This window comes from Pteronotus mesoamericanus, unplaced genomic scaffold (genome assembly GCF_021234165.1).
Source record: "Pteronotus mesoamericanus isolate MK-2021 breed Mesoamerican mustached bat unplaced genomic scaffold, CSHL_Meso_final contig_73, whole genome shotgun sequence".
Classification (NCBI taxonomy): Eukaryota; Metazoa; Chordata; class Mammalia; order Chiroptera; family Mormoopidae; genus Pteronotus; species Pteronotus mesoamericanus.
The window spans coordinates 13,095,763-13,334,977 of record NW_026555245.1 but is presented as its reverse complement, the minus strand read 5'-3'; the positions used below and the strand labels follow the sequence as shown (position 1 = coordinate 13,334,977).

General features: G+C 35.9%; 2 protein-coding genes and 1 long non-coding RNA gene across 4 annotated transcripts; 1 reads left to right on the top strand and 2 right to left on the bottom strand.

Annotated features, from left to right (window-relative positions):
- Window positions 1-28,987: 28,987 nt before the first annotated feature.
- On the bottom strand, window positions 28,988-160,074 carry ALDH1A1 (aldehyde dehydrogenase 1 family member A1). 2 transcript variants are annotated; one of them, XM_054583020.1, is made up of 14 exons: window positions 160,056-160,074; window positions 80,914-80,993; window positions 65,990-66,094; window positions 58,510-58,650; window positions 55,821-55,950; window positions 53,933-53,994; window positions 52,418-52,546; window positions 50,692-50,805; window positions 46,811-46,913; window positions 46,039-46,223; window positions 40,737-40,901; window positions 37,700-37,857; window positions 34,299-34,373; window positions 28,988-29,577 (listed from the first exon to the last, which is right to left on the bottom strand). In XM_054583020.1, the coding sequence occupies exons 2-14, from the start codon at window positions 80,962-80,964 to the stop codon at window positions 29,505-29,507; spliced, it is 1,491 nt and encodes a 496-aa protein (XP_054438995.1). In that variant the 5' UTR covers window positions 80,965-80,993; window positions 160,056-160,074; the 3' UTR covers window positions 28,988-29,504. The 2 variants fall into 2 exon arrangements, with proteins under 2 accessions (XP_054438995.1, XP_054438994.1); XM_054583019.1 differs by lacking the exon at window positions 160,056-160,074 and adding an exon at window positions 159,344-159,587.
- LOC129078260 (uncharacterized) lies at window positions 106,051-111,303 on the bottom strand. The gene is made up of 2 exons (XR_008529940.1): window positions 111,184-111,303; window positions 106,051-106,691 (listed from the first exon to the last, which is right to left on the bottom strand). It is a non-coding gene; the product is annotated as an uncharacterized LOC129078260 (long non-coding RNA).
- Window positions 159,633-178,973, top strand: LOC129078259 (cytochrome P450 1A1-like). The gene is made up of 7 exons (XM_054583021.1): window positions 159,633-159,782; window positions 163,136-163,974; window positions 165,234-165,357; window positions 171,248-171,337; window positions 171,418-171,538; window positions 174,444-174,530; window positions 176,932-178,973. The coding sequence occupies exons 2-7, from the start codon at window positions 163,153-163,155 to the stop codon at window positions 177,227-177,229; spliced, it is 1,542 nt and encodes a 513-aa protein (XP_054438996.1). The 5' UTR covers window positions 159,633-159,782; window positions 163,136-163,152; the 3' UTR covers window positions 177,230-178,973.
- The last annotated feature ends 60,242 nt before the right edge of the window (window positions 178,974-239,215 follow it).

Sequence of the window (239,215 nt, the reverse complement as noted above, 5' to 3'; positions counted from 1 at the left end):
TGGGTCCATGGGGAAGAGCATGGGCTCCGGAGTCCAAGTACCACCTGGCATTCCAGTTTCGCCATGTGTTCACTTGTGACCTGGGGAAAGGCACTGTAGAGGAGACTTAGTGTCCCCCTCCCTGTAAAGCCTGGAGAGCACTAGTACTTTCCCAGTGAAGCTTAGGGAGGGGTAGGTGAAGTAAAGTCTGTGAAGTGCTCCATGCAGGACCTGGCATGTGGAACTCTTGACGTGCTAGAAATTATCATCACAGTAGAAATTTGTACAGATGAAGCATGTTGACATTCCCGGGATTCAAACTGTGATGTAGCTCAGTTTTCAAGATGGCTTTTTAGGCTTTAAAAAAAAATGCCTAGCTAAATAGTTAATGTTTTACTTTCAATTGTTTTTAGAATAAAGTTAGAAATTGGTGACTGGCAGTGATAACGTAGACCTTGACTTTGATGTACACTTCTGATTCTGATAAAGTAGTTACACAAAATACACAAAACAGAGTTTTTTTTAATAACTGACTCCCAATTTTATACACATTATACTATAGATCCAATTTTTATATGTAGCTGAGCAGGTAAACTTACAATGAGAATACAATACTAATATCAGATGAATACCTCTGAGCCTCCCATTAACTTATGCTAAGATAATTTGCACAGTATCCTGAAAAAAATTGTTTCTTATTAAAGCTGATTCTTGTTCTCCAATTAGTTTGTTTAAAAAAAATAAAAATAGTTTGATAAGGGATCTAATCTTCAATTACAGCATTTTCTTTATGGGAAATGTGATTGAGTTTGCATAATTTTTACTTACAGAGAGTGGTCAGTTCCAAACAAAAGCAAATTCTGTTCTCCTGTGAATTGTATCAGTCATTAATTTAACACATATTCATTGAATGTCTACTGTGTGCCAGACACTCTTCTAGTTATGGCATGCTTCCCACTTTGAAAGCAAGAGACCTCAAACCACAATACTAATATTTTCTTGCCAACCAATTGAAATCAAGTGAAAAGGTGAATCATCAGAATAGGTAAATTAAGAAAGTTGGCAACAGAGATATTTTCATAGTTTACAAGGAAACTAAAGATAAAGTCTAGGAGGCTTCTGAGTGTGAGTCCTCTCTTGTTCTTTTTGGCTTTGCCCCGTCTCAGGCCTGAGTACTCATCCTTACCACAGTCACCTGGCAACAGCCCACCCTCTCCTCAGGCACTGCCGTGTAGGCGGGGATAGGGCACAGTAGTGACCTTCGGCCTGTGCCCCAGTGCCCCATCTGCCTCCTGGCTTTTACCACTTCTGGGTTTAGATTATATTAGGGTTTCCAAACTCTCAACAGATCTCAATCTTTTGAACTAAAGAATAAAGAATCAGAATTCCCAGTAATTCCTGAAAAAGATGTTATTCTGTACTTAAAAAATACTTCGTTTATATATTTCAATAGTTAGTGATTAAAATAATAAAAAATTATTTCTCCCATAAGGATTTACTAAAAGGTCAGTTTTTTTATTATTATGAACCAATGTGTTAGAACAAAATTATGTATTTTAATGACATTTAAAGTGATCTCTACTTGATGTTGACATTTTATAATAGAAAACATTGAAAGAAGGAAACATAAAAACAAAATAAATGTCAAATAAAAATGTAAATATTCCACCATATATATTTAATATTTAAAAGTTAACATTCTTGAATTTTAAAACACACAAAGGACTAGTTACCCTGTCCGATAGACTTGATCTTTGTTTCATGACAAAAATTGCTTTTATTCTACATTGAAGTTTGTTCACTCATCCAAAACCATCTTTAAGTTGAATGAATGTGATACATATGGCTTCACATAAGCTTGTTTCCCTTTTAAACAATTTAGGTATGGGTTTTTGTTGTTGTTGTTGTTGTTGTTGTTATTGAAATCAATATTGCCTTTGCTAATTAAGATTTTAGATCAGTTTCTGATTTCCCAAAGAATTATTTCCCAATAATGTTTGCATCACCTTCTTTTTTCATTTCTTCTCTTAAGGTATTTACAAAGAACTGTAGCCCTAGATCAAATATTTAGACACTGCGAAATGCCAGAAAATATTGTAGGACAGTACATATTTGAGTAACATAACATTAGGTCTGCTAGCGAGGTTCACAGTACTGCACAGAATTACTAGCTGAAGTTACTAATTTAAGGACCTATTTCTTGGTGTTATTTCTTGGCATACCATTCGTAGGATTATTTTAAAGTACACTGTGAGGTTCAAATAATTAATATTTATTTTATTTGCAAGAATAACTTGCTTAGCAGCAGGCAGTGCCCTGAACACCCATTTATAACTTGACAACCACCAGTGGACAGCGAGACCGACTGATTAAATCCTCCCTGCTTTTCCCTCCTGTCCAGGTTCCCAGAGCTGTTGGCCTTAACCTTCAGGCCCCAATGTTTTGCTTTCAATTAGATATCAGTGGATTTCTTGGAACCAATGCCTCCGGGTTGATTGTTAATGTCACAAAAGAATTAAGTAGTTTTTCCTTCTTTCATTTCTCTTGAGATTCTGAAAAACAAAAATTACCTGCAACAAGCCAAGAAAGAGTTTCCACATTGAAATATTAGTATTGATATGCTGAGCGTTGTTCCTACCTTTCTGCTGGAACCTTCTCAAGCTCCTCCTGTTCTGTGATTTTTCCTTGTAAATCCAGCCCATTGGCCTTTAGTATTTCCAAGATTTCTCACAGTCTCTCGCTTATTCTGTTTCTTTTTTTTAATATTCAGCATGGCTGACTAGCCTTTAAAATGTTTGCTGTTATTCCTAGGGGGTTGCTGTCAGAGGGAAAGAGTGTGCCTGTTCTACTGTCCTGTACTGAAGGTTTGGGATTTTCATTTTCAAACTTCATCATTATGGTAAAGATATAAGTAAATAGTGTGAGAGGTGAAAGAGAAGGAGGATTACCCCTGCTTTGGAGATAAATGGTGCTATACTGAGCTGGGTCAGTGTCCAGGATATAAGTAAGCCAATCAGCAGTAGTTTGATTCTTTTTGTTTTTAATCTTTATTAATATGAACCATACCCACTGCAATAATTGCTGCATTTATCAGCACTTTCTGATTAAATGCAATATTCCATTATATTGTGCTATTGAAACAACAGGCTGTATGATTAGACACAAATTTGTCTGGCATCCAAGCCCCCAGCCTGTAGTAATCAGGGCTCTTCAGAGAAACAGAACAGAGCCATTAGGACATATGCAAGTATATAAAGATACATGTGGAGGGATGACGGGGGGGATTGGCTCCCATGATTATAGAGGCTGAAAAGTTTGTAGTCAGCAAGCTGGAGACCAAGGAGAACCAATAATGCAGTTCTAGTCTGAGTCAGAATTCTGGAGAACCAGGAGAGCTGATGGTGTAGTTACTGTCTGAAAGCTGGCAGGCTCGAGGCCCAGTGGGGCCAAAGTTTCAGTTCTAGTCTAAAGGAAAATAACAGATGTCCCAGCTCAGGGCAGTTAAACTGGGCTTAACTAGAAGGTCCAAGAGGCCCTCACTCTCCTGTTGGCAGTGGTCATTGGCTGGGATGCTCAATAATATTTTAATGTTAAATCTGAGTCCTTTTTTCATTGTAATTTCAACTTATTTTTTCAAGGCAGTTGCAACATTTACTTAGATTAAACATGTATACAAAACTTATAAAAATAGGATATATTAAAACTAATAGGGTCTCTGAAATTCATGCTTGCTGTGAGCTAAAATATGAAAGTAGATTTTGTTCCTAGATTACATTTTCCAAAATGAATACTCTGTTTGATTCTTGCAACTAAATATGTAGTTGAAGGAAATAAAAATTTTAAAAATGCATTTAATTCTGATGCAAATGTAAGGACATAAGGCAAGGCTATTTACAAAACCATGTTTTACACAATTTGAGAAATTGGAAGTGAGAAGGAATTAACACTGTCACAGTTTCGATGCTATTTTCTTCCAGCTTTTAATCTATGTGTTTCATAATATTGTCATAATTTTTCTGAATGCTGCCTTTAAAATAAGCTTATGCCATAAATAATTTTTCATATTGCTCAACTATATTCAAAATGTGTTTTTAATTGAGGGTTAATTTTCAACTTGATGAGTAAACTATATATTTTGCCAATTTCCTGTGGGAAGACATGCAGTTTGTTTCCAATAATTTTGTTTTGCTTTCTTTTTTTCATTATTACCTAAGGCCAGATTTGTGTAAGTGCAGTCAAAGCTTATGAACATGTTTATAAGACATTGCTAACAGAAGTTCTAAAGAGTTGCACCAACTTACTTTCCAATCAATAATGTATGAGCAATGTTTTCTGCCCTCCCTTTGCAGCATTTACAATATTCACAAAATGTTACCCTTTCAGTAATTTCTTCAAAAATATTTATTGAACACTTTACTATGTGTCAGGGCCTGGCTACAAAGAAGAATGAAGCCTAAAAGAGTTTGCGATTGAATAGGAGATATAGGTACTTTTAAAATACATGTACTTACAGTTCAATTTTAAAAGCCTGATAACAGATTTTCAATCCAGATGGCACTAGATAATTATGACTGCAATGCCCCATCTGCTTCAAATATATAACAATGATAGGTAGTCTATAAAAATATAAAATGTAAGAGGTATGGCTATATTAAAAGCCAAATATAGAACTATTCTGGCATTCCAGTAATAAATCCCAGTTTGTTATGGTATATAATGCATTTAACATGCTATTGAATTCACTCAAATTTGAATCAATTTATCAGAGGTGTTGGTCTGTAATTTTTTTTCTTGTAATGTCTTTGTCTGGCCTAAGCAATAGGGTAATGCTGGCCTCAAAGAATGAATTTGGAAGTGTTTCCTCCTGTTCAAGGTTTGGGAAGAGTTTTAGGAAGATTTGTATTAATTTTTCCTTAAATGTTTGGTAGAACTCACCAGTAAAGCCATCTGGTCCTGGGCTTTTTTTGTTGGGAGGTTTTTGATTACTGATTCAATCTCCATACTAGTTACAGGTCAATTTAGATTGTTTATTTCTTTATGATTCGGTGTTAGTAGATGGTATGTTTCTAAAAATTTGTTCTTTTTGTCTAGGATATCCAATTTGTTTGCAGACAACTTTTCATAACTCTTATAATTCATTTTATTTCTGTAAATCAGTAGTAATGTTCCCTCTTTCAATTCTGATTTTAGTTGAGTCTTGTCTCATTTCTTTATCAACATAGCTAAAAGTTTGTCTTTTTTTTTTTTTATCTTTTCAAAGAACCAAACCTTGGTTTCATTGATTTCCTGTTGTTCTTTATTCTATATTTTGTAAATCTAACATACTGTTTCTAAAATTGCCATAACTGGGTAAGCACAAGTTTGTCAGGAGAGGGTCCCTTGAAGATAATGTTAAGCTGTAGCCAGGAGAGGAAGAGTTAGCAGGTACATATTACTGTTTTAATATGCATTTCTTTGATTAATTCTGAAGTTAATACTTTTAAAAATCTCTTTGTTGAACAGTAATTCAATGAAGGGAATTATAGCATTTAATTTGCTTTTTAGAAATATAGCTTTGAGAACAATATGCAGAATGGTTTAGAAAGAGAAGAGACAAAATAGAGAGACCGGTTTGGAGGATCTTGTCGTAATGCAGCTGATAAATGCTTGAACCAAGACAGTGACTATAGTATTTTCTTAATTTGAGACTTCTTTTTTTAAGTGTGTTTTTTCTTTGAATTGAAACATTTAAAAAATTTAAATGTCTATGTAAACAAGCATGTCAGTCTTTTACTATGTCACTTCTAAAGCTTAAAAAAATAATTTTACTGTCACTTCTAAAGTTAAAGAAATCATTTCTATTTCCTCCTTTTCTCTCCTATGATTTTCTAAAAAAATATTTAACTTTTTATTTACCAGGTCAGTTTCCTTCATTTTCTGAAACAGATCTGAATCAGGATATTCAGGTCTTGAGACAGAAGTCAGTCAAAAACCACCCTCACTTTTTCAAACAGGCGAAATCTAATACAGGGAATGGGTTACACCCAGGTAACTCTGTGCTAAGTAGCTGTTGGGAACAGCAACAACTCCCCTGACTGAAGGAATAAATGGAGGCAATGAGGGTTCCCGGGGCCCAGAATGGTGGAGAAGGGGCCTTTCTGGGCAAGCACTGAAACTACCCATGAAGCACCAGCTAAAACAGACGCTCCAAGGCCAAGGCTCTGCTACTCAGCAGGTGATAGGACTCTGCTGTGGGGGCCAGAAGTGCTAAAAGATGATGATGGAGTGCTAACTATCCCCTGCTGGTGGAAATGCCGAGAGAGTCTGGAAAGGGAAGCAAATCCTTTCTCCCAACTCCTGCCCTCCCAACGCCTGCCAGTACTTCCCATTGGTGGAAATTAACTAGAAGCCTGCTGCCAAGTAACTGGGGAAATATAATGTTCATGTCCCTAGACTCTTAAAATATATGGCAGAACATAGATAGAAGAATGGAAGCAGAGCGCCACAGGCAAGTGATCGTTCCAGCCTATCGTTCTGGGCTCTAAGTGGGTAAGTTACACCACAGAAGGTCATCTACTTGACTTTTGGGGTATGGGTCTTTTTTCTTTTTTTGCAGTTTACTTTGGAACATAACATCATGTATCTTTTAAAAATTTATTTCTAACTACAATTTGCATAGACTATTATATTAGTTTCAGGTATACAACATGGTAGTTAGATATTTCTATAGTATGAAGAGATCACCCTGTAAATCTGACACCATACCTACCTGGCACATACAGAGTTATTACAATATTATTGACCACATTCCCTATGGCACACTTTACATACAATAGGCACATGTGACTATTTTTATAACTGATAATTTGTGCTTCTTAAGGTGATTTTTCGAGAACTAGATCTGGTGCCTTTTTGTCCTAATTTGGATTTTTTTATTGCCACAAGTTTCTATATCTCCACCAGGTGGAGTCAGAGGCCATTTTATTAAAGGGTTAAATTTAGGAACCAAATTTCCTTGGGGGCTTCCGTTTCAGATTGGGCGAAGCAAAGATAAACAATATCGAGATCAACAAACTTCTTTCCTGTGATGTTTCCTGCCAGAATGTGGCCTTATCACCATATTCTCTTTGACTCTTATGTCAGTATGCTCCATTCTCTGGCTGTGACTTAGGACACTTTTGTTGCAAGGAATAGAGACTTATTCCAGCTGGCTTCAGAAAAAAGCATTTTAATATAAATATACAAGAGGGTATATTATGAACATTTTTGGAAGAGAAACAAAATACAGCTAAGGCTTACCAGGAGCAAGGGCTGCTCTTTGCTTCTCTTAGGGGACACAGAGTCATTCCCATTTCTGCTTTCTCTTTATTCATTATTCATTCATGAAATTCTCACCAAGTCTCCAAGAGGGTGCTGGCACTTTGAGATAATAGGGGTAGATAATGCATGCAGTGGGAAGACTAGCTTTAAATACATAAACACACACACTTAAATCAGAAATTGCTATAAATGCTGGGCATAAAATGTGCAGCTTTTAAGAGAATGAGAGCTTAATTACAATTAAGAGGCTAGGGGGAAACTTTTTTTAAGTGGTATTTAAATGTAGACCTAAAGAAGATGAATAGGAGTCAGCCAGATTAGAGCGGGGCAGGAAGTTTGCTCAGGTATAAAGACTTCGAATGAGGAAGAATTTAACTATTTTCTGCTCCATGAACTCCAGGCTTGTTTTAACGTGGGGTAAGTATAGTTGTGGATGGGGGAAATATCAGAATTAGTGAAAACTCTTAGCTTGGAATTCTGTGAACCATAGTTCTATTCTGTTCAGACTGGTTCTTTATTTTACATTTGCTTTATGTAGTATTCAAGGTAGAAATAATAAATTTGTCATCAGCACACTTATTTTCTAATATTTGTCCCTAGTGTAACTTAAAAGTCCCAAGTGAAAATAACTTGTCTGGTTCTTGAAGTTGGCCAATCTCTTTGCTTCGTGGAGATTTATTATATTAAATTAATCAACAGATCCGGTTCTCTTTCTTTTCACGGAAATGACGCGGAGGCAAACTTGAGCCAGGCACACATACAATGTTCTACTTACAAATAATTTTTCTTTTAAATCAAGTCATTGAGAGTTTCACGACACCACCTGACATCCATCTGTCCAGGGGTGATGAGTGTGTCCAGGGCGTGGCTGTTAGAGGTCTGGCACACAGCTCTATTCTCCCTGACCCCTCCTATGTGGCAGGCCAGCTAGGAGCTAGCAAGTTGGCCTCCCTAGAATCAGGATGTTGCTGGTGGCTTTTTCCTTCCCAGTTCCTGATTTCACAGACAAGGAAATACATTGATTTAATAAAGCTTCAGTGACAATTACGATTCCTATGCTGACGTTCCTGTACTTCCTGGATTTTGGATAATGTACTAACAGATGCAAAAAGAAATTGGATATCAAGGAGCAGATCCTAATAGTCTGCTGGATTAAAAGAATTCATATAAAATGGTCACTATTCTCTCCTTCCTATCCAAGCCTACTAAAGGGACTATGTAAAAACCTTGTCTATAAAGAACATTCCACTTAGAATTTCCTGGGAACTACCTAGGAAATATAATGAATGTAAACTGACTTGTACTGCTCAAATGATAGACTGACAAATTAAATGTAACCTTTCTAGTAACCCTGAGGATTCCTTACAGGTATTTATTTAATGGGGAGGAAGCTTCCAGGTTTGCTTTTTTTGCCTGTTGTTAAGTCACTCCAATAGAAATAACTGGATGTATTTTGTCTCAGCCCATAACATTTTATTATCTTTAGGGGTTATTTTGGCTTCCACACAGTTAGCAGTTGGACTGCCAAAGATAAACCAAAATATGAAACTCATTCTCTTGTTCAGAATTAAAATTTATTTTCTCTAGGTATATGGGCAAAACTCCCGTAACTGAATCATCCAATAAACTGTATTAATTAGAATTAATTAGATCCCGGATGGAAAGGATTACTCTGAACGTAGAATTATAAATATTCATTCTCTTAGGTTGATAGTTTTATTTTTGGTCTAAAGACATGTATAGAAAATGAGTGGGCCTAGAAAGGCTTTTAAAATGCCTTTCATGTCTCAGTGCATTGATAAAGATGGCAGGCCAGGATTCAAATCCCAGCTCTACCAGTTACTACTGTGCAGCTTTGGATCAATTACTTAAGCTCTTGGTGCCTCAGCCTTGCCTATAAAATGGGCATCGTCACAATTTGTATATATCATAAGGTTATGATGAGGAATATAAAAATAAATTAAAATTTAAAAAGGAATGGAATAAGATCAGTATTTTAAAGTACTTGGCACCTAATAAGCCCTCATTTAAAAATCAGATAGCATGATTAGCAACCTACAATTTTATTAGTTTCCTTGTTTATCACTGCCATGGTGTACCTTCAGGGCAGTCATTCTTGCGGGCAGGGTCGGGGGATGCCTCCCTTGCCTCCCATCTCCAGGGGACATTTGGCAGTGTCTGGAGACATTTTTGGTTGTCACAACCAGGGAAGGAGAGTGCTAAGGACACTTTATGGGTAGAATTCAATGATGCTGATAAATATCCCGTAATACACAGAGTAGTCCTACAACAAAGACATATCCAACTCCAAATGTCAACGGTGCCATGACTGAGGAACTGCGCTTTAGGAGTGAGTGGCCTCTGAGTTACTGGGTGTGTGTTGTACACGTGTCCAACTTTGTGCTCTGTTTTCCAATTTATTCCCCTCCCCCACGTCTCCTAGGCTGTGCGCTACTCAGAGGCTCGCGCGAAGCCACCTGTACGACGGCTCTGCCTGCGGTGTCCCGCACAAGGCCTGGCTAGAGGAAGCCTCTGCAGATGCTTGTTGAAGAACATTTTCAAAATGCTTTCCAGAAAATCCTTAGTAAAAGGATAAATTTATTATTGTGGGCTTTGTGTGGTGACCATATGTTTTGAGCTAATAAAACTCAAGGCATTTGTTCTGACAAGGTATGAGAATGTTTACTGTAGTGCAGTATTCAGAGCACATATTTTGGAGTTAGAAAGACTTAGGTTTTACCACTTAGCTTGTGACTTTGACAAGTTACAAAAATGTTAGTACAGTAATCATGCTGAAGAGATTTCACAAGAAAGTCGGGTGAAGTGCGTAGTTCAGGACAGTGTGGTTCCTAGAAGCAAGGACATTGTGTGACTTTAGCAAATTTCTATCCCCACGTCCTCAGACAGTTTTCATTTGTCAAGTGGAGATAAAGTCCTGCATGATACTGCAAGGATTAAATGAAGCCATGATGTGCTTATCAAGATTTAATAAATGATAACTATTATTATAATATTTGTATTTCAGTGGCAAAAAACTAAAAAAAAAAAAAAAAGAAATAGTTCTGCCTTGTCTTTTGAACTTATGCCATCTCCTTCCTTCATGCTCCCTGAGAGCAGCAGGAAGGAAACAAAACAAGACAAGAAAACCAAAGAGAGACATTTTAATATATTTGTCACATATTCCAAAAGAGTGAGATGAATTCAAAGCTTTCTGTAAAAGAAGAGTTTAACACCCTTGTTTTTGTAGCTACCCTGAGAGAAAAAGCACTGAGACCTTTTACTTGTGTTCTGGGCCCTTCTTCAAAGTATTGAATTATCCCAGAATGATTTGTTTCTTTTCTATGACATGTGACAAGAAAAAATAAATTGTGATGATTACCGTCACATCCTGTCCCTCTCCCTTTTTCTATGCATAGATGAAGCTGCCAAAACACTGAAAAGTAGAATACAAGCGTGTATCAAACTTATGGCAGAGCAGGGAAGGAGAAAGAGTGAAAGAAACTTTGGAGCTTATATTTCCATATATATATAATATGGGAATATTTCTTATTTGACTCTATGTTTGTGTGTGTGTGGGGAAGGGGGAAAATTATTATTTTTTTATCACAAGTGTCAGAGATGCAACTTAAAAGGAAACTTTATTAGTTCACTTAACCATGCTTTAGGATTAACTTTATTAAGATGGATTCTATTTGGGCTGGATTTTTTTTTTTAAATATTCAAACCTTAGGAAATCTTGAGGAAGAAGGATGAAGTATTGTTTTTCTCCCAGTGGGAGACCAATTCAACATTATGCCCAGAAGGTCAAATACTATGATTATAGACTCTACTAAATGTTCTCCCAAGTCATTTCCTTTTTCATCTTTCTTCTTTAATATTTTCTTCTTACTCTATGTTTTTTTCTTCCTTCCTTCCTTCCTTTCCCTCCCTTCCTTCCTTCCTTCCTTCCTTCCTTCCTTCCTTCCTTCCTTCCTTCCTTCTTTCTTTCTTTCTTTCTTTCTTTCTTTCTTTCTTTCTTTCTTTCTTTCTTTCTTTCTTTCTTTCTTTCTTTCTTTCCTCTTTTGTTCTTATTTGGTGTGGTAAGAGATCCAGTTTATTATCTCTCCTATGGGACCTTTCTTTGCAAGAAATGAAAAGATTGAAAAACTTTATGATCTGTTGTGGGTGTGAGAAACACCTACTCAGTGTTAAGGTTACTAAGTGGGGCCACAAAGTTGATTTTAGTGACCCTGAGGATTTTTCAATACCTAACATATGGAGCATGGCTAAGAGACCCTGGGATGCTGAGGTCTGCATGACAGTCATAGACCCTCCTGGGAGACATTTTTTTAAAGGGACCTTGAGTGTATAGAATCCAGACCTTGGAAACCAGCACTAAGATGTTCACATGAAAGAGGGCAGATCTACATTACTCTGCCTTTTTTGGAGATGTTCTCTCATGCTCAGGCTCACCTGCACAGAATATACTCTTAATCGTCGCCTGTTGAGTGAAGAGGGATGGGATGAAGCCAGTCAGGGCTCCACTTTGAGGCACAGGGTTGGTATGCAAGGGAGCCTGTGGCACACTGGGTCACACCACTCGGGAACTTTTTTAAGGGGGAGGAGCAGAAGTTAGTCCAGCCTAGAAGTATTCAACCTTTTCTACTACCCTTTTTCAGCTAAAAAGCTGTTGTTTGAAGCATACTGGGTAAAGATACAGTGATGTTCCAGTTGGAACTGGAGGGATCAGGGCGGGGGGGGGCTCTCCAAAGCTGGCCCATTTGTGCCTTCCCCTTCCTCACAAATGGCCCCTGCCCTGCTTCATCAAGAGCACCATGTGGGTCACTTTGCACAAGCCAGAATCCATGCACCAGCCTCTATTCTGCCGAGCCAAGGGGTCATAATCTCTTAGGAGCCAGCACATTAACACTGAGCTGCAAGAGCCCTTATACTGAAAGAGAAAGACAGGTTCCCTGTGGTGTGAGCTGTCCTTTCCAATAGAACTCACCTTAAGCAGGTTATTGCTGTGGCGGCCACAGCAATGAGGAAGGCGGTGGGGACAGAGCTGCTTCATGAAGGCTGTGGAGAAATAAGAGCAGGCAGTCTGTGTGGGGAAGTGTTAGTGGCTCCCAGGGCCTCAGGACTTGCTGAAGGGACAGTGAAGGCTGAACACACCTGACAGGCTGCCCCAGACAGAAAAAGGGAGAGAAGGAGGATGTGAAGAGGCATTTTCTTTGTGTAGGATGCCTTACAAAGCCAGCAGTCAGGGTGGGAAGGGCATAAGGCACCCTTGGGAAATGCTGCCAAACATCTCTTTTCACCCTGAACACTGATTTTTTTTTCTCTATTGATATTTATTTCAGCTTTACTTATGTCTCCTAAGTGGAAACAACTCAAAGGTCCAACAAGTAAATGGATAAGTTGAGTTAAATCCATATGCTATAATCCTATTGAAAAAACAGCAACAATTTACTGATACATGCATGAATCAAGAACATTATGTTAAGCCAAAGAAGCCAAATACAAAGGTGTACACACTGAATGACTCCATTTATATAAAGTTTAAGAATGGCAAAATTAAGTCAATTTTTTTTAAAAAGTGTTAAAAATTCTCTGAAAACCCTTATTTTTCTCTCTCTCTCTTTTTCTGAGCACATGTAGTTGAATTGGGGTAAGTTATCCTTGCTTGTGATGTGGCTTCACTTGTCTCAGAAAGAATAGACAATCCACAAAGAAAGGACTCCGCTAACAACTAGATCAAAGGAGAGATACTGCCCTCTAGAGGTTATTTTGGGAATTTGCTGGTGGCATTTTTTTTTTAAATTGAACATATTGGGATGACATTTGTTAATAAAATTACTTAGGTTTCAGGTGTACAAGTCTTCAATATATCCTCCCATTTATCCCCCCTTATACTTCTTCTACATCCCTGCACCCCCTTTCCCTCTGACAATCCCCATACTGTTGTCTGTGCCTATGAGGGTTGTTTTTTTCCCCTTAATCCCTTCACCTTTTTCACCCAGCCTGATGTTTTAAGCTTCATGCCTTATCAGCAAGCACAGGTCACTGTAGGGCAGAAGTCCAAACTGGCTCTCGTGACCCAGTAACGACAAACCTGGGAATATGAGAAGCTGTTACCTTCTTTATCAGCCTAAAAGGCTGGTCTTAGAAGCATCTTAGCTCAGTTGTGTTACTATATGCAAGACTTCTGACTCTAAGAAGGGAGATAAAAAATAAGACTATGAAGTCTCTAAGACCTGAGGCCCCTTCCTTCATGAAAGTGCTCTGGGTTTTGCAGGATAACAAATGTTGATGAAACAGTGAGTTTGATCAGCAATTGGCTAAACAAAATGACCCAGTCAGATATATTCAAGGGAAAATTGATCCTAAGCGTCAATTTTATGAATCTCTCTCCCTTTCTCCACAACCGGACTGTCGGTTCTGGGGTCTGCCGGGCGAGGCTTGTTAGGGGCAGCTCACTCTGGAATCAGGTACGTCGGCAGTCACTCAGCGATCCTCCCCGCTTGTCCCCTCAGGGGTAACCCGGTTGCTTGAGGGCCACTCTCAGACATTTATCTTGCTTTATGATTCTTCTTAGCACTTTTAACAATCCAAAATATTGTGTATTTTTGTCTATTTCTTTATAATCTCTGCCTTCCATTTGAGCATATCCTGGGTAAGAGTATGGAGTTTCTCAGTATTCTTCTTTGCTCTGTTCCCACTATCTAGAAGGGTGACAGATATGTGCATTGTCATGTGTTCTGAGTGTTTTATATGACCCTGTTTAATCTTCTTAACCCATGGATCGGGTACCGTTTTTATCTCCATATTGCAAGGAACAACTTTAAACTTACCTTGATCAAGGTCTTACAAAGTGAACTGGTAGAACCACAGTTTGAACTTGGGGCTGCCTCTCTTTAGAGACTCAAGGCTTTAAGTCCTACTTTCTCATCCGTGAAGTTTCAGTTGAATTAAAACCACTCTCTTGATGAGGAGAATCTGAAAGTGTTTTATTGCCCTTTCGTTTTGTGCTACTGTCTTGCCATAAAACCAGCAGTGGTCAGAGTACCTGGGGAGCTGGGCGTGGTGGGTTTGGAGGCCTCATTACTCAGAGGGCTGGGCAGGAAGATCCTTTTGAGCCCAGGAGTCCCTCTGGGTGTGGAGGTTTGAACAAGGAGGAGCTGAACAGCAGAGCATTCAGAAGTAAGGTACACACTGAGAGAGATAAAACATCGAGTCAACAAATGAACAAATAAACCCAGGAGTAAAGAAACAAATGAGTTAGTTGGTGGCATAAAAGCATGTAAGGGCAGAGGTACTACATTGTTTCACTCTGGCTCGGTTCTTATTCAGGGCTCAGGTGAGAGGAGAGCAAAGCCTCAAGGTTCTTGTCCCCTTGTTTTTTCTTCAGCTTTATCATATATATTTAAGGTATATAATGCAACGGTCTGACATATGCATACAGGGTGAAATGATTACCACAATCAAGTTAATGGGCACATTCATCACCTCACATAGTTACCCTTTTAACTTTTTTTTTTTTTTTTGGTGTGTGGAGAACACTAAAGGTATTCTTTCTAGCAAATTTCAAGTAAACATCACAGTATTATTAACTAAGGTCATATTATTAACTATGGTACATTATGTCTTCAGAACTTACTCATCTTATAACTAGAAATTTGAACCCTTTGACTAACTTCTTTCCATTTTCTTTGCCTCCCTTCCCAGTCCCTGGAAACTTTCATTCTACCATATGGTTCTACAGGTTTCCCCATTCTCTTTGCTTATTTCTACCACATGTTGGCTTGTCTAGACAGAGCAGAGTCAAGCATGTGTGCTTGGAATACTTTAAGAGGTTTTGAAGGAGGTCTTGTGCATCTCTTTTTAAATCTGGTGAGGAGATTTCCTTTGAAGTTGTCCCAATGAAATTTTGAATGCCAGCTCCACATCTTACTAGTCTCATGACATTGAAAAAATAACTTACCTTCTGTACTTCAGTATTCTCCACCATCTAATGAAGAGAGAAAGAGTCTTCATCCTCTTGTGATGTTGCCAGGATGGTAAGAAATCATATAGAATACACACTTGCACACACACACATACACACTGCTTAGCGCCATGCCTATATAGCTCAGTAAATACAGCTGTCATTTATTATGGTGGAAAAGGCAAAAACAAAAACAAAAAAATAAGGGGGGATATATATGCCAATTGAAGTGTCATGATTAATACAGGCAAACAATGTTCAGAGTAGCAGCTTGTCTTCCTCTTCCACTTATATTCTAGTAAGACAATTTTCATGTGTCCTGTATTTTACTGAAGGATAGGCCTTATTGATAGCTTCTTTATTTCTTTTACCCTTGGTTTTTTTACAATGTCTTGTTTTGATTTATGTCTTTTTAAATAGTTACAGATTATTCACTTTTTCCTCAGTTGCTCTGGAGGATTTTATAGAGTCTTGTTATTTGGATTGTAGGTGCTGGACAGGGAAGTGGCTGGTCACAGATACAGATGTCATATTTGGCAGTGAGATGGCAGGAGCACACAGGCATCTCTGGGTTAAATGCAGATTCCGTATGTCACAAAGCCAGGTACCCACAAGAAAAAGATATGAACACATGATAAACTCCAAATTTAATTCACTCGAAGTTTTTCTCCTCTCTTTTTTCATAATAATTGTATCTGTATGTCATGGAGTTTGCCTGCCTACACTGATGGGAGGATTTATCCAAATGTAGTCACATTCTCAGGGACTGAGGATTCGGATTTCAACACAGAAATCTGTGATGGGAGGCATAGTTCAGCTCTTAACAGGTTGTGTGTGGACAGTACATATGAGAAAGCTGTGAGGGCAGCTAGCTTAGATCTTGTCAAAAAGAAACATTGAATTGCAGACATTTTATGGCTGTGGTAAGAATAAGATTCCAGTTACAATGAAAAATTATTCATTTGGTTGAAGGCATGGATAGCATGAGAACCCCATGATTAGTGGTCTCCAAAGAACCCATGAAAATGCTCAGAAGAGAGTCAGAAGCAGAGAGCACAGCAACAGGGCAGCACAGTACCAGGCAAGCAAAAGCTTCTCCACTCCATTCTTCCTCTTCAGGGCCTTTCACCCCATCTGAGCCTGTATCTCAGACTTGACCCTTTAGGGTAAGAAATCCGCTTACCAAATTGGGGAAGGAAGCCATAAAGGTGGAAATTGGGAAAATACAGAAACAAGAAGAAAAGATCATGTTCTCACTCTCTTCCAGCCTGTAAGTTTTTGTCTGTCGTAGCTCTAGGTAGGGAATGACAAGAAATTGTACCTCTGAGGAAAGGTGGGGCTTTTACTGGCAAATGGACCTTGACATTCTAAATGCTGAATTACATCTTTAAAAAATTACAAAGAACTTTTTATTCCCTGAAAGCAGTTCATCAGTTTATTGGAGTTCTCACATAGGATCAGAAGAAAGTCTCCAATGACAAGAGACAGTGGAAAATAAAAATTGAGCTCTATACCAGTTAGGATCCCAAAAGCTCATTTATCCCATATGCCATCTGTATTAATTATCATTCTCTATAACACTAGCAATTGTTCCAGATAGTGTTTTGATTGGCTTAGCTGGCACCATGTGCCTAACTCGACACCATAATCCCCACGCCAAGGAAAACAAGGAAGAACTCGGATTGACCAGTTTTTAGTTACTATCCATCCATCCCAAAAGTTAGAAGAAGTGGCTGGGTTCCACATACCCAAACCGTATGGATGAGAAATGAGAAAAACTGGTTCCCCGAGCACATGCTAAGCTGGCCAAGCAAAATGACAACCACAACAGAAACTCTCAAGTCACTTGCCACCTGATGATGCAAATAGCTCATGTTTAGAAAAGCTACAGGTAGTATGATACTGGGACATGTCTCAGTCTACAAATTAATAGTCCTGGATGGTAGTCATGAGGCTGCCACTAACTAGCTGTGTGATAGTGTCCATCCCACTTAACCTCTTGAAGCCTCAGTATCTTTATGTAATGACAGATCTGATATTAAATTCTATCCTAGACCCCTCCCCACTATGGCACATTTAAAAAGACTTTACCTGTTTCTAAAAGAAGAGTTGGACTTTGCAGCCATTTTATTCTTACTTCCTTCTCAAATTTATGGCAAACAATCTCTGACAACCAAAAAAAAAAGAAAAGAAAACAAGAAAAGAAAAAGAGAGAGAGAGAGAGAGAGAAAGGAAAAGACAAAAAAAATCCCTGGAAAGTTCATTGAAATGTGGATGACTCGTAATGTAATTTCAGTGCTTCCCTTTTTACCTGCTGGGTATAATCATGTTATAGTTCTTTCTATAGTTCTTTGCATCTAAAAAAGCTTATAAACCAAGAGATCAGATGGGGCTTTATAAGCCCAGCAAAACCACCCTTTTTCTTTAAATTGCACCATTTGCCTTATGGGAAAACCCTACATATTTCACTTCCAAGATGTGAGTCAAAATGATTGGATGAAAAAAAAATGATGGTGCAATAATGGAGAGAATATCTTGCAATCTTTTAATATCCTCTGCACAGTCATTTTCTGCCTATTCTTGCAGTTTGAGATCACAGGATTCTTGACAACCTAATAGCTCCTAATGCCAATAAAGTCGACGCTGCCTTTTTGTTTGATGTTGTTCAGAACATGCAATTATCCCAAGGGCAGGTTGTAGCTACTAAGCATTTTCATCTACCCCAGCCCTCTCTGCCCAGAGAGAAGCTATGACAGACCTCTTAGTTTCAGTTATATGAAAAGGTCTGGGATTTGCAAGGATCAGAGATTTTTATGGTTCAGAATGTTTATTACTGTAAATTCTGTTGGGGGGAGGGTTTCTGACTCTTTAATAATGATCATTTTGCTTCCAGTATTTGTTTGGGTCAAAGATCCACACATTTCCATGGTGTTCCACCTCCACCGCCACTCAGACCTTCTTTCAGGGGTTTTCGTCTTTTTTGATATGAAGGGATTTGTGATCAAATACTCGGGCTCCAAATAGAGAGAGTGCTCCGGGATGTTCAGACTGCACTCTCCAGCTGGTTCCTTCCTTTTTTACACTGTTCCCACCCATCCTGCTCTATGCTCTGCCTAGTGTTAGAAATGGTATGTGAACACGGAAGAGTTAGCAAGCAGGCTCTTGAAGGGAAAACAGAACATCCCTTTAGGAATGAAGTTATGGGGTCATCATTCCAGTAGCCTAGAGACATATGTCCCTTACACGCACCCCTTCCTCATGCAGAACTAATCCCAGGCAGCTCTCCTTTGGGGTATATGGGCAATATAAACAAAAAATGTCACCCTGTCTTGGTGCATAAAAACCACCTTCCTTCCTTTGCTTCTTCCTTTCCCCAACAGTGAACTAATAGTGTTCTTGCCATGAATGCTTCTCTGGCAGGCTCTGAGATTAAAAGCAGAGTGAGAGAAAAAACAATTACTAATGTTGGGGGACCTGTCCAGAATCCTGGAGGAATAAAATAAAAAGATTTCAGTATAATCTTTGAGCCATCACACCTTACCTGTGTGAACCTGAACACATCTGTAAATCTCTTAGAAGATCCTTATTTATCCAGTGGGATAACAATACCTTCCCAGCTCACCTCATGAGATGTTACAAGAATCAAATACAATAATGGGTGTGAAAGTATCATACAAAATGCAGCAAAAATGTTAACTGGCATGAATGATTGAACAGCTAATGATTTCATTGCTAACTTTTATGAATCGCAGGCTATGTATGGTCTGAAGATCATGCTAAGTTAGTTACTTATGTGGATTAATTCTTACAACCCTCTGAAGTTTGTACCCTCAAGTATCCATTTCACTGATGAGATGAAACAAGTGAAATCTAGAATGGTTATTCTACTGAAAGTGGTACAATTATTCACATCAGAGTTAGGAGCTGGCTCTTTGAAGCCAGTCTGTGATGCTAAAGTTAGTTCTCTCAGGCAAAATCCCTATAGTGATTCCTATCAGGATCAAATGCTTGCCTCTGCTAAGAAGGATGCAATTCTGATTTGCTCAGCTTATTCTTCTCCACCTGCCGCCTGTGCCAAGACCAGGAGCTCTGGTTTTCACTTAACCTCCATTCTCTGGTCACAGGATCCAAACCCTTCCCATCGTCCCCAGAGGCGGAGGACTGGGAAGAGCAAAAGGTAAAACCCAGAATCATGGACAATGCAACATATGTGTTTTACACATAAAATGTTTTTTTAAAAAGCATAACCAGAGTTTTCATAAGAACAAGATGTCAGAGTGCAAATTCATTCTATAAGTTTTATTTGAACTCCTAGTAAGTGCTGAGGATTGTCCTGGATCTAGGAATGTAAAATAAAAGCATAGCATCAACACTCAACTTGTCATCCCTTTGTCTAATGTGTGAAGCAAGCAAGTAAGCAGAGGGTTAGAATTGAGAACAAAAACTCTTAAGTGATTTACTGGGTGTGCTATGGGACATAGAGGGAAGTCAACGCATTAGATGTTGGGTGTGAGGAGGAGGCTTCTGGACGAAGGTGACCCCCGACTTAAGTCATAACGAAGCAGTGCTAACTTAACACTATAATAAAATACAATTATTCCTCCCCCTTCAGCATTCATGCCTACAATAATGCTGTGCTTTCATTCCTCATTTTTCTAAATTTACCTTAATTTTTTTCTTAGCCATAACTTAGCTATTAAAATAATCTTAAATCTAAATACTTCTTTCTCTACCCTTTCCTAAGACTTGATCTACCTAAAAACTGGCATTCCCCTTATTTTTGGAAAGGAGCCCTAATCATTCTTTTTTATCTGTGAAAGTCACATGAGAGTAGCCTAACAGCCCTGACATGTCATGAAGTACCATGAGCACTTCACTTGGCTGAGTAAGATTGTGCCTCTTTTTGTGAAAATGGGCCCGAGGGAGACATGCAAGAATATCAGCAGCTATGTCTTTGGGGCAGGGGGAGGGCTACCTGCCACCAAGACCTCCGACTTGTGGATCTTTTTGACAAAAGGAGTCAATAAGAACATAACAGACTTACCTGAGTGGTCAGACTTAAATATTAAAAAGAGAAATATAAAATAAAATATATTTGAAATCTGAAAAATGTCGTGATTTTTTATACACTGTTAACACACAAAAAATAATTGTTTTGCTAATAATATTCTGTAGCTTGTAATTGCTATAAAGAGCCTGATGCGTAGTTATTAGGGCTTGTTTATTAAGAATGGGGGGGGGTGGTCTATAGTTAGACTTCTTGGCTTTGAACCTTCACACTTCCTGCTCACTGGATGTGTAACTTTGTCAAGTTTAAAGTTTCTGAGCCTCAGTTTCCTTTCCTACAAGATGAGGGAAGTAGTACTGCTCTTTCTTGTATGGGTATTGAGAGGAAGAGATGAGGTAACTCCTTGATTTTACCTGGAATATGCGCAGCGTGCCTGGAGAATTGTGTGCAGTAAGGGGCGGGCTGCTGCTGTGTTCTGTCCATGGCGGCTGTGCCTCTCGCTCTGTAGGGAGGGTCTGCCGTGCTGCCGTGCACAATGGTCATCTCAGATTCAGCAGGTGGGGGAGTGGAGGAAGAACCAGGTTCGTGTGGGCTCAACTTAATTTCTGAATGATGGAGAAATTGGAGGGGACCAGCAGGCTGGGGGAGGTGAGGACCAGCATGTCAAAAGGAGATGGAATGGACATGGATGAAGAAAACACATGGCATTGAAAATCTAACCCATCTGTGCTTGTCCAAGAGGCATACTTTCTCCAATGAGGGCCTGCATTGTACTCTTCAAGGTTCTGTTTCCTTCCTAACGTGGATGCTCAAAAATTTGTCCTTTTTAGTTTCTCAGATCTAATTCAGAACTTCAAGGAGATTTAGTTATACCTCCAGAAGTAGGAAATGAAACATTCTATGTTTCTACCAACAGGTCTTCCCTCTTACTCACTCACCTTTTCATTGACATTTTATACACATACTTGGCTGGGACACAAGAAGACATTTCAACTCTATTCCCATGTTTCTAAAGAAAAAAAAATACTTCTCCTTAAAGATAGCTAACTGAGGACCTGTCAAGACAATTCCCATTAAAAATAATGAATGTAATCATCTATTTTCCATGTACTACAATCTGGTACACACAACAACATCGATGAATTCTGCTGAAGGAAAAAAAAAGGACAATCCCAAGAGGTTTCTTGCTGTATGATTTTTTAAAAGGCAAATTTATAGCAATGGAGCATAGACTGTCAGAGGTTAAGAATGAAGTTAAAATGAGAAGGACATAGTGTGACAACAAATGAGCAACATGAGGAATTTGGGTAACAGTGGAATGCTCTGTATCTTGACTATAAAGACATTAATATTCTGGTCGTGATTATTATACTATAGATTTCCAAGATGTTAGCACTGGGGGAAGCTGGGTAAAGGGTAAACAGGATTTCCTTCTATTATTTCTTAGAACTACATGTGGACCTTTATTTAAAAATTAAGAGTCTAATTGCAAAAGAATAACCCCAATGAATTTACCATTTATTTAAAAATTTTCTTCTTGTCTTTTTACTTGTTTATGGCTTAGCTTAGAATTCAGTTTCCATGCTCCTGCCTCAAACTGCCGGCCGAGCTTTGTCTCTTAAGAGAACTGGATAGTCACTGTTGACCATATAAACTGAGGGCTTTCATATTTTTACTCCTCATTTCCAGGCTAGAACATCTTTCCTTCTTCATCTGCACTTGGTCATATCCCACTGTATTAGGCTGGCCCAATGCTGCCTGCTCCACGAAAGCCACTCCAGACTTTACAACCAACTTGTCCTGCCCTGACAAACAACTGCAGATTTTGTTGCTATCCATCATATCTTACTTTGTATGTTCTATCTTTTATTTCCATGATTTTGTGTGTATTTCTCATCACCTCAGTTATATTTAAGCCCTGCAAAAGCAAGATCTTTCATTTTTATAAGAGTAACCTCTGTAAGACACCTGGACATGTATTTGCACAGAACAAGGACTTAATACTCATTATTTCTTTTGTAGTCCATGGTATTTTGTACACAGTAGACTTCAATAATTGTTAAGTAAATAAATATAATAAATTTTAATCTTTGTGGCTAAACTATAGCACCATGCTTGACAAGTGACTCTAACTAATTTGCATTATTTGAAGTGTTATAAAAACTATCACTTGGAGCTTTTTCCTTTTTTTAGAATAAATCCCAATAAATAAAATACATACAACCAAATGTAATAGTGGGTGTTACATAACTTCTTTTTTTTTAGCCAAAACTACAACAATGGATGGTGCATATTTGTTTTTCAGAATAAAGTACAACAATAGATGTTACATATTTAATGAAATATAAAACAAACACCTATAGTGCCACCTGGGACACAAACCGTGACACCGAACTAGCAGCTAGAATACAGAAGGTTCTAGCCAAACTCTGCCAGTGGTAATTTAGCGACCTTTCAACTGCCTCTTGATTTCTTCATGCCACTGGGGAATGAAGTTATTGAACTAGAAGAACACTAGGTTCTTTTCTGGTTCTGACATTTTGTGGTTACGTAAATGTGGAATGACTGAACGTTGAACACAAAATGCTAAGCCATGCACTTTTAAGTTCACTAATCTTTCCCGTTGAATTCATGTGGGCTGAGTCTCCGAATCAATCACTGGGTGACCAATGTCATTGCAGGCTCTTGTGCTGCATTGGAAACCGGGCTTTCTGTTTCTTGTCCATTGAGTTCTACTGTCTCTGACTATCAGCCTGAAGATTAATCATCATGACTGGCAACTCAGAGGTGAATGATAGTTGAGTTCATTTAATTAGAACTAACTCCACTTTGGTATTAAACATATTTACATTTCTAACCCCAACTCTGAGCCAAGTTTTTGCTCACATTCTTCTCCACCCTGTTCTCTCTTTGATGGTAAATTTTAGTCTTTATCTGAACAGAATTATTATTTTTTAATGATGGAAGGGATAGGCAAATTACCGCTATGAGAATTTAACTGAGATTAACCTAACAGCTAGGATGCTGCAAGGCTGAGAAAAAGAACATGTGGAAGATACAAAGTCAATGTTAAGAGAAAAGATAGTTCATTTGGCATCTATAGAAGCTTTATTTTTTTTGTTGGTACTGTTATTACTAATGCCAAGACACTCATCTGTAGACGGGTAACATGTATTACTATATCTTCTTATGTATCTACGTTATAACATGTTATATCCTAGTAAGCATTTTACAAACATTATTTTACTTAATTAAATAACCCAATTAGATAACTACTGTTATTAGTCCCTTTTTACAGATTAAGAAACAGGAATTTAGAAAAGTTGTATATCTTGTCCCAAATCCCAAGGCCAGTGAGTGCAAAGCAGGAATTTGAAACCAAATTGCTGGGTTCTGAGGGCCCATGTGATTATGTAGAACATTATATTGCTCCCCAAACATCAGTAGCCACCATTATATGTTGAATTTTTGCTAAATGAGAAAGGTTTAATAATTGTCTTAATATCTTAGAAAGAGGTGGAAAGAGAATTTAACACATCCTTGACTGCAAATGTGAAGCTTTTTCTACCACAACTGTACTTTGAAAGGGAAGTCATTTAAAATGTTTCTCTGGCTAAGGGATTTGCCACTAATGAAAACTAAGGTGCCTTCCCAGAGCTCGTCAGAATATAGGCAACCTGTTATTAAGGAAAAATATTTAAATGAGTAATCTAGGAAGTAAAATGAAAAAGGCAACATTACAATCATACAAGGGAGAGGCACTGACATATCCTCAAGGGAACATGTAGCTTTTCTTCAAAATTGTCTAAAGGAAAAAACATAATTTTCAACTTATATAAACATTTTTGTTTGTTTATCATGGCAGATGCTAATTAATAATCAAATCTTAAAATGAAGTATCTATTTTTTAAAACCATTCAACCCTCTTTTCTGCAATTCTTGTTAACTCAGTCACTTAGTTTTCTGTCCCTTAGTTGCCTCTCCAGACCAAGGCAGAACTAATTAGCCTGACTAAACAATATGTGTTTATGAGTTGTATTGTCATTACAAAAGTCTAATAAAACAAAGGGAGGCCATGATAAGTAAATGCAATGAACAATCCTAGCTTAGGTTTTGGATCATAGGGAAAAAGGTCATAAAGGATATTACTGGAATAATTAAAGAAAAGTATGTGTGGATTATGTATTAGATATTAGTATTTTTGTCAATGTTAAAGTTCTTCAACTAGATAACCATACTGTGGTTTTGTAAAAGTATTATCTTGTTCCTAAATAAAGACCCACAAGTATTTTGGGGTAAAGAAACATTTTTGTCCAAGAGTTATTTTCAAAGTTTGTCTCAAAAAACATATTAACATAAAGAATGGGAGTGATAAAGTTAATGTGGAAAAAATTAGAAATTAGTGAATAAAAGATATAAGGGGTTCTTTGCATTTCTAGAAGAGCTCCTCCCAAATTTTGAAATTATTTTGAAGTGAAAAGATTTTAAAAATCAGTTGCCAGATCAAATCAACTTTGCGTTTTCAAATTTAGCATAATTTTCTAGGCCTGAGGATCTTTAAAAAAAGATTTGAAAAAGTAAACAAACTGAAAACCTAAAATTCTCTTAAAGTCACTTCAACATAGTACAATGTCAACCTTCTATGAACCATTCTAAAAAACTTAGAGATGTTCATTTCTTTAAAAAACTAAATGCTTGTGAAACTAATCAGCACGTGGCACTAAAATAAATGTGCAGGAAACTTGGTTATACTTTTGGCACAGATATTCACTAGGCAATGAAGTTGGCTTTCTAGGGATTTTGGAACAGATGTGACTGTTCCTCCCTGGAGTAAACCAATTACCCAGAATTTAAGGTCTAATTTAGAGACATGAGCTAGAGCAATCTTAAACATCAACAAAAAATTTTGTAGCTTTGTCTTCAGAGAGAGAGAGGCACCACCTCTAACCCTCTACAGAATGTCAAAGTGATAATGGAGCTAATCACTCTCGTTTGTGACTTCATTCAGGATATCTTCAAGAATAGCACAGTCCGAACATGTTACAAGAGTAAGCTTTCGTGTCTTCCTTGCAGTTACTAAATTTTCATATCCAGAGAATTTAGTCACCGTTTCCTTTTCTCCTTAAAAGTCTTCTGTTTCTTTTTTTAAATTTTTATTTATTTTTTATTGAATTTATTGGGGTGACATTGGTTAATAAAATTATATATACTTCAGGTGTACAATTTCACAATGCATCATCTGTATGTTGTATTATGTGTTCACCACCCCAAGTCAAGTCTCCTTCCATCACCATTTATCCACCCTTTATCCTCTTCTGCTTCCTCCCATCTCCCTTTCCCTCTGGTAATCAGCCTACTGTTGTGCATGTATACATTTGTGGTGGGGCAGGGTCTCCGGGACTCATCAGGGTGAGGCCAGCAGAGTTTACCAGGCCCGGACAGACCAAGATTTGGTCTTGCAGAGGGAAAATTCTGCATTGGTCAGTGGTTTGTAGGAAAAATGTTCCCCATCCTAGAGCCATACAACTCAGTCTGTCCTGGATTCTTCTCAGATGTTGGTAGGAGTCAGAAGGTTGGCGCTAGTACATTTCCCATGGGGGAGGCTCCAGTCAGGGTCACAAGAGAGTGTGGGAATAGGCCCCACCCCAAAGTCATGCAGTTTAGTCACTGATACTTCCTGAGCCGGCGCAGAAATATCTGCCATGGCCCAGACAGCTGACTCTTCAGCAGAGTACAGCCTATGCAGGGGTAGGGAGACAGGGAGTCCAGAAGTAGGGGCTATTGTATTCCCTAGGCTGATGCTGTAAGAAGGGAAGTGCTCCACCCAAGAAAGATTACACCTGCGGCATGGGAAAGAATCAGCACAGGGATCCTGGCAGCTATCTCTTTAGTTCTCTGCCCAGAGCCACGAACTCTAGTCTCTCCTACACAAGTCCAGTCTGCTCTGCCCTCCCTCCATAGGAGCCCAGGGTGAGTAGCTGTGAACAAGATTTTGTGTATTGGTCCTTTAAGAGGGTTCCTGTGTCTCTAGCAGACACTTGTGTCTCCCTGGTGGACAAAATCCATGCTGATTTTGATAGCTAAATGTTATGTGGATACCTTTTCCAGCTCTGGTGCTCCGGGCTGTGGAGCCTGAGGTGGGATTGAAATCCATGCACCTCAGGGGAAATCTTTGCAGCTGAGCTATCCCTACAGAATCTCCACCACTGCTCGTGGAGTGTGGCTGGCCCTTTTTGGGTCTCTACCCTTCCTTTCAGTCTTGATGTGGCTGCTTCTGTAAATCTTTGATTATAAGACTTCTCTTCAGCTAGTCTTTAGTTGGTTATTCAAATTGCTTGGTCTATATTTTAGTTGTCATGGGAGGAGGTGAGTGTAATATCCACTTACTCTGCTGCCATCTTGGATCCACAAAATTCTTTCACCATCAAAATAGGGAAGTTCAAATGCCATTACCAGAGAAGATTAAAAAAAAAAAAAAAACCCAAAAAACTAAAACCCAAAGTAAATCAGCAAATGAAATTCTAACTGGGAACTTGTGCTTTGTGTAAAAATGTAACCAGATTATTTGATATGCCTTGAAAAAGCTACCAAAATATGAGTTTAGTTGATGGTACATGTGCATTTCTAAAGGTCCAAGTGAAATTAGATGCTCAAAAAATTACATGCATTGCTCAGGGAAAGGGGGTTTTTGGATTCCTCATTCCTTACTGAATTTTGTGAAGAAATAGCTGAAATTATCTACTTTGAGTTGGTGCTAATTTCACTTGATCATGAGAATTTAAGGAAAATGTTTTCTCCTTGGTTGTTTCTAAATAAATCTAGAAGCATGTACCCTAAAAATGGAGGGAGGGAAAAGATGCTGGACAATTGAGAATCGTATCTGAGTCCTAACAATGTCTTTTAATGAACAATTACTTCCAAATTCTAATACTTAATCTGGTATTCCTGAAAATAAAAATGCTTTCTATCATGTGGATGTTAAAGGCAATGAGATCGTATTTGTTTTTGTATTTCCTGTAGCCCATGGCCTAATAAGATGCTTTTTTTACTTTTCAAGGTTTTATGATTTGTTGCCAGGGTGGCTTTATAACTTGGAGAAAAAGGAATACAAATGTCTGCAGGGTCGGAACGAGCCAATATAAACAGGTATTTTCTGTTTAATCCTGTAATGTCTTATTTATACAGTGAAGGTTTAGTTTTCAAATATTTAAACTTGCCTCTGGCTTTTGTCTTGTTCTGTGTTCAGTCTTCTTTGTTATACATTTAAAAAAATGGTCTAGTCTGATGCCATTACAGTATTAACTTGTCTACCTATTAATTTATTTATGCATGATTTTAAACACATCTTGCAAAAATGTAGACACTGTCTGGTTTTCAGAAAACACAGCCCTCCTCTCTATTCGGATATTTTCCCTTCTCAGTGTCCCAAGATCTTTCAAGTCTCCCTTAGATTGTGGTTCTTCCAGTTTTCAAAATGGTAGTTATGTCCCAAAACTTACAAGACAGTTCAAATTGCAAATCTTGTAAGTCCACATAATTTTGAGAAACCCTTGAAATTGGAGTTGAAAATGTTTCAGGTCTAAGAAGCTACTGAACTTGATTTGTTCACACATTGTTGCACTCTACTGTGGTGGCTATTACAATGTCCTAATAACTGTCGCTGAAGTATCTATGAATAGTTAAAACTTAACTATTAATGGAACTATTAATTGTTAAAACTTAACTATTAATGGTAAACTTATTTATATAATATCTGAAACTGAAAAAAAATCTTATCCTACAGATCACTCGGTTTAACTTTCAAGCTGTTGAGCTAAGAATATTTTAGAAAATGCGCAAAAAAAATTATTTGCTTATTTTGTGTCCCACATAGGAGCACAGGCAGGAGCTCTGTGTATGAGGACACAAATATGTAAGTAGCGTTCAGTTAGTTTTACACAGTTGGTTGCTCCCCCTTGAGCCCCAGATCTTTCCTCAGAACCTTCAGTGCTACCTTGTTGCATAGAACAGCATCTTCCAAGATCTTAGTGTTAATTGGTGTTAAAGAAGGGTGGGGAGAAGGCAAGCTTACCAGTTAAATAAATTTAGGGGGAAAAAAACTCTATTAGTTTTATAGGGCTTCTCAGAACCTGGAATATGCTAATGTTTAATTTGAAACTCTAAGACGGAAAAATATTACACACATATACAGAATTTTTCCAAAATTTTTCTAAATGGAACATATTTTGAGAGACTATGTTGTGGACAACCCTCTCCTTCCACCCTTTTAACTACAAATCAATCATCAATTAAGGTTCATATGCAGTCCAATTTCCTCCATGAGGCCTTTCTCAGGTCCCTCAGTTAGAGGTCATTGCCACCCCTTTGGCACGTTACTGCACTCTTATGGTTTTGAAAATTCCCATTTCCATTACAAGCCCCATTCTTTTCTTTTTTCCCCCTCCTTCTTCTCTTTCTTTTCTTTTCCGTTCCTTCCTTCTCTTCCTTTCTTTTCTTCCTTTCTGATGGTATCTTTGACCTGAAGGACTGAAACCATCAATCTCAAATGTTTGAAATTGCTTACAAGAATTCCTCTGGAAAATAAAATGTTTCTTTATCCATTTGAAAATAAGTAGATTAGACTTTTATTTTAAATGCATATTTATGCTCAAGGTAACACTGTTTTTGAGCGACAGGGAGAATAATTCATCATAACCAAGACTTCTTTTGTACTTAAAAAATCCAAACTTAACAAGAATCATGCAAGGTTGTTTTATTGAGCTTTATGATTAGCATACTGCTAAGATTTCAGGGATTACTTCATTTGACAAGAAGACAAGACATTCTAGGAAACATTTCAACAAACTCTAAGGACTTCACAGCTACTGGGAACAGAGCACATCTACTCTGCAGTTAACAGGTATGTTAATGGAAAGAAGCTAAGTGGCAGCTGGTCCTCTTCTATACAATAATTATCCTGGACAAGTAGCTACAAGGAAAAGTGCACGACTATTATGGAGCTAGAGATATCTTGCATCTAAATCCATCCTTTTTATTACAGATTGGCTTGGAGGTCACATATCTGAAGGTAAATGATTCAATATAAGCTACATGTCAAGTATTCTATGTGTAGTATTGGTGCTAATATGGTTAGCCTTTATTTTTAAATATCAATAAAACAACAATTTTGTATTTAAAAACCACCATAATATATTAGCAACTGCACAAGATGCTTAACCATCGAGTATTCTTCTCTCTATTCTTGTAGTTTCTTTATGAGTTCTTCTGAGAGATTTTCATTGTCACGGTCTTAACCTCTATATATTCGTGGAAACCGTATTCTCCCCTTGAAAGAATAGGGAAACAAGAAGAAAACACAGAATTTAGCACAGCTGTACAAAAGGTACTATAATTCATGATTTGGTACAAGTTTGTTCTTGCTTATCTGGCTAGGAACAATGGAAGATATTTTCTGTGTTCAGAAGCATTTCAAATAGCAGCTAGCCAAGCATAAAATATCTGGTCTTATATAAATCTACTTGTGAGGAAAATTTCAAACAACTTTTTTTTTGCATTTTTAAGTGATCATGTACACTCAGTTGATTTTCACAGAAATTGTCCATTTTTGACACTGCTCTATTTGACTATAAAAGAGCTCACCATACACACAAAAATTCTAGTTTAGGTTAAAATAAATAAGACAGATATAGTACAAGAGGAGAAGTATTAATACATAGGGTAGGGCAAAAGTCAATTTACAGATGTTCATATGGAATATAATAACTAATAAATAATAAGAATAAATTCTGTGTTTCATGTACTCACACCTGTAAACCTACTTTTGCCTCACCCTATGTAATCATTTGAGTAGCTTGGAAAAACTAATAAATTCAAGGATAACTTAGCTTAGTTATTTACCCCATGTGGTTGGCCCAGGAGTGATGAAGGGGCTAAATACGACCATGCTTCCACTTTTATTCTAACATGCTCTAATAGGGAGGCCTTGAAACAAATTATTTTCTAGCTGTAGTTTTAACAATATCTTTTGACTCTTGATTCTTGGCAAAATAAAAAAAATCTGACCTGTTGCTAGAAGATTTTCTTTCTTTTTTTGTTTGTTTATTTTGTTTTTAAGAAAGGGAGAGGGACCATTGGCCTAAATTCAGGCCTTTGGATTCTCTGTGGTCGCTGGGTTTTCCATTTCATACAGCCCTGTCATTCCTTTGCTTATATAACTCTTACATCAAATCCAAATGATCAGAAATTAACCTGAGTCAATCCATTCGGACTCTGGTATTATATTTTGTTATGGGGTTTATTAAGACCTCCTAACAGTTTTGAAAACTGACTATGATTTATCCTTTGTTAAAGAGATAACTAAAAAGATTAAGCTAAGTTATTCTCTGTATTGTTTTGATGAGAGGATTAAATTACCTGTACCTAAGAGTGCTCTTCAAATCATTGCACTAATGCACATATAAGCTTACAGAGGAAAAAGATCTTGATCTTTTTCTGCCCCTCCCTTCTGGTGATATAGGCAGGTATGGTGAAGACATCTTTTTCTTCTGGGTAACCTAATCCTCTTATACTGATTATTTTCTTGGGCTATTAAGCTCCTGAAAATGCCTTCTAGAAGCTTCAGTGAGCATGTTCTTCAAAGTAATTAAAGGGCTTAGCCTCAGTTGTCTGAAACCCATTAAAGGATAACATTTTAGTATTTTTACCTCACAAAGTTAGAGAAATTAATCCATGATTATCTCCAATAAGCTTTCCATTGTATTTTGGGTTACAGCACACTTGAAACTCTCATGACAGTACCAAGTGTGCTTATTGTCACACTCAGGTTGAAGTAAGTCCTGCTCCTTGCTATACCTACGCATATACTATGCGGATGCTATAACACAAAAACATCTCTTTACACTTCTTTGACCTTACTTGTCTGTCAGTGACAAGTTCTGTGCTTCTAAAATCTTCAGTGTACCAGTAACCTGGCACCTGACTGAAATGCTGATTCTGTTTCAGGAGTTCGGGAGAGGGGCTTGAAACTGCATTTCCATGCTTTTACCCAGGACCTACACTGTCATAACAAGTTGCATCTATTTTCACTCTGGACCCAGAAATTAGCCTGATATTAATTAAGGAGGCACAGAGGAAATGTTGGCTGAACATTTTCATGCTCCCCTTTTTCCAAAAAAGACAGGAGGAAAGAAATATGCTGTGGGGTGCTGAGAGCCAATAAAGTTTGAAATGGCATACTAGTAAAGTCTCCAAGTCTGTTAACCTAAGTAAACATTAGTGCAATTATACCAAGGGGAGAATTTCTGTCATTTAACTAATTCTAGTGCCAGCACCATGATCTGAGATGCAAATGCAGGGTTGGGTACTCAGCATCACCACCACATTGGGTCTATGTACCACTATTTTTGGCTCTTTGAGGACTCTGTTCCCAACTGATGAATTCTGCCTTTCTATCATTGAGGATAAATTATCATTGAACTCTTGGGAGTTGTTTGAGGTTATCACCTCAATAATTCTCTTTGAACATCTTGCAGAAAATGACTTATTATGTTTGTCAAATTTGGTTTCAGGTTGACATAAACAGTAGTGTCCTCAGCCATCATTTTTGAAATAAACAAAATTACCATATAAATTTTTCCTTTGTTTTTTTAAAGAAGAAAATTATCTATGCATACATTACAGATTTTTAGGAAATTACTCAGAGTTGATTCCTTTTTTTCATCCCCTTCTTTTTTGATTTCCTTAATGCCTCAACCTTAAAGTTTGACCAAATGGTATCAAACAAAATGGACATGTTTGGTCTACTTTAGTTATTTCATCCCTTTTGATTATTTTATTTTCAACATTCTTAAGGAAATGTGTTAGATACCTGGTCCAGCATGGACTTATTGTCCTTCAGAATAATCTAACCTTTGTTTTAACTTTCTGTACAAAGCAATTAGTTTTGCCAAGAGACTCTCTAATAATGTATATTATAAAGAAAAAAGAGTAGAAAAGGAAGAGACCATTTGTTGAGCTCCCTCTTTGTGACAGTTACAATACTACAGAATAAACATGTAGTATGTCATTTTACTCTCATGCCCATCTTAAGAGAAAAGGTAACATCTCCACTTTAAACAAGAGGAAATAAAGCCTCAAAAGTTGTACATCTTGAAACAGGCTGCATGGTTAGCAAATGGTGGAGCCAGGATTCAAATACAAGTTGGTTAATCTCCAGTTATGTTTTCTTTACTATGCCATGCACTTTTTATGGGCTGATCTTTTGTCATGCTCTACCTCCTCAACAACATTTTAAAGATAACCATAGCTTTTCACTGTTCCACTAATAACATGCAGTTCAATTTCCTTGAATTCAAAACTTCTTAATCTGTATCCTATTAACTCTGGACTTATACTTCTCACCCCCATAAATCCCCACCAGCCAACCAAATTCCCCTCAACATGCCACATGTAACATTCTGTCCAGAGCTGCCTCTTTTCTACTTCCTGAATTCCAACACTTGTTTCATGCCCTAGATTGAGTCCTATCTTTTCTGTAAGGTCTTTTCTTATTCCATCAACTGCCATTAAGTTTTTATTCATTGAATTTACACTGGAGTTACAACCACAGGATCTTAAACATGGAAAGGAAGTCACAGACCTTCTACTTTCTTCTCCTACTCTTATCCCCACTACAAGTGCTGTCCTTGATGAACAGATTAAAATTATGAGTTAGATGCCATAAATGCTGTACTCTGGTGGTACCCCAGTTTTCTGTCCTTTAACAATGTGCTTTGCACTTTAACTGCTTCTCTACCTCTATGAGGCATGGGCTCCTAGCCTAACACAATTTATTTCATAGTGTGTATAGCCTATTTTGCACTATTTTTTTATACATTCTTCCTACCACCACAATTGTATGCAGGGTGGTACAGGATATCATGTTCTGGGGCTCCATGGCTTATATACATACAAATACTTAATGAATATATGTTGAGAAAGAGGATGGATCATTTTATCATTTCTTTTTCTCACTGGCTCTCCAGAGATAATTATTTCATTGTAATTTTGCTGATTTACTTAAATGACAAAGTACATACATTCATAACCTTTAGAAACTGAGTTTCACTTTTACTTGCTATTTATTAAGTGGGGAGCTTTACTACGTTTGATTCCATAGGGTTTGTATAAAATGTGCCTTTTTTCTTTATGACTTTTAAAATTTATAGCTAAAAAAGAAAAAGGAGTCATGGACATGGACAACAGTGTGGTGATTGTTGGGGGAAAGGAGATGTAAGGGGAATAAATCATAATGGAATGGAATATAATAAAGATTATATATTAAAAAATTTTTATTGCTAAATATAAGAAAATGTTAAGAAATTAAGTGGTTAAAATTGCCTGAAAAAAATTAAGCAAACATATCGCCTCTATTTCCTATGTATACATACGTATATGCACATTAAAAAAGTTTATATATCCTGGTTTAAAAAGCAACTAGAAGTTATTGCATTTTAATATATATTCTTAACTTAATCATGACTATAAAATATGTTTTCTTTAGTCAAATTCCCTTTTAAGTTTAGATTTTAGTACCAAGAATAACTCATTCAGGTAATTTAAAATTTTGGAGTCTACATCAATAATAGTTCAACAAGTGAGACTCATTCTTACACTATAATTTTTTTTTCATATAAAGGCACCTAACCTACTTACATAAGAGGTATCATATTCAAATAATTACAGTATTCATATATTTGTATACTTCTTACAAACACCAGTTTGTAGTTTCCAGCTTCTTTCTGGGAATGTCTTTAATAACCAATGTAAAGTGCTTAGAATGGTCCCTTATGAACAGTAGGAGTTTAATAAGTTATATTTCCCTTCTGCCTTTACCATTTTTTACTTAGGGAGTAAACCCAGCATTGAAAAAAGTTATTTGGCAGTGTGAGTCTCCAGGAAAAAGCACAGGCAAGTTTTAATCCAAGTAGCAACTATGGATTAATTCCCTGGGAATGACAGCCATTTTTACTGAGATAAGTACTTATCTTAACAGAAAGTTATTCTTACAGTTCTCGTCCATTTCCAGACATCTTGAATCCACCAAAGGGACACTGGGCAGATACCACATTGTAGCAATTCACCCTGGAAAGAAAATATAATATATATATATATAAAATAGATTATACTTAGCCTATGAAATAACTATTAAATCTGGAATTTCACAAATTCAGAGAGTTCTTTAAGAACTCCATTAATTTCAATAAAACTCATTGAGATAAAAAAGTAGCATATATAAATTAGATTGCAGAGATGATAGATAGATGATAGATAGATAAATAGATAGATGATAGATAGATAGATAGATAGATAGATAGATAGATAGATAGATAGAGATATAGCCTAAAAACAAATACAAGGGTACAACTCTTTGTGGATAGACATTTTGGTAGGATATTTTGTCCCTCAGAAGTTGTAGTTTGAATTATAAAAGATAGAATAGCTTGTATGCCACAGGAAAAGGAATGTGGCTTGCTAGAGAATTACAATAAGTTTTACAATTCTCTTGAGAGATGTGTACTTAACAGGCTAGAATCAATTTTCTTTTGCAATGATAATATGTATCCTATTACTCCATTTACTTTTTAAAATTAATTGATTCAATAACTGCTTCAACTGAGGCCTTGGCAGGAGGTAGATTTCCTTATTAATTTGTTTACTCCTTGCCACATTTCTGAACAAATATAATCACAAAAAACATGAGTGATTAGAACTAAAGAAAAAATTACGATAAAAGATCAAGGCAAGGGGGAAAGTTAGAATGCAATGGTGCAGGACATGAACAATTTGTTTAGCCTCTAGTTCCCTGGCAGCTAAAATGAACAGTAAAATCTAATTATCTACATGATTTTCATTATACATAAGAGGAAAACAATCTCATTTAAAGAAGTAATATTGTTCTTTTAAAATACTTTTCCTCCCTCTACGCCATTAAAATAGGCGAACAATAGTATGACTTCTAGATAAATTGTATTATGCTTGGAAAAGTTTGGTTATTAATTTGATCCTGAGATAATATGCAGGCATTTTTTTCAATTACAAGCATTTATTGTCCAGTTCCAAGCATTCCATATTTTCAGTGGACCACAGAGTTCTTATCCAGCCTCTCTTCCTGAAGGATAGTTCCTTAAATAAACTTGAATCTACAAAAGACAACTTGTCTCCACTTTATTTAATTGCTCTTTCAACTGCAAAATCAAATCATTATTTTGAAATTATGGGTAAAATCCCCAAAACTCTGGAATTCAATAGTTATTTGGAAAACACCAAGCAATGACTGGGTCTGGGACAATGCCAGAACATTCTTATGTTTTAAGATACACAGTAATGCAAATATGGTTGCCTCTGTAAGTGGAGAAATTTCTGACCGGGGATTCCCACGCCACTGGATGGAATGATGTTGTAACAACCTTCCTAATCAAACAGGCAAATAACATTCTGTTATTCCAAAGGCAAAACCTGAAATGTGTCTTTTTTAAAAAAGCACAGAAAATGAGTTTACCCTTTGGACTCTACACTGGAAATGAAACTGTGCCAGTAAAAGTAAACAGAAAACTGAGAAATATTCAGTTAGAGAAAACTGTAAAATGATCAGCCTTGCCAACTGATCCTCTGTTGAAGACCTTTTCTTGTTATAAAGGGAGGTGCTATGCTCACAAACCCTGGCTCTGCCCCTTAAAGCCTGGATGATATTGGGAAAGCGATCCAGCTTCTCTAAGCAAATGTTTCTTTCTCTGTAAAATGGGCATGATAATATTTAGTAGAATTGATATGAAGTGTAAGATGGTGTATACAATCATGCTTCTACAGTGCTTGATACATAGTAAGTCTTCAGTAAGTGGAAATAATATACACACATACAATAGCAATGATGAGTTTTATTAATAATTGGGTCATAGGATAATTCTACATTAATCACCAACCATACTGGGTATTCAAAAAAAATTCAATTTTATTAAGAGTCACTGAAAGAAAACACCCCATTATAGAAAAAGTCAGGCATTTGAGTAGCGGCCCTCAGTCCTTGTTACACATGAGAATCATGTGAAAGCTTTGAAAAATACTCCTTAAATAAAAGAGCTATGCCCAGACTCGACCACAGAGATTGATGTAATTGGTAGGTTTAATGTACACACTCTCCCACCTCAAATCAGTTTATATATGTTTAAAGCTACTCAGACTACAGTAATGTACAGTCAGGGTTGAAAATCACTGCTTTAGCGTCTCAAATAGGTGTGAACCTCAGCTGTCTTTTACTGCGTGACGTTGATCAAATACTTAATCTCACTAAGCTTTCATTTTTTTCATTGGTAAATGTAGAATATTTAAGGAGATGTGAGGTTAAAAAAATAATGAATGTAAAGAATTCAGTGCACTGCCTAGGGTAGAGTACATATTAACTAAATGATGACCCTCCCTTTGGTTAGGGAAAAGATCCTGGAGCTATCAAGAGGGGCAAGGATTGTTTGCCTGTCTCTTCAACATCTAACCAAAGTTTTTTTTTAAAAAAAATATTTTATTTATTTATTTTTAGACAGAGGGAAAGGGAAGGAGAAAGGGGGAGAGAAACATCAATGTGTGGTTGCCTCTTGCATGCCCCCAACTAGGGACCTGGCTCGCAACCCAGGCATGTGCCCTGACTGGGAATCAAACCAGTGACTCCTAGGTTCACAGGCCGGTGCTCAATCTACTGAGCCACACCAGCCAGGGCTAACAAAATTTTTAATTGGAATAGATGTGATATTATCGGGAAGGAAAATAATCTTGGGCTATTGCCAGCACTAAGGGCATCAAGTGAGGTTTGACAGGAAAAAATTACCAATGAAGCAGTCCAGGGACTGGGGACTGAGCAGGCGAGAAAATAGTTTGAGAGGCACAGCCTCCACATTTATGTCTTCTACATTAAAGTATAAAAATCAGAGATGTAAACCAGGTCAAAAATGAGAGGGATGTGCTCCTCAAAACTCAATATGTTCTTCCGAATTAAGATCTTCAGACATGTCTAATAATCCCAGATTAAGAAGCCAATGTAAGAATTAAATGTTTGCATAATAAGGGCACCAAATAAGTATTGTCTTATTATCTAATTAACTTGATTAAAATACAACTTTTATCTCTCTTGTGTATAGCATAGTACCAAGTGCCTAGAAATTACGTAGTAAAATGAATATTGTATTACCCAAACATCAATAAAATATGTTGGGCAAGCAATTTCAGGAGGCTGGGAGGTGTTAAAGGAAATACCCTTCTAAAATTCTTCCAACATAGCACGGTTTTGTTTGTTTGTTAGCAACTGTTTTTCCAGCTAGCCATGTGATTCCAAATGAAAAAAAACGAAAGTATAAAAAGGTTCAAGGTAACTTGTTAATATACTCAACATTGAAAAGGGAGTGTTTTAAACTTTGACTTACCACACTGTTCCGGCCTGCAGAGCAGAGGAGACTGTTACAGCTTTGTCAAGGTCTTTGGTAAAAATTCCTGCTGATAAGCCATAGTGAGTATTGTTTGCTCTCTTGATCACATCATCTAAAGATTTAAATTTCATGATTTGCTGCACTGGTCCAAATATCTACAGCACAAGAAATGAATGAAATAAAGTAATAGGTTAAAACTAAATATTTTAAATTATACTATAGTTTTTTGTCTTATAAACTATCCAGAAATAAGACTGTTTCTTATCTGAAACCTATGTGTAAAAATCAAAATGGCAGCTGCTGTAATGCTAGGTTAAGACAGATGTTAAGTTCTCTTCGGAAGGAGATGAAATACAAAAAAAAAAACCAAGGACATGTTTGTTTTCTAGAATTAGAGTTAGTCTTCCACGAACTTAATGATTATGCATGAAATCATGGACTACAGAGTTGCTTTGCCATTTGGGAACATTTTAAATCCTCTTCCTAGTTTTCCTCATCTTCTTACATAAACAGCAAACCCGAGAAAGCAATGTTTGTTCTACTGGATAAATGAGTTGGCGATGATTTATAATAGCGTTTTAAATATCAGTTTACCATCAGCTGAAATATCAAGTATTATGTTGGTTTTAGATCTTTTCATAATCAACCAAATTAGTTGAATTAATATAAATTTTTGTTCAGATTTTAGTCTTCAGTCAAATCTTTTTCAAGTCATATACACCAAACAAAATGATTCATTACTGTAAAAGCTTAAATCCTTATGCACTCTGTATGAACCAAAGCATGAGTTCATTGATAATGACTGTAATCACAGGACAGGAGACAAAAATCACAGTTTGCTCATTTCAGTCTGAACCTTTTCACTTTTCCTGAACTCTCTAGTTAGTGCAGTCCAAACTCAATTTCTTCTGCATCTTACCTCCTGCTGGGAGAAAACCAGCTGGGCTTTCTCTTAAAAATTAAACTCCTATATTATTTTTCCATAAGACATATATTGAAATTAAAGGAAAGAAAGTCTCCTACAACCATTACCAGAATTTTCTGGGAAATGTAAAGTAGAGGAGGCAAAAATCAGGAAGGATAAAAAGGAGGGGGCACCTACTATCATCATCACATTAGTGAGAAAGTGCAGAACCAGATCTGCAAACAGGAAACAAATAGGAAAAGCAGAAAAGCAAATGCATGTGGATAATCAAACAACTTTTTTTCTCCTCCATATCAATTTATGCCCTCCACTGAATTACAACTTTTGTACTTACATACAAATATTCATCTTATTAGAACTGTGATTCTTGCTTATCTTGGTTAACACCAGATAGAAAGAACTAGGAAAAGACTTCAATTAAGGAATCATTTATTATTTTCCTACAATATTCATAGAACAGCTTGTGGCTACTTCAAAGTAGGAGCCTGGGGCCGTGTGCCATGTTTAATTAAAATTATGTAAGATATTAACTTGTTTATTACAGTAGTTGCTATGTATCTAGTTTTCAGTTCACAATATCATGATCAGATTTCTAAAACACAGGAGAAGGCCTTTGGATTTCTGGGTAAATGAGGAGTTCATAGAGTTGACACCAAAAGCACTATCTATAAAAGGAAAAATGAATAAATTGGACTGCCCCCAAATTAAAAACTTTTGTTCTGAAAATGACCCTGCTCAGAATATGAAACCACAAGCTAGAGAAAGGGAGACACTGTTTGTAAACCACATATCCAACAGAAGACTAGTACTAGGATATACAAAGAGTTTTCAAAACTCAACATAAAAATTAAACAATCCAATTGGCACATGGGCAGAAGACATTAAGAAACACTTCATTAAGGAAGGTACCAGATGGCAAATAAGCCACAAGAAAAGATGTTTAACACCATTAGCAAATGCAAATTTAAGTAACAATGAGCTATCACTATATACCTATCATCATAGTTAAAATAAAAATTAGTCACAACACCAAATATTGACGAAGATAGAGAGAAACTGTATCACTCATGCATTACCAATGGGAATGTGAAATCTTTTCACTACTCTGGAAAATAGTTTGGCAGATTCTTAAAAAGCTGCATTTACCATATGAATCAGCAATCATACTCCTGGGTATTTATCCCAGAGAAGTGAAGACTTATGTTTACACAAAAACCTGTACACCAATGTTTATAGCAGCATTTTTCATAGAATTTCCAAACTACAGCCAACCCAAAAGTTCTTCAATAGGTGAATGATTAAACCAAGTGTGCTATGTCCATGCTATGGAATACTACTCAGCAATAAAAAGGAAGGACTATACTTACATGCTACAACCTGGAGGAATCTATATAGAGAGATTTATGTTACGTGATAAAAAGCCAATCCAAAAGGGTCACATGACATATGATTTCATTTATTTAACATCTTGAAATGACAAAATTATAGAAATAGAGAACAGATTTATGGTTATGGAAAAACCACGGTGGGGTAGGAGAGACATGGATTTGGCTATTAAGGAGAAACATGAGGGAGTCATGTGGTAGTGAATTATGGTTCTGTGGCTTGACTCTTTCAATGTTAATATACTTGCTGTGAAACTATAGTTTTGCAAGATGTTACCATTGACGGAAACTGGGTAAAGACACGGGATGTTTTTGTATTACTTTCTCAGCAGTAACTAAATCTACAATTATCTCAAAATAAAAATTTATTAAAAACTGCATATAATTTTATCTTTTCCAATTATTTTGAAATATTTTACTTCCAAAAGAGAAAAAGCAACATTGCAAACACTATTTTCTTTTTCATTTCTTTAAATCGGTGAAGGAATCACCTAGACATCATTAAGCATCATGATCTGTGTTTGGCTGGATATTCTTGGTCTGCCCAGTGAATTCCATACTATTTTTGTTCTGGATCAAAACTCTAAACCTTTACCAGTAGTAGAAATAAAGAATAACATTTATTGAGAAAGATGTTCAAAGAGCTGAGAACTTTAAAAGAGACACTGTGTACATGCAGACAAAACATGGCAATAGAGGGAATAGAAGAATATAAACCATTTACCTCCTCTTTGGCAATGCGCATCTCATCTGTAACATTAGAGAAAACTGTGGGCTGGATAAAGTAGCCTTTATTTCCCCATGGACCTCCACCACATTCCAGTTTGGCCCCTTCTTTCTTCCCACTCTCAATGAGTTCAAGTATTTTTTGATATTGTTCCTTGTCAATCTATTTGAAAAATACCACATGGAAAGAAAACAAATAAGCAATTTCTAAAAATAATACATTATGTGGCCTTTAACTGAGGCCTTCAGAATGCTAGGATATAGTTGCTAAGTCAAATAATCAAAACAGCTGAAAAAGGCTCAGATTCATTCTTTGGGTATATTTTACTCTTATGACTTTTGAAGACATTTTTAATGACATTCTCATGAACCTTGAAGATAGAGATTTGTATTGAGTATTTATTTTACTACTGTTATATAAGAAAAGCACATTGCCACTGTGAACACATATAAACCTTCTCATATGACTGTCATTTATTTACACTGGAAGGAATGCCTATTAATAATCAAGCACACTTACCTGGAAACTGTAGTCCAACTGAAATAAAAAGAGTGATAAGAGGAAAAAAGAACTTTGATACTGGGTTGAATTAGACATGGCAGTTGGAAAACAAGCCACTGGTGAAGGCTGTTTTGTCTCAGGTGTGATTGAGGTTAAATTTTAAAGGAAAATCTTCAGAGATTAAGGAGTTAAGATGAGAGCCTCTTGCCAGTCTAACTTGTCTTTTTTCACTGCTTAAAAAATGTTCATTTTCTTCTTTGACTCTGCAATCTCTCCCCTCTTCCAAGGCCCAGTAAAAGCTTTTCTAAAGTTCTAACTGCATACAACCCAGTAACCATACCCAATTACATTAAATGCTATTTGAAACTAGAAACTATTTTCTAAAGTTGGCACAATATTCAGTACAATGTTGCTTAATATTTAATTGAATATTCCAAAAAATAAAATGTTCCTTCACTTCCAGCAGGTCAAGGAAGTTGTGGTGGTAGTTTAATAAGAGGTAATATTTAAATTACTGCATAATATTTACTACCATCAGACTAACAGGTGAGGTAAGGTAGTTCTGCCTGGCTAAGATATTCTAGATTTTCAATAGACAAGTATCTGGGTACTTCTACACAAAGCTTCTCTGATCTATTCCAATATATTTCTCTGCCTATGCCTCCAAAAACCATGATTTTCTTTTTCTCTTTCTTTCTTTTCTTTTTCTTTCTTTCTTTCTTTCTTTCTTTCTTTCTTTCTTTCTTTCTTTCTTTCTTTCTTTCTTTCTCTCTTTCTCTCTTTCTTTTTTCTTTCTTTCTTTCTTTCTTTCTTTCTTCCTCCTGGTTTTATCTCATTATTTATTAATATTTCCCAAGTCAGAACTTTTCCTATTTCTGTGACCATAGTGGATATTTGGAGGCAATCCAGTCCTGACTATGCATGAACATATAGAGGCTGAAAGGATTTGTTTGTTAGAAAACTTATATGGTCACTAACTTCAAAGAATACAGAAACTTATGTTTTAATGTCTGGTTACTGGCAATGTGGTCATACAACCAGCAGCTCCAGGACTATGTTATAGCAAAATGTGCTTGCTGGGCCTATGAACCCTGAGAAAAGAAATACTTACTAAGAAAAGACCCTGGTGCCTAACTGGGATCTAATTTAAAAAACAGAGCATAGCAGCCATTTCTACACAGGGGCCTCTCAGGCAAACTGAGTTTCAGGGAGAAGCATGCACTGAACTGCCTGCCTCCTGCACTCTGTTTCTGCTGGCCAACCCAGCCCTTATAAAGGAGTTCCTGGAATAGTATTTCAACCAAAGGGACTGAGACTTTTCCTGTCTGATTGAAGCTGCACAGCTATAGCCCCATTAGCATCTTCACCAAACAATCAGAGAAGCTCCATTTTGACCAATCAGAACAGTGCTTTTTGGACCAAACTATGAGGATTTAGAATCCTATCTTCCATGAGGATGAACAAATCAGGGAGCAGAGGTGAGAACTTATCTATATAAGCCAGCTCCCCGCTGGCTTGGGAACGCACTTTTCCTTTCCACTGAAGAGAGAAGACTGTGTTTCCCTGGCTATAGCTGAAAACACCAAAGAAGTCTCGGAGTAAAGCAAGGAGAGGGGAACAGAGCACAGGAGAACTGTCTAGCCAGAGAGGGAACTTACCCCAGGGGCACCTCACAACTATGGTGTTTTATTATCGAGCTATGACACTATTGAGCTGTTACACAACTGTACTATTCTCACAGCCATGCTGTATCACAGTTGAGCTGTTTGCCCTGGGTCAAGGTTTCTTCTTCACTGCACCCCAAATTAAGGATTCTTGTTGGTGTTGAATTGGCCCCAATGACTGTGGGTTGATAGCCCCATTCCAGACAAAAGGCATCAAACTGTTCATTTCCACAAGATACTCAGGTGATTCAAATACATGGGAAAAAATGAGAACATTGTACTGGTTTAGGACTAGTGACAGAAATTTTCTGTTATGCTTAGGGACGTATTCCGTTTAGTCTGGCTAATTTTGATTCACTCTAAGTATAAACCTTCAGAAGGTTTCAGATTGACCATATCTGAAGTTGGCCTTCCTTTTGGACCACAGGAACTTCTCAATAATGCTAGCATGTAGCAGAGGCTCTTTAGTGTGTGATGGACCATTATTAGCTCATGGGCTAGTCTATGAAATGTAATGGGGCATGACATTGTTGCAATAATCTCAAGCATATATTTTGATGCATTTGAATGTGCAAATTCTTTGATTCCTTGGGGTTGATGGGTTGATAAAGAAAACAGATTGAGAAATGACAGCCCTCAACTTATTTGGAAACCATAGACCGTTAAGAGCAATAAAAGTAGATATATGAAGTTACTGGTCCATGATGGTAATTGTCACCATAGGTATAAATAGAAGCATGTTATTTTCATTTATTTAACACGAATTTGAATATGTGCCATGAACCAAACACACAGATAGATACTTTATATAGATTATCTCATCTCAATGCACAGTGGCCCCTAAATATTGCTATTACTATCTCCCGTTTTACAGATGAGAAAAGAGAGCCTCCGGGAGGTTAGATTTTAAATCTGGCCTCTAACTTAAAAGTCCATCTCTTCACACTAGTGACATTGCTATGATGTTAGCACATTATATGGATATCATCAATTATTTTCCAAATGATATTCTGATTTTTATAATTCTTAAGTAAATGCATATTTTGTCTATGAAATCAAATTGGAAAGGCATCTTATCAATAAAGAATTTATATAATATATGATATATAGTGTATATATATTTATATATAGCTTAGTGAATAAATGTCTCTTTCTATCAACTCTTTCTTATGACAACAAAGGAGTATTTTTAAGAGTAAATAAGCCGCAAAGGGCTTTTCAGCCTTTTACTTCTGAAAGTCCCAAGATATCTACTTATTCTTATTCAGTGCCACCTGTGATAAAAATCTGTTCATTTATAGAAATTAAATCTTACATTAGGCAGTAAAATCACTGTATAATTTACTTAAGAAGTCTATGAGTAAAAATTTTCTTTGAGTATGTTTTAATTTCCTTCTTTTAGAAATAATAAGGTATACTAAGAGACGCCTAATGAGGGGAAAGTATTGCCCAACAATGTTTAATGTTAGGTATCTTAGGTATTCTCTTTCAGCCCCTTTTCTCCCTTTCCCTTTCCACACCTCCCATTCCATCCTTCCCCTCCTTCCTTTCCCTTAACTTCATCTATTTATTATCTATATATCTATCTATCATCATCTTCTACCAATATGTTAAGTGGGAAGTAGAAAAAGTGTTTTTTATTGCATCGCTAAATGTATAGATAGCTATTTGGAGAGAGAAATAATGAAAATGTAGAATTCCATTCTTTTTTAGACTAGGAGACAAACCAAAATTGAAGTTAAGGTATGTCTTGGCATCCAACTGAAAAGTTACCAAATATGGTCAAAATTAGCAACTATTTCTATGTACTCATTGACCTCAAGATAAATACAAAGTATAAGGGGATAATGTTAACAACTTATTAGTTTGTCAGTTATTTTTGAGCTTTTATGTCTGAATATTTGGCATTGCCTAACTCCTAAGATTTTCCTGCTAGGATATTTTGTAGAGCAGGGAACCACAAGACAGCCCTTTAACTTATCTCAACTATAAACTCCATGAAGTCGGGTTGCATAATCTGCTTCTTAAGGCATTGCCAGGTACCTATCCCAGGGTTTAGTGGATAGTAGTGTTCATTAAATTTTAGTTAATCAAATTTACTTTTGGTTTAGTGAATAAATCAAGAATAACATTTTCCCCTCCAAATCAACAGTGTAGAACAGTGTATGTTTTTTAATGTTAAAGAATAAAGCCTCTGAACTTAACATGTAGACTCTAGAGTGGCCCTATTGACATTTTGGGCCAGATAAATCTTTGTTGTGGGGCTCTCCTATGCATTGTAAGATGTTCAGTAATATCTCTGGCCACTACATGCCTATAGAATCACTCCTCACCCCCAGTTGTGACAACCAAAATGTCTCAAACAATGCCAATTATCCCTTTGGTGGGGGGCAAAATTGTCCCCCACGGCTATAAATCAAGATCTCGAAGAGCAAGAGTAAATTTACAGCCAAATATTCAGAAGCTTCCATAACAGACAATAAATAGAGAACTGGGCAATGAAGAGGAAAAGGAGTGCTTTGGATAAGAGAGAGAAAGAGTTAAAGAGAGAGAGAGACTCTTCCTGATAATGTTATAAGTAGGCAGAAGAAAAGGGGAACCCTAGGGGAATGATTGGTCTTTAACAACTAAAATGAGAAGTTTGCCACAAACCCAGGAACTTGAGGCCTTTTAGGACACTGAGATCACCATTAGAGTAACTGAAGAGAGTGAAGGGAATTTAGAGACATGCTAGGTGCTTCTCTCTGTGAGAAGGAAGCTGAGGCAAAGGACTGATTCTAAGGAAGAAATATATAATAGAATTGCAAGAACTTCAAAGTGGACAGAAAACTATATATGGAAATCAAGAGGTATGCAGATTGAAGAAAAGAAAAAATTTATATCGTTTGTTATTTTTTTCACATCTCTTATTCTCATCATGACTCTTAAACTCTTAGACATAAAAACCAGGTAACACAAAAACAGGACATTTTCTTTACTGTTGGGATTAATTACTTTTTTTAATCAAACCAATATGGTGTTGTTACCTAGGAAGATACGTATCTGGAAAGTAATACTATTCAATAAAAAGTAGTACTCAAAGGGATACTTTATTCTTGTCCCCAGAGAATGCTATTCCTTTACTGCATACTCACCTGAGGGCCTTGATTAACTCCTGGGGTCAGCGGATTCCCAAGAACATACTTTTTAGCCCGCTCAACACTCCTTCGAACAAACTCATCATAAATTGATTCTTCCACAAAAAGCCTAGATGCAGCTATACAACACTGGCCCTGGTGGTAGAATAACCCGTAGTGTGCAAATTCAAAGGCACTGTCCACTGCAAAGAAGACATTCATATTAATGGAGAGATTTTTAAAAATATATTTTTATACATATTTCTCAGAGGCAATATGGTATTACAGAAAAATCATGAGTCATGTAGTCAGATATTGATTCAATATACTCTGCCCCTTATCAGCCAGGTGACAAATGAACCTTTCTAATCCTTTCTGATTCTGAAATGACAGCAACAGATAGTATAATCTGAATAAATGTGGTTGTTGGCCTCAGTTCAATATGTCTGAGGGTATCTCACTATTCTTAATATGATGATAATATTTAAAGGTATGGAATTTAAAAATATATATTATGGCTCCTAAATGTAAAACAGTTAGTTCATATAGAGTTCAGTTGGGTAAAGAGTAATCTATTTGAAAGCAGAAAGAAATGGTGTCTCTGTTAGACTTCTCTAAAGTTATAATTTTAGGACAATTTAAGAGATTTTCAAGAGTAATTTTGGACTCTGATTAATGCCTTACACCTTGACATTAGAAGCAAACACTGTAAATTTCAAGTCCACTCTGTGACATTACCAGACACCAAAATGGATGAAGGATGAAACATTAACAAGTGGCCTCTACTCACAGTCTGCATCAGCAAACACAATACAAGGGCTCTTTCCACCGAGCTCCAGGGTCACCCTCTTCAGATTGCTTTTCCCAGCTGCTTCCTTGATCAATTTGCCAACCTGAAATGGAGCATTCCAAAAGAGGAGGCTTAATCTGCTCTCATGAATGCAGGCTTAGTTAATATTCTAAATTCATATGAAGTGTTTCTCATAGTTAAGTTTCATTCGACAGAAACATTAAAAAGCATTTTTCAAGATTTGGCACTTTCATATGTCAAAGGCTCCTTCATCCAAGCATGACTATGTGCTGAATCAAAAAAATGCTCATGAGAAGAGAGATATAAAATACAAAAGCTAATCTTGATGTACATGGCTAGACAAGAGGTTATTTTTTCACTTTAAGCAGAACCTCTTTCTACTGATAGATTTGACATATCTTCCTCCAATGTAACTTGCATATTTGACTTTTTATCCTCTACTGAAATCTAGAAAACTCTATCCAGACTAACTGGCATAGTCACCACCCTCTGAATCTCCTCTGTCTCTTCCTCATTAGGTGCCCATCTGACCTGGGCTGCTTCCAGGACTGCCCTTCCTCGGGGTCCAGCTTCTATCTTAGCTTATTTTTGAATCCTTCTCTGATGACTCTACGTGGACATAACCCATTCTTCTTCTGACCTCCTATGGACTTCATGAAGACTTTCAAAAACTCCCTCAGATTGTATTATTTGTATAGATACCAATTCCCAAACAGATGTCACCTCCTTGGTAGCAGTGACAGTATTCTATTTCTGCACACCCCTTCTCAGCACTGCCTCTTACAGTGACTTCACTTAACTGTTAATGGACTGACAGACCTTTCTCTCTCTCTCCTACACCTTTGAACAGTGGAGTTAGAAGAACGAAATTAGATGTGCTCTGAGCTGTTATTTCAGTTAGTTTGGAATCCTACTCTTCTGGTTTCTTCTTTAATGCTAATTGCCTCTCTTCAGAGAAAGACATTGTTTTAATGTTTTTTAATGGATCTTTTCCCATCAAGATTATTTTATGTACTTGTTTTTATTTCCCATTTCTGAAACCTGGCCTGTATTATAGCTATTATTCTTTTTTATTAAAGTCTTAATGCTCTAAAATGGTCTTTGCATTTAAAAAAAAAAAAGAGGAGTCATTTTAATTTGCTTCTTATATTCTCTGGATTTCATTTCCTTCTCAACACATCGGATTTTAATAAAAAGTTTCTATCCCAGCTGAACAAAGATAAGTAGATGCTTGCTGAATATATGTTTAAATTTTATGTGGTTACTGAACTGACTGCATTGCAGAGTAGAACATTAATCAAATTGATAATGTTTTCATCTTCTTTAAAGATTTATGGGACTAAATCAAACCATTAAAATTAATAAAATAAAGTAAAAATAGATTTGCTTTGGGGAAACCCTGTCTGAAATTTCTCTTGTATCCCATTTTCCTTCCACACATACTTCTTATGACAACTTTAAACAAGTGTATTTTCATTTAAGGCAATTAGGAATTTCCTGTTTCCTAGATAATATCCCTTGCTTTTTGCATTTTGAATTTCCTACACACTTTTTCTGCATTGTTTTTTCTTTTATTATTTTTCTTAGAAAGATTTACTGGGGAAACTTTATTAAAGTAGACAATTTTTGTCCTGGGGAAAAAAGTAAGATTGGAGGCATTCTTCCAACAGCTACCAATGTCAAAGGAACTAGTATGAAGAATGGTTAGAAGTGTAAGTGAAGCAGAAAGATCACACCTTTGCTTAGTGCCAGTTCACATGGCAAATAAACAGGTTTGTTTGCATTTTCCCCTAAAGCCAAAACAAAGAAACACCAATTTTTGTCTTATGATTTTCTTCCCTTAATTGCAAAAAATGTAAAGGTTCATCATTTTTTTCCAAAGAAGTTTGCAATGAAGAAAAGATAAGAACTATTAAGATTATGGTAAACAGTATGCGTCATGAAATTGTGGCATTGCCAGGTGGGGAAGAAGTAGCAAATGCTCATGAAAATATTTTAACTTATTATATCCTGTACTATGTGGGTTGGATTGTGTTTTAAATTAATCCACTGGGACATTAAAATTCACACCTTGCCAGAAGCATTTTTAGAATGAGATTCATTGCTACAATCACCACAACAAATGTAATCCATAGTTTGCTGCTTTTATGGCATTTTGTAAGTTCCCCACCTGCCAGGTAACAAACCAGAAGCTAAAAGAATTCAGAAAGGTTGATTTTTTTGTGTGTGCCTTCAAAAATCATCTTAGTAAATGTAATTTTTTTTTGATACCTATTTGGATGGAGTTACTGAACTGGTTTCTGGAGGTAACAATGAATAAGATAATCTTTGAGGATAGTCAGCAAAGAAGAGAGCACATGAGAAAGCAATGAGCATACACTATAATAATTACATATTATGGCCAATAGGAACACAGATGGGGGGTTTTAAAATTCAGGAGGCTTCTGGGACTGCAGAGAAAGCCAGAGAGGTAACATGTGGTGGGAGCCATTGTGGTCTCTTATAAGCAAAAGCCTGGAGGAATGAAAAGACACATGGGATGATTAGGAAGTGATTACCTTTCCCCTCACAATTTCAAAAGCAGTGTGAGAAAAAAAAGAACGAGGGAAGGAATAAGGAAATGGAAATGCATTGAACACACATAATAACTGTGTCATTTCTTGAGTACTCGGTAGGGTGCTAAATGTTTTTCACTCTGTATCTATTTTAAAAACTAAACCGAAAATATATATATTTACCTATTTTTAAAAAGATCAAGAAAAAGAAAATTTGATTTTCTATCATTTTAGTTCGCTATGAAAATGTTTCTTTATATTGGAGTGTCTAATCAGAGTATGAAGTGTTACAATTAATTTTTCCTCAGTATCTAAATGTCTTTGCCTCTTGGTCTTCAGGAAGTTAAAAAAAACTAACCCTTCTTCAAAAGCAGAGCAAGTCATAGCTCCCATTTAAACATCATTATTCCTTCCTGTGAACTCCCTTACAGCGAACTCCCTTCATACACATCTTTATATCCTCCCACATCCTGCCTTGTTTCTTATTCCTGGCAACAGCTTTACAAGAAAGGGCTATTCTCACTCATCATCCTCTATACTGTATACCTGTAAGAGGCATGTATTATATTTTATATTAACATCTGACAATGTTATATTATCTAATAAAAATCACTTAATTTTTTTTTTCCTTCATACAATATGCTTTTACCACTTTCTTTTGTTTGCAATAGAAAATCATCTGGACAGGTGGGAGTCCACTCTCCCAAACTCCACCTTCCGGCGGGATCTCCTCTCTCTCTTGCCCCTCCTTGCAGTGCCCCTGGCGGGACCCTGTGCTTTAACCAGGCAGAGACAGAGAGGCAGAGCCAGAGAGGCAGAAAAGGTAGTCTGGGCCAGCAGCCACATCCGGGGAGGCTGAGCTGCTGGCCTTTCAGAATGTTCGTAGAAGAGAGAGTCCCAAATAAGGAGCTAAGGGCAAGGCTCTGCTATTTAAGTTTATAATCTACAGGATAAAATTACATTTATTCACACAAATCACTGTAGCCTAATTTATATTTTCTATCATAAACTTTACCTAATCATACAACAAGGTCTAATTGGTTCTATTTCTCATCAGGAAAAATAATGAACACACTGGAAACAGTTCACTTCAGTCCTTCTAAGTTGGTAATAGGTATTTCGTTTCATCTCAACTACATCTGCTTATATTCTATAAACATGTTTGAAAGTTAGAATGAGAAACAAATCATTAGCAAGAACTTTTGTTTTAAGCAAATGTCGGTTTTTAAACAGTTACATAAAACATGCTTCTGACAGCTGGAAATGCAGACATTCTTAACTCCCGGCCTCAGTAAATGATGTTACCTCTGTAGATCCAGTGAAGGCCACTTTGTCTACATCCATGTGAGAAGAAATGGCGGCCCCGGCAGTAGGTCCATAACCAGGGACAATATTCACTACTCCAGGAGGAAACCCTGCCTAAAAGAGGCAAAGTAAAAAAGTTATGACAGAAATGAGAATTCATTTCCAAAAGAGAGGAGAACATGAGATCCAAGCTGCTACTTTGTTAAACTTATGAGTTTCTATACCAAAAAAGATTCACTTAAGTGGCTTTATTATTAGTACTACTACTACTATTACTATTATTATTATTATTATTTCATTTGTTGACCCAGTTAAAATAACCTCAGTGATAGTTGAGGGACCATTTCTGTTCAGGGTAAATCTATGTTTGACTTTTATTGTTCATTGATCCAGTGAACTATAAAATTGCACAATAGTAATACAAAAGGATAGTGTGTATAGAAACGCTTGGTTAATTACTCACATAAAAAGAAAGCAAAAATAAGAAGCTAAAGGGACCCCACATTTTAGTTTCTAGCTGTTGATTGTTCAGGGCATACCAACTGGGTTGCAAATTCCCGTTGGCATTATTTAATGAGTACAGTGTTAGATGAGAACCATCATCCATTCATGATTAAGCTTCTCAGATTGATTTTATTCCTAGTTAAAGAATTATCAGGTAGAAAACAGTGTGGTAACTGATATTGGCACATTAAAATTGCATGTTATTTGCATCAAAATACCTTGATTTTTTTTCTTTTTTCTTTTTTTATTGTTGGCACTATTACAGATATCCCTCATTTCCCCCTCCTCTTTGTCCCCGTTCACCAACCTTTGCTCTCCTTTTATAAATGTTTATTTTTCAATTACAGTTTATAGTCAATATTATTTTGTATTACTTTCTAGTGTACAGCATAATGTTTAGATGACCATATGCTTTACAAAATGTTCTCCCCAATGTTTCAGATGCCCACCTGGTACTATTCACAGCCATTACAACATTATTGACTATATTTCCTATGCTGTACTTTATACCTCTGTGACTATTTTCTAACTACTAATCTGTACTTCTTACTTCCTTCACTGTTTTCACCCAGTTCCTCAACCCTCTCCTCTCCAGCAACCATAAATCTGCTCTCTCTTTTGACTTTTTAAAATTTGAAGTGAAGAGTATTTTTAAAATATGAGTTCATTCCTAATATCCCTAAGTTTATGTTTCTAGTAACCAGCATGGTATGTTTAGAGGAAACCACAACAGAAAAAGGAATATCAACATATCCCTTCATGGGTAGATGTATTTAAAATAACGTGGCCCAATATTACAAGCTATTGTATCATATTGGCGCACAGGTCTCCAAACTTCAGATGGACTAGTTTAAACAAATTTGCAGAAACTCCAGGCCATCTGTGGCAGTTATAAACCCACTTACATTTCAACATTTGAAAGGAAGTTAAATCAATTTTAACACGAATTGATATTCATGAGAGTTGGGTTAGAGAAACCAAAATGTGACGTTGAGGTGACTGCCATGAAGCCTTTGAATCTGGCTTCCTGTCCCATTTGGGCAGAGATTCATCGGGGTTGAACACCCGCAGAGACCCCAGCTGGCAGCCATGCTCAGGGTGCCTGCACCGCTGGACAGGAACTGTGGGCAGGTCGCGCGGTTTACAGTGGCAGTCAATGAGGTCCTCCCATTGTTAATTAGAACTCCTGAGTTTTGTGCATATTTTGATTTAGGAAACTTACCTCTTTTATTAAAGACGCCACATGAAGAGCAGTGAGAGGAGTTTGCTCTGCTGGTTTGACAACCACAGTGTTTCCGCAGCTCAGGGCAGGCCCTATCTTCCAAATTAACATAACCAATGGGAAGTTCCACTAGAAAGCAATAGGTAACAATAAAGTCTTTGTATTGCTGAAAGTCACATTCACTGATCTAACTTCTACATTATACACTTCCTGTAGATGTTAAATAATAATTGTCATAGTTTTGTTTAATCATCTGGGGTATTCTAATTAAGTACATTGCTAAAAAGCAACTCATAAATGCTAAGAAGTTCCAAAGAAACTAGACACAGAAGAAGAGCACGAGGGAGTCACAACACATTATCAAGCACTGTTACATTAAGCTTTTTCTACCAGGAAAAAAGAGAAAGAGAAATCACTGTGTGGTTTGAAAGTCAAGCTTACTATTAAACATATTGTAAGTGATCTGTAAGTGTTTAAAAATGTGATTATTCCTCCCTCTCTGTATGTAGATCAATTATTGTAACTGTTTACACAATAATATTTAGTAGAATTTATTTTTAAGACAAAGACAAAGAAGTCTAGGGTGGGAAGGGTGAGAGCTTGGTTCAAATCTCAGCCCAACCACCAACAAGCCATGTGAATTTAGACAAGTTGCATGTTCTCTCTGCATGAGTTCATCATCTATAAGGGTTGATATAAGTCTTCTCTACCTCAGAAAGTTGTCCTGGGAATTCATACAGAAAGTGGGTCAAATATTTAACACAGGGACTAGTTCATCGTAATAGTAAATATTAGCTATTAATTGTATTTGAGATTGTGCAGTTTTTATGGACTTTATTTGAATTTTTGAATGAATAAGTCTCATTCAAAATATTGACATGTATACATTTCAATCTCCTTGAAGCAGAAGATAAGTCATTACTATTCTTTGTCTAAAACTTTAGGACATTTAATCATCTTTTTATTTGGCCTTTTGAATATGTTAGTTAAAGTGAAATCATTTAGCTAGTTTCCTATTTGTTAGGCTTAAAAGAATATCTTTATGATTTTGCTTAAAAATATTATCTTCTCCATGAAGAATTTGAAGTGTCAAAGACTGTAAGTGAGGATATTCCATACGTGCTCCAATAGCTTCTTCCATTTTAATTTTAAAAATTCACTCAGTATATGAAATGAGTGTGTAATACTGCTTTTTAAAAACAGAGAGTCTCAAAAAGAGTATATAATACAACATTTTAAAAACAACCATTGAGTAAAAGGTCAAGATTTTTTGATGCTGTAATATTGAAACACACTAAAAAATATACAGTATATAGGTAAGTTTCTGGACTGTCTAACTGATATCCAAGGAGTTCAGTCACAGGGAGATATAAGTTCAACAGTTACTACATTTGCTGCAAATTTAGCAAATATCTAAGCATCCATTTATGCTGGAGAAAACTTCATTACCAAATGAAATAAAATTAGAACTCATTTTCTTTTTAAGATCGAATGTCATATAGGAGACCAACTTACAGGAATGATTTGGCCACACACACCAATAGGCTCATGTTTTGTATAAGTAAAAAAGTTTCCATCTGGAAAAGAAATCACACAATCATTTATAGACAAATGAGATTGACATTCGTGAAATGTTAGTTTGGGGCTAATGTGAGACAAAGGTATAGACAACAATAACATAAAAAGAAGACATCTCCAACTATTTACAAAATACAAATTTGAGCCCTCAGATAATAATTTGAAATGAGAGGAACCATAAAACTGAATTAGGCCAAAGCTAAAATGCAAAAATGGAAAAGACCTGAAAGATATTTAATTAGCTCACCATATAGGAGGACTGTTTTCTAAATCATCCTTATTCTCAAAGTTTCCTTTCTTTCATGAGAAAGGAAAGGAAAAGGTATGTGACTAAGAAAAGAACAGTTTAAGTTCTGTTTCTGGAAGTACTAAGTCCTACCAGTAACAATGGAATTTTTTTACTTATTTTCTTTTTTAGAGACGGAGGAAGGGAGGGAGAAAGAGAGAGAGAAAAACATCCATGTGTGAGAGATACATCTATTGGTTGCCTCTAGCATGTCTCTTACTAGGGAACCTGGGCTGTAACCCAGGCATGTGCCCTGGCTAGGAATTGAACCTGCCACCTTTAGTTTGCAGGCCAGCACTCAGACCCCTGAGCCACACCACTCAGGGTGGAGTTTTTTTAAGTAATAAAATTTAAACAATGGTAAAATTGAAAAGGAGCAGAATTACAAATACATCTTCTTACAAACATTAAATCTGTCCTACTGGCTTGTTCCAAAATCTTTTTGTTTGTTTGTTTGCTTGCCTACCAAACTATAAAAACAAACTCTCTTAATCCATGAAGAAAATGCCTGAAGTAAAAGGCATTTCTTTTCAGTCTGGATTTGATTGATTCATATGCGTCAAAATTTGATGTGGGCATCCCAAGGTTACACTGTGTTTTGTGTTCTCTGTTCTAGTTCCCACAAAAGTTTCTTGGTTATCATAGCAAGAAGCCTCCTTATCAAAATCTATTGGTACTTTAAATGGCCTCTGCCCGTTTGTCAAAGGTTTAAGTAAGAGTTTCTAAAATAGCCACGTTTCTTGGCATTACCATGGTCTCACTCTCCCCTTCCCACTTCCTGGCTCTCACTCCCAACCTGCGGATGCTCTAATAGCATCGTCAATGCCCACCAGGACCAGGCCTGGGGTGCTGTATTCCTACAGCCAGGAAGTTCGTATGAATAAAATTATACTCACAAAGTGTTCCAGAATGATATTTCTAAAATATTTTTACCCCATTATATGCATGCTCTGCTAAAACACTAAAACACAAAATAATTACTCACTCATACAAATTCTTAAATAAGGCTGTAAACTCAGTCGCATTTTGCTTTGGAGTTACTTAAAACAACCAACATGGTATTGGTTTATTATAATTAATCTGATGTAACTATACTGAGTTAGACCAGGCACAGATGACCGTAACTGGCTCACACCAGAACAGGCAAAGTAGCTTAAACAATTACAACTTAAAAAGGGTATAAATGCCACTATTGAAACAAAACCCACATAAATAATCTCAGAGGCCAGCTTTGAAAAGTTTGGGCTCTTAGAAATTGCGTTAAGTCAGTAAATCAAGCATAAGAATGTTCTCACTTTAATATTTTCTAAAATATTGATAGTGTTATCTTCTGCACAATTATGCTGACACAATTTTAAAAGCTGGCTGTGAATCTTAGCTGAACTTTCACATTCAGAACTGCATTGTCTCAAAGTCAAGAAGAAACTAATTTTGCCTTATTTGGTTGATATCTTGAAAAGAGAGTGTTTGGAATCATTCAGCTCTACAGCAATCTCCTCACTGCTACCCCCACCCCAGTGGCTTCTCAAAGCTACTCACCGGTAGGTATTGTGCGACCCTGGATCTTGTCAGCCCACCCTGCACAGTAGCGTAATGTCTTTAAGCAGCCTCCTAAATCCATCAGATATGCATTGGAAAATAATTTTCCAGCATTCATTGACTCCATTGTCTGAAAAAGAAATCAAACCTCAAATCTAGACTTCTGTAAATTTTTAGATTAAATATATATGAGGTTTGCCCAGAAAAGCTCAAACCATTGTTACTATAAGGATAACAGTTTGGGCGACATTGATGTAACGTGGCAGCCAAGGAGAGTGGACTGGAATGTGCAAGTGTGAACAATGATGACTTCACTGTGCTAATCATTGGGGGTGGTAGATGCCATTGAATGGACATGTGTCCTGTGTAGCCATCACATTCAAAATGACTGAGCAAGTAGAGCAATGAATCTACATCAAATTTTGCAAAGCTTGAATAATTCTCTGTGACCATTTCTATTTGGATGACTCAGAAGGCTGCAGCTGTGGGCAACTGGCGATTGGCAGCTTGCATCAGTCAGCTCATGCATCAGGTCTCATGCAGAGTTTTGTTCTGTTTTGTTTTGTTTTGGTAAAACATCAATTTACCCAGGTGACTCAGCCTCCTTACAGCTCAGGTTTGGTACCCTGTGACTTCTGGCTTTTCCCAAAACTAAAATTACCTTTGAAAGGGAAGAGATTTCAGGCTGTCAATGAGATTCAGAAAAACACAATGGGACAGCTGATGGTGACTGGGAGAACTGTGTGAGGTCCCAAGGTGCCTACTTTGAAGAGGACTGGGGCATCATTGTCCTGTGTACAATGTTTCTTGTATCCTGTATCTTCTTTAATAAATGTTTCTATTTTTCATATTACATGGCTGGATAACTTCTAGACAGACCTCGTATAGTTAATATTTTGAATAATGATGAGCTAGAAAATTTTGGAAATAGAAGTCATCTTGTCTAACCTCCTCTTCTTAAAAAGGAAACTGAAAAAGGAGTTAAAATGACTTGCTTTGATTTGCTTAAGGTCATGTAGTAAGATCTGGATAGAAAGGTAAGATTCTGGTTTCTAAACCCTAGTGCTCCTTCTATCTCAGTCTGAGTGTCCTGCAAGTCATCAGCTTTCTAGGAGTTGGTTACAATTTGATATACGCACAGCTAGTGAGACGGGCACCTAATCTCCTTAAACAGTTCAGGGTTCCAGCAACATTTCTCTTATAAAATACAAATGTGGGTGACAATTTAGTGTCAGTGACTATTAATAATTCCTCAATAATCATCTTTAATTTTTGCATTCTATCTGGATAGAACCAATCAATTCACACAAAACTTAGTGAGCCCTGGATCTTTCATCCATCAGTTTCTTTAGCAGCATTTTAAATTATGAAACTCTCAGCTTTGCCACTGTTATCATAATTATTATTTGAATGGTCAGGCTGTGAAGTTCAACATTTTCTAGTCAATTGCCCTAGCCATTATAGGATGACCTTTCTCCTCTTTTTCTCCCTTTCTCAAGCAGAACTTTAATAAGCTCTTTGGAACCTAATATTCTCTGGGGCTGGAATGTACAGATAATAAGCTATTCAACCTGTTCCTCATCTGTTATACAATCTTCTGTCCCCGCTTTATACTGTATGGTTTCTCAATATTTAATCAAACATGATTTTTGTATGCCTGTTTTTTTCCCCCCTTAGGATTTTATGCTGACAAAGGTAGTCAATGCTCTATAATCCATAGATCAGATAAATAAGAGAAGCCAACATTTGGCAAACTCTTATTTTTTCCTACAAGATATTTTGGTCAATGTAGTTTTATTGTACATATCCTCCAATTCCATAGTTTTATATACTTTGAATGTAATAAATGATCTTTTGAGGAACTATAATTGTTAATGTTGATTTTTTAAATATGTAAGCCTCTTTGTTACTGTGAGTTTAAGATTCAAAACATACCATTTACTCTGAAACCTGATCTTGGCATTGGTTTGTGTTTAACTGGCTTCACTGTAATACCTGCTTGAGAATAAAGAAGGAAGTAATAATCTCCCCTATCCATTTTATATACTCACTCATCTAACTTCTAAATTTTTTTTAAAGCGGTATAAAAAATAATAATTTTTATAAAACATGAATAATTGAATTTTTTCTTTTATTCCATCTGTAAAAATAACATAATTTAATCAAGACCATTGTAAACATTCATTTAAGGAAGGGAAAAAGTGTCTATTTATTAACTGAATTGGAGGGCTAGATTACAGAAAAATAAAATTTATTTTAGAGAAATATTCTAGACACCTTTAAAAAACTCTGTGAGATTTCCTACTCAAACAAGTCAGTGGTCAAGTAAATTAGAGAAATCCAGTATATTACTCTAGGATATTCACACTGCATTTTACTTTGTTAATCATTCTGAGAAATTCCAGGGTAAAAGAAAGAAATTTGTTTAATTTGTTTTAACTAGGGGTTTATCACAGTTTAGGCTGTAGAGCCTTCTTTAGGGGTAGAAGTTATCATCCAGAACCAGTGCACAGATTATTCTTTAAGAATAAACTTAATGGTAATGTTCCTATATGAAAGTTGGTAGATAAAGTGTCTTTGATTTCTTTGTGGAGAGTATGTAATGATCAATGCAATCTAGACAACTTGCAATCCAAACAATGAATGTTTTCTAGAGATCTCACTCTTGCCCAGTTTGGTAAATACTTACTGCCAACAGCAGACGATCTCTTTCAATTAGATCAGCCAACTTGTATAGCAGCCGTCCCCTCTCTGAAGCATCCATAGTACGCCAGGGAGAGCCAATCTGAAAAGCCTGTCGTGCCGCCTTCACCGCTTTGTTAACATCCTCCTGTAAGTCAAAAGCAATTTAATTCAGTAGGTTAAACATATTAATAAATCCAGTGGCAATGAAAAATAGACTAAAGCACCTCATAAGCAGGCACTGTGTCTTCATCAGCTCAAAGTCTAGAGCATTGTATCAAAGCAACTCCTGTGCACTGGAATTGCATCTACAGCCTGATCTTTGGAAAGATAAGTTTCCCACATGTAGTACATGCTTGATTTTCTAGGATATAAACATTATAATATTTTAAGAGCTGCTATCATTTGAGTCCTTGTCGAAGGTCAAGTAAGGTTTTAATTACTTCACACATACTAACTCATTTCATTCTCAATAATTTTGAGATAAATATGCCCCCCATTTTACAGATGAAGAAACTGAAACAAAGAGAGAAAGGATATTTGTTCAAGATCAGTAGCTCAGCATGGAGCCTGTCTGATCGCCGAGCATTTGCTCTTTGCCACTGCATTGGTGACTCGAGCTCCAGGGAAAGCCCAGTGTCTAAAAGGGTGCCTATCTTCTTTAACCTCTGCTGACTCTGTGGCCTGCTCACTCTCTCATGAAGAACCTATTGAAGGGTGAATAAGAACTTGGTTTTGCCGTAGAAGAGGAAACCTTATAAACATGTTGTCCATTCCTTTTGTGGAGTGGAAAAAAGGCATACAGCTAAACAGGCAGTGAAACTGGCAGAGAGAAGGGTCTGTATATACAACCTCTCATTTCCCAGCTGGGTACAAAAAGATTCTTTTCAATCCCTGACTAGGTAAAGAGGTCAAGTTTTTCTTTTCAACAAGGTATTGCTTAAAATTGCACTACTTCAAGTAAAAGCCAAATCGTCAAGTAATGCCACACTCAGTCCAGCCTCCATGCCTTTATCATGTTACCTTCCCTCTCGCTCTTCTATGAACTGGGTTTAATATTCCTGTTCTTTGGTAGTCCACCTCAGTTACATGCTTTTCCATGACTACTCCATTCCCTACAGGTTCCGGGTCAGACCTCTTCTGAGCTACAGAATATAAATACTACAAAAATCACCACCTCTGCCATTACTACATCTGGTGTTTGTTGTGTTTTGGTTTTACCCCCTCAAATCAGTTGTAAACACCTTAGAAGCATAAAAAAAAATTTTTCCTATAGAACTGGCCACTTACAGGACCTACATAAGCTCCACAAGCATGACTACATTACAAGCCAGTTGGTTGCAACTTTCTGCAAGAATATAATTTCCTATGAAAATCTGAGTGGAAAAATTATTCTACATTTTCTAAGTTGCCCACAATTAAACTAAACTCTGTTCAAGGATGACATCACCTCCTTGGAAAGCATGGACTTCAAATAAATATCTGCTACCTTAGGCTATATTCAATAAAGAAACCCTAAACTTACAAGTCTGCAAATTACAGTGCAAACAAATAAACATTTTTACAGTATTTATCACCATGCTAAGATGATATGGGGTGAGAGAGAAATTGTAGAAGTATAATCTGGTCTGAATAAATGATGATATTTATAAACTACAAGCAAACATTCTTTCACTATAATACATCATAGGGTTGTATATCTCACTGCCTAACCTGAGAGAATGATGGTTATATACAATAAAATGCATACGTTACTACTTGCCCTTCCTGAGAAACATACATACAATCATACTTTGGGCATTCAGTTAATCACAATGATTGCTTATATCTGGACATTTTTTTATGCCATGGATTCTAACCTTTTCCAAGTTATATTTGGAGAGCACTGTTGGAAAATAAAAAAGCAAACCACAAGAACCTGAAATTGCCAGCATGATATGTGGATACCATAGCTTATAAAATACATGCGGTGATGTGTTTAAACAGGTCTCTGTGACACCGCATTCATTTGAATCCTTCTGTTCAGTGTTCTGCCATCGTCCTTAGACAAAGATGGCTTATCATAGGTATCTTGGGCTCTGGAAAAACTTGCTTCAAGACAGGTAACTCCACCATATGGAAAATATCTCCCTGGATAATGCTGCTATAAATAAAGATGTTCTTTTGGTCATGTCCTTTGAATCATGCTTTTACTTTTCTTGCATCTTATATTCTATCTTGTAGGCACAGAAATAGAGAAATGATAGTTACTATATAGCTTTGAACCAAGAAACATTAGCTATGTGATCTTTGAGTTACCCAACCACCCACCCACCCATCCATCCATCCATCCATCCAATCCTCTAAAGATCTGCTAAATTCTCTGTTCTGTGGCATTCTTATCATCAGGTTGCTAATAATAAAATACTGATGTAAAGAGACTGCTGTTTTGAAAATTCCAATAGAATGAGAGAAACATACAACAAAAGAAGCACTCCAATATATTGTAAAATGTAAAAAAAAAAGATTCTGAAGTGCAATATATTGTGATGTGATGTCTCTAAGCTTCATTTTTCTTATTTTTCTATGAGGCTATGTTACCTCATAGAGTTGTCTTGAAGATTAAATACTGTAACACTTGAAACATATTTTCTATGTGACAGACATTACATTAAGGGTTCATTATAAGGCAGCAATTGCTATTGTAGTTGTAGCCATCAAGACAAACTTAAAATAACTCTCAGCAGTTCTAATCCTTCAGTTTTCATGGCCCTATATTATTTTAGGTCATTGTTATCTCTTATTGTTGCCAGCCTTCCCAGCTTCGTTCATTCTTTTCTCCCCGCTAAACTGTCTTGCCTATTTCTGGCAGGCTAATTTTCTGCAAATATTTTTATTTTACTACTTTCCTTTTCACATATTTGCAACTGCCCCCTTCTTGCCTACAGCCCTAAGGCCAAACTCCTCTTTCTGATATTCAAGGCCCAACATTTTGGGTCCCTCCTCACTTCAGCCTGTGTTCACATTTTTTCTACTCTATCTGGCACAACTCCTCACCTTTGCTTTCATAATTCTCCTTGCCTAGTATGTTCTACCAGCACACATCTTTTACTTTCAAAGTCCTATATCTTCTTTACAACCCAGCTGAAATATCATAACCTTCCTCAATCCTTACCAGACTAATCCAGCTTAATAATAGCTACTAGTTAAGAGCCTTCTAAGCTTTAAGCACTAAGCTAAACTTTTTATAAGCTCACAATTACTACTATAGTTAAGCACCGTGAACCTTGTTTTACAAGGCATGAAATACAGCATGAACCCATTAACCAAAATTTGATCCTCTCACTCCAAAGGCCAGTTTTATAGCTCTGCAAGACTATGCTGATAATGATCTCCTTTGCAATAAATATATATATACATTGCTATCTGTATTATAAGCTATAACATTTCCTACTGTTCCATGCCCACAATTGGCAGTTATTAAATATTTAATAATTAGTTACCTATTTTATAAATGCATCATGTTACATTAATTTTTATAAGGATGCTCCTTATATGAATAATTTGCTTATATTTAAATAATAAATCATTTTAATTGATTTAATTATATAACAAAACTTTTACATTAATCAAAACTATTAGGTATAAGGTCTTCTTTTTTTAATGCCAGTACTAGCATTTCTTGGATTTTTATTCTCAGGCAAACATTTTCCAAGGTCATAATTTTTTAATTAACCAGAACACAATTTGGTACATTAAATCAGATTTGCCACCACCCACCAATAACACTTTTGCTGCTTAGGGTTTAAAATGTTCTTGTTTTGAAGTAAGGGACCAAAGCTGACTGTGCAAAGATAACTCAAATGATAATAAAATATCAAATGCCTTTTAAGGATAGTTGCAGAAGGATTAAACTCGTCTATCATTTTCAGACTAAACATTTCCATATTAAATTCATTCAGATTTGGAGAAAAGAATTATTAGATCAGTTTCACTTTTACACCTGTCATAGCACTTATTTTAATGAACTTTCACTTTTATCCCCAGCAATTATTTGTTACATCATGCTTTAGTATTAAAAGTAGTTTTCAGAATTAGTCAATATATCCTAAAAGAACCACTGAAGTGAAAAGAAAACAATTCTCACACACATCCGTGCTTTGCTTTGTGACCTCCATTTGTCCTTGCCCCTCCTCCTTTCTTTATAATACCATTGAAAGGCAGTACATAGCCCATTGTTAGTTTCAGTCTACTCATCAATTAAATGCTTAAAACCTCTTGGCTCATCATCTAAAGAATCACTTCCACCTAACCAACAATACAAAGATGCAAGGAAAATAAGACCAGCAACACTGAAAGAAAAAGAAACCAACTGGAGACAAGAGGGAAGGAGGGAAGTGGGGTGGGGAAAAGGAAGGGAAGGGGAAAGTCAAGGAACATATAGCAAGGACTCATGGAGAAAACCAGAGGGGAAGAGCTGAGGGAGGGAGGGTAGGAGGGGGCAGGGGAAAGTGGTGGGGGGAAGGAAGAGACAAATGTATTTGAAAAAATAAATAAATTTTTTAAAAAAGAAAAAAATAACAATAAAGGATGCAAATGTTAAAAAAAAAATCAGTTCCAGAATATTATGTTTACTCTGACTATGTAATTTAGTAGATTTCTACCTTTTGCTAAGCAATGTTAGAAGTTACTACTTTTTTTGTTACCAAAATTGTAAAAGCAGAATAATTACTTAAAATCAAATGCTAGTAGATCATTCCAAACAAGAGTATGATGACAAGAGTGCTGGATTTTAGGCAGTTGTCAACCATGAGCATTTTATATCATAAAGAATTTAACTTGAGTGTCAAGTATCAGCCAACGTGATTAGTATTATGACCTGACTTGAAGCTTTGCTGGATGTGAATGAGTGTCCTTGATCAACACTTGTGTAGATTTTCTGCTCTCCTCTATGAGAAGGAGTAATCATCAATAAACACAAAGCAAGTAAATGACAAATACTTTGAAAGCTTTAGGCGTGATCATCAGCTCACCCTCACTGCACTTGAGGAAGAAAGTAAATCCCACCAACAATGCCAAGAAGACCTCAGATTGCCTGACAAGATTTCTACTGGAACTCCAGGCTCAGATTTCTTTCACTGGTTGAAACTAAACCCGAAAGCCAGTGAGTGGCAAAGTGAGATGTCCAGACCGAGGCATTTTTTTCTTTTGTTACTTGCCAACTGCAAACAGGTCTGCAGTCTCTCTCCTGAGTAGCATTTGTACCTAGAGAAGGATTTGTAGGGAGAGGAGTAGGCAGCTGCAAGGGATTCACTTGTGCCCTTACCTTCACCTTTCTGTTTTTTCCACCTCCCCCAGGGTTGACAGAGCCACTCAAGCAACTAGACAGTCATCTGAGGTAATGCAGTGCTCTGCACCCCTCTAGACGTCGCTGATAACAACTATTCCTCTTGATTGAATGTGAAGAAATTTTTTTTTTTTTAAATTTCTAGGAATGGCTCACAGGACATAGACTTCTGGGTCTGCTAGAACACATTCCCGGTGTCATTAGTATTTTTCTGCTTGAGGATGGTCTTACAACATTTCTTAGGTGCAAAGTGACTATCACAGCAAAGTCTCCAATCATCCACTTTCTTGCCTGTCAATGAACATGACCCTTATTAAATGTTAACACCTGGAAGGAGATGCAAATTGTGGTTTAAAACCTTAGATCAGGTTCTTAAAGTATATTCTCCCAACCTTACCCCAACCAGCAACATCAGCATCACCAGAAAAATTGTTAGAAATATAAATTCTTAGGTCCCATTCTAGAATGATTGAACCAAACACCCGGGGTGGGTGGAGCCCTGCAAGCTCTCCATTTTACCCAAAAAGAAACAGTAGCTCAAACAAGATATATACAAATGTGGAACTTCTGATGTCTTACTACAGATGATGACTGAAACAAGGTCCTGAGGACTGCCCCACGACTGTGGCACAGACACAGTGACCAGCATGCAATGTTTGGGGGACCATGCTGAACACGATGAAATTGGATATGTTGAGGGAGAACAGGGGCGGGCTGTGATGGAAGCCAGAAACAAGGGTTTCAACTTTTCCCCAGAGGCAGTGAGAAGCCCTTGAAGAATTTATGCAGGAATGAATTCCAAAAGCAGGTGACACGTGTCTCCATTCTATTCTGCTTCTGCTTCTTAAACTGTTGATGTCTCTGTCTAAACTCTGCACTCTTGCCCCTAAAGGTGTGGGTCTTAATTGTACTGATAATACTGCAACGTGTATTCAGGGCCCTCCTTCCTAAACCCAGAAGAGCCCCTCAGGTCTATTACTACCTTGGAATAGCTCTTCAAGGTTTAATAGCTCTGCAAGGTATGAGATTAGTGATCTCATTGATTAGGGAGGAGGAAATGAAAGAATGAAGACTTGACAGGAACATGAGATCCTATACTGATTGAACTGAACATAGTGTCATGAATGGTATTATTCTAGGGTTTTGCTGACTTCATCTTCCAGTAGTCTTTTCATGCAAAAAATAAAAAAATAAAAAAATTTGCTTCTTCATATCTTACATGACAGAGACTTAAAGCTTGACAACTCAAGACCAGAAAATCATTTCGAATTAGTCTGTGAACACGTACACTTTTTAAGGTATGTATTCAGATAAAAATTCTGAAGGCTTTTACTCTCCTCATTCCTCAGGCTATTTAAATTGTCCTATCTCACTTTTATAATAATTACAAGGTAAGGCAGTAGCCCTGCCAGTCACAAGTTCTGGAGCAAAGGACAGCATTTAAATGCTGATTTCATTATTTATTAGCAATGTCACCTTGAGTAAATTACTCCACCTTTATATTCTGCTATTATGTTATCATTTGTAAAAGTGGCTAAAAGGAGAACCTTCCCAACAGGGTGATTTTGAGTAGTAAATTAAAACAACATTTAGAATTCTTTTTTTAATCACAAAATAAAAGTTGGTATCTGTTGTTAGTATTATTAGTGAGAGAATAACACTTTAAATTTGTGATTCAATTAAATTTACTTTAAAATTCAATATTAAAGATACTAATAAATATTAATTTAATAATTTAATAAAATAACTTAGAAATATATTGTTCTAAAAGTCCTTTATGAAGTATTCTTTTAGTTTCATTGTACAACTTTAAAAAACGAATAATTTTATATGAATAAAAAATTTATTTGCTTTTACATATATGATCATTCACTTCATATACAGTCTATTGGTACAATAAACCTAGAGACTATTTCAATTAAAAAACAAGTAAGAAAAAATAATATGACAAAAAAAATCACCACAACACCCAAAGGATAGATAGGCTCACCATCATTACCTGCCTACTGAGTACCCTTTATGTACTGAGAAAATTTCCCAGGCAGCCCCAGAAACCATATTTTCTTGACATATCTACTTGAACTTGGAACAGGGTGGCTCAGAATAGTGAGAAACAAGCAAAAAATCTGGCATGAAATGTAACTAGTGTTAGGAAACTCACTTTATCTCCTTCTTCTACCTCGCAGAGCTTCTCCTCGGTCGCAGGATTAAAGACAGGAAATTTCTTGCCACTCACTGAATTATGCCATTCATTGTTTATGAATATCTGCAGAGAGGGAGAGAAAGTAGGAAAATAAACACTTAAGTATGCAGCAAATTTGAGAAACTTCTTATAAAAATTAAACTAAAACATTGCAGAATGCTTAAGTGAGCCCAATGTTTCAAACTTACTTATGAACAACCCTCTACCCCCAAGAATTTTTTGTCTGTTTAAGACATTTGACACATGCACACACAAAAATAAATAATACTTTTAAATTACACTAAGGTAGAGGTTGTTTCAATACTGTAAAATACAGACTGGGGAAAACAATGTAGAAAAAGGTGTTTTTATTTGAAATAATTATGAATTTGAGGCAAGAGTAGAGGCTTTGGTGGGCTTGTTCTTTACAAATCATTGTCTCTGTTTTTCACTTCAGATTCTGAAAATGCTCAGCTTGGGCTACTGATGATTTATTGTCCTAAGTGACTATTTTCTGACCCTTTACTTACTGTTTTAAAGGTAGTTTGTGCAAGGAAGGGGGTTAAACAAATTTTGCTTGGAAAAAATTTGCATGTCATTTTTCTCACTGACTTTTCAAAGGCACAGTGGTTTAATTCTCTGTTTTAAAAGATTATCTAAAAATGTATTTGTCCACAGGTGAAATCAGGTACTAGATTTCTCAATGGTATCTATGAGAAAAAGACAGGCATCTAAAAAAGACCAAGGGGAACCTGACTGATGTGGTTCAGTTGGTTGGGTATCTTCCTGAAAGACAAAGGTTGCTTGTTTGATTCCCTGTCAGGGCACATGGCTAGGCTGTGAGTTCAGTCTCCCAGTCAGGACACGTGTGACAAGCAACGATCAATGTTTCCCTCTCACATCAATGTTCCTCTCCCTCTCCTTCTCCTTCCCTTCCCCTCCCTCAAATAAATAAATAAGTAAATAAATAAATAAATAACCAAGGGATCTAGAAAATATGGAATTTTGTTCTGTATACACAATAAAATAATAAAAATCTTTAAAAACATTCATATTTAAGTATAAAATATTTAAAATAACATATCATTTAAAAAGTTTAAGTTTCAACTGTTGCAGCTCTTTATTTGCATTTCATTATGGAGCCTACTAGAGTTTTAATATCTAATTTACCTTTTATAAAAGTAAAAATATTCGATGAAGCCCAATTCAGAAGTACTCCTTTAATGATAAATAAGTTATGTTCTGCTTTAGACAAAAGTTAGAATATCTTCTCTCTCCTCTCATTCCATTATTTCTTGTTACTCTCCTTTTTCTTATTTATTATTGAAATAAAAAAATAATTACAAGTGTTGAATGTTATGTAATGCAACTTTCTGTTAGATTTATTTTTATAACATGGACTAGTTTATTTAATTTTAAATCACAGATAGTCAATTATGTAGTTTTAAATGAAGAGTGACAAATGCACTGAATTTATAATAAACACTTTAATTCAGACACCTGTCCTAACTTGATATTTAGAGGTAAGCTGTTAAGAGTGCAACCCTGAGAGGAAATGTCTTCAAACATTGCCTTCCAAGATTTAAATATGTTGTTATACTAAATAAAAATTGCTTAGCTATTACAAATTTTTGAGTGACAGATGACAAAATTATATGTTTTCAATTTAATTAATTACATTTTGTATATTTGGGTAAAAACACTCTTTTAAGTTATCCTATGACTTTTCACTATCTTGGCTATTCTATTGTGCAATGTTTATAATAGAGCATAAAATCTTGTCAAATTAATAAAACGAAGATTATCAAGTATCACTGATAGTTTAAGAATATTTAGACAGCTCGTTCTCAAAAATACTTCCCTGGTCGTCTATACTTCTATTGTAAAAATTATTACATTTTTTAGAAAGTCATTTTTAAATGTTTGCTTTCCTTCCCAGTTTGCACATTCTATAAGATAAGGTAAAGACAGTGTTTCTGGTTTTTTGGTTCATACTTAATGTTCATTCAACACTCTCCCAGCCCTCAAGTGACTGTAACCTCAGTATTTTTGAATACATAACTTAAAATTGAATTGAAGATCCCATAATCCAGTAAGTACATATTACTAAGACCTATAATATTCTGCACATGGCTGCATTTTGATATTTGTGATTTGCTAAATAAATAAATAAATACACAAACAAGGGGAAGGAGAAGCCTTATTAGTCTGTTCACAGCAATATAATTATTCATAAGACAAAACAACAGCAATTTATGTATTTGGAGGAGTTGAAAAGAATTGTAGTGCTAGCCTAAAATTGACAGGAAGATGATGTGAGCGTGCATACACAAGGGGGAGGGAGTGCAAAGCAGTTCAGATGTATAGACTTGATGTACAAAGATACATATCAGGAAGTGCAGAAAAGATAGAGTATCGAGAAAGGTCTTGTTTCTCTGATAGGAAAATGGAATACAGATAAGGACCATAAAATTCCTAGTATTCTTCATGAAGAAAACATTAGTATCTTACTTCAATTTGAAGTAAAATAAGTTCAGATTAAAATACCAACTTGCCCAATGTCTTTTAGTGTGAATCAGCATTCTAGCTATCAAACACATATTTTATAGAATCCTGTAATTACTCTTAAAGAGTATTTTATTTTATGCATCTCTAGCCCTTACCTTTGTATTTTTCTCCCCAAGAGGTGCCTGGGAAACACCTTAATCTTTGTGGCCCAAACTCAGCTCACTGTCATCTCTAGCTTTATGCTGCCTTAAACTCAAACTAAAGCTCTAAAGCTTGCTCGTGCACATTTCCCTTTCTCTCTTTCCATCTCTCTCTCTCTTTCTCTCTCTCTCTCTCTCTCTCACACACACACACACACACACACACACTCACACTTTTCTTCTCTTGTTAATGGGAAATACAATTCCTAGTCATCCTTTTGTATGACTTCATTCTGTAGTATCATAAAGAACCTCTCCTTGTCCTCCCTGCGCCCACCTCTGCCTAACTGAAATTTAATTTTCACCATGACCGTAATCTTCATAAGTAAAATCAGCTCAGATTTTGTCCCCTATAATGTGCTCCTGTGTTATACTGTGCACCCACGTTTTTGGCCCAAGCTTTTAGAAAAAAAAATCTTTCATTTTAATTTTTTAATTTGATTATTTATTTATTTATTTATTTATATTTAGAAACAAAACTAATGGTCATAGTCCAGGGTATTATTTTGCATACAGATATCATTATTGTTTTCTGGAATTGGAGTTTTAATGCATAAGCATAAATAAAAGAATTAAGAAGCATTTATATAGATACAGAATTAGTACTACCCATGTATAATGCACATCCTTATTATTCCCTCAAAGATTTGGGCAAAAAGTATGCACTATACATGGCAAAATACGGTAGGTGTTTCCCATTCATAAATTTCTTAGCATGATAATAAGATGGTTTATGATCTGGCTTTTCCAAACTTTTGTCCTATTATTTCCTCAGTTTACCTTTGTTTCAACTTTATTCTACTGTCTCAATTGAGCATCAAGCCCTTCTGCTTGCACCTTCTATTCACGCTGCTCCTCAGGCTGGAGTTTTACCATTTTCTTCTGCTCATACCTCGAACTGTCCTTAAAATGTCATCAAATCAGGAAGATTTCACTAGTTGCACTAGTTTGATTTAACCTCTTTTTTCTACTTTCTAACATAGTATTTTAGTATCCTAGTATTAAATTACGTATTATGTTCTGCTTTGTATTAAAGTAAGAATCTATATGTAAGCTCACCTAATTCCAAACAAAAAAACTAAAGACATCATGATACTTGCCCTAGATTTTTTTAGCCAGTCTTGCAAAACTCACAATAGATTCATTCACAGATTTCTAATTCTCCCTTCCTTCTTCTCTTAAGAATCTATTTTCTCTTTAGATTTTATAGCTCTTAAACTAAGAGAGCTTTCCCTGGCTGGTATGGCTCAGTGGATTGAGTGCCAGCCTGTGAACCAAAGGGTGACCAGTTTGATTCCCAGTCAGGGCACATGCCTGGGTTGCGGGCCAGATCTCCACCAGAGGCAACTGACCTTTGCACCTCTCACACTTGGATGTTTCTCTCCTCTCTTTCTCCCTCCCTTCCTCTTTCTCTAAAAATAAATAAATAAAATGTAAAGAAAGAAAAATAAGCTAAGAGAGCTCAAGTCTCACCCTGTCAGAGATATACCGTGAATTCCACCCTTCTACATAAAATTTCACCAAAAATTGAATAAAAACAAGATATAGAATTGATCATATTCTGTCACTGTGGAGTGAGAACTTTAATATCATAACATGTGGCCCCAAATTTGGAATATTTGCAGCTTGAGCTCCAAAACTGCTTACAGAGCATAACTTTGCCCTTTAGGGCTCTGGAACTGCCTGCAGAGCCAGATCGTTCCTCCCCCCTCACACTCCCCCTACCCCTGCACTGATTGTACTACTTGAAAAATTGAATTCTTTGCTTCTTTGTTAAATAATACTCCCTGTACTGTAACTGTGTGATCAAAGACAGCATTTTACTTCTATAGGCCTGGGCTAAAACCAGGACTTGATAAATGCTTAATCATGTATTACCCATTGTTCTCACCTAACAACTTCACTTGTTGCATCACTGAGTCAGCCAACCATTGAATGCCCAGTTGCTCCCACCAATCCAAAAACACATAATGTAAGTTTATGATCTCGTTTGCCCCAGCAACGCATCTCTTTGATCGTCAGCTCCGTGCAACCTTTGCCTTTGTAAACCCTGCCCTTTCCCCTCCATTTTGGAACATATTCTCAGTTCATACTGAGGATTTATGTTTCCCAGTTTGCACACTGTTAACTGAAAGTTTCTTTAAAAAGATATCTCTAGATTTTTGTTTACAGGTGAAACTTTGCAGTTCTTACTCGAGTCCTCCCAGGTCTGTGATAATTTGAAGTCTGAAGTTTTCAATAACGTATACTTGATGTATTACAGTTCATTTTACTCCCTTTATATAATCTCTTTTGGTGAGAAAGAACCATTGCAATAAGTATTTACCACCTAGTTTCATGACCAGACTCTTGTCTAAGCTGTATATAAAACTCCCCTTTCAAATTAAAGTCGGTGAATGTTTTGTAAATAAGCAGTAACCTAAAGTAGGAATACAAGTTTACCTGACAGTCTTCAGGCAGTTGATAAGATCAGCCAGAGATGATCCAAAATAACTAGCAACTGTTCTGTATTATTCAGTTTTAACTTTTTTATATAGGAGAACACTGTGAACTCAACTTTTGTTTGAATTTGTGTTTATATTCACATAATCCAAATGGTCGCTTTTTTATCAGAAAAATGTTTACCAGATAATGAGTAAACAGGTTTCATTATTTGGAAGGGACTGTGGGAAATGAGAAATGAGTGTGCCCCAACCTCTTCTCTCAGGGAGTTTATAATCTAAGAAGAGAGTATATTTATTATATCAAGATCAGCCAGTAAAGCATTGAAGGTTGTAAAGTAAAATTACTAACAAGTGCTTTAGTGAATAAATTACAGAGCAGAACTCGGGGAAGAGAAGGGTGTGGGCTGGAAGGATAGAATTGGATTGGTGGAAGAAAGGGAAACCGGGAGTACGGGGAGGGAACGGCGTTGGGGCATTTGTAGCACAGTGAAGACATCAGCCCGGAATAGGGCATTCCAGTGCAAAAGAGTCATTGGTAAATTCTGATAATGAAGATGAAGCCAGTTTGTGGTGGATCTTGATCCCCAGAATGAGAAACATTATAACACTGTACTCTAATAAAACTTATGTGAATGTGGCATTGTTAGGTAAAATAAGCATCTCTTTAACATTTGATCTGATAACCCAGTAGCTACTAAGTGACTAATGGGTAGGGAGTGTGTAGGGTGTAGGGAAACTAGACAAAGGAATGATTTGCAATCTGGGTGGGACAGAGCAGGACAGCTACTCAGAAGGGCACAAAATTTGAAACATATAAATTGTTTACTTCTGTAATTTCCCATTTAATATTTTTGGAGCAGTTGACCAAGGGTAACTGAAACTTCAAAAAGCAAAACCATGGATAAGGGAAAGCTACTGGATATGAACAACTATAGGCTAACAAATGTTTATTATAATAATTAGGAAATACATTAGGCCTGTTGAAATGTTCTATCATTTCCCTCCCTTTATTCATTCTACATTTGCTGATTGCCTTTAGTAAGTTCAGAGGAAATGGGATCAGGCTATGAAAGTAAATAAAAATATATTCTTTGGTCCTATTTAACCATTATATTAGCGATGTTCTAATTATAAATTTTGGGCCCAGGATAATTTTGAATAATGTATATAAATACAGTAGACCTCAATGTAAAGTTCACATTATTGATGGGAAATTATAGATGTCTATGCATCCTCTTGGACTTGGAGAGCTTCTTATATGGGGAAACAATCAATGGCAATATTAAGGCAACTTAAAAATTGATTTTACACTTTAAATTTTTGATGTCAGACTTTAAGGGATGCATAATATGACCTTTGATTTTTTTTTTTAAGAAAGTGGCTGTTTCCTACATGCATTTTAGTTTCTAGGTCATTTTTTAAAAGCTTTTCCAAGTAAAAGTTGTTATGTCTTAATGTGTTTGGTATAAAGCCATAATTCAAAATTAATAAGCCTTTTTCTCAAAATATTTTTGGTTTGGATCAAACTAAATTTGAATAGTAGGCAAAATAAAACCTATTAGCCTTAGCTGTTGATGTAAGATTTTAAAAACTGTTGGCTTAAAGGGGAGAGAGCCCCTGATTCCCTCTAACAGATAATCAGGGTGCCCTATATTCAAATTATCCACATTATCTCTGGGTTTTTTTTCATTGATTTTATTGAGGTGACATCGGTTAATACAATTCTATAGGTTTTCAGTGTGCAATTCTATAATACATCATCTGTCGATTGTACTGTGTGTTCACCATCCCAAGCCTCCTTCCATCACCATTTATGCCCCCACACCCTTTTCCCTCTAGCAATCACCATAGTGTTGTCTATGGTTATGAGGGTTTTTTCCCCTTAATCCCTGTACCATTTTCACCCAGCCCCACAAGTCACAGTATCTTTGAATGTAGGGGGCTTGAACTGGGCCAGTGGCTCTGGATCCTAAAGGGAAGCCAGTGCTTTCTTGGTGGCAGAGAAACGTAGCAGATCACATCTTAGATACACAAAGTACTTTTTTTTTTTTTTTTTAATGATATGCCAACGGTGAGAAAGGCGATGTGATTCCTCTATTTACGTCACCTGTGTGAATTTCCAAACCTGAGAGCCCTGGCCGCAGCACGTCGAGTGACAGGCGTTGTTGTAAATGTATAGGAAGCGATGGGTGTTGTAAATGTGTAAACCTTTTCTCAGTTTTAGGAAGAGAAAAAAACCTTTGGAAGAGGTGCAGAAAAAACAAGGAACAGGTTGAATAAGAGACTGAACAGAAGTCAGGTGGGGATGATAAACATTTAAAAGAATCAAAGTTAGATCTCTAGCAACTACTTTCAACCCAAACTCCAAGGCAGCAAAGCAACATGTAGAGACTCAGAGTCAAAAAAAGAAAAATCTAAAAGGAAATTAAGGAGGAAATAACAGATGGGAGGAAAATATTTAACTGCGGTAAAAGAAGTGAAAACAAAATGAGAAGGTGACCAAAACAAAAGTACAATACAAAAGAGAAATACAGTTTTCCTTTCCTTTCTGTTTTATATTATAACCTGACTCCAATGACATGAGTGTGTGCTCTTTTGTTCTTGTTGTTTGAAAAACCTCTTCAGCCTTTTCAACTCAGGGAAAAAGAAAAGCATTTCTATTTTAAGCCACATATTCACTATGTCCTACGGATGACAACAACATTTGTCAACAATTTCTGTACATCATATGTACCCTGTATTAAAGAGGTACGACAGAGAGGCACCAGAAAATTCTGTATATATTTAATATTCAACAATACTAAGATCCTATAATACGATACTTACATGTAAGCCTTCTTCCTTCTGAAGAAAGCACAAAATGTAGAGCCTAACTGAGCTGTTTGTTATTTGTACTCTTTTGACTTCTAAGAAAGTAAAGAGAAAGCGGTGCAAACAGCAAGATAATGGGACCTAGGGTGGGAGGTGCAGTGATACGTCGGCACTCCTCGGTGTCAGAACTCATCAAACTCTGTACTCGTCTCACTTTGATGAGAAAAGAAATGTTTCAGGTCTCAGTGCTTGTTTGGGACTCAATTCACTTGTTAGAAATTATATGAGTCACGATGATGCCCCACTCGAGAGAATCTGTCATCGTCGGGTACTCATCGGTTTTGGCACTTGTTCCAAGTTCCAGAACAAATTAACAAGTACCGAGGTACCACTGTAGTTTGTTCAGGCAGTTTCAAGATCTGCGCCATTTGTGCAGGTTCCCAGCAAACAAATTTCCATGAACAATTCTGACATTACAATAAAGGTGTCAGATAGACATATTATAAGATTAAAAATATCAAATATTAGCAACACTTTACATCTCTTGTAATCAAGGTCTCTATTTGTGGGATCCTCTGATACATACACACATGTGTACCTTCACATACATACTCAGAATATATCATTGTGGTAAAATCAAGGTTTATGTAAATACCTTTCTAGTGTGCTTATTAGTAGTGGATTTTAATTAAATGTTGAATTATAAGGCAATATTTGCTCATGTTCTTTTGAACTTAGCTCAGTCTCTTGCCACTGATATCTGGTACACGTGTAATGGATCTGGTCACAATTACAATAGCATCATGTAAACCCAAACCACCACTGCCATCCCCCAAAACCAGATAATTGCTGTTTAGAGAAAACTGTATCCTCATTTTGCCAATACCTGTATTCTCATGAGATATCTTTTATGCTGATGTGTATTATATCAGCCCATAGATTACCCATGCCACCTCAGGAGATTTCTTTAACTTTGAGTTGTTCTTCAAGTGAGTTGCTACTTATACTCTTTAACAGGCTTTTTTTTTTTTCTTTCATTCAGCCCCCTCATCTGGAAAATAGTTAATAAGTTCATAAGGAAAAGTCCAGTTTAAAGGAATCTTTTGAACACTTGCAGTGCTGAGTCCTTCTGAAACGGGGATAATACCCTCTCTTAGGGTACATGTGACTTTCTTCAGTAGTTTTATTGAACAGATTTCTTGAAACCAGACAGGTGCCAGACTACAAAACAATTTGCCAGTGCCAGGACTGTATTCCTAAGAGATGAGCTAAAATATCGCATTCATGAACGTTTATCTCCCAGGAGCAAAATTAACAGTAAGTTCAGTCATTGGTTTGTGGCCATAATTCTTGTTGCACTCAGACACTTTTTGAAGGGGAAGATGCATGTTTCTGACCTGTGTGAGTGTAAGCTTCTGGCAGAAATAGGAAGTCAGTTCCCTAAGGAACTAGATGGTGGTCACAGCGGTAAGAGTTATAAGGTTGACCACAAACATTTAGACAGTGGTTGCTGGTCAACAGACCCCATTTGAATAGCGTCACCAAAACCTGAAAGTTTGTTAGAAATGCTGAATCTCATACCTCACCTCAGGCCTACAGAATCAACCTGCATTTCAACAAGATCCCTAAGCGATTCACTGGTACATTCAAATACAAGAAGTACTACTCCGGAGTAAATTCTCTTTATTGATCCACCTGTTCAGGGATCTAATGCCCAAATGTCCCTCTTCCTTCATCATCCAAGTTTCCGTTCTCTCAATCAGAGTAAAGAAAGCACTTGTTAGAGACAAGCCAGTGAGATTCAAGTAATAATGTTTTTAGTGTTTAGGGAAAAAAACAAAATCATGTGGAAAAGTAGAAGATTGTAATGAGAAGATTCAGAATCCAGTTTATTCTGCTATTGTCTCTTAGGAGCTGTGTGACCTTGAGCAAGTCACTTAGTCTCCCCGAGCTTGGATACCTAAGCTTTAAAACGGGGAACTAGTAACATCTTCCCTAGCTCTTTTCCAGTCATTCATTATGAACTTCAAATTAGATCAATAGAAAAAAAGCAGTCTTGAACGGTGACTAGCAATTCAAGTAGTCATTCTACTTACATTAGGAATTGAATAATTTTAGAACTCTAAGACTCATCTTGGGAAGAAGAGGGTTAAAAAAGAGCCTAAACCAAGTAGTTAATAACTGCTGGACACTTTCCACAAATTACCTCCCTTAGTTCTCACAGCCACTTTTCAAGGTAGTCATTCTTATTCCCAATGTACAGACAGGCCAACTGAAACTCAAGATTAGAAGCCTGGCTAAGTTCATGTCATTAAATAAGTGGAAGAGCTAGAAATCGAAGCTGATTTTATCTTGTTAAGCCACTGCACCTTGAAGTCATCCAGCTATTTATTCAACTGCTTCCAAGGCAAAAGCAAGCAAAAATATGACTTCTGTCAGAAGCTAGTTAAAAGGAGTTCCCAAAAGAAAAGAGGGTCACTGCAAAATCAGCTTTGTCTTACACATAAGTCCTGTCCTGTTTTAAGAACCCCTCCATGGTTTCCCTTAAATAAAAGCTATCAGGCAATGTGGTCACAGCCTCTCTCTCCGGTCCCATTTCTTTCATTTTCTCCCTTCAACACTTTATTCCGGCCACATTGCCCTTGTGATAGTTTTTTGAACATACTAAACTCTTCTTCACAGGTCCTTTGCCTGTGCTGTTAGCTCCGGATCTTTGTTCTTTCCCACTCTCCACAGCCACTTTATGCCCTGCTCCCCTTGAATATCCCTTCCTTTAAAAAAACTTCCTTTAAAAGAACTCCCCTCCCATCTACTCAAAAGGAAGCTCTTCCTCTCATATTCTCTCAGCTTCCCATTTTCTTCTTTTAAACACTTATCATATTTGTGATTAAATTATTCACTTGTTTATTTTCTTCCCCAAATCACCCCACATACCCTCCAAGAATATAAGCCCCATAAGGCAAGAATCATGTTAGTCTTCTTGTACCATAAGACTTGGCACATAGCCATTGTTCAATGATGTTAAATAAGGAAAGAGAAAATGGGAGAAATGAGTGAATGCATGTAAAAATACATGTGGCCTGAAATTTGTTTGTTGTAAGAATTTATAAGGAGATAATTGTGCCTAGCACATGCTATTCAATGATTCCTACCTTTGCTCTATCAAAAATACATTTTTTGGATGAATACTCCCGTTTCACAAACTTCAAATGGACTTTCTTTATTTAGTAAATTGTAGGAAAGAAAGCTTTGTCATTTATTTCTTCCCCCTGGTGGCCTGAGAACAGCTGAGCAGCAACTGGAAAGGTTCATGGTCACGTTCCCTTCAGTAATCAGGAATGGACAAATGAATGTCGGCAACAAGAACGGGACGGGATTCCAAAAACTTCATGTCCCAAAGCAATGATACTGATATTAAAGTCAATTGGTTTGAGGGCTCAGACTACTGGCATTCAAAGTCTAGTTCTGTTACTTACTGGCTGTGTGACTTCAGGCAAGTTATTTAGCCACTCTGTTGCTCAGTCCTTTCCTCTACAAAACAGCAATAGCAATCTCTACAGAGGGTTGTTGTGAGGAGTGAATGAAATCATTATAAAGAACTTAAAACAGTATTGGCACAGAATAAACATGATGAATTTTAGCTATAACTATTTCCTGTTTTGTGTGTGCGCATGCACGCATGCGTGCCTGCTGTATATGTATTTATGAAATGTCGTTAGAGGATGAAGACCTTTTCTAGGATGAACAAATTATTCTTCAATAAATTAAGTTTAAGAGTTAAGTTTCAAGATTTTGAATCCTGTCTGAGAAAACTTGTCTTCTTGAATTTCCTATGTCTTTTTTTTTTTTAAGGTAGAAAATCAGTGTTGTGAAGGGTAAATGGAAAACAAAGTTACCAAATTCTGTAAGAGAAAATTCTTGATCCCTGAAATCCTGGGTAAACCCTTGGAACTCCACTCCAATTCGATCCTTGTCTGGTGAGGCATGACTGTGCAACAAAGAATGACAAAAAGACTAGAAGAGAATGAGGGACAGTTCTAGGAAAGACTGGGTAAAAGGAGATTCTGGAACACTGGGAAAAAATCAGAAAAATAAATATGACTAGGAGAGCTAATGTTAATCAGTTACTTCCCAAGTGCCAGGTACTATTTCAAGTGTTTTATATGCATTAAACTCATTTAATGCTTTCATCCACCTTAGGAAATTGGTACCTTTATTATTCTCATTTTACACATAAAGAAATCAAGGCAGAGAGAGGTAATATAGTTTGCCCAATGATCACATAACTTTCAAAGAAGCTCTTCATTTAAAAGCTCAATAAAATGGATGAGTTGGTAGATGTATGATTCATTTAGATTTGGAAAGGGGACAAATGAGGATAGAGGTAGGATCCGAGTTTATGTGGAAGTATAATGATGTTATTGAGGTTTTAAATTCTAAAAACCTTCGTATCATTTTAGAAAGTAATTCTTAACTCTGATCTCTGTTTTACCCACCCCAACAAAAAAAACTAATCAGATTGTGCTAGAGAATAAGTTATAAAAAATATGCAACAATGACTTCTTTTGTTTAGGTGAAAAGCAGTCTCAAGCTTGAGAATATGTAGTTCTACCATCGTTGTAATAACTTTTTGTGACTCAACCCTGCTTGTCTGTTCCCTTTCACATTGCTCCAAGGACCGGTATACCTCTAGTGATGATAAAGAAGGACATTAACATAGTACGAGGAGCATAATACAGAGGTTAGGGGCTGGCCATAGAAGGGAATTCCTCAGACACTATAAAATCCTTGTTTCCATGTTTTGCAACCAGGAAACTGTTAATTAAACCATCATTTTCCAACTCCTCTTGCAAGTGCAAATCCAATACAATTCTTCAGTGGGGCACAGTAAAGAGAAAATGCATAGGCATTTGAAAAAGCTCACCCATTTAGATTTAATTACATACATAACTGGTGTCCTTCCAAGTGTGAAAATGCTGTAACCAGTAAATCAGACAATAAAATGCTATCTGAGCAGAACAGATTTTTAGAGAAGATGTGTTAGCAATCAAAATTCCCTGACTTGCATTGGGTATTTTTACCCGGAAAAGTTTTTAAATATAAGAGCAAATCCTGCTCTTTGAATCTTGCCTTCTTTTGAACTCTTAGGTCAGGCATGTTTACTAAAAGGGTGTTCTTATGTAATGACTTTGAAGAGAACAGGAGATTTCCATCTTAAAAATTTCTTTCTGTGTTAAAGGATCACTTGATCTGTGTTTGCCTGCTAGATTTTAACGACCATCTCAGTTGTCCAGCATTGTTTCTTACCTGCTTAATTAATAACTACTAAATGAAGCTTAATTAAGTAGAAAGAGTATTTCACATTAAAGCTTCCTTGAGATACACATAGGAGGAGACTACAAACTTCTGCAAAACCGAATTTTTCAAAATGTGATATTCAGACTACCAATTATTGTCCCAGTTAGTATCACAGAAAAAAAAAAAAAAAAGATTCTTTGTAGTAACAGTAGTGGGATAATTCAGTCATTGCTAATGATTTTCGTCTTTATGAAACACATTTTTCAGTGTGCCTTGGATTGAAATTTCTTGTGAATGACCAACTTGGAGTAAGGAAGTTGGGAAGGTTGGAATCTTGAGTCTTGTTATCTTTTGGGCATACCTTTGCCAAGTGCAATTGTTGGAGGGCATGGACTCACCACATTTTAATGCTCCCATTTGGAATAACATTAAATGAAAAAAAGTTTCCCTTTTTAGTAAAACCTCGTGAAAATAAAACGTTGAGACACTTCATAGCTGCTGGTCAACCATGTTAAAGGCACAATCTGATCTCTGCACACACTTTCCAAAGGAAAAGAGTCACCCAGCTGAGTCACTCATTGTTTTGCATGTATGAAAATGAGAATGTAATCTACTTTCTGATTACAAAACCATCCATGGTTACAAGTAAGAAAATTAAAAATAAATAATTAACAATGAGGCTTTTACTTTATCATTAGATTATAATGTTCTTGATTTATTCACTGACTGATTCAGAAAACAAAATGGCTCTTCCTGAGTTGAAACACTTCCTTTCTTACTTTCCTTTCTCTATCACAACATAAAACTAACTTTAATTAATTTTGGTTAAGCCGGTATTAATTTTTTGTTTCTTTTATTTGTTTGGGAGTTCTAGGCTCTCATAGGAAAGCTGGCATATAGCAGTGTGAAAGAGGCAAAGGTTATAGAACAACTCAAACAAGATCCATTTCCTCATGCTCCCTAGCTGTGGATTTTAAGTCTGGATCTGGCTCCTGCTCTTGTTTCTCTCTATATTTATCAGTTAATAATTACACATCTGCTCTAATGGCAACAAACTTTGCTGAAGAAATAAATATGAATTCCTTCTTTCCCAAAATATGCTAAATAATGCAAGTCCATTTAAAGTTCTTGAAACAGGAGCTTTTATTCAATACTCAGACTTAAGTCCTTCGATTTTGACACTCATTGAACGTATAGAAAGATCATATTACTTCAGCATGCTGTTTCTTCTTTCTTTTTGAAAAAATCATTTCCCACTTGTTTGGCTCTTTCCAGTTTCTCTAGCAAGTATTTGCTCTCTTATCATGCATGCTGAGCTATACTGAAGTTAATAGACCTGCTTAGTAAAATCCACTGAATCTTGACACAAGAACATTTCACAGGAAGAGAATGCTTTTTGCTTAAAAATACTCTTAAGAAATAAATTTATGAAAATTTATAAATTTTCATAATTTTTCCTGACATGATTTAGAATTCATCCTTTGATCAAGATGCTAAACTTAGAACTGCATTTTGCAAGCCTTTTATTTTTGTACTTGCAAAGGGCTCTTCACACAAGTTTACTTAAATTGACATTTTATGCTTTAAATAAATGTAGTTTTTATAAACCTGAGACAAAGCAGCAAATATAAATTGTACTGACCTTAGTATATTCAAACTTCAAATTGCTGAGTGGGACAGGTAAGTCTGCCATGCCTGAGGACGACTTTTCTGGTACAGCTCCTGAAATACAGGTGACAGGCTCAGCGATTTGGTTCTGATAGAGCACTTAGCTTTATTTGTTCCTTTTTATCTGCTAGGGCTAAGGTTTATTTGCATACTGGGATATGATTGGATGAACAAACTCTGAGCAAAAAGAAAATGACACTACTTATTTGTAACACCTAGTGCAGGAAGCCCTTGACTTTAAAGTTAAATCCTTAAGAAACCAGTGCTCCAGCATTGAAGCTGTGTCTGGAGACAGGGCACTATTTGCAGATGAATTAATTTACAAAGTCGAAACCTGTGATAAGGGTTCACAGCGCAGCTGTTTTGGCCACTAAGGCCAGTTATTATTTTTCTGGCTTCTCATGCTTTTTATGCTCTTGTGAAACTTTCTCTGACAGACTTGGAATCAGAAAATTTGAGAATTGAGAGTCTAAATGGGCACTTGTTCTCAGTGTAAGCAGCTGGTGAGGAGAGGACCCTGGCCAGGTATCTTCCGGTCAATGCTGTCAGGGAGAAAGGGTGCTGTCTGGGGAAGAAAGGCCCTCTCTCTAGACCCTACCCCAAGACAGCTTTAAAAAAATCAAAGCAGTCAAGTGTATTTTAAGTGCTGGGTAAGTAGACCCCTGTCGTTTCAGAAGCTCTAAATTATCTTTATAAATGGGAAGAGAAAATTCAGCAGGATTTCTCGGGAACTCAAGGTGCGCCGTCGCATAGAGTCACCACAGGAGCAATATGGCAATAACTAATGTCTGTGAAAACTCATTTAAAGTGAAAGTAACTTCTGGTTTGGGAAGCTGGATGTATTTATCATTCAGATGGGCAATTGGACAAAGTGAATTTAAACAGGACTCTCAGAGTAACTCAAGTTCTTAAAATTAAATTAATATTTCAAGCTGAAAATATTAAAAAAACAAATTTTAACTGTACTGCTCCCATTTTAAGTACAATCCTTCATTGTATTGAAGCTTTAGCAAAAGTTACAGTTGGAACAGATAGAAAACTCTAGATGCTCTTAATTCTCATTACTAAGAATTAAGAAGTTTTTTTGTTGTTGCTTTTTTCCCAGTGATTTAGGTAGGGAAACCTAAAGACTCATTGAACAGTTACTCCAAAACAGGTCCTGGAGCCTTTCTTTCTCTTTGCATTCTTACTTGGTTCCCCATTTTACAGTCAGAGAGAAAGCAGCTTGCTTATGATCACAGATCAAGTATGTACAAGACAAAAATTTTATTTCCCAGAGAATTGGCTGTTTTGGTTCTCAGAGAGAATAGTCACTCTCACAGGAACGTCAACTTAGTCTTTTGGTCATCTAAGAGGGGTTAGCAAAACTTTTCTGCAAAGGGACAGATAATATCTTTTGCTTTCTAGGTTTGAGGGTTTGTGTTGTAACTTACTTTGACTCTGCATGAAAGTAACTATAGACAATAAGATACATTAATGGCTGTAGGTGTTTTCCAATACAATTTTATTTACAAAACAGGAGGCAGACCAGATCTGGCCCATGGTCCAGCACCCTAGATTCTAAGGCAACAGTTGTCCCCAAGGTCCTTACCTCCCTTGCGCCTCATTGCTTGAAAACCAGATAGAACCTTCTGTGTCATTTCAATCTCTCTCTCCCCCGACCCCACCCTCTTGCTCTCAATTTCCTTTTTTTCCTTCTCTCTCTTTCTCTTTTTGGAAAATTGAATTGTTTTCCCCTTTAAAAATGTGTTTTGAGTTAAATGCACAATTATACAACAGCTGTTACATAACTTGTGGACTGGGGCTCCAGCCATGCCCAGACAGCTGTGTTTCGCTGCTTTCTCCTGCTCTCAGCGTAACAGTTGTTTGTGAATTCAAACACTGGTTTATTTGATGTCTAGGCCGTGAAAGCTCAAAGCTTTATACCACACTTGGCATGTCATCTCACTACTTATATGCTCATCCTTGATCGTATTTTATGGATAATTACATAGGAACAGGTCCTTTTATACCAGACATTACTGAATGTAAGTAAAAGGAGCAGCTTTGGGAACAGGTTACCACACCTGCCCTTTTAATTTCAACACATATTTACTAAGTATCTTTTATGGGTAACCTATTGTGATTAGAGTATCAGGAACTCTTTAACCTTAATCTTATGTAAAGGGAGGTTCTTTTCTGCCCAGAACTCATAGAACCTGAGGTCTCTATGCTTGAGGTATGCTTTGTCTTGCCCCTAGAACTTGTCTTGAAGAATAGTATGTTCCTGGCACTGGTTGCATGGATACAAGGCTTTATCAGAACTCTCACTCCCTTTCAGAAGGAAAACAGTTTTGGTGAGAGCACAGGGGAGAAGGAGGCACACTCAAGACTGGACGCAGGCTTGTGTATTTTGATTGTATGCCAGTATTATGTGTCAGAGGAGGGGCTGGGATTTTATCTTGAGGGTAGTAGATAAAGGATCTTTAACTTTCCTTCCTTTCTTAGGAAATGGAAGCACAGTTTACTCTTTTCTTGAATCTGACTTCTCCCAGCCCTTTTTGAAAACTGTCGTTACACTAAGAAGTGTATAGACCGTGACTTCGACCACTGCTGAAACTACTGTCTCATCTCACGACGAATCTCTCCAGAACTCCATTCACGTCCCATTCACTGAAAGGATGGTGGAGACTAACCTTCTCCCTCCCATATGAGTAACTGAAAGAAAAACACTCAGATTTGTTAAAAACTTAATTGCACAGTGAAATAAAAAGAGCTTCTTTTCACATTTTTTTATTTCAGAATTCAGGATCAATTTGTTGGAGCTAAACTCCTTTTACTCAGTGATATCACCCTCCACAACTCTTCAATGTTGCCTTAAGCATGGCTGGGTGAGCCTGCAGGTTGGGTAGGTAAGCAGTGTATATATCCCTTTGCTTTTGATCACTGCAATTTTAGCAGACACCACATTGTTTGTATGCCTATTTAGGTTTTAATAATTTGGAAAATGAGGATCTTGTGTGTGGTGAGGGGCTCTGTGCTTGGCAGGCAAACTGGTGTTACAAATGGAGGTGAAAGGCAGCATCTGAGTATGTGAACATATGTTTCTGTGAGCTAATTTCTGTTCATCCACCATTCTTACCCACTAAGCAATATTTCCTCACCTAATCATTTCCTGCTTCTCATATCTCTTATCATTGTTTTCTCTTTATCTTTCATTATTTAGATATGGCAGGTGCCCTCTTATCTGATACAATTAGGACAGTAATTAATGAGGTCACTAAAGAAATAGTAGATTAAACCTCTATAAGGTAATTAGTTTAGTTTAAATACATTTTTGCTAAAATGTATAGACCAACACCATTTCTTGGAACTGATCTGCTGCTGGAGTTTGAAATAACCTTGCATAAGTAGTGTTCATAGTGTGTTTGTCTCCTCAAAGTGGAGAGAGAAATAAAGGACACTAGAAGCATCTTTGAGATAGTCTGAATGTAGACTACTTTGAGATTCTTATATTTTTTTCACATAGTTTTTAAAATTTTTAATATTTTATTTTTTGAGAGAAGGGAAGGGAGGGGGAAAGAGAGGGAAAGCCATCAATGCGTGGTTGCCTCTCATGTGCCCCCCATCTGGGGACCTGGCCCACAACCCAGGCCTGTGCCCGGACTGAGAATTGGACTGGCGACCCTTTGGTTCGCAGACCGGCACTCAATCCACTGAGCCACACCAGCCATGGCTCCCGTATTTTTCAACGATTGTTTCATGCACAGATTATACAGCAATGTCCTTAGCATCTGACACGATTGAGTGTTTGCATAGTACTCAGTTTAGTTTTTATTGCAATAATTCTCCTTTTCCTCCTCATAAATCTACAATTTAGATAACATTAAATCAATCTTGTCATTAAAGTATTAGGTTTGTGCTAATGGTCAATGTTTGGAGCCAACAGATTTGACTATTGTAACTAGAGGAAACTGCCCTAAGCTGAGCCATAGATGTGAGTAACAGTACTAACATTTTATTCCTTTTTATTAATTTTTATTTTTTAAAAACTTTTAAACGTCAAATATACCGTATTTAGAAAACTGCATAAATCTAAATAGTCATAAAATGAACGAAAGAAAAGAGCCATCGCCTTGCTTAAAGGATAGCAGCACCCTATAACCCATTTTGTATATGCTCTCCATCACTATCCTTCTTCCTCACCCTAAATTATCTATATCCTAACTTCTAATGCCACACATTCTTTTTCCCTAATGTTGAACATCATGTAAGCAAATCATGCCATCAGAATATTTTTACAAAGGAAATTCAGAGGCACAAGTTAATCTAGCAAGTAAGTTAAATCGTGATTAAAGGTAAAGAAAGTTTCACAGAGAGCACTCCAAAAAGAAATATACCCCAGTAAACATAAGAAATAAGTACAAAATAAGTAGCAACAAGTTAGCATTTTTATGAGCAGTGGGGCACTTTTGCATCCCAATCACAATACATGCTAGAGTGCAGAGAAATGATCTTTATCCTACAGTGTTGGTCAGAGTTTGATTGAACTTGACAGGTTGTATCAAAATATCAAAAATGTTCAAACCCTTAAGCCAGTTATTCTACTTTTAGAAATTGATTTTAAAGAAATAACCAAATATGTTTAAGTCATGAACAAGTATTTTTAATTGTATTTATAAAATAGGGAAAAAATGGTTAGATAAATCATGATTTAGAAAACAAAAAAAGTGAACAAATACTTAAGGAAGGACCTGGTAAACTGTTGTGATATATTGCCAGTTAATTTTTTTTAAAAGCAGCTTATAAAACTGTGTGTAGGCATACCAATACATTGTGTCCCACTATTTGTATTTGGTCAAAATCTGCAATTTGGCTTTGACCCAAGCCTTAGCATTTGGAAAGTGAAATAGCTGAATTTTGCTTCAATATCATCTCTGGCATCCTGAATTTACATATGATCAAAATTCATGTAATAACCACAATTGTATATATTATATATGTACATATATAATATATAATATATTTATTGATTTTAGAGAGACAGGAAGGGAGAGAGAAAGAGAGATTGGTGTGAGAGAGAAACATTAATTGGTTGCCTCCCACATGCGCCTCGACCAGTGATCGAAACTACAGTCTACGTATGTGCCCTGACTGGGAGTGGGACCCCCAACCTTTTGGTGCATGGGAGGACACTCCAACCTAGCCACACCAACCAATCAGACCAACCAAGACATCATGATTATATTTTATATAATTTCCCCAGGCCTAATAATGGCCACCAAAGATATCCCTGGAACCTGTGCGTGTGACTTTATATGGCAAAGGAAAGTTTGCAGCTGTGATTAAATTAAGGATTTTGAGATGAGAGGTTATCCTAGATTAGTGGTTTTCAACCTTTTTCATCTCATGACACACATAAACTAATTACTAAAATTCTGTGGCGCAACAAAAAAATTTTTTGCTGATACAAAAAAAAATTTTTTGCGGATATGACAAAATAATAGGTGTAACTGTGATTCATTCACACAGGACAGTTATTGTGTTGGCTGTTGTCATTTTTTTTTATTTGACAATCTATTGCTTCTCAACTTTTTGGCTAAGATCATCTGTATTTGACAATCTAAGGGAAAAAATTTCAGTGCTCTTGACTAAATAGTCAGGTATTCCATGTTTTAAAAATTCTTGCAGCACACCGGTTGAAAATCACTCTCCTAGATTACCAGGGTGGGCCTTAAATGCAATCATAAGTGTTCTCATTAGAGGGAAACAAAGGAGATTTGACTATACAGAAGCAGAAAAAAAAAAGAGAGACTACTGAAGCTGCTAGTTTTGACCGTGGTGGAAGGGGCCAGGAGCCAAAGAATGCAAGAAATACAACTCTAAAAGCTGGAAAATACAGGGAAATGGATTCTTTCCTAGGGCCTCTGGAGGGAGCAGGCCCTGTCCATCCCTTCAATATTGGCTAATGAAACTGATTTCCGACCTCTCTACAGATTGATAGTTACGAAATAGTCAATTGGGATGTAAAGTGCAGCATAAGAGACGTAGTCAGTAATATTGTAATGACTGTATGGTGCCAGGTGGGTACTGGAGATATCTGGAAGAATAGGATACTCAGCATCACTAGCCATCAGAGAAATGCAGATCAAAACCACCATGAGGTACCACCTCACACCAGTCAGAATGGCCATCAGAAACAGATCAACAAACAACAGGTGCTGGCGAGGCTGTGGAGAAAAGGGAACCCTAGTCCACTGTTGGTGGGAATGCAGATTGGTGCAGCCACTGTGGAAAGCAGTGTGGAATTTCCTCAAAAAGCTGAAAATGGAACTGCCTTTTGATCCAGTGATTCCCCTGCTGGGACTATACCCTAAGAATCCCAAAACGCCAATTCAAAAGAACCTATGCACCCCAATGTTCATAGCAGCACAATTTACAATAGCCAAGTGTTGGAAGCAACCTAAATGCCCATCAGTAGATGATTGGATCAAAAAGTGAGGGTACATTTACACAATGGAATACTATGCAGCAGAAAGAAAAAAAGAACTACTACACTTCGCGACAGCATGGATGGAACTGGAGAGCATTATGCTAAGTGAAATAAGCCAGGGGGCGAAAGACAAATACCATATGATCTCACCTATAAGGAGAACCTAACCAACAATACACAGATGCAAGGAAAATAAGACCAGCAACACTGAAAGGAAAAGAAACCAACAGAGACAAGAGGGAAGGAGGGAGGGGTGTGGGGGAAAACAAAGGGAAGGGGAAAGTCAAGGACCATATAGCAAGGACTCCTGGACAAAACCAAAGGGGAAGAGTTGAGGGAGGGAGGGAGGGAGGGAGGGAGGAGACAAGGGAAAGTGGTAGGGGGAAGGCAGAGACAAATGTATTTGAAAAAATAAATTTCAAACAAAAATTTGTAAAATATATAATTGTCTAACAACTATGCAGCATCTTTGAAACTAATACAAAATAATATTGAATGTAAAGTGTAATTGAAAAAATACTTTCTAAAAATTTTAAGGGAATAAATGTGTGCTTTTAAACCACCAAGTTGTGGTGATTTTTTACAGGAGCCATAAGAACTGAATACACCAATCAGTTCTCATGGCTAATACACTAAGTTCAGGGACGTCAAAAAGCACAAGCTGTCCATGATAACACACCAATCATTCTGAATTGTGTTCAAATTTATTGTCAATGTCTAAAGATCCATGTTCAGGTCAAGGAAAGACTTTGACCTGTGCCTTGAGATAAAAACTCCAAGATACTTACATTTTGGAAATCTTCCAGTTTAAGTATAAATGGATATTTATTCAGTTGCAAAAGTTAAATGCAATAGGTAATGGCATTTGTGACAGCTATTCATTTTTAAAATAATTATTTTATTTGGACAATATCAAACTTGGTTTGCATCTGCTTGCTTGGATTTGTTCCCATGTTTTAAAGTTACACATGTATACCCAGACCTGTAACCACAATCCAAATCAATCTTCCAGGCAATGGCTTTACATTTCAGCTGCTTTAGAACCTGAGCTACATAGCACACTTAGTCCTGTAGCTGGACTTGCAAACTTGAGAGCTCACGTATCTGTTTCACGTGGACCATGCCAATTCTCAGGACCATGCAAATTCTGCACTGCATCATAGACCCAATCTATTTTTGTTATTTAGTCCAGTTAGTTTTCACCTCAATTAACAACCTAGTCTCTTAGTTTGTATTTTAAGACTAGTAGTGTCTCCTTCATTCTGCTTCCTTTAGGTTTGTTCTTCTGTTATTTTTCTAACTTTATGATACTTAGATCATTTCATTTTCTTTTTTCTTTCATTTAAAGCTCTAAATTTTCCTCTAAAGTAGTCTTTGGCATCATCTACAGGTTTGAATATAGTATTTTCACTTACACTCAATTCAAAATACTTTCTAATTTTCATTGTGACATCTTCCTTGACTCATGGATTGTTTTGATGTGAATTTTTAAATTTCTCTGTTGGTAAGAAATAAACAACCCGCAAATAATTGTAGCTTGTATTAATACAGCTATATTTGTATGTGCTTACAAATTTAGCTTCGCTATATTTTCTCAGTGAATCAAAATTTTATTATTAACTGTCCCTGTTTATCTCAATGCTTTTGTCTTAAAGTATTTTTTGTCTAATAAGTTATACCTACACTAGCTTCTTTGGGTTGAGATTTGCATAATATATCTTCTTCCATCTTATTTTTAGTCTCTGTATGAGTTTCATATGTGTCTTTAAATGGCACATAGTTGGGTTTTAATATTTATTCAGTCTAACAAATTTTATCTAATAATTGGATTATTTACTTTATTGACATTTAATATAATATACTGATATATTTATGTATAAAAATTCTACCATCTTATTAAATATTTTATTTGTTTAAATGGTTCTATTTTTTCTCTTTTTAAAAACTGATTTTAGATAAATTAAGATTTAAATTTTGAAATTAAACTAAAAATTTTAATTTTGCATGTTGTATAAGTAAATTTTAACTAATTTAAAATTTAATTATTTTCTCTATTAGCTTGGAAGTTATGTGTTGCTTTAATTATTATGCTAATGTTTATTAACAGTTTTTCTCGGCTGATCCAAATACCTTATAATACTTTAAACTCCATTTACACTCCTCCCAATATACGTCATTATTGGTAGATGTTTACTTAAATGTTTGTGTGCATGTTAACATTACTGGATATTCTGCTTGCCACCCCGGATCCATTTCATCCCTTTGCCTCATGATCTGAGCTCTGTTGCTCTCCAGCTTTTAGTTTGGTTCATCCAATAAGAAAGGGAGGGAGGTGCTGATAGGAGACTGGAGTGCAAGAGAGAGAAAGGCCAGGATGCTTCTTCCCTTGCTTCTTTCATGTCTCAATTGCATTTTCACAGGGTTTTGACAGCTGCATCTTTCCTTAATGGCTACAAGCCCTGTTGAGTGATTTTCCACTGCCGTGTTGGCTCGTACAACTCCAGTATTCACTGGACTCTTCAGGCTTTCGGGAGCGGTAACTGCTTCTCACCCAGGCAAGCTCTGGGTACTTCACTGCCCCTCATGGCTTGCCAACACTTCTGTAAAAACTTCCTTCATTAAATCATCTCAAAACTGTAGCCAAGCATGCCTTCTGTTTTTTGCTGTGACCTTGATGATATTCCTTTAGAATTCCAGATGCATGCTTTTGGAGAAGAGGTTTTCTATAATTTGTTATGAATAATAATATAATAAGTACTAGTAAACCGCTATGCAAAATAAAGTATTTTGAGAATAACCTGCATGTACACTTGTGTTCCTTCATCCCTTTGTTCTGCCTCCTGTCTTGCATGCAAATGAGGAAATTATGAAACCTGTGTTCATTATTATCTTGATTGACTTTCATTGTTATTTCTACATATTCAAAAAGTGGTAGGCACATGCATGTGTGTGTATAAATTTTAGTAATTTCTAACTTTGTAAAAATGGATTTACTTTCTCTTTTTTATTATTTTATTTATTTTTTTATTTCATTGATTATGCTATTACAGTTGCCCCCCTTTTTTATTCTCTTTATCCCCCTCTGCCCTGCAACCCTCCCTTCCTCCACCATTCACCCTCCATGGGACATTAGTTTATGTCCATGGGTGGCACACATGTTATTTGGCTTCTCCATTTCCTACACTATTCTCAACCTCCCCTTGTCTATTTTGTACCCACCAACTATGCTTCTTATTCCTTGTATCTTTCCCCCCATCCCCCGCCTCTCCCCGCTGATAACCCTCCATGTGATCTCCATTTCTGTGATTCTGTTCCTGTACCAGCTGTTTGCTTAGTTTGTTTTTGTTTTTGTGTTTGATTTTTAGGTTCAGTTGTTGATAGTTGTGAGTTCGTTGTTATTTTATTGTTCATAGTTTTGATCTTTTCTTAGATAAGTTCTTTTAACATATGGGATAGGATTTATTCATATTTTTGCATGCCACTGTGATTTCTTTAGTTTGACAGCTGTGTAATACATCTTTCTGATAATAGTTTATTCATCTGGTCTTTTGATAATGAGGTTTTATGGCTTTGCTATTGGAATAGCACTTCAATAAACATTTCTATATGTATTTCCTTGGCTTTATAACTGGAAACAAATTTGGTAGTTGTTAAAGAATATGAATCTTAAATTTTAGGATATAATGACAAAGTGGTTCTATCAATTTACACGTCCACCTTCTATGGAAAAATGACCCTGCAACATTTGATATTTGTCACACTTTTTAATTTTTACTAATCAAAGAGATGCAAAACAGTACCTTGCTGCAATCTTGATTTGTTCATCTCTGATCACTAATTATATTGCATACCTCATCAAGTGTTTATTGATTAGCTTAGTAAAATCCCTATTCACAAGTTTTGTACAGTTTTATTGGGTTATCTGTACATACATTTTTAATTATTTGTTATGTTTTTAAATCACTAGATTCTAATCTTTTGTAGTATTATAGTATTTTGACTCAGTTTTTAATCTATATATTTCACTTTAGAGAATTTCTTAAATGAGCAAAATGTTCTTAATTTTAATACTATATACCTGTTAATCTTTTATTTTTACAGTTAATGGTGTGTCTTTTTAAAGAAAACTATACCAATATCAAAAATCAAACATATTCTGTCAACTTTTGCTGCAAAGAGCTTTGAAATTTTTTTTCCCTTTGAAGCTCATCTAGAAATTTTTTTTTTTTTTTTTTTTTTTTTTTGTATATGGTATGAAGTAAAGTTTAATTGTGTGCTATAGTGGCTCATGCTAGCTCAGGAACCCTTATTGTTATTTTCTCAGGAATTTGAGAGGAAGATAACTTTAGTTTCTTGATCTCAACAATGGATGAAGTATTTGCATCATAATAAGTCTAAACAAACCAGGGTAAACCAGAGCTCTTTAGTTTGTTTTTTACAGTGGTTGTGTGTCAGCACACTATTATCTAGCAGTACCATTAATCTAAATAAAATAGATATTTAAAAATTTGTGTCTCATAATTCCAATATCCTAAGTCTCTACATTAAGAAATATATTTTGTTTATTATTTCTTCTGGCTTTTTTTCATGTTGTCTGTTTTTCTGACTCTGCTAGACATTATATGCTAGGTTTGTATTTAAAATATTTTTTGTAGAAATTATTGGAGACCTATGATTATGTTATATTCTTCCAAAGAATATGTGTATTTGCTATTGCTAAGCTCCTGGTATGTCCAGGTCCTTCAGAACAACTATGGACCAGAGTATTCTGGGATCAAAGTGAGAGGCTTTCATCAAGACTACCCTTCCCTGGTCTGCTTGCTCTGGGCTAATGACTATGAAGACCATGAAGTCTCAGGTCTCTCAGGTGTTCATGTATCTGCAATGAGAAATTTCCCTGGAAATAAAGTTTGCCCAAACATTAGACTTCCTTCCCAGGACTTTCATCTGGCCTCACTACTCGGTTAGCAATTTTATATCTTGAAGAGATTTGTTTAAATGAATATTTTTCCAGATATTCCAGTTGTACTTCAATGGAAGGTTCAGTCCAAATTATTTGTTTTGCTGTTTCCAGAATCAAGCGTTGAGGAAACATTCTCAATTTTCTTAATGAAATTTTCTTGGTTGAAAATTTAGGTTAAGTGATCATTCTATGCTGGCATCCTTATTTTTTCAGTCAGCCATTTACAAGTGCTCTTTTCTCTCTCTGTTTGCTTTCTGCATGATATTCTCATTTTTACTATGATGTGCCTAAAAGCAAATTTTATTATCTCTTTTGAGATTCATTTTGACACCTAAATCTGAGTTCTGTGAACTCATTAGTTTTGGAGATTTCTGAATCTTATTTCTAGTAGACATGGAATACATTCTCATTCTAACCTCTGAATTCTTGAATGTCTCTTTTATAATTCCCACATCTTGACTTGTCTGTGATGCATCCCAGAGGATTTCCTCAAATTTCTACTCTACATACTCTCAATTCAGCTATTTTAATCTGTCATTTAGAGCATCCATTGAGTTTTTAATTTCAATGATTTTTTTTTCTTTTCAGAGCTTTATTTGATTCTTTTTAAAATTATCATGTTCTTTTTGGTATTGTGTTGATTTTTAAATAAGATTAAGAGTCCCAAATTATTATTTAATTAAAGAATTCAACAGAACCACAGTTGTATTATATCTTTATGCATAAATGGTGAAAAAGAAAGCTGAAAATTCCCCTGGACTAAGAATGAGACCTCAAAATAATATATCAATCCAAATAGTATTACTTGGGCAAAAGACATAGAAGTTCTTTGAGGCTGCATTTCACAATACACAGCAGCAATGTCAAAAATTAGACTATTTTAAAAGGCTCATTTGTGTCAACAATATTTCTAAGGATGTGTTATGAAATAGAGTAGAATTATTTATTTTTATAAAAATCCCCATACTGCATAAGAAAATAATATTGAGATAGTTTTGTGAATGTTCTCAATTCACTATTTTATCAAAACTAAATTTAACAAATGAAATTATCTCTGTTGCTCTGTACTGTAAGGGGAAGAAGGAACATTTTATTGTTATCTTTCTGATATTTTGTTAACATTTGGGAAGGACTACAGTTTTTAGTCTACATAATGGAACACAAAAAATATATAAATCTGTGCTTATGAAATCTCAACATAGGGAAAAAATTTTCACACGCACAGCCTAAGCTAGGGAGCTATGACCATGCTGTCACCTCCCTACCCAGTGACTCAGAGGGAATCTTTTTCTATTATATTCTTTAGTGAGTATAAGCCATTCCAAATGTGGAATCTCAGTTCCCACTTCTTCATGAAACCTTGACTGCTCTCCTTCCTTGGCTATTAAACACTTTGGCTATCAAGGCTGTGAATTCTCAAGGGCAGGGACAGTGTGTTTACCTCTCAATTTTAGTTTCCTCTTTGTTCTTCTGGCTTCTGGAGACTTCTTTTGCTTTCTTACTGGGCCAAGTATGCATTTGATAACTACTTATTATATTTTTTTATCTTGTATTTTCAGTTGTGCTTTAGAAGGAGTATTTCCCCCTGGTCTATCCTGTTATGATGAGTGAAATATAAATATTTTTTCCAAACAGAGCAAGTCACATTTTTTTCCAAATCTAATTGGAAGCCTGGTAGATATTTATGGCATGTTCATTTTTAGTTTGCACATAGTTTTGAAAAAGCTTGCTCTTATAAATGGCAATCAATATCAGAAAATGTTTTTACTCTTCCATAGTATTTTTTAATTAATTACTTACATGCATAGAGGTGTATGTGTATAGAAATATCATTCTTGCATTTGAGTCATTGTCTTTCAACTTTCCCCATTTAGGGAAAGTCTTGGTCAATTTATGTTAAAGTTACAAAATCATATCAATTTGTTATTGCTCAAATGTATGTAGAGTTCCAAGTGGGACCTAAATTCAAACTAAAATCCCATAGTATTCAAATGTTTTTGGATATGTCTGGAGTGATCATATTTGGCCTATCAGGAGTCTTTTTAGAGGAGGGACTAAGATATACCAGGGAATAACTTTCTAAGTAAAAATACAACAGACAAGGAAGCTTGTACATATAATAATATTTTGGTTTCCAGTGATGAGGTTTAAATCTGATAATAACTGCCACTTACTACTGAGATTTGCTTCTGATTTATCACTCCCAGTCCCAAACATCATAATGTCTCCCATTGGAATGATAGAGACAGAAGGCTGAAGTTGATTAATGAAAAGTCATTAATTAATAAAAAGTCATTCTTCCATATGCATGGAGATATTCTAGAAGTACTTGACTTATCTTTGCTACTCACATAATATAGAAAAATGTAAAAGGGAAATGAGATATACAAGGTTTGTCCAGAAAAAGTCAAGCAATTATTAATATAACTGGAATGGTTTGCATGACATCAATGTAAACTGAAGCCAAGGAGAGTGTACTGGGATGTGCCCACGTGAACAATGACAATTTCACTGTAGTAGTCAGTGGGGGTGGTAGATGCTGTTGAGTGTGCACATGTGCTGTATGGCCATCACATTCAAAATGACTGGCAAATAGATCAACGAATATCTGCATCAAATTTTGTGTTAAACTTGAACATTCCTCCATGGAAACTATTCTGATGATTCAGAAGGCCACAGCAATGAGCAACTCGTGGTTGAGAGCTTCATCATGACAATGTGCCCACTCATGCATCACATCTCATGTTGAGCTTTTTGGCAAAATATCAAATTACTCAGGTGACTCAACCCCCCTGCAGCCTAGATTTGGCACCCTTTGACTTCTGGCTTTTCCCAAAACTAAATTCACCTTTGAAAGGGAAGAGATTTCATACCATTGATGAAATTCAGGAAAATACAACAGGGCAGCTGATAGTGATTGGGAGAACTGTGTGAGGTCCCAACGTGCCTACTTTGAAGGAAAATGCGGCATCATTGTCCTATGTACAATGTTTCTTGTGTCTTGTCTCTTCTTCAATAAATATCTCTATTTTTCATATTACTTGGCTGGATACCCTCTGGACAGACTCTGTATTCTTTGCATAGTAGTGTAGAGGCATTAATGAACAAAGAAAATGTGTAAATACATTATCACTGGCATTTTAGTACTCCATTTTATCAGCTTGGCAGTAGAGATAGAGGGCCCATGGCCATGCCCAGCAGTCAGAGTTACCGGAAAGAGCAGAGAGCATTTTGGCAGTAGGAGGACCACCAAAAAAAAAAAAAAATTATGACCTTGGCTTTAGTATCAGCTTTCTTCAGTTGCAAATGGCAACAGTGAGGTTTTCTCAGATGACTATGGACAGCAAAAGACATGGGAAGAACCCTCCCCAAAAGGAATGGGTCAAGCAAGGAGAAGCAGATGTCATTATAATGCAGGTCCTGAAGAGAACAGGAATGGAAAGAAATTTGTTAAGGGATAAGGAGTTTTATTTTGGAATGATGGGAATGTTCTGGATCTAGATACAGTGGTGGCTGTGCCACATTTTGAATGGACTAAATGCCACTGAACTGTTCACTTTAAAATGACTAATTTTATGTTATGCAATTTCCCCTCAATAAATTAATGAAAAATATAAAGGAGAAGCAGATATAACCTTCCCTGTCCACATGTGCCAGTCCAAGGACTACCCAAAATAACAAATGATCCTTTGATAAGAGCTGCGGATTTTGCAACATCATGGATACTAAAAGCCCAAGAACTGTACTTTTTATTACTTTCTAACTGATCCAAGAATGGTTACCCTAGGGAAATGTGAGTTTCATGCCATTTAAAATATTTTGCTCCCATGTCCTATTGTCTCAGTCTCAATTCTTAGATATTGTGACAACATAAATAATGATTAGCATGTATTGGATAACACTTCAAGAATATTTCACAAGGGTAACTTCTGTATATTTTTGTTGTTTCTGATCTTTCCCAAAAGATAAAGGGCAATTTCTCTTATATTTCTCCTCTTTCAAAGACTAAAACAGAGATAAGTATTAACCCAAAATCTTTTTTTAGTCATCCTGATTAGTTTTAGAAAGGGTTTGTACATCATCCTGATAATCAGGAATTTCTTTCTCCCTGAAGTCAGATGGCTGTAGTTTTAAAGTAAGGAACAGCAATTTAAAATGTGGGGTTTAAACATTTTAAAAACAAGTGGTGTGTGAACATAGGAAATGGTTTCCCGCAGGTGATAGTATCATGGTTTGTCCCGGGCCTGGATTCCAAAGCCTCTCCTCTAAACTATTGGGAAGTGGTTTTCCCAAGATACAAATTTTCTAGACCAAAAAAAAAGAAATGGCACATTTATTTTCTTCATGTTCTTGTATCAAACTTATTTCCTAAGTAGGTTATGAATGCCATACAGGCATGCAGAGTGGGGCAAAAGTAGGTTTACAGTCATTTGTACAGAAAATAATAAAAATAATACAAGAATAAAATCTGTTTCACGTACTGCTTACAACTGTAAACCTGTTTTTGCCCCACCCTGTATAATCTCATTACCTTATCTGTAGACAATCCAAATTGTTGGTTTCTTTAAGACAATGGACTTCAATAAGTCAAACTCCTACAAGGGCTTTGGAAAGTTCATTGTGCATTAACTAGTTGATTTTCTGTGAGATCTTTGTTTTTCCCCCCAAATATGAAGTTAGGTTTCCAATTTAATCCTCAAAATGCAAAATTTCAAGAAACATAAAACTAATGCAAAAAATAGTTTTAGTTTTTAAGCTACATCCATGAACAGAGATTCTGCTCTGTTCCATAGAAGCATTCATTCCTCACTTTTTAACCCCAAGTTAGCACCCTAATGCTAATAGTGACTATTGACATCTGTAACTATTCTTATTTCAAGTATCATTTTAGTGAAGACTGATCCTATAGAAATGTTTTTATTTGCCTGCATATCTGGGTTGTCCTTGATATGTGCATGGACAAATCCTTTTACCCCAGTACAAATGTATAAATTGTACATTTGTATAAATGAGGAAATTCATAAAATAGGGTAAATAAAATCATTCTCTGTAAACATAGGATGAAGGATGGAAAAACCTTGGTACGTCAGAATCTCTTTTAGGCATCTAGCTTAGGAAAGGCATTTTTGCTTAGTAAATCCATACTAAATCCTGTTACATTCTGGATTCATACCACTGAAGTATTGAGTAGCTGGTATACCATTTCATCTACCTGGAATTCTACACTCTAGCATTATTAAAATCAAACTTTCAAAGAATTGCATTCACCAAAACAAAAACAACAACTGACAGTTACTTCTATTATAATGAACTTGATTATTCTGCTCTAAGTGCATTATAAGTCCAGATTGAAAATATGGCTAATTTTCCCATTATACAGATGAGAAAACCAAGTTTTGGTGAGATTACAATATCCTTAGAATCCTACTGTCTTTCTAAATCACCATTGCCAATTAATTTAGTCTCTATGTCCTTTGACTTGCCACCCTCTACTGAAATGTGTTAATTTTATTTTGATATCTCTCTTAATTTAGCTTCTATACATACCCTTACCCATCCTCCAGCAACTTATAAATTGAAAAAAATAGCCTTTTTCACTCAGTTGTTTTTTTTTTTTTTTACCAAATGCAGTTTAGAAGATAGTACCTTTCATATAATAGAATCATCCATAATTATATTTAAGTTTTATACACTTGTAAATGGTTTATTGCTTCCAGATTTTCTGAGTGATGGTTCAATTGAGTGGACATGGATAAAATACTCATATTACAGTTAAGGGCTAAGATTCCCAACCAGCAACCTTGGTCCAAAGAATTTTCAGAAAGTCTTTAGCACCATAGTTTACATTCATGAAACTGTGGTCAACCTAGTTAATAAAGCAAGAGACTTGGTGTTGCTCTTTGGTTAATATACAGGGCACTTTCCATGAAACTTTTTTTATTTGCCTTGAGAGGCAAGGAGACCATAACCATGCCTCTTGGCCACTGTTCTTAATTTGTGGCAGCTTTGTGTTGTCGTTTCTGTTACCTTAAGCTGAGGTTATTTTTTTCTGCGATTACATTGTCATTCTGCTAACTTGGTTCTTGTATTCCAAATAACAAAATATACAGAAACTTCAGTGACTAAAAATATATTACATTTCTTCTTCTTATCCTCTAGCAAAAGAGAGATAAGATCTCTGCATAGTTCTCATAATTCATTTTAAATGTAGGAAATCCTGAAAAATATGTAGGGATCTTTCTTTCAAGCAAATAAGCATTAATAGGTTACCTTCTCCTTTCCATATTTGGAATCATATTCTCTACATCTCTGTTTAGCATGGATTGGGCTGGCATTCTTCTGCTAGAGAGAAAACTGTTAATCCTTGTGATAGAGAGACTGCTACTTGTTCACCGAAAGTCATTATCCTCATCTTCCATAGTGCTAGAATTGAGGGTGGCATGTGTCTACACAACACAATTCTGGAAGTGATATGTGCAACTTCTAGGCTCAGGAATTCAGACATCAAGGATACCTCCTCCATGTTCTCTTTCCCTTTTCCACCAGGATTAAGCTGGGTGCAGTGGAAATTCAGTTCTGACCACACATGTAGTGACAGTGCCTAAGGAATGTCATGACAATGGCTTAGAAGAAATCTGGTCTCAAAATGACATCAAGGAGTGAGGCTTCCCTGAAAACCTAAGGTGAACTCATAGGGACCTTTATGGGAGAGAAACATGGACTACTTTTGTCTTTAGGCCACTGGATTATTGGAAATCATTTATAGTAGTTTAGTCTTACCCTGACAAATATACCAGGTCTGTGAGTGGATACTGTTTTAGACAATTGTCATAACTGCAGGTGTCGTAAAAAGCGATAGAATACCCAGAAAATCTAGTAGTAAAACTCAACCTCTCACCATTTATTTTTTGATCTTTTAAATAGAGTTAATGATATCTATCCACATGGTGTAGGAATTTTTCAATCCACGTGAAGAATTTGGTCATCTGTTTCACATTTTCCACTATGCTTACTAGGTATTAAGTCCACTATATTTAGTCGCAACTTGATTATCAGTTTCACAACCCACTGGCATGAACATGCTCTGGACCATGTTATCTTCTAATTTAGCTCCAACTTAACATGCATGAATTCTGTACCTTATCTCTATGAGAGTAATAAAGAATATTTCATGAAAATATATATATTTTTAAAATTTTCTAAGCACTCTAATTTTTTTACTTTTCCAAATGTCTTGGTCCAAAGACAGCATAAATATTTTTGGCTTAGGAGGCAATATGGTCTCTGTCACAACTACCCATCTTCATCGTCGTAGAGCAAAAGCAGCTTTAAATTATACATAAGCGAATGGATGTGACTATGTTTCAATAAAACTTTATTTATGAAAACAGGTAGTAGGCTAGATTTCGTCCACAGGTCTATGGCCTATGTCTTTGTCCATGTACTAACATAGATACTATGAATAATTATTTCACCTTCACTTTTACCTACACCCTCCTGAATTTTAATCCCATCCATCATGATGGTTTTTATATCCTGTCTTGTTCTGCTTTCTTCATTTTTGTTGTCAGGTTTCTAAGTACATCTAGAAACATTTATGCTGATTGGTGCCATTTAACAATTTTATTTGGAACATCTGCTCATTTTTTGTGTTCACCACCAGTCAACACTCTTTCCTATTCCTCTTCTAAACCTATTAATCATTCTAAAAAATTACCAAATGTTCTGCAAGTGGTCAAACCGATTTACACTTCATTAAGTAGTGACTGTAATCCTCATTGTTTGATATATTTACCAATATAGCGGACTTTTGAATTTTTGCCATTTTGGTGATGGTGCAACAGGGCCATACAGTTGGGAAGGGGGCACTCTAATGGCATAACAATGTTACATCATGGGACTCAGCAGTGTGGTCATGCAACTACATATAGCAAGCCTACTATGAAACATACCTGTGTGATTTTAACTTAAAATTATTATTAATGTTTGATTATTAATGAGTTTGAGAATCTTTTCACTTGTTTAATGGGTACTTTTATTTTTCATCTCTGAAGTATATATTCATGACTTACCCAATTTTCAATTTTTTGTTATAGTCTGCGTACTAGTCCATTGTCAGTAACATGTATGACAGATATCCCCAGTCACTTTGTGGCTGGTAGTTTTACTCTTTTTAGGTTGTCTTTGGTGAACAGAAGTTTCTTATTTTCATGAGTCCAAAAGTATCACTTTTCTTGTTATAGTAAATGCTTTTACTGTATTATTTAAGGAGTTATTCCTTGTCCTAAAGCCAGGAAAACTTTCTACTAGATTATCTTCTGAAAGTTTGACAGTTTTACTTTTCACATTAAAATTTTATATCTACTTGGAATTCATTTTATCTATGTGTTATCCAGAACTATTTATTGAATAGGTCTTCTTTTGTCCTTCTTTTAATGTCATTCATAAATTAAGTTTTAATACATGCATTACTTTTTTTCTGTTTTCTTTGAGTCAACTCTTTGTCCAAATGAATAATTTTTGTTTACACAATATATATACAATTTTATACTGCTTCTCTATTTTATGTTATCTTATTTTCCATATTTCCACACTGTTTTATAACTATAATAGTTATTCCTATATACATTTTCACAGCATTTTTGTTTATAAATTCCCTATTACTGGTCAGTTAAACTTTTTCCAATATATTTGATATTACAGAGAATGCTATTATGAGCATTTACGCTCATCTTTTTTGTTCTGCTGAATTATAACCACAGGATATAATCCTAGGGACAGAAATACTGAGTAAGAGTAAGGATATTTTATGGTTTTAAATACCATAAATTAATATTGCCATACTCAATTCCAAAGTGATGATTTCGCTGTAACATTTTCATTTTCTGCCTCCAGTTATTAATAATTAAGTAATACTTTGACTTAGTTTTAATAAACATTGATTTAATTGCCCAAGAAGCTAATCAAGTTTTCTTCAGTGTATTTAAATGTGCATGTTTCTTCATGAGTGGCTCTCCTGCTTATTCTCTTTATATTGACGTTTTGGTGTTTTGCATGCAGATTTAAATAGGCTCTTTATAGAGTATGGTTCTATACTAGGTGCTGCATAACTTAACTTCTTTTTTGAATGAGCTAACATCTATTTTAATCCCTTGCTTAGTTTTTTTTAATTTCACCATATTGGAAAAATCACACAAGATTAACCTTGAACTCTTGAATAGAGGCAGTTGTGTCCTTTTTTAGCTGTATTCTGGCACAGTTGTGGCATCGTCTCTCTGAAGCCACTATCACTTATACCTCTGGGAATTGGAAATTGAATTACTGCCCTGCTTGGGGTAACCCACAAAGACCGGCTTCAAAGATGATGGTTTAAGTTTCTATCCCATTCAAAGCAGTGGTAGGCACAGAAGCAGAGCACAGTGAGTCATTCTCATCCTTTTGTGGGCACTCGGCTTAACTGCATGTCACATCTGACAGCACGCAGCTATTAGATGAAGGAACATCAAGTGCTATGTTAGCTAAATACCAAACTTGGAACCCAACTTCTAGACTATCAGAGAGGACATACACACATAGCTATTTCTTTACATTGACTATTCACCAGGGTGCAATAAACCATAATAAATGCTCTGTACAGAACCCCAACGAGAGCTAAAACACATATTGCTTTTTCACTCATTCGTTTTCGTTAAGAGTGCACCCTTTTCACTTGCTCGGATGTTATGGTGGAAAGTACCTTATAGATAACATTTGCCACTCTCCATTCTCCTTCTCCCCTTCCTCTCTCACACATCTAATAAGTCACTTGTTCGTTCCAGATTCATACATTTGGATTGTTGTGTTGTCTTAGTTCAGGCTCTTATTGCCACTCACCTAGATCATTTTAATTTCTCATAGTGCATCTTTCTGCTACTACTATTATCTGTCTTTTATTCCCTATATTAGTGAGAACATTTCAACTACAAACACTCAAACTATGGTAATGAAATAAAAACAAAAATATTTTATTGAATCAGAGAATTGGCTTCAAACAGAGCTAGAGTTATGGGTTTAAGTGATGTCATCACAATTATGTCTCTCTCCATCCCTCAGCTCTGTTTTTTCACCACTGGTTTCCTTTGGAGAGACTCTGTACACGGAGGGACAAAGATAGCCAAAGAGTCACAGGCTTGCATAAGGCGTTCAGTCAGAAATCCCAGAGGAAAAACAAAAACAGAAACAAAACATGATGTTCTTCTCTCCTAGCACATACATTATCCATCCATACCACCCCCAGAAGCCTTTAGTAAACTCTCTTTTTGTCAGGATCTATTCTTGGACCAGTTTGATAAGCAAACTTGTCCCATGTGCCCAACCACATGGTAGAGAGACAGAGATTCTTGTTTGTCAGCTCCGCCAGAAACACAAGGAGCAGTATTCAAAACAAAGAGTGGTGGAGCCAACTGAAAATTAATAGAATTTCACTTAATATGGCAATTAGAATTATCTTTTAAAAAAGGAAGCTATAATTATGTCTCTTGTTTCCTGCTAAAAAAATACAAAACCTTCTGTGACTTCCGAGTTCTCATGGGATGAAGTTCAACCCTGTAGAACCCTCGAGCCTGGCAATGGGTACGTAAGACTAAGGACTCATCCTACCTTCCCTGTCATTTACATCATTGCCTTAATATTCTTCATACACTTTGCTCTTTTAAGTTTCTATAATTAATAATGCTGCAATCTCTACCATGGAAGCCTTAATCCCTTTTCTCTGAACAGCTTAAATGCTGCTTTCAATTCCCAGTTTCAATTTCACCTTTTAAGTCTTTCTAGGCTCCATCAGTCAATCGCTAACCCCTCCATTGCTATAGCACGGGGCACTGGTGTTGCTTACACTCTTAATCAGCTTGTTTCATAATTGTCATTTTGTTTGTTTCTTACCCAAGATTTTGAGTGGCTTGAGGCTAAGAACCACTTCTTAATTGTCTTTACTTTGTGCACCACCCATTGTCCTGTAGCTCACATCAAATGCCAGAACAAAGACATGTTTATTAACTGAATGGATGTATGAAATAAGATCCCAGATTTTTGTGGTGAGAGGTTATTGAAAGTCTAATGTTCCTAACCAAGTGAATTTAGATCCTTAAGAATAATTTATGCTAAGAGAACTCATCTAATAATGCAGCCCAACAGGGTGGCAAAAGTATGTTGGCACAGTAACTTATCTGCAATACTGAAGACTTTTTTGCGGTTTGGAAGCTGAAGGCATTGTGCAGTTTGAGAGCATTACCAAATGGTGGAGTAAAACATTATATAACAATCCAAGAGATTATAGGCCTGAATAATGCAGTATACTAAAAGTATTTCCTTCTGGGACTTGGATCCCTTGGTTCTGATCCAATAGTCTATATTTCTACCTATTTATGGGTGAATGGTTAAGACTCACACATTTTAAATAAACTAAGGTATTATGTGCTCATTAAATAATATGTTTGAAATAAAATTCTAATCTCTTTCATAATATTTCCATCTCATGAACAGCCACAAAATGATTATTAGAGAACAGAAGATGACCATTATCAAGACTTCAGCTATTATGATTAAGTACATTCAGAAACTTTTCACTGTGTGCCCTCTTTCTCAAAGTCCCCACTGGCCCCCTCAATTCCATACCAAAGAGGAAATTATCTCCCCTAAGAATCAGGTACAGAAGTCAGAGAATTCTAGGATACACTAGTCACACACAAAACATGTAGTTACATAGAAATTGCTTATATTTTCTAGGTTCTGGCATCTATAGATCAACCCTGAATTAGAGTTTTGGTGGAAACAGTGACACCTACTACAAAAATGCCCTTGTGGGTACCACCACAGGAACCAAATATGAGCAAGACTTCAGCTGTATACACAGGTGTATGCATTATTGCAAAAGACCATACATAAGACTTTTGGGGTTATAAGGAGGTGCAAAGTTATCACAGTGCCATGGGAAAAGATAAAGCTCTAGACTTTATGTTTATGAATTACATAACAGCACTTATGAAAATCAGTTTATGCTCTTAACCAGCACCAGACAATGCTAACTCACCGTGCAAGAAATTAAAGGACATACCCTAAAAAATAAATTAAATTCAGTTTCCTCAGATTAAAGACATGGTGTTTGTCAACAAATTTATAGGAAGTCAAATGCCATTTGGGGCTTTTGTCTAACATATTAAGTTATCCATCAAGATGGTGGTAGCATTCAGAGCTCCACAAAACCTAAAGAGCCCTCTTTCAGAAATCAGATGTGTTCATCTGATATCTCTATCATATTTCAGATGTGTTCTCTACTGACAAAATCTTTTTTTTTAATATATATATTTTAACCAAGAAGTGTATCCTTCCAAAAGTTTTGAATATATAAAGTCTTAAGGCTAGAAAGTGCCTTAGAGATCATTTTGTTTTACTGTTCTACTTTGCAAGCTAAAAGGGTAGGAAAAAAAGAAATTCATTAGATATTACACACTCTATTAAAATCCTGAATACTCATTATTTGGACCAAGTGGGAACCCAAGGGTGGGTTGCCTTTGAACCCAGTCCCCCTGCAGTGATAACAACCAGAATTATTAAGAAGTTTTCAGGCTTCCCTAGTTTCTCAGTTAGCATTTTAAATTTTCTGTAGTGGTTTATAATTTTCAGAAATGTGGGACAAATAATCAGCATTTTGGGGGGGAGATGAGACAGTCTATAGGTATACAAAATAGATACCTATATACTTTTTTGAACACTAAATATTTCAGCGCCCATATTTTAGGGTTCCTCTTTGAACTATAGATTATTGCTCTCATTATTATTTATTTATTTATTTATTCTTCTTCATGGGAAACATATTTTGCCCACATTCTTCTGTTTCATATTCTAAATTAATCTGAAAGAAGATTCTGATCTACATTTTTGGCTCTTTAAGGACCAGATTTCTTGATATAGTCTCAAGTGTTAGTTCTTTGATCTTTCACCGAAGCCTGCTACTCACAGAGGGAGTTATTGTGTGTGCTGGAGTTGGGGGGAAAGTGTGCTTTGAATAAACCTACTTCTGTTCTATGTTACTGCTTAGATCTTTAGCTTATATTCCTTAGTATTTTGTAAACCTGTTTCAGCTGTTGCCAGCATTACTCACTGATAGCTAAAATGCATGTAGGGAGGTGTTTATGAATAGTGGAGAGTCTTTTATTCATTTTCAACTTACACAATATTATAATCAAAAATATTTTTAACAAAGGTAGAAAAGAAGATCAGGAACACTTCTGATAATGGGCGGTTTGAAGTTGCTATTTCTGCATGGAGAAATGTTTAAATCAGATTTAACAATAATTTCCACCAAGCTATTTATAGTTGAGATAATTACTTAAAATGTCATGTGCTCAATTATTGTTTATATCCTTAATTAAAATGAGAATTGAATATAAAATAAAATAAAATGCAAAAAAGGATTACTTTATTTCTTTGCTTAAAATTGTTCAACAACTCTTTGGCATTTATAAGATAAAGTACAAAATCATTAATAAGGCTTATAAATTATTTTAACATGGCTTTTTAAAAGAAATATTCTTACTATGGAATAAATATTTTTCAAATGAAATAAAATAATCAAATTAACTGTCTAACTAAAACATAATGTTATCAATTTAGTGTGCTGAGAGCAGCATGTTAAAAAATAAAATGTGGTAGAATATAATATATTACAGTGTCTATGTATAGTAAGTAAGTGTCAATATAATGTGGAAAAATTCAATTATGCTATAAGATATATGAGATATCATATATTATATTATGACATAAAATATATCACATCATACATTAGTTCAAGTATTTGCTTAAAGAATAAAAGTTGCTTAAAGTAATTATCCCTGAGAAATTATTGTCACAGGGCTAGACATCCCAATAGTAGATTCTTGAAGGAGAAGCAGCATGAATCAGATAAAGAACAGACTTCTGAGGAGGAAAGCAGGGCTCTGTCAGCAGGGTGCTCTTCTCAGGCATCTTTCCACATCCAACTGCCATGGTCATGGTTGGGTTATGATTCATCGGGTCCAGCATTTTTACGATGAAAGCACTTCATGAAAACAGTTTACAATTCTGATTTCTTAGAAAGACTCCCAAGTTTAGAATCACAAGCCCTTTTCAATTCTGTGCTCTAACGCACTTCATAGTGATGTAGTAGGGGAGCTACCTTTATATATCTTTTCCCCAGGCTCCTTTATGATGTTAGAAGATCTGTTGGAGTATCTTTTGCTTCTGTGTCTTGCTCTATGTTTGTTCTATTGTATTGCCTGAGCCTGTTCTGAAGCAAGTCAACCTATTAAAAGACATGGGATTTGAGGGAAAAAATAATTCATCCCTAATTTAGATATCTTTTATGGGTCAGCAAATGGTTGAATAGACAACTTGGGTTAATATATCATAGGAGTTACAGACTAATCAAATGGCTTGTGAAAGCTAGTCCGTGATTACTTAAGAATTATCTTCAAAACATTTCTAAAAAGAGTTAGTTTAAGTATATGCACCTACTACGGTAGACAAAATTATGTATAAAATTTACATACACTTGTGAAATTTTAGCTAATTACTGTGAGAAGGAAAAAGCCAGCTAATATACTAAAATATCTCTCATCAAGGCCAATGATTCTAAAAGATGATCAAAAGGTAAAGCTGCTTCTTGCTACTGACTTTTTTTTCATCAGTAGTTTGCAATGTATTATTAATCATTCCAATTTGGAAAATTCTAACATAAAATTGAGATACTGGATCAAGTAAAGAGAGCCCTGATTTGAGTTGGGAATCTAGGGAGGGTCCCATTTCCAGCCCCCAACACAGCCCTGTGAGCTTGGATAAGTAAAGGCACTTGGGTTCTCAAGTCCTCTCTGTTCCCAGCTGGGAAACAATGCTTGGACTACTGCCTTTGGACTACTACTACTACTACTAGGCCACTGAGGAGGCAAAACCTGTCTCCCTGGCAGGGGCGCAGCCCCTGCCTTCCTCACATCACCCTGCTTGGTCCCGGAGGATGGCTGGTTAGTCAATGATGGGTAAGACCCCTCAATGGCAGGGGCAACCAAAGACAGGCACAGTCACATGGGGGTCACCAGGGAAGGACTTGGGGGACATGGAGAAAGGGCAAAAGACCCTCACCCCTTGGCCTTGTCACGGCCAGAGTCCTCATTCTATCTAAAAGAAGTCTCCTTCTAACATAACATAATCTGTTCCAACAGATCTCCTGGCTGCTCTGCCCAGCTACCTGACCAGGTCAGTGAAACAATACTAAAGGCAGGTAGAGCCCTAAACTGGATCAGGCAATTTCTGGGAACAATTAGGCCTGGAAAAGGAATGCATTAAGTCCTATGAAACTTACTTTGCTAAGAATGCCAAGTTAGTGAGTACTGATGTTTAGGGTCAAGCATAGAATGCGATCAGTTTCCCAGGTTTCAGGGCCAAATGGGCACCACCCTGTCTACCAGACCCTGCCCTGAGACAAACCTCTGTATGTCTTCAATCATAGCCTTTTGACATTATTGATGAGCTTTGCATGCATGCTGTATATCCCTGTGCATATTGTTCTGAATAAAAGCCACTTTAAGATAAGGGCTTGAGGCATTCTCCACTAGAGGGAATCACTACCCCTTGTTCCTGGCAGACTGAGAAGTGTCTGGAATGATTTATTTTATTTTCCTCCATCCGCAGTGACCCAGGGGGACTCTGCATGGGATACGGTACCCCCCTCAGTTTCCTAGTTAGCAAAAATAAAATTTTATATAAAGTCACTAATCATCAGCGTCTATTACTAAAAGCAATTAGAGTTAGGCAGCTTTCTAGTTTCCCTGCAGCAATCTTGGTTTCAAAGTCTCTTGCTTTTTTTATGTTTCACATGTAGGTGGTAAAGCTGTAGACAGATACTTTTGCAATTAGGAATCACATTAATAACACTACATTTTGGGACATATAGAGAGGACTGAGTCCATAAATATAGTAATATATGATAAGTAATAATTGGTCAATGGTGACACACTTTCTCTTCTATAACACTGGGATAGGCCATATGCAAAGTGCTTAGTCATTATATAATGGTCGGGGTTAAATTAGTTTGATGCTAAAGTTCATAGTTAAGATCAACATTATTCTTTAAAAGACTCCCTCTCTAAAATCCTCTACTGTGCTGCCCCATTTCCCCCTTTATCGAATGCTTGGAGATATGTTATTATTGATATTACTGAGTTCCCAAAGCAAAGCTATTTTAGACTTAAGGAAAAGCTAAAGATAAGTCATGTATATAGAATTTGTTAGAAAAAGGATCCTATTGTTTTCTATACTCATACTAGACTATATGATATAAGAGGAAATTATTTCAAATACTTCATTAGATATTTATTGAGCATCTGCAATGTTCCAGGCAGTCTTATATGGGGTAATTTATAATGGCAAGAAAGTACTGGGATAGGTCACTCAGAGATTGTGACATACTAGAGAGAAATGATAATTAGGTAAATGTTCTTGACTGTTAAAACACTGATTTCTTCTGGAGGCAGGGATTAGACCTTAATGACCTTAGTAATTTGCTGTCATATAATTATGAGCTAGTTCTGTGTTTGTATGATAATTTTTTGTGTTTCTATGGTAATTTTTTTGAAGGAAAACCCTCATCACCGTTGAGTAAATGAGAACTCAAAACATTTCTTTGTTAGAAAAGAACTAGAAATACAGACAGACAAGGCTGCCTCAAGGTTGGTCATTCGGAAGGATCTTGCCAGTCTTGGCTCTTCTATTCTTTTATTCATGGAGCCAGACAAATCTTTCTGAAACGCAAATCTGGTTGTCACCTCACTGCTAAAACCTGGTCAATGGCTTCCCTTTGCATGCTGGATGCTAAAACTCAAGGCCTTCAGAATAAATTGTGAATGTGCTCCAGGGTGCAGACCTTGTTTACTTCCCAGCCTCACCTCTCACTTCCCTGTCCCCCTGAATTTCACCATATTACTTTATTTCTCTGAACAGAACTTACTCTCTTGTTCCTGAAAATTAGAGTATTAAAATGCTCTATTATAAAGCCCTTTCTCCTTCCCTCTCTCCCTTCCTTCCCCTTCCTCCTTCTCCCCTTCCTTCGAGGCAATTTCCTTTCTTTCCCTTCTTTTCCCTTTTTCTTTCTTCTTTTCTTTCTTTCCTTTCCTTCCTTTCTCTCTCTTTTCCTCCCCCTCTCTCTCTTTCTCTCTCTTTGTCTCTTTTTCTCCTACTTTCTTTCTCTCTTTCTTTCCTTTCTTCCTTCCTTCCTTTCTTTTCTTTCTTTCTTTCTTTCTTTCTTTCTTTCTTTCTTTCTTTCTTTCTTTCTTTCTTTCTTTCTTTCTTTCTTTCTTTCTTTCTTTCTTTCTTTCTTTCTTTCTTTCTTTCTTTCTTTCTTTCTTTCTTTCTTTCTTTCTTTCTTTCTCCTCTTCCCTCTGTCTCTTCACTTGCTTAATCACTACTTCAGGCCTTAGCTTTACTATGACTTTAAGAAAATATTCCAGAGTCATTAAGGCTGTTTAGACTCTCACAGCAAGTATGTAATGCCTTCTAGCCACACTAGGGTATCTTTGAATTTATCACACCCACTCAGTTATAATACAACTGTGTCTTGCTAGTCTTACACTATCAAAAACTAGTATAGCACGTGGCCTAAAAAAGGTGTATCAATAAATAATTATTAATTACATGAATAAACATTTGCCATGATCCTATGAGAATGATGCAAAAAAAAATCTGTTTGTGTACTAGGTACACAATTTATTATAAAGACAGAACACTTTGAATTAAGAAACCTAACGTTTGTTCCAAGAGAGCTGTGAACAGCAAACTCCAGAACAATTTAGAATCTCCCACAGCAACATTGATAGTGTGAGGAGATTGTTTAACATAACTCTGTAGCATAGTTCCCCTTAAGTACATGACTGAAAAAGTATCTGCTTCCACTTTTAGACACCTAGCTTCAGTCCAGTGTGCTGCCAGGTACATGCTGTCTCTTGCTTTGCTGCCTGTGATAGAGTTACACGCTCTGCATTGCATTTCATACTCTTGATTATTTACATAATCTCTCTGGCTGTGTCAATCAATTTACAGACCAAAAGGAATCCCATCTAAGCGTCCTAAGTCATATACTTGGCTGCCTCGCACAAATGTGTTTTACCTGGATTATGCCTGGCAGCACTAGTCCCCAAGTGGTGATCATTTCATTGTACTTAACACAAGGTTTCCCTAGAAACAGCAGGGGGGATACCTGAGGTACAGGGAAATCAAGCCTATTACGCATAATCATCCTTGATAGCTTGTCTTCTTTCATGATTTCTGACTTTAGAAGTGTATTACCATACAGGGTACTTAAAACTATATTGCAATTAACAGTTCCAGTGCCAGCCCCCTTTGAAAACTTCATACTCATGCCAAACTATCATACTGTGATCATTCCTGAAATATTAACTTTGAGAGGAAAGATGGTTTGTATTTTTCCCCCAAATTATGGAGTTTGTTAGATCTCTAAATATTTTGAAGGATAAGATGGAACACCATATTAACATTTTAAAATATATAAAATAAAAGTACTTGGATATTGCCAGAAGTGAACTGAGAAAGAAACTATTTATGAGTAGAGGGATACAGAGTAAATGTTGGTGAAAACAGTAAAATAATGATGGTGGCCGTAGTTCATTTATGTGTTTACAAGCTTATAGGTTAATAAAACAATACAGTACTAGAACATTAGAATATCTTAAAGTGTCAAGAGAGCTGACTACATTGTACTGTCATGCTTTAGATGAATGTTTTTATACCTAGATGAAGAGAAGTAAGAATGGTAGTAGTACATCAAGTGGTTTAATACATCAATGTCGTTCTATAGGAGACTTTTTACTTCTCAGACAGGAGCACTGAAGCAGACCTCACAAAGATGTTGTTGAGTACAGTTGACCCTGAAACAACATGGGGGTTAGAGATACCAATGTCCTGCACCGATGAAATTTCACATGTAATGTTTGACTCCCCAGAAATGTCAGTCGTCCCTCGGTATCCACAGGACACTGGATCTAGGACCCACGCGAATGTCAAAACCTACAGATGCTCAAGTTCCTTATATAATATGGTGCAGGATGATGCATACAGTTGGCCCTTGGTATCCACACGTATTTATTGAAAAAAAAAATCCATGTATAAATGGACCTGTGCAGTTAAAACCTGTGTTGTACAGAGGTCAGCTGTATTTTAAACATTCAGATTTTCCCATTTATAGGCACATGTTCCTAGAAACAAAAACAATTGTGTCTAATCAGAAAACCATTTTTCCCAATGTGATATTCAGGTAAGTCCTGGAGAAATTGCATTTCAAGGATGATCCAAATAGCCTTAAATACAGGTGCAAGTGGAGACTGCTGTTCACACGTAGGTAGAGTCTTGGGTACATGGATCAGAGCTGGGAGTGAGGCAGGGCACATGCTTTTAAGGCTGGTTCTATCTCTGTCTGACTTTGAGCAATTCTGTGTTGCCTTTCCCTACACCAATGGTTCTTAGACTCAGAATTGCCTGGAGGACTTCTTAAAGCATGAATTGCTTCTGTCAAACCCCAGGGTTTCTAATTTAATAGGTTGAGAGGGTCCCAAGGATTTGTGTTTCCTACCAAGTGCCCAGGTATTACTAAAGCTTCTTTATGGGATAGGCCTTGCGAACCCCTGCAATGTACACATCTTCCCATCTGCTTCCCTTTAGCTGGGATGGAAGTCGAAGGGTTACAGTGGAATGCATCGTGGCCCAATATGTTATGGTCTTTGGGTGATGCTGTGGGAGCAGTACATTCATAGGAATGGAACTGGGAAAGGAGGGAGAAAGAAGCACACATTTGGAACCAGCTCCCAATAGTCTCAGTTTCATTATTCTATGAACAAGATGAGCCTAGAGTTTGCAGGCAAAAACAACAACAAAAACAAAACAGAGTAGTCTAGGGAAGCATGAAGAATGTACCGGAAAAGTCCAATATATTCTCTAGTTCTCCATCTTTGCCCTTGCCCATACTATATCCTGGGGCTAAAAATGTCAACATATGTATAGGTGTAAGGTGTAAAGCTAACCTGCAGTTATCCTTCTAGTGAGAATATGAAGATCTTTCCTTGGATACAAAGTGACAACTCTCAGCAGCTTTGTGTTCAGGAAAAACAAAAGGGAACAAAAAAACAAGGTTGAATGTATTTCTTCAGTAAAGGGTCATGAAGAATTATTATGCTTTAAGTAGGATATTTTAAGATTTAAACATGAGTAGACATATTCTTTGTGATACATCTGAATGAATACTCACATTTATATGGCTAAATGTGGAATTATACATTGATGAAAAACATTTTCCAATAGGAACACTGAAATTAAAAAGATTTAGTTAGCTCATAAACTTGGGAAGAGTATCAAGATGACGCTTCTTCTTTATATTCTGAAACTCAAATTGTATTATAACTATTGCCATTAAAATAAAAATATGTGAAACAGAATGTTTTTCTCTTCCTTATTACTTATAACAAGCAGAATTACATGCCAGTATAAAAATTGTCAGGTGTATTAACAAACTTCTGTGATGGGATTTCTCCTCTAAAAGTTATTTTCTTTTGACGAGATGAAGCTGCATGCTTTCCTTATTGGCACATCATAGAACATTCCTTTGTTGCTACAATTCATTGCTCCTTCAGGGAGTCACTAGATAGTTCAGCATATTTACAGGGGCATGAATTACACTGCTGAAATAAATATTACAATGCTTCTCTATTCAGAGGACCTCAGAAACAGGATTATAACAAGACATCTGTTTTCTCTGAAGAAAATTACATGGGCCCTCTAATTCTCAATGGGAGGGAGGACAATTTGTGAACCTCGAACAAGTTTGCGTATTTTTTTACCCATTAAGGTAATGAAACTTATCTCTAAAAAGTGAACATTCTCTAAAATACATGGGAAGAATATTAAAAAAAAATAGTGCAATAAAATTTGCAGCACAAAAATAAAATGTAATGTTTGACAGAGCTTTGCAATTCTTACATCATTAAAGAGACTAGGAAACTAAGTAGTTGAGTATGAATATCCAGAATTTTGTTCATAATTTCATTCTCCAAATTATAACTTAAAAATGATACAAATTATCAAACTTGTTTTTTCCTACTCCTTTCTCTATATTGAAAGGACACTCTTATTAACAATGAAATGAACTGAGCTTTCCCTTCTTTGAAAGTAAAAATATACAAAGTCCAATCTAGTTAGTAGATATATAGGAGAAGATAATTTTACTTTTAATTGAGGCAATTAAATTTGTTTTTAATTTTTAAGCAGAAAATTCTGAATGTGGCTATTGAATATATAAAGTCATTTTATGAAAAGACATGACAGTCAACAAAGTTAATAGGCAAGCCAAGGAACCTAATATTTCAACAAAGTAGACATGCAGTACTCCACAAAATCTTTTATATAAACCTTCATGTTTCATAAAAATATTGCCTTTTTTGAATTTGATTAATAATTTACTTCTTTCTTTGAGTATTATTTTTTAAAAGTTGGTTATATTTTCAGGTGCCATACCTTTAAAATATCCAAAAGTACATCTGATGATTAGTAAACACATACTTGAAAATTTAATAATTGGAATCTTCCCAACACAGTAGCCATTGTTTACATGTGGCTACCAAGAACTTAACTAAGACTAGCATGATTGAAGAGCTGATTTTTAAATTTTAATGTTAAAAAATGTTAAATATATTTGAAACAACTTTATCAACTGTAAATTTTATGATATAAATACAGATAAAGTATTTCTGATGAAAATTAAACCTCTGAATTGAGATTTAAGTATAATACACTGGATTTCAAAGACTTAGTATAAAAAATAATGGAAAAAAACCAGAAAAAGTATTGTTTACATATTGGATTAATATCTTGCATACATTGGGTTAAAAAATTACATTAGTAAAAATTTTAAAATTCACCTGTTTTAATATTTTTTAATGTGGCTACTTGAAAAAATTAAATTACATACATATCTCACATTGTGTTTCAATGGAACAGCACTGATCTACAGAGTACATAGCAATTAAAACTTAATTTTTGCAGTTTATGAAGTCTGTGGCCAATTATCACTACGTGTATTTTTGAGCATATTCATTTTGTATAACCATAACTAATCTAATTAGGGAATAAGTTTCCTCTTACTTGTGAGGCCATTTTAACTTTTAGTGAGTTTTCACAGCCCCACATTAGGCTATTTTTTTTTAAATGCAAATCTGAGTTTTTAAATTAAAGGATATTTTCTGGGTCACAGTGTGTAGTTACAAAGGTTGTTGACAACATAAAGGCACCTAAATAAGTGACCCAACCTATACTTCACTCACCAAGCCATGGCCCTGGCAAGGGCCTGCATTTGTCTGGAGAATGGAGCTCCTTTCTAAGTGGTACAAAAACAGCATAAGCTAGCTAGCTCTACATGTTTGCATGAAAATGCAATATTGCAATATCATTAAATACAATGTCAGAAAATTGTTTCCTGCTAAAATAATATAGGTAGAGTGCATTGATCTTCCTAAGTGATATGCAGGAAGAATACTATCATTCTGCATTTGACAAGGGTTTATTATTTTCCCAACTTTCACATATACTCTATCAGTATTTTCATAGTAATACTAGGAGATAAGTAAAACAAGCCTTGTCCTCATTTTAAAGCCAAAAAATAATGGAATTGAATTTCCCCTTTGGATTGGTATAGAACACAGGATCACCATATCTTCTCCTTGCAAACAAAATCATAACTCATCCCTCGTGAGGCAGCCCCACAGATATAAACACTGGAACTAAAAATGAACGTAATACCTATAGGATAAGAACAGATTATAATACAAGGAAATAATGCATCTATGTTTTTGGTTTCTAAAATTCAACCAGAATTGCGATTTCTAGTAAAAAAATATTTAATCATGTTTTGTTATTAAATTATATATGACAATGTAGTGCATCCCCCACCAAAATCTAATTTATGTATTATAATTACCAGTTCTGTACAACCTATCTCAGTAAGCCTATGAAAAAAAAAAAGTTCTCCCTTGAAAATATTCCTGAAAATTAGAACGCCCTGGAGGGACAGCTTTATATTAGAGTCAATTAAAATCAATTCTTAGTTAAAAATAAACACTGTTTTCATGCTATATGTTTTATTTAAACATAAGAAAAAACAACTTAGCTAATGCTTTTATAAATCTAGAAGGCTCTAAGGGGAATATCTTTAAGGTAATTCCTTAATATCCCTTTTGGCAGAGTATTAGTCATTTCTTATTCAATGTAGATTTCTTAAGTAGCTGACATTTATTTTGTTTCTTACCACCTGATCTTGGCACCTCAAAATCTGTTTTTCATTTGTTTTACATTTATTCATGTTTTAATGGCTCCTAGTGATTTTCAACTAGCATTTTCCTAAGGAATGAGTTTTAAGATCTTTCTATATATACAATGAATATTGTTTGTATCTATGCTGTTTTAAAAAATTTATATTTGTTAAACAGTAATGACTCATTCATATTGACTATATTCTTAACTGGTACTGATATTAACCATTGAATTGGCTTACAGTTCCCTTGAATACAGTAAATGGTATGTATATTTAATTATATGAAATATTATGCCTCTCTTGCCATGGTTTCATAAGTAGTGTATATGTTCACTGAAATTCAGCCCAGGCCTAAACCACATAGATTTTTTTAAAAGAATTTTAAATTTTATTTTTCAATTACCTTTTATATTCAGTATTATTTTGTATTAGTTTCAGGTGCACACCATAACGGTTAGACAATCATATATTTTATGAAGTGTCCCCCCTGCCCTGATATTTCAAATACCCACCTGGCACCATGCATAGTTATTACAATATTACTGACTATATTCCTTATGTGTGTACTTCACATCCCCATGACTGTTTAGTAACCTTCAATCTGTACTTCTCAATCCCTTCACCTTTTCCACCCAGCCCCCTCAAACCCCTCCCCTCTGGCAACCATTGGTCTGCTCTGTGTCTACCAGTCTGTTTCAATTTTGTTTGTTTATTTTGTTCTTTAGATTCCACACATAAGTGAAATCATATGGTGTTTGTCTTTCTCTGACTGACTTATTTCACTTAACATAATAAACCACTTAGATTTTTAAGAATGCAATGTTCTATCTTTATAAAAAAAAAGTTGGCACCACTACCTGTACTCAAAAGCAAAGTTCTTTTTTGGAGTATCAAACCACCACAACTGCCAGATTATGAAGGAATTGGAGATAATGACTTTAAAACATTTTATATTTATTTCATTCTCATGTTTATCAAATCAGCATGGTCATGAAATGAGATTATTTAGGCACATATTTTATCTACACCAATTTGAGTAAAATTTTAATACAACATGATAAAAGAGTATTTATTTTAAAAGAAAAAACATGAATTCCCCCAAACCAATCACACGTACTAGTCATTCTGTAAGTCATGTAATGGACATTGTCATTTTGACATGTAGAACGTTTCTCTTCTTCTATCACCTTTGAATTAATTGGATTGTAGAGAGGTAGGGCAAGGGAAACAGGGGTGGAATTGGGAATGTGCAATGACTCCCAATGCTATTTGTATCACTGGAACATTTTGAAGTCAGGTCGATGTTAACCAAATAAAGGAAGCCCCACTGACTTTCTGTCTCCTCCAGACAATAAAACAACATAATTGCGTCTGTGCTCCTCTTTTCAATTGTTCGACTATAACACAGATTCAGAACTAACTATAGATTCTAATTAACTCAAATTAGACTAATGAGAGGGATGATAAGTACCACAACACGAAGATTAAAAAAATTAATCCTAATTTTAAACCTCAAATTGTTGGGAACAAGGAAATAGATGTTAAAGGAGCAAATTGACCACTAACTATAGATGTTAGACATTAGCAGTAATTGATCAATGGCTTTAACCAATTTGAATGCATGTTCCTGACTGTCTACAAGGAAGGATTTCAGCACCTAAAGGATAATAGCCCAAATTTCAAAATGGTACTAAGCCTTCTCTGCCACCTGATCTGCATTTACCATTAGCTTGGTAGGGTAGAAATAAGAAAGTACTTTACTGGTTTGAAAATTAATTGATTTAAAAACTTGCTTGGCATATTTTTGAAAGTTCAGAAAATTTAGAAAGACTATGACAACATATTATTAAAGACATTTTGAAAGATGTCCTATAGCACTCATGTGGTTTGAAATCCATAATATGATAAAGATTCATAAGTATAAATTTGTAATTCTAATTTTTGTTACATACAAGATTTAAGATAACAAAGAATAAAATAAAAATGTATTATAATAAATTATAGAGCAATGTGATTAAAATTTTACAAAATCAAAACCACATAAAGGAAGAAAACTAAAATGAAGGCTGTTTGGATCAGGCCAGAGACATATAATCAAATATCACACTTAACTTAGAGTTTTCTGCAAACCAAAGTGAAAAGGGAGATAAAGCAGGCTGCATGACTCTCATTATTAACAAAGGTGGAATCACACTAGTTTCTCAGAGGAATCAATGTTTTCAAGAAATAAACTTTTTGATGTCTTTAGAATGAGAACTCATGTTGTGGCTTACCAAACAATAATCTCCTCAACCAGTCTGAGGGTTGTAGTAGATGTTTGGTACATTTATAAGAAAAATTTGGATTGATATTCCAAATAATACTAAAAATAGAGAGCTTTGGTGCAGTGACTTAAGCCAATTTGCCATTCACAAATATTAGGCTCTTTTTGGTTGGCTTCTAATCCCTGTCCTTCTTTCTCCTTCCCCCACAGAGGTAGAAGTGAACTCTAGTTTCTCTCTCTAACATAACAAGTGCATGTTATACCAAAAGCAAGCCACAGGTATAAGCTAGCATAAATAGATTTATTACCAGGAAGGTGCTAAAACATTCAAACAGTTCCTTAAATCAGGTGAAATTCTGGCTCTCTATTCTTCTAGAGGCCCCTGGGACAACTGTCTTTAGGATCTAGTTGAAATTAGATGAGTCCTCTATTTTGCCCATGTGCCATGGGGAAGAACAGGGGTCCTAGGAATAGCACATTGCTTTGAAGGATATTAGGGAAGCTGGTTCACCAGGTTCTCACATATTCTTTACAATGGGAAAAAGTATCTCAAATATCTCTTCTGTTCTATTGAGGACAGAGATGACAATACTAGAAGTAGTTATTGGGTCCTTCAAATGCCATCTAACTACCCTAATTAAAATATGTCTAATACTAATAATCTATTCTAGCATGTAGATTGTAGTTAATATAATCACCCACATATCATACTGTCTATGCTGAAGTGTTTAAAATAAACTGTAAGAACCTAACAGGAATGGTCATAATCTACTCATAAGAAGACTCAGGCTTTCCTAAGATGTCTTTCCCTTGAATATAAGTTAATACAACATTCTTCTTTATTAATATACACAAAATACAGGGTGGGGTAAAAGAAGATTTACAGATGTATGTGAAACAGAATTTTTTCTTGTATTCTTACTTATTACTTATTGTATTATTTTCCATACAAACAACTGTAAACCTACTTTTCCCCACCCCGTATTTATTTTGTCATAATAAACACAGGTATTCTTCTCTTTAGTACCTTATGAATAGTGTATTGTTTCAAATTATTTCCCATATATCATTTAATTAATCCACTGAAACTCTGTACATTAGATTACAATAGTGGCCTTTATCTCCATTCTATAGAAGAAAGCAGGCGCTCACCTGGGCCAAGTGAAGTATTCAGAGTCACATGGCAAATCTGGGCAGAGCTGGCCTTTCTAGTCTTGTAAGGTTTTCCATTGTGACATTTTTCTAAGTGATCTTTTTTAATGTCCCTCTTGCTGTTTTTCCAGGAAAGCCTGCAAGAGGCATGAACTTATATTCTTTTACCTGTTTTACTTCCTCTAATTACTCAATAAAAATGATTTCCAAATATTCTCTTTGGCTGTGTAGGAGTATGCTTTTAAGTTCTCTGATGATTCCTGAAAGAAAAAAAAAAAAACCCAACTTCTTCAAAATAGAATTTAACTGTAAATTGAGCTCTATTTTTATTTAGAAGACGTTGAATGGTAGCCTGTACTTCTCAAAAATTGCAAAATATTTACCATATAGTAAGCCTGGTTTATAATATAAATGGAAATTTTTGTCTGCTTATTTTGGGCAAGTTAGAAAATTGGAGTACTTCAGACAAAATTCTTAACTTATTTTTGTTCTCTGGCTAATAATTAGATCAAAGATATCTCAATTATAATTCACTTCTCCACTATCAATGTTTTCTTCAAAACAAAATTAGCTTTTCCTAAGGAAATAATATTGTTTCATCGAGAAAAAATCTCTATATATGAGTCAGACAAAATGAGTTTGCTTTGTCCTATTTCTGCCTATTATTTGCTAATTGACTTTGCCTAGTTTCTATGAAATCTGGAATGAAACATCTGAGGAGAAGAAATAATGTGAGAACCTCATAGGGTTTTACAGGAGTATAAAATAAGGGTAAATATGTCAGTGTTTTTGTTATTTATGGCAAATTCTTCTTCATGCTTCAACTCAGGCATTCCCTCCTTTAAGCATCCAGCCCTTGCATACACCATCTTCACTCACCTTACTGGATATATTCTCTTTTGCTTACCTCTGCCATTGCATTTACTATATGTAGTATCTGCCTAATTTTATGCCTCTCTCATAACATAAGTAGTTCACAGAGAACAAGGACAATATTTTATTAGTCTTTGCAGCCACTGGAAGAGCAGTGCTAGTTGCAGGGTACATTCTCAAAATAAAGTTAAATAAATGAATGGATACGTAAAAGAATGGAATGAAAGAAAGTTACTCATCTATCTTTGTGATTGTTGTGAAACAAGATTGTTGAGAAGATCAAAATTGGTAATGTGCAATAAGTTAAATTTTTTAAACTTAACTACCACATACTGTTTCCCTCAGCTTGCATGGCTTTAAGAAATGAATGGTGAGTTAAATTAAACTAACGTAAAACTTTAAAGTATTTATCATGAATCTGTGCCCAACCATATACAGTTTGTAAATGCTGACCTTGTGCACATCAAATCTGAAAGACTTGATCTTACCATCCGCCCACCTTGGCAAGGCCCTCTCCCTGAGGTTGAGAGCTGTGGGTGTTTCAGACTGCCAGAAACTAAGGAGATATGACAGGAAACCAAATGGGAAACTGCTAGCTGTCTTGGGCTCACTGAGACTTGTGTATAACAGGGCAGACTTGTCACTAGGCCCTTTGGAGGGGAAATGAAGCGATGAACTAATGCTGGGCATAGGAGACGCCAGGTCCTGACAGGCTAAGGTGTGACCTGCTCAATCCTAACCATCCCAGACAGTTCGTTCTTTAGAAGAACGAACAAGCTGGGAGATGGCCAGGGGCAGGCAAGGTTGCAGGGGAAAGGAGGTGTATACAGAGCCCATGGAGAGTAGAAAAAGAAAGGGCAAGTGAGATTACTGGTCATCTGGTGTCTTAGATTCCACGCAAAGCAAACTTCAAGCACAACAGCAAACACAACCTTTGAGCATTACTCTCTTTGAAGAGTATTTACCAAGTGCTGTCTGGCTTGAGCTCCCAGACTTGGTTAAACATGCATTTTGTTAATGTTGTTTTTCTGACTTTCTCTTTTTGTTATTGTTGCTATTATTGCTTAAAAAAAATTTTTTTAATATCCCACTTGCTCTAATATAATTCTGGTTCCAAAGAAAGGAAAAAATAAAAAGAGAATGAGGAAAAAGGAAAAAGAAAAAAAATATTTCACAGAGCATCTTTAAAAAAATTTTTTCCATAGAAAAATATGTAATTTGACATTTATAATGTAATTATAAATATATTATTAAATATAATATCTGATTGATCATACTATTAAATATATACATTTGATTCTATACATCTTTCTCCATTTAAAAATATTAATATTTATAAATTAGCAGGCAATTCATCTAAATCTTATCATTTTTATGTTACCTTTTCTTAAAATAAAAAACAAGTTTAATAATTACATTAAAATACATTTCATTTGTTGACTAAAGATATACAAACATATCAATGCACTTAAATATATCATTGTACTCTATGATATTAATTGGAAATGAAATATGGGAAGTTATAAATGAAGTGAAAGGTTTCTTATGCCTTTTTATATGTTTTTATTGTGACCATTTCATACATTTTTATCACAGTTCTTTGTTTAGGTAGCCAATGATCCAGCTGAATCAAAGATCTAGGAAAATATTTATCCTTAAATTTTCAACACCTCACAAAATTCTCGAGGCTCTTAATTAAAAATATTTAATGATTAAAAGATGAATAGAATTAAGACTTCACACACAATTACACCATTTGTTTTGGCAATATGTTTTAGAGTGGTAGCATTTCAGTTTTTTAACAGGCAACACACATCTTATTTTTCACAGATTGAAACTAGTCATACGAACTGGACTTGCAGTGAAGATGGTGGCAGAGGTACACATGGCCCGCCTGCTTGTACAACTGTGTCAAAATTGCAACTAAAATATAGATCATCACTCAGAACCATCAGAAATCAAGTTGAGTGGAAGTCTGACAATTATAAAATTAAAGAAACCACACTTATCCAGACTGGTAGGAGGGGCAGATACAGACTAGTAGAAGGGTCAGAGACACAGAACAGTCTGGGTCCCACATCTACATGTGGAGGATAAAAAGTCTGAAGAGATATCGCAGGAGTTCTACTACCATACCAGGCTCTCCAGCCCAGGGTTCCAGTGCCAGCAAAAAAAGTCCTCATAACTTCAGGCTGCAAAAACCACCAGGGATTGAGATAGTGGAAGAAACTTCTAGAGTCCCAAGCAGTTTCCCTTAAAGAACCTACACATAAACTCACTCAGACTCACTCCCTCTGAGCTCCAGCAATGGGGGAGCAACTTGAAAGACACCTGTAGCATACAAGAAGAAACTGAACTGTCTGCCATCAAGATGGGAGCTGGGGGACAGCTTTCTCTCAGACTGAAAAGCTGGCAAAGAGCATTGTCCCTTTGCTGAGTCCTCCCCACCAGAGCTACAGAGGTGGCAGGTTGGTGTCATATCTGATACTCCATATATCTATCCAACACTGTTTGCCTCAGTGGAGATCCCCTGAGACTCTGTCCCTGTAGAGTAAATGGAGGCAGTTTGGTTTCCTCATCCAGGTGTCTGGGTAACTAAGGGAAGCAGTTTCTTATAACCTTGAATGGGCCTGATAAGTAGTGTTCTCATAGCCTTGAGACTGGGTCAGATAAACAGTTTCTATAACATGAAGTGGGCTTGCATGCACAGAATCATATAATATTTTGGCTTTCTGCTGGCTTTATTTATCTCTAGTACGTAAGGGGGTAGGGGCTTCTCACTGGCCACATACACATGCAGCTTGCAGTGTGCGTGGCTCACCAACCCATGAATAAAGGCCTGTCAAGCATTCCTGTGGCTCTGTGCATTTTCTTCCATTTGCCTGAATCTAGAGTGGACCTGCCAGGCCTTGACTGGCTGCAACACAGTCCCACTCAACTTACAGGCCCACCCAAACCATTAATCATGACTTTTCCATAAGAATGGCTGGTCTTGGTTCATGCTTCACAACTTCCTAAATCTTATCACACAAGCAACAGCTGGCTTCAAAGAACTTCAGCCCCATAACTCTTGCTAAATGATCCAAGCCCAGCACTAGCAGCAGCAAGCCTAGATTTATAGCTTGGCTTCTAAAATATAGATCATCACTCAGAAGTGATCTAAAACATAGATCAACCATCAGAAATCAAGTTGAGTGGATGTTTGACAATTACAAAATTAAAGAAACCACACCTATCCAGACTGGTAGGAGGGGCGGATACAAACTAGTAGAAGGGGCAGAGATACAGGAGAAGTCTGGTCCCACATCCACGTGTGGAGGATACAAAATCTGAAGAGATATCTCAGGAGTGAGTAGTTCTAGTGCCATACCAGGCCCCAAAGCCCTGGCTTCTCCAACCCCAGCACAAGTAGCAGCCATCTCAGGTGGCTTTATAGCTCATGCAGGGTGGCCCTGGCCAGAACACAAGTCAGGGCAGACCTTGGCTTGCACCACCTAGGACACCCAAGAGCCTGAGTACCCAGTGGACAGTTATAGACCATGTTGGAGCACCACCACCCTGTCCTCGTAGAGCTGATCCTCTGTGGAGGGTGGAGGTTGGAGGTTGGAGGTTAGTGGTCAATGATCATAGCCAGTCCTTGTAGCTGACTGTCCTGGGTAAATACCTCCCATTGACCTGCCAACAGAAATCAAGCTTAACTACAAGAAGATGGTATACTCAGCCGACATGAAGGGTGCTCCTCAAGTACCCAGCTTGGGTGATAGGGGAGGCTGTGCCAATGGACCCTACAGGACCTCTACTACATTAGGCTTTGCTGCCAAGAGAGAGAGTCACAGCAGCTCTACCTAATACATAGAAACAAACACAGGGAGGCTTCCCAAATAAGAAGACAAGGAAACATGGCCCAAATGAACCAATAGATCAAAACTTCAGAAAAAGAACTAAACAAAATAGAGATAAATAATCTGTCAAATGCAGAGTTCAAAACACTGGTTATAAGGATACTCATGGAACTTAGTGAGGACCTCAATAGCATAAAAAAAAGAAAAAGATCCAGTCAGAAACAAAGTATACACTAATCGAAGTAAAGAACAATTTACAGGGAAACAGTAGAGTGGCTGGAGATGAGTATCAAATCAATGTTTTGGAACATAAGGAAGCAAAAAACAACCAATCAGAATAACAAGAAAAAGGAATTTTTAAAAAATGAGGATAGTGTAAGCAGCCTCTGAGACAACTTCAAGAAGTCCAACATTTGCACCATATGGGTACCAGAAGGAGAAGAGAAGGAACAAGAAACTGGAAATCTTTGAAAAAATAATGAAAGAAAACTTCCCTAATTTGGTGAAGGAAATAGACATGCAAGTCCAGGAAGCACAGAGAGTCCCAAACAAGATGGATGCAAAAAGGACCATGCCAAGACACATCATGATTAAAATGCCAAACGTTAAAGATAAAGAGAGAATCTTAAAAGCAGCAAGAGAAAAGAAGTTAGTTACTTATTATACAGGTGTCCCATAAGACTGTTAGTTGATTTCTCAAAAGAAACTTTGCAGGCTAGTTGGGATTGGCAAAGAATATCCAAAGTTATGAAAAGCAGGAACCTACAGCCAAGACTGCTCTATCCAGTAAAGATATCATTTAGAATTGAAGGGTAGATAAAGCGCTTCCCAGACAAGAAAAAACTTAAGGAGTTCATCATCACCAAACTGTTAGTATATGAAATGTTAAAGGGACTTATTTAAGAATTAGAAAAAGTCAAATCTGTGAACAATAAATACATATCTATCAACAACTGAATTTAAAAAACAACATTCAAGAAGAATGGAGACAGAATCATGGGTGTAGGGGAAGAGGTGAAGGGATTAAGAAGTACAAATAGTAGTCACAGAATAGCCATTGGGAATAAAGAACAGTATAGGAAATGGAGTGGCCAAAGAACTTATATGCATGACCCATGGACTTGAACAATGGTGTGGGGACTGCCTGAGAAAGTCGGGGTGTTGTGTGAAGGAGAGCAAAGGGGAGGATAACTGTAATAGCATAACCAATAAAATATAATTTATAAAAAAATGAAATAAAATAAATTCCTTGGGGAAAATAATAATAATGATACAAAAAGAAATTAGTCATAAAAGTATAAAGAGATGAAAAAATATATGAAAAGGGTTCATCACTGGCAATGAATATTCAATTGATCACATTAAACTTTCAGCTGTATGAGAGTGAGAAACTAACAGAAAGATATTATGTAAACATTGGAAAGTACCCTCTCAAATATATAATGAAGTTTTTTCTCTACATGCTATTTAGAATATAGGAAGCAGAAAAGGACACTTTTTTTTCTTCCTTTTTGAGACACACAATGTACTAAATCCTTCAGATTTTTAATAGAAGTGGTTTAATTTGACTTATAATAAGTTTCAGAATGTTATTTTTGTAACAAAAACAAATTTTCACCTCTTTTGTTTTCTGCATTTTGTTTGTACTTTGAGAAATCTCATTAATTGTTAGAGGCAGATCAACTAATATACCACCTACTCAGAAAATCTAATTCATTTCTTCTCAAGGAAAGACAGTTTTCACCACTAAGATCAGGAAATGACAGCAAGTAAAGATTTCTCTTGTACCAGTTGTTACCTGCTACCCTTCAACAACCTTAACTCCACTTAACACTGAAAGAAAAACCATCTTCCCTCCCTTCCTCAGGCCTTGAGAAACCACTGAAGGACTTGTGCATGTCATGAGTATTAGAGTAATCATGAGTCAATGGCAAAGGGGAAAAAAAAAAAAGCAGGAATTTAAAACAATTATGGCCGATGTGGCTTGGAGTTCCATGTGTTTTACAACCTTCCAGACATGAGAGATTTTTAAAAATACAGAATTCTAAGTTCCAGTTTTAAATACTCTGTTCATTGTGTTTGTTATGGCTGGCTCTCACCCTAAGTAAGTTTATTCACCACCAGATTGGAGAATATTTAATCTAGCCCAGGCCCCTTTGCAGATCAGAAACCCAGAAAAAGGTCTTTAACATTAAGTATTAAATATTAATTTTAGAGCAAGGACCACACACTGGACGTTGGCAGTTCCATTTTTAGGATGCCACACCCTCAGAATAGGGGAGTTTAGAGATTTTGAAAACCATTGCCTAAATGTGAGTTACACATGGCCCTTACTCAATGTGGGATTTATAATCTTCATTAGGTGGAAACTTTTATTTCCAGTTTAGCAAAGGTCATCTTCAAACCAGGGTATTCTCAAACTGTTGTTATTTCTGAACCTACAAATTAACAAAGGTATTCTAAATTCAATGCCTATAAAATATAAGAGTAACAAAATATTGTTTATGTTATCTATTTTCTTTATTGAAAAGAGTCTAATTAATTGTTCTGAATATATAAGAATGGCATAATCTTTGTAAAACTTTACAGAATATATCTGCAGGGAAACTCACTGTGATGTAATATGGCTCCAGCAGCAAAGGTGTCTGGGAAATATTGGACTTTGAACTCTCTTTCGCCTCTGGCTTGGCTGACTACCCAGAAAACTGAAATGCCCAAAGATCAGCGTCATGCTCCCTGTAAGGAGGTTAATGAATGTATAGCATGTAACTACGCCTGACGTTATCTGTTATCTTAAAAATGCGTTGTTCTTTCTGGTGGTCTACGTGACTACCCAGCCCAGAGTTATACAATTAACCCCCTTTAAAAAAAGACCCTGTCCTAGGAGAGATGTGGATTCTTCTTGGTGGGCCACCACTGGGGGCAAGCAGCCGCTTTGCCCATGTGTGTATTTTTGTCCTATTAAAGCCCTTATAAATTTGAATAAGGCTCCATGTCAGTTCTTTGTAATCAATCCTGAATTTAGACTTCTGGGGCTTTCCTCCAACATATCAAATTATAGGAAAGGATGAAAAAATGTTCTCAATTCCTGCTACATTAATATATCCATTTGTAACATTTTGGCTAAATTGATTATGTATCTTTATGCAATTTATAGACAAGTATATAATAAGTATATTTATGTATATATAGATTGGCCTACTGTGGACATTTCATATAAATGGAAGCAAACAATATGTTGCCTTTTTTGTCTGGTTTTTCTCACATGATGATTTCACCAGTTCATCTCTGTTGTAGTATGTAGAACTACTTCATTCTGTTTTCTTGCTGAATAACATTCCATTGTGTGGATATACTACATTTTATTTCTGCTCATCAGTTGATGGATACTTGGGGCGGTCTGATCTCGTTTGAAATCCAGGTTTTGGTAGTCATTCCCTTTGTGACCATTGCTAAATTGAGAGAAATAAGGCTTAAATTCCATTTCTTTAGCCTCGATACACTGGATTCTAGTATATTCTGGACAGGGTTGTTGCGAGGAGTAAGGAAAACAATGGGTCTAAAACACAGTACCTGATAAGAACTATCATTAGCAGAGTCTAGTCAGGAAATCAGAAACCACGTATTATTTTAACAGAAAGAACTGAATATGGGGAATGACTGAAAAGGCAGTAGAAAGGAATATCAAGGAAACAGAGAAATTAACTATGGGAAGCCACTATATCTGTAGGTCTGGGAGAACACAGGAAGGTGAGGGAAACAGTTATCAGAGCCCTGGAGGGGGGCCCACTGAGCTGGGAGAGTATTCAGCTTGCCATGCACTACTATCTGTTAAGGGGGTTGTTTCTGTTGCTGTCGGGGGGAGAGGGGGAAGGCTGTTGCTGGACAGATGCTGAAGGAACAGCAAGTATGTAGGATGGAGTCTGTTCTTCCTCCCTCCTGCCTTCCAGTCTCCCTCTACTGCCTCCCACAGGCAGAACCTAGAAAGACACAGTCTAGCAAAATGGGAATGTAAATCTCAGAATCTCAGCTGAGCATAGGATGAAGAGTTAAGAATTGAGAAGAAATAGCTTAATAAACTGGTATAGTCCCCTCTATGACTCTCCTGCATCTATGCACATCTGTATATAGTTTTGAACTTTCACAAAACAAAAGCTATGCTCTTGCTTAGAAAGATGACACAATTGTGCATTTACCGTTGGTCTCCCCTCTTTCTGGATAAAGGGAGCACAGAGTCCCAACAGTGGTGGTGTCCATCTCCAGAAAGAGTCATAGCATCCCTCTCTGGGTGATGGTAATTACTCCTCAAATTCTGTTACAGTTTTACCTGGAGATAAACCTGAAGTCTAAACTAAAATAGAGCCATCATCTATACATCTTACATAAAGGATATGCCAGTGCGAAGGTGTGCCATTTGTTCCCAGTTGACTGGGTTTCTTTACTGTTGGGCTTATCTAAATGTTTTTTTCTGAAGGATCTGAATCCTCAGAAGCCTGCATGGGCGTTGAGTTCCCCAGCCCATGAAGCCATCTCTCTCTTTGTGTTGGTTCAGTGCTGTAAGGAGCTCAAAGTGGCCAGGAAATGTTTTAACTTTCAGGTTAATGGAACTTTGTCGTTCATGGATGCATTTCTTCTTTGATATCTAACCATCTGTAAATCAAGCTCGAGTTTTTCTTCCTGAGTCATAGCAACTCCCTTGAATCAAGGGAGAGGAAACAATGAAGCAGGAGTAGGTGTCAGTGAAGGACGTTGAAGGACAAATGAAGGCATCAAGCCACCCTCTCACATGCATCTCTTAAAAGCATATGCATTTGATAATTAACTACTTGCCCAAACCCTTGTCTTGGCGAGCCATTTGACACCCACTTCATGAGGTCCAGTTCAGCTGGCATGATTATTTTCATGTTCTAGGTTCAGGAGCCCAGGCTCTACAAGATTCCAAAAAAGAAAAGAATATGGCAGAGAACATAGGTTTGCCCCAAACCCTAGAGTTCTGCACTGTGATATTCCTATTGGGGCCTGTGGAGATCCCATGCAGTGCCCCTTCCATCACAGACATGTAGATCTTAGGCTCTGAAGTTGTGATTTTGAGTGAAAGGACACTTTGCCCTGCCGCCTGGACTTGCTGCAGAGCCTTCTCTTGCTCTGGTCCCCGCCCAAACTTCACAGTTTTAAGGGTGACTCTGTAAATGGTGGTAGTATTGGGGAGAGGACACTGCCTCCTTTATGCTGGTACTACCAAGGGAGTGCTGAAGGCAGCCAGTGAGTGAAATGAACTCCTGTTGCCCATAGTGTGACAGGCTAGGGCTGGGATGATGACACTCACAGAAACAAGCAAATAGAAAGGGTATGATCCTTCCCTTGTGTTTGCCTTTCAGTCTCTTCTAGTTCCCTTATAGGTAGAGTCTAACAGGAATCCAGCTGAAAAAGAGAAAGTGTTTTCCTATCAGCAACTTCAGCCCCACAAAGTAGAGTGGAAGAGGATGGCCTTGGAGATGACATGCAGTCGGCTAGTAACCAGCACAGTATGAAACTGACCCTCAATTTAGTCCACTGAACAATATATGTAAAAGCAACTTGAAGTGGCTTATTTTCTTTACAATAGAAGTAGTGTGTGTTTATTGAAGAAAATTTATAAAAAGAACAAAAAAAAATCACTCATAATCTTACCATTTATAGAAAATTTTGGTACGTCTTCTGCACTTATTACACACATGCACACACACGTTTCTGTATTTGCAAAAAAAATGAGATCATGTTCTACATGCAACTTTTGAAACCTACTTTTATACTTAAAACTCTAATATACTGATAGTATATTTATTTGTCATTAAATAATCCACAAATCAATGTTATTGTCCACGTGGCATGTTAGTATATCTTTGTTGCATATACTGATACATTATACAATACTCCCTCATATTGGATGTTTTAAATAACTTGTTAATACTGTGATAAATATCTCTCTTTTAAATGCTTTACAAAATCGTTTGATATGCTATATTTTGGAGAAACATTCACATTACTTGTATATATAAGTCCCTTCGAAAATAAGGTTTGTCATGTAGAGTAAAGCAATTTCTTTAATGTCAGGTCAGGTGCAAACTCCCTCTTTCTTTCCTTTCTGCCTCCTTTCCTCCCTCTTTCTGTCTTTTTCTCTCTCTTCTTTTGTTGGCAATCATGTTATGGTGTTAGGCTGAGGCATTACTTGGATTACTGCACATTCAAAACTGCTCGCAGGGAAAGACTTTTTGAGCGTGGGTGGTGAGGAGAACAGCTGGGATGGAGACTGAAGGAAATGGCAAGGACATTTCACATAGATATAAATGGAATTGCTTATCACAAAAAAACCCAGGATTTTTGTGCTAGAAGAATAAATTAGAATTGAGTGTTTTTTTTTCTTTGCAAATATTAAATGCTAAATCTTAAAACCATCTGTGCTCTTTCCGAAAGTTTAAAATTTCAATGTAGGTAAGTCAAAGCGAAAAAGTCAGGATGAAGGTTGGGGGTGGGGGTGTTGTGTTGCCAAGCAACATTGCTAATCTAAGATCTCTCAATCAAGTGCCATAAAAATAAATTGGCCACAATAAATGTGTCCCGAGAGCAAGTAGGTCAGTATCAGCTATTTCAGGCAGAGCTCGCTGGCTCATAGAGAGCCCCAAAGGTTCCCAATAAGGGTAATTGTCTTCAGGCTGTTTTGCCTTTCTTTTGAAATGCAAACTCTTATACCTCGACTCACCCGTCCCCAATTCAGATGTAGTCAGGAGCTAAAATGTATCCTGTTCCATTCTATGAGGGTACTCACAATGAAATGAGAGAACTGCCTCAATGTGCTGAGAAGATGAGCCCATACCCTTATTCAGAGGACAGAAGTCCATGGCTAGAGTCTACTAACTGGGAAGTAGGAGTCCCATCCACATCTTGGTATCAGACTGAAGAGCAGGAAGAGGATGAGAAGGCTGCCTGTGTTCTTGCTCCTGGACATGTACCATTTAAATTCAGGTTATCTCTTTTCGTCAGTTCTGGCTGTTATTTTTGTTGATTTGTTCATTTGTTTTACCCCAAATCAATTGCTTTGAAATGGAGTTTGTCCAAGGTAAGGATTTGTTATTTTCTATGTAATCAGTCTGTCCAAGTGGAAGTTCTGGAATGTTAAGAAAATGATTCAAAATTGTTAGATGGGGTTCCCCCCTCCCCCATGAGCTAAAGAAATGTAAGCCTTCATTTCCTGATGGAGAAAAAATGACCCAGAAGGACACCCTCTTCCCTGACATAAGACTGGCATGAATGGGAAGGCAAGCATGGGTAATGATATTCACATTTATGCACTGATTTATATATTTTTTCCAATGCATGCAATTTTTCAAGCTGTTTTTGAGTAAATGTGAAAGAATGTGATAATTGTGGGCCTGGAAATTTGTGATTAGATTTAGATTCAGGAGGGAATCTCTGTTATCTACCAAAAATTTTTAGTAAAGTTTAGTTAAAATGGAAAATACTTGGGGGTTTTAGTCTTGGAGAAGTCAGGTCCCTCTCATTTGAATTATCTTTCCTGTTAGAATAGCTGTAATTGTGTATGTGCATAAATTAGGTTATTTGGGTTAGTTTTAATAAATATAGGTGTCTACATTACTTACATAGGTTAGGTAAATTTTGATAACTTGTCACTGTTACTATTGTTTTGGCAAATTATAGAAATAGTACTGTATCCTGGTGACTCTTTAGTGTTTCATTGGAGACATGATTTGAAATTTTTTTGAATTTTATAGAAATATTTTAACACAGGTACTATGAACTTATATTTATTTCACTGAGCTGCAGAACCGAATATTGCTATTTAAGGCTAAAGGGTTATGGTTTTCAGGTCATATGTTTACTATTTGAATTGCTAACCCTCTCTAATAAATAATTATTTCCCTAATTTTTGATAGAATTTTGTAACATTTTAAAATTATTTAAAAGTAATATCTACTGATTCTAGAAAATACGGGAACATAAAAAAACACAAAGAGGAAAAATATCCTGCATTCTTAGTATTCAATGGTTTTTAACTCTTTCTAAACCTTTTCATCACAATAAAATGTCCTTTTTAGTTTCTTGTGACAGTTTTTGATATCTCTTCTTTTATGCTCTATGATTATTATATATGTCTATGCAGGAAAATATATAGTATTTTATAACAGTATATATGCTTTGGATAAGAAACTAGTCTTTTTTAATTTAAAAACGTAGTACTTCATGTCCTCATGGGATTCTAATGCCTTATTAATAGATCTGTTTGTGATTATTCAGGAAGTTTTAATGAAGTATCTATTCTGGTGACTATTACGTATTTTTCTGTCATGGATGGACTTACCTAAAAAAAAGGGATCTAAAAATAGCTCTTAATGACACATGCACATGCTTGGTTCAACAGTAGTTGGTAATTGTAGTTATTGTTGTTAAACACTTGTTTCTTTTTCTTTAGAAAATATTACTTTTGTTTCATGATACAGTTGTAGTCAAGAATATGAGAAAAATTACAAGTTTTGTGTTAAAATTTGCACTTAATCAACTCTGGTTTCCTCTCCTTTTGAAATGTGAAATTAATACCTTGTAGGAAATAAAAGAAATATATATTTGTTTAAAAATAATATGTCTGAAGAGGAATCATTATCTCTTTTGATAAAATAGTCATTTCTGGCCTGAGAAGTTTATTTTGGCGACTATGCTTTAAACATATAAATGCTTCTAAATTCACAAGTATTTTTACTAACATTCATTACACATTGCATATAGAGAGCATTTAAATAAAAATATTGAGTAAGTGCAACACATGGCAGTGATTCTCAAAAATCATTCAAAATATGACTTTAGTTAATGATTAGCGATATCTCAGGAGAAAATATAGGTTCTGAGATTATATATTTTTGCAAATGTACTTCTTAATTCACCTGGAATGATTGATTCACTGATACTTAGTTTGTGTTCTTATTTGTTCATTCAAGAGTGTAAATCTAGAACTTAGATGTAGAAGCACATGGAGAAATGTACCTCAAATCATATTATCTTGTAATAAAATTATATATATGATTAGATTGTTTAATTTCTCATAAGCATTCTGTGAGCAGTAGAGTATAAAGGTTAAAAGCAGTGACTGGACCAGATTTACTTGTTCTAATTCTGACTTTGCTGTTCACAAACTCTGTGACCTCAGGAAAGATACTGTATTTATTTAAGCTTTAACTTTTCGTGTATAGAATAAGAACAATAGTAGCAACTACTGTTGTAAGAACTAAACATGTTAATGTATTTAAATCACTAAGAACAATGTATAATAAGTGCTATGTAAATACAAGCGACTATTTTTGTGGCTGTTAATTTATCACCTTTCTATGAACTATGTGGACTTAAAAAATCCCTGCATTCAAAACAGTTCGAATGCAATAAAGGAGTTTAGAATTACAATTAAGACACAACAGTAAAAACAGCAAATATTAAGTTAGGACAAATCTACTTTTAATATGAAATTATTTTACACGTATTTCCTGGAAGGAACTTAAAAAGGAATAAAACTATTGAGAATGTTGGCATAGAGGATCTTAGCTAGGTAAGACATGTCCTTTCCAAGAAGTTAACATTTGAATTAAGACCCGAAGACAAGAAAATATAAATTCCAAAATACCTGAAGAACTGTCAAAAAATGATCAAAGGAAACAGATGGTGTGTGTGTGTGTGTGTATCTATATATACACATATATACACACACATACACATACATGTGTGTCTATATATACACACACAGCTAACATAATATAAAATGGTAGAACTGAGATAAAATATATCCATTATAATAATATCTAAGTGGATTCTGGAACTGAAAATGAAAATTATATGTCAATTACCTGTGGACTCCAGGAATGTTAAAAGATTCCCCAGGATAGGCCAACAGAAATTCACAAGCCCTCTCTCTGTTCCCCCACTTCCCCCTCCACACATAAACGAGCTTAATGAAAATGGAGTTCTGCTTCCAGTAAGGTGAAAAAAAGTTTTAACAAACCAAGCTTCTTACACATAACAGCAATAGATTCAAAAGTGACTATCGGAGGGCTTTAGAGGGCTCCCCTTTTGGAGGGGATTTGATATGTGGAGGATGTAATTGATAGGGGTAAATTCTCAGTTGTTATGAAGCCTCATTCCTGGAAGGGAAGGGCAGGCACAGGCCAGCTCAAACTCCAGGAGAAAGGATGCTGTCCTCTTTCCTATTAGGACAATGGGAGAAATTCCTGAGAACCCAGGGTGGCCGGAGAATGAAAAGGAAATGCCAGAAAAACAGCCACAGGAGGAGACACCCAGATTCTATGTATAAACTCTGCCCCAGTCTCTGGCTGATATCTGAACTGTGTTTCCATGAAACAAAAGGTGGCCAAAATGAGATCTTACTTGCTGCCCAACATACGCAAGACAGAGTTCTCAGTTCGAGTCTAATCAAGCTAATTTCCTGATAGACCGTAAGAAGCAATGTTCTTTAAGAAGCAATGTTCTTCAGGGTGATAGGCTGGAATGGAATGGAATGGAATGGAATGGAATAGAATGGAACAGAATGGAACAGAACAGAACAGACAAATCTGCAATGTCCCTTTTTACAAAAGACTATTATGTTCAGGTCTTCATTTTTCTGGTCTTGGATATATTTTCAAAAGGGAAATCCAATAGTAGGGTGTTTAATTAATTTATACTTTACTATCCAAAATGATGTTTAAGGGAATCTTGAGGTTCTTTTTTTTTAAAGAATAAGTTTTTGTCAACACTATTTTTTTTGAGGTAGACAGTTGTGTTTTGTCAAGAAAAATCAGAATTCTAACACTGGTTTCACCTGCATGGTCTATAAAGCTACTCCACAGAGTTTTCTGTCTTTAGACTTACTACTTTTTAATGGACATCAAGTTTATGAGTATGTTTTTGGGACATTCTTTTATGCCTAGTGAAATCTTAATTAACATTGAAATTCTCCATAATTAAACACTGAACTATATTCTATGTTTAGAAGAAATGATATACCTAGAAAACACGCTCTAATTTTTTAACTACTTTTAATTTTGAGTCAGACATTTTGTTAATCAATTGGCTTGTTAGATTTGAAGAATAATTTATTTTTATTCAAATACACTTATGTTTTATGTTTTTATTATGAAAAGCTTTATATCATTTAAGAAACCAAGCATTCTTGAGCTCAAACACTTAATGATGTTTACACTGAATATTTTGTGATAGGCACAGGCGAGAACCTAGGATTCCTAATTTCTAGCCATGAGCTATTTCCAATACAGTATGTTGCTTTCTTTACTGATCTGTGCAGGCACTAAGTTAAAGCTACCATTTTTCCCTGGGCTCAGAGACTGTTTTGTTTTCTGAAGTAAAATGAAATAAAAATAAGAAGTTCAATATTGACTAATGTCCCTTACTTTGTAGAGCTAGATAATAGTAGATGTCCAGAATCTAGCTATGTTAGAAAACAAGTTATGCCCTGATGGAGGAAATTCTAGCCACTTAGAAACAGAAAATAATTGAGTCCCTTTTATTTGCTTCCATCACATTTGCAAGAACCTTTTAGCTCCCCAGTATTCATTCCTCCATTCCATGAATGTTTGTTTCACGAAAGAGGTTTAAGATGTTGCTCTGGCTTCTGGGCTAATATGTGGTGATGTTTTCTACTCTCAGTCCAACTGGCTTTGGAGTCAAGAGCAGGGAGAGAATAGGAGAAAATCAGATATTATTGGAAAACGGATCATCTCCTAACATGAATAAATTTTCACTATTGTGTCACTTTAATTGCGTAAATTGTGCTGAACCTTTTATGATGATTTATGTCTCTCCCTTTTATCCTCCCCCCTTTTCTGACTTTCATTCTCATCAAAACCACTTAAACCCTGGTCTGTGTATTATGCTTGAATATGGTAACATGATTTTTCTATATTGGAAATTGCTCCCATCTCTAACATCAAAGTACCAATATATTTTTCAACTTGGCCATTTGATTTACTATCTCAAAATTCAAATTTGATCTACTGAATAATTTCCCTATTTTAGAGTTTTTTTAAACATGTCTTTTTCATGGAATTCTATTTCCTCTTTAATTATCCCATTCTTCTCTTAAGTAATGAACCATTATTCACTGAAATGCTGAATAGTAGGTTTTTAAAATGGTATTTTATAATTCTTTGAGAAAAGAAGCATCAGACAACATATGTTTAGTTTTAAAGAAAGTATGCAGCCAAAAGTCCATATGACTAATAAACAAAATTCTTGGAGTATTTAATGCAGTTCTAGGGATTCTCTGTCAAAATAAATGAAAAGGTTCAGAGAAGAACTACTAAAATATTCAAAATATTTATATTTTCAAATTGGAAATAGATGAACATGTTTAGTAAATCCACACTGGGCAAAAATATGGCTTAAGAAGAAATACAATAGAGATCTATCATTGTTTAGGTTATAGAGAGTCAACATAAATGAGTTTACCAGATTTCAGATTTGGGAAATACAAAGTATTCCTTCTAGAAGTGCATAAAAGGAAAGACTTATTCATCATCAGTGGTAACCATATATAACTTGTTACTCTGGAATGTTAACTAAAAAGAAAACATGAATAGGTTTGCAATTACATTTATGGTGGGTACAGACTAGTAATTAATATCAAGTAAAATTCAATTCCAATCTTTTCAAAGGGGTCTTACACTTCTATGAAAAAAAAATGCTGGGCTTTCCAAAAGTTTGAAATCACAAAGCTTCCCCATGCTCTATTGTATAAGACATGATACATACAAGAAGCAGGGTGATAAAGGTGAGTCTGAAAGGGGACCTGTGATTGCCCAAGCAATGGAATATGATAGAAGTGATGCTGTGCAAGTTCCAAGGCTAGATCATAAAAAACTTCTACTAGGCTTCTTCTCTCAGAATGCGTCCCTTCAGAACCCAGTCACCATGTTGTGAAGAAGCCCAGATTATATGGAGAAGCCCCATGTAAGTGTTTCAGTTGAGAGACCCCACTAATGTCTCAATCTCAGCCATCACCAACCTCGAGACAGGTGTATGAACAAGGCTTCACATGATTTTGGTCCCTAGCCTTGGAATATTCCAGACATTGTGGAGCAAAGACAAGCTATCCCTACTGTGCTATTACCAACTTTCTGACTGACAGAAACCAAGAAAGATAATAAATTATTATTGCTTTAAGCCACATTGGTGTTTTGGAGTAATTTGCTCTGCAGCTTGTAACCCAGACCTGAGTTGGGATCTTAAGTGAGTGATTGGGGTGAAAGCAGTTTCCTCAGTAGAATTGGAAGAGAAGAAAAAGTCCAGTGGGCTGGTGAGTAAATGTGCAATTAGATGGGCAGTCTTTACCTCTCACTGCCTACAAAGAGAATAGCTAATAAGAAATAGAGATCTTGGAAAGTATCTGTTTTTAATAGGAGAGGTTTGATTATGTTGTATGTTGAAATAGAAGAGCTAATAGAGACAGAAGAATGTGTGTGTGTGTGTGTGTGTGTGTGTGTGTGTGTGTGTGTGTGTGTGTGAGAGAGAGAGAGAGAGAGAGAGAGAGAGAGAGGGAGAGGGAGAGGGAGAGGAACTTATGAGAAACTTCCCCCAAGAAGATGGAGAGGTCTATGGCACAGTAGAAGCATTAACCATGCACATGAGTGGTCTTCACCAAGTAAGGTCAAATGCTACTAGCACTGCAGATTTCTCTGCTGTGGGTGAGTCAAGTAGTCCTCCCAACTATTCCATTTTCTCTATGAAATTCAACATCAGCACGTTTTCAAAGAAAAAGAAAGTGACAGAACTAAAGGAAAGTGGTAAATATTTTGGGGTGTGGAATAAGGAACTTGTTAGGTAAAAGGATTAAAAGGTGTATGAAGGCTCAGGATCCCATATATTCCTTAGGTCTCATTTTAAATCATTTTATTTCTGTTTTTCTGAGTATTTTTTCCTCAAGAATCACTTCCAATATTATCCCTTCCAGATGTGAATATTAGCACACATGCTAATATTTACACACTTATATGTTACATTATGAAATTAAATTACAAATAATAATGCTATTAATACAAATTCATTATATGTATGTGATACTCAAAACTTACAAATTTATTTCAAATTTAACACCATTTGTCCCAGCCAAGAAGTTGTATGTCCAACTAATGTCCTAGCATTTTGCTCCAGTCATCTTTGGCCTGGTGACCAATCACTGTCTTTGCATAGACTCAGATAGGATCAAAACTCTTTCCCCAGAAATATGTACAGAACAGAGACTTCCAGAAGCCTCCACAACTTGTGTTTCACTGATCCCAAAGGGATTTGTGTGAGTCAGGTGCTTTATGTTCCTATTTGCCAAGGCAAGCTTAGGCAACCCTGCATCACCAAACCATCTCATATTAACATGAAACCTCAAGCTCTATCCACAAGACACAGACCCTTCCTTGTCACAGCCCTCAGGCTGCACTTTACACTTGGCTTCTTCTCATAAATTCTTTTCACATGTCATACCCAGGAGTGATGGCTACAGCCAATAATTAATGCTGGTGGGTTGGCTTTTGTCCAAAATTCAGTTATCTTCTCAGTTGATAACACAGAGATAATCTTGGCAAAATTAGTCAAGAGACTTTTTTAAAGGATACATTTGAGGGACATTCTTGAAGGCCGTTGTGCTTTCAAATTCTTATCTGTGATGAGCACAGGCCAAAGAATGCCATGCATTTTTCAATAAGTGAGGAATTTTCTTTATTTGACTTCATAAGTTAATGTGTCTTTTCAACCAGGACAAAATGAAAAATGATAAATAAAAGTATTCACTCTTGAAACTCGAGTACATGCTGGCCAAGTTTTGCCTGCCTGGACATAGACAACCAGACACAGAACTAGGCACAGAGAGCCTTTGTATGTGTGGACACCCTTCCTGGGCACCCACTCTTCCCTGGGAGGACTCACTCTGAGAACAGCAGCTTCTGAAAGCCCTCAGCTATCTGGCACCATTAGGAGGCCTTGGTGCTGCTGGGGACTGGCCAGTTGCTCTCAGCTAGGCCACTGTGTTCTACTTTTGAACATAAACAATTTCAAACAGTGACAAAACCAGCTCTGTGACATTTTTGGATCAAGGCAAAAACAAGAACATTCTATAATCGTGTCTTAAGAGATAAAACCAACAACGCTATCCAATCAATTAAAAAAATTATCACCCTAATCTGGCTAATGTGAATAGCCACCACCTTTTTACCGATTACAGGTGTGGCTGTACTCCATTCTTCCCTACTTCCTAAAAAATAATTATTAAGTTGCTCAATCAGTGAATTATCCTCAATTCCGAACAGCAGCAACCAATCCAGAGCAAAAGCCCTGCTTCTCTGAACTCTCCTAAGTCCTTTTACACACTCTTCTACTGAGATGCTCTTATGGTTTCCAAGAGTGCATGGTCTCCCTCAAAGCAACAAGTCAATAAAAGCAACTACTTTCTAACACTAGTGTGTTCCAGGAAGTTTTTAGCTGCAGATATTTGATAAATCTGTGACATGAGCAATTGGGGGTCAAAGGAAAGCAAGAAGAACACTTACCAGAAAAGACAGATATGTGCAAAGAACAGAGAGGTAAGTTAGAAACAACAGAACTTTCTCCAAATGCACAGAAGAAGGAAGATCAGTATGGGAAAAGGCAGAGAGAAATATTGCTAGACACATTGTAGGAAGAGAGGATTTGAAAAAACGGGCAAAAGTCACAATAAGGTGGAGAAAACTAACATTACTCAGATAATTGCAAGGTAATAATTTGCCACGGTGACTGGTGCTCTGGAAGAAAGGTCTGTGAGGCTATGAGAGACTGTATTAAGGTTGGGAGGCCATGGATGGCTTTGGGCCAAGATCTGAAGAATGATTAAGAGCTAACTGGGTGAATAGTCAAGCATAAAGAAGGATATTTGTGAATGCCCTATGGTGGGAAAGAATATTATAAGTATAAAAGAATGAAGTAAGTGCCATTGGAGTGGTAGGGGGACTATTCTGTCTAAGAGAGTAAAGAGGTAAATAGGGTTATAATATGCAGAATATTGCAGGACAGGGATTGGTGCACTATAGCTCATGATTCAAATGCAGCCACCTATTTGCTTACCTGCTGTCCCTGGCTGCTTTTTCATTGCAATAACAATGTTGAAAGCTGCAACAGAGACTGTATTTATTATCTATCCTCTTGGAGGAAAAAGTTGGCTGCCCCTGTTACAAGCTATGCCAGGAGTGTTGTCTTTGTTGAAAGAGAATAGAATGCCATTGATGATATCGAGAGGATGTCTTCTTCTGGTTAAGAACTTGGAGTGCTCATTGAACAGAGTCCCGAGAATGTGAGGGTAGACCAACTATGAGGCAATAGCAGATGAAGGTGTTTTAGAATAGGGTGGTGGTGGTAAAGATGGAGAGGAGTGTGATGAACTGGGTATGTGAAATAAAAGAGAAGTCCAGGAAGACTCCTGGTTTCTGGCTTGTACAACTAGAAAGACGGGAATGTCATTTCCTGAGTCAGAGAATGCTCAAAAAAAAAAAAAAAATTAGTGTTCTGATTATTTTTGCCCAAGAGAGGAGATTGTGAGTTAAGTTTGGGTATGTCAATTTTGAATTCACTTTGAGATGCCCAAGGGATGATACACATTAGATACTTTGGATATACAGTTCTGAAGCTCAAAGAATGCTAATGACATGCACATCTTCCCATGATGGTTTATAAACAATTCAAGGAGATAAATGAAGATCAAAGTCTAGAATTAGTATTATTCTGAAAATATAGGATTTGAGTACATTGTACTCAAAAGAATATTATAAATATAAAAGCATGAAGTAAATGTCATTGGAATGGCAATGACAGTGGGAATACTCTGTCTAAGACAGTAGAGAGGTAAACAGGGTTATAATATGCAGAATATTACAGGACAGGGATTGGCAAACTGTAGCCCACAATTTCACTTGTGTCTACATGTGAAAAGCCTCCTCTCACTGGGACTTGATCTCACAATGTAAGGTGGAGAAACTAGAGAATGGCAGACATCCCTGATAGGCCACTACCAAATGGACACAGAAGAGCTGGAGAAGGAGAGTATGTTCCACTTGGGCACAAACAATTACAAGAGGAAAAGAGCAATAGACAAAGGGCAAGGCCATTCATGTACAAGGACTTCAACCTCAATCATCACATCCAATAGAGAAACCTGACACTGATGAATGCCAGATTCTCACCACGTTCGCCAATGAGATAAGCTACTCCTTCATCTGAGGGAGAAATGGACCAGTAGAGAGGGACTCGAAGTGTTCGTCTAATATTGCTCTAAGTCAGAGAGTTCCTTTATGGTAATATGAGGAGCTGCGGGAGGGAGTGAATCACTGTTCCCCTTTAAGGAAAATATCAAAATTATATAAAGGATAAAAAAACCTATGAAGGTTTGAAAATTACTTTGTTGTGTTCTAATTTTAGGAAAGGAGAAACTATGAAGCTAAATTTAAATTTAAAAATTCATTAATATAACTACTTTTTTATTGCTTATGCTATTACAATTGTTTCTGCTCTTTCTTTTTTCCACCTCTGTCTCCCCACTGTCTCCCCATGTCCATGGGTCATGCATAAAGGTTCTTTGGCTAACAAGTGATAAATTGTAAGAAGTTGATAGAGGGCTACATAGAAGTAGATTCCAAGAACTTGGCCATCCTCTTGGACCAAATGTTCATAGAGGGTAAAAATCTTCTGAGCTTGAACTTTGAAGAGTATTAAAACCTAGGTGTTTTTATCTTTTCAAGACATTCACTGTGGTAAATAGTAGATTCAATGCAGCTGATGTATCAGGAAATAGCTCATGAAAAATTTTTAATCATTCCTGTAAAACAAGTCCATTCTTTGTTAGCCATAATTTAATACAGAGTCAGCATTAGGACTGAATTTTGAGCTCTTATTATTATGCTGGTTAATCACTGACAGACATATTTTCAGTGGGAAAATAATGGATGTCTTTGTTCTTTTTTAAAATTAAGTTCAATGTCCTTCCATAAAAATATTTTTCCCATAATTAATGTGGTGTTTCCTTTTATAATTTAAATTTTTGCCTTTTATATGTTCATCAGTTGAAAAGTTATGCATGCTTGTTGCAAAAGCTGAGATATTATGGAAAAATGCCAAATAAAGTAAAAGCCTTTTTGGAAAACATTTACCTGCTCCTTTCTCCCTTTCTTCCTGTAGTATCATGGTTAACAATTTTAACTGTGTAACTTAGAGAACTTTATCAATGAATTTACACATACGGTTTTCTTATATATGAGTAGAAATTTTACTACATGTTACTATTGTCATTATTACTATTATATAACTTTCTTCATTTTATTTGAGGCTCCAACTCAGCACAGATAAATCTACTTGAATAACATTAAGAACCGCAATGTAACCCTCAGTACTGTGTGGATATAAGGTGTTTTATAGTACTCAAAACTCAAAGCAACCTTGTTTTAATGATCTTTAGCATAACATTGTCAGATTTGTGAAAAAACTATTTTAGGTCCAGGTTTTATATTATGATTACGAGAGAAACAATAGAACTTCCATTTTCTCTTGGAGAAGAGAGAAGGAAAGAACATTGGACCTGAATGAACTAGATCAGCTTATCATTTGACCTCTCTGTGACTTGTTCTTATCTGTAAACTGGAAGGCTTTGATCCAGATTATTTTTAATATCTCTGCTAGCTCTATTTTATATTTATACATGTAATTTTATATGTGTACAGTATTGTAACACCCAGTTTTAGTTAAAAACTTTTCATATTTGGCAAGCATTAAATATCTATTTTCACTCAATACTTTAGGTAAACTGAGGGACAAAAGTGTATGTTACCTACTGTCCATGTCAGATATTGACTGAAAGATATTTTCCAGTTTCCCCTTCAATTGTTATCTCCAATAATAAGTATTTTTCAAAAGTACTAGTGTCACAGTAGATATTCACTTCTTTAAAAATAGGGAATTAAGAATCTAAGTAAAAAGTAAACTATTAGTGTTTAGAGGACAAGAATTAAGGAAACTATAATAAAATTTTCTTTTGAAGTGAAGAAGAAATTTACCTTCAGTTGTGAGAAATACATGCAAGAGAAAAAAAAATAGAGAACATCATGGGAACACACAAAGGGGAGAGCAAAATATTGGGGTGGCAGCTCTTAAGAGAATGATTATGTGGTCGTTCTAGTACCTGAAAAAGAGCCGCTGCTCCCCCTTGTGGCAAGTGCTCAAAGCTAACTTCCTGATAACAGCATTTCATCCTAGACACAAAATGATATTAAGACCTATAATATCATTTAAGGGGAAAAATAAAATATATATTCGAGTGGAAAATTCAAATAATGACTCTGTTTCAGGTATAGGATTAATGTCACCAAAAGAAAAGGGCAGATGATATGGGCCCAGGGAGAGGCTTACTATAGTCAACTTAGGTAACTGATTGGTCAACCCGTACTTCACAAACACCCATTTCTATGCCAGCTGTTTCATAAGGTACTAGAAAGAGTGTTATATAATACAAGACAGTCATCTTTCACAAGTGTGCCATCCACCTGGGAAGATACAATATGACCACATGGAGGCAGTTAATTACAAGGTGGTAGATTGTGTGTCATACTGGATCACCCAGAGCACGGAGAAAGGAGAAATGCCTTTGTACAGGCATCTGAAGGGTTGGGTGCTTCAGAGAGATTTACATAGAATGGCACTGGGTCAATGAAGCAGAAAAGCATAAGGCCAGAAAGTTAACCCTATGTCTAGAGTTTTGTGTTTATAGACTAAAGGCAAAAAGGAATACTGGGGGCCAGATTAACCAACCTGAACTAATTACTTTGATCTATATTCCACCTGTTTTATAGGTGAATAATTTTTTGAATGTGTTTGAAAACAGAAATGCCATAATGTGAAATGTTTTAGGAAGTGTATTCTGGGAAACTATATGCGATAAATTTTCTTTAATTGCATATAAATATAAATACTAAAGGAATTAGTTATTTTTAATGTAGTTCTTTCATTTATCACTTCCTATTCTCCTCCTATGCTTTTTTTTCATATAACTTATTACTACCTGACATTTTTATACGGGTAGGAACTCTATCACTTTTGTTCACTGCTGTACTTCCTAACTTCAAGACAGTGGTGAGCATTTGATAGATATTTGTTGATATTATAAATAAATTTCTATTGAAAGGCTTGAGGCAGGGGGAGCAATTAAGTGTTCCTCACAATGATAAAATTTGACCTTGCATAGAGGCAGGACAGTAAAATGGAGACATTAAATATTTTGAGGAATGAATAAACTAGACTTAATAACTCACTGAATGTGGCTGGTGAGGGATAAAGAGGAATCTAAAATTGCTGAGGCTTCAAGGTTATATGCATGGAAGGATAATGGAGGCATTAAAAATATTGGGCAGTCAGTTGGAAAGTATGTTTTGGCTAGATAACAGAGTTAAGTTCTTGATACAGACTGAGTTGTTGAGGGACAGTTAGAGATTTCTGATTAGAATCCAGGCAACAGGCCAGGCTTGCAAATGTAGCTTTATGGTGGAGATGGTAGCTGAAATGTGATTCCTGTGGGACAAGCTCTAAATGCAGTGAGGACAAGAACAGAGGACAGAACCTTCTACTCACTTAAGCCATCTTCACAAATAACCTTAAGCAGAGTGGCCCATTTATAATTTATGCACTCATCTCACCTATATCTACTGAGTCCTAACCCCACCCCACCCCAACCAAGAAAAAAAAAGGAAAACATGATATGAGGTACCTGGGAAATGACAGCTAGTAAGGGAGACAGAGAGAAAAATTTACACACATGACTCATCCAAGTGAATCAGCCATCCAGCTCCAGCCAGCTATAGTCCTGATGTTGCTAGGTCCTATGAGCTTTCAAGATAAGCCGAGGTTTTATGTTAGAATTTCTAACGCTGAACTGTAAGACGTTGATTAAGATGCGTGAACCAACCAAAACATCTTTGCTGGCTTGATTTAATTTGTTGCCAGCCCTATATTAATCTCATTCAAGAAGAGATTCTTCTCTCTCTCTTACCCCTTAATTGTACATTCTCTGGGGAGGATGCTTTTAGTCATTTCATATTAACAATTTGCTTGAGAAGGATGTTTTAGGATGGCCATTTTATAATGAAAGATAGGATCACTCTTATTAGCAGGTTTGTAACATCCCTTTATTTATTTACCAAATATTTCTAGAGTTCATACTCTGTATTAGGCATTCAGTGTATAATGATGAAGAAATTAGACAATAGAAATTTTGTTTACGCACATTTCTTCAGGTGGGAAGGGACACAGTATCATTACCAATGGAGGGAAGAAAAACTCTACTAGCTTAAAATAAAGAAGACCCTGGCATGCTGGATGAAACTGCTTTAATTTTATGAGAAAGTTGAGGATGAAGAGGGAGGTACTATTCCTAGGTGAAAAGTTTGTCCGTATCATGGCAGGAGGATAGATAGAGACTGAGAAAAAGGCCCTGGAACCATCTAGTGTGGGCAGGAGAAAAAACACCAATGAAGAACAAAGTACATCCAGTAGTTATCTGCAGAACCTAACAGTGAAAAATAAGTTAGAATTGAATACTTATTAAACCAGTGGCTTTCAAGCATTCTTTGATAATATCACAGTTAAATAAACTATTTTCCCTGTCTACTCAGCACAAAAAAGGGTCATGTGTTTAGATGTCTTCACACACACACTAAATCAACATATTCACTGGTCATGACCTACTAATGACTTAAACCCAGATCTTTGAAAAACACTAAATAAAATAGTCCTTAATTTTTCTCAATGGGTCATGGATTTTTCCAGGACTTCAGTGTTGAGAATGAATGGTAATATTTGAGATACAGAATAATTCTTATAGACTTAAATAGTTTTATTATGTAATTATTCTTTTATATGCAGTATCAGTGTACACTAAGAAGCTATGCTTATTTCAGGGATTTTTTACTTTTACCAGTCAAAATCAAGTCAATTGTGATTTTGAAAGAGTATACAAACTGAAATTTTTAAATAAAAAGTATCCAGAATAAATTTGTTTCAATTTATAGAACTTATTTTAAGGATACTCATGAACAAAACATCAGTTTTAATTCAACATATTAATTATTGCTTTAAGTTTCAATTTACATCACAATAATGACATTAGAAAAATTAGTCCAAGATGTGTAGTTTTGAAAATATGGAGGCTTATTTATTAATATTGATTCATAAAACTATTTTTAAATCTATTTTGATAATTGGTTGGATTTTGAAATAATTAGGAAAGTTATGTATTACATAGAAATCACCACCTTTGTGCAAGCTTTTCGGAGTTGAAGTTCTCCAACACAGGGCAGTTTGATTATAATGTTTAAATTATGCTCTTTAAGATAAAAGGCATCCAAATAGGAAAGGAGGAAGTAAAGCTATCATTGTTTGCAGATGACATGATAGTGTACATAGAGAACCCTGTAGATTACCAAAAAACTCCTCAACCTACTAAGTGAATTTGGCAAAACAGCAGGATACAAAGTCAACATTCAGAAATCAAAGGCATTTTTGTACACCAGCAATGCAATAGAAGAAGAAATCAGAAAAAAAATACCATTCGATATAACAAGAAGAAAAATAAAGTACCTAGGCATAAATTTAACCAAAGACGCAAAAGACCTGTATGCAGAAAACTATACAACTTTGAAGAAAGAAATTAAGGAAGACACAAATAAATGGAAGCATATACCGTGCTCATGGATTGGAAGAATTAATATCATCAAAATGTCCATACTACCCAAAGCAATTTATAGATTCAGTGCAATCCCTATTAAGATACCAATGACATATTTCACAGAAATAGAACAGACATTTCAAAAATTTATATGGAACCATAAACGACCCCGAATAGATGCAGCAATTTTGAGAAAGAAACACAAAGTAGGAGGGATCACAATACCGGACATTAAACTCTACTACAAAGCCACTATACTCAAAATAATCTAGTACTGGCACAAGAACAGACACAGAGACCAGTGGAACAGAATAGAAAGCCCAGAAATAAGCCCAGGTCTATATTGGCATCTAATATTTGACAAAGGGGGCAGAAGCATAAAATGGAGCAATAATAGCCTCTTCAACAAATGGTGTTGGGAGAGCTGGATGGCTACATGCAAAAAATTGAAATTGGATCATCAGCTGACACCATACACAAAAATAAACTCAAGATGGATAAAAGACTTAAATATAAGTCGCAACACCATCAAAGTCCTAGAGGAGAACATTGGCAGGAAACTCTCAGATATCCCACGCAGCAATTTTTTCACTGATATGTCTCCTAAAGCAAGGGACATAAAGGAAAGAATAAACAAGTGGGACCTCATCAAAATAAGAAGCTTCTGCATGGCGAAAGAAAACATCAGCAAAATGAAAAGCGAGCCAACCATATGGGAAAATATATTCGCTAATGATACATCAGATAGATGTTTGATCTCCAAGATATATAAAGAACTCACTCGACTCCACTCCAAGAAGACAAACGATCCAATCAAAAAATGGGCAAAGGACCTGGGCAGATGCTTTTCCAAGGGGGAGATACAGAGGGCCCAGAGGCATTTGAAAGGATGCTCAGCTTCACTAGCCATCAGAGAAATGCAGATCAAAACCACCATGAGGTACCACCTCACACCGGTCAGAATGGCCATCATAAACAGATCAACAAACAACAGGTGCTGGCGAGGCTGTGGAGAAAAGGGAACCCTAGTCCACTGCTGGTGGGAATGCAGACTGGTGCAGCCACTGTGGAAAGCAGTGTGGAATTTCCTCAAAAAACTGAAAATAGAACTGCCTTTTGATCCAGGGATTCCCCTGCTGGGACTATACCCTAAGAATCCCAAAACGCCAATTCAAAAGAACCTATGCACCCCAATGTTCATAGCAGCACAATTTACAATAGCCAAGTGTTGGAAGCAACCTAAATGCCCATCAGTAGATGATTGGATCAAAAAGTGATGGTACATATACACAATGGAATACTACGCAGCAGAAAGAAAAAAAGAACTACTAAACTTCAAGACAGCATGGATGGAACTGGAGAGCATTATGCTAAGTGAAATAAGCCAGGGGGCGAAAGACAAATACCATATGATCTCACCTATAAGCGGAACCTAACCAACAATACAAAGATGCAAGGAAAAGAAGACCAGCAACACTGAAAGGAAAAGAAATCAACAGAGACAAGAGGGAAGGGGGGGGCAGGGAAAAGGAAGGGAAGGGGAAAGTCAAGGAACATATAGCAAGGACTCATGGATAAAACCAAAGGGGAAGAGCTGAGGGAGGGAAGGAGGGAGGGGGCAAGGGAAAGTGGTGGGGGGGGAGGCAGAGACAAATGTATTTGAAAAAATAAATTAAAATAAAATTTAAAAAAATTTTAAAAAATATATTATGCTCTTTAGAAATAAACCAGCATAAATTGAAATAGTGTAGAATCAAACTGACCCTTTCATAATGTTTAACAAATTTTTAGGGGAAGAAAATAAGATAGTCACCAGAAAAGCAAGTAAAGTAAGGAATCATAAGACTGATAGTCTAAGACACGCAAACTAGACTTTGATAGTTTTCTATTAATCCAAATTTTTGGATTGCATTTCCCACACAACAGAAAATGAACATCTATTTCTTATAATAGGTTTATCCTATTATGCCATTTGGTTTCCCTGCTCTTAATCTATAATGTTGCAGAAGTTAGAGTAAATCTTCAGTGATGATTATAGAAATCATGGACCTTTGTTAGTTCTGTAATTATTCATTATGTTATGCATGGAGGTTGAGGAGGTGGGCTTTGTGTTCCTCATGCAGGTTTAAGTGCTGGCCACAATGTCGATAATCTGTGTGACTGATAGAGATACAAACTATCACTGGAATGCTCTGGTAAAAATACATAATCTGAACATAGTCATGAGGAAACATCAATGAATTTATATTTAATGACACTCTAATGAAGAATTAGCCTGACCTCTTCTAATGTGTTAAAAATCACAAAAAACAAACAAACAAAGGAAAACTGTGTAACAATTCTAGACTGGAGACACTTGTAACAAGACAACTAAATGTAATGTATTTATTTTGTTATGAAAAAATTATCTGACAACTTGAATAAGATAATATTATTGTATCAATGTTGATTTCCTGGCTTTAATTATACTGTAGTTATATAAGGAACTATCTTTGTTTTTAAGAAATATATTGTGAAATATTTAGAGGTAAAGGAGCATCAGGCATGTCTGCAACTTGCTTGTAAAAGCTGAAAGAGAATGATAAAGCCAAGGTGATAAATGTTTCCATTTGGTAACTGCTTGAAGGATATAGGGAGGTTCTTTGTACATCCTTGCAAAAAATAGCATTGAACCACAGCAAAATATTCACAAAAGTGGGCTCAACTGAACTCAAAAATCTTGTTCATTCAATCTTGAAGTGGGTTATACTGAACTCAAAAATCTTGTATTAAGGATTAAATGAGGTCATCTGTATAAAGCTATAAGTAATCCTTCAAAAATTTTAGGTTCTAGATGTTACTGCAATAACATACTATATATCTACTCCAGTAAAAGCTGGATTTCTGCAGAAAGGGACGCCAACAAGGCTTATCAGAAAACTAGAATTAGAAGCAGACCACTCGAAATCCCTCTTATTTGCAACCAGAGCACCAATAAAAATCATTAAAACCCTAATAAAATATCGAGAGCTTACGTTGCCCTTGGTTATCCACACTTTGCATCCTTTTGCTCTCAGCTCAGGGTTTTTCCACTGGGCAATGAGTTAAGGAAGGTCTTTAATGTTTTTTAAGAAGACCAATTTCATCAAAATTTTTTAAAAAGAGAGAGATATGGGATATAGAATTCTTTACCAACCACTTTTTAGTTTTTAAACCACAGAAGGAAATATTTTTGGAAATTTTATATCTACATTTTTAGTTTTGCCAAATAACTAAATGTATGGGAAGCATGACCACTAAACCAGCCATCAAAGAATATCGCAGAATTCAAGGTGTCCTTCCTTAGTTCTTCATCTATTGATAACGATGCTCTTTGACAGAGAGTTTGCTCCTGCTGAATTCAATACATTCACATACGAAAGGAAATCACAGATTAAATAAACCTAACTTCCTCTTTAAAATAGCACAAATCCCCTAACAGACAGGAGCACATTCTTTTGTTGAAACATGCATTATAGAAACAGACTGTATTATTTCCTAAGTAGGAAGAATAAGAGGGAGTGAATTTTATAAAGAGCATATTGTTAAGCAAGGGCATTTTGAATCAGGAATAATAGTATTAAGAAATAGAATAGGCTCTACTGAGAGTCTTAGAAAAGTGAATAAAATAATAAAGGGCCATCTTCCTGGAATGGGTGGGCCCTTCATAGAACAGATGAACCAGATACTTTCTTGAGCTTGTTTTCAGCCCTTTTAACAGATTCACCATAATCACAAGTCAAATCCAGATCTATTAATACAGTCACAGCAATTATTCCTGGGAGTCAAGCACTCTTTGAAATTACTTTTGTAAAGAAAGAGTTGCTTTTGTATTTATTTAAGAAAAGGTCAAATATTCAAACACTGCAATATTATAATAAAGGATAAAAACAAATCCCAGCTCACTTACCTCTGAAATGTTTAGAATTGATACAGAGATAAAGAATTAAACTAACAAAAAATTTTAATCAACACAAAGCAATGTTTGAAAGATAATTTTCACCAGATGTTCATTTTTTAAATGTATACCATGGCATCAACTGAATAAGTAGCACATATTAAATAAATTGGAACCATATCATGATATTACTAACAAAAGAAAAACCTTATATATTGAGAATTATAATTTTTCACTTGAGAATTTCAGTCACACATTTTTTATTGTGGCAATATATTACAAAAATAACCATTTTAACCATATGTAAGTGTACAGTTCAGAGATATTAAGTACTAAACAGAAACTTCCCATTCTTTCCCACTCCCAGCCCCTAAAAACTACCATTCTACTTTTTGTCTATGAATTTGACTACATTTGGTACCTTGTATTAGTGGAACTATACAATTTTTTTTCCTTCTGTTACTGACTTATTTCATTTAGCATAATGTCCTCAAGGTTTATTCATGTTGCACTGTATATCATAATTTCCTTCCTTTTTAAAGTTAAATAATACTTTATTGTATGTATATACCATATTTTGTTTATTCATTCATCCATCGATGTCGTCTTGGTTTGTTCTTACCTTTTGGTAATAGTGAATAATGCCACTATGCACATTGGTGTGCAAATGTCTATTTGAGTCCCCACTGTTGATTATTTTGGGTTATATACCTAAAAGTGAATTTCTGATCATATTAAACAAAAATTGATTCTGGCACTTTTAATCAGTAGGAAAGACTTTATTGAGGACTATTGTGATAGGCATCAAGACTATCACAATGGGGAGAAAGATCGGCAAGAAAAGCTAGGAATTTATAGCCAATTGGCAGATTAAAGGGTTTACTGGATAGAAAATTACTAACAGGAGACATAAATGGTAGAGGAATTCATGCTAAACTGACTTAGCAGAATTCTGAAGGCAGACCTGGGTGATTAATTATCAAGTGTGAGGGATTAAGAGTTTGCTCAGATGTCAAGGGTGAGGCATTCTCTCTAAACTGACTCAGATAAGCCTAATTAAAGTTTGGTTAAAGATAGAGTCATTTACAATCATATGGTAATTAAATGTTTAATTTTTTTGAAAAACTGTCATGCTGTTTTCCACAGCTGCTAGCACTATTTCATACTCCTTTCCCATCAGCAATACAAAAAGTTTCCAATTTCTCTTCAATCTTGACACACCTGCCATTTCTCAGGATTTTTCTTTCATTTTGGTTTTATAATAGCCATTCTAATGTGTGTGAAGTGATAGCTCATTGTGATATGATTTGTCTTTCCCTGTTGACTAGCGATGTTGACCATCTTTCATGTGTTTTGAGGCCATTTTTTATTCCTTCGAAAATGTCTAAGTCCTTTGCCCATATTTTCCTCTTAAGTTATTGTTTTTGAGTTGCAGGCATTCTTTATAGCTTCTAGACATTGATCCTTTGTCAGATACATGGTATGCAAATATTTTATCCCATTTTGTGGATTGCCTTGTCTCTCTGTTGATAGTGACCTTTGACACACACAAGTTTTAATTTTGATGGTCACGTATATGGTCAAATGATTTTTTTACATGCTACCAATACCATTTGGTCATTTGACTATTCTATTCTATTGGTCTATGTGTCTGACTTTTGATTACTAGAATTTTATAGTGAGTTTTTAAATCAGAAAGTGTGAGAACTATAGCTTTGTTCTTTTTCAAGATTATTTTGGTTATTCAGGACTCCTTAAGATTCTATATGAATTTTTTTATGCATTTTTTCTTTTTCTGCAAAAACAGCCATTAGAATTTTTATTCATAGATATGGGATATATTTCCATTTACTTGTGTCTTGTTTAATTTCTTTCTGTAATGTTTTCTAGTTTTCAGTGTCCAAGCCTTGGTTAAGTTTATTCCTAAGTATCTTACTCTTTGATAACATTGTTTTGATGAAACTATTTTAATTTCCTTTTCAGATTATTCATTTCTAACGTATAGAAGGACAACAGATTTTTGTGTGTTGCTTGGTATTCTACACCTTTGCTGAATACATTCATTAGATCTATTTTTAATAAAATTGTCTAGGATTCCTAAGTATAAGATTATGTCATCTGTGACATTCTTCCTTTCTAATTTGGGTGTCTTTTATTTCTTTTTCTTGTCTAATTGCTCTGGCTGGAATTTAAAGTATTAAGTTAATTACAAATGGCAAAAATAGGCATTCTTGACTTGTTCCTAATCTTAGTGGACAAGCTTTCAGTCTTCTGCCATTGAGCATGAATTTAGCTATGAGCTTTCTACATATGGATTTTATTATATTGAAGTAGGTTTCTTTCTATTCCTAGTTTGTGTTTTCATCATGAAAAGTGTTGAATTTTGGCAAATGCTTCTTATACATCTGTCGAGATAATCTTGTATTTTTATCTCTGCATTCTGTTAATGTGGTGTACACCAATTGACTCAAAACTCTAGAGCAATCCAAGCCTCATACTGGTAAACACCATGTATGTCCAATGCAATTTTAGGATGATTTGTATTTTATCTTAAAGTAATTAATCCATATGCACATAAATAGCTAATCAAAATGCTAAGTTAACCAGAGAGTTACATTTCTAAACTGCATCAGTGCTTACTATATTTTAAAAATCAGTACTCTGGAATTCTGAATATTTAAGTTTATCATATGTGACAGCTTATTACTAAATATTGTTGTAATAATGAAAACTTACTAGCTGATTGATTTTATTTCTTTGCCATGGTCCCATGAACTAGATATAAAATATATTAAGCTAATAAAACTGTATCACAAACCAACACATGTGCTTATAATTTGTCAAGCCTGAACACACATACATGAGAAGGTAAAGAAAAACTCATTAATGCTTCCTTCACTTTCAATGTGTGCAATATGCATTAGTAATTTTTCATACTAGCAATGTGTAATTTATCAGAATGAAAAATACTGTACAGTATTTGAGGAAAAATTCTTGCACCTGAGTTAAAAATTTAGCACAGTATAGAATATGCCATGGACCAAGTGTCACTTATCTGAAGGCAAAATTAATTGTATGATTTATACAACAGAAATTGAGTTTTTTAGGAATAAAGTAGGTGCTATTAAAGTAAAAATTTATATTTCATCATACCTAAGTGAGATATTGAAGAAAAAGTTCTTCCTTTCAGACTGAATTATTATGAGTAAAGAAAAATATAAATATATGATAATACTTAATATTTTTAAGAAAAGAAAGAAATTTCTTGTGTTGTGAAATAAAATCCCCTCCTTTCTGACTCCATGACTTACCTATACCTGACAAAATTTATCAATTGATTTTCAATATTACACTTCTTGATGTAACAGCAGCAACAGCAATAATATTAATAATAACAACAATAAGAACTATCACTAATTGAATGTCTATTATAAATCAGGCATTGGTCATATACAGTTGACCCTTAAACAATATGGATTTGAATTGAGTGGGTCCACTTTTCTTAATTTTTAAAAATTTTATGTATGTATGTATTTATTTATTTAGAGGAGGAGGGAGGGAGAGAAGGAGAGAAACATCTATGTGAGAGGGGAACATCTATCAGTTGCCTTTTGTACGTGCCCAGACAGGGGACTGAATCCACAACCTAAGCGTGTGCCCTGACCAAGAATCAAATCAGTGGTGTTTTTCTCTGTAGAACAATGCCCAACCAACTGAGGCATACCAGTCAGGGTGAGTGAGTCTACTTTATAAATAAGTACTATAAATGTATTTTCTCCTCCTTATGATTTTCTTAACAACATTTTCTTTTCTCTAGCTTACTTTAGTGTAAGGACACAGTATAAAATACATATACAGAATACATGTTAACCAACTGTTTATGTTATAGCAAGGCTGTCAATGGTAGGCTATTAGTAGTTAAGTTTTGGGGGAGCCAAAATTTATACACAGGTTTTGCTGTCAATACTCTGTTGTCTAACACAAGCATCAACTATAAGTGCATTTGTGAGCCACAATGATTACACAGCCTCAGAATTCCCTGTTTGGAGTCAGAGTAATCTTGGCAGGGGCAAAGAAACATAGGTAGCCAACATCTGCTATACTTTATCCACATATGGTTACCTTTAGCTCTTGCACCAAACTCTATTTCATCTATAAAAATGGATAGTAAATTGATTTTATTCTATATACATACAAAGCAAAAGGATTTAAGCTGCTATTTTGAGAATGGGCCGATGTAGGTGGCCTATATTTGAGACTTCTTGGGCACCTCCTCCTCACTGTCAAGAACACTGTTGTGTGTATATAGGAAGGTATTTATGTATGTAGTGAGCTTGGGTGTATTTGGGTATGATCAGGTGGAAAGGCAACATTAAATTTAAATATAAGTCATATGTACAAACACAGACGTTTGTGTTTGATGATCATTTTGATAATTGAGAATTGAAGGGCAGATAAAGTGCTTCCCAGACAAAGTAAAGCTAAAGGAGTTCATCATCACCAGGCCCTTATTAATATGAAATGTTAAAGGGTCTTATCTAGGAAAAAGAAGAGGATCAAAACTATGAACAGTAAAATGACAACAAACTCACAACTATCAACAATGGAATCTAAAAATAAAGCAAAAACAAACTAAGCAAACAACTAGAACAGGAAGAGAATCACAGAAATGGAGATCATGTGGAGGGTTATCAGCGGAGAGGGGGAAGAGGGAAAATGAGGGAAAAACATACAGGGAATAAGAAGCATAATTGGTAGGCACAAAATAGGCAGGGGGATGTTTAAAATAATATAGGAAGTGGAGAAGCCAAAGAACTCATATGTACAACCCATGGACATGAAATAAGGGGGGAGATTGTTGGAGGGAGTAGGGGTGTTGGGTGGGCGGGGGCAAAGGGGAAAAAATGGAACAACTCTAATAGCATAATCAATAAAATATACTTAATAAAAATATAAAAGTGATAAAAAGAGAAACATAAAATTACGTGTCTGGTTTTTTGGAGGTGACAAGTCTCCCTAATAGTACTTTTCCTAGAAAATCTTTCTTCTTCTGTTTGAATGCAAGACAAATAATCCTCCTGGCATGGCTGCTGTTCAGACTTGCAAGGCAGAGCTGACTGCAGGATACAGTCTGTTTAGAAAGATGCTAAACATCCCTACATGGCCAGCATTTGCCAAAAGACTATAGGCAGCTAGTCACAAATACCAATAAAGCTGTTTTTTATTGGATTCCCTGGAAATATGTTCTGGATGGAAATTTCTCCATCGAAGTTTTATTGAGGTGGCCAATCAGAACATACCTTTGTTAGGATGTAGGGAGAGCAGATTGGGGCAGAATGGGAACTTGATCCACAATACAGATGCTGTTGCAACCAAAATCTCAGTTGATCATCTGAGGAGCGATGGAGCGGGAATGAGCCTTCACAGCTGTCCCAAACGGAGCCAACACAGCAGGGCCTCTGTTTTTCTGCACCAGCCAATCATTATTGCAGGACACCCCAGCAAGAGAGGGAAGTCTCCAGCTAGGGAATTTTTTGAAACCAAAGGCAAAATTTTCGGGGGTTGAGAGCTATCAGTAGCAGAAATTCTCAAAGACTGCTGAAATGTGCACATTAATTCTGAAGTGTAGATCTTAGCAAGACACCACAGTATCCACTCCAACAGAGAGAAAAGGGAAAAGAGAGCAAGCAACATGAAGTTTCATAGAATCGTAAATCCTGTAGATTAAATGGGCATTTTCGGTTCTACAATGTAAAGTGTAAGGGCATACCAGACAAAGAGAACAGTAAAAACTAAAGTATAGAGGCAGGGTAAAGTTTTGGGTGTATGAGGAATATTTCATTCACACCACACATCTGTATTGAGCACCTCCTATTTCCATAGAAAATCCTAGGTGCATAGTGACTAAGAGAAGGGAGAGAAAATTGAAGCAGATATGTTACAAAATAAAAGGGAGAATAACAAAAGATGACACTGAAAAGGCAAATAAAAGTCACAGATGTTACTAAATGACACAGAATGTACTCTGCATGTTGATGAAGAGTTAATAAAATAATATGATCATATTCATCTCTTTGAAAGCTGATTAGACTGTCAGAGTTGAGCATGACTTGGTGGAGGGGAGACTGGAGACAAGACCACTAGGTACAAGGTGTCTTGTCTCCAGTACAAAGTGTGGCAGACAATGTTAGTTGTCTATCTTCTTGTCTTACTAATTAGGCCTTCTTTTCTTTGCAATGAATGCTCAGGAAGCCAAATGCTTTCTCATCTTCTCTGATAGTAATGAGATGTAAGTGCATTACTGCTGGTGGTTTCTGGGGAACTTATAGTTTCTTGAACAACAGAATGGTGCAGATGCAGCTGACATGCCCTTTCCCCCTTCTTATTGTTCTGAATATGGATATGATGGGTAGAGCTGCAGCAGCCATGTAGCAACCAAAGGGAAAGGAGCCAAGGGTGGTAGAGTTATCATTCCAACTGTCATGGAGCTGAAGAACCAATGGAAGCAGCCACTTACTTTAGATATTTTGTTGTGTAAGAAATATAAACCCTATTTAGTTAAGCCATTTAAATTTTGTTGTTCTTACTGGCTGCTGAATGCAATCTTAACTATTATAGAAAATTGTCCAGGAAAGATTTAAGGGGGACCAGATCCAGGTAATGGTAATGGGGAATAAAGATGCAGGGACAGCGAAAAATACACAAGTGGCTGAATCCACAGGACCAAGCCACTAGCTGTGGGATATGAGAGAGATCAACAATTCAGGGATCATCATGAGGTTCTGGCTTAGGTATATTTTTCCAGGCTCCCCTTCTACTTCACTTTATTTCTCAACCATGCGAAGCTATTTTTTAAACCTCTTTACCTTTTCAAATGTTCTTTTCTGCTTAGCACATCTTCCCATATATGCTTTACAATTTAATTTCAAATATCACCTCCTCCACAAAACACCCTCTCCTCTTAATCCCTAAGAGTATATCATTCCTTTTCTATGAACTGAAGCCACTGTTTTTTTTTCCAAATAACTATTATGTGCCAAATATTAAGTGTTTTACAGATATTAAATCATTCTTTTAACTAATCTCTGAGAGAGGTACTGCTAGAAGTCCTCATTTTACTGAGGTAGAGAGAGATTTATTAACATGCTCACACACATGAACCTACGACATAACAGCTTGTATTGGAACCCAGGAGATGTGGAGACCCTGCTAAACTACTTCCCACAGGAAAAAAACAAAAAACAAAAATACAATCTGAATGACCTGATTTCAATTTCTCACCGTAGGGCAATGGTAGTGAATATGATAGCACATCTGTAATTAGTTGAATGGTGGCCTCCAGAAAGATATGTCCACACTCCAGACCCTGTGACTATGACTTTATTCAACAAAAGATCACTGCAAATGTAATGAAGTTAAGGATTTTCAGTGGAGATCTTTCTGGGTTATCCAAATGAGCCCTAAATCCAATAACAGGCATCCCTATAACAGACACACAGAGGAAAGACTGGGAGAAAAGGAGAAGGCCAAGTGAAGACAGGCAGCTATTATAGTTACACAGCTACAAGCCAAGGAACACCTGGTGCCAACAGAAGGTGGAAAAGGCAGCCTTTAGAAGGAGCAGGACTGTGCTAGCACCTTGATCTCAGGCTTTTGGTCTTCAGAATGCGAGCTAATATATTTCTGTTGTTGTAACCCATCAAGTTTGCGGTAATTCGTTACAGCATCCCTGAGAAACTAGTACACCATCTCTGGCAATGCCAGTACAAGGCAATTCTCATTATCTTCTCCTATCAAAGCTTTCAAATAACACAATATCAAGCAATTATTATCAATCGTCTATATTGTGGGTACTTGCGCAAAGTTTTTGCTATGGCTGCATAGTTTCTATACTTTAATCCAATGTGGGGTTAATTATATTAGAGAAGGTGATACTTCATGGAAAATCATTAGGAAAAATTTTTTTTCAGTAGCTATATATGACATGATTAAATGCCAATTAGCTTAGCTTCTGCCAGGAGGTCAAAAACTTTCCATGGTATGTAGGCTTTTGCCAGATTTTTCTTTAAATTTTAAGAGTCTAGATATTTAGAAATCCAAGATATTTTGTGAATTTGATACTGTAGGTCAGGGTCTGAAGATTTATCCTTGAGGAAATACATTATATTTATCATTCACTTGGGGGGCTTGCTTTCTTCCCTACGTGAGAACATACTTACTACCAATGAACATTCTTGGATATTCTCATTCAAAGTTAGCCTTGAAACCTCAAATATTTTCGGGGCCAAAGATTCTAAAACTTTTTTTAAAAAGTTTGTTATATAATACCTTACAGGCACCTTGACAGGAAGATATCCCCAATCCATATGTCATCTACCTAGCAACAGATACAGAAACTAGACTTTACATAGAAAAAGTGCCCTGTCCTAGGTAAGAATATATTCTCAAATCAAAGCTATAAATGTCATCCTCAGAGGTCAACTGTTCTAGTTGTGGGACTACAAATCCATCTGGATGGTGAAAAGTCCTGAGAAATCTACCAAATCCACCTGAGAAAGGGAACCGGAATTGCCTAGATTATTAATTTCATCCATTCCCGCCCCCTACCCACCCCCTGCCTTCCCGTCACCCCCCCTCACCCCCTACCCCACAACTCCTTGCTTAGAGTGTATTGCACTTTCCTGGTTTCCTGAATCTCGCAGCAAAGCAATGCCTCTATTCTATACAAATCTCTTTTTCCTCCCTGTTCCTTGCTTTTCTCCTGCCTTTTGAACCTACCTCGGCTTGTCACAAGCAATTTAAAAATGATTAGTCTTCCCATCAATCCTCTTCCGCCCTTTTTTCCAAGGTCAATTTCCATCTACTCCTTTTTTCAGGACCCCTTGCTCCATGTGTCCCTCTCCTTCCCTTCTTTCACGCTGGAATTTTTCCAAGCTTCCTGGGCCCAATTTCGGCTGCAGAGGCTTCTCTATCCCTCTAGCTCTCAAAAACCCTGATCCAGTTCCAGGCTCCTCCCCACGTGTGTCCAAGGTCTCCCCTTTTACCCTGTACCCGGGCGTCTTCCCGTAAAGTTTCTCCCAGACTTTCCAGAGATCTGCTGCTGCGCTGAGCTGACTGCTCTGTTTCCTAGGATACCATCCGCTTTCTCCAAAACTTTCCTTGTGTTTAGAGCCTTCCGCAGATTCCTCTCACTGACCTGCAAGTGTTCTGGGCACAGGTGAGCCTTCCAAGCTTCACTGAAATTGAGATGAATGGATTTCTTGATCTCATACAGGTTGTTTTTCCTCCAAAACTGTCCTCAACTTGGAACTCCCGTTAGTCATATTGAGGAGCTTTTTAAAAATGTATCCACCTCTAGAGATTTGGATTTAATTAGTCTGTGTGGGACGTGATTACTGGAATGGTTTAACCAGTTTCAGGGGGAGGTGTAATGTGTGTCTACGTTTGAGAATCAGTGCAAAATCCCCCAACCGATGCATGCTCTTCTTACCTGGCTGGTATCTAGAGTTTCCGCGGAATCTTTAACGATGCAGCAGCCCACCCTTAGGAGTTCTTTTATTCCCTGTCCTGAACGCTAATTCACTCCCAAAACAACAGGATCAGAATGTACCTTCAGAGCTTTCCAAGAAAGTTGCTGGGAAAGTTGGCAATACGTCTGGGCCTGGAAAGCAGCCAAAGAGATTTTAATAAGCGAAAATAGAAGAGCCCAGGCTGAAAAAGAATCCACGGTGATCACATTTACTTACATTTCTTGATGTACTGTAAACGGCCCTGCAAACTCTGGCAACATAATATCGCAGCGCAATTAACCCCTGTGCGTCACTCTCCTGCTTCTGCCCGCTTTGCCCTGCCAGCTTTGATTACTGAAGGCTGCAGCTGGCCCTCAGGCTTCCAGTCCGAAATGGTCCTTTTACAAACGAGGAGAATGAAGCTAAGGGAGATGTAATTTAAAGGAAGTGTCACAGCTGAACAGGGCAAGAGGGGACCAGGAGGGAGGCAGAAAACTCAGTCATCCTTGTGAGTGCCCAAAGTCCTTTCAAACGCACCCACTTCTCACCTATTTAGTAGCCTGCTTTGGAAATGCCACTGATGATTCTCAATGGGCAAACTGGCAGTTTGGTGAATGCCCAAGAGAAATTAAATTTTGTAAAAAAACAAAACAAACAAATAAAAAAACCCCCAAGGTGCTAGAGGTAATTGATGCTTCCTTATTCAGCTCAGAAAACATGGGAAGTAAATGGGGGGAAATGACTTTATCTCTCTAAACTTTTCTATAATTCTCACAGAGGATGAGTTTTAAAAGATTTAATGCTTAGTTCTGGATCTGACACATGGTAAGTGTGCAATACATAGTCATAGTTATTTTTAACGGAAGATGTTTTGCAAAATCAACATGCTGCAAAGCAGAGAAACAATGAAGCCCCTACTGTTTCCTTTCTCAATGGGGAGAATATGAAATTTTGCAAGTTGTACCTGTTGCATTGATTAAGGACTCAGTTTTCCTTTTTAGTTTAAATGAGTATTCGGGTTCTTTTTTTCCATAAAAAAACATTGATCTCTCACTTTTAATTCCAAAGTTCATTGTTTAGTAATCAGTGCTAACCAGGTCAGTTCAGTGAGCCACATTTTATCTGTGAACTTAGAAAAAGGGAAGCAATCAGATAAGACAGGTGACAAGGGTTTGCTTGAATATTTTTTTAAATGTCTAGAACAAATCTAGTGAGAACCAGACATTTATACTAACCAATGAGTATATTGCCCACCAATGTTTTTTGTCCTGTAAATAATTTGAGAAATGTGAACAGTTTAGCCACATATGCTTTTAAAGTTTTTTATTCCTTCTATAGTTACTATGAAATAAAATTACTAGCAAATATATTCTCCATGTGTATGAAACTTTATTTTTTTTTGTTAGGTCCCTCTTTGATGCAAGTAATAGAGACAAATTATAGCTAGTTTAAGCAGGAAAGAATTCAATCCAAGGACTAAATCTCATGAAGGTTCTAGAAGTAATGAATGCAAGGTCATGAGGCCTCCCTCAGTCTATTATTTATTTTTCTTTCTACTTCATTTACTTTTTTCGACCTGTTTTCACAGTTTCTCATGTCCTTCTGGTGGGTTAAGTGTCCTCAAATCATATCTTCAGACTTAGGTTTTATAGATATAGCTGCCCAAAGAGAGGATGATCTTTCACAGTTCCAATCCCTTATTCCTAAAGAAGGTTTGTTTTTGGTCAGTGGGCCATTCTTGGATCAATCACCCATCGTCACAAGGGCAAGTTATAGAGCAGAAGGATATAGCTTCAGCAGGTCACCCTTATAAGAGGCCTGGGGAGTGTAAGGACAGGTTAGATAGTAACCTGTCTAATTAACCAATTAGATATTAACTAAATAGCTATCATTCACTTAGTACTTTTTAATGATTTATTTTGATTCTTAAACAATGACAGACAACTCTGGTACTCAACTCACTATAGCATATTCCACTTTGTAATCTTATTTTTGTTTATCTAGTTTCCTCATTAGTCTGTGAAATTTTGTATTTTTTAGTGCCTGACATGGGGAGATGGGGCAATAAATATTTGTTAAAAGAATGAATGACTAAAACTGGGATGAACTTAGATTGAGTGACAGGATGAAGATTCTTGGCTAATAATGAGTATGAAATTAGCATCTATAGCCTTAAGCCCTTTTCCAACCACTATGGAGGACTCCAGCCTGCGAAGTCCCCCAGTTCGCCATGGATGAAACAATGAGTCATTCCAGACACCATTTGCCTTTCCAGGAAAAGGGAAGGCAATTATCTCTAGAGGAGAATGTCCTGAACCCCTATGCTCAATGGGTTTTATTGAGAGTGTTATAAGCAAAGTATAGGTAGCAGGAATGTGTAGGTAATCTAATTATATCAGTAACTTAAGTTTACAGAGAATAGGTGGTGTTTAAAGAAGACAATGGCAAGAACACACTGAACTACTCCGATCCGAGTTGAGGAAACATTATGGCGCGAAGTGAGGTTTGGGTCAGGGTTCAGGAATTCTGTAAATTTCTATCCCAGCCTTGAGCTGGTTATCTGGTATAAGATTAACAGAGTTTGAGGGAGAAACAAAGCATGCTTCAAGGAGTATAATTTACTTCTAAGTCTGATTTCCCCCCATGGGCCTTGGAGTTATTATTGAGTCTGGCTGTTCTCCACATTACCAGTGTTCCAGACAAGGCATATGGGTCCTCTCCCAGGTCCCAGTTTGTGAGGGCCTACAATTTGCGATACCACTCAAAGCTACCCCCTATAAACCACCAGGGTGCATTCTACATAAAATTGTCCTCAACTGTCTATTATGTCAATGACTGACATGAAATGAAACCAAAGGTCTGGTGGTTAAAATTGTAAAAATAATAGAATTAGAATAAAGGTACAACATATTTTATAAGAATTTGATTTTGCCCTCTTGGTCCATTGGTTAAGAATAGTTTTCAGCTAACAACAGAGTCCATACTTTTCATTGAAATGTTTAAAGAGAGAAAGACTCTTAGTCTATGCTTAGAATGATAAAAATATTTTTTTCTCTTTTAGGTGCTTTATTCCTGAAAATGATATTTGACATGGCAATTACTCCTGGAGAGGTGACCACTTCTCTCATAATTTTGGTGATGGTTTTTATTTTTGTAAGAGTAGTCAGGAGTAAGGGGAGAAAGCAGATGTCTCCTCCTGGCCCATGGTCTTTCCCCATCATAGGAAATTTTCTTCAGCTTGGAGACCATCCTTATCTTACATTCGCAGAGATGAGGAAGAAATATGGGGATGTTTTTCTCATCAGACTTGGCATGGTACCTGTCGTGGTGGTGAATGGAATGGAAATGGTGAAGCAAGTACTACACAAGAATGGAGAGCATTTTGCAGGCAGACCTAAAATGCATGCATTTTCTTTCCTGGCAGAAAGAAAGAGTCTTTCATTTTCAGTCAATTATGGTGAGAGTTGGAAGCTTCATAAGAAAATAGCCTCTAATGCATTACGGACTTTCTCTAAAACAGAAGCAAAATCCTCCACCTGCTCTTGCTTACTTGAGGAACATATCGTTGATGAAACTGCTGAGCTGGTTAAAGTCTTTGCAGATTTGACTTCTAAGAATGGCAGCTTTGATCCCAAAAATGTCATCACGTGTGCAGTGGCCAACATTGTCTCTGCCCTTTGCTTTGGCAAGAGATATGACCATGGGGATGAGGGGTTTCTTAGGATAATCAAAATTAATGATGACTTACTCAAGGCCTTAAGAGCATCTAATCCTGCCGATTTCATACCATGTTTTCGCTACCTTCCACTGCGGATTATAAATGCTCCTCAAGAGTTTTATCAGATCTTGACTCGATTTGTTGCACAACATGTACAAGATCATCTTACTACATATGATAAGGTAGGATTTAAATTCATGCCAGGACAAGGTATTTGGTAAGAAGCAAAAGATAATGATGAGATGTGTCGAGTACCCAGGAAATTGTCTATATTTGTCCTTGGTTCTTTTCTCTATAATTTTCCCATAATGACCCTTATACAAACTATTAGGAAATGTGAGCTTCACTCAGTGAAGTTATTGGGCAGTATTACTTAGTTCTCATGTAGGAACCCTAAGAAGAGTTATCAATTCTTTGAGACTCCAGAAATTTCTCCATTGTATGGTAAAGTACATACTTGAATTATGAATCTGTAGTTAGCTGATGAATAATTACCATGTAGGTAAGTTATTTGAAAAAAATCAACCAATGATTTTGTCTCTTCCATTTTACACCTGAGACTATGAGGTCTTAAAAGTATCAGCATTTTTTTTTTCAGAAAATTTGAATAATTATAAAAAATATTGTATAGGGAACTTCCAATTTACCCTCCTTTTCTACTTGAGTCCCTTTACTATATAGAAATGAACTTTGAGAAGTTACCTCAGGTGACAAAAGTGAACCTTTTATTGAGGCCACTCTAATGTTTTTGGCCTATTTTTATGGTCCACAGAAGAGTAAATTTCTCTCATGAAATGTGTATATACTTGAAAGAATCATAGTTGTTGAAGGCTGATTTGCTGAGATTATGGCATCATGAAAAAATAAAAATGAAAAAGTAGATAACTGAGCAAATGAAGAAATGTAAGGAGTTAAGTCCCTTCTAATGAAAAAGAAGAGGCAGTAAACAATCTGTTTCAAGGTGCCATTTGGGAATTTTAGAACATATAGAGTAAGTAAAAGAATTTGTGAGGTCCTAGGTTTTTCTTCCTACTCCCTAACCTACTTAAGCCTCATCTCTTTCTGAATGCTGATTACAGTAAAACTCTTACAATGGATTTGGAAACCTCTCATTATATTCATTACCCAGCAATTTCTACACGGTAAGCTAAATTTTAATTTTTTTCAACTATGCTTCCAGTCATAGGAACTTTTTTTATTGATTGAAAGGAACTGTAAAAAGAAAATTGAATTTCGTATTTTGGTTTTCTATTCTACATTCTTTTAAAATTGAGCATTACCATTGAAAAGTAAAATTGGCTATAAGGTTTAAAATGATCTACTATAGTCTTTATATTCCTAGGTGAATTGAATTCATTTTACATGACATGGTGCATGAGATTCATATATGATATAAAATGTAAATAGGGATCAATAATCATACTAAGATTTGTCTCCTCAGGACCATATGCGAGACATTACTGATGCTTTGATTAGTACCTGCCACAAGAAATATACATCTACCAAAACAGCCACCTTAAATGATGATGAAATCATAAACACTCTGAATGACATCTTTGGAGCTGGTATGTGAGAGTGTTTGTCAAAATGTAGGGCAAATAATGATTAATTGCTATTTTTGTGTTTTACTGTTTACAGTTTAGGGTATTTCTCTTTCTTGATTTTGGCCATTTTGTGTAGCTATCTCACTGAATTTTAAAAATTTGACAACTTGTCTTCTTCTCATGTCATTCAGAAAACTATTTTCCTCTCAGTGGAGAATCGAGTTAAACATGGTGTCTATGTGCATTAATATTATTGTTCATGAAATGCCTGGATTTGTTTGTTTATTACTCTTTATCTCTACATCCCACTCTCAACCCATTGACATTTATTCTTCATCTGTTTAAAATGTTTTCTTCGTTTATGTATTTTTATAAAACAGGCCTTATATTGTCATGTATTACATGTATTCTTACATTATCATGATTTTTTTAGAGATTTTATTTATTTTTAGAGAGAGGAGAAAGGTTGGAGAGAGAGATGGAGAGAAACATCAAAATATTAAAGGTGTTTGAGCAGTTTTATTTTAGGTGAAATATTCTTCAAACTCATTTTTTCCTTTTTTCTTCTTACTATGTTTATTGACAAATAGGTTCATTTTTTCCCTAGGATTTATGCATCTGTGTTCCTGAATTTTCTCACAGACAAGAGGCATTTGTATTGATTTGTATTATTTTTCTTATGCGAATGCCCCTGCTTCCCTTCCCTGTCACATACATATATATATATATATATATATATATATATATATATATATATATATCTTATTTTGATCATGATTTAAATTTGATGGATGCACTCATTATTTATCATGTAAATATGATCATACTGTACTTAGCATTTCTTCTGCCAACTATCTGAAGCTAAATGCTATTGTTAGATTTTTGCAAGGACCATTTTTTAAAGTCTGAACACCTTGAATATGGAAGACTGGGTGTGTGTGAGTGTGATTAACACATCAAGTGGGCTTTATTTTCATCTTGCTTTAATGAGATAATATATTCCAGAAATGCATAATTCTGTCAAGATCCTGAAAAAAATCAACAAATATAAAATTGTGGCAAATGACAGAAATGACTGTGATATAGTTTATTTACACCAGATGTGCACAACACCGTTAAACATGGTTTGTATAAATGCATACAAAACAAAGAACATTCAGTATAACAATTATTATGTAATACATTTATTCATTCAACAAACATACCTGATAGAATTTGTACTTAGAATGAAAATAAGAGTAATAAAGAAAATTAATAGGACAAACTTCCATATGTGTCTGTTACTTCTCTAGTGATATGTAATAATATTCTAGAAGAAAACAGTTGATCTCTAGACCACATATTTTAATGAATAAAATTTGCAAACACACTGTTCATCAGCTCTACCTTATTATTAACATTTATATTTCCATATTTGACTTTTCAGATTAATCATAGAGATAATTTGATTTCTCCTTCGGATATAGGCAGTATCTTCCAAAATCACTTCTTATGACCTCAATTTTTAGATAATCTATGAAAATAAGTAATATATTGCTTAAGCCTTGATATATAAGGCAAAATTTGTGATGATAAAAATATGAGTTCTGTTATGTAACTAGATAGTCACTGGTCTTGGGTACAATGCCAATGGCTCTACAATGGTCAAAATGAGTGTCTTTCATGCAGTATTCATGGCTTGTTCTTTTTCTTTTTCTGGAGAATGGATTCAATATATTCTGAATAAAAGTCAATATTTTCACACCATGCTGTGCTCTAGTATGGTCATACTTGGACAACTTACTTTTAGGGTAATTTCTTACAGTTTAAAACCACAGTGGAAATTTTGTGGCTTGGAAACCATAGAAGCTATGGGCTTACTCTAAGAGATTAACTTTTTCAAATGATCTGAAAAACAGGTCTTGAAAAGAGACACTTGGAAAGGAGATTCCTCTGCCCTGAAACTATATCTGGGTGTATTCCTTGTGCATGTTGAGTTTCAAGTTGTTTAGAGAACAAACAAATTGTTAAGCCTTAATGTTCCAGAGTGCACAGACTTGATTTTGAGTGCTAGCCTGATCTTTTTGTGGCCCTGGTGAAATATTTAACCATATCCTTGCTGCAAGGTTCTCATCTTTAAAATGAGAATAATTACAGCTCAATCTCAATGACAATGCAATCAACTGATTAATGTTTGCTCTCATCATTGTTGTAATCATTACCATAGAAACCTGCAAAAAAGATATGCTGGGGAGAGGAGGGCACAAGGGTAACAATGGGACAACTGTAATGTAATAACAATAAAAAATGAGAAAAAGATATGTTGATTTAAACACTAATTTCTGCTACTAGATTTTATTTTGTAGGAAACAAGTATCTTCATTGATTTGATATTTGGTTATCATAGCGGTGAATTTACAATTGAAACAGTCTAGAAAACCTTTTTAATGTGGCATTTCTAAGTGTTAGGTTTTTGAGAAGTGACCTTATTTTTGACATAGTGTTAAAATTACTCTTGAGAAAAATATGATTTTGATATTTTTTTCTTCCTTTTATTTTCAATAAAGAATTTAGTCAATATATAAATAATCTCAAAAATGATGATACCATGTTCAAAGGATGAATTTTAAACCTTAACAACAGGTACACTAAAAATTAGTATTTAAAAAAAATTGAATGTGCTCAGTCTTCCATTATGTGCTATGCTAATTCAAACATAGGGCTTTTTGATCTAGATAAGTCCAAGTTTTAGTGCAGACTCTGCCTTTTCTCTTTGAGTCACCTTCAACAAGGCTCATAATGTCCTTGAGGCTCAATTTCATCTTCACTAAAATAAGCACAATTTTATATACGCTATATAAATATATAGATATATAGCATGGAACAGAGTAATCACTCAGTGGTCAATTATAACTTAGTATTACTACATAGATCATAGCAATTATTAACATAATATAGTGAAATATTCCCTTTGTTTTCACTTGTCTTAAATAATAACTATGCATTTTTTAAATTTAAATTTTATTTTATTATGGTTTTAAACCCATAAACATTAAATTTACTATCTTAAACATTTTAAGTATACAGTTCAGTAATATTATATACATTCACATTGTTGTGTAACAGATCTCTAGTCTTTTTTCTTTTTCAAAATATATTTTATTGATTATGTTATTACAGTTGTCTCAGTTTTTCTCCCTTTGCCCCCCTCCACCTGGTACTAGCATCCCTGTCAGCATTTCCTCCCTTAATACATGTCCATCGGTCGTGGATATAAGACCTTTGGCTTCTTTATTTCCTATACTATTTGTCACATCCCTCTGTCTATTTTGTGCCTACAATTTATGCTTCTTAATCTCTGTCCTTTTTCCTCCATTTTCCCCCTTTCCCTTCCCAGCTGCTAACCCTCCATGTGATCTCCGTACCTATGAGTCTGTGCCTGTTCTGGTGGTTTGCTTAGTCTGTTTTTTAAATTCAGTTTTTGATAGTTGTGAATTTATTGCCATCTTAATGTTCATTGTTTTGATATTCTTCTTTTTCTTAAATAAGTCCCTTTTACATTTCATGTAATAATGGCTTGGTGATGATGAATTCCTTTAGTTTTACCTTGTCTGGGAAGCATTTTATCTGCCCTTCCATTCTAAATGATAGCTTTGCTAGATAGAGTAATCTAGGTATTAGGCCCTTGCTTTTTGTCATTTTGAATATTTCCTGCCAGTCCCTTCTGGTCTGCAAAGTTTCTTTTGAGAAATGAGCTGACAATCTTATGGGAACTCCTTTATAGATAACTCTGTTTATCTCTTGCTGCTTTTAAGATTCTCTCTTTATCTTTAACTTTTGGCATTTTGATTATGATGTGTTTTGGTGTGGTCCTCTTTGGGTCCAAATTGATTGAGGGTCTCTGTGCTTCCTGGACTTGTATGTCTGTTTCTTTCACCAACTTAGGAAAGTTTTCTTTAATTATTTTTTTTCAAATAAGGTTTCAGTATCTTGCTCTTCCTCTTCTCCTTCAGGCATCCCTATGATTTGGATGTTGGTACACTTGGAGATGTTCCAGAGGCACCTTATATTATTCTTGTTTTTTTTTGTTTTATTCTTTTTTCTTCTTGCTATTCTGGTTAAATGATTATTTCTCCCTAATGTACAAAATAATTGATTTGAATCCTGGCTTAATCCCCCCCCACTGTTGCTTCCCTGTAGATTTTTCTTTATTTCACTTGATATAACACTCATTTATTCCTGGGTCTTTTTTAAGCTGTCATCATACTAAGTGAGTTCTTTGAGCATCCTGATAAACCAGTGTGTTGAACTCTGCATCTGATAGGTTGGCTATCTCTATTTTATTTAGTTCTTTTTCTGGGATTTTGTTACTGCTCTTTCATTTAGGTCACATTTCTTTGTCTCCTCAATTTGGCAGCCTCCCTGTATTTGTTGCTGCATATAACGTAGAGCTGCTTTGACTCCCTGTCTTAGTAATGTGACTTATTGTAGAAAAGGCATCTGTAAATTGTGTGGGGTGGAGCCTTAGGTAATGGCCAGGGCAGGGCAACCCTTCACTGCTTTGTAGCTCTGTGTGGGGAAAGGGACTGGAGAAGGGACAGTGCTGCTGCTTGGCTTCTGGAAGTTTTCCAGGAACTCATCCTGTTTTCAGTCACTTCACTTACTACCTGTATGTGACTGGTGCCCTTCCCTCTGTTGCCCTAGTGCTGAATCCCAGAGGGGGCAGGTCTGTGTAAGTTCTAAGTCCAAGTGGGCCCTTTTAGTGGAGCCTCCTGAAAATCTGGCACTTTCTTCCTCTGCTCCCACCCCAACTGGTTTTTACAGCCAGAAGTTGTGGGGATTTATCTTCCTTGCTCTGGAACCCTGGGCTGTGTGGTTTAGCCTGGGGCTGGGATCCCCCACTCCTGAAATATCCCTACCAATTTTTATCTACCACACATGAATGTGGGACCGCCTGTTCTTCCACCTCTCCAGGCCACACCACATCTACCCATCTGGATGAATGTGGCTTCTTTAAATCCTTGGTTGTTGGACTTCTGTACAGCTTGATTTTCTGATGGTTCTGGGTGTTACTTGTTTTGAAGTCTAGTTGTAATTTTTTCTGTAGTTGTGCAAAGAGGTGAAGCACAACTGTACCTCCATCTTGACCAGAAGCCTCTAGTCTTTTTGCATCTTGTAAAACTGAGCCCTATGTCCATTAAACACCAGTTATCTCCCCATTTTCTCCCAGTCCTTCCAACTATTTTTGTTTCTATGATTTGACTACTTTAGATACCTTATATGAGTGAAATCATACAGTATTTTTCTTTTTATGACTGACTTGTTTCATTTAGCATAACATCCTTGAATTTATTCATGTAGCAAGTGATAAGATCTCCTTTTATAAGACTGCATAATATTCTTTTGCATGTATATGCCATGTTTTGTTTATCCATGCATCCATCAATGGACATGCAGGTTGTTTTTACCTCTTAACTATTGTGAATATTGCTGCAATTTACTCGGGTGTGCAAATATCTCTTTGAGACCCCATTTTCAGTTATTTTGGATTTGCTATACCCAGAAGTAGATTCCTGGATCAGATGATAATTCCTTTAAAATATTTTTGGAGGAACTTTCATACTGTCTTCCATAGTGACTATACCAGTTTACTTTCTAACCAGCAATGCATAAAGATTCCAGTTTTGTACATCCTCACTAACACTTGTTTTCTGTCCTCTTGATAGTGACTTTCCTAATGGATAAGAGGTTAAGCCTGTATTCTGAAACAAACTTTAATGTATACTAATTATTTTACTGTGAGTTTACTAATTTTCAGTTATATTTAGATTTTTTTTCTCTAGATTCACAGTATTTAAATATGAAGTAAATCTAGAACACCTTTTTGCGAATGATTTTCTCCATGACATTTTGTCTCATTTTTTGTTTTCAGGTTTTGAAACTGTATCAACATGTTTGTATTGGAGCTTTCTTTATTTAATATACTATCCAGAAATTCAAGCCAGAATTCAAGAAGAAATTGGTAACATGCTTTTAAATGAAAAATATAATGATTATAATTGTCATTTTCCTTATTAAATTAAAAAAACCCTTTTCTTTCAGATAGAAATATTGGGCTTAAATCACCTAGACTTGAAGACAGGAAAAGTTTACCCTACACTGAAGCTTTCATAAATGAAATATTCAGACATACCTCCTTTGTTCCTTTTACTATTCCACATTGGTAAGCTTATGATTCTCCTTTGAAACAGCACTCAATGGTGGGTTGAAGGGAATGAGGAATCTAAGGCATTCAAACAGTTTAGGTCCTTTAAAATATATATTATGTTAGTATTACTTTAAATCTTATTTCATTTTATTTTGAAATTCTCTAATGAAATTTTTACAGGGAACAACAGCATATTTTGTGACTGTTTTCATAACTAAACTAGGATGCCATTAATTTTCATCTTATTTATACTAATTAAGGAGAGAAAAAATATGGAAGTTCCAGACAATGGATAATACAACCATAATATATTTTTAGCTATGAAATGTCTTAAAAACTCACTTAACTTTCTCCTGTGAGCAGTCTTAGTCACCTGCTGCTGTAGCTTTATTTTCAGTAGCTTAGAATTTTGCTGGTCAATGGACTAAGGAGGCCAGTGTTACCACAAATAGATTAAACAGAGTTTATATTGACAAATATTTGAAAGTTGACTGAACCTTACACTAGACTCTCCAGCTCACAAATGCATGCCTGTATAGATTAAGCTTTATTAAATATAAATGCAAGCAACCAAAATTCTGGTAGTTTGAACTTTCCATTCCAAGCAATTAAAATAAAAAATGAAAATCTCAGTGCTCTTTGCTTTCCACCTTTAAATAGTAAGGGAGCGGGAATGTCTCACCCCAGGGAGCTGAGGTAGTTGTGGTTATCAGTGCAACAGGAAGTAGGGCCTTCAGCTGAGGTGTCCTGAAAGGCCAGACAGTGAGCAATACAGTTCTCTGCATTTTGTCTCTTTACTTTGTTTTCCATTTTCACACACAATGCTATTTGCTCACAGTGATACCTTTCCTGCAGACCCTCTTTCTGTTTGAAGTAAATTGCGTCTTTGGCTTAGGTTTTAAAAACAGGTCCTATTTTTTAAAAAGCCATTCTTCTGTCCCAGTGATTTTCATAAGTGACTTGTGTTCCTCATAAAAGGGTATGATCTGTAAGCTTTACTAAATAATCAGGAACAGAGTGGCTCTGCAAAATTTACAGGCACCGTTTGGATTGAATGACAGGGATCATTTACTTTGGAGCCCTGAAAACCCATCTGAGGACATATCTGATAGGGAAATTCATCTTAAAACATAGGTGTTCATTATATTACTAAAAGTGAGGAAATAATATATAAAAGAGCAATTCATTGACCAATGAGAGTAGTGTGATATGAACCAAAAATTTTTGCACACATGTAAAAGACATATATGTTCTTTGGAACTAATCTACCTTCCTATACCTGGAAGTTTACTGTTTTCCATTTAAAAAGGCATGGGATCAAAAAGCATAAAATGTTAAAATGAATTAAAACAAGCTAAATAGAATGATCAGTAACAGGAGCAAAGGTTTTGCTGTTACCTATAACACCCACATATACACATACTACACAAGACCAAACAGTATCCTAATAAATATTTATTACATATATGTCCCCTAATAGTTAAGTGGATAGCCATTTTCATACAAAAGTTTTGGGAATATATATGAAGAGAGAAAAACCCTACAATTAATGCATTTATATATTGAATTCTCCTTTAAAATAGTTATCATATTTTAATAACAGTGAAATCAAATCTTACATGCTAAGTTTCCATAAAATAGAAGCATGAAGCTTTTGATGTAGAATACATTTGGAGCAGCTAAACATACAGAGGGTGTGCGGATAAGAATGTATTGAGATAAGCAAGTGTTCATGCATAGGAGGAGGTAATCTTTCCCCCAAAATTGATATATTCCTTTTTTGGCATTTTCCTTCATTGGATTTTGAGGGCACCCAATGACTAATGCCCACGTTATTTGCCAAAGTTCAATACCAGCTACAAAAGATGAGCACAGATCATATGGAAATTCAAACATGAGCTTTCCTAATGATCAGAAGTAGTTCACACAATTTGGCTTAGAGGTGGGTCAAGTAGGTTCCCTTATACTTCTCACCTTAATTAGACATAGTTTTCCACTCAGTCTCTGATAAGTTTAAACAACAGTAGTCTCCTATGGAAGTATGAAATCAGCCTCTTCAAGATTATCATAGTGATTGTCGATGGGATATACCTTATTGATATGTTGGCTCATCAGAAGAGAGAATACAGAAGTGGCTAAGCCAATTGGTTTCAGATTCTTCTCTCAAACTCATTAAATTGAAATGTCCCCGCTGCTCCTTTGGGGCAGAACTGAGAGTAGGGGCCATCTAGGAAGTTGGGGAGTGCCACATGGAAACATAGCATGATTTAATCTAATCCATGCATAATTACAGAGGTATAAAAAACAAAGATACACTTTTTGCATAAAAAAGTTTGAATATGAGACTAGAAAAATAGATTATTTGTTCTACAGACAACTAGAGATCATCCAACACAAAACAATATCATTTCATAGCTAGAAAATGAAATCATAGAATAGATATGAGATTTGCCCAATAGTTCACTGTGAGCAGTGTCTAGAGTTCAGATTTCCTGGTTCCAATTCCATTATTTATTCAACTAGATAGTAAAAGATGTTATGTTTTGTTTTCTTAATCTATTGATAAAAGCCAAAATACATAGGGAATGCAGAAAGTAATAATTTCCTTATAGTTTCCTTATATAATTTGATGTGTCTACTTATGGGCAACTTTGTTGTAGAAATTTCGAGATAATTTTCCATTGAAATTTTAGCTCATAACAATGCCTTAAATATGTTAAATGCTCAATATGTTTTACACACACAAGAAAAGGAATAAATTACTAATTTGGCAATAGGTGGAGGCTATATCAGTTAATGAAAGAATGAAGATTTATGAGGATTTCACATCATTACAGTTTCTAAAAAGACATTAATAAGGATGGCCTATTTGAATTGACAGGATGTGCTGAAATGATAATGATGTATTTTGCTTTCCTAGTACCACAGCTGACACTACCCTGAATGGTTATTTCATTCCCAGGAAAACGTGCACCTTTATTAACATGTATCAAGTAAATCATGATGAGTAAGTCACCCAAATTATTTCTTGGGGTTAAATTTTTTTGTTAGGTTGGTTGTTATTTATTAATAAGGGAAAGATACACATTCTTAACCAAACATCATTCCATTTATTTCTCTTGAAAAAAGTTGGAAGGAAATTCAGCTTTGTGTCCTCACCAATAATGGAAAGAATGAAATCTTAATATAGATTCATTCAGTACAAATCCAATTTCAAAAATGGGCTTTCTGGGGGAGATGTGGACCAAGGACTTTTCGGGGTCACCCTCTGCATGGGTTAGGGCAGCTGATATTTGAAATACAATATGGAATCCCGCAAATGAATATGAAAGACCAAGCAGAGTATTTTGCTTTCTTTTTGTTTGTTTAGTTTTCCTCTATCTCAGCACCTGGATCAGTGCCTGGCACGTAGTAGCCACTCAATAAATATTTGCAAATAAAATATAACTAGAGTCTCATCCATATCAGCTATAAAGGGGAAGGCTGAGATGAAGACACCTCACTCAGTGTAAGTGAGGATGATGGCATTGGTGATAGTGGTGGCCGGAATAATGGCTGATGTCGGCTAATATTTATAGACCCTGTTGCTGTTGGGGACAAAATCTTTAAGTGTCTCCTCTGAGCCTTAGCAATAACCCTCTGCAGTGGCGTTCCTATGATCCCAATGTTACAGCTGAAGAAACTTTCAGCCAGGTGAAAAAAATTGCCTAAGGTCACATGTTCAGCAAGTAGTGAAAGCAGGACTCACATTCAGTATCTGTATATATCCTGTTTGATGGAAATTGAATGCTCCATGTGGTCTGGCCAGGGCTTAATGTGTCCAGTAAACTGGTCGAGACTGCATTCTTATGCACTCAGTGAGCTATTCCTCTTATTGATGTCTCCTGCTTCTGGCTGTTTGGGAGAGAGGTGATTACCCTGTGTACCTAGCCGCACCTTCACAGCCAGCAGAGTGGTGGACTGCACTGCAGAGGCTGTTCCACCATGAAATTTATTGTCAGAAAGTTTCACAGCTCCATTCTTCACAATCTGTAATTATGCCGAATAAAACTAAACATTTAAAAATCCACCAGAAGAAAAATATAGTCAGTGTAAACATAATGGCATTTGTTCTTAGTTAGCAGTACCTCAAGTGTCCTAAGTGTCCTAGTATCCTAAGAATGTGAGAATATATTGAATATTAAGTAGTGTTCAGACAAACTGTCTTAACACAGGTGCTTATAAAGAAATACTGTTTGTAGAGAGGCACTTCACTTATTTAAGGTAAATAAGTATTTCATTCAAGACAAGATATCATGGGTAAATTATTCCTATTTAGCTAAAACAGAGGTCACAAACTTAAGCACCCCCGTGAGCCATGAAAAATACCAAAAAATGAGAGAATTGCCCTTGTCAAAGCAGTGTGAAGGGGTCATCTGTTGTGTGTAATTCACCTCAGTAAATGGAGGACAAGCAGGACATTGTCTGAATGTTGTCAGCTCTTTCAGTTATAAGACAGAACTTGGAAATGGAAATTTTCATATGGACTCTTCTGATGTTTAAATGTTAGCGACAATGAATTATTTTTAAAAGATTATGAGAGCAAAACAAAATTTATTGAAAGACTGAGTACAACTTGAAGGTCTCCAGGTCTGTGACCTTTGGTGAAGAAAGAAAACAAATTTTCTCCTAGAAAGAGAGTGATGTCAATAAACAAAGAAGCCCAGTTCTTTGTAAGTCTCGTGGGTCCCCAGTGTATGCCTTAGGGTGTATTGGAAACATGCTTCCCCGAGTTGTGATGGACAAGCCAGATATGGTGCCTGAAACAAAAGGTGGAAGGAAAGAGACCCAGATGCAGGTAGGGAACTGTAGGCAACCCCCTGAGCCAGAGCTGCTTTCTGGTTACCTGGCTGCCGTCTTTGATGATGTGTGAAGGCCTTTTACTCAACATATTTATACCAGAGTGAGAGGTGTGGTTCATTTGTTTAAAGCAAAGGAGAATGAATATTTATTCTCCGTATTTACACCAAAATTTTGAATATTCATAGGAGAATTCTGTAGAATGTTTCATTTAAAATAATAAAAAATTGAAATAAATTTCCAAGTATTTCATTCACTATTTAATGAATCAGAAGTCATTTTAGTGAAAAATAAAAATAACTATACTAATTCATTATGGTATCTAAAAATGTCAATATTTTATATACATACCTTTGTAATAATGATATACCTACATAATTTTACATATACATATAGGTATATATGTATAGACATTTACACATGCTTATTATATAATGTTTCTAAAGTATATCTAAATGTGAACAAAGTATTTCATGCAAAACAAAATTATTGTGGAGAATTTGGCAAGAATGGCAAAATGATAAAATGATTTCTTTTTTAAAAATGTAATTTTTGTGTGTTTTACACAGAACTATTTGGGATAATCCCAGTTTATTTAATCCTGAGAGATTCCTAAATGAGAACAAGGAATTGAATAAAAGTCTTGTTGACAAGGTTCTGATATTTGGAATGGGAATCCGGAAGTGTCTCGGAGAAGACATTGCACGAAGTGAGGTATTCATTGTCATCGTCACAGTTATGCAACAGCTCAGGCTGAAACAATGCCCTGGAGCCAAGCTGGACCTGAAGCCCCGGTATGGGTTAGTCATGAGGCCCCCACCCTACAAGCTCCAAGCAGAGCCCCGCTCTGCCAGTGTTACACCTTAGGCTCTCTGACTGGAGGTAGGTTTCTGATTTAAGTCAGAAAAATTATGATTTAAATTCATTTAATAAGCAATTTAAATATTGTACCCTAAGCCATGTTATTAGTTCAATTCTTTGTCTATTATCCTACTAGAGGAAATGTTGTGTGTGTTTTTTTAAAGTCTGTGGTATAGCGTCAATTCTAATAGGAGAGATCTTGTCTCATAAGGATATTTTAAGGTAATAATAAAGTGTGATGTAATTCAGGGATTTTAACCTATGTCTCATGTGATGGTGTCACAGCTGTCACTGTGAACATGGAAGGAAGGAAAAGGTGCCTAGTGGATTGAACAAGCAGGTAAGGAGGCTCTGTCTACCTTCCTGTATACCAGCTTCAAATGGACAGGCATACTTATATTGGTTTTAAATACAGGGTTCAGAATGAGAACAAGGTCCTGATGTCAAATATATATTTTTTCCAGTGGTCTAGGAAATAGGGGCTCACGATTTCCGGAGAAGGGAGCAAGAGTAGCCTAGCAGAACAGAGAACAGTTCACTGGCAATAGAGGAGCTGAGCTTGTTTTAGAGAAGTAGAGAAAAGGATGTGAGGGGGAATTTCTTCAAAATCCACTTTTATATTGGCTTTTACTTTTTTTGTATTAAGAATTTAACTTCAGGGCAAAGTGGTGTTTTTACAATGCTACCAATTGCTTCTGACAAGTATTAAATGTATACATGTGCGTTAACCTGCTAAGGCTGCCGCAACAAAATACCATAGTCTGGGTGGCTTGAATGACAAAAATTTATTTTCTCAAGATCATGGCATCTGCAGAGTTGGTTTTCCCCAAGGCCTCTCTTCTTCTGTAGGTGGCCTTCGTCTCGTCAGGTCCTCACATGGCCTTTTCTCTGTGTGCACACACCTTTTGTGTCTCCTTTCCCTTACAAGGACACCAGTCATATTATATTGGAGCCTCACCCCACTGGCCTCATTTTATCTTACCTCTTTGAAGACCTTACCTTCAAATACAATCTCATTCTGAGGTACTGAGGGTTAGTACTTAAACATGAATGTTGGGCATGGGAGAGGGGCACAACGCAGCCCAGTACAACATGAAAAAAAAAAGATAGCAATTATTTTATAATACTTTTCAGTGTAGTACCCAGCATTATATGTGGGCTTCTTAACCTGAATTTGTTAATAAGTTACATCATATAAGGAGCATAAAATGGACAGTGAAAAACCATGTATTTCAGATCGAGGCTTTAAGAACAGTTGCATCACAAAGGACTTGGAAATCAAGCTGGTGCATAAAAGTGTACGTGGGCTCTAATTTCAGTAGGAGAGAAGTTCGGGGGAGGGGGCGCTTTATATAATGACCATGCTGGCCAGGTTACAGCAATAAAAGGAGAGAAGTCAAACAATTCAGAGATGTTGAAGATTCAAGTCAGGACTTCGTCTTTCTTTTCAAATATAAATAAACTCAGCATTTTCCTTGGGAATAAGCAGATTGGGTTGCTTGTCTTTGTGTGTGTGTGAAAGCTTTTCAAATTATTTACATTATGCCTATGACACTATGTTAAACAGAAACTATTTTTACCTTTTTTTTTTTCTGTAAGAAACTGCCAAATCTTCTGTGTACTCAACAATAATGGGAATGATTAGAACACTACAAGAATATTGGTATCTATTATCTGGTATTTTCTATAAAGAATTGTACTTTTCTGCTTCTTTTTTTTAACAGTAAGCATATATGACTTGGTACTTTTATTTTAACACACTGTATTGTAAAATGCTAATCTTCACTGTTACTATGTTTCTGAGCCATAATAAATGGTGTCCTTCTGGGCTTTTTGTTCAATTTATAAGTTTGCTTTTTATGTATTTTTAGAAACATGGACAAGAATAAAGTGAAAATATAAAAGCAAAGTAGGAATAACTTTCTCTGTCATTTAACATGTAAAGATGAATTGTTTTTAATTATATATATTTGCTTATCCTTAAGTAATAATTTATGAAGTGTAATCAGAAGCAACACAGTATACAAAACATTTTATCAAAATAACTTGTATTAACAAATACTTTATATTATTATATGGGATCAACACACAAAACTCGTTACAACTATAGAGCAGTTGAATATATATATATATATATATTCATATGTATATGTATATATGCATCAGTGATAGACCAAGATGAATTAAATCTTTAAAGTCATTGTATATGAAGTAAAAAAACCCCAGAGTTACAAAAATTAGATATCTTCCTACACACAAGTATATATGGCTACTTAGAACTAAGTCCACATCCTCCCTTGGGGTTTGGTAACATCATGAAGATGAAGACCTAGAAATGTTATCAGCTGAATGATGCAAATAGGATGCAATGTGTCTGGTCCCAAGCGTTCTTCAAAGAAGAAAACTTGCACCAAAATTTATAAAGGCATTTATGTATTCCCACTTTGTAATTCTCTATCTTCTTTCCAGTTAAACCTATAATTCAGATGTGACATCAATCCACCTGACAGAATAAGAAATTAGAAGCATTTTGGAGAGGCAGAAGACGTCTTTGGGGATTTTACTGTCTACATAATTATTAATTAGGCTATAAAATCTACAATATTCCAGGCCTCCAGAGGAGTGGATACACAATATGATTTTTCAGATTCACACAGCACTTCTCTGCAAAATCTAAGATTCATACTTTAAGTAAACAAAAAACAGTGCACTGTGTATACCTTGAAACAGAAATAGCTGAAAAGCAGCTGTTTTATGGCTTAACAGACTATAAAAACAAATTTCCTGTGAGGAAGGCAACATTGGTTTTTCTCTTCAGATAAGGATAAAATGCAGGATGCAGATAACTGACTCTCTACAACACACATTTCTAACACTGAGAAAACCTAAATAAATAAAAAATCATAAGCATGTACAGGTCTCCTTTCCTCCTTCATTACATTGTTTACAGAGAATAGTTTACCTGAATTCAGTATGACGATCAAGTTCCACCAATAGTAAAGTACACACATAAACAAAATAGCATTGCCTTTATCTTTAAGTCAAACTAAAATACCATTTCAACATAGGAAACTGGTAACATTTGAAAAGTCCGACAATGGTAATGCTGGCATGTTGCATGAATGAATTTTCCAGAAAAGTGAGATGATCGAGTTGCAAAATGCTCATTTTAATGGAACTTAATAAGAATATTTCTGAGTTGCTGATGTTTTAAAATGCCTTTACTAAACATAAGTTTATCTTTCTCAGGCTTTATGGTGACATTTATTTCTAAATTTACTGCATGGGGCTATAGTCATTTGTTGGACATTTGATCACATGCTCCATACCTGCCCCAGTTCCTGGTTTCATTCATTATTTAATAAGAACTTCTCCGCTCCCTGCCAGCTCCACAAATTCAAAGCTGAGTCTGTCCAGCACTGTTTCAGGCACACAGCAGAAAGTCAATAAATGGTTGTTTAGTCAATGTAGAAATTAATTAATGATTAAATGAATGGTTCTAGTGGAGGGCAGGAAAATCATTAGCTAAAAAGAGTTCTGAGATTTTCTAGTATGGGTAGTATTTCTGGCATCTCTGTTTATAGTTTGACTTTCACCTTGTTGTGTACATCTCAGACTGAAAATCTTCAGTCTTCTCACACTTGTTTAAGCTCTAAGATCCAGGTCTCATCAAATAAGCCCTTAATTCTTTTTTTTTTTTGACTGACACATTTGTGGCACCAGATTCCAACTTGAAATTAGCCCCTAACTCCCCAGGGTCAGTGTCAAAGTGTGTCCTAGACATTTCCAAGGGCACCATCTCAAATGTGTTCCAAAAAGATACTGTGTTTTTCCCATTTTGACCTCTTCATCTTGCCAACACACTTGCATACCAGGAGCTGTCTTTGTTATCAACTTTACCAAGAGCATTTATTGTCTAATGGCATCTATCACATCTGCCCATTCTGATGGAGAGAAGATATTGCTGTTTTCACCCTGTAATGTTTATATCCAAGGATGGGTTTGGAGGATTTACCTATTTTTCAATGGCATAACTGAGAGTAATAATACTAAAGAAAACTTACTTGAAAGTTTGGGAAATATTGGAAGGGACTACACACTGCCCCCCCCCCCAAAAAAAGAAATCATGTCCTGTCTCTTACTGCCTAGTCCAGACCACCTCAGGGCCTTATCTGCTCCCTGTGGACAGGTGTAACTCCTCCACCCTGTACCCACCTCACTGTTCTAATCCCTTTTATACCTCTTCACACCAGCTTTTGCACTCTCTGAGGCCAGTCAGACAAGCTAACCTCTCTCCATCCAAGAGAGATGTGGTTTATCTGACCCCAGCCCCAGGCATAACTCCTGAATCATCACTTCCTTCCCTAGGTTTGCCATCCATGGCGGTGGTTTCAGAGTATATCCCTTAATTCAAAGAAAATTTTGATGGCATCTGAATGCGCACAATTGTTTTATTTTGACTAGACCTTAGAACTTTGCTTCTTTGTCCCCCATCCCACCAAGCTCAACACCAGAAATCTAGAAGCAATATATATATAAGCAGGATGGGTCTAGGAAAATCAGCTACCTAGTTAAGAGGTAATTGAAATATGTTCCAAAGTTATATCATTCAGAAAACTAATTTCAGATAAAGACCTAAATAATTAAAGCCAAATGTTAAAATGTTTAGAAAAAAATGTTTAAAAGAGTAAGGAAAGATTTTTTTAAACGGCATACAGAAGATACAATCCAAAAGAAAATTCTTAATTCATTTACTACATGGAAATTTAAAATGTCTACGTGACAAAAGTCTCAATAGACAAAAGTAAAAACAAGCCATGGAATGTGAAAGAATATTGGCAACACTTGTAAAAGAAGTGAAGTAGTATCCAGAATTAAAAATAATGTATTCAAATAAATATTAAAAATATAATTGGTACCCCACCTCTTCAAAACAGGCAAAGTTTATTAATAGGCAAAAACATAAAGGGGCAATTAACATGAAAAGTTGCCCTCTTTAATAATAATCCATGAAGTAAGTATTAAGTCAAACTAAAATACCATTTCACACATAGGAAACTGGTAACATTTGAAAAGTCTGACAATGGTAATGCTGGTGAGTATTTGGAGAAATGAGAATATGCATTCACTCTTGTTGGTAAATGGTACAAACAATATAAAATTTGGAATCTTTAATAAACCATTTGGAAATTTGTATTAAACTTGAAGATATACTTACTCGATATTCAGCAATTCCATTAGAGAAACTCACACACTCACAAGAAAGCGTGCATTGTCTATTACAGCCTTCCTTTTTTTAATACTGAAAAATTGGAGAAAACTGAATGCTCATAAACACGATACTAAATAAACGTAATTATGTTAAAATCATGTAACAGAATACTCTGCAGTAGTGCAAACAATTATACTAGTGTTACATGAATCAACATGGCTAAAACTCCAAATCATGTTTAGTAAAAAAAAAAAAAAAGTGCATAGCATGAGTGCACAGGGTACAAGACATTATTTATATAAATATTTTTAATAAATGAATAATACTGCTGTATATTGTGGATACATGAATATATAGTAACAGTACTAACAAATACATAAGAATAACAAATGCAAAATTTAGTATTCTGTGGATCATGCATGCTTTTATCGATTATGTTAAAAATATATAAATGCTTACATGGAAAGTGTAAGATGTCACACGTAAATAGTATGCTGATAAAAACATGATTTTTAAGTATTTCAGTTTAGGCTTATGCTCTAAATATAGTACTACATTCCTTTGAGCTTATAAATTCCCTCTGCTGTGAACGCATATAAAGTGTGAAGAAATGTTCAAGGATGGCAAGTATTTATCACAAAATTCATGGCTTTTGTCTAAAGACTGAATCTTCAAACTCTTCAACTAGACAAACTAGGAGTTAGAACATGAGGTTATAGAAGTTTTTCATTATTTAAAGTAAAACAGAAGCTGATGATTGAGAGTATGGAAAGAAAATAAACTGTATAAAATGTTAAAAATCTGGAATTATTCATTGATTGATTAAGAAGCTCTACACATTTACATAACACTTTATTTACTTTTTAATGAATGTGTTCAGTTGCCTACTCTAAGCCAGGCACTTTACATGCCAAACAAAAACAATGGCTAAAATATGATCCCTAACTTCAGAAGCTTTTTAAAGGTAGAGGCAAATAATGATAATTGTGTGTGTGCGCGCGCACAATATGCAATTTTCTCTTTTGGTAAAGTCTTTAACAGGGTGAATTTTTTTTTTTTTTTTTGGATTAAGTATGTGTTTGTATAATTCTGCCGATGTACCTCTTTGCATAGCGGGTCAGTCTTCCAAGGAATTTTCATTCTTTGATTCTTCTAAGCCCACTTGATCTACACCATACTACTTTCTAGCACCCTATACTCAGCGGCCTTCCCTGGGTTTCACCGTCTCTCACTCTTCCGCCTGACACTTTGACCGTTACCTATCTGTTTAGAATTTCCAAGGGATTTTGCCATCTGAGTAGGTGAGTACGGAGCAGGTTATAAATTCAGTATCTTGGGAAGAGAGTTTAACATCTTTGGAGGGCACAACTTCTACTGTCTTAGTAGTGTTTGCTTAGCTTATTTAGTGTCTGGGATGTAAAGTCATTCACCATGTACCCAGGTGACTCATTCCCATTCAAAATACTTACTGGCAATCTCCTTCGCGGGGCTTCTGTGGGCAGTGTGTGAAAAGGTTTTCCAAAGTTTAAACTGCTGCAGGTGATGAAGTGATTTTACAAGATGATATCTTTTTTGTTAGCAATATTCTTACTCTACCGATTTCAAAAAATTGGGGAAAGGAGCCAAGTATTTGAAAACTGTTCTTTGGGACAAGAGCAATAATGGCCTTTGATTTTGAAATAAAAATCAAAGTGTTTTTCCCAAACTATTGAGCAAGATAGACCTTAACCCAACTAATCTCTATTTGGAAAGCTGCTGTTTTCTCTTTAAATATTTTTATAAACTATTACTTCCATTTAAAGAAAGTTAACTTGCTCACTTCTCCTTCCCACTGCTTCCTGCTTTATACTACAAACAAAAATTCATCGGGGAACTTTTTTATTAAAATATACATACAGAAAAGTACACAAAAAAGAAGTTTAAAGCCTGATGAATTTTTACTGAACACCAACAGCATTCCATTCCCCACTGTCTTTTCATGCCCCCTGCCAGTCTCCAGTTTCTTTGCCCCAAGGAGAGCCATTATCCTGACCTCCAGTACCACAGTTTGGTTTGTCTGTTTTGAATTTTAAATAAGGGAATGAAGCAGCATGTACTCTTTCGTGCTTGACTTCTTTTGTAACACATTGTGCTTATAAGATTTATCCACATTCTATTTGCAAGATTGATCCATGTTGTGTGTAATTATTTCACACACTCTCATTGCTATGGTGTTCCATTAGGTGAATATATCACAATTTATTAATTTATTCTGTTGATAGAAGCCATATAAGCGGGTTTTAGATGGGTCTATTATAAATAGTGCTTCTGCGACAGTTCTGGTACACATTTTTTGGTAACATAGGTGCGTATTTCTGTTAGCCATATGAATGTCAGACTGGAATTGCTGAGTCCTAAAACATTCATACATTTAACTTTAGAACTTTCAGCTAGTCTTCAGCATGGTTGCACCAATTTATAGTTTCACCAACAAGGTAAAAGAGTTCTCTTGTTCTCTTCACATCCTTTTCAACAGTTGTTATTTCCTGTCTTATTTTCTGCATTTTTGTTTTAGCCACTGTAATAGCAAACATGCCTTTATTAAAGGGACAGATGGTCAGAAACATCCCTGGCCTGTTGCCTTAAGTGAACTTGGTTTTGGCAATGCTGTTTAGCTCATTCTCTCTCTTAATGAAATGAATCTAGGACAGGCTGAGCGCCTTCATCCACTGAAGTCTGTCAGAAGTGAACGATCTCCCAACCCTCCGCCACCTCCCCCAAAATACTCCACAGGATCTTAGCTCAGTTACCATGGCCTCTGGAGAAAGCAGTTTTTGCCAAGACAATCTTTCTCCTATGACCTTGGGAGGAAATGCTGCAGGATTTTCTCTATTAATGAAAACAATTTTTGCCTTCAAAACATCTCAGTTATTACAATGTCGATGGTTTGTTCATAATTTTGGAAGTGGTCTAGAAATGGTGTTTATATCTGTTTATCTTGTGGTGTTTGTCTTTTATTTTTTCCAGAATTCTACTTTTCACTGCAATAGTGGAAACTAAAAAACAGGATGTCTTCTCTATTGTCACATTTCTAATATTCCTTTTTGGCCGAAAGTGTAAGTCCCTTGACCCTTCCAAACTTGAGAAGAAAAGAAAATCCAAGGTAGAACATTTTGAAATCATTTATTATTTTCCATTGCTTTTGTGTTTCATTTGCTCTATTTTATGCTCTCTATATTTTTCAACCAATACAATTCTATTCATTATTTACTTATTTTAAAATAAAGATTTGTAGTAATAATTCTTAATTTTATAGAAGGTATCATTTCATTAGAAAAGTATTTCTGGTAATAAAAGCTTAAGCTTTAACAGTGACATTCTTCCAATATTTGATTGAAAAAAATTGAAATTCCTCTTTCAGTTGTTAGGGGATTCTATGAATTCCAAAAGTGAATTTTATATACAATGATCCTTCAACAACTAGTCTCTAAGAAAAACAGAACATTTTTCATACTTAATTTATAGACATATTTGAATTTGTAACTTCATTTTGTTTATGGTATTTTTTGGCCATACAAATATATGTAATTTTAAAATAGCCAAATATATCTAGTTTTTTTTCTTTATAGTTTTTGAGATTCCTGTCATACTTAGGAAAGTCCCGCCCCTGATTTCTACAAATAGCCCCTTACATCTTCTTCCAATGTTTTTCTTATTAAAAAAATAAAGGTAATGATCCAATTGTTTCCTTCTGAATAGATAATCAGTCATATCCACACTTTATTAAATTAACAACTTTTTTCCACTATTGGATTAAATCCCCTATGTACTGATCTTCCTGGGGGTGCTCAACCACATATGACTAATAGTGTGTATATATATATATATATATATATATATATATATATATGTATATGTATATATACATAGTTCTGTGTCAATATCATATACTTTGACTCCCTTGTTATCTTACTATTCAGAAGTCTCTTACTTTGGCTTCTTAACTATTCCTTCAATATTCATAAATTGTTGGCTATTCTTAGAGATTCATATTAATACCAGAATCATTTTATATCTGCACTTCATTTAGATTTCATAATTTAATTTTTATGCCTCATACTACTCTTGCCATATTTAGCTCTCAGAATTTTATTGTTTTGTCTCTATTGTAAGTGGATATGTTCTTTCCACATTAGTTTCAAATTTATTATTAAGGTAGAGAAAAAGCTACTGATTTTCAGAGGGTGTCCAATCGGAATTAATTTTAGGAGTTTTCGGGTGCTACGGGGAAGAGGTACTCACTATTACCTCTACTTCCATTTGATTTCAGTGGGTTTTAAGTAAGTCTTATTGTTCTTTTCTTATCAAATAAAGTGGGAATGGATATTTTAATTTGACTCTCTCAGCTGATGCTGATGGTGGCAATCTTCAGAAAAATGCCGGGTTACACTCTGCTACTATCATGGGGAAAATAATTTAATGTAGAATTGAACTTAAAAGAGTGGTGAAATGTTATCAAAGATATGTAAGATGATACTGAGATTGCTTCATTAAAGAGTTGAGTTTTAAGAGATACTAATATAGCCCTGGTCAGGTAGCTCAGTTGGTTACAGCATCATCTGATATGCCAGGGTTGTAGGTTTGATCCCCAGTCAGAGCACATATAAGAAACAACTGAAGAATGCATAAATAAGTAGAACAGCAAGTCAGTTTCTCTTTTTCTCTCCCTCCCTTTCTCCTTCTCTCTCTAAAATCAATCAATAAAAAAGAGGTTCTAATATAAGAAAAATAGGGGACTCAATGCAAAACTGTAAATATAAAATCATTCAGTTTTATGAAAATAAGATGAAGCATACTTGTCTTTTATTGTCTGCATAATATAACTTTGATATATTAATATTCCTTCAAATGTAAAATTTAGAAATTCACTTGACATCACAGTTTAAATCAAGCAAATTATATTAATTTAAAAAATCAACATTAGTTGTAATATCAATACCATAATTATGCTCTTTTACTTAAAAGAAAATATTGCTTGAACCTACTATGATGCTTTGGGGTTTCCTTTGTACCCATCTTGTTTATCCAACTGACTTGTTTCTTCATTATTGGTTTCCTAACAAATCATTGCACAACTCAGACTTTGTGTTCAGTTTTAAAGGGACTTTGAGACCAATCAATAGCTTTCAAATATTTGATTATATTTGAAACTATTTAGGAGATGCCTCTGCTTTCTGTTGAAAAATGGTAGAGACTCAAGTAGAATTAGGACTGACAACTTATTGCTCAGGGTTTCAAAACATAATTTCTGTACCATTTGATAATTCACTTGTTTGTTCTTTCATTTCACTCCATACATGTTTAATTGGGTGTGACCACAGTCCAGGTACTTTTATAGTCACAGCAGAAACATCATCAGAAAAAAAGAGCCAAAATCTTGTTCTCATGGAACTTAGATATATGTCAAATACTGGTAAGCACTATGAAATTAAGTGAAGTAGAGGAAGGAAGGTATCAAGTAACAATGGAGAGGGCTGAGGATGCTCTTTCATGTAATATTGAGGAAAGTCCCCTTTGAAGAGGGGACTTCTATGCAGAGAGTTGTAGTGAAGTAGGGGCTAAATGGGAATCTAAGGGAAGCAGATTCCAGACAAGTAAAAAGACTCTAAGACAAGAATATGCTAAGTATATTAAAAGGATAGCAAGAAAGTCAGGAGGACTGGAGAAGAATGAAGATCCAGGAATAAAAGAAGGCAGGTGGTAGGGGGCTGGATCATGAGGGATATGAAATCTGTTTTAAAAAATACTCTGTGTATGAGAATAGACTGTGGAAGGGCAGTCCTAAAGGGCTATCACACGCTTGCACAATGGCTACTGAGAAGTAACATGAAACTTTTCAGTGCAGAGGTCATTGATGTCCTTGACAAAATCAGTTTAGAAAAAATAAATTTTGTGTTTAAAGAGAAAAGTATGCATTTTCTGTAGCACACTTTTCTGGTTTTTTTGAATTCTAGGGCAAACCCAGTGAAATGGCTATTTAAAAACATAGACAAGAGACAATGTTGGTGAACCAGGGAACTTTAAGTGAGAAGTAGTTGAATTCTGGATATATTTTGAAAATAGGTGAGAATTTATTGGATGTGAAACAGAAGTCTTGTATCCATCAGTGCTCTATCAGAAAACATATGGTACATTACATTAAATTAATTATTCCTGGCCAGAATGACTCGGTTGGAGTGTCATCCCATAAAACTGAAAGTTTGCTGGTTCAACTCCTGGTCAGGGCATATGCCTGAGTTTTGGTTGGTCCATAGTCGAGGCATGTGCTAAAGGTAACTGATCAATGTTTCTCTCTCGTATAGATATTTCTCCCTCTCTCTTTCTCCCTCCTTTTTACCTCTCTAAAATCAATAAGCATGTCCTAGGGTAAGGATAAAAAAAAGATAATTAGAGGTGTGTTTAATAAAAGAATTATTTTGAAAGATGTGAGCAGGGTATAAGGAAACCCAGGGAATAATACAATGCCTTAAAGAATAAAGAGACAATGTAGATATTCAAATTTAGAAGTTGAAAGTTAAAATGTTAGTATACAAAAATTAAAACCTTAAGATCAACCTTAAGGAAAGTATCTAGCTCAAAGCTACCCCATAAGAACGTAGACAAGGGAATTAATACTTGGACCTCTTTCTCCTCCTCCCTCCTTCCAATCTTCAGCAAAGACTCCCCATGAACTGGAACCAACTGCAAGATAAAGGACAAGGGAGAACCTTGATTTAGTTCCTACAGGTCAGCTTTCATTGTCATGAATCAGGTTGTAGAGGGGTGAGGGCCTGAGGGACATATGGAAGATATTCAGGATGACTGTACAGCAGTGATTTTCAACCAGCATGATGCAAAAAACTTTAAAACATGCAAAACTTAACTATTTAGTCAGGGTCACTGACCTCTTTTCCCTTAGAATGTCAAATACAAATATGACAACAGCCAACACAACAATAGCCATCTGCTGTGAATGAATCAAAATTATACTTATTTTTTCCATCAGGTTGGCAAAAATATAATATCTTTTTTGGTGTCCCACAGAATTTTAGTAATTAGTTTATGTGTGCCATGAGATGAAAAAGGTTGAAAATCGTTGTTTTACAGACTTGGCTTGAGAAAATAGAACTGCATGAAGATTGTGTTTGTAGGAGAGTGAATGTAAAAAGGGAAAGATTGAAAGAAATCAATGTTCAGTTTTTTAAATAACACAGTTTTAACATAACAAATGGACAGTAGATGTGAATTTGAAAATTTTTGTCAAGAGCACCAAGAAGTAGGACTGAACATAACAGAAAGCAGGTCCAACTGCCTGCCGCTACAGAAGCCAATACTTGGGAGGCGGATACTGATGTAAAGGAAAGTTTATTGTCAGGTGCCAGCCACCTGGAAGATGGGGGACTCATGTCTCAAAGCTCATCTTCTGGGAAGATGGGGGACTCATATCTCAAAAACTATCTCCACATCTCAGTGGAGGCAGAAGTTTTTATAAGGAAGGAGAAGGGAACAGAACAAAGAGATCAAGGGAGAGAGTTAAAAAGTTCTCTACATGCAGACCAGCACAGTCCATTCTGATAAGGCTAGTGATGGTCAATGTGCATCATCCGGGTTTAGTCACTGGCTTCATGTCATCCTGGCCCCACGAGTAAAGGTTGATAACCCTCCTGGAGCTGGGATGCCTGAAGGTGGAGTCTGTACTTTTCAATTAGTTCCTAGGATTCTTATACAAACATGCTGTTCATCTACAAGCTACATATTTGTCAGAGTCTACACTTACAGAAACAATGTCAAAAGAATGGTGGGATGGGTTGGAATTTCCCACCATTACAATTTTCCACTGTTACATGAAGATATAATATTAGGAATTTTAAGTGGATAGTTGGTATTTAAACCCTTTGAACTAGATAAAATCACGTAGGCAATGAGTATAGATGGACAAGAGTTTATGAAAATAATAAAGAGAAGCTAGCAAAGAAGACAACAAAATTTTTTTTTAAAAACCAGTGAGCCATTAGTTATGTCAAAAGTTTTTAATAGTTGTAGTAAGATGATTACTAAAAAATGACATTAAATTTGTCCGTGTAAAGGTCATTGATAACCTTGAAAAGATTGTTGTCAAGAAAAATTTGTGTTTTAGTAAAATCTTTCATTTTCTGATTTTCAGACTTTCTGGGTTATCAGATTTTAGTCCAGTTCATTGTCTTTGAGCTATCTTGCAACTCTTTGTAAATGTAGATATCTGATAGGTAAATTCTGACTTGTCTGGAAGTACTTAATTGACATTTTCTGTCTAGTTTAGTAGTGACTTAATTGGCTATGGAAAAACCACAGTTTTGTCTCCATTTGCAATTCATTTTGTAAACAGAAGTTCCACAGAAGTCTTTTGAGGTTTAGAGCTTTATTCTAATATGATTTGCAAATCAGATAATGAAGCCTTTGGCAGGAACAGAAGACATACTCCAGGGTGAGAAGAATAAGGCAAGCTTTTAAAGGCAAGAGTTGTGATGTAGAGTTGCTGATCAAGTGGATGGGTTGCTAGGGAAACAAGACTATAAACATACGTCATTCATTTTCTGATTGGGGAGAGTGACAGGATTTTCAGGGGTCTGCTGACTCAGTGGACAGGAAGTGAAGTTATGAGATAAGAACAATGGGCAGTTTTGTTTGACTCACAGTCAGCAGGTAGAGTTCCTGGGTATGGCCAACAGTTGTCGTCATAAGACATGGTAAGCAGGGAAGAGGGAAGTCACAAGGTAGGGACCAACACCTCAGTTTTCCTTGGCATCTGCAAAATAAACTAATAAAACAAGTTTTGTAGTGAGGTGGACAATGCAAAGAATGCAGTTCTTCAGGTAGACAGAGCCAGAGTTTAAACTACAAAATAGTCCAATCAGTTGAGCAGCAACAGAGACCAGATTGAAGAAAGTTCCCTATATTTGGTCACAAAATTATGATATTAGAATTCTTGATTTCAACTTTCCTTTACACAATACAGTTGTGTGCTAAAGCCCATGATGCTAAACCTAGATTTAATACTTGATCTAATTGCTATTTCTACCTCTCCTAAACACATAATTTTAATCGCTAGTCTAGTATTTTCTGGTCAATTGCCAGCAAGGCAATCTGTCCTGTGGGCCCTCTTCACCCTTCTATCCCTACCCCTCTCCTCCCCATCGCAAGAAAAGGCAATCTGCCAGATCAAAACCCTTGCCATTCCCTTTCCCCCAAAAGAAGATATCCTGGTCTAAAAATAATATTTTCTTTTGTCCCATCCTTCTTTAAAAAGCCTTCCATTTTGGACAACTCCTCGGAACACCCTTCTACTTGCTGGAGTAGATGCTGCCTGGTTCATAAATAGCTTAATAAAGTAAATTAGATCAAATTTACTTGGTTGAAGTTTGTTTTTCAACATCTCATATGAATAAAATAAGTTCTTTAACATGTGTACATTTCATATCTGTGTGAGAGTCATAATTTTACTTTTTTTCTGAAAATTATCTTTTCATATCAGTTTTGGTGTAGGGATGTGGGCAACAGACTGGCTCAAATGTGTTTAATGAAAAATAGGGTCAAGATAGGTAATCTGATATTCATAAAAATCTTTCTGGTGAAGCACATTGAAAAATGTCAATACAATTTAACAATTATCTTTTTAAAGCACAAGAGGAAAGTAGAGGCTTGAGATGATTTTTTTTTAAAAAAAAAGATAAAAAATAAAATAAAGCAATCCAGAGTGGTGAGTAAGTACTAGACCTGCCCTTGGAACAGGAAACAAAGTCTGGGACTTGAGCAAAGCAAGAAGTAATACCCGAGTTGCAAATCCTTTGAAGGGCAAAATCTCAAGGGAAAGGAACCCGCCTCTCCTTTAAACATTAGGTGGAGAAAGTACTTGCCTGTTTGACTTTAGCTGTAGTTGAGCCTGGATGAAAGAAGAAAAAATTAACCACCGAAAATTCCTAACCACAAGCTTCACACACCTTGTTTGTTTAAAGAATTGAAATAGGCAGATTTGAAGAGAATATAATGAGCTAAGGCAGTAGTGGTGTGACCCAAGAAAGGTTTTTGTCTCAGTTTTTGTCTGTCACCTCCTTGTTACCCTAACATAGAAGGTTGCATATGCTAACTTCTCCTATTTCATAGCATAATTCAGCTAAGAGGGTGTTTCTTGATTCATATTATAAAAGCCCAACAAACATGACTCTTGTTCCACTGCACATATCCAGGTAATAAATATGAAAATCCAGAGATTCTACCTCTCTCTAATTCCTATCTCACAAGAATTGGTTAGTTACATAATGATATTTACTTGAATTTTTATTTTCTCATTTGATTGTCTAGTCAATTTGTTTCCCTAGGCAAAAACATTAAAAAAAAGAGAGAGTTTTTATATCCTCTCTTTACATTTTTTATTTTCTTTGAAAAAAACATTATTTTGCTTTGTTGAGAGTGACAGTTATTTACATTAATAATCCCTACAGGGGTAAAAATCTCAGAATGAAAAACTAAACTTGAACCAAAACATAAATCGTAGTCCATAATCTCAGGAAAAGTCTTTATTTTAAAAATAAACGTGAACAGGTCTCTAAACTCTAATCCCATAATAATCACCTGAATCTATTTAGGTCCTCCCTCCCTTACATCCTTATTAGGAAAAACAAGGCAATGTGGGGAAGCCCTTTGGTCTTGCACCCACTCAGTTACCTCTGAGATGCCTTGTCTTGGGTCCTAAGAGTTACTGAAATCTGACATCCTTGGGTTTCTGTGAGGGAGAAAGCTGTAGGTTTCAACTGGGAATTTCCAGATCCACCCTTCCCATTCTTAGTTCTGGGGGAGGCCTCCTTGCTCTCCTCCTCTTTTCCACCAGGTGCGTATCACCTTTTGTCCTCCCAGGCATAACCCCTTCCAGGAGTACCAGGAAAATAACGATCTTTTCTGTCCTATAACAAAATCTTTCCATGAGGCAATAGAATTCAAAGGTGTAAGTGGGGAAAAGTACACCAAGTACAAAACACAGATTAATATCTCAACCCATTGCGTTGACTTACAGCTTTTACAGGAGTACCTTCTTTCATAATCTAAAATACCTGATAAAGGAGGGCAGGGCCATCAGTAACATTCTATGCAATCTGTGGGTGAACGACGGAGCGCTCTAAACCTCCATCAGTGGCCTAACCTTTGTAATCTTATTACTGCAAAATCACAGCTTTTTATTCTCCCAGATTCAGAAATCTGAATCTGGGAGAAGGAAATCCAAATTACAAATGTCACCACACACGTATTTTAAAATTATGTTGTTCTACACATGCTGATGCTTCATGTTCTCTGACAATCTTTCTAAACCCTTTCGCCTGGCTGTATCCTTCAGGATATTAAAGAAATGAAACCCCACGGGCAGATGAAACAAAGGTAGAAAGATCTTGCCAGGAACAATATAAGCAAGTGAAGGTTGCTTTTGATAAGAAACCCAAGGAGTTCTTTTTACTTTTTTATAAATGCCTTGTCAAATATTCATTTATAAATAAATTAAAGATACTGTCATACTGAAAATGACAATTTATCATTTCCCAGCATCTTAGAAAGTCTATCTTGTAGCATCATGTGTGTCAGATGACACTTTATAATGAGGTTTCGTTAGGGCCAGGAATGGAGTGACTGTTCTGTCAGGTCTTCAGTTCCTCAGGGATGTATAACTGTGTTAACTAGTCGAGGAAGGTAAAAGTTGGTTTGTTTTTGTTTTTTTAACTGCTCTTTTTGTTCTTAAGTAAAAGCATATTATACTGAAATTTTATTGTTCTCATTTTTTTATGTCAGTCTGAGAAAAAAATATGTTGGGGAAGTGAGCATTTTAAACCTCCTTTTATGTTGTGCTTAGTATGTGGAACTGGAAATCTCTCACATCCCATTGACTCTGCACTTACAAAGTGGCCACGGAAGGGAAGCGCCTTGTAAATGGTGACACATACTTCAGAGGAAAAGTACCGAAAGGGTTGTAACCCGAGTTGGCATTCCAGCATTTCCTCACAATGCCACCACATTTCAAAAAGGCTTTTTTTTTTCATAATGGGGCAGAAAATATAATTTAATTTAAAGCTGACACCTGTAACAATCAATACTCAACTCCTAGTGTTTAATAGGTTGTGGGTTTTTTGGTTTTGTTTTTGTAGAGGAAAGCGACCCAGTCAGCCCCTTTGGATATTAAAATATATATACTCTAACACCACCTACTGGCAAGTGGTTTATAGTGCCCCAAATTACAAGAAACTAAAACCGCAAATCTTATTCTTTCCCGCAAACTTTTATTTTCTTGCTATTTCTCCTTCCCGTATCCTTTTATTTTCTGTTGCTTCTCTATTCATTTTTCTTTATTTCCATTTACCTATTAGAAATACTCTGATTTTCACTATATAATTTTCATACACAATTGTCAAAACAAGGACTTTATATATGGACAGATTAAAGATAGGAAAAAAAGAGGTACATGTCAGCTCATATGTCTTCACCTTAAAAATAATGACTCATAGGTAAATGGATTGAGAAGACATTGTTTTATATTTTAAATATCAATGCTTAATATTTGTATCTGGTATTTCCACACCTGGATGCCACTGAATCCTGACTTTTCCACTAATTTGCTGTGATGCTGTACAACCACCCCAATGCTCTATCTTCTCACAAAAGTCGTGGTTAGAAAACACAACTCACAGCAATGTTGTGAGAACAGAATGATATATATGAACATAAACTCTCAGGCAAGAGCACCTTCTCCTGAAGTGCATGTGCTGTGTTTTCCATTATGGTTACCCTTTTGAGGACAAAGTCCAGATTTTCATTCCTCTGTATTTCAAGGGGGATATAGATGGTAGGAACTTAATAAATGCATTTTATATTAAATATTTGGAAAACATGAAACTATTTGCAAACAGTATTACTATTCCCGAGCTTGAAATTCTAATATTTTTCTTAAAAAATATATTTGAAAATATTTAATCAGTATTTCTTGTCTTAGTAGCAGAAAAATGCATTGTGTATAATACAGTAGGGGAAAAAATATTATTAGCATGACTCTAAGCCAGCCACTCTGTTAATCACTCAGTAGATATTATCTCATGAACTGGACAGAGGGTGCAGAATCTTGATTTCTAGTCTGTTTCATTATTAACTTTCTAAGTAAAATTTGAGCACTGCTTTCCCAGAGCTTAGTTTCCCTGGGAGAGGGGTGGGCTACACCGTGTCTATAGTTTCTTTCAGCTCTGTTATCCTTACAAATTCTGCCAGCCTTTTATCTTAAGGTTAAATGGTATAATTCATCATTTATACTGGCTATCATTGTTTTTGTTCATTCTAAAGTGAAAAGGATTAAGTGAGATGGAATTATGTTAAAATTACTGCAGCAAGAGGTACCAAAGGTCAAACAGTCAACTTCCATCCATATATAATTAAACACACACACAGAGGAAGGTGAAGTATTTTGCCCAAGATCATAGCAAAAGATGCAGCAATATTAAGAGTTTATGCCAAAAGATTTGGAACATGTGGCAGATCGACCATTGTATACTCCAGCTTCTCTGTGATATGAACAAAGAAGACTGCAGTGTGGGGGCAAATGTGTATATGTTAGTCTTAAATGTAGTTGTGATATTATGAAATGGCCATTGTGAACTGTATTCCTGAGTAAATCTAAAAACACCACTTAGCTTATAATATGTGTCTTCAGAAAGAGTCTGAGGTACACTACTCTGAGTCAATTTTTGAAGAAATCCTTTCTTTCCTTTTTTAAAACTTTGACTAATATTGTAGAAAGTTTGGAAGGAATACAATAAAGTCGCCCATAATTACATGACTTTAAACAATCACATAGTTTAAATATTTCTGATTTTTCTATGCATGTATTTTATATATATATATATATATAGTTTTAATCATAGTGTTTGTAAAACATTTCTGCTGCTTGATTACGCTTTTTATCATATTGTTACATAGTCTCTATAAGTAGCAAATGCTTGCAAATGTCTCTAGCATATAATCACTATTTATGTTAACTGCTCCTATATTGCTGAGCATTAAATTATTTGCCTTTTTATCTTTTCTCTTCCTTCCTTCCTTCCTTGCTCCCTCCCTCCACCCCACCCTGTCTCATTTTAACAGTGCATTGCAGTCATGGCTTTCTCTAGGTCCTGTAGTCCTTTTACTAAACAAACTGCCAGATTGATTGTCAAATTGCTTTGTCAAATTTCCACATTTTCTTCTCTCAAAGTGTTTAGAATTTAAAAATGCCACAGAAATATAAAATCACACAGGTTTTTCTCTACTCTCAACTGCTACAAGATGACATAGAAAATAATCTTACGAGAGCTCTTGGTTGAAAGTGCATGTCCAATACATTTTAGTTATAACCATTATATTTTTCAACATAAGCTTGCAACTATATTAAAAACTTTGTAAGAATTGTCGAAAGTTGGCTTTAGTACTTTGTGTTTAGAGTAATGAAATTACTTAATATTTAGAGTAAACGTTTAGAGGAAACATTTAGAGTAAATGTTTAGAGTAATGTAATGTTTATATCTTGATCATAATATTGGGTACACACAGATATATACATTTGTTAAAACTCATTGAACTATGCACTTAAAGAGTCTGTTTTATTGAAAAAAGTTCATTTTTAATATATTTATTTTTGTAATTTTATTTTTCAATTGCAGTTTACATTGAATATTGTTTTGTATTGGTTTCAGGTATATGGCATTGTGGTTAGACAATCACATGTGAACAACAATTTAAATTTTCCTAATCCCGCTATTATTAACATTTTGGCATATATGGTTCTGGAAAATCTTGTGCGCATACAGATGCACAAACTGACATGCACAAAAATCAACCAAAACTCCCTGAAAATAGTGTTTTTACATGGTAGTATTATATTGTTACATGAATCCAATGAAATACTGGAAGTAAAAATATTGATTGACTTAAAAATTATAAAAGAGCCCTGGCTGGTGTGGCTCAGTGGATTGAGTGCTGGCCTGTAAACCAAAAGGTCACTGGTTCTATTCTCAGTCAGGACATATGCCTGGGTTCTGGGCCAGTTCCCCAGTAGGGGGGCACTTGAGAGGCAACCACACATTGATGTTTCTCTCCCTCTCTATCTCCCTCCCTTCCTCTCTCTAAAAAGTAAAATAAATAAAATCTTTAAAAATAAAAAAATAAAGAAAAAGTGTTCAATTCAGTGAGGAGTTCATTTTACGGAAATTATAACACAGTAAGGCTGATTAACAAAAAGAGCATCTCGTAGTTAGTGAAACATTCAATAAATATTTGTGAATGTACAAAGACATAGAGAATCATAACTGTGCATTTTGATATTGAATTATTTCTAAGGAAATAATATTTTCATGTCCTTATATTAAAATGGGGTGATTCTTTTACTAGTCATGAGTTTAAATTGTCAGATTTAAAAAAAATAAAATCACAACATTTATAAAGTTAATATTCACATAGAATTGAAATAAATATATTGACTGTTACATAGAAATTTGGCAATGTATATTAATAGTCAAAGGAACATACCTGAAGTCTCAAACTATTATTCCTCTCTTTGCTTTGCTTATCAAGTAAGGTAGGATAAGTTAAAAGTTATGATCCCATGTTGAAAACAAAAATTTTATTAACTATTAAAAGGTATAAAAAATAAAATCCAAGAATTTTGTGTTTTAAATTCATAACTCTAAAGTACCTTTAAAGATCCCCTGGTACATCCTTACAAAACACTTCAGGAAATCAAGTGTTTGTCCTTATACGATTGCCTGTTTTCTTGTGCTCAAACATCTCAGCATTATTTTTTGTGAGCAGGTAACGGATTCTTTGCTGTGCAGCTGGAATATCACAGTATATAATGTGATCTGATGAAAATTGATTAGAACTTTGAACTTTCTACTTACTGCAATGCAACTTTTCTCTTCTACCATGAGAAGCACGTGGACAAAGTTTAAATGGCCAATAAGGCCAGGAGTCATAAGAAGGATTCAAGAATCAGGGAAGTCCTTGCATCAATGTCATTTGAAGTTCATATGACTCTGAAATTCTTTAATTCTCAGTGAAGCATTTTTATTCTCTCCTAACCCAATGTGCATGGAACACTGTGTTTCGTATTTATGTAGCACTTAAACGTTGGTTTGCAAATTTTTAAATAAATTCAAATCAGGTGACCATACCTTGGTTTTTTCATCTCTTACTGCTGTGGAAACACCAAGTCATTTTTGTAACACTCCCCATGTAACTAAAGAAAACTGCTGTGCTTTGTTCTCATTTGCTTATGTACTAGTATAGCACAAATTTTATTTCCATGACTATTTTTAGCAAAATATTAATCACAATTGGTAAATAGTCAAAGTCTTTTTTTAAATTTTATGTCATTTCTTTTCAAGGCTATACAAATTGTGCTACAACTGCCTGCATTTCCTATTGACAGAAGGATAATTTTTGAAAATATGTCTGGACATATGTTTTAACAAGTTATTCCATTTTTAAAAAATTTTAAGATATGTCTATTGTCAAGGTTTTTCCATTAAATGTCATTTACCCGTGGGTGTTCTCTAAGCTCAAACCATTTAAATTATTCATGTTCTAGACCTCAGCAGCCTTACACTTAGGTAGAGTTATAAATACTAATTCTGAGAACAAACTGGACCATTAATTTGTCATTACCCATGCCTAACATTAACCAGTAACCATTGCCAAAAAAAAAAGAAGAAAAAAAGTAAAAAGAAAAGCAAGCATAAAATATGAAACAGAATATAACATTTAAAAGTTTATTAAGATATTTATAGTAACGGTAAGATACATTATATATAACGATGGTAGTGGACATTTAGCTTCGGCATCTGTTTTTAGTAGGCTTTGAAGATTTAAGATACCAAATTATCAACACTGTCTTGCCTTTATCATTTGAAAGATAATTAGCTGGTTTAATTGAAGGTCAGTGAGGGACTTACACCATACAACCCATGCAGAAATCAAACCTATGATGATCCCAATGTTCTAATCAACTGCTCCACAGCCACAAACTTCAGGCTAATGATGGTAAAGGGCACAAGAAAAACTCTATATTAAAATATCACTATGTTACTTTCATCATGTTACTGTACATACCTTCAAATGAATGCATTACATAGGCAATACTTGCCTCTGTAAAAGATATGAAAAACATATATACTGTATTTTCTTCTGTAAGTTGAATTTGGGTTTGGGAAGGCAAATACGAGGGTGAGCAAAAGGATGTTTACAGTTGTTTTATGGAAAATAATACAATAACAAATAATAATACAGTAATTAATAAATAAGAATAAACTGCGTTTCAATACTCAGCTGTAAACCTACCTTTGCACAGCCCTGTATAAGGCTGTCTGCACGTCTGCTAAATGTTTCTCTGAAGAGATAGGTTGGAGTAAGATGTACTTAAAAACCATAGGAAGTTCAGGAATGCTATGTCACCATTCACTATGGCTATGATTATGGGTAGTGTCACATAAATTCATTATTGTTCCAAGCATGAAATGGGAGGATTGGGCCACAGGAGCATTTTGTAACCTGGGCCCTAGGAGGACTATGTTTCCTTAGGTTTTCAAGTATATGTCCCTCTGGACTTTCAGTGCTATATTCCAGCATCAACAAAGCATCTCTGTCATTATTATTTTTGTTTCAAAATGTTTTATATTTTGGGCTTTAGGAAATAAGATTTTCCTTGAAGGAGGAAGCCTCTAATTTCTAAAAGTTTTGAAAAAATTGGTCTGAATTGCCACTGATGGTAGTTAGGAAGGGCAAGGGTCGCAAAGTCTGAACAGTTCCAAAGGTTATCACTAAATGTTATTCTTGCTAAATGTTATAATGAAACATTTTGCTTTGTTTTGCAGATACAGCTGTGAACAGGATAAGCTTGAAAGGAACTTAACTGGAGTAACTGTAGCCAAATGCAAAGAAGAAATCAACATTCAATTGACCAAATAGTGTATATAAGCAATGGTTAAGTTTCTCTTCTGGGAGCCAGAGTCTTTGATGTGAATCTGCTGTCTCCTTTACTTGCTTCAAGTAAATAAAACTACTTTGTGATAATCATGTCTCCTTCCTGAATACAGCACCCCAACGGGCAAGCGGCTTGAGTCCAGCAACACTGGCATTCTTTCTAGCTCACAAGGTCTGTGTTCTGGTTCATTCTGATTTGGTAAGCCATTTGCTCCAGCACACTAGACCAGGCAATAAAAACAATGAATGGATAAAAATCCCTGCCTCTAGCTGTCAATCACCAAAGTTTTATTTAAAAATTGTAATTGATATTTACCTTGCTTGCTAAAAATTTTAACAATAGATTGATTTCTTTCCCCCTGAGGACTATTCAATCTCCTAGGTTCACTTTCACTTTATAAAATTTCTTTAATCACTCTCACTTGGGTAAGGATGGTTTCTTTTCTTTTTCTTTCTTTTTTTTTTTTTTTTTTTGATGTGACTAAGGCCCTTGATATGTGCTGTTCTAACAGTACAGTCTCTCTTCTTCTACTGTGTTAATAGTCTGAAAAAATATATAAAGTTAGTTTTAATTTCCAGCTAACAATGTTTTATGATCTATGAAGTAGAGGGGAACAAGATAATAACATCATTTGCTAAAAAGCAGCAATAAACTGTACTTATGAAAAGAAAAGAATCATGTATGGAATACCAAATACCTTAAATTCTGAGGTGTGTTTTGAAATATTTTTTAGATGTTTCAGAAATGTTGTGGAAAATGGCTTAAAACTAAACTGAGGGTGTTGTTGCTATTGCATGTAAGTCTTTTTGAGTAAATGAGTGTTTAAGGGGAGAGAAAGCAGCTTCAAGTATTACTTTTAAAAATATATATATATTTTTGATTATGTTATTACAGTTGTCCCAATTTTTTCCTCTTTGGTTCCCTCCTCCTGGTACCCCCATTCTCTCCAGCAGTCCCTCCTTTAGTTCATGTCCATGGGTCATGCATGTAAGTTCTTTGGCTTCTTCACTTCCTGTACTGTTCTTAACATCCCCCTGTCTATCTTGTACCTACAAATTATCCTTCTTAATCCCTGCTGCTTTCTCCCCATTATCTCCCTTCCCCCTCCCAGCTGATAACCTTCCAAATGCTTCCCATACCTATGATTCCGTTCCTGTTCTAGTTGTTTGCTTAGTTTGTTTTTTAAATTCAGTTGTTGATAGTTGTAAATATGTTGCCATTTTAATGTTCATAGTTTTGATCTTCTTTTTCTTAAATAAGTCCCTTTAACATTTCATGTAATAATGACTTGGTGACGATGAACTCCTTTAGCTTTACCTTGTCTGAAAAGTAACTTACCTGCCCTTCCATTCTAAATGATAGCTTTGCTGGATTGAGTAACCTAGGTTGTAGTTCCTTGCTTTTCATCACTTTGAATACTTCTTGCCAGTCCCTTCTGGCCTGCAAGTTTCTTTTGAGAAACCAGCCGGCAGTCTTAGGGGAACTCCTTTTTTAGGTTAACTCTCTGCTTTTCTGTTGCTGCTTTTAAGATTCTTTTTTTTATTTTTAACCTTTAGCATTTTAATTATGATGTGTCTTGGTGTGTTCCTCTTTGGGCCCAAATTCTTTGAAATTCTCTGTGCTTCCTGGACTTGCATGTCTGCTTCCTTTGCCAAATTAGGGAAGTTTTCTTTCATTACTTTTTCTTCAAAAAAATTTTTTTTTATTTTTTCTTTCTTTTTTTTTTTTTTTACATTTGTCTCCATTTTCCCACCGCTACTTTTCCCTGCCCCACCCATCCCCACCTCCCACCCTCAATCCTTCCCCACTTTGGCTTTGTCCATGGGTCCTTTATACATGTTCCTTGACTTGACCCTCCCCCTTCTTTTCCCTGTTATCCCCTCCGTCTTCCCCTCCCATTACTGTCAGTTTGTTTTTTCTTTCAGTGTTGCTGGTTATATTTTTCATGCTTGTTTGTTTTGTTGGTTAGGTTCCGCTTATAGGTGAGATCATATGATATTTGTCTTTCACCCCCTGGCTTATTTCGCTTAGCATAATGTTCTCCATTTCCATCCAGGTTGTCATGAAGGGTAGTAGCTCTTTCTTTCATTCTGCTGCGTAGTATTCCATTGTGTAAATGTACCAGAGTGTTTTGATCCACTTATTTACTGATGGGCACTTAGGTTGCTTCCAGCACTTGACTATTGTAAATTGTGCTGCTATGAACATTGGGGTGCATAGGTTCTTTTGAATTGGTGTTTCGGTATTCTTAGGGTATAATCCTAGCAGCAGAATTGCTGGGTCAAACGGCAACTCCATTTTTAGCTTTTTGAGGAAATTCCATACTGTTTTCCACAGTGGCTGCACCAGTCTGCATTCCCACCAACAGCGGACTAGGGTTCTTTTTTCTCCACAACCTCTCCAGGACTTGTTGTTTGTTGATTTGTTTATGATCGCCATTCTGACAGGTGTGAAGTGGTATATCATTGTGTTTTTAATTTACATTTCTCTGATGGCTAATGATGCTGAGTATCCATTCATGTCTCTGGGCAATGTGTATGTCCTCCTTGGAAAAGTGTCTGTATAAAATATAACACACAGACTTGGAAAGGATATTTGGAAATATGTTTCACTAAAAGTTTCTACTGGTACTCTGAATGGGCAACAGGGAAAACAGGGTAGATATAAAAAGAACATTTCATTAACTAAATAGCCAACATTAGCTTAATAAATGAACATTCAATAAATTGATACAATCATTTGTTGTGTTTTAACCTTAAAAATGCTTTAAAGATTTTGCATTTTTAATTCTAATTCTAAGCCACTTTTCCACTGTATTCTTTCCCTGGATCTTGTCTATTCACAAGTATCGTAAAAGCAAAATATACACCACATCTACTATAGGGGACTCTGGCCCACGAAGTCCCCCGGTTCACTGTGGATGGAAGAATGATGTGTTCCAGACACCATTTGCCTGTCAAGGAGAGGGGAAGGAGATTCTCTGTAAAAGATAATGCCCTGAGCCCCCATGCTCAATGGCTTTTATTGAGGGGGTTACAAGCAGGGGATAGGCAGCAGGAATGTATAGGTAATCTAATTACATCAATAACTTAAGCTTACAGAGAATAGGTGTTCTCTAAAGATGACAATGGATGGCAGGAACACACCAAACTGCTTGGGTCCAAGTTGAGCAAACATGGCGCTAGGTGGGATTAGGATCAGGGTCCAGGAATTCTGTAGATTTCTATCCCAGCCTTGAGCTGGTTACCTGGTATAAGATTAACAGAGCTTGAGGGAGAAACAGAGCCTGCTTCCAGGAGTGTAACTTACTTCTAGGCCTGATTTCTCCCCGGGGGGCCGTTGGAGTTATTATCAGGTCCTGCCCATCAGCAGCATTACCAGTGTTCTGGCCAAGGCTTACAGGTCCTCTCCTGGGCCCCAGCTTGCACAGGACTACAGTCCCTGATACCACTCAACGCGGCCCCTACAGTCTACCATTGATTAGCCATTTGTCTTTTATAAATAAAAATTATTCTCCCATTAAAAAACACAATCATTTTAACTAATGGTCTAATTGTTACAGGAACATCACTATTTCACCCTAAATTTTAGTTGCATAGACTCTTAAAATCTATGGTTAGATTTTCAGCAATTAATATTACAACGAGTGGGAGTCATATTTTTATATGTACTTTAAGTCACAATATACATTTATAGTTGGTATTTTCTATGATAAGTTAAAATGATTTTAGCCAACTGTTCTTATGTTTAATTTGCCATGATGCTATGAATCATTAGTGTTTTAAAGAAGCGTAGAGTGAGAGTATCAGTATGAGGGGACAAAAGTAAGTTAAATTAAAAATCATATTTATAATTGTATATGTGTTTAATTTAATTTTTGTCATAAAACTAATTATCTCCCAAGTTTACAAAGTGAAAGTTAAGTGTTTCTTAGAACATATTCATGGGTTTTTTGACCTTTGAAACTAGCTTACTAACTCATTAATTTGCAACTCACCTTGATATATTTCCCATCGAATTCATGGTGATTTATCAGCTGCAATAAAGTTTAAAAAAAAAATGTAATTTGAAGGTGCATTTTGGCGGATACCGTATACATTTTTGGAAACACTATTCAGTTTAATATGACTACTTTCACAACACATTTAACTCTTTAAAGTTCTTTTCATGTTCTCTCTCCTATCAGAGATAAACACTTACAGTTCCAGGATAGGAAACATTCTTTCCCCGCAATACGTATGGCAGTCTCAGTCACTTACTCACTTATTCCGCATTAGGTCTTGGAAACACAACAGTTGAGGTTGTAAATGGGAAATTGCTTTCAGACAGGAATCTTGTAAATAAGGAAGTAAATCCAAGAAGGTCATGAAGAGTAAAATAAATACTTGTTATATTGAAATGAATTTTAAAAATTAAATATAGTAAAGGAATTAATGGCAATTTGTGAGACAACTTATGGTTACTTTTACCACTGAAAATCAATAATTATATTAGTAATGGCAGATCCGTTACAGCCCCGGCCTGGTAGCCCCTCTGGTTAGAGTGTCGTCCCTATGTACCAAGGTTGCGGGTTTGGTATCCGGTCAGGGCACAAACAAGAAGCAGCCAACGAATGCATAAGAAAGTGGAACAAATTGCTTGCTCTCTCTCTCTCTCTTTCTCTCTCCCCCTCTTCCTCTTTCTCTCAAAAAATGAATTTTAAAAGTTTTTTAAATGATCACTTATAAAATTGATTATTGAGGAGAAAAAGATTTTTGACAAAAATGAGAAGCCAAATGAAATGTACTCCCAGGTTTTCTGTAGTTAAAGGATAATCTTGGATTAGAAGTTTGTTGCTTCTGGCTTGGCTGGTTCTGTCGTTCTGATTTTTTCCAGTCCAACTTCAAATAAAACTAATTGTGTATTTACTTTTTTTTTTAATCTTTCTTAAGTCTAATGCAGTGGTCTGTTTTTGAACAAAGCATCTTATTAAGACAAAACAGAGGGGGGGTTTTTTGTTTATTTTAAATCCTAAAAACGGCTATTTCAAATACATGCTTCTTATACATAAATTTTACCATTTTCATCTAAATTTTTTAAAAAGTGAGAGGAACTATCTTGTATTTGAAGCTAAGTGTAGGAAACATTTTGTTTTCCCTGAAAAGTAATTCAGATATGAGTTTGTGAACCTACTGGAATGTTATGACTGAGCCTTCATCAAGTATGTCTGGTAAACCTGCTGTGTGCCTGACTTTCAGCTGCAGGCTGCAGGAAAGAAAGGAAAATAAAAATGTATAGTATTAGAAAACTAAATCATTATTTCCAGCCTAAGAAGGCATGTGTGTGTACATGTGCGGTGGAGGAGATAAATGGGTATTAACCCATGACAAGCAGGTGCCTCAGGCTAGAGCGGTTTTTCACTCTTAGGAAAAAAACTTTCTAAGTGTGAAGTCAAAGCCCAGTAAGAAAGAGGCAATGGGGTTGATGGCTAAAGTTTGACCAACTACATGGGGCCCTGCTTCAGGACTGGGCCTCTTCTAGGCAGAAGCAGATGTTGAACACCTGGATGTGGAGCCTGAGTGGGAATCAGTTAGAGGAGCAATAAATAGTGACTGACCTGGAGCAGGGATAATCCTATGTCATCCCTGAGTTTGGATTTTACTATCCATGACGAGTGAGACCTGCCGTAACTCAGCATTGAAGGGGAGCCAGCCGTTAAAAAAATCCAAAGCAGTGGATAACTTACTGTGTGTACATGAGAGCAAGTAGTTGGGGAAAAAATATCAACATAATTATTTCTTAACATAATTTTACATATATCACACATCTATTCACACATACATACGTGTGTGTGTATGTGTGTGTGTATAAAATTATTTTAAGTTCCAAAGTTTTGCTTTTAAAATACTTCTCAAACATCAAACATCTTACGAAGATAATTATGGTGGTGTTCTCTTATTTCTTTTATTGTGTTGTCCTTCTGCTGGTTTACTATAAGGTCACATCTGACTCATTATCACCCAAGATAAGCTTTGTCTTAGTTATAACCAGTGATTTGGTAGAATTTTAAATTGGAAGATCTGTATCTGGCTATTTCCTCCAAAGTCAGAGAGAGAATAGATCTTTGCTTCAAAGATACAGTTTTGAAGATTCTCAAGCTGTGGCATGATGCGAATCTAGAGAACATGCTTGCCCTAACAGCCAGAATCTATATCTCAACATGTCATTGTGAAGGAGTTTTTCAAAGGTCCTTTTGAGGAAAAAACAAATAAATGTGTAAAAGAAAATGACACTTATGCATTTGGATATCCATGAGATAAATGCCTTCAGATATAATCCTTACAGATGGATATCAAGCAACATGTTGGTTTTAACTTTTTAATACATTGCCTTGTATTACAAATTAAAATATGAGAAGGATATTTATTTGAAAGGAGACCAGATTAAATGTTAAAAATGACTTCAGTCATTCCAGAGCCATGAGAAAGGATTGCATTTCCAAGCTTGTTTGTACCCTTGTTCTGCTTCCACATCCAAATCCCAGGATGTCATCTTCCCTCGGGACACTGTTGCATTTGGATGGCCAGATGCAAGTTTCTAATCTTTCTGGATTTTTTTTCCAGCTTCACATGATTTCTTGCAGTGTATGGGCAGCTAAAATAAAAGTAAAAATATGGAAGAACTTACAACAATTATCATTAAAAATAACTGAAGATATTTTATTAATTAAAATTTTAGAATTTAGTGTACTCACAGCATTGATCGCAAGTACATTTTATTTATTTGCTTATTCATGTTCAACTCATTCATTCAATATTTACTAATCAAAGAATGCTTAGATTAAAGCAAAAAGTGCAACGAAGTTAGTGTGTCTCAGAGGGAAGGAGAAGATAAGCAACAACAACAACAAAAAAACAAAGCTGAACACACACACACTAAATAATTAAAGATTGCAATAAATGTCAGGGAAGACGTCAATAGGGTCCTTTGGTAATGAATTACTGGGCAGGCCTGATTAGGCAAGGCTGGTTACGGAAGATTGCTCAGAGGAGATGGTGTTTGAAATGAATCTTGAAGAAAGAAAAGAAGTTGACTATGCTGAGATGGGAAGGTTGGAGCTCCTGGTACTCAAGAGGCCCCCCCATCTCTTCCCTGCTTTATGGTTTTCCTTGTACCTGACATGTCTGATCTACTTCTACTCACAACCTGACTCTCATTTTCTTCTGCTTTAGGGCTCAGCATAGGCATCAACTTACTAAAAAGTTATTCTTGAATCCGGGACACCTTTTCTTCATGCTTCCCTAATAAACCATAAATATCTCTCTGAACATACTTCCTTTATTGCACCGAAATTATATGTTCTTATGCATTCTCCCTGCCTCATTCCTCTTTTTAATACTACAATCTAACAGTTTGTTTTCTAAATTGTGGTTGAAAAAAATAAGGGGTTATTATTCAAAAAAACTGCAGGTGGAACTTTTGATCTGTGACACAGCAAGGACACAATAACAACTCCTTCAGGAACTCTCCCAGGCCTAAACGATGAAGAGAAAAGTACACATTTTTAACCTACCTTTTCTCTCTTTCATCTCTCCCCTCCTCCCTCCCACCCCAGTTCTCTATTTCTCTCTCTCTTGTTTTGTTTGCATGGAGAAGGAGATTTTTCTTTTCTCCCGTAAGCTTATCATTTTTCCTTATCACAGCTTATATACATTGGAAGAGGTTAAAGGGAGAAGGGTAGGACAATGATTTTTTCATTTTTTAAACATTGTTGTTATTTCTATATATGGTTGTTTTCTGAGACAGAAAATGATACTTTAAAATCAATTATGGTCTTAAATATTTAAAAGTCATCATCTAGGGGTTATTATTGAAATCATATCTGCATTCTAGAATATAAATGAATGAATTATTAACATAAAGATGATTGATTCAGCTGTAGCATTTGGTCAGATTATTAGGTGGCCAAAAGGAGCTGTTACATCACCCTGTAATCTGGAGGCGAGGATGAAGATTTGAATTCAAGTTTTGCTATGTGGATTTATAAAACTGACCTTATATCGTCCAGTTTACTTAAGTACTTCTCATCCATTGTCTCCATGGTAGACAGAATTGAGGCATCCCAAAGTGTCCTCCCATTGGATTTTCTAATCCCCAAAACCTGTGAATTCTGTATATTAGGTTACATGGCAAAGGGAAAATAATGTCGCAGATAGAATTAAGGTTGGTAATTTTCTGGTAATTAAAATCAGAAAATTCTCCGGATTACCTGGGTGCACCTAATGTGATCACAAGGGTTGTTAAAAGTGGAAAAGGGAGGCAGAAGGGGAGAGGGAAGGACAAATATGTGGTGATGGAAGCAGTTTCAGAGACATGTTATATTGTTGGCTTCAAGCTGGAGAAAGGGAACCACAAACCAAGGTATGTGAGCAGCTTTAGGAGCCGAAAAGGACAGAAATGGATTCTCCTCCAGAGCTTTTGGTAGGGGGCAGGGGTGGGGGAGGAAGCAACCTGACTGACACCTTGATTTTTCACTCCATGAGAATGAGTTTGGACTTGTGACTTGCAGAACTCTAAGTTTGCGCTGTTTTAAGCCACTAAATTAGTGGTAAATTGATATAGCAGCAATAGAAAATGAAGAGAGTCTGTACTCCCCAAAACCAAAGTTTAAAAACAACTCCGGAGAAAAATAACATTGCTCTTTAGTCAAGTGCATTCCTAATTTTGTAATTGTACAGGAAATGTATTTGAAATTAAAATTGCAACCAAGGAGTATACCTTCTCAAACTGACTCAGTTGTGAGTATTGAAAACTAGTCAAACAGACTCCTCCAGGCATAACCTTCTAATTCTCCTCTCATGCTTCTCTCAGGTGAGTTCTATGTCTTAAAACATGGGACTGTCTCAGAGTGCCAGTCAGTTTCCAAAGTGAGTTGCGGCTGTGAAAGCCCTGTGCTTTCCTCTTCTAGCAGACCAAATATTACTGTTGACTCTGTAAAAGATAAGGAATTTTATAAGTCACCTATGCTCAACCAAAGCTGTGAGACTTTAAGAAATATAAATATATTATTAAAACAGTAGTTTCCTGTGAGCAAGGAAAAAAGTTGAAATAACTGCAATAGCACTCATATTAAACATTACTCTTTAGCACAAGGTTAGGAATCTTGAAGGCTGAGAAAGAGCTATTTATGTAACTTACTTAAAGGGTGCTCCAAGTAGTTCTGAAAATAGCAGAGGAAAGAAGGGAAGAAATGTGTGGATAATGGCGTAGAAATGAAGTTTAATATTTAAAAGGTGCTGTTCAGCCTTGGCCATTGTGGCTCAGATGGTTGGAGTGTCGTCCCATAAATCAAGAGGTCGTGGGTTCGATTCCCAGTCAGGGTACATGCCTAGGTTGTGGGTTCAGTCCCTGGTCAGCTGGGGTACATATGAAAGGCAACTAATTGATGTTTCTCTCTCACATCAATGTTTCTCACCTTCCCTTCCCTTCTCCAAGCATGTCCTCAATCTCTGTGGGTCTATTTCCTATTTTAGATAAAATTACCTTTCTAAAAGACAGTTTCTATTCCAACATTCCCCTCAGCGTACCTTGCCCATGTTTGTTCTTCTGTACTACTTGGCCATAATATGCTTTAGATATTCTCTTTGGTATCTTTCCTTTCTTCTCATGGTCATTCTATAGAGAGATGAGGAAGGGTCCTTAAAACTGCATTAACTAAATATAAATCTCTGTTGCTTACTGCTTGGGCACACTACAGGATAAGGCCCTGACAAACTCATTGTGGAGAGAGACAGTCACTGTCAAGTTCACCCATTGCTCATTGTGCTCTTGGGAGGAATAAGAAGCAGCAGGGACCTCTGGTCCTCATGCCTCCCTTGTACTGAGCATGGGTAGTAAGTCACTCGTAGGCCCAAAGATAATCAACATTGGGCTGACAAGTGAATAGTAACACAACAGTGTTCTATGGCCAGTTCTTGATTTAATAAATATGCTCATATATCAGCCTTGGAAAGGTTTAAGAACAGAAGATAACCTTAAACACAAGAGACCCTACTAGGGTCTCTATGCAGGCATTTTTGTTTTGACTATCTTTCTTGTCCTTTCAAAGCATATGGAGATTTTGCAAATCACACTTTACTATTTATCTGTAACTCCCTACAAATGGAGAGAAGGATAACTTTAATGATAGAGATGGCTCCTATTTGGGGAAACTGAAAAACATCTTAAACAACAGTAATCCTCTAACAGAGGCATTTCTCCCACTGCATTCCATGCCACAAGTATACTGATTTTCCAGTTTTTCATATCACAATAATATCTGATTTTCATATTTCTATCTATTTAGCAATTCTGGACTCATTTAGAAACATCAACAGGAAACTAGAAATAGTGCCTCAAATTTACCAAGGAACAGGTCAACTCCAGTGTCTAAACAATAGTAAAAGAATCAAAATTCATATTTTCAAACTTCATTAATGGAGTGATCAAAGCTCACTGTTACTTACTTGAAATGTTTTATACATTGACGACTTCAGAAACTGAAGTGTGAATTAATGGGAACATTGATTTTCCCCATTAGAATGTAATCTCCATGAAAGAAAATATTTTGCTTATTTGGCCCTTTGCTGCATCCCAGCACTTAATATACTGTCTGGTCCCAAGAAGACATTTGATAAATATGAGTTGAATACTTTAGGAATTTTTTTTTTAAAAAGGCTGAAACAGTTAAAAACTAATAAAGACTGTGACAAAAATAATTGTACTTAAACATCAATGCAGATGTTATTGATTCTTTAGTACTTCATACCTGGATAAAATTAAAATCTTGTGGTTGAGATGCAGATTTAAGTGGTTATTATTAAATACCCACATTAGTACACCTGGATTGAACTCCTCCTAAACACTCAAGAAACTATGCATTTCAGGTGTATCAGCTTGCCCTCCATGTGCTCAGCATTTGTCAAGCCTATGTATGTGAGGTAGGAGTGAAAATGTGGATAAGTAGCATAGAGTGTGTGTGTGTGTGTGTGTGTGTGTGTGTGTCTCTCTTAATGTGGATAAGTAGCATGGTGTGTGTGTGTGTGTGTGTGTGTGTGTGTGTGTGTGTGTGTGTGTGTGTGTGTGTGTGTGTGTGTGTGTGTGTGTGTGTGTGTCTCTCTTTCCCACAAGGTAAGATCTTAGTTCTTTTCCGGGGGAAGATCAGTTACCGAACTGTCATCTACACTGTTGGTCAGTAGGGGGAGCTGTCGCCTACCACTGCAGCATAATTAGGCGAGAAATCATATTCTGTGAGGTACTGTGTCTCAGTGGTACCTTGTACTGAAATAAAAATTATAAATTTTGATTGCTAAATATATCTGTAGGCCAATCAGACAAATTTATGACCTAGGAAGGAGTAACATAAGACAAGTCATAGCATACATTATAATTTTTTAACACAGAGTTATAATGATAGATAATAAATTGGGTCAATGGTAAATCATTAGTACTTATGTACCATAGACGTTTATTATTCTTTACCTTCTCCCCTTTACTTATAAATTCTATTTGCTTGGTTATATGTTTGTGTTTATGCTGCATTTGGTACGTGCCTTTTGCCATCTAAAAAGAAATTCAGGGAAAAATAGAAAAACTAACAAGCAAAATAGAGACAAACTCATAAATAGCAGGATGACAGCTAAGGTCAGGGGAACTTAGGGAGTGGAGGGATTGAGCAAAAAGGACTCATGGACATAGACAATAGTGTGGTGATTGCAGAAGGAGGGGATATAGGGGGGACTAAATGGTAATGGAAAAAAATACAATAAATTTTTCTTGAAAAATAAATTAATTTTAAAAACGTAGGTGGGGGAAGCCCATATGACATACAAATCAACTTTTTAAAATGTAACACAGTGTTTTCAGGGTTCCTCTCAAAAATTTTGATCATCTGTTATATAAAGGTTCTTTATTGAACACTTATCAGACATTATCTTATTTAATTCTCAAAAATCATCTTCGTAATTCATCTTACTAATCAAATTTTAAAGGTGAGAGAATCACTGCTTAGAGAAGGTAGGATACTTCCTAAGGCTTACGCTACTAAATAAGTGGTTAATTTTACATTTGAATCTTTGTCTTTTGACTGTAATTACCATGTAATTATCTTTTCTCCTAAATTACTCTGATCAGCTGTTTACCTAGTCTCTGTACATGCCAAGTATATGGAATCATGCTCTCTTCAGATAAATTCCTCTTCCTTTCTCAAGGTCTGTACTTGAGATAAAAATCTTGCTTAATTCCACCTGGTGCTAAATATACTCATGTCACTTAAAGAATTTGTTGTCTTTACGTTAAGAAGTGTAAAGAGAGCCTGTGTTCCGTTCTGATCTGGCCTGGCCTTGCCTACTGCAGAGTGTTCTGGGAACCTCAGGTCAGCTGTTCGTCATCTGTCTAGAATATAGGGAAACTGCCAGAAGCTGAGAGTTGATTCATTAAGAAGGTAACTAAGGAACAATAAACAAAATCTACCCATGTACCAGGGAGGACCCTGAAAAAGCCAGAAATATCTTCTGGAGGGCGGGCCCCTTGTAGTTCAGGCTCCCCACCCACCCCAGATGAGTGTTCCACGAGCTCAACTGTATCAGTGTACCAGCTGGCATTGTTGTGAGAGGCTGCATCCAACTTCAGTGAATTTTTTTGATGACTCTTTCCACATGCTTGCCCATTTCATGATGGATGATTTATAAGCACACCTGCTCACATTACGCTGAGTGTTCAGCAGTTTTTGACCCAAAACGACATGACCCCTGTGCTCTACCCTTCGTATTCACCTGATCTCACCCCAAGTGACTTTGCTTTTTTCCCCCAAATAAAAAAATATCCTCTAAGGGAAATATTTTGCTGATGTGGAAGAAGTGAAACAAAAAATGGCAGAAGCACTAAAAGGCATCAAAATTGAGTTCAAAAACTGATATGAGCAGTGGAAAAAAATCTCAGTAGGTGTATTGTATCAAATGGAGAGTACTTTGAAGGCGACAAGTTTAAACATGTAAGAACGAATACAAATTTTTTATAAATAAATTCTGGGGTTTTTAGGGGGTACCTCCTAGTATCTCCACTGTGGTTTTATTAATCATATTGATTCTGCATTTACTACAATGTCTAACACAATTAAAGTGACTTATGAGTGCATTTTGGGTTATAAGGAAAGATGTCTTATAACTAAACCTTTTATTAATCAAGATTACCAGCAGTATATGTTACTTAAAAGCTAAATTGGGTCTTATTATCAACACTCTGTTATCAAAATGGAAAGTATGTTATTAAATAATTTCACTTAAGTCTTGGAAATTGCACACAAAATACATTTTAATAAGAAGCATGCTACAGAAGCATAAACCACTTAAATGAAGTCATCGTTCATGAGGTTTTTAGTGTGTATTTATAAAACAAACTGATCTTAAAGATACTACTATCTTTATCAGCAACTCTTGTCCTTTTATTTTGTTTATTATGGGTGGATTCACATCCTAATTTTAAGATGTAATCTCTAAGTTAATACCATTTTAACTTTGTTCAACACTTCTTGCTTAACCAGACCCATATCATGTCCAAAAGGCTGAATGACAGATTATTTAAGGATAGTTAAATAGTATTATATTAATTTTATTATTTATTTAAAACTGCGTAGCAGCTGATTCCGAAGCGCCACCACACCACATTCCTGCGTGAGTGGCTTGCCTGCCCCTCCTTTGACTGGGAGTGTAATACAGAATGGGCAGGACTGTAAGGCTGGCAGTTGGAAGAATGAGGATCTAATCTAACAAATGGTGTCAATAATGATTTGGACTATCAGGTGAGGTTTGAATTTAGATTAGATAATTCTTAAAATCTGACAGAGACAGAATGAACACACTGTTAAAGAGCACAGAGTGCAGAGATGGCTGACTTGAGTTTAATTCTTAGTTCCATACTTAACTATCTCTGCGACTTTGGGTAGGCAGCCTAGTGCTTCCTTTTTCTCCCCCCTCAGATGGGAATAAAAACAACACCTACTTCATAACATTGACAAGTTTAAATGAGTTAGTATGAGTAAAGCACCTAGAACTTGGCCTGGCACAAAATAAGAGCTGCATTTTTACCAGCTGTTATTATGTAACTTTGTAAAATTCTGAGCAGTTCAGCAATTATTCCTTGAGTCTCTATGATATTCCAGGTGCTACACTAGATTTTAGAGTTATATCCATGAATGAAACAGACAAAGTTTCCTGCTTTGAGTTTTTATTCATACCAGCTTGTTATAAGGGTAGCTTCTATAATATTCCAACTTATTAAAAAATATTTGCTAGCTCAAGTTTTTTTTCTTTTTTTGCTTTTTAATCTTAGTTACTGATGTGTGTGGTTGCAGAAATGGATTACAATCCTAAACCCAATACTCACTTCGTACACTTTTGAAAAGTACAGTGCCTAAAATATACCAAATGCTTAGTTAATGTCATATTCCTGTTATATAAAATTGATCATGTCTCGTGTCCTACATTAAATATTTACATAAATTGCAAGATGCATCCCAATTTAGAAAAAGTTAAAATGTGAAAGATAAAAGGCACCTTAGCACTGAGAAAATACATTATTATTTTCTTTAGTATTAAAGATAATATCCTCAACTTGGCTTAAGTACAATTTTCATAATGTAATGCAAAGCAAAGGATTTGTTGTTATCTGCAGAGTCCTTCAATATAATAATTAACAAAATATAAATCTCAATATTTAGGCCAAGTCTCATAGTGTATAATGAATGAAAGCATTTAATTTATAATAAATTTAAACTAAGTTAGAAAAATATTTGACTTAGTGTATATTTACACTTTAATAGGATTCTGGATTTTTGTATATTCTATTTAAAGTGACTATCTTTTTACAAATCGAGGGACGCTCTGTCTTGCAGAGCCTTCCCAGCCACCTTGGATGAAGAAATAACTTGTATCAGACACTATTTGTCTATCAGGAAAAGGGGGTGGAGATTCCCTCTAGCAGAGACTCTGAGCCCTTCTCTGAAATGGCTTTTATTGAGAACAATTGTACAGGGGTATACAGCATGCAGGTGAAGCTTATCAATCCATATCAAAAGACTATAGATATTTAGATCAGGGTCTCTCAGACGTGCTGGGCAGATGGATCTCAGGAAGTTTCTCCCTGCTGTGAAGTCAAACACCTGATTTTCCCTCTTCAGGGCAATGAGAAACAATGCAAGCTTCAGTAATTATATTGCATTCTTTAGGCCAGACCTCCCAGTACCCTCAGTATCAATATTGGGTTGTGCCTGCCGGAAGCATTCCTAGTTTTCTAGTCGAGGCTTACAGGCCCTTTTCAAGGCCTAGCTCATGTGGGGCTGCAGTTCCCGATACCACACAAAGTGGTCCCCAGCAACAAATGACTCCAAATGTCTGTAATCTGCAATAATGGCCTACAAGGTTAGTATATTGAACACATATATTGGGTATTTAATTACCTTAATTGACTTCCTTGGAATAGTCTCATTAATATTTGTTCCCTGTTTTTCTTTACAAGCCAGGTGTTACATGTAATCATTCTAAAGACTCCTGGAAGGTGATGTAATGTATTCTTTAATATTAAATTGCAAATGACTGGACACCATTGTTCTAATATCCCACAATCTACTACATAAACACGTACAGTGACAGGATAAGATAACTTGACTCATGCGACTATTATTACTTTTATTTTCATAAGAAAGACTCCCTCCTCCAACAAAGAAAGGCTCCACACATCAATCACCAAAACATATTTCTCACTGTTTTTGTTTCCGACACCAAATCACTTCGCAGTACTGCCTAGCAAATGAGGCAGGAGAGACTCTGCTGACTTGGTCTACAGCTATCCTAGAAAAAATGTGTTACTTTACAAATGGATCTAGAAATTTCTTCTGCCCATGTGATCATATGGTTAATATCTCACTGAAGTTATGAAGATCTTCTTGAGATGGAAAAGTAATAAATCATTAAAGAATAAGAGTAGGAAGTCATGGTGGAAAATATTCCCTGATTTTCAGATGTCTAATCTTGTCTACTTATGAAATTTTTAAAAAGCTCAGGACAGTGACACTATTTTAGAATATTTTCAAAACCTTTGGAGGAGTGAAAATTACCTTTAATTTCAAGGAAGAGATTTACCAGATTAGAAAGAAAGATGTCATTTTTATCCAAATGTCATTGAACTGGTATTTTAAAAATATTTAGGGTATCATGAGTGTGGACCAAATCTCTCAAAGGAATACTTAAGCATATCTTTGTTATTGATCCTGCTTTTACATATTTACCAAATATTTGTAAGGGAAAACCCTTGCTGACAGTATTTACATGAGTTCTTAAATTAATTTTATAATATTGCATAGACAGATGTCAGCTAATTCAATAGATGAATGTCAAAGAATCACTTATATTCTGAATTATCTGTATGCATTTATGTGCATTTGCTTTTACACAAATCAACAAAAATAAAACAAAATACATTTTCTAGACAGTTTTCTTCTGTGGAAAATTCATTTACTTTGGTGATGTAAGATATAGCTAAAGGATATGAAAGATAGGACTGCTTTCTTAGGAAGACATTTAGCTCAACTGATCTCTAGTTAACTTTATTAGTTACCTTCAAACTATTTTCACTGGCCACTGTTGATATATTCAAATAAACATAATAAAAATTCTTATATATTATATTTCTTGGGTTTCTGAGAAACATAAATAAATAAGAAATACATAATTAGAAATATTTAGAAATTCAAAAATCACAGCGCTTTTCATTCTAAAATCTTTCCTAAATTCAGATTTTCTATTAGCTATTGCTTACATAAATAATATCTACATTTGAGAAATAATAACACTCATCAATGAATCATCAGTGAATTGTACACTTACATGCACTATTACGGTCATGATTATATAGACTATGAAAAATCCTTCTAAGAATTCAAAATTCTACTTACTCAGTTTGACTTATATATATACGAATTGGAATTAGAATACATCATTGTAAAATTCACATAGTCTAAGATATACATCTTATGTAAGAAAAATCAGAAGCCTAGAGAAGCTACGCGATTTGCTCAAGATCCCAAAGCCAGTTAGTGAAAATCAGGAAACAGAGTTTATCTGACACTGACTTTCGGAAAATGTTATTTTCACTAAATTAGTATTTTTAAAACATTTTCAATACTATGATTGAAATAGGCTAACTTTGAGGAATTCTCTCTCTTTTTTCTAGTATAGATAAAAGGGGTATCTCTGGCATATAATAAAGTATTATGTTCTTTACAAAATTCTTTGTGATTTATATCTTTCCATCATATAGTTTTGAGGTTGAATAGTGTCCCCCCAAAGTTCATGTCACCTGAAACCTCTGAACATGACCTTATTTGGAAGTAAAGTTTTGTCGATGTAATTAGTTAAGGTGAGTTTGCATTGCGTTAAGGTAGCCCTAAATCCAATGACTGGTGTCTGTATAAGAAGAGGGTGAGCACACAGACAGAAACACAGGGAAAACCATGTCACTACAGAGGCAGAGGTTGGAGTGATGCAAGTATAAGCCAAGAAACGCCAGCAAGATAGCAGGAGCCACCAGAAATTAAGAGCAAGGGGGTGAGGGAGTCTCTATTTTTTTCTTCTATTTATTTATTTTTAAATCTCTGTCCAGGGAAGTAGAATTATTGTTTATTGCTATGGATCAGCTATATTTTGTACAATGAGGGTTTGTTTGTTTGTTTGTTTTTTTAAATTTATCATCCTACTGTGAGTATTTTTACTTATTGATATACCCTTCACAAATTTTAATGGCTTCAAATTTTTTTCTATTGTAAATAATGATTCAATAAACAGATCCATATAATTAATTTTCATTATTTTTTCACTATTTTCTTTGGATACATTCTAAAGGTTGACAAGGAAAATAATGGTAGTTAAATAAATAGGCTTTGAAGTGTTATAAACCTGAGTTCTGCTCCTAAATCTACAACATCCAATCAGTTTGAGCTTAGGCAAACAATTACTCCTTTCAGGGTACATTTTCTTCATTTGTAAATTGGCAAAATTGATGCCTACTGCTTAGGGCTGATGTGGGGATTAAATGGGTTGGGGTAAAATTAAAATATATATATAAGGAAACTATTGGTGATGATAAACACATTTATGGTAGAGATTGTAGTGATGCCTTCACAAGTGTATACTTATCCCCAAACTTGTGTTGTACTCATTAAATATGCACAGTTTTTTGTATGTCGATCATACCTCAATAAAGTGATTTTAAAAAGTAAAGAACTAAAATGTATTTGTTACCCAATATTTATTAAACTATTCAATAAAAAGTAGATATTATTATCATTATTATATTTAATTGGCTTACTATATCTGTAGAATACCTCTTTGGGTATGATTTATTCGTATTCTTATTATGTTTAGACTATTTAAATTCTTGCCACCTTTTGATTTTATCAGTACAGCACCAAAAACTTTTTTGAATACTCACTGTAATAATAAGGAAATTGAAACATTCTTTACTGTGCTAGAATTAGTAGGAAGAATAGGCTAATTGTATGCTATGTATCTTGTTTTGGGTGTATTTTATCAAACTTGTTCTACAAGTTAATACAAATATTTGCAAGTTGTGTAACAAAATACCTTTCTCATAGTTGAGTTCTTTTCTTCCTCTGGTAAGCCACCTGACAAAACTCAACTTTCTGTTGATACCAGGTCTACCTATCTAGGGCACTCCCAGCTTTTCAACTTCAAGAGAAAAGTACACTCAGGTGAAAACATTCATGGGAATGTATCTGGAAGTGATCAAGGTTTAACCTCAAACCAACCCTACATGGCAGATGTAGCAATAAAACTCACACAGGAAGGAAGATAAAATGCTCCTCTAATGAGTACTTGCTCTGGATTTTAATGTCTCCTATGAAAGATGCTCATACCCATTGAGCAGGGGCAGACTAGAGCAATTGTACCACAACAGCACATAGATTAAAAAGTGCTACTGTACAGAATGAAGGATGTTGGAAACAATAATTTACTGCATTATTTCAAATGTGCCTGAAGTCACCCCTAGTAGGTGGTGTAGGTTATGTTGACTTGACTTTGCTTTGTTGGAAACCTCTCAAATCTTCAGATCTTGATCATCCAGGTAGAAATATAAAGGTTTGAGTCAAGACTCAAACTAAGCTCAATCTGTGCCAACAAAACTTCCATTTTTAAATTTTTGTTAGAGATTTTAGGATTTTAAAATATGCTAGGTCTTTCACGTCACCAATATAGTCTGTCACGATACAGCTTCCCCTCTGTAACTATCCAAGAGGCAGTTTGTTTTGAGAATAAAGAACCCGATTTTTTCAGTGGTACAATATTATGCCAAATTGCTTATATTAATACTGTTTTTGAAAAGATGTTTATTTTTGGAAGAGAGTGACTTGAAGTGATAAGCTAGACCTCCGGGCCCAGGCATATCCTTATTTCTCCACTCTGTTTTCAACCTGGTATTAACCATGCTGGTTGGGAATACCTCAATAGTGAGGATACTCACAGGAAAATCATAAAAAGCCAAGAATATTGCTTTCTGTGGGAAATCCCTAGAAATCATACTCCATGTAAGTAATATTGGACGACACTGAAGTCTTTCCTCTGTTTTCCCCAAGGCTCCTTTTCAGGGCCTCTCCACTTTCTTTGTCACCCTCTCCGATTGTCATGAGCTATAAGGATCCAAGTAGTTTTTACATCATCTCCTGCGCCTATCACTGGTAACATAAGAGAACGAGAAAAAAAAGTAACAGAGATGATAGACGTGCCCTCAGTGAGCTGCTGGACAAGTGCCAACAGAGGCCTATATTCAGATTTCTTGTTAAGTGAGAAAAGTACCTCTCCTGTTAAGCTCATGTAAGACATATTTTCTGTAACTCCCAAGTGGAAACATTTTTTGCTTAAATGTATGTCCTGATCCCAGCTTGTTAGTTTGAGAATTTTCATGAAGTGATTGACCATGGTGATCTATCCTTTTTTTTTTTTTTTTTCCTATTGGTTTAGTATAGCAAAATGATGTCTGGCTAACTGTATTTTGCTAGAAAATTAGAATATCTTTTAAAAGTCTGAGTAATCTATGAAGATGGTTGGTGTTTGGCCCACTTCAGCATTTTATTACTTTTAGGAAGATCCTATTGAGAGAGAAAATGAGAGAAAGAAGGAGAGAGAGATTCTTTAACCTTTACTGACTCCTGTCTGGAAGAAGCCTTCCATTCATAATACATAACCCAAGATCAGAAATGCTCCTCACCTACCCCTACATTGCCCCGAAGACCCACTCATCACTGAATGCCAACTTACTCCCAATCTTCTCTCTCAGTTTCTAAAATTTTCTTAAATCTCTTCCTTTAACCCAGCCCCATCTCTTACCTCTCCTGTTCCTGCCCTTTTAAACTTTTCTAGAAAAAACTCCTGCCCTGAGCAGTAAAAATTCATCAGATGTGTTTCAGCTCATTGTTTTTATAGTTAGCTGAAACATCGTTATTCCAGGCTGTACAACCTCATTATTCCAGGCTGTATAACGAAGCCCCATAGTATGAGGACAAATAAACAGTTCTCCTGGTACATAAGAGATATAAAAGTTCTGAACATTAATATGCCTTTTTCTTTTTTGGTATCACAACAAAGGGTTACATATTTAAAAGACCTGTGTATTTAAAAGCGATTATTAAAGAAATATAAATAAGAGGAGAAATGTTCTTATTATAAATCACTTCATGAGAGAGGCCTATAAGACTTCTCCTTCGTGTTGCTTTAGGTGTTGAAAATTCCTAGGTTTCTAACAGTCCTATAAATTTAAAGTAGCACTTAGACATTTTGTTTCCTGTTAGTGGCTTTAAAGGAGAGTACTCTACAGTTGAGCAATTCTTTTTGGTAATATATGCTGAGCTCTAGCTAATTGGCCATTGCCTCTGATTCATTACATGCGAGGGGAAAAAGTGGCTTTCTTAGTCATGAACCTGACTTCATATGTCTTGACTGAAACCAAGGATTTAAAACTCAAAGCAAAATTAAAAATGCACTTCTGAGGTTTCTCTGACCACATATTTTTCAGTTATAAGTTCTGGCCCTCCTAAAGGCAAGGATGTCTGTCTCTCATTAAGTAATTTCAGACTATGTATAATTTATATTTACACTAAAATCTGCATAGTTGTAAAAGATAGTTTTATGGCCTTGCTTCTGCTCAGAAAATCTAAAGTGAATTGTTTCCAGTCTTAGAGAGAATGATGCCCATTATACTTCTAATATTTGAAAACACATCTGAAGCCAACATGTTAAAAAAATATTAACAGTGTCTTTTGTATAGGTGTATGATCATAAGTCAATAATTCTGTAATCTACATCATGCTCAATTAAAAAATATACATGGAATTATTTGTGAAATGTCAGAATTAGATGATTGGGAAGACCTATTTTAATAAAATAGCTAAGTTCATGAAAGTTTATTATTTTTGACTATGAGGTAATAACCACTCAGTTCTACCATGAAAACATCTGTTGGTCATCAATTAAAAACATTAGCTGGGTTTTTATCAATCCTGAAGGAAAAGTGAAAAAAAAATGATTAGAGGTAAGATAAAATCTGTTCTTAGGAGAATTAGCCATTATATTTAAAATGTATCACTACTTCTAAGCTGTATAGACACATGTTTAACCACATAGCCTGTGCGTGTTTCAGGAATACTATCACTCTGAGTTATAATACCCATCTTTCAACAACACTATATAGAATTCTAGGAAACTGAGCTTCTTAGAACCTCCTCCATTGGAGGGCTGAGTTCTGAAGCACTCACCTCCACTGGGGTATCAGTGAAAATAGGGCTGGGTTATTTCATGGAAACAAACCCCAAATCTCAAGACTTAGCAAATACAACTTTATTCCTCTCTTGCCCAGGAAAAATCACGTGTGGGTCCAGTAGCTCTCTAGGGTGGCTCCCTTCCAAACAGTGTCTTAGGGAGCCAGGTTAGTTTTTTTGTTTGTTTTGTTTAATCTTTTAGCTCTATGATTTGAAATTGCAGTCACGTAGCAGGAGGAAAGAAAGGTTGAGGAACTCATGCTGGCACCTAAAAGCCACTGCTGGCCAGAAGTAGTTTTACTGTCCCAAACTAACTACATGGTGACCGGGAAATGCGGGAAAGCACAAGGACTGTTTGATGAGTTCTATGGTCTGTGCCTTAGTGCACGTGCCTCTTGCAAGCCTCAGCAGTGAAAAGTCCAGGCACAATCTCAGATCTTTTCTTCCCAGACACAGTCATGCTGAAAAACCAAGAACTTCAAGGTAGACATAACCTGAATATCTGTGGTACTGTTGCCGGAGAAATATAGGCTCCTGTGGTGTCACAAGAAAAGAATGTCAGGAACACACCTGTGGGAGAAGTTTAAACAGAGTGGCAAGATATACTAGGGTGAAAAGGAATAATATAGTCTCAAGGATCTAGAGAGAGGGAGGGCTTTAGTAACAACTGCCCCGAGCTCCTTGATGATCTTCCATATACATTTTTTCTTGTTTTCAGGAACAAACAGGCTGCCTTTCAAACTATCCAACTTTTTTGATTTTTCCCAGGGCTGTGCTGAGCCCTCCTCCTATCCAATCCCTTTCCTGTATCTTCTGGGGTATTATGGCCTTATGCTATGCAGTCCTTTTCCCAGATTTTCCTCTTTATGGCCACCATTTTAGCTCCTGCTGTGCACACCTCAAAGTTCTGCTTCATCATCTGGTCGCTAATGAGCGTGAACTTAGTAGAAGGACCTCTTCCTGCACCATCTTGGCTTCTTCTGCACATGAGCCCAGCAAAGGAATGTCCCCCTTATTATTGAACCTACCACCCACCCTGCAATAATCCAGCAAAGGGGCTGGTTGTTCTCCAGGGAGACTAGAAAACTGGCCTTGCCCAAGGATTAATGTCCCTTTGGCCAGAGGATGTCACTGTCCCCTGGGGTGTCTGTGAAATGGTAGCTTCCTAGTTAATCTGGCTTAATTAGATGTCTGGCTCTCTTCTCTTGTTAATATCTAACTAGCAGCCTACTGTAACAGTACCACTGTGAAGAGCCCTGCTCTAGACAGAGAGCTACCAAATTATAGCCAACATAAACTTTTATATATTAAGCTAGTGAGAGTTCAAGGATCTCTTTATTACTACAATATATCCTCTTCTATCCTAATACATATGGATTGAGAATGTCTTCTGCCTTGCTTTGCTCGTCCAAATCACCAATTTTGTACAAATTCTACCATTTTTATCATCAAATCACCCCTCAGTTTTGTCAGAAACCATTACTATAACCTTGCTCTGTAGCTTTCTTGGCACTTCTCAGTTCAATGCTCTCTGATGTGTTGACTTATATATGGGAACATGCTCTCCTGCTTGCTGAAGTGAAGCCTGAAAATATTTTAAACTACTTAAACTATTGAAAGCTCTAATTCAATAGTAGTATAATTAGATCTCATCAAAACTGTTCATGCTAGGTAAATATGACAGCCTGGGAAAGTATATACATGATTAATTTAGATTAGTTAACTTCTCTGGAATAATTGCTATTATTGGGTTGAGAGCTCATGAGTGGAAATTTTTAAGTAGGTAAAAGAATATATTTGAATCACTGGTTTAAAGGTGTGTTAAAACATCAGATATCTTTTTTCTAAAGTAATGAGCATTAAATACTAGGATTCATATACATTTTGAATTAGTTTCATCATACTAAGCAATTAATCATGGCTTACTCTGTCCCTATTCTTTATGGTTTTAAATACCATTAGTCACACAGGGTGGGTAAGTCTGCATTTCATCAGAGACAATTCCGGGCAAAGGAGCATCATGGACAATGACTACCTGTTTCATGGCTCTGATGACAATCCTTTTCAGGTAATCTTCAGATCCTTGAGAGAGTCATTTGGATTTCCTGGAGTGGCCAAGATTCTGTAAGCAGGTTAATTTTTGATTATGTGTAAAGAAAAGGAAATGTTTAAATTTGGACGTTCTTCAGAAATAGCCAGTTTGATTTTAACTTTATTTCAAATATTGGTATTAAATTCAGTAAACAGGTATTGAGGTCCTAATATTTTCAAATCATTATGTTAGGCCTTCTCAGGGTTGGGGTGAGGAAGGTAATAACTTAGGTGGCTTTCCCTTATTGTACTCATATTGTTATTGTTAAATGTATTTTTCTTTTTTAATTTGTCTTTTTAATTTTTAGTTCTTATCTATTTTGTTTTGTTTTTCATTTTATCATATAATTTTTAACTAGATGTAAACACAGTTACAAGATCACATTCATTAAAGCCGTTAAATAAAATAAGTAGAAATTGTATTACGAGGAGAGGAAATTTTAGCTATTCAACCAAATAACCCTTATTCATTTGAATACATAAGTTGTACAAACTATGTAGTCACCAAGATACAATAAAATGAAACATTTCCTTCCCACACTTTCACAAGGAGTGAGTCAGGTCACCTAATCTTCCTGTAGTCTCTGGTCGCGGGTCAGAGCAAGGGCATCCTGTCTTTCTCTCTCTGGAAATTCCTTTAGCTTTTGAGTAGCACCTTAGTTTGATGGCTGACTCAGGATGGCCTGGGGATAGAGGGTTAAACAACCTAAATGTATCCTGGTTAATTCCTGATTTGGATTATTCCAATTAATGCTTCTCTGAGAACAAATGAGTAGGAAAATATTTTTCTGGAACCTACTCAACCAAATAATGTGAGACTCAAGATTCTGCTAACATCAGAGTGGGTATTCTAACACTTCCATACATTTAACCAAGTTATACCACCAGATTTCCATTTCAATGTAACTGAATCCAGAGATAGTAGTCATGACATGGAACCTATTTGTAGCTGAAATCTGACTTAGGTGCATGTGAGGCACCTTAGGTGACTTTACACTTTCCTGGTCATTCTTCCTACCAATCGAGAGTAGGAGCCATTGCCATCATAATTTAGAAATAAACAAGGAAGTACCACTTAAATCTTCTTCCTATGGTCTCAGGTCAGTGAAATCTGAGTTTTCTGGGAAATGTGAATAATACGTATTGATGAAAATTCCTGAAGGCCTGCTAAGGACCTTTATGTGTGGAATAAACACAAATGGGATGGAGCTATGCAATGTCTAACACAAGGTCATGTGAGTGTCATTTTTTTCCTTTGCTGCTGTGTAACCACCACCATTTATCCTAGTTTAACATGGGTTGTTTCCTTTCTGAACCTGCTTTAGCAACTCTGTCTTTCTGATTTAACATAATTATTTCCTTCTCTCGATTTTCTCAGGGTACCATGTGAATGCTCATGCAGGTTTGACTCAACAGTGCCTTCTGAACTGGCATGGGTGAAGCAACAGGAATTGCTGGGGTCCCGTCTTCTATTTCCTAAACTTAAGCATTCCCAGCTTCATATAGATTCTTGCCTATTTTTGTACTCCCTCAAATTATTTCCAGATTCAACTATGTCCTCTAACTCTGTTTTCTGGCAGGTGTCTTGGAACATGCCAGTGGTTGCCTCATGTTGGGTAAATTATAACACATTCCACTGAGAAATTAAGATTGCTGACAAATACTAAAACAGGATCATCTATATGTAAGTTTAGTGTCAGCAAAATGTTGTCTTCTGCGCCATTCTGCATCCACCTTCAGTGTCATCTTACTCACCCTCATCCCTTTCATATCCTATAATCCAATGAACAATTTTATTTAGTAAGCGAATGTCCTTTGGAACCTACATTGATCTAAATCATTAGAAAGACTAAAAAAATAAACTTCTAGTGGCTAGCTCCTGGTAGAATATCTGGGGTTGGAAGATATTTTGGAGTAGTGTTATCTCCAGAAATCATATCATAAATTAAGTCAGCACTTCTCTTATTAAGAAACTAACGTTTTAGTAAAATATTATTTGTACCTGATGTATATTATTTTTGTCTGCAGGATTTGAAAATATGATTCATTCAATTTGTCAACAAATATTCATTCAGCATGGATACTCTGGAATAAAAATAAGAACCAGATATGGGAGGAATACAAATAATAGTGCTAGAATGTAGAAAGTAGAAAGTGATAAAAACTAAAAGAAAAGTAAGAGGAAAAACATCTCCTCAGCTGAAAGGATTATGAAGGGACATTTGGAAGAGGGGAATGTTGGTCAGTTGGGGATGAGACATTGTACGTAGACTAAAACTCAAAACTGAACAGTAAGATTCAGAATGTTGTTTATCTATTTATTTATGTACATCTATTACACCAATAAAAATATAACCTCGATGAAGATAAGTATATGGGCTTTTGTTCACTTTTATACCATTAGTACTTAAAATACTGCCTGGCTCAATTCATTCTGGTTGCCTAGATGAGAAGGCATGTAGGTAGTTCTCTGAGTAGCTCTTCTCAATGCTCAGAAATACTAAAGGACGAGGAATAAAGGAAAGGTTCTGCAGGACAGATAAAATGAGGTAGGTAGGAGATAGATAAGTGAGAATAGGTTTAAATGAGATAATATTAGAATGCACACTATTTTATGTTATCACAAAATGTTTCTACCATCAGTTCATAATTTGTCCAATTATGCAAGAATTATGTATTTTTCCCACCTTTCATCATGAGCTAATGGTCTGTAAGCATGAAGTTATTCAACTTTAAGAATTTTGTTTAATCCACTTTTGTCCTGCATGTATTCATTGGTGGTTGGCTAACTTGAGAAAGTAATACTTTTGTCTGTATTGTTTATTGGCTCTGAATACTAACTTAGCTATGTTCCCTGTGAAGAAAATTGTCTCCTTATTTGTATTACAACAGAAGATTCTGCTGTTTTAATGGATATTTAAAAGTTAATTAACACTGAGCATGAATAAAACATTTGTGAAACTAATGTCAAAATAATTTTCCATATAGAACAAAATGTAAGATTTATTTATATGTTTATTTTAGTTCTGAAAATGCTGAAAATTATTCTATTCTAGGTTGAGTTGTTTTTTGAGTATTTTGCATTGTATGGCTATAAACAATGCTACCAAATTGATTCATTCCTGCAGATAACCTATATTTTTCTTATATCACTTATAGCATCATATGCAAATTTTAAATTTTTATTATTAAAAATAGTGCTAAGTGATTTCACATTCATTTTCATATTTGACACAATCAAAAATATAATAGCTTAATTTCTGTACAAATTTATACATAGCATCCCTAAAGTTAAAAATTATTTTATGACATTTATCATTTTGTTCCTTTTCCTAAAATAAGAACTGCATCTCTACACTTTCTTAAAATTTGAATTATCATCATTGTGACATTTTTAAAATGTATAATAAAGTATTTGATGTACTAATTTGCAAGTTACAGCTGCATAGTAAATCTTTTCTTTAGGCAATAAAAATACAAAATTGAGCCCCAAGTAAAGATAAAAATTATACTAACAATAGAGTCATGATAAGGAAGGACTAAAGTAAGATCAACTTTAACATTGCATTATACAGTAGAATGCCAATGCAATAAAACGTTATACTAATTAGATTTGGAAACATAAAAGCATGTAAAATCAGTCTTAACCTAATAGACTGTAATGTGACTCTTATAATAAGTCCTTTAGAGAAGCTAAGGGACTTATTTGTGTGATTGTTTAGTGTATTTTCCCATCTATAGACAACAATTCCTCAAAGGTGGCTATACATTTTACTTTTTTATAACTGTGATATAAGTTCCTTGTATGTACAAATACGAAACTAGAATTTAAGACATACTGAACTAAATAAAGAGTTTTTATCAGTAACCAGTCAATTAAGAGCTCTTCTCACTCCTCATTATGTATTCTGGCTTTGCCCCATCCTTGGTGAACAGTGTACCTGGCTTACATTGATCACCTTGTGAAGTGACCCCTTTCTTCAACGTTAAAGGTCTGTTCTTCTAGCACCCTACCCTCATCCTACTGCAGCTGCTACATTTACCATTCACAGTTATCACCAAGGGTACAAACAACAAGATGCATTCAAATGAATACCCCAAGCTCCAGACGCACTTGTGCCTGCCTCCATTACATAAAAGCAAGTCTTGGTAAACTTTTCAGAGCCCACATTGACAAAGCATAAGCCACAGCTTTGGGTTCCAGGAGAACTTTTATCATGTCCCTTCTGGAAACCAGAATGTCTAATGGATCAGAGGCTGATTGTGGAGACAAAAAGCACACATTCTAGAAATGGTTCATTGAGAATGAAGGGTTAAGTCCAAAGCAAACACCAGGAATGCTCTTCCTGCTTCGCCTCAGATTCCTTTTCCCCTCGTACCCCTGCCCGCAGTGTACTCTCACTTTTCCAAGGCAGCACCTGTGTTCTTGTCAATGGGTCCTGTATTAGTTTGCTAGGGTTGCCAAAACTAAACAGCACAGACTGGGTGGCTTATAAAACAAGATTGATTGTTTGTTTGTTTGTTTGTTTATTTATTTTTCTGGAGGCTAAAATTCCAAAATCAAGAGGTTGGCAGGTTTGGTTTCTAACTTAAAACTTCTATCCCCAGAACTCCATGGCTGGGTTGAGCAAAAGTTATACTTGGTTGGATGCTGCTTAATAACATACCCTTGATTGGTCTTCTTCCCTTAACATTCCCATGTCCCCACTCTCCTACTATATTTTTTGCGGGGGCTACATACTAATAAATCACTTACACACAAATTCCCATCACAGGATTTGTCTTTGTGAAACTGTTATGGATCAGATTGTGTCTTCCAGAAAGACATGTTGAAATCCTAATGTGTACATGTAGCATTATTTGGAAATAGGGTCTTCGTAGATATATTTAAGTTAAGACAATGTCTTAACTGTATTAAGCTAGGCCCTAAATGCAATATGAGTGGTGTCTTTAGGAGAAGAAGGAAAGCTGGACACAGAGACAGAGACAGAGAGAGACTGTCATGTGAAGACAGAAGCAGGGGTTAGAGTGATAAATCTGTAAGCCACAGAATGCCAGTGATGGCCAATAAGAAGTCAGGGGAAAGACCTGGAACAGATTCTCTCTTGGACTGCCCAGAAGGAACAAGTTCTGTTGATGTTTTGATTTTGGACTTCCAGCTTCCAAAAGTAGGAGGCAATAAATTTCTGTTGTTTATGCCACCAACTTTGTGACACTTTACAGTGGCAGTCTTAGGACCAATACAGAAACCCAACGGAAGACAGGCAATGGCAGAAGTGCTCCTGGAAAGCATATCCTTAGGATGTGATTCTGGAATTAGATCACTTGCCACCTAGATAGCAGAAATGATGTTATTGCTGGAGATAAACTTAAAAACTACCTGCTCACTCTAGCATTACAATTGTTACAGCTTTCACCAGTGGTGAGTTGGGAGGGGATACAGGTGACAGGAGATGCAACGATGTGTGTGATGTACACAGAGCATTTCAGAGATATGGAGGGATTTATAATTACAAGGACTGAGTTGGCTGGTTGTTGCTGAGTGCCACTGTTGCTTTGAAGGAGGAAACTGTCAATTACTAATGTAAGGCACAGTGTGAAAGTTAGAAGACCTCTAAGGAAGCACATAAAGAGATTCCAAATTTTCTGTAGCTAGAAGGCAGACTAAACTGCAGATTGGCTGATGCACTTCATTGTAAAAATTGTCGAACTGTAATGAAAGCTGAATTCATCATTTTGGCTAGCCCTTTATGCTAAAATCTGAACCTGATATGGAAGGAGTGGGGCTATATTGAATGAGGACATATGAGTGGATATGCTTATGAATGATTCCCAGATTCCTCTGAACTCTGAGACCTACAGACGTGGCCTCCTTGTTTTTGCTGGGAAGCAGCAGTCTCCTCTCGCCAGAAGACCTTGCCAAAACCTCAACTGAGACAGATGTCTTGAAGGCTAATATTTTGCCTCTTCAGGATCTGACCTTACCTCCTCTAATGTCTTCTAGTTCTGTAATGGGGGTCAAGTCTCAGTACGGGCCAGCTAGGGAAGTACTTCCCCATAGAGATAGAAAGGAATTATTCACCAAAGGAATGTCAAAAAATTGGGGGAGAGTATACTAAAAAGTAGAACTTCATTGTGTTCAACTGGGATGGGAGTGGTGTAAAAGAAGTTCAATAAGAGGTCATTGGCCATTAAGGAAGCATTCTCCTACAACTGAAAACTCCCTGGCAAAAGCACCTGAAAATTGTCCTAATATCCTGCTGGAGTGGTTACCAGAAGCTCCTGTTGGACAAAAGGCTCATATTAAATTAAATGGAAATGACAGAACTACCTTGGCAGAGTTTTGAGGAAGGGAACAAAAGCTCAGAGAAGTGAGCATGCTAGAATGACTCTATTGTATGACACTTAACGTCCTACTAACTGGCTATGCTTTTGGAAGGGCCAGAAAATGTTCTCATCATTAAGCTTCTAAGAATGTGCTAGTGATGGAGGTACCAGCATATCTGAGAAGCTCAGTGGTGGCTGCACCAGAGATGATGATAGGCAATATTGTTAGAGAACTGCGTTCCCTGTTGTCAGTGGGAATGATAGAACTCCAGAATAGCAGAAGTCCAGTGGCAATACTAAACCACTAGGAGTCTATAGGGATGGCTAATACACCAAAGTGCTTATAAAGGAAGACTAGATGGACAAGCAAGAGCACGGTTTGATATACATAATAAGAAATTATTAAACTGAATGAGCAAAAAAGCCTGATATCATTAGCATCCATGGAATATTACTTCCTTATTTAGTTTAAAAACCTAAGCTAGTCCTCATACCCACAGAAGGGTCCTACGATGCACCAAGTATATACTGTAGAGATTTCTGTGATTTAATTTTACATATTTTGTATATAATTCATTTATAATTTAAAGTTACAGTCGGCAAGCCCGCTATTCACATTAGCCTCTATATACTGGCTCATGATGCTTCTCCTCTCCAGATGATACTTTTGTACCTTCTCTTTCTGAGTGCTACCCCTTTAAGGCTTCAGCAAAGCCTCTCCCAATGACCTCCATTTCTTGATAGCGACCCCTTCCTCTAAATAGCTATCCTGTTTGTTTAACACTTACTAAATTTAGCCTTGATAGGTTGCTAAAATTTTAATATATAAAGAAAAGTCCCTTAGACTGTTGCAAACAGGATTGATTTTTTTATCCCAGAACTTACCATATTTTGCCATGTATAAATACTCCTGGGTATAATGTGCACCCATGTTTTTGGCCCAAGCTGTCAGGAAAAAAAAATTTTTGTTTAAATTTTTTAATTCAATTATTTATTTATTTACTTATATTGGGAAACAAAACTGATTATCATTCCAGGTACTATTTTGCATACAGATCTTGTTATTGCTTTCTAGAATTACAACTTTAATGCAAAAGCATAAATAAAAGAATTAAAAACATTTATAAAGATATGGAATTAGTACTACCCAGGTATAATGTGCATCCTTATTTTTCACTCAAAAATTTGGGCAAAAAGGGTGCACATTATACACGGCAAAATACAGTAGTATGATGTTCTATGTTTAACATCCTTAATTAGAATTTTTTATTTAGCATTAATTCTTTCTTTTTGTTGAACTAGGAATGAACCTGTTTATCGTGGCTTATTAAAATGAAAATATTATTGTACCCATATATTTATCTTTGACTAATTGGCAGAATTACTTGAAATTATTGAGATATACTTACATAGGACTAGTTAATATGGAATACTTAACTTGGGTATAATATAAATTAAACTCAGGGTTTTTGTAAGATGGAATTATAAGTTTTCAACACCAGATGAGTCAAAGGGAAATTAATAGCCACTGTAGAAGAAATACAGTCTTACAATTAGGCCCCTTTGTAACCCTGTCATTTATTAATTCCTGATGACTAAAAGCCACAGTTGCTATCATAGAATCTTTCCATAAATTATCATGCCAAAATGGCAAACATGGCCCTTTTCTAATTGCTGAAAATTATCAGTGTCTTGAACCAGAGATACTTGAAGAAAGATATACTTATCTTTAGTTTCTTGATTAAAATCTGTCTTTCACTTGCCAGGGGCCCTTACTTCCTGTTTCCTTTAGCATTTGCTGATGACTCTGAGGACGGCAGCCAGCGAATAGCCCTCATAACTCTGTTGTGCTGAAATGGAATATGTGATTGAGCTGCGAAATATTTCTAAATTTTCAATTCAAATAACGATGCCTTCTGTTTTTAATTTTATATCCTTTTTAATTCTGGGGACATTAGAACACACACACAAACATCACAGCATTTCTACTTTAACATCCATCTGCTTTGCAGCCTCAGAGTTCTGCAGAGTAATTATTTCTATAGCAACCAGCTGAGGAAGTGCCTTGGCAGCACACAGACTCAAACATGCTGTGGCAGCTGAGAGCCCAACCACAGGGCTTCCTACCTCAGAGTTTCTAGTATTAGCATGAGAGCTGCAGAAGCCTTTGCTCTTGGCCTTCTCTCCTCCTTGGTTTCTGGTATTAGCAGTATTTCTGATCTCACGGCATCGTTGGTGCTTTCTCCTAAAGTGCTACTTCTTTGTCTTCAGTGTTTTTCATTGGAGAGCATATAGCACTCCCTTTGTACCTGTTTTATAACATATGGTCTTCTGATAATAAAGTAATAAACATATGCTTGTTCTGAATGGCAGCTCGTAAACACAATTAGAATAAATGAAATAATAAATACTTCACTTGTCTTCTTTTGACTTCTTTTAATCTATTTTCCTTAAGTGCTAAACTCTTAGGGAAATTGGATCGCATATCTTTAAAAATGCAGGAGGAAGTTCAGAAAACATAAAAAAAATACCCCCAAATGACTCCATTCCCACAAATAACTTCATTTTCAATACAATAGAAAACCTAAACTTATTTTAAAACTCACTTTTACCTTAGAAAATTATTTGTATTAATATGGTCTAATTAGGGCCAGGTTTCATTCTTGTTTACAGTCTATTCTTCAATTATTTGTGGTGAGGAAACAAAAAGAAATTTTTATTAAGAAATGCCTATGTGCTAGATATTATACTAAGCTTTCTACACAGGCTGTCTCATGTGATCCACTAACAAATATTTGGAATATTAATTGTTACATATATTTCACAGATGGAAAATTGAGGCTCTCATTCAGGACTCTGGGCAACCACTGGTTTGATGTTTGCATTTTGTGTGTGACGTAGTTTTTCCTGGTTCACAATTACGGCCCCACCCTGATGAGCCAGTTGCAGCAAGCCCTGTCATTTGTACTCAGAATATGTTCTGCCTCTTGCTCACCAAAGCAGCGTTCCTGTGTTCATGACACCTGAGAAAACCGTCTACAATTCAGATACTTTCAAAACGTACTTGGTCCCACACATGTCCTGTCATGTGCTCAGGGAAGACTTAGGTCATGCTACCATCAGCCATGCATCATGTGAAAAAGCACAGAATATTTCCTGGAACGTTTAATTGAACTGCTCTTCTGCTTAAAACTGTGTAGTAATACAAACCAGTGACCACACTCTTGAAGAAAATAGAAATCTCTCATTTGAGAGTGATAAACTCCTGATAGATTTGTTGGTGTATTTTCTTTTCCTAATTTATTTCTTTAAAAGAAAAAAATATAGGATTTCTTAAATCTTGTTGGTTTCTTTAAAATTATTCCTCTTGTGTAAGCCCAGAATTGTACAAATTGTACATTTTTTTTTCTTTTGGAATCATCATATTGCTGATTTTTTTTAAATATTAGTAGCTTGGGAAATAACAATCAAATAATTCATTTTTGCTCTTCAACAGTTAGCAAGGTCTTTAAGATGGGATTTCTAATCACTTCCCCCAAATTATATCTTTAATGTCATTGATGCAATAAAGTATAATTTTAATTTTACTGTACATTATAATTTTGTAAATTTCTAGAAAGATGAATAAACATGAATTCCAATCAATAGTTTTATCAATTATTTAAACATATTAGTAGACATAGAGTGACAGAGTATTAAGAAGTTCATTTAACTGGATTACTCTCCAACATAAAGTAAGATTAGAGTAAGGCATATCTATCTGACTTAGTTCATGCTTTAATATTTTTCTGGTTGGTATGTTTTAAAGATGGGATAATGGCATTTTGTATTACATTTGCTTTAATCAATAGAACTTATTCTGGTAATTTTGTAGAGGTTATGACTTATTTGAAACCAACCGTACAAAGAACATTTGAGGGTCAGCTTATTTATTTACTTTTCTGAAGAACAGTAAGAAAATTGGAACCTAAGCATTTAATTATAGTTAATGATTTCAATGAATAGGGGCAAAAAAAGAATAAACAAAGATTTAGGAACTTAAAGGTAAAAGTTAACCCAGGGATGAAAGAATTTCAGAGACAAAGTCAAAGAAAATTATGAAAAACAGTAGAATTCAAGAACAATAAACACAGAGAAAAGATTTTGAGTGGACAAGAAGTAGGCGTACACGATGACTTTACAATGCATTCCTTTTATTGCAAAGACAATGAATAAATCAAACTCATTATTCCATCACTGAGCTTTGTTTCAGCTGTCAGGTATGAAAAATTACTGAGAAGAATAAAAGTTTCAAAAAGAAAGAAAACTTTGAAAAGTATGCACACACCATGGGTGCTAACTCCAGAAAAGCTGGTTTTTCAAGAATCATACAGGAAATTAAATAATGATGTAGTTGTCAGAAACAGTGTTCTTTTGAGGTTCCCACACCTTCCAAAAAGAGGAGAGCAAGTGGATGCCTGTGGTTCCATATACTCCGGGGACGGGATTATAGATCCAGGAGTTTACTGGATGACTTTTCAGTATTAAAATGTAGCCGCATGTATAGGTTTGTAGTCACTAAAGTCATCATATTCTGATCTAATTTTTGTATTTTATTGTTAATCTATAATTTTGCTTTCTAGAATGTTTTACCAATCTATAATTTAGAATGTTAGATAACTTTATGCCTCCAAATATTTAAGCTAAGGTTGGCACCATGGCCTAAAATCAAAGAGGCTAAAAGATCTGAATTCAATGCCCCACTATATAAATCATTGCCTTGAGCTAAATCTCAACTTAATTAGGTTTCAGTTTTGAAATATGTACAATGATAATATCACTTGCCCTACCTTTCCCACATTATAATAATGAGGATGGCATACATATACCTAATATGTGAAAAAGTTGTATAAGCACTAAAGTGTTAAACAAATAGAAAGTTTCCCTGTTGACCAATGTAGCAAGCAGGATTTCACTTCTGTTTCTGTGATTTAAAGGACTTCATAGTTACATGTTTGAGAAGAAAATGCGAGGCACTGTTTATTGTCCTGCCCCCGGGGTGGCTTTGTCCCAGCTCAAGAATCAGGTAGTCAGAAGATAGAGTTCCAAACGATCAAGATGTTGTTCATTGGTCGTGACATAATTGTTGGCAGGAAGAAAAGTTTATCATCTATCCTCAAAATAAATAAATGTATCCCACAAATTAGTTTGAGGCACTCTCACATATCTTCTAAATATAGAAACTTACTAAAAAAATAACTGTTTCTAGTTTTAGTGAGAACAGTTCTGGTGTATTTGTCAAATAAAATGACCTAAATAGTTGAATAGTGACCATGATTAGACCTATCTTTCTGAATCATTATTTGCTTTATTATTCTTGGAAAAATGTATACCATGTTGCTTAGCAAAGTGCCAATAAAGCTTCAATGCAGAAACCAGAGTAAAAAGAATATAAGGTGATAACTGCGGTCCCCTTTGATCCAGATCCACTAACAGAATCTACTACTCCAATGTGTTTAAACTTTTCCAAATGAAATGCTGCCAATTGTTATTTGGTAAAAAATACTGAAAATATTTAAGTTACTGCTTTCTAAGAACCTTAATACTGAGTGGCTGTTGAACACACACACAAACACACACACAGGTACACGTTTGTCCATATTACAGCAGAAAAGAACCAATTCAGTTTTACAATTTAAATGATTAAACCTGGTTTTAAGAAGTAAAACGTTTCTGCTACAGCAAGATGGATGACTCAACCTAAGGATCCGAGAGAATGACAGGGGCTTACCGCCTGAAAATTACCAGGGACAGAAATGTGGCTGCTGACATCCCTCTTTACCTGCCTTGGCTTTCATTCCCCTTTCTGAGAAATGTTCAAGCTTGCCTCAGGAATCTTAGTATGTGCTTGAGCACACTAGTAGGTGGATCCGTTGAGCTTCCGCCTTCAGTCACAAGGAGTCAGCTAGTCAACCATAAATAAACACAGTCACATCATTACCTTGTCACTAGCCCACCTAGTCAGAACACCCTGTGAAGTTTCATGTTTCAGAGTCATGGGTAGATAAAGACTGTGGACTGAGAGAGAGCTAATGTATATCAGCAGTAGCCAGAGAATCAAAAAAACCAAGAGCGTTATATGTCAGGTTTACCATGATGGATTGAATTCCCTCCTTATTCATTTAATTTCAAAGAGTTCTGCCCTGGTCCCATGAAGAGTATTTATTTATTCAGGAACTTCTCAAAGTTAGGCAGGTGATAACAGCGCTTCTTCTATCTTTAATTTTCTTTCCTGCACCCTTAATATGTCCCTCTCCACCCACTCCATCCCCACTTTCCAATTTTTTTTTAAATTTTAGTCAAATAATAATTATTTTTCCTTACAATGAACTCATTCTAAATCCCATTCTGGTCACTCCAAATTGTTAGTTAATAACATGCCTACAACGGTTATTAAACAAGAAAGCCATTCCACATTACTGTCATCTTCTCACTAATTAACAGTGAAGGATTTCATTTTAAGATGAAAGGGAGAAAAAAAGATAGAATGCAGAAACTGAATCTAGAATTGATTTCACAGATATAAACGTCTGTTGCTCAGTCATAGGATCTGTGTTTTATTATGTAACAGGTCAGTATTGACTCACCTTTATCCTGTCCAAACACCCCTCGTTGATTTCCTCTGGCCCATTGTAGGAGAATATTATCAGCTTCCCAATGGTGGAGGATGTGTCAGGTGATCCTGATTACTTATTAAAGAATTTCTTGAACAAATGAGCTCATTTTAGTAGAGAGAGATCTCATCATTAATATTCATGTAACAAGTAGTTATTAAGTGTCTCCTATGCACCATGCACTGTGTTAGGAAATGGAACTAATAAGAAATAAATCAAGGTACTTACAGTTTGTTGGGGGAGACCACAAAACTATATATCATACCAAATTCATTAAAAAGTAGTTTAGCATAATCAACCTCTTAAGTCATAATTACAGTTTTCTAATTTTTAAAGGATTTTATTTTTTTAGAGAGAGGGGAAGGAGGAAGAAAGAGAGGGAGAGAAACACTGATGTGATGCGCAAGGGAAACACCGGTAGGCTGCCTCTCGCATGCTCCCTGTCCTGGCTCTGGTCCCCGGGGTGTGCCCTGACCAGGAATCAAACCTGCAACCTTTCTGTTTGCAGGATGGCACTAACGCCACTAGGCCACATCAGTCAGGGCATAAAGTTTTCTAATTTTTTCCTTCTGATTATGAATCAGAATGTGTGAATAACAATTAATCTAAACACTTATTATATATTGAGCCCGGTTCTGTGGGGTAAGTAGGTGTGTCAGTATAGTCTTACACAAGCTGAACTGAGTCCAAATATTGCCACTTAATTCGCTTTTCTTTTAAGGAAAAAAAAGTTTGGAATTCTGTATGCTTCATCTCATTTTACTCAGAGAAAAATGAAGTGGTAATAATTCCTACCAGGATATCTTTTAGGTTTAAATTACAGAGACATTAAAAACATAGTGGATGATCTAAAGGGCTTTCTAAGACCACGGAACTATTAAGTACTAATATCAAAGAGAATATGATTGAATACTCAAAAGACTGAATCAGAAAGTTAAGGAGTACATTGTGTATGTTGCAGCTGCACTTTAGAGGATACAAGGATTTATGGGGAAAAGGGGAGTGTCTTTACTGGAAATAGGATGAGCAAATGTGCAGGCGGGGACTTAGGCTAATTTAGGAAATGGTGGAGATACTGGTCTCGTTTGGCTGGCGATATATGTGAAGAGGAAGAGGCATGTCATCACAGTCATAGTTTTTAACTGCGGGATGGGAAGGGAAAAAACAAAAGAAAACAAAACAAAAAATGTTGACCATTGTTATCATCATCCCATTTTTAGGGTTATTTTTTTTCCAGAATTAAGGCAGAGATTAAACTCAGAGAGTCTTACTTAATAAAAATATGTTCTATGTTTTTCCTCTGAAATGATATTGAGGGAAAGCATTTCTCCCTAAACCCACAAAATAATATTTCAGTGGAAAGATAGGACAGCAGGCTCTCAATGAACATCATAGCTCCTTAAATTGATCAGTTAAAAATAGGAATAATTTTATTATTTCTTCATACATATTTTTTATATACATTCTCAGCATTGGTGGACTATACAGTAAAACATATATATTCACATATTCACATCTATTTTCTTCTATGGAGTTCTACCTGAAACCATCATTTCTTTTTATAATAATGCAATGACCATGGATGAATGTGTGGGAAAGAGGATCACTAGGCATCAAAAAAGCAACATGAAAAGATGAACAGGAGAAAAAGATTTTAAAATGAAGGATGACGGTTAATGTTTCCAGTAATATACAAAAAAAATCACTTTCTTCTTCAGTGGAACAATATCTTCTTCTTTTCTGTTAAAGCAAAATATATGTTTTTGACTTATACTCTGTTTTTTAAAGGAAATCTAAACATGGTATTGCACATCAAGCTTCCAAGGCTTTGGGC

Bases quoted from the DNA above. Each gene is read 5' to 3' on its own strand.
- ALDH1A1 (XM_054583019.1), bottom strand. From the start codon at position 159,425: ATGGAAATTGACCTTGGAAAAAAGGGCGGAAGAGGATTGATGGGAAGA. The intron at 53,995-55,820 runs GTGAGTAGCTTT...TTTCTTTTCCAG, and splicing joins GGGTCGCACAATACCTACCG to ATGGAAACTTTTTTACTTAT. The intron at 52,547-53,932 runs GTAAGTTGGTCT...ATTGCTTTCTAG, and splicing joins TGTGTGGCCAAATCATTCCT to TGGAACTTCCCATTGGTTAT.
- LOC129078259 (XM_054583021.1), top strand. From the start codon at position 163,153: ATGATATTTGACATGGCAATTACTCCTGGAGAGGTGACCACTTCTCTC. The intron at 171,539-174,443 runs GTAAGCTTATGA...TTGCTTTCCTAG, and splicing joins CCTTTTACTATTCCACATTG to TACCACAGCTGACACTACCC. The intron at 174,531-176,931 runs GTAAGTCACCCA...TGTTTTACACAG, and splicing joins TATCAAGTAAATCATGATGA to AACTATTTGGGATAATCCCA.